Raw genomic sequence first — 288358 nt, forward strand, 5'->3', positions numbered from 1 at the left:
GCAACTCAACTATGCCGTGATGTGTTCTTTTAAAGTGTAAAAGTACTGCTAGGATTTTAAAAAAACAGGATGGTATCACATTTCACGTATAATTAGCAAATGAATGTGTATGTAAAAAATGCATTGCTTAATTTTTTAATTATTTTTCCATCTGTCAGATTATCGAAGAAACAAAATGAACATTTTGTTAGTGTTGCCAGGGTAATATTTTTTTTTACCCTACTTTGCTCATCTAATAAGTGAACTAATGAAAATTGTGGACATTTGACCGATATTATCTTCAAAACATCAAATATTATTTAACATGATATGAAAATATCCGTTTTATGTAAAATAAAATTTGTTTTATATTTTAAGTTTAAAGTTCATTAATTCAATTACTCTTATTAAATGACCCTTTACTTATCTATTCTGTTGTGTCAATCAAAATTTTCAGATGCGAAATAAAATTTTAGAGAAATAACAAGTTGCCTTTACCTTACATTTGTATTATGATTATATTTTTCCCATCGTGCAACATTACGCAGCGACACCACGAATGCGCACGGCAAAAGTGAGGCATAGTGGGGAAATTATTGGACACAGTTCGATGTATTTAATGATGTTCTACGCTTCTTCTGGACTATTCATTCTAGGCAAATAAGTATATTTTTTAATAATAAATATAAAAAAATATTTATCCAAAAAAACATTTTTTTTCATTTTCTAGGTAAATGCAGTTTTTTATTCTTGTCCTGACTAGCTACAAATTTTCATAATTTCGAAAAAAAATAAGCGTTTTTAAAAAGGCGTGTATTTTTTTAATATAAAAAAACCACCAAGCAGTTTAAATAAAAAGTCGTTGTGAACAACAACCACAAAGATGCTTAGAAAATCTTTACAAGATTGACAAATGTCGAGTTATACGCTTTATTCACATTGAGTTTGGGTTAAAATCAAAGTCGAAAAGATATTTGTTGAAATTTTGTAGTAATGCTCAACCAAACATAGGAGCAAGTATCTACCGCTACCGCGCCGTTCTCTCAGAGAGTATTTATTTTGGCTCGATACGCTTCCCAACTCTTCTTGGAAATCCGATCAAAACGTCAGAGCTCTGAAAAGTCTTATTTGGCATTTCAATTTATATTTAAATAGTAGTTTCCTGAAATACCGATGTACTAAAATGCGTTGCTATACTGTTATAAAGATCAAACAAAAAATACACTTCGTGTATTTACATTGTTGTTCGCGTTAAATTGACATGTATGTAATGTTAATTAAATTTTTAAAACAATGACTTTTCGAGAAATTCACTGTTAGAAATATAACTTGCGCTAATACAATAGTAAATTGAATAAAACAAAAACTTTAACCTTTAAAAAACCTTTCAAAAATAAGAATCTTACTGATTTGTTAACTTGTATTTTTACTCAAATTAAATATTTGCTCACTTTAATCTAAGCGTTTGGAATATTTCTTTCTTCACAATTTTGAAACTAAAGGATTAAATTATTGTGTCTACCATCTGGCTTGTTTTAGGATATAATAGAATAGAAACTTTTCTTAATGTGCTTCTTGGCGTACTTTAGAAACAACCCTTTTTATTAAAATATCTTGATAAAACTTTTATTTTTGCTTTCATTAAATAGTTTCCTTAAATACAAGGTAAAAGTGTATCCCATTCAATTTATTTAAAACAATAAAACCGTTTTTCGAAACTATTGGAGTTAGAACCTTGTATCAGATACAAACGGAGTTTATACACAAATAAAATTAATATTTCCCATAAAAATTAAAAGGGTTTTCACCACGGACATTGTAACGAATATAAAGGTGGAAAGTTTTAGTTATTAGTTGATTGTAACTTGTAGATTAAGGTGAGCAAGCCTTAAAGGCATTTTCCTGGTTTTCTGTTGAACTAATCTTGAATAAACGGTTTCGGTACTCAATGGTTTTCCGCTTCGCTTAATAGTAATTTCGTACTCAATGTGAATACAACAATAACGGTAACTATTAGTTAAGCTAGCGTTAATTATTCAGGTTAACGGCTAACACTAATTAACTGTAAAAGGCAGCTGTGTTCTGCGTTAAAATGCACATCATCTTTTCATTGAATAAAAAAATGACAAGCTAAAGGCATGCCTATACATCACCGATAGAAATATCAATCATGCAGGTTTTTTTTAGAAATTTGAACGCAGTGTTCTGCTAGTTAGCTCCAAAGATTGTTTTGTTTTTATTTTTTTATGGAAAATACAATTTGGCTATTTCAACATAAGTCTATGTTAATTAGCAAATTTATTTTCTGTTTTTATTGTGCACGTGCGGGCGTTTTTTATAATTATTTTTATATATGACCCCCGTATCTGGGTTAAAAAAAACAACTTTTTATGTAAAATAACAAAAAATACTAGATGAGCATTTTCGACTCGTTGACTTTTCTCAAATGAATGAGCTCTCAAAATAAGAAAATCGGGTTAAACAGTTATTATCTTATGTTGGCGAAATTTTTTAAAACGGTTTTTTCCGCTAATTTCGACCCCACTGAAAACGTTATGTAAAAATTACTTTATCCTTAAAAAATCGAATAAAACTTATTTTACTATTTATCATATTATTTTTCTTCAGTAACTTAGTCGATACCTCATGATGTTAAAAAAAATGTCAAAAAAAAATTGCAAGTGACACTTTTTCAAATACAGACTTTATTTTAATTTCCTACTTGTGATAAGTAACAGAAATGTAGGTTAAGAGATTAAAATGAAATAACTTTAAATTTTATTTTCATGTAGCACTTTATTAAAAAAAATAAAAACATCTAATTACGACGAAATACTATGATTTATTTACAGTAATTTTTTTAGAAACTAGTTAATTTTTTAATATAGTGGTACATAAAAGAAACTGTTATTTCATTTTAATTTATTGAATTATAATGTTCCACAAAGTAAGTGCAATTTTTTTTTTAAATGAAATAAATAAATAATAAAATAATAACAATCGTTAATATATTTGTCATTTTGCATTGATGTATTGTACGAGTATGTTTGCATTTCGATAAATGTGTTGAAATAATAACATTATAAAAATTGCTATGATATAATACATCAATGCAACATAAACGTTTTAATTAAAATTTAAAACAAATAAACAGAAATTCAATTTATTTGTTAAAAAATGCTTCTCGATTTGGGTCCCGAAAACTGCCTTGAGATGGTCACCCCACCAAAACAGTAGTTTATTTGAGCTCGAAATTACTGTTGCATGTCTGCTATTTATGTTTCATGTTTATATCAATACAGTTTTATCTATTATATAACATTTACTTATTATGTACTAGAACATAATATAAAAACAATGATAATGAATGTTTCGACACGGGTTATGCCCAATGAGGTGTTCATATAGAAAAGAAAAAATATAATGTTTTATGTGAAAAAAAAAAACTGTTATACTTTGTTTATATGTATGTTTACATTTTTAATATTGTTATTGTTCCTACACAACTATTGGAAATGCTAAAATATATCAAGGCAACCAAAACTAATTAATCGGTATAAACAAACGAATAACCTACAACGCTTTCATTATAATTGTATTATATTGCATAAATATATCTTAGAATTTTCAAAAAAAGCTTACAATAAAAAAACAAGCATACTGGTCTAATCATTTTTGCTTCTGCCAGAAAAAGTTATGTCTTTTCCGCAGGATTACAGTTTTTTTTATTCAATGGACATAATATAGTAAACCTATTGTTATTTACCCGTCCAGTGTACTAAGCAGGTTGGCATTGAAAATTAGTTAGACATTACGGAGATTACACCTTGTACAATATGTACTAGCTTTACGCCACGTCTACCATTATGCATATAAAAAGTGAACAACAGAAGCGTTTTCATAAAAGTAGATTAAAACAGTAAGATTAGAGATATAATAAAAATTCAGGTAGTAAAATCAATAAAATAAGTCGATAAAAATAATAAAAAATGTGTTAATCGTCAAATCTACATTTAATTACTTACTATACCTACTATAAATTCAAATTATAAAAAAATATACCCTTCTTTAGTTTTTAGTTAATATATTTTCTATTTCATATTTTTAAGAATATTGGCTGTTTATTAAATGACTATATCATAAAATAAATATTTAGATTTTTTTGTTTCTATAGGGGAGAGTGTTCATAAATCGGACGGTTTTAAACAAATAACGTATAATTGATTTATTTTTATCAAATATCAGAAATAAATGATTTTTTTTATCTTAACAGTATGATCTCTAGATGAAATTAAAATAAACCAAAAAATAGCAATTATAGGCACGGTAAAAAAAAATATTGGAAAATGTCCGTTTCGTGAAGACGGTCTCATGAAACGGACACAGGGTACCGTGAAGAGGACAGAATACTTACTAGTATGAAAAATTTATTCATCTAATATATTTTTTGTCCAACATCCAAATGTTATTTTTACAAAGTGGAAATGGAGTTTATTATAGTATAAACATATTTTATAAACTAAAGACATGTTTAAAAAAACAGATAAACAATGATTGTCTATCAAAAGAGAACTTGGATGTTTCTCTCTAGGTTTTAGGGGTTAAAAAAATGCTTCAGCACGTCGATAAATAAATTTCCCACTTTAACAAAAAAAACATCGAACAAAACTTAATTTATATCGTTCGCTAAAATATTTTCTTAACTTTAAAAAAACTATTGTAAATAATCCCTTTGCGCAGTGATGTAACATCGTGTAACCACTTGTAAAAGTCGGAATATTTTCAAGTTCAGACATTTGAAAAAATGAAAACCTACTGTCTTATATTTTTTTTTCCATAATTTAAGCAAATACAGATATGGTTTAGCCCTGTTATAGCAAAATAAATTAAAAATCTTAATTCACCACTAATATTACTCGCGTGCATCCCCATCACTGGCATCATTTGGCTCACGACTAAATCTGTTTTACACAACATTCGCCACAGAACAGTGTCTCTGTTTTCCTTGTTATGAGTTCTATCTTCGTGTTCTCTCTTTTACAAATATGTTGCTAAATTAGCAAACATTTAATCTCCGCGTAAATAGAAAGAAAAATTTTTTTTGTATTAACATCCAGCATAGTTATACATATTAAATATGCCAATTTGAAGATCACAAAAAATACGAGTTCATCATTTTAAAAATGAGAGAGATATACTAAGTCTTGTGTCCTATGTCGACTAGAGTGAAATCACAGCCACACGAGAGTTAACTTCGCAAAAACATTTTTCCATTTCCAACATAAGAAATGTATACATAATTTGTGTGACGTTTTATGCTTTTTTATTTTATCTGTCAGACCTGTTTTCAATATTTTAGAGCCTCTAAAATAGATTGACGTTTTATTGTAAAATAGTTATCTCACCGCTCTCTCTTTCAATCACTGTGTTTGTCGTTATTATTCTCTCATTTCTTTCAGAACTCTTTATCTATAAAAAGCACCTCGTGGGTTAAATCCAATTCGTGTCTCAAAATATCACACCTAATGTATTTTTTCAATTCTCAATGTATTATCGATTCCCGACATGGTTGATGTGAAATATCTATTTAAAAGGGTTTTTTTCACTAGAATATTTCATAGCCCCTGAACTGGTACCTGAAGCGTAAGACTGATCATCTTACCTTTATGTTACAAGAACGATCAAGATACGCTGCGATTGTTGTACCAATGCAGTTCCCTATGCACTATAAGGTGTGGAAAGAGAATGATTTTATACCACGCCACTGATGATCAAGTTTTGTGTTTTGAAAAAGAATTAACAAATTTAAATTCAAATAATGATTAGTTCTTCCCTTTTGCTTTAACTCTTTACTTCTGTGTGAATAATTATTTTTAAATTTATTATTGTTAAATATTTATATTTATATAAACCATGAAGTAAACTTTTTAATTTTCCTTTTAAAGCACTTTCTTTTTTTTTCTTCTTCTCTTCCTCTTTTTTAAGAACTGCTTTATATTTGTTACAGATGTAATATTTCTTTTTTATATTTAAATACTGTTTAAAGTTTTACACTTTTATGGATGTTTTTGTCCTTTTTTAAATATTATGTAATTTTTTGTTGTATTGTTTTTTCACTGGTTTTATTGTAATTATATAAAAGGTTCATGGAACCGCAAACAAATAAACAAATAAAATAAATGATGATGCATTATTTGGATAAAGTATTAAATCGAAATACTAAATTTCAACAAATGTGTACTTTTTATTTATAATGAAAAGTAAACGATATAAATATAAATGTCTGTAAGTAATTCATTCACGCAGCAGAAGTAATGATTTGTCTTTATTGACACTATTTATTTTCGGTGGATACAACGCATCAAAAAAAAAATCAGGTGTCATTAAAAAAATAACTAAGCCAAGGCTATTTTAAACAAAATGACAAACACACGAAAAACATATGTATAATATAAACATTGAGTTATTTAGCGAAGCGCAAAAGGTCATTAAATCCACGCAGAATCTAAACAAATGGAAGTAATTTTAGACTCTGGACCTCCCACACTGTTAAATTTGTGGCTTCGGAAGTTGACTGCGCGTTCATAAAATTATTTATCAGTTAAATATGGCGATTATAATCCTATTAGTTATGCAAACGTCGGCTATTTGACTACCGGGAAATGAAAATTGGCATTTTAATGTAATACATTTTGATTTGTTTAAACGATTAAATATATCCATCAATTTGGTGATTGAGATTTGTTTGCATTTTAATAAATTTTCGAATGAAAATGATTAATTCCTGAATGCGAATAAATATACTATTTATGACAATACTATTTTACTGTAATTTACTTTGATGAGAACCATTTATAATGCATGAGGTAATATATTATTAGATAAAAATAAATTATTTTCTTTGCACAATCGTTAAAAGTGTGTGCTCTTGATAATCGACTGTTTTTTCCTCATTTATATTTCACACTTCAAAAGTGACATTTGTCTTCTCTATGCAATAAATGGTTTAAATGTTTAGGAATCCATTTCCCTGTTTTAAAAATGTTTTTATAAAAAGGTGAATAACTATTTTCAAGAAATTTATAAAGCTCTCGAGCATTTTAACCTCAGAATAATAATTCGCTTTCGTTTAAAGGAAAATTCTATAACATATTTTTGGTTAAATTTTAAGTTTAACAAGAAACGTGTAATATATGGTTTCAGTTTGCGTTTGCAATTTTCGACCTAAGTACCTACGACCTTTTGTATTGAGGTAAACCGTAGGTAACTTTGTGGTTGATAAAAAAAAGAAAAGTGTTTATCTGTATGGGCGACTCTATTAGCCAGTGGCGTGTTATTACTCTAAGATTTCAAAAAAAAACATGGAGTCTCTTTTCGTTCGGTTAGTCTTTATCTAATGTGGATAAGCTTTTTGTAAGAGGGAAATTTTCTCGGCTTTGTGGTATAATTAATGGTCAGCGCGTTTGCCTACCATATAAGAGGACTCGGGTACGATTCCTGACATGGTTGATATGAAATATTTATTTTTAAAGGGTGATTTCACACCAGAATCTTTCATAGTCCCTGGACTGGTACCTGAAGTGTAAGACTTATTACTATACCGTCATGTAACAAATTTGATCAAGATACGGTGCGATTGGTGTAATAATCTAGTGCCCTATTCACCATTAATGATGATGAAGATTGAGATTTTTCGTAAATCAATTAAAGGTTTTAATTTATTGCTACAGAGGAAAAACGTTTATTAAAAGGTAATATGGCATTCACAGGGCTTACGACCTGTTATTGTCTGGTTGACGCTATCTCATTTTTTAACTTAAAAACATTAACCATTTTGTCTTTACTTGAGCATCGACATTTCCTCAACTTTTCCATCCCTTGACTTATGTGAAGTTTAAGAGCTTAAGCTTTTAGTGAACTGGGTGAGATTTATCTGACTGCATTCACCTTCTGGTCAACGCCTGAAAACATTTTAAAAAAATTAACCTCCTTCTAAAAATACTATTTTGACTATTGGAATCTTATATGACTATCTGTTTCTTTCCTCCTAATAAGGTGCTCCCTTCCCTCCACCAGTGTGGGAGGAATGAGGCGTTCTGCCATAATGAGCATAATGCCAATTTAAAGTCAAACGTGGTTTTTGCAGGTATCTATTTTATAGTTTTGGCATAGCCAAAGGCTTATGGTTTTCACAAAAAAATATTGCCGTATTTTAAATCCTACGGAAAAAAAAATAAAATGTCCAAAATGCCGCATTTCTCCACAGTCTCCCCTACACTGAATTACGATAAACTACAAGAATAAAAATGTAGGCTAATTTTGCTGCTGACGTGGAGCGTAATATATGAACATAGAACCAGAAATGTAACGGAAAAAAGCTGTAAAATCCCTCCGTAGTGGAGTGAATTTACACAAAACATAAATGGAGTTCGGTATTGGATATTGATTGGCCATTGATTTACGGTCGGCTCAGCCACATTTTTCACTTAGTGCCGGTAAATCCCCGTTGTACGGCAAAATGGGCCCGAGATTTAGTGCCGAAACGACCTTCCCCGACCCCGGACCGCAAGAACCTGAAAACTAAATGCTCGCCAGTTACTACTCGGATTCTTATGGACCTTAGAACTTAATACAGCCCCCAATTTACGATATAGCCCAGGAATAACCCAATATGCTCCGGACGGCGGGTCGCCATTTGCTAACAAACTCGAATATTTATAATCATGGAGGCGATAGCCAAAATACATTTTTCCAAAATAAAATGAATGTCATCTGAAGGACATTCGCAAATGCTTCTTAAAAATAAAATTGTCCCTGTAAAAATGGAGTATATTGTAGATAATATCTTGGTTGGTTTTTCGTTATTCGCTTAAGAATTTATTGTTTATTTATTTTATTAATGTACAAAAAAAACAAATAAACATATCTTAATACAGATAATGTGTTAACTTATTTATATATATTACATTTTTCAATTTTTCGATTGTATGATTTTAAGTTCAACTAGGGTTAGTACATATGGGTGGTAAAAAATAAATTATTCTATCATAACAGCTGAAATAGTTTCGCAAAAAAATACTCCAATATGAATAATTTACCAATATTGTTTTTTGTACAAAAAGCAGGTTCGATATCATTTGGTAAAATTTAGTTACATTTGTGGATAATATATTTACGTAATGAATAATTCTCTATTTATTATCATTATAAGTAATATTTTAAGTATTTTAAATGGATATAAAAATTATTTGACTAATTTTTTATTTGGTTTTTTATTTAAAAGTATTTTTTAAATCTATTGTTTATCTATAACTAAAAGCATTTTTAAAAAATTAAATTTGATTTGTATTTAAAGTTTAATTTAGAGAAAGGAACATTTATATAACGATGCAACATTGAATGGAATACGAAATGCTTTTAGAAAGTAAGGTGGTTGGATGAGTTATTAATGACGATATCCGTGTAATGTTGTTCATAAATATCTTTTATTATATTTATTAAAATGATTGACCACAAGGTTTATGCTGTATATATTAATATTTATATCAGATTTATTTCATCCATCATACTTTCAGGTACATCAATTATTTGCACAGCATACAGAATCTTCACCACAATATTAAAACAAATAATTAAATCATACGCAAAACATGAACGGGGAGAGTATCAAGCAGGTTTTCGAGCTGGTAGATCCACAAAATATCAACTATTTACCATAAGACTAATTTTGGCAAAATGCTGGGAGTTCGATATAGACATGCACCAACTATTTATTGACTTCAAACAAGCATATGATAGCGTAGATCGGGAGTGTCTATACGATATAATGCTACAGTCTCAAATCCCTCCAAAACTGATTAGACTAGTCAAATCAACCATGTCAGACTCACGATGTCAGGTCAAAATAGACGGGGAATTAACGGAAGAATTAACAGTATCCCAAGGATTAAAACTGGGAGACGGCCTAGCTCCATCTCTTTTTAGTATTGTGCTTAAACATGTAATAAGAAGAACTTTGATAGACACTAGCTCCAATATTTGTTATAAAAGTGGTCAACTTGTCAGATATGCGGATGATATCAACATTGTTGAGAGATCAATAACAGCCATTAAAGAGGCTTTTGATCCCTTGGAAACAGCTGCACAAGATGTAAGACTGCATATCAATGTTGATAAAACAAAAATGATGACACAGAGCAGAAACCCATCGCACAGGGCAAGAGGCTGTGTCTAATCAAAGATAACTACTCTTTCAAAGTAGTCGAGCAATTCACCTACCTGGGATCCAGTACAACTGGGAACAAAAAGAATCCAGCAGAAATCAGAAAAAGAATCACGGCAGCTAACAAAACATAATTTTTTTGCTGCCAGTATTCAAATCACGTAGAGTCCACAGAAAAACCAAAATTACCATACACAAAACAATAATACGTACTGTATAGGCATATGTATGTGAGACGCTAACACTGACAGCAGTAACAAAGATGGCTGAAATGTTGGACACTTTTTAACAAAAAGTACTCAGAAAAATTTGTGGACCAGTAAGAGAAAATAATCAGTGGCGCATTTGGTATGACGAAGAACTGTACAATATATACCAGGCCTCGAGCATCTCGGCACATATTAAGTTGCTTAGATTAAGGTGAGCCGGACATGTACAGCAAATGCCTGACTCACGTATCCCTAAAGTATTGATGAGTGGACACCCGGGAGGAAAGAGATTAATGGGAAGACCCAGGCTGAGATGGGAGGATGAAGTAAGAAAGAATGCAGCGCAGCTTCTCCAGATGGCAAATAAGACAGCGGCTGAGAGTTGGAGGCAAAAGTTGCAGGAAGCCAAAGCTCGATATGGGGTGTAGCGCCACCGGAGAGAGAAACATGAATTGAATTGAACATTAAGTAATTTCGTGATTTTTTAAGTAGAAGCCTTATTTGAAAGTTCATATCCTTATCTTATTTTTAGTTTTATATTTAAGTCCAAACCAATCAAAGGATTAAAAATATAATTATCTCCCCAATGAACTTAAAAACTATTTTAACTAATATATCTTTATATAAATTCACAGTAAATTTAAATATTATTTTTGATTCCTAGAAAAAACAGTATTCTATTTCAATAAGTACAATTTTATTTTTATTATTTATTATTCTCCTTATTTCGTTTTTTTAATAGTTTATTATTATGTTTTTTCAAAATTGTAAAACTTCGAATTACTAAATAACCGTTTTTTAAAAAAAGTTACAGTTATAAAATTAACCAATTATGTAAATGAAGATTGTTTTAGTAAAAACATGCATCATTTTATGTAATTGCATATTTTTTTTTTAATATACGATAATCAATCGTAGTGAGTCACATCTTGCTGGAGAATGTGATTCTTGTTGCATTCTTCTGGAAACACTACTAATTAGTCCAACTCGTTAGCGTCTACGTCGCAAACCCTGGACAATGGGATCAAACTTTAATGGTGTGATCACAGCAGTAACAAGAGGAAAGAGGGCAAGTTTATGGCGCCTTCAAACCAGAACAAACCTGCTAAGAGAAGGTAACTCCGACTGAAAAATCCACCAAAGAAGGCAAAGAGAAACCACTCTGGTAGTATTTTTCCAGGAATCACTATAGCGAGTACATCAATGAGCAGTCGTCTGGCTGCGAAATACAAAAGTAGCTCGAGACAAAATAGTATTGCTGCAGTGATCGCGAACGTCGAAATACTTGATTTCTTTTTGTTTACTCAAATACTTAAATTTTCGGAACAGTTTTTTTAAAAGCCATAAATAACTTGTGCTGGAAAAATGGAAAATTAACTTAAAAAAGAAACAGGTCAGGCAAAAATCACTTTGAAACTGATTTTTTTAATTATTTATAATATGTTGGAGTTTTTATTAATTCTGCATATGAAATATTATAAGATAAGTGAAATCCTAGCAACGCAACGCAACTGTGACCAAATGACATAATATGAATGTAAGTATATGTATTGGTGTCGGAAGTGAAACGCACAAATCAAATTAAGAAACATAAATAGTATGCGTTCATGTTATGCACATTTATAAAAATCTAAATTATTCGTTTTTGTTTTACGTCATTGGCCTTATATTTTTACCCTGAATTATAATTTACGATCAAGTTTTATTTCCCGTGTATAAATGGAATATTCCAGAGAACCCTTATTTCTATCGACTGTGAAAAATATGCGGAAAATGTTTTACCATTCCCTTAAATATGCAAGCTCGAATATTATGCAAGATATAGGAAGTATTATACAGAAAATTGTGAATAAAGTTCGTGATATGATTATAAGTTATATATTTTTGATAAAGAACCTACGATTACACACTGCGCAAAACTTGACAAATTGTAATAATCGATTTTCTTAGAATTAACAGGTGGAATGATTTAGAGCCAGCTGCAATAAGCGGCTGGGTTTAAAAGAGTTTGATGTTAAATATGCGTAATTTTTGCATTTATGTAAAAAATGATGAAATGGGTTGCATGAAAGAAGCAAAAATAAAATAAACCATTTTGTCAATTTTAATGAAATTCAAAAAATGATTTAAGCGCAAACGTTTTTAACTGATGGTGATACATTATTATGAAATTTGTATTTTGTGTGTAAATTCTCTATGGAAATTCATTGTATTCTATTAAAGAATATAAACACGGCAGATACTGAAATCAAGATTTTTGGAATTACCAGTATCCGGTTTCACGACATCGAAAACTGCTAACTTTATTGCAAAATAAAAAAATATAATAAATTTTATTATGAATAACTTAAAAAGCCCCATTTTCAAAATAAAATACCTCAAGCGTACTTACTTTACAAATTAATTATTAGAATATGAATTAAATTTTCAATCAAAACTTTCAATTTAAGTAAAACAGTCTTTATTTGCTACGAATTTAGATAAAAAGGTGGATTTTAAGTTTCTTTCGAAACATCTCTTCACTCTCACAGTTTCGCACCTCTGCTGAAAGAGCATTCCATGACACAGGGTCTACTACCGCGAACGCGCGTTCACCGAATTTAGTGCGCTGGTTACATACAGTTATAATTACTTGTCCTATGACCGCGCCGTATAAGTTTTTGATTTAAGCGTAATGCATCTACCAAGTAGTTTATCTGGAATGTACAGTTCTTTTAGATATTCCGAATCAGTGGAGTGATATTATTAAACTTATAGATGGTAAAAATAAATCGCGCTGCGGTATGTAATACAGATTAAAGGCGAATCATTTTATTCATTGGTAGACTTACGTAGATACCATTACAATTAACGACCATTACAATTAAGACACTACAAAAATATTTATTAATTGACGGGTGCCATCAACCTGCATTTTTTTGCATATGCCTTTGATTTGTATTAAGCATGAAATTATGATTCTATAATCAACAGAGAGGAGAATAAAGGAAGATTTCCAGTAGTTTAACGGTGGGTTAAGCAGTACTTTTTGTATCAGGTAGTGCTGTATCTTGAATCCAATTCTGTCTTCTGGCTGAAGCCTTCCATAGTTGTTCCGTTTATGGCAGATTTCATGTAAGTCTATTTTCAGCTATCTAGTTAACAAAAAAAAATGTCTGTCATTCGCATATCAGCAAGACTACAATCCACATTTAAAAAACATTATAATCGATATCTTCAGTGCGCCTATAGAACATAGAAAAGTAGTCCGTAGTAGTACTGAGTCTTGAGGCACTCCAGTGGACACTTGAAAGTTGAACGAGCTTTTACCCTGAAACACAACTGCACATTCTGTTTCATGAAGATATGAACTGAACCAAATAAGTAAGTTAAGTTTATTTAAGTTCATAAGTTTTTTCCAGGTGTTTAAGCAAAATATTACGGTATGAATTATCAAATGCAGCACTTGTGTTCAAAAGAGCCAACAACACCACACGTCTAGAGTCAACCATCGTTAATGTCAAACCGAATTCTTATCACCCCCGTCTCTGTGGAATGAAAATGTCGGTATGCCGATTGCCTTACTGAAAATGGAGAATAACGCTCAATATAAATAACAAGCCAACAATAAACGAGATAGTTAGAAATATAAAGAAAATTGGAAAAATCTTATATTTCATATGTTAACCGATTTATTTAATTTAAACTAATTTTTAATAAATATTCTTATTTTGGTAAAAAAGATCTCTGTCTTGTAAATGAATCATGCAATGTGTTCAAAAAAGGTTAGCAATGTAAATTTAGCAGAATTGACTCGCGTTTTATCCACAAATCATACGGCTTCCCTCTTGTGTAATATACAAGACGTCTGTCATACTCACGAAGAGTTCCGTGTTCATTCCCGGCAAGATCATAAAAATTAAATTTGTTTTTTTATAAGCCTGGGTGTTTTGTGGTGTAGTTTACTACTGTGATTGGGCTTCTTGACCTGTTGTAGTGTTAACATGTCAATAAGTGTGTTTATTTTACAAATACGACATTATCTTTATAGTCAGAAATTTCAATCCGCTCTCCCTCTTTCTTTCATCAACATTGTATATTGAAACGGCATGTGCCATTTGTAAAATAACACCCCCATTATTAACACAAGAGTATTTTACATTTACATATGTTTTAGAACATATTATATATAATTAAGAAAAACAGCTTTCGTTGACAAGTGCATGGTAGTTATTTTGGCCCTTCGAGTTTTTATGAATCCGTTCTGATGGCAATATTAAATAAGCCCTACGGGCCTCAATTTGATCGATTCATAGAACCTTGGTAAATAAAGGTATTAGATTCATTAAATTACTGTTATGCAGTACAAATTAATATGAAAATTCAAGAATCTTGTTTCCTTTTAAGTAATAATAAAAGACATTTAATCTTATTAAGAATACAACTTAATTATTTTAGCAATTTAATTTTTTTATCCGCCTCATACTATAATGGTCAGCGCGTTTGCCATCACGGGTTCAATTCTCTACATGGTGCTGTAAAACAATATTTAAAATGGCGTTTTTAAACTGAAATATTTCATTCAAGCGTAATAGGTACTGGTAATCGTTTTGTTTTAAAGGTACATCTATATTTTAGTATCAGAGAAAAATACAGAGTAGGTCAAAATCACAAAAAAACTTATGTTATGGAAAAACTGATTTAAGAAGTTTTTATGAGTTATTCTTGAAATATGAATTCTTGCTTTAATGAACGTGGCAATCTATAATATAAAGACAGGGCAATATAATATTTGATCGACACAATGCTGTAGTTTTGTCGATCGAAACATAGCTAAATGATTTTTTTTCTAATTATTCTTTCCACATCCACTCCTAAGTGGAGCATGTGAACATCACTAGATGCCTCCAAAAACCTTGTTGCCATCCTGAACTCTCTCTCCATTCTCTCATCAATTCTACATCCCTTAGCTCCGCTGAATAAAGCCCAAAGATCAACATCGACTGCCTTCCTGGACATAGGGAGCCTGCAGGTGTAACAAAAAGGTTAATTGGGTTAAGGCTCTCCTAAACCATTTTCAGCACGTATTCAAGCCAGGTCCATCACGGTTTCCATAAGACAATCGTTATAAGAAGCTTCTGGCTTTGTTCTCAGATTTCATAGTTGGTAATAAAATCGAATTACCTGATACCTAATATTCTCCTGATTCCTCTCTCAAAATTCGGAAGTTTAGTATCTTATTTTTTGGCAAGATAGCTCTAAAATTCACACCCATATAAAAGTATTGGGATAAACAAGAGGTAAATAATAAGCATTCTGTTTTAACCGAGTATAGACTAAGAGTTTCAGACAGCACGCATTGTGTAAAGAGTTGCTCCAGCAATTTCTTGGCTGGTTGCGAGCTCTTCGTGCATGCCACCATCCACAGTTATGTGAATACCCAAGTATTTAAAGCTGCTAATTTATCCGATTCTCTGCCCATTATAATAGATAGGCTGATCAGGGTCAGGACAAGATTCGTTGCATATAAGTAATCTGGGTATTTTTTGTATTAAAACTAAGACCCAGACGAGCGGAGTCTTCCCGAAGTTTGCCAACAATTTTGTTTTTGCGCCATATCAATTTGTTTAAAATAATTTACAATTTAATAATATTATGAAGGTTTGATTTAGCTTCATCATATATGAGATAAAAAATTAAAAACCACTCTCAATGAATACTATGGTGTTTTTAATTATATTGCATGAAAATGTTTGTTCAATCCTCGAAAATACTGTTTTTTCTCCATTAAAACTGCACAGCCAAAAAATATTATTTTACGTTTAATTGTAGATAAAAAAAGCAAAATATATCGTGAAATAAATTGGAAAAATGAAAAAATTTTGTTTTCCATTCATAAATATCGAAATTCATACAATTTTCGATACAATTCGTTGAAATAAAATCGGGCCACACTTAAAATTGGACATGTTCCAGAAGTTCGATCATGGACGTATCTATCCTTAAATGTAGCAAGTTACCATAATAGATAACTCTCATTTTCGTATGAAGCATTTAAGCGAATTTAATCGATTTATTTTATTAACTGATGACCAAGCCTAAGTTGTTTTCAGGTTTATACAATAAGATACCTATTCACATGAAGGTGTTAATAAAAACATCGAACAAAAAACACTATCAAAGTAATATCGTTAAAACCTAACGGCTTTATATTTTAGTGCCCTTTATACTGCATTAAATTTATAGCTCACGGTTTATTTGACCTCCCAAACTATTCGACCGAGCTCTTTTAATTTGGTCCTGATCGTTATTTCACGTTTTCAGATTTACCGATACATTTGAAAGTTGTAGTTTATTGTGAATATACATTTTTTGTATACATATAATAATTACATTCAACATACAAATAAGTTTGTATTATTCAAGACCCCTTTTCCTTTTTTTTGGTACATAAACTCAAATTCGTTGTTTTTTTTATATCTTTTTCATTTTGTTCTTTTTACCGTCAAAACAATGTGAAGTAGATTTACTTTGAATAAAATGAATAGTTTACCTTCTAAACAACGTAATTGTCAGATTTGTTAACCTCACTTAGACCTCAACTTCTTTTGAAATATGAAATAATAATAAATGTAAACATTAATATCCATTGTTATTAGAAAATAAGAAACTGATGTTTTTATGCCGAAATGTTCTGAATGTGTAGATAAGTCAATTTGTCGTAAAACTTGGAATTTTTGGGATAGATCTTCCGGCTTTTCGTAGATCTCTTCACCATTAATTAACACAGTGTTAGATATCTCGAAATCTTGTACATTTTTTTGTTGTTATATACTCCTAATCAAGACCTATGTATGGAGTATCTTGATGTATGGCTGCGAGACATGGTGCCTATCCGAAAGAGATAAACGGAGACTAGAGGCTTTTGAGATGTGGTCCTATAGAAGACTACTAGGAATTTCCTGGAGAGACCACATTACAAATGAGGAGGTTCTCCAAAGAATCGAAGGTGGAAGGCACCTGCTCAGGACCTTGTCCGAAAGACGAGCGAGATGGATCGGCCATGTAATACGTCAAGAAGGCCTCCTGCATGTCATATTGGAGGGGATGACCGAGGGGACAAATTCTAGGGGACGCCCACGCCGAGAGTACCTGGAGGACCTATTAGAGGACGAGCGCTGCTCATCATATGTTGACTTTAAAAGAGCCGCACAAGAAAGGGAGGAATGGAGGAGAAAAAAAAATGTAATTGCTGCCAGCCAATCCCAGGATTGAGACCAGAGAAGAAGATAACATTTTTTTATTGGCCTTGTTTGTCATCGCCATATAGTATTATGTTCTTTTTGTTCACTTTCTTGTATGTTTCCTCACCTTACTGTTGTAATTGGATTCCGCCATATATAATATAATAAATAAATCAAATAAACACTCAAATATTAAGTACCTCACTTGAAAACATTTCATTTGCTGGCTTTGTCTATTTAGGTAATACTATTGAGATACTACAGCTTTAATGCGACATATTTTTCAATCATTTTTTAAAACAGTTTGCAATAAGCTAAGAGTTTGCCTTCTTAACATGTACCATTTAAAACCATACATACCATACCCAGTGCTGAGACTAGTTGACCTCGGGCTAGCTGACCCAATTATTCAATATGGATTAAGAATATGGGGACTAAGTTTCAAATCTTATACCGACAGAGTCTTGAACTTACAGGTAAAAATCTTAAAAACCATCGTACCTGTAAAAATAAAGATTGAGGCACAAGACAACAATTAAATATTAATTTATTATTATGTTAACGTTTTGCCAATTAACAAACAGTGTCAGTATAAGATAGTGACAGATCATTTCCTCGATTGCAGTTTTAAATCCAAAGTAACCCACCAGATCGTGACCCGACAAATATTGGCACAGCAGCTGACGGTACCACGGCGGAAGAACTACTATGGAGTTTGAACAATGGGGAGTGTAGTACCAAAACTGTACAATTTGTGAGGAAAAAAACATAAATTTATTTAAAAAATAGTCCACATAATATTAAAAACAGAAAGTAAAACTTAAGTGTGCATATAAATATATATTTTCTTCATTTATTATTAAACTATGCACTTAATTAATTTATTTTTTTAAATAAAATTTAACCCGCAGACAAGCTTCGGCTTTGCGGGAACAAAAATACAATATGTATGTTACTTATTTGTGAAAATAAATAAAACTTAAAAAAATAAAAAAAAACGATTTTTAAAGATAAATGCCATTTTTTAACACGGGAATGAACGTTTTTTTATATTTAAACTCATGCTGCAATATTGTATTTACAAGTTCGTAAATTCAGAATTCCTTTACACACAAATGCGCCCGATTATTCGATTCAAAGTAAAAGATCTAACTTTTCTTCCCACTCAATCCTATTATAATTATCTTTTATCTCTAGTTTTCATACTTTGAGTCAGCTGATGACACGTGATAGTTAACGATCAGGCCCTTTTGATTTTTTCTGTACGTGTGTATAATTTTATCGATTGCGATTTACCGCAAAATTTACTTGATTATCGCAACAAAAGATGTTGGGAACTGTGATACACGCGTTAGCATTGCTTAACCAAGTGAATCCGATTGGGAGAAAAGATATACCGCCTGTAATCTACCCTATTCTCGCCACCCTTATGTGCCTTGTATTTTCTTATAGCATGTGTTCACAACTTCACATTGTTCACCCACTTTTGCCGCACACAATTACACGAAAATGGAGCACCCCACTTCTACAAAGTAGAAAGTAATTCTAGCATAACTCTTTGATATTAAGTTTTATTATATTTTATTCCGATTCGCCGCTAAAAGCGTAGGTTTCATTTCGAATGAAATAAAATTTGTAAATTAGGCATCGGTATAAGAATGGTAATTCAACAAAAAACCTTTAATATATTTATTTTGGAAAAGCTTTTTAAAAATAATATTTTCTTAATTTTTATGTTCATGAATCATAAAATATCATTTTTTTTACAAAATACAATACAAATCAACGACATTACCAGGAGTTACTTTAACTCAATTTGGAACTAAAATAATCTTTAATAATTTTTTTATAAATAATTTATTTTGAATAAGAAAGCAAGTTTAACATATGTGTAATTAAATATACTACAACTGTATATTAACCAAAAAAACTTTTCTTACACAAACAAAATAGATAAGTAAAAGTGCTTTCAAGAATGAGGGGAAGTATTAAATCTAGTACTAAGGGAGATAAGGATGTTAACATCCCATGTTATACAGACGATGCAACCATAGTGGCAGAATAAGAAACTGATTAACAACGCATGTAACATAAGATTTATCTAGCATCTCATACAGATGGTGACACGAGACATTCTAAGTACATAAGTATAATTCTTTATGATTTGAACATATTTCTTTTACTTAATTTCTATCAAAATTATCTTGGGTGGCTATTTTTTTTAATACATCCAATAAGCTGATAGTAAAAATAGCCAAGATACTGTTGGTATTAGATATCGATAAACGGTTAAGATAGTTATGATTGTAAAATATATCAATTTTATTTTAAATCTTCACAAACGACTTTGTATGTAACTAGTATTTTAATTAATAATAAACGTTGCACTTTAAAAATCCTAGTAACCATTTAAAATAAAAAAATACATACGTACTTTTCAGCCCAAATGATTTATTCTATTTATTCAGTTGGCGGCCAGCTCCTGTTCAAGTCAGGTTCGCGTCTCGTAGTTCTAAGATGAACTGTTTGAAACAGTCAGCAATAGACGTACAGGAGGTCGAAAACCTGATGACACATACAGTTGGCAGGTGAGTGTGGTTATAACTCTCAGGAGGTATCAGCAGTATAAAGCCCAGATACCCGTATCGTCTTTGCTAATGATCGGAAGTCACTCAGTCCGTTTTCTCATTTATTTTGCTAGGAGAATAGGTGTACAAATTACGTACTAGCATATTGTGAAGTTACGAGGCATTTAGGTTTAAGTTAGAAAATATTTGTGTAACTACCTATTTTACATTCAATGGATGCTTTTTATTTATTTTGTAATGATTCATTCTCTAAATTGAATGTTTTTTTTGTATAAATTTACTAAACGACATGTAAAACAACCAAGAGTACTATTTTAATTGGCTCTAGTATTTTTCATATATTTCAACCTATTTTTCATGTAAAAGCTGTAAAAATCAAAAATAAATTTAAATACAAAAAAATAATGCAACTTTGTTTTTGACCACTATTTTTAATTTATTTTATACCGACCGGTTTCAAAGCTTTACAAGCTTCTTTCTCAAGGTTTACTTAACTAATGAATTCTTTCCTATTTTAACTTATTTTATCACTATGCTGCAATAAAACAAATAAATCAAGTACTTTTTCTTGAAAGGATGGTAATGTGAGATGAATACGCTCGAAACTAGACAGGAGTGGACAAAAAGAAATATTGATTATTTGGGTATTTATTATTTTTTTCTTATGATGAATCACTTTTTTAATTTCTTAGATTTCCAAGTTGTCTTATTATAATATTTTATTTTCAACATTAAGTACTTTGAATTCAGTGTTTTAATTGATAATTCTTCTTAATAATATTTTTCAAAGCATCAAAACAAAAGTATAAGTGATAATTATTTTATACGTATACATTATTATGTCCGTACTTTTTTTATTTGATTATTTATAAAAACTAATGTCTGAGCACCCGATGACAAACTACTCGTATTATTGAATAGTTTTTAGGTTCAAAATATAGTTCAATACTTTGTTTTCTTTAAAATGTATTACAATTGTAATAATATGTTTATTTTATTGAATAAAGACTCTCTTTATGAAGTAATTATTATTTTCTATCAGATGGTTTGCGAATTCAGAAACATTATTATTATTTAGGCACTTTTAGTGTTCTTTTACTATAATATTAAAGTTTGATAAATAAATAAATAATCGTCTTTTAAATCTTCATCATCAACTTCTATATTTACTTTTCAGTCACTTAGTTTTTATTCTGAAGCTTTCAATACTTCGGTAATGTTCAGAAAAAGCTTTGTGTTTTTATTATGTTTTAACCTTTTATGGTTTTATTTTACGTGGTATCTTTTCGTATACCTTCTACACTACATGGTCTAGTGATACTACCTCTATAGTCTACTATTTGCTCAAAGGCATCGTTACAGAAGATGCTTAAGAGAAAAAATAAAACTTTATTGCTAGTCAAATAATTGGGTGTATACGAAATGTTTATTAAAGTAATACACGGCTTCATTATTGTTATTCAAAAACGTATGAAATTGCTAATTTCGTATTTACAAAATGGTATTTTTTATTTATCATTTACTGATTTTATATTTCTGTTTTACTGTTGAGTTTCATTTTGTATATTGTTTTTTTTTTACTTTCATTTAATTTAGTTTTGATTATACTTTAATATTACATCACATTATACGGTTCAAATTATGTGATTCGTTGTAATTTATTTTTTACTGCTGTGATTATTTTTGTATGACAATTTATATTAAATGTTGATTGAACCATAAATGAATACATACATATAATCATCATCGTTCCCTTTTCCGCACCTAATGGTGCATAGAGCACTAAATTGGTACACCAATTGCAGCGTATCTTGATCATTTTTGTTACATGAAGGTAAGGTGAACAGTCTTACTCGTCAGGTACCAGTCCAGGAACAATAAAGTATTCTGGTGTGAAAATTCTCTTTTAATGAATATTTTAAATCAAACATGTTAGGAATTGAACCCGAGACCTCTTGCATGGTAGGTAAACGTGCTGACCATTACACCACGAGGCCGACAAAATTTAATAAAAAATATAAAAATGAATATTATTAGGTCATAAGCCATGTAAATGCTTAGACTACCATATTTCCTTCTCAAAATGTTAAAAAAAATAAATTTTCCTCTCCGTTGCAACAAATTAGAATATTATTTTATCCAACACTTTTAATTATTTCATTTACCGTTTACAAATAAACACTTTTACATGTACGTAATATAAATATGTATGCGAGCATACTAGAATGTCTCTTTTAGGGAGTCTATTTACAGAACACAATTACTTAAATTGTAAAAAAATTACGTATAATTTGAACATACAGACATTGACAAAATCTCAGTAAAAAATATTTGAATAAGTTGAAGTAGCTGATTTTTTAAATATAAGCATCTTTTATTGTTGCTTTTTTTTCTTTTTTCTATTTTTCCCCTAAATAATATAACAGTACATTTATAATGACAAAATTTTCGAAGAAATGTATCAAATGTAACTTTATTGAAGTAATTTGTCGAAATAAGTTTAGGTGAAAAATAATACTGAGATGAATTTTTATGCAGTGGTTTTTGATTTCAAAAATATTTTGAGAATAAAATAAAAAAAGTGTACTTACAAATATTGAACGTGAGTTACAATTAGAAAGTTTTATGGAGAAAAAAAAAAAATGAAATGTCTTTTTGTCTACGCTTAAATCTTACGCTCTGCAGCTTCAAATTGTTGTAGACAATATATGAATTATTGATTGTTTTATTCCACTTTTATGTACATTTTTTACCAGTGACCAGGTTTTGTCGTGACCGACGCTGTTATCGTCAGGCTGTTGGGAGACTCAACGTTTTTTTTTATTAAATACAAGTGAAAACAGGCTGTAAATCATGATTTCATACAATTATAAGAAAAAAAGAGTTTGAATTAAAATAATGTATGTATGAAGTGATAACAATATTTTATGAAATCAAGTTTTTTTTAAATATATAAATATAATAAAAACAGATTAAAAATATAAAGATTCGTGAAGTAAAATATCTTTGAATTATTTGTATTTAAATTTTATGAAAACAATAACAGAGGCCGCTAGTTGGTTTGAAAGCCATGTCTGGGAATAATTCCCGGCAGGTAATTCCGAATATCCGAATAGTGTCAGTATTCATATACGTATTAGGCACAATATACGTATTTTTATTATTAAAATTAAAATGCAGTTCCACCAAAAAATGTCAGTAGAAAAACAGGTATATTGGAGTTTTAGAACTACAAAGTACAGTAAATAGAAGTAAAAGGATATCAGAAGGATGTTAAATAATGCAGTTAATATCCAATGCTGAAAAAAGGTTTTGATATCAATGTTTTTTTTAATAGACTAGTTGTTTTAATGATCAAGTTTCAGCTATTTTTTTTTAATTTTTTTTTTTAAAGAAATATTTGCGTTTTTATGATTTACCCAAATATTTAATTTTGAGGGCCATTTTCAACGAGTTGTAAATAACTCACTATTAGAAAATGGGAATCAAGTTGGGGTAAAGTGGGATTCGAACCACAGACCTTTGGTCCGTGAGTCCGAGACACTAGCCACAGGACCACAACCCGATTCAGTTTATGAAAAAAGATTAACCTAGGCAGACCGAAGGAAGGGATTTGAAACCCCCATAGACCGATTTTAATTCGATATCTCAAGTATTTTAAAAGCTATTTCCCGCATATTTTTTGCAATCGTGAAATTAATAGAAAGAAGCATTTTCCTGTTTTTTCTTAAATGCTGAAATTATTTTTTTTTTCTAAAAATATTAAATAAAAAAAGACGTAAATAATACAAGGATCAATTTTACTTTATCAACAAAAGCATTCGGCAAACTAACAAAAATAAATAAAATACACGAATGAATAAAACATGTTTACGCGAAAACATGAATAAATTATTGCACGGTCATAAACACTTCTAACGTTATATTCTTCTGACGCCATATACAAGGAGATGATGGGGTCTTTTGTTCCTCCCGTTCGGATCATGTGCAATTTTTGGATGTTTAGTGGGGGAAAGATTAAAAAACAGATATAGGGAACTGAATAGATTTTGATAATCAACCACGAGCAGAGTATAAAAGTTACAAAATATATAAAACGATCACTCAAATCAATTGATAACAAGTCACAAGCTTTGTCCGAGCCTAGATTTCTCACATATTATTTTTTTGAAGTGGTTCTAATGTGTTTAAATATTTGAGAAGTTTTTATTTGAACGTTGAAGAATCAGACGTTGAAATAAAACGTGATTATGTTTCCAATATTAGTTGTGTAGTTTCATTCAAGAAATTTATTTGTTGGTACTTTCCATTGTGCTTTATCATTAAAGTTCGTATTTCTGTTCGTTTGGTAAAAACTTTAGGTTTAATGATCCATTCTTGTTTCGAGTTTCAAAGGATATTACGTCCGTTTGTATTTAGATGCATTCTCTTGTACGCTGATGTTTATCACTAGTCCTTAGTAATGTGCAGCAAACACAATAGTACTCAGTCGCCTAAAGACAATACGTAATTGTTGTGTACCTACGTTACATCTAAGTCTATTCACAGTTGATAGATAGTCGGTTGAGGTTTATATATGCGCATAGATTACAGGTTACAGGTTACAGGTAATTAATGATCATCTTTGTCAAACATTGTTAACGGTATGAAGCTCAAAGTTAAAACTTCTCGGAGATTGGTCTAAGGTGAAAAAAGATGTTGGATGCATAAAACTCAGTTGTTGCTCTAGGGACGACATTCTAATCATTTGTCTTAGACATAAAAAATCAAAGTTCGGTGGAATAAGTTGCATCTTTTTTAGGTAAAATAATATACATTTAACCCATCAGTAGAAAACTCTGTTTCTATTTCATGTTGTAGGTATTCAACTAATAAAAATTGTCGAATTTAGTTAAGTTGTAATTTAATAATATATTGTTTTAAAATTTACTTCGTAGGAAACTTTTTTAGTTTTTTAATTTATTTTTATTAGTATTTTTTCATTAATCATTAAATTTAATTATAGGTACTTTAATACATCTAGTAAATTTTATTACTGTAACTCTTTAAAAAAAGAGACTTACTCTTGTGCTTGGAGAGTGACTAACACTTGTAATTGTTTATTTAAAAGAGTTTATATAATTTAAAATATACGAATATATGAGAAAAAAAATAAAACATAGGATAGATTAAGAAAAAAACGTAAAACAATAATACATTCATAATTATTTAAATTTAATGTAGTATATATTTGTGTCCAAAAAAATACTTTGGATTAACTTTAAATTTATTTATGATTTATTTATATGGTTTATTTATATAGTGTTACATATTTTACTTGAAAAACTAGAAAGTATTTTGTTAAATATAATAACACTATATAAATTAATTGTAATTTATTCAAAATTAGATAACCTTATGTACTCTTGACATTGCATCGTCAGAACATTTTTCCAAAACAAATGGCAGATTTTTATACCATTTTACTTTTTTTGTGGAAAAATTATGTAATTTTAAAAGTATATATATATATAATTTGATTACGCATTATATAATTAATTTATTGTCATAATCGTCGGCGACGCGGTATTTGCCTACCATGCAAGAGGTCTCGGGTTCGATCATAAGAACAAAACAAAAATTAACAATTTATAAGAACAAAACAAGGGTCAAAAGGGTAAATAAAATAAAATGAAAAACCGAATAAAAAAACTAAAAAAAATGAAATGTGAAGGAAACAGTTAAATCAACAATTTCACAACACATTACAAAAGTGTAAATGTATTTTAAAAAGGGTAAAATAATGCCTATGTGACATTATATCACGATGTTATAATAAAGGAATTAAAACAGTGAAACAATATAGTTGTGATGTCCTTATATGTAAGGGCGTTGAGTACATACCGTCTTAGGATAAGTTAAAACCCTTTTAGTTGTTGAATTATTTATCCTTATTAGTTGTAGAATCGAACTCGCGTGGAAAGATCGACGTAGATGGGAGACTTAGCTTAGAAACATTAGCCAGAGCATAGATTGGTTCGCGCCCAGCATCTGGATGAAAAGCGGGTACGGGGTAAATCTGTGAAGCGCCAGTCTTACTCTGGCGGCGGGAACGCAAACAACTAACGGTGGCTTCCCATCGCGTTACGTCACACTAATCCTACCGACACCAAACTCCGACACCTGTTATCCTGACAACTATCGACCCGATAAACAATCAACTAATTAACCTAATTACGAATTAATTACAAGTGTTTACAAATTATTCCAAAGTGTGCAACAAAATAATATTCGACAGTTTAAATTAATTAACTCGCTGTAATTCGTGATTTTATATTATAAGCGTGCCTTGGAGATTCGTGATCGGCATAAGGTAATATAAAGCAAATCTGTTAGCGTTTTTGCTTCACCGCAACGATTATATATATTATCGTATGCGGTGAAATAGTTTTATATATAATGTTCTCGAACGCAACTTTCTATGCTTGCGTGAATGCCGAGTTGAGAAGACTTATTGAAAGTTTTGCTATTCAGTTTAATGATTGCTTTGAAACGTTTACTGATGTGAATGTAGCAGAATAATCACTTAGCTAGTTTATATAATTATTATTACGTCACAAATGTTTTATATCAATAGTATACTTTCACATATAAACTTACATAGCAAATCTAAATTGTTTTAGTACTGCATATTTGAATCAGACGTGGAACTTTTTTCTAGGCATATTGATAAAAAACATTTTAAAACGGACGCGAAACATTTTTCTAAGCATGTCGATAAAAAACATTTAAAACAAGATAATTCTTTTGAGTTTTTATAAAACTGTCAAACAAAAAAAAGAGTATTACAATAAAGTTAGTAAATTTAATTGAATTAAATTTTAACAAAGAAAAAACATTATTTTGACAAACAAGCCCGTTTGCATTTTTAATTATTTTTAGTCTGCATTGCAGTACATATTGTTACTTGAGTTGTATATTTAAAGAAAAAAAAAAAAAAAAAAAACATTGTGTTTAATCATTTTACGGAAAGGGGTTTTTGGAAAATAAATGTCAAAGTATTTGTATTAGCGTATGGTAGTTCTTGTTATAATTTATACGCGTTAATAAATAGATGAAAACCCTGTTAACTCTTACGGAAACGTCACAACGGTAATAACAGAATATAAATCATCTTTAAATGTTGCAATAACAATAAAATATTCACAAATGAATAAAGCATTTATCACAAAACTAGTGCTAGCGTTTCACTTTTGTATTTTTAATGGTAATCTCATTCATAAATTTGTGTTAATCCCTCATTCTTGGGCTGCGTAAATTTACATTAATCTATGTGATAAATTATATTCTAAGGGGAACTTTTATAAGGAATTTGCGGAATAATGAAAACATTAACACCGTGAAGTGAGGCGCAATAAATTCAGCACTGCGGCGCATGGCTTTAGTTCAGCAATAAAACTCACCGTTTGCCGCCAAAAAAGGAACTCTGCGGCCCGGTTTTTCGAAGTCCGTTTAGCCCCAGCGATCTCTGAAAGGTCCGCGAACAGTTTGGGACACTCCGAGAAACGATTTCATAGCGGCTAAGTTACAGAAATCCTTCAACGGAACCCGTTTCAGTCAAGTAAACTTTCAGAAACTTGACATTAAATCATGACGTAGCGTATTGGTTATGCGCATTTATTTGTGATGTAAAACTTCCGGCGTTCAATATTTAAATTTATAGTCTACTATAATTCCCAAGCAATAAAAAAGTTATCGACGGTATTTTGAGTTTATCCAATTTTTGGTAGACATAAACTGGATTCTATTCTGTTCTGTATATTATTGATTCTAAATAAATTTGCATAGTCTCAAAAAATCATGTGTGAAAAAAGCTGGCCCAAGGAAGAAGTACTCGTATAAAAATTAAAAAATATTTTAAAGCGTTGCCTTGTATGTAGGTGAAATAATTTGGTCAGAATGTCACCGCATCAATAAATCTTTCAGCTCTTTAACTTCACGAACATCAACAGATGAAAGAATTGAAGGAATTTATATGTTCAAACATAGGCGGAATGATGAATTTTACACAATGTGTAAAATTGGCCACCCAAACCAGTCAATGTTAGGTCATAACCCTTGTAAATGCCTAAACTTTTATATTCTCTCCAACAAAATGTAATTTTTTTTTTTTTTGTCTGTTTTACTCGTTTTTGTTCGGGCGGATAAATAATATAGTTCTTTTGAAATAAAACCAGAACTTCAGGGAGTCGTTACAGACTTGATGCCTGCTTTAAGGTAAAACCCCTGATGTAAGAAATCATGTACAAAAAGTCCGCCTTGCAGTGTAATGGTTGGCTAGTTTGCCTATCATGATTGAGGGCCTGGGTTTGATTACTAATAGGTAGTACCGAAATACGCTGCAATTGAAGTGTCACTACAGTGCCCTTTGCATCTCTGAGTGCAGATAGGAAAATTATGATATTTTTTAAGGGACAAACTTTTATTTATATAACAAAAGAAAAAAAATTTGGTGCGTAACTTGATTTCGTTTTTTTTAAATCAAAACAATACACATAAATTACTGCATCCTCACAAAAAAAATGTTAAAAAATATTTGAAAATTTTGTGTTTGAAGCACTAACATTGTGGTTTTTCATTAAAATAAAATTAATTATAAAAATTTTGTTTTAAACCATTTTTTTTTCGTACCGACCGGTTTAAAAGCTGAACAAGATTTTTTATCAAGGCATACTAAACTTAGATTTACATTAGTTACAAGACTTACATAAAATTAGATACAAGATAGCACAATACTAAACTTAGTAGGTAAAATAATTTTTATTTATTTTATTCAAACTATTTGTGTTTATAAAATTACTAAAATTACTTTAAAAATTGATTATTGTCATGAAAAAAAATGCTTTTAAGCATGAAATTAGGCTTTTTGATTTGAAGAAACGTGACGTTTGTCTTTTGACAAGTAATATTTCATCAACGTAGGTATTAAAAAAATATTTTTAAAAAAGGCATTGTGAGGATAGAGAATATAAAATGAGGGACGATAGTGTAATTTTGTCTACGCGCGCAGTGCCCAACGGATGGGTCATTCGCTTTTTTTCTGTCTCTACCAGCATTCAAATTTATTTCAGAGTACTCTTCGTCCAATTTTGACTGTCCAAATAACCATCGCTAATATTTCATTTTTAAAAAACTTGGTATACCCTCAATTGACGACATCTTAAAAAAAACATCTACTCGCATAATACAAGCTTTCAAAGAAAAAAAAACCGTTTGATTTTCAAAATTCTTGAAACCCTAGATTTCCGAATAATTATTACATTACATCTTTATTCGTATTTAAGGAAAAAAAAAATATTCTTTCAGAAATTAAAAAATTAAAAGCAAATATGAAAATATCTTGATATAAATTTTAAAAACACCCAAGACTCACCGTATCCTGAGCTCCATACAGTAGAAAATTGTGTATTTTTTAGAATATATTATCTAATTATAAGGAATCTGTTTTAGGTTGTAATAATTGATGTAATATAAATATAACACAACATATATATACACGGTTTTTAAGGGCCAGACCGCGAAACTTCTGAAGAACATTTCGCATGGTAAGCTTTAAAAAAAATCCTAACTAATCCAAAAAGTCATTTAAAAAAAATGTAATCTCGAAATGTAGTAAATCTTTAATTTCTCGGACAAGCAGTCCACCCACAAACTCCTACCCCACTTCTACCTAGACGCTTCCTATGTCCGCGTCTGGGGCGTATCGCTTTGTTGGTCAAATACGTTTTTATAGCATTTTTTTTTGTCACGGAGGGGTAGGGGTTTGCGGAAGGGATGCTTGTTTTAAGAAATGAAAGATTGACTCCATTTTGAAAAAAGATTTTTTTAAAAGCTTACCATGAGGAATGTTATTTTGAGGTTTCGCGATCTGGAATTAAAAAACCGTGTAAATTATATATATACAAAAAATAAATGTAAAACAAATTCCGTCTCTAAACACGATTTTTTACTCTATTTGAGAGTCAGAAACGTTATTATTCATTATGTATGTACAAACCATTTGTAATTTCATACTTATTTTGTGGAATTTTTTTTCCAATAAAAAAAATGAAAATGTGGAACCACTGCATTTTTATGTAGACAATAAACTTTAATTATTGTTAGTAACTTCCAATATTTTGTTGACTTCTTGGGGCTACATTCATAAAATTCTGTTTTACCATAAATTAAATTCAACACGCTAAAATTAGGAAGATTATCAATACAAACCTCTACAGTAGCATAAAATAAGGATCTTTAATACTTTGTTTTACTTAACATTTATTAAGCGTTTAGTCCAAATGTAAAAACTAGCCATTTAATGTTTATAAGTAGAGCATTTATTTGGAATACGATTTTAGGATACAGGAGGGGACGAACCACAGGGAATGGAGTTAATCCTGCACATGTGTTATAATTTAACCACAAGATATTCGGTTCGCAGCTGGACCAAATACCACCACTTAACCCTTTAATGACCGAGCGTGATATTTCAAGCCGCAACTGGAATAGGACTAGCTCTTGCCTTTATGATACTCCATTTCCAAATAAATTAGGGTAATGAATAATTATATGTGATATATTTGTAAAATTGTGCCAAAAAATTCAAATGATGATCAAAAGTATGAAAAAATGATCTAAAATGTACTATTTATATCTTTATATTGGTAAGAACATCATTTGATCGCGTTTGCTTTGGAGTTTCCAGTTGGTATATAAATCGTTTTTAAACTGATAATATTTTTAATATGTATGATAAAATCATTGGAGGTCATAATTTTTTTTTCTTCTTTGAATCAATATATGAAATACAAAGGTAAATTTGAGAATTGATTGGATAGATAATATATTTTAATTGTAATAAAAATGTTGACATATCGAAGTTGGAACGAAAATTTTACCAAGTGACATGTAATTACAAGCGAAACTTTAAATAAGAACCAGGTAAAGTTTTTTTTTTTAATAAATAAAAAATCTTAAACCTACGTTTTATTTTGGCGTTATTCCTGCTTAATTTACACAATAAACGTTCTTTCGTGAATTAATTGTGTATTCAATTTAAAAATATTAAAATAAACTTTAAAAATTCTGAAAAGCAATATATATCACATAAATACGAGTAGGATCATCACAGAAGGTAAAATTGTTTATCTAAATTTGGACTGGATATAGCTATTAGAGATGAAAATAATGTAATGAATTTGCTAATTTAATGAATTATTCGTTTGCGGTATTCCATAGATAATACAGATGGGTGTTTCGTTTGGATAAAAATCAGTATCCTCAAAATTCATGAGAGGAGAGTTGCCCGTAAGCTGAAAAATCTGTGACGGGTACCCCCTTCCACAGGATGCCAAGTTTTCAAATAATAAATTTAATCAATTCATTCATTTACTTATTTATTCATGCATTCATTCATTCATTTATTCAATTGCTAATTCATTCGAATTACTTTAGTAATCGAATGCATTCGAATAAATTATTTCTTGTTTATATCGTACAACTTTCGGAACTTGCAAATACTTACGTGAAACGTTCAAAAATAATGCAAAATGCTGAATGTAGTAACTATGTAATGTGATCACTCAAACCAGCATGCGATATATCATAAACTATACATGAACCGTAACCCGGGTGGTGGTTCCGTAGTATCTGCTTGTTAACTTCGCTTTAACATAACTGTTATTCTAAATTCCCAAGACAAATACTGTTTGAAATAACACAAATATTTAAATGCATGGAAGACTCAAAAGAAAGCAATCCCCTAGACACGATTTTGTCTAATAATTCCATGACCTTGATTAACATACCTGAAGAAAAAACGAAAACAATATTTTTCTTTACACTCTATCACTAAGGAATGCACAATAACACTTGTACAAATTGCACCCTTCCGTCAAGGGTGCTAAATTTTTAAAATACTATGTTTTGAGTTAAAAAATAAGGACAATATTTTGCAGAATTATACAATATGGAATGAAGTACACTGTGTCAAACTGATATAACTCTAAATTTAATTAAAATTGCATAATGGAACTCTTACTAAACAGTTGTTTATTTACTGTTATAACATAATTGTTATGTGACAATATTAAAAATGAAAGAAATTTTTCAATAAATAATAATTGTTATTAAATATATCACAGTTCAATCATATTGAGCACAGTGTTTTATACATGCACTGATCTGTCATCAAAACTTGCGACTGTCAAAACCTTCAAAGCCGTTTTACTCAGATTGACGCATTTATAGTTGTGAAACTCTGGACCGGAGGGGTGCGAAATAACCTCTCACAGTATTACTTACATAATCATTTAAAAAGACATATATAACATAAACACTTGGTTTATCAAAAAACAGGAACCGTTTTAAATATAATGATAATTAATTATTATAACCTGAATGTTTGTTAAAACAAATATAAACATACATAGTTTCATGGTTTATCTTATTTAAATTTTCTCATAAAAACAAAACACATTATAGAATTTATACAATGCTTTCTTTCAAAATGTTGGTAGAATTTTAAACATAAAACATGTCTCAATTGCATTATAAAAATAGTTTCTACTATAACCCACTAATATTTATGCTAAGTACTTGTTTTAGTGTATCAGTTTTATTATTGTACATGTTGGTGAGGGTGGGTTTAAATATTTATACTGTGTGAGGGTGTGTGTATTTGTGTATAAGTGTGTGAGATTGTATGTATGTGATAATGTGTAGTGAATAAAAGAGGACTTATAGAACAATGATTATCAAGAATTATCTGTTTTATAAAATCTTAATGAGGAAATCTATCAACCCCCTTATTGATCGATGTAAAATTGTTGAGAACGCTCCGGCCTAAAGTCCAAATTTAAAACATGTAAAAAAAAGTAATAAGAAACAATATAGTTGTGTAAATATATATGTAAGTAAGTACTCACAATAAATCTTCACAGGTTGCAGTGACGTCAGGAGCTTGAATAGCACTGACCTCTATCAATAAGAACATTAAATAAATTATCATATTTTATGTGTATGTCTTTGAAGAGCCGGGCTACTACTGAGTGGGAGTGGAGTGCTCTCATATATACACTAAATCTTTTTTTCCAAGCTCAAGCCTTCAAGAAGCATGCTCACATTACATTTTATGTAACCTTTTAAACTTGTCATCCCTTTCTAAGCAAACAATTCTTAATGATATAATCGATTTTAATAAAATGGCAAATAGCACACTGGACGTCCCTAGTTTAACGAGACTGATAAACCAAGTACCAAATAAATGTTCAAGATTGTAGTCTACCTACGTTGAAGCATCTGGTAGACAATTTTATTTTGTTAATTCTCTGATCGTCAGACTACACCGGCTCGGAAACGAGTATGAAGAAATTGATGGATTTTGTTTTTCATTGTAAGCTTTAATTTCATGTCAACCATGTCGGGAATAGAGCCCGAGACCTCTTGCTTGGTAGGCAAACTACTGCACAGTAAAGCCAACAGAGCTGTGTTTTTACATTAGAATATTTCAAAGTCCCTGGACTGGTATTTGCAGCGCACGACTGATCATTTTACATTCCATGTAACAATAATGATCTAAATACACTGCGATTGGTGTACCAATACAGTGCCCTACGCATCATTAGATGCGAAAAGGGAATGATGATGATAAAATCAAAATAATTTACGTTATTTGAATGCTCTAAAAATCACTTTAAATTTTCATATTTTACTTACCTACACTTAAATAATACCTACAAACTGTATACCTTAATATTTGGCCTAAAACTGTTTTAATTTTTGGCCTAAAACTATTTTTATTTTTCAAAAATATTTAATAATGTATCTACCTACTATGATGATGTACTTTTTCTTTATTTATATGTATCCAAAAAGCACAATGTAATTTAATACTTTGAAGAAACAAAAAAGTAAAATTTTGATAAATATTTATTAAACCTACATATTGAGTTGTTATTCCATGAAGCGCTTGAATTGTATTTTTTTACCTGTCATGTGAATGCCCTCTGGGTATGTAAAATAAATAATAATAATATTAAAACATTAGAATGCTTCGTTGTTTGTTTGTTATGTTTCATTAAAAAATATTATTTTATTATTTCTTGTTGACTGCTCGCCGCCGCCGGTTACCGGTTAAAGCGCCGCGCATGCGTAATGCGTGAGATTGTTTGGCGCGGTGTTAAGTCGTAACGCCCTGTTAAATAGCGTTGCGGAGATGGTCATAGGTTAATTGCTGCTTTTATTGTTGTAGCTCTTAACTTGTGTCAACATTATGTGCTGGGTAGCTGCTAGTTAGAAGTCAATCCACAAGAAAGGACAACAAATTCCATGGAACCGAAATACTAAATAGAACCAGCACTTAAAACGACGTGTTTTAAATCCATCAGAAATTATCTCCGATTCGATTGTAAAAAAAGTGATAACAAATTTATATCACGTGATGTTATTTTTTCATTTAATAAAAAAAAGTCAAGTGTTTTAAAATACTTGATTTTAAACTTTTGAATGTTAACACCGATGGGGAAGTTTCGGGAAATTAGATATAAAAAAAATTCTTGCGCGCGGTAAAAATTAGATCATTTAATTGTACGAAAATATTTTTACAAAACAAAACAACGTCATAAGTTTTTGCGAATTAGCTAATGATAGGTTTCCAGTTTCCGGGAAGTCAACCCACTAATCAGGAGAACTCACTGACAAGAACAGATAATATTATTTTTATTTTCCCATTTTGTCTAATGAAGGGTTTGCATAAAAAAAAGGTTAGTTAAAAATGTTTCATGTCGACACCAATGCGCTAGTAAAAAAATTAAGAAATTAATGATTTTTTTTAATAGGCCGGTCAGTTTAACCAAAAAATGATAAATATATTTTAATTATTTTCGTAAAAAACAGGTTGTTCCTGATTATTTTTTTCATGCAACCAGTATTGTCCGTTATGACTGAAGATAAGTAAAATAATAATTTTTATAATTTACGAAAAAACGTGAGAATTATTAAAATTGAGATAATTTTGAATCATTCTCTTAGGGTGCCTTTAAAAATTTATTTTTCATCATTTTTTTCATTTTATTAGACTTTTTTGTGATGTACTGATATATATATACAAATATATATTTTTAGGAAGAAGAAGTCTAGGCATCGACAGAGCTTATGCTCAGTCAAATAATGTTTTAAGGGATTACTTAACACAATGCTTCAAAGGGCATTATATGGAAGGAAAACATGTTTTTTATTTTTATTTGTGAAAACCTTTCACTGGATGAATGTACATTTCTTACATTTCATTTTTTTTATAAATCATCTATGTTTTTTTTATTTAAAAAAAACTGTGTACAAGGCAGAATGGTAAATGTTACGTAGGGTATAAAATTATAAATCGAAACCAGCAAATGATAGAGGATAAATCCATTTCAAAATATTTTTGCATCTTTGTTTAGTGTGTAAATAATAATCCTTAATACTGGACAAGTATTTTGACTCCATGACTGCTCTCAGATAAAAATCCTGTTTAGAAGTCTGTTCTGTCGTGCAGTGTTAAGCGCGTTCGTCTACCATGTTTGAGGTCCCGGGTTTGATTCCTGGTAAGGTCAATATGAAATATGTATTAAAAAGGTGATTTTACACGTCATAATTCCATTGTCATTGGACTGGCACCTGAAGCGTAAAAGTGATCACATAACCTTCATTTGACATATTTTGGAGATGCGCTGCGTTTAACGTATCAATGCAGAACTCTATGCATCATCAGATGTAAATAAAACATGATAATGATGATGGTGTAATTTCTTTAAACGTTAATGTTTGTTTTATCTTGGAACGAATTAAGCACGACAGAGGGTATTGTTAAAAAAAAAAACTTGCTTTCACCCTAGTCTTGAATATTTAAAGGTACATTATTTGTTCCATTAATGGAAACATGATTTTTCGTCACAGTATGCAAATTCATCTCCATTTTATCAAAATATTCTAAATATTCCTTAGGAAGGAATAATAACCGAAATTCGTCTTCTGATTTGATTTATTTTCTTAGTTACACAAAACCCGAAAGATATCCAAAAACGCATAAAAAACAAAACATTGACTGGTTATCCATTGTGATTTTTTTACCGCACAGGTTGTTAAAAAAATGGAATAAATTAGACGAGACTGAATATCAGATATGGAAGGGTAAAAATATTTTTAAAAAAATCAAATTCATAAAATATTACACATAAAAAAAAGCATCGGATACTATAAATAAAAAAATAAAAAATAAAAATCCCTCGGGCACTGCTCCAACTGAAGCATATCAAGATTATTTTTTTTTACACAGTAGAGTGAACAAGCGTTCGCTCCAGTTGCCATTTAAGGAACAATGAAATATGTATATTTTTTATTTTTTTATTTTATATATTTTTGCACCACAACAGGCCAGAAGGCCCAATTACAGTGGTGAATTACATTACAGAACACAAATGCTTGAGAAAAATCTAATTTAAATGTTTGTGTTCTCACCCGGAATCGAACACAAAACCTTCCGTGCGTGAGTTAAGCGTCTTGACCACTACACCACGGAGGCCGCCAATATAACGGTGTAAAACCATCCAAACCAAATGCCACCAATATAACGCCAGCATAATACCTATTCTCCCCTACGGATGCGAATCGTGGCACCCCACTAGGGCCTGAAATAGCAAAATTCTGAGTTTTAAGAATAGGTGTCTCAGAAGAATCTTGGGTGTGCGGTGATTTGACTTTGTGAGGAATTAGGTAATAAAAAAATGGACGCAGCAAACTTCGGTGACAACTGTTGTCAAGTGGAGGCGGTACGGTTGGCTAGGCCATATACTGCGGATGCCTCCTGAGAGCCTTAACCACGCTTGCCTACTTTACAAGGCATCAGGTTCTCGACGTCTTGGACGTCAGTGACAGATATGCATGGAGGCTCTGTGTGGGTACTATTTGCTCCAGCTGGGGAGCGAGCATGGAATGATGATGAAAACCATCCTTCAAACCGATATTTTACATCCACTCCGCCAGGAATTGAATTCAGGACCTCATAACACAGACAATATAAACATCAATTATGGGATAGGGTATGCGGCATTTGGCAGTAAATAAATACCAGAAATCGTCTACTTTAATATGACAAATTTGTAAAATTTACAAAATGCAAATGGCGAAGACTGCAATCCGGTACAAAAAATAAGTCCCTTATTTACATATTACAACAGAGATGAAGAACATTAAAGATAAGATAATATGAAAGTCTAGGCATCGACAAGGTTTATGACCTGTCAATGGCTGGTTTAAGTGGCCACCTTACACACTGGGTAACATTCACCATTCTGCCCATATTCGAACATCTATATTCCTTCAATTCTTTATTACGTTGATGTTGTGAAGTGAAAGAGCGTAAAGAGTGTAAAGTGGCCACTTAAACCAGCCATTGACAGGTCATGAGCCCTGTAGATGCCTAGACTTTTATATTATCTTATTGTAAATTTTCTTCATCTCTGTTGTTTTATGTTAATATAAACAGCCTGCCAGGGAGTTGAATCCTGTCCTTGTCTATAAAAATTTGGACAAACTCAAAATATTGTTAATAAGTACCTTAGGTTACAAAAATACATCAACCTTGAAGGTGGAATTTATTTTACCAAAATAACATTACAAATTACAAAACATTTAAGAAGTTATGTTTGGACAACACATCAAACCAGGAATTCTTGAGCAATGGTTCGACTTTATTAAGGTATAACACTCTCCAATAGCAAGAGTATTTGCTTCTTAAACATAAGTTTCACTGCCGTGAAAGATGAAGCTCTCTTAAGTGATAATGTTCAGTTGCCTGACTGTTCTTTCGATCGGCAAAGCCAGAAGCAGGTTGGTTCTGGAACCAGGGAGCTATGTGATTCGAATTGTCAGTAAATAGAGCTAACAGTGTCATATTAAAAAAAAATATATATAGAGCCGTTTTAGGCAGAACGGCTAGAACGCCACATCACTTTATATTTGCATACAGACCTCGGTTCATTTGCATTTATACAACTTCTCATGCATGAATGGCGATTATCCCAACTGTTGACACGTCTCTAAAGTATTTGTTGAATTTGGTCATGTCATATTTATCTCGGACACTCGTTTTCTGCATTTATTTTCTTTCGCAACATTTAAATCGTTCTTTTGCTGTCCATTCGATCTACATGTCCAAACTAACGCTTTACTCTTTTCTCGTTTTTGTCGATAATGCTTATCACGGCTTTATAAAATGCACGGATTTCGACATTAACACAATATACAATGTGCAAAAATTGATCATTTATATGATAAAAGACAAATATTTTTATGATCATCATATTGCGAAATTCTTAATTTTAACACTTTGTATCCCGGAGCCGTGTAAACACGTGATTATATAACCAGGCGTTGTGTTTCGGTCATGTGTTTTTACTTGGTTTACCAGCTGTCTAAAAAAGTGCATTTTATTGACATCTAGTGACTTTTATTAGTACTTTTTTGCTGCTGGTAAACTACGTGAAAACACGGGACTGGGACACAATGCATGGTTATTATAATCACGTGTTTACACTGCTCCGGGATACAAAGCACAAAAAAAGGAGAGAGGCCCTGTAAATGTGCGAACATTGCAATGCGCAATGTGGCTTTCCATAGAGGCCAATGTTGGCAAAACTATCAAACGAAAATGACCGATTTAAAATGCCAATGTTGGCAAAACTATCAAACAAAAATGACTGATTTAATTTTTTCAAATAAATCTGAGAAGTTTCAATTGATTTAACCTAGTATTTTTATAATTATGACACTTTTAAGTAACCCTTTACAAATCAAGAAATTTCACAAAAATGGACTGGGCACAGGGTAAATTCTACGTGTATTCGGCCGGTGCTCAAAGTGTTAATTGTTTAGTGAAATAGTGTTCAATCTCTCATCCATTTTTGTACGTTGATGATTGTTAACGGGTTTGATGATTTCAGCTAAAGACATTATGTTCGTGAAACCGGTTTAGGAACGATCACAGTTCAAGAACTTGAAGTTCCAAAAAAGATTTTGTCCGCTTGATTAATGCTCGTGATATGTCGAGTCGGAACTTCCAGAAATATCTTTGTCACAGTTCCAACAAACACGTCGCCATTTGCTTTATACCGTTGTTGTTGTGGGACAATTCGGAAGGCGAAACTAAAGTGAGATTAAATTTTCTACTGAAGAGAAAACCCAGAACTCTGGGACCCAGAAAAAAGAGTTAAGAGAGACGAAATAAAGTGAGCAAATGAATACGAATGACTGAAAGTTATCTCAAATTATTTTGTATTAGGAATTACTATGTAGTTTTTGCATTAAACTCAAATGATTTCAGTCTATTCAAACAATTCATTTTATTTTTAACATAAATATACAAAATTAGACAATTGTTCTGCCTTTTTTACGGCATTTTCAAACGAATGTAAAGATTCTGGAAGAAATCACTATTTACGTTATACTCAGAATTAAGTAAAACTTATTTTTTTACATAATTTTTCTTTTCATACCAAGTGCTGCATATGACATTTTATTGTCACTTTACATTTAGGAAATCACGATATTTTTTATTACACGGAAGGTTAGGTGATTAGTCATATGTTTCAGGTATCAGTCCTGGACTGATTAATTTTACTGTAATACCTCACTATTAAAATAATTCACCCTGTAAGGAATCGAACCTAAAACCTAAAAAATATTAAACGAATGCGTTAACCACTACATTACGAGGCCGACTAATTTATCAGACTCGTTTTTTTTCCTGGTTTTGTTTCACACAGGACTGTTTTGTTTTTAAAATCAAAATGTTATAAAATCAATATTATCACCATTTTCAAGTTTGTATAGACAAAAGGAGCTATCAAAATTGACATATATTGTAACAGAGAGGAAGAAAAATTTTGTGAAAGGAAAATAGAACTCAAACAAAAAGTGTAAAGTGATTATTTAAATCAGTTATAGGTTATGAAAATAAATATCAATGATATTTTGAGTTTGTCCAAATTTTTGTAAAAAATAACTAGATTCAATGCTTTTGGGAGTAAAAAACATTAAAATATTACAACAGAGATGAAGAAATTTTTTTTAGAATGGAATTATAAGCCTCTGCATTAACAGGGCTTATCTGTCTTTGAGTGGTTAAAAATGCCATTTTACACGCTGTGTTACATTCACCGTTATGTTTCAACATATATATTTAATTGCAGAAAAATCCACTTTTTGAAATATAAACCTTTTATATTATAAGCAAGGTAAATAATAAAGCAACTCCCAAATATAAAAAAAAATAAAAAAACATATATATTTCTCAAATTCTTTCATATTTGTAAAGCTTAAAACTAAATATTTTTTTCTGATTAACCTTACTAGGCAATGACTGCAAATACTTTTCAATGTTTGTACTACTTCTTAGACGAGCTGATTTTATCAAAAAAAAATTGAGTCCGAAATTCCAAATTATTGTAGATATGAGCTAGATTCAACCCCCCTGGGAGTCATTCCCTGAAAATGACTAGACTTCTTCCTCTCTGTTTCAATTTTCCTGAAAAAATACATTATCATTTTCGTATTATTTACTCAAATATTGAAATTTTTAGATCTATTCATTAAATAAGTGAATTTCTTGAGCTGGAAAAATGGGAATCGATTTGTGCGAGAGTGGCATTTAAATCTAGGATCTATGGTTTGAATGTGCACAAATGTGAATTTTTCATTCTCCATTATCATTACCGTATTAACCTTACTTAATGGTGTAAAGGTCATTTTATTTATATGTTTATGATAAACTGCCAAAATAACTTAACGACGCTTTCAGTCATATCCACTTTTAGAATAATCCGTTGATTCAAATAAAAAAAATATTTTTGTAGTCATTTGTCTATTTGGGTAGTCACATGTCTTTTTAAGTAGAATATCGATTTTTTGTTTAAGCCGCTTATGGCAAATTTCTCGAAAAGCAGTTTATCTATATAATTCTTCTTTTTCAGTAAAAACTCTTCAAATAAATATTAATGTATGAAATAAGACTTAAATAAAAAAAAAGTAACAATCGTTTTATTTCGACTTACTTTAGTAAAAAGTCTGATTATCGAATATTAGTTAAAAAAAACGGATAAAAATGCTTTTGGTATCAGAAAAGCCGTAATTATTTGAAACATTACACTAATAATTAATTGGTTTATGAATAACCATTATTGCAAGTTTTTTTTTTGTACCGTAGAAAAATATTTTTAATCAATACATAATATCAAGTTTTCACAATGTAATTTAAGAAAGTAACGATAATTAAAAAAATATATACATTAACTGTGGACAAAATTATGAGCTCAATCAATTGTTAATCCCTTTGTTACAAGTAATGCTTTGTGAACATTACCAGTACTTTATTCAATTAAACAAATAAAAGATGTAGTTTAATAATTTAACTAGAGCTTCAACAAAGCTTTTACTTCAAATTTAGTGAAATAGCGGCCACCAAAAGGACACCTATGGATTTTTGAAAAAAATAGGTTATTTAATTGTTTAAAGAAAAAAAGATTTGGGTACGTGATACGTCATAAACTATTTAGCTGTTTTCATTTGTTTTATTCATTTTAGATAAACCACTAAAAAGTTCAGATGGTCACTGTGAGGTACTATTTGTATAAATGAGTGACAATCCAATAACTTTGCCACTTCCTTTTTAGTAAAAAATACTGAAAATGCAGTATAAAAATTGATAATAGATACGTAATTAATTAAAAAAAACATTATATAACAGGCAATCTCTATTTTGTCATGCCTCCGACTAAAACAAACCCCCTATGAGCTAATGAACCGAGTTTATTGTATTTTTTTAAGTTTTCAAGGATTATAGGGTGTGTGTGGGAGTTGAATAAATCACGTGGTTGAAGAAAATTAGTAAACTTAGTCATTTTAGTTATTAATGGTGACAGCACCACAGGGATGAATTAATTTAGTTACCGAACTAAGACAATATATTTTTTCCCGTGTAAAACTGCGGCCATTCCTGGCGTCGGTGAAACCATGATAAATGTAAATTGCGATCCTTATTATTATTGTTCTTGTTGTAAACGGGATCCTGTTTGTAAACTTTTTAGAAAAATGACTTTAGTCAAACAAACCAGAAGTGTTCGTTATCTGTTTACCCCTCTACAAGTCCAAATAAATAACAAAACAACATCTTAAAGCTGATAAAACACGATTTTTCAGAAAAAATATCTCACCCCGTTTTATTTACACATTGCGATAATGGGTTGGTGTGATTTAAAAAAAATAACTTTATTTGATTTTTACTTCTCCATTTACCTCGTTACCCCTCCTAATTGCGTGAAAAGGTTTTTTTTTTCTATTCTTGAAAAAGTTTTTTTGACACTAATGGATAATAAATATGATATCAAATCATTACGTATTTATACTCTCTGTTGCAAATTACACTCTTGTTAACTTGCTGTTGCTTAATCACAGATGTTTATCACGTCGATTAAAAGTCTTTTACCGGCTTTTATCCATATTTTTTTATCGAGTCGATTATTACCGAGGATTAGTGCGGCTATTGCAATTGAGCTGCTAGATAGTAAAATTCAGACTTTTCCTCAAACATTTACACAAAATTAAAATAGTTTCAAACAAAAATCATAAGAAAATCATATATTTATAAAAAAGGATACTTTTATCAGTTTATGGTTCAAAACAATAAAACCAAGACAAGTGTTCGTATGAGTTATACATATTATACGTGAGATATACGATCAGTTCGGTAACAATTTTGAAAAAATATCTTTGTGAATGAGTTTCCGTTTTTCACACAAGTCGTTTTGGTATGTCACAGACTAAAGTGAAGACGTGACAGTGTGACAAGGTCGGGCATTAATCATTAAAACGCCATCTTTTTTCACAGAAAAAGATAATATGAAAACAAATTATCAAAAGTCACGACGCATCTTCAAATAGCCGATCTGAAAATATTTAATATCTCTTGTATATTTTTAAACCTTTCGTTGAAAATGTGTCATGTTGCTTAAACGAAAAATAAAATTAAGTTTATGTTTTTCAAAGAACACCCTTTTCCATTCCAAAATAACTTTAATAAGCTATTGAAATACTAAATTAAGGCCCGAAGGCATACATTGTACAGAATATATTTAATTTTATAAAAGGCTATTTTCAGATGATGCACTTGTTTACATATCAAGAAATAATTATGATGCATTCATAAATAACTTCAATCATGTTTAACGGAATATTTTAAAATGGTTTAAAGTAAATAAACTAAAATAATTTATCGCAATATATGAAAAATATCTTCCAAATACATTATATCAATAATTATGATTAAATTTAAAAAATTCTTTGATGGAATAATAATTCTCCAAGTATTTTCAGGTATAAAAGCTAATTATAAAATACATTTTTGACAAAAAAGTAATTACTTTTAAATTAAATTTACAGAAAGATAAAGAAATATGATAGATATGAATATAATTATTTTGACCTATAAAGCCATAATTTACCTACGCACAAATTAATGCTCATCGGTAAATTTTTAATGTAATGAAAGGGGAACAAAAAACTTTATAATTCTACAGTATAAGGCAACGAAGGTTATTTCAATTTTTCAATATCAATTTCATATTTATTTTATTGAATACATGAGCACTACAAAAAAAGTATCTTAATTGAATTATGCAGAAATAATTTAAATAAAAAGTCAATAACATTAGGTTTTTTATTAAAATAACACGTAGGTATCCATAATATAAAGAGAATAATATTTTTAAAATGTTAGAAAATTTCGTAACGAAAAACCCCCTCAAAGACGTAAAAAATGTCAACGTCCAAAATAATATTGTTCAATATAGAGATAGTCCTTTCAACTGACATAACCATTGGCAGTTTGGTTCTGCATATTGGAATGTGAAACAGTCAATGTTGATGCTGCATAATGTTTATCAATCGGATGATGCTACGCATAATTTCAGGGTTGTCAATAATACCGCGAAACAATCGAAAGAAATGCGTGGTTAAATAAAAATTCAATTTGGTCTTCAAACTGTTGTAACCAAGCATACCTTGGAAAAACTCAGTGGGTAAAAATCATGAATAATATCCGAAATTCCTCATATAGAGAAAGCTTAAAACATAATGGAATAAAAAATCCGGCCTTTTCACATTAAATCAAAAAATAAAAGATAATGTTCTATTTTTTTATCATTAGCGAATTAACTACAAATCATAGACTAACTGGGAAACCGGTGTTTTGGATTCGATTCCCGCCGGTTGCAAAAAAGAGACCCAAAAAACATTTTTCTCGTCTGGTCTGGGTGTGTTGTTGTGTGCATTTAATAATTGTCTTTCATATCCTCTCCTTGATACCCGCTGACAAGTCTCAAAAATAAAGGCTTATTGGGTTATTCTTCTTTAAAAACAATATATTCGGGGGTGTATTAAATAAAAAATACAATAATATTTGACCAACTATGCCATACGAAAACTAGAAATAAAATTACCAATAAATATAAAAACCCTAAATCAAAACTTGTTGTATTTATAAGGGTTTAAAACTCTACAAACAGTTACTCGAAGAAACAAAGAAAACAGAAAGTCTTGAAATGTGAAGCCAATTAGATAAAATAATGTCCTTGATAAGTTTTGATATAAAATTTAATGTTATTAAAAGTTTATATTAGTTATAAACTAACTTTATAACGTGAAAATAAATTATAAAATGTTTTTATTTCAAAAACTTAGTTCAAAAAATTACCTAGATGTTTCATTAAATTGTATTTAAGCTAGGTATACAACTCTCAAGACAAATACAAAAACTGCTCCTGGAAATTTTAATCATAACAATTACTTGAATTTGCAAATTACGTTTCTCAAGAAAAGTATCTGGTCGTTAGATTTTTATCGCTTAAATACATAATAGGTACAAGTACTGATTTAATTTAAAAAAACATTTCATACATCAAAAATACTCTAGGTATTGTCTACGGAATAGAAAAATTGACTGATTTATTGTATTTGAGTTTAATAATCGTATATTTTCGTCAATTTTAATCAGTGAAAGAACTCCCTCTACGTACCCAAAAACCATTTAAAAACCAAGGGTTTTCCTATAGGTTTTGCTTTTACCAAAAAACTTTTTTGTCATACACCGTATAACTTTTTTTAAAATTTCAAATTTGTAAACTGTAATTGTAATTTAATTACCTCTTTTGTCCCTTTTATATTTACGAGCAGTTTGCCAAGTTATGTCATTAATCTGTCTATTTAAATGAAATGAATTTATAAAGTTGGCTTTAAGAACATTTATTTTGGTTTGAAATAATACTTCAAAAATTTATCGCGTAATCACAGAAATCAGCCATGTAAAAGTGTATGGTACATTAAAGAAAGTTTAAAGTTCAAAAATTAAAAAAAATATTAATGAACTAAACAAGTTAGAAAACAAATAAAGAGATGAGTATACTTTGCAGTAGAATTAAGTTGGTATACACGTACAGCTTAGTTGGATAAAAACCCGAATAAGAGTAAAAATACAATACATTTTGCTAACAAAGTGATAAGGTCCAGTTTTTTATATTAATTTTTATGTTTTAAAATGATGTAAAATAAAACATAGTAAATTTAGAAGAAAATTTTCATGGCGTTTTAACTCCAGAAAGATAATCATATGTTATGTTATTACTTTTGTTTGTTCGAGTTCACATATTTAACATTTTATTTTTAATAATACGTTTATGTTAGCGGTAATGAATCAACTATGAATATCATAAAGTTATGGATAAATGAAAAATGTAAAGGTTTTATTTGTATTTTTATAAGGAAAAATCTTGAATCTCGAAATCTTGAAAATTAAAAACTTCTCTTCAAGATTTTAATATATACATTTTTTTTAACTAACTTTTAGGATTTTTTTAAATACAAGGAACGTCAGTAAAAAATATGTTTGAAATATTTGATTTTTAACACTATAAAGAAAGTCATATTTTATTGTACATTTAAAATATTCACTCGTCACTTTGACGTATGGCTTATCATATATTTACGACAGTATTGCCCTTACTTGAGCGACATGGGTATTTCCTGCAAGCTTTGTGAGTCGACTGAGTTGGTAGGAATGGCGATCGCAGTGGCGGTGCTATAAACGAACAAATTTTACTGATTTTAAAAAATAGATTACGTCGATTTAACGTAGTTGTCTATTTATGTTATTTATCTACTTATCTAAACATTAAGGTTAAAGGCTTATTTTTAAATGTCTTGTGCATTGACGATAGTTTTATTTGTAAATATTTCATTCCGTTATAAATTTCGTTTGTCAGGTAAAATAAATCTTCGATAATGTTATGAGTATGTTCAAATGATTGCACAGGCTGAATTTACTCCCTAGGGAGTTATTAGATCAAAATCTGTTGCAACAGAGGGAAAACCTTTTTAAAAAAGGGGAATATGGAAGTTTAGGCATTTAAAAGTCTTTTGAACTGTCATTGGCTGGTTTAAATGACCACTTTACACACTGTATAATATTCACCATTCTGCCTATGTTTAAGCATCCACATTTCGTCAACTCTTCCATCTGTTGACTTTTGTGAAGTAAAAGAGCTGGAACTTTTTTTATGTGGGTAAGTGTGTAAAGTGGCCCATTGAACCAGCAAACGACAGGTTATAAGTCTTGTAAATGCCTAGACTTACTTAATCCCTTCTCGTAAATATTTTGCCTCTATAACAAAAAATTTAGACCTCAAATAGTGTTAGTTAATTAATCTTTATTGGAACCCTCAAAATGTTTTACCTTTTTTATGAGCACGAACAAATTAGGCAGTTTAAATATTTAAGGGTTATCTCGTCTTCAATTTGAGAGAAATTGTTACTTTGGTTTTACTGCACGTTGCTAATGAGCTTTAGGATTAGAAAATAATGCAGATTCGGGAGAAACATAAAGATTAAGATAAAATATTGCGGAGTCCACCGAAAAGGCTCATACTCTGGACTCGGAAGGCTGTTAGACCAATTTTACTTAAATTAAATATTAAAATTTTAAGAAGGGTTTTCCATAGATAAACAGTCAAGTACACAATTAAATTAGCACATTTATTAACTTGATCACTTGAAAGACAATTCTTTGATTAAAGAAATACCCAACATCACAATGGAAATAAAAACTAACGTGTAATGTAATGTATTTTTTTTAGGTATTTGTACAAATAAAATTTGAACACATTATCAATATTTATTCGAATATAATTTCATAAACAAAACATTTTACAATTCATACGCTTTCAGATGACACAATTTACCATGAAGATGATCGTTTTTAACAAAAATCATCGCCATCCCACGAAGCGGTGCGATGGACCCAGCATCCTTAATCTCTTTTGGCAATTCATTTAACATCCTCCAAAGTCCTTTATACAACATATTGTTTTGAGATGCATGGATTCTTGTTTTGGGGAGTCTGAAATCCTCAACTCCCCTCGTACAAGAGCGATGAATTTCGTTATTGCGCTGAACATCACTAAACATGTAATCGGTCGATAATTTATTTATTTAAATATAAACAACTGAGTATTTAAAATTACTCTTTACTTTACCAAAAGCATGTTCAGTACCGTCAACATTAATTGAATTTTTGTATACTCGTATTGGTCACATCTCAATATTGACTTCATCTTCCTATTCTGAGCTTTCTGCATGACATTACATTGATTTTTCAGTGCTCAAAAAGAAAATACTAGAAAAGTAATTGAAATGCGGCAAAACAAATGTCATAAAAACCACCGCGATTGTTTCTTAATCTATTTCAAAATCCCATATTTTTAGAATTTACTTGTATTTTGAAAATCTTTGATCAAGATTTGTGTACAAAATATTAAGCAACATTAGGTAATGTTATTTTTTAATATTAACGTTAGTTATTTACATCACAAAACACCAAAGCCAAATACTGCATTTTTATTATGATCTCACTGGGATTTTAACCTGGAAAGCTAAGCTATTTTTACCCGAGACGGGCTTCTGTGCCATTTATTAGTATAAAATTGTTTTATAAAATAAATTACCTCAACAAATAAGTTTTATTGAGGAAAAATTATCGTTCTTAATATTTATTTGTAAGTCAACACATCTTTTTAATGGATTCATTAATATTTAAATAAATATATACTATGCATAAATTTCACCGTGGTACACCCACAAACTTTACAAGTTGATCATGATCTTTTAGTAATTCTTTTTTTTTCCGGAATTGCTTTGTTTAAACATAAGACATATACATATATAGCGAGTATAATATTTCAATTAAAAAACTCATAACAATATACTTTCCTGAACAATAAAATATTAAAACATATTTTTTTACAAATTCGCTGCTAGATATAAATGATAAAAAATACGTATTTATTTTTTGAGATTATTTAACAAACATAAACGTATTTTGAAAAATAGAATAGTATATTGTTAATAAAATAAACACTTAATTTCAAACTCATTTTTCTCTGAATTGTATTTTATCGGGAAGTACGTTTTTATTATGAAATTAGAACCGACTTTAATTCTATAAATTAATAACGTACATTACAGTAATGTTAAAAAAAAAATATTTTATTATTTATTTTAGTTTATTTTATTGGATCTTCCACTCAGTAATCCATTTTATTACATTGTTTAAAAATTCACATGTTCCGGTGCTGTGTAGTCAACACACATACAAAAATGATGGATTTTAAATCTGAACTGAACGTTGATAGGCAATTGCTTCTATCAACTATTTTCTATGTCAAAGGCGAATATTGTTATTTTCATTGCTGGAAATCATCGCTCTGAAAGCAATTGAAAGCAACTGGCATTTTGTGGCAGTGGTACAGGCCTGCCACGCGCGTAATTTTGTCACTTTTTTGCAAATATATCTAAAGCGCCGAAAAGAAGACGTAAAGAATATTAAAGACAGTATTATTTTACTTCATCGCCGTGATAATGCATCACATTTGCAAGCTTTTGGTTGTATGGATAATTTATCTAAAAAAAATTATAAAATCCTTTTTCTGAGGATAATAAGTATTTGTTAATTATTAATAAATATCTGAAATCCAAACAATTTTTTTTAACAAAAGAATACTGATAATCTTAACACAATATTTTTTTTATTTACAAACATATTATATACTGGCTACATATCATTAGAAAAGGAGAGTTAAATAAATTGGACATTCATTTGCTTATTTGGAGCATTATTGTTATTCTAATAAAAAATAAAGACTCTTGTTTAAAAAATGCCGCTTGTAATACAAGCAGAATAAATCTTCGCATATTTAAAGCAAAATAAAAACAAACTCATTTTTTTCTCAACTACTCTATATGTAACAGATGGCCATACTTAACTCGCGGTAAGATAAACACATAAGTCTAATTTCAAACAAGGTACCGTTAAGTTGGTGTTTTCTTAACGGATTTCCGAACCAAATTAGTTCCTCCCCAAAAGCAATGACACAAGTGTGAAATAATAAAACTGTGCTTAGGTGTGAACAAGCTCACGATGAAAGGAGCATTAGTAGCGCTGACGAATAACCGATTCCCTGCTGACGGCTCTTGTAAATAACTACACCTACGATTTATATGCAGCGCAGAGCTGGATTAGGCTTAAAGACATAACATTTTTTTATTGAAATATTACAACCGAGGTGAAGAATATTTTAGAGAAGGGATTGTGGAAATCTAGGCATTTACAAGGTTGATAACCTATTATTGACTGGTTTAATGTTTATCCTAGGCATTTTAAAATGGAGAAATCGTATGATTTCTTTACATTTTATCAGACTGCAACCACAGAGAAAAAGAACCAAAATCAGATTTAGATATTTTAAAGATTATTTTACCTACAATGAAACTTTTTAAAATTGCGATTCCTTAAACAAGCCTAACAGTGACTAAATCAGAAAACGCTTTTTTTTTTCAAAATACGCTGGGTTCACACAAGGACAATGCTACGACAATAGATATGACAATATTGTCTTGTCCCAGCTTCGTAAACAGCTTTGACTGCGCAGGACAGAACAATGGAACAATACAATCGTCGAAAATGAATATGCGACGATGAGCGTTACGCGTTACGAGCGAGTTCGAGAAAAACATTATTTATTTTAAACCAAGATGAATTTGAATTATTGAAAGACAAATTTAATAATAACAGACACTTTTCTGCCCACATTTTTAGCCAAAAAAATGCGCGGGAGCGACACGCACGCGCCAAGCGAGTGACGATTGCCATACTGTCCTGTTCGTTGCACGTTTACACGAAGTCAATGCAGCCTGCATGGTAGTGTGGGTGATCTATTGTCCTGTGGTGATAACTGGCCTGGTAATTATCCTGTCCTACAAATTTTTCTTCTTGCAAGGACAATAGGTTCGATACTGAGACTGGACAATATTGTATTGTACTCGTGTGAACGCTACCAAATACTTTTTCGCTTTTACAATTAAAAAGTGCAGATTAATTATTCATATTGAAACTTGTTAACAACGTCATAAACTGCCCTTAACTTAAGTTCTTTAGAATATCTTGTACCCAACAAAACAAGACTCCAAACCTCATTCAATTTGCCGGTACCTAAAACAAAATCAAGGTTTTTTTTTAGTACCCATATATATTTAATTTATAAGATATTAAACACATCTTTTTTAACATTCTATTATAATACCATTCTTTCCGGTCACGCAGACATTTTTCATCTCTCTTATACGAAATATAGAACATTGTTCGTGGACAGTGCGTCTGTTATACTATTCGATGTCAGTAATTATGTATGTTTATTATTATGTTCTGTACTTTGTGCGATACGTTTATATAAGTAGTTTTTTCCCCTTATTCATTTATATATATATTTTTTTTTACTTCACTGTTATAAATATAAATGTATACACATGCATGTATGTATTTAAAAATATATATATTTGCAACTGCTGAATTCCAACCACTTCTCAATTTTAAAATGACTTTTATTTCAATACCTTTAATGTACTCAATCAATAGCTTACGTCACTGTAGAAAATGTATATTGGCTGTTTTAACATTTTCAGTTTCCATGTATTCTTATTTCCTGTATGGAGTTTATGTAAACACTGTTGTTTTTTTCCCAAAATAAATGTAGTAAATATTTAAGTTCATATTTTTTATTCAGTTTAGTTTGAAGTTAACAGTGCGTTTTAGTTGTTTTCTTGTTTATGTTATTAGGAGTTAACTTCTCAAATCATCATGTTATTTTTATAAGTATCATAAAAAGTATTTAAATGTGCGACTATACTCTATACTCTCTTAAATTGAATAAAACAAATACCAAAGCGCCCAATGACACTGTTTTTTTAGCCAATTATAGGAACATATTTTTACTGCATTTTACATATTTGCAAAGTTATTTTGAATATTTTAATTTCCTATTTTGCATAAAAGCTATGATAAAAATAATATTATCAATATCGTATTTAAATAAACAAACTATTTTTCTTTCTGAACCACTACGTGTTGTTCTAAATCGCAAGACTGATCACCTTATATTCAGTCAACAAAAAATAATGACCAAGATACGCTCCGTAAACAAGTGCAGTGTTATCCACCATTTCGTACGGAAAGGAAGTAATCAACGTATTAAGAAGTTTCATCTATGCAGTGATTTAAAGCAATTTAACTCAACACAGGGCACTTGGTCTCGTAGAGTTAGGGATATGTTTTTTTTTTAAATATGTATCTTTCTATGAATAAATTTATAAATTGAACATTCTATTGCCATATCATATGTTTTAAAAACTAAAGTTATATTTTCAGTGACAAAATATTGATGAATATATTATAACTCACGCTGGTCCTGAGTATGAGCCATATGGAAATGGACAACAAATCATTCTAACACCATGAAAGCTCCTCTTTAACCAATTAGCTTTTTAGTTATAATATGTAAAACAGCTCACGTGTAAAGCTTATTACAAATGTTACTAATTATAAACGATGGACTTAGTCATTTGTATTTGTAATATTTGTGCAAACCTTGATGTAGTAGCCCTAAGGGATTTAATCAATAAATAAAGACATGCTTTTAAACATCTTGAAACACATTTTTAAAAAAATCTCATTATATATTTTTAAATCTCAAGATCTCCAAACCACCAGTCAAGACTTGTCAATTAAATAAAAACTAGTGCTAAGATAAACATTTCAGATCAATGACTGATGCCTAATAAAACACATGGGTTTGCATTTATTATCGAATGAATTAAATCATGAACATTTGCTTTTAATTACAGATATAATGATTTTAAAAACTTATTTTTATGTTGAATAATGTAACACAAAATTGTTTACCCTTACGAGCCTATTGAATCCCCAAGAGAGCATATTGTTTTAATAACTTTTGTTAATCATCATATTGATTAAAGATTTTCCATAATCTTACTCCACAATGTAAATAATGTATCAAAATTATTGCAATATCTTTTTACCGAATATATTCAATAATAATTTGCGTCTTTGCTTTAAAGCAGGGTGGTTTTTACACTTATCTGAAGTGTTATAACTATCCATATAAATGGACAGTTATCTTAAGTTCAAATACGGAAACATGATCAATGAGGGAAAGAATTTTAAGTGAAATTTAGTTCATAAAATCTAGCACATAAGTAAAAGTTACAATTTAATTATATAAGTTAAAGCATATATCGCTAAGATTATTAACACTTAAATTTATTCAATTGAATCTTCCAAATATTAAATAACACTAAATAAACATTTATTTATTAGAAACATTTTAAACACCCTTGCAGATTTAAAAAAAATATATATTTTCTTTATTTGTTTGGGAAGCTTTCGTCAATAGAAAACCTCTTCTCACGTGGCCACATCAATTATTCTGACTCTTGACATGTCCATCTTCAAGAATTTGTTGGATTTGGTCCTGCCACGTCTTTTTCGGTCTTTCTCGTTTTCTGCATAAATCAACATTCGCATCATAGATCCATTTAGCCGTTCTTTTGCTGTCCATTCGCTGCGCATGTCCACACCAACGTTAAACCCCTTTCTTCATTTTATCGATAATGCTAGTCTCAGCCTAACATACTGCGCGGATCTCGACATATGTGGTACCTATCACACATCGTTTTACCACACATTCACATTAGAGATTTCAAAATTCACATAAAAAAAGTTAAAAGATTTCTATTTTCTAGAACACAAATAAAAAAGTAAATCGTATGAATAATGTAAAAAAAACACAAATGTTTAAATGTAAGCTTGTCCTTTCATTACAAAACACCTCAATATAGAAAAGTCTAAAAAAAGAATTGTAAAAACCGTTATTTTTAAATGCTGTTTCATCTCTTCTCCTCAAAGCCGAAGTTTTATTTAAAAATCTGAATTGAATCACTTTGGTCAAATTAACCGTTAAAATCATATTTATAAATAAACACAATGTAATTTTGAATAAAAAAGGTGCCGAGAAAGCTTTTCTAAGGAAAATTTTCCTTTATTATTTTTTTTTTTTTAATCTTTAGGCGAGATTTCGGATGAATAGAATTGTGTGTTGAATTTAAAATACATTTCTAATTTTTCATTTTTTTTTTATTTAATAACCTTAACAGATTATTACATTCATTTTACAAAAATAAAATAAACATTTTTCATTCATACTCTGTTGTTCAAAATAATATTTTTTACATCTTTTGAAAAGTTTGTCTGATTCTTTTGTTTAGTTTTGTCTGGTAGTTTGTTGTATAATTTAAGTCTCTGGTTCATTAGTCTTGATTGTGTTTGTCTTATTTTAGAAAGTTGTTTATGATATTTTTCTGATATTCTCGTATTATGTTGACTACAATTTTTTACAAGTTTTAGTTCTGCGTCTGCAATTACATTAGTGGCTAATTTTTGGATAAATTTTAATGAGTCTAGTTGAAAGAGTTCAGTTATATTTAATTGCTTAGTTTGTTTAAAAAGTTCTCTAGTTGAATTTAGATAGGGAAGGTCATGTACTTACTTTAATATTTTATTTTGTTTTCTTTGTAGTCTGTTTATGTCATTTTGATATCCTGTTCCTCATAGTGGTTACGTATAACATATTTTAGTTTTTACATAGGCTTCATATATTAGAATTTTTTCCGTTTTTGGAACAAACTTTTTGTTTTTTTAAAAAATGACTCGATAATATCACCACTTTGCTAATTAAATTGTTTATACTAATTGTCCATGTCAATTGTCTGTCTATTGTTAGTCCTAAGTATTTAACATGTTCAATTTCAGTAAATTGTTCATTATTTATGTAAGCATCTACTTTATGACATTTTTTTCTAGATTAAAAATGTCATCAGCATTTACAATAGCATTAACTAAAGATTGTGTTTTTATGTTTCAGATGGGTGAAAAGGCTACAGAAAGGGGTGTGAATTTTATAAAATTACAAAGTTAATATTGAACACATACACTAGATTCTAAAATGTGAATCGCAAAATTTTGTTTTCCAAAACGGAACAGTCTAAAAATTCAAGTGTTGAAATTTAAATTAGGCTAATTTTACACGATCAAAAAAAAGTCATAATTTGAAAAGTAAATAAGAAAAACACATGAGTCACTAAGTGTTTAAAAATATCACCAGTAAGCCAATTTTTATCATTTGAAAGTTTACTAGTAATAATAATGAAAATACATTTTTTGTAATTCCAATTATTTAGTAAATACATTAATGAATAATATTTTGCATTAGAAAAAAAAAAAATCTTTGTGTTAAACAACGTTATATATAATGTAAATTTGGAAATTAAAAAAAAAAAGAAACCTAAAAATGCGAATAAAAAACAACGGTTGATGCATCACCAAGTGTTTAACTATTTCATCAGTAAAAAAAAATGGAATAAAATTAAACATTTTTTGGTGTTAAAAAGACTAAAAGATAAAAAAAGTGGATTAAAAATCGAAATGTGAGTAAGAATAAAAAACATGTTAAGAGTCTCCAAGTGATAAATATATTTTTTAAGTGCAGCTAGAAAATGTATTTATTTTGCGCGTTCTTATCGTTGTGTGTATCCGTATTGTGATTAAGATTTAAGGAGTGAAAACACAAGAAAATATAAAGGAAATAATGTGTAAAGTTTAAAACATCGCCATGTGTTGAGTTATTCAAATATGAAAAGCTTACAGTTCACCTGTGAATACAAAGGCGAGATATCGTAAAACGCTAAATTCGGATAAAAATAGAACAAACAGTCCTGGGGTGGAATACTTTAAATTCGGGGTGCAACAAAGTGCAGTGATGTGCATCCCTGGGCGGCGCGGTGGGGGGGTGGACCGGTGGTGGAGGGTGACCTGGATGTTGCTTCATCTGACAGGTGAGATTGACGATCCCCCGAAGTCTGTATAACACTGATGATACGGACCATTTAGCCTGGTGACGTCACAGAACGTTGTGTTTGATGGAGAGGCATGATAGTTTATTTATTGAATTTTGTGGTCGTTAGTATTTCGTTTGGATATTCTTTAACAAATTGGATTCTCAAGCCAAGAAAACATAGAAACAAATTTCATTTGACTGAACTATAATGATAGTTTAAAAATACTATTATTATCCATTTCTTCATGTATCGCTCCTTTAATAATAAACTGAAATAACTCAAAAATCATGATTGTTGGGAAATTGCAGTTAAAGTTTTGCAAGTTTGGCGTCAACTATGTTTTGAAGAATATTTTTAAATATGGACATTCTACAGAGATGTAAAGGTGTTTCACGCATTGTGAATAAAATATTCTTTCAATTTATATTTATAAATATCTAGTGTTAAGCATATTTTATAAGATATTTAAGTTTAAAAATACTATTAGTGACTTAGTTCTGTTTTTGATTAAAAAGAAAAATTATTTTTAAATTTCGACTTAACACAAAACTTATTATTACAGTTTTGTTTTAAAAAAACTGATATTATGTATTAAACTTTAGGATATAATGTACTTTATTAGTAAAATATAAAATGACAATATTTGACTTTAGGAGTTATTACTGTTTAACACTAACAAAAAAGTCAATTATTATAATAACTTAGGTTTAATTCTATTTAATGTTAAATCAATGATAAAATTATGAATTGATCTGTAATTTAAGGTACCTATATAAAAAGTTAGGGGCTTAGAATATAATAACCTGACTACTAACTTGTAAATATCTTTACAAATAAATTTAATAATTAAATATAATAAGAAACACATTTTATTTTTATAATAATTTAATTGAAATCTTAATACAAAATCAACAAAAAATAATTAAAAATGAACTTTGCTTAGCATTATAAAAGACCTTTATTATTTTTTTATAATAGCAGTCTTGTTCTCTTATATTATTATCTTAATAATATTGATATCACTTAGGAATGCAGCAGTTATAATCACAATCAGTAAATAATATTTCTCTTAGAACTCTGTAATATTGACAGTAATGAAACAATAATTTTATTTAAAAGGAAAACATGACTGACTGACTGATCTATCGGGCTCAAATTTGGCATACAGATAGCAGTTATGATGACGTAGGTATCCGTTAAGTAGGGATATTTGAAAATTGCCGCGGGGTCGGGTATTACGTATTAGTAATATTATAATATTCATTGGCAGAAACGAGATCGAAAATAATTCTTAAGAATAGATTTAAAAAATAATCAATAAACATTTAGTAAAAAAATCCGAATTTTAATAAGATGTCGTTATTTTTTATATGATTGTGATTACATTTTATTTAGGATGTCAATCACAAACCAGTATGTAACGATATCTTATTAAAAAATGGAATTATAAAAATTTGCGTAATATGAGGGGATTAATCCTTTAGTTATTAACTCTTTTAAGTCCTTCTTTTTATTTGCGCTTAGTTCCTGTTTTTTAGAATATACTTTTTTAATCGTTATTTCTTCGAGAGGTATCATTTTCTTTCGTTTATTTCTAACGTTCACTTCTTTATACTCACTGTCATAATAAGACGTTTTGTAACAAAATGTAAATGGATCGCTTTTAGTAATTTTTAAATGTTTGATTTCATTCCACATAACATTTTGACCATTTGTGTTGGTACTGAAATTATACCCCCACTCCTCTTGTAACTCTTTTAAATTTGAGAATGAGTTGAAACTCATTTCATGAACACTTATAGCTGGACTACTCTTTTTTGCGTTTTTGATTAAGGCAATATACTGGTCTGGAGTGTAAATAGGGCCAGACTTGAGATTTTTCTTGAGCTCTTTTTCTATAAGACTGTGTACACTATCGGCCTCATTTTGGGTGTGGCCCCTAATTAAAAATTTATGAGTTATACTGTTTATGTTTAAATAATACACAGCATACATATATAAGGTTGCAATGAACTCATTCTTGTTCTGTCCACAGCAATTGTCGGAGTAGAATATTATGTTTTTCGCAGCTTCTCCATCAGAACTAATGCCTTTCAAATATTCCCAGACACACGACCCAATCTCAATCGCTCCTCTTTTTGCATCTGACTCAGTCCAGAAATAACAGTAAACATTGTCATATGCATGTTTGCCTTCTTTATTATTGAGTTCGGTCAATGTCAGGTTGTAACTGTTCAACTTGCTTTTATAATAAAAAGCCGAAGTGTCACCTCTGGGACATTGCAATACCGCTTCTAAATCGTAAATTACGACTTTATTTTCATTGTTTACATTTCTCCTGTCATTCAATTTCTCCTTCCTACTTAGTTCTTTCTCTTTAAGATGTATTTGATACTTTTCTTCTTCTTTTTCTTTTTCATTACCATTTAAGTTTGCATAGGCAACACATTGGTCGCATTGGTCTTTTTTTGGTTTGTGAAAACTTAAATTAAACTCTTTTGTAAAAATTTTATAGTAAGCAATGTAGTTACCAACCTCTTTATTATTTTTAGTTTGCAATCCTGTAAAGTCTCTGTACAAATCTTTAATTGTCTTACCTCCTTCAATATACTCTCTTGTACTGTGAGCTCTAACATAGTGTCCTTCTATTCGAGGAATAGATTCAATGTGTTTTCTGATTTCAGCTAATAATTCAGGATCCAATTTTTTGTTATTGCCATGTTTGCCACGTTTCTCCTCTATGAAGCCCATCTCATTTGTGTTCGTTATGATGGTGTAAATCATTTTATCACTGATATCTAAAGTACTTCTAAAAAAAGTTTTGCACACTCTAATTCTATTATTGTCCAGTGTCAAGTAGAACGCCTTATTGGGGCGACGGGGAGTTTGGGCGTTAGTATATTTATATTTAGGTTCTATATCAACCATACAAGTTTTTATGAATGCTCTTTGCTTATTTAAATCACCAAGTTGCCAAAATTTATCAAAAATTTCATATCTTCCCTGAGTGTCTATTTTGTCTATGCATTTTAATTTACACTTCTCATTACAGGGAGTCTTGAGACAACGTGAGGGCTTATTTTTGCGAGTTTTAGACATTGACACATAAGCTCTTCCTTCGTTACGCATCTTTTTTACTCTGTTTTGTCTCCATTTAGCAGGATTTTTTACCCTCTTAAGACCTCTTTTTTTTAAGCTCTGTGTTGCAGTGTCAATATCAGAGCTTGAAGAATCCGAGCATGATGGAATTAGGAAATTCTTTTTTCTGTGCTGAGAAATCTTTCCGAATCTGTCCTCAAAATCGAAATTAGGATCATCCACGTCGTCATCTAAGTCGCTTTCATCAGTGTACATAGGAGAATAAATGGTTATTGAAGAGTTCATCGCACAAGATCTTCGTATTCGTGAACCAGTGGCATTCGAAGTCTAAAAGAGGAATATTTTTATTAATTAATTAAATAAGAAATAAATTAAAAGAGAACATTAATTAATTATTTCATATTATATCACATACATCAGATCTGTAATCGCTTCGCTCTGTATTCTCCATACTATTATCTTCTTCTAATTCAGTAGCCGTGAGTATAATGGCTGAAGCTAAGTGACCCTGTGACTTGCCGCTCTCTCCAGTTGGCTCGGTTGATATTTCTTGAGATGAATTCGAAGACGAAGACGACGACGATGATGAGGACGACGACGAGGACGAGCATGGTGAACTTGAAGAAGAAGAAATCCGTCTCGACGGTAGCTTCATTTCTTCAACTACCTTGGTATTTTCTTTCTCGTCTTCATACGAAAAGCTGTCACTGTCGTACTCCGGTACAAGATTTATTTTGATTTCAATGTTAGGCCGCGATTTATTTATCAACACTTCAGTTTCAACCGAGGTACATAGTTGAGGATCCTGTAATTTTGTTTAAGTAAGTTATCGATGGTAATTTATGGAATTAATTATCATAATACGAGCAGAAAAAGTGGCAACATTTAACTTACATCGTTCTGGGGGGAATCCCGCATAGGGTGTAGCTCGTCTTTTTCTGTTGGTTTCTGGAAAATAGTTAGGTATTTAGTATTGGTAATAATATAATACAATAAGTGAACACAAAAATATCAGATTTTGCAATAAGTAAAACCTTACTTCTGTATCGTTTGAATGACTTTCATTTATTGTTAAATTATTTATAATCAACGAAGATCCACTGTCGCACAGGTTCACATTTTTACTTTTAGGCAGCTGAAAAAATAATAAATTTTTATACATTGTGCCCATGTTAAGCGAGCTACTCACACACCTGCCGCAGGGACTGTTGTCCCTACCGGTAGGACTAAACTTACATTAAATACATTAAATTTTACTTAGTCCTACCGGTGGGGACAATAACTTACTGGTAGGGCTACGTGTAACGGGCCAGATTGTCCCTGCGGCAGGTGTGTGAGTAGCACGCTTTAAATGAAAAAAAAACGTAGGTATTTAATTACTTACTGCGTCGTTATCAATATTCGATAAGGTTTCTCCAGGCGTTGAATTAGAGACTTTTTCCCTTTCAGAAATTTCGGATGATTGGACTAAGCCCATAATTTTTCGGATTCGCAATGACATTTTTATCTAAAACAGAAACAAATTAAATTATGCTAAAGAACATTCACATCACTTTTTAAAATAAACTGCATGAAATGATAATCAAACTATTTTTTATTATTATTTTTAACAATAAACCGATGTAAACTATAATGACTCAAACTAATTGTCCTTCTTTTAGAAATAAAATGCAACAAGTCTGATTAGTGTTTCAAATCTATCGTAGTTTTTAATAAAAAAATGAGTTAAGTCTAAGTAGTTCAATATTATTTATACGATTTAAAAAAATAAAGAGGAACAAGTCTCAAAAACACGATTTATAATTAAAATAATTATGAATTATTTCCTTACCTTTTAATCATAAAATGAAATAATAGATATTCGTCCACGGGAACAAGGATTCACTTTGAACACTGTCGGCGTAACACTGATTCGTCGCGTGATGTGAATCCCGAAGGAAGCGGCCGAGTAAATCAAAAAGAGATGGACGATCTTCTATCTCGCTTGTATAGCTTTAAATAAGGAGCCTGTTGAACTGTACTTATTCTTTTCACGCGTTTAATTCGTTTTATTGTAAAATCTCGTTTTACCTATTTTTTGAGTTAATTCGGTTTATTTTTAAAGGAGCGGTATCATCATTTCCAGCTCTTGTTAGAATCTTTTTAATTTTACTCATTTTTGATCTCAGAATGCTCTAAAACGCTTTTTTATCATTCCGACATCAGAATAATAAAGATTTTAATCAAATAGAAACAGTAAAAAAGAAAATGAAAAACCGTTTATGTATACTTTTGAATATATACTCCTCAACTGCGGATCTAATCTGAAAATTCCTTATTAAGACTGGCAAAGAAAATTATATAACAGTCACTAATTATTTGAATTTCTCAGAAAAACTACCATTTGTCTTTTAAATAAAAGTTATAAATACACCCCTGTTAATCCACTGCACTGCTTTGACTAAAAATATCAAATAAAATATTCATCTTTTTTTTTTTTTAAAAAGAAATATTTGCGTTCTTATGATTACCCCAAATATTAAATTTTAAGAGCCATTCTCAACGAGTTGTAAATAACTCACTATTAGAAAATGGAATCAAGTTGGGGTAGAGTGGGATTCGAACGACGGACCTTTAGTCCGTGAGTCCGAGACACTAGCCACGGGACCACAACCCGATTTAAATCATGCATGTTTAAAAACGAAAAGTCAGTTTGTCTAAGACGTCCGACCTGTGGTTATTTTCAAAAGCATTCTATAGTTAACTTGTGCAAAATATTTAAAATGAATAACCTATTTACGCGACAAGCAAGAGATTTCGAGTTCAATTTCAAACTCATTAAATACGGATTTCTAAACATTAATATAAAAAGGTTGAAAAAATACAACTTTGGCAAAGTAAGAAAAATAATAGCATTATTTGTTCACTTGTGAGCTTAGGTCATTTAATTTTTTTAATGTTTTTTTTGTGTATTTTTATTTATTCTGATAAGTTTATAATTCATGTAAATATTTCAGATGTTCTGCAAATAGCATTCTGCCTCGGTTTATGAAGTAACAGTATATTATGTGGCTCGTTTTACTGGAATTCGCTGTATTGTTATGTGAGGTTAGCATACTTGTTATATTTGAAGAAACTATAATATGAAACGGAGTATTCCTGGAAATGTATAAATAAATACAATATGAGCGAAAATTTTCACACGTAATGTAGAAAAAACATTTTATGTATTTTTTACATTATCCCAAGAAAATTATAAATTTTCCACATAATATGACGTGTCATAAAGTGATGAAAAATTGTTAGCAGAAAACTTGATGAAATTGAGAATTATGAACACAAATTGGTGATGAAGTCTTCACATAATCGTTCAAAATGAATAAATTCTAATTTAGCAAAAATACCAAAAATTGTCGATAACGTATATTTATGAACAAATGACAAAGTAACAAGTCATGTGTTATCAATAACAGTAATCTGTGCGTTCGATTGAATTAAAAAAAAATATACCAAAGGGCTGTTTTTAATACATTGTTTTATGAAAATGAACTTAAAAATGATATACAAAAACTAACAAACAATAATTGTTTATTTTTTTTATTTTTTTTATTGGAAATCAAAGATGATCTATTGATTCTTTTCTTGGAAATGTCCTATTGGATACATACGATCTAACTTTTTTTATGAATTATAACACGAGTTATCCCGCATTTAGTTAAAACTGCTTTGTCAAATTTTCCATTCTTAACTGGATTACTACATTTCATAATAAACACTGATTAAATTATTTTTTTTAAATGTATCCTGAAGCCCTTTCAACCATTAAATGGGTTTTTTTTCTGACAAAATAATATTTTAATGTAGCAGTTATACCTCCTGCCTCCTACAAAGTAAAGGTTACAAAGTTAACTGCTAAAATACTAGAAACATTCCAACAGATTATAGATTTTTTTAAATATTATTTATTGTTGTCCACACAGAAACAATAAACACTTAAAAAATAAGACAAACAAAATCACGTATTAAACACATTTCCATTACATCTGGTTGTCCTGTTCAGAAAACTGTATTATTTATTGTGTTGAATACGTAATTGCTGCAAGGTTGAAAAATGGTTTATGTTTTTTTGTAATAATTTCATTGTGTTATACCAACAAAGCACTGTGTGCACAACTATAAATATAAATAAATAACAATAAAAAAATATGCCTTCTCGGCTAAATCAAGAAAGAGTTCTGCGTTGGTCTACATGAAGAGCGAAATGACAGCGAAAGAATGACAAAAATTATTTACGAAGCAAATGTTGATGGATGCGAAAATCGAGGAAGAACGAGAAAGACATGACATGACCTTATTCAACAAATACTTAAATATTCAAAAGTTAGAATTATTGGCGTGCGTGCATGAGAAGATGTATGAGAAGCGAGGTTTATATGTAAAGACGTGATATGGGGTTTCTTCTCCTCTGCATACTCTGTGATGATTACCCTAAAATACTAGTAGTAGTTAGATTTTTTTTATTTTTTTATGCTTTGTTCGATTTTGGATACAATTGAAGAGGAGTAAACATTGGAAAATTGATTTGTCCAAAATTGAAAAAAAAAACAAACTTTATAATTTGTGTAAGGTTCATAGTCCATAATAGATGACATTTCAGTGCTAAAACGTTTCACCTGAAATAGTGTGATGACCGAAGAAAGCAATGTAATCATTTTGTATAGAATCCAATACAGCAACTTTAACGGTATTGGACATGAAATCGGGGGCATTGTTTTGCAGTACATTCACATCGTCCCTACCATGAAGAAATGAACGACAAAGGAATGTGGTCTATAAAGAGACCACAGGATGCAGTCAAAGTCAGTCAGCCTAACAAGTTCAGCTCACTTCAATCCAGTTCGACGAAGTCACTTAGCTCCAACATGTAGTTCAAGTGCAGTGCCTTTAAACCATCATCGCCGCTACGTTTGAACTGCACAACCAAGTTTTGATTCACCATGTAAAAAATACGCAACTTCGTGTTTTCTCTGGTAATCACTAAGGGCCGGTTGCATCAAAGTTGGTATAAATTTAGTTTAAAGTTAAATATTTAAACTTGATTAAGGCTCGAAATCTGGTAACTGAAAAATTCCGTTGCATTAACATTATTTTAGTTAAGTCAAAGTTAAAAATGTTGCCACTGTAAAGGTTCAAGTTTCACCCTAAAAATTATTGGGATTTTTACGCACGTACTTGTTTATTTACATGTAGCAATACACATGCCCTGCGACGCGTCTTTGGGCACAAACGTTTAAATTTTGTTCCAATTTTCAGTGTGTGCGAAAGGGCGAAGCAACACTGAGCATTCGGAGAAGAAAAGAACAAAAGGAACATCGTTCTTTTTGAACTAGATAAAAAATTAAAAGAGCAAAAGCCAAAACAAAATGAAGAACTTTTTACTCTAGAAATAGAGCAAAAAAATGACATTTTTCGGGCAACTATGGCAGTCTTAAATGCCCAGAAAGAGTTAGCTGAGCTCAATCTAGCTCTATTTAAAAATAAATAAACAGCAATTCAATACAGTGATGATTTAAATTTATTTTACACCACGCCGCTGATGATCAAGTCCCGTGTTTTGAAAAATAATTAACAATTAAAAATTGAAATAATTATTAGTTCTTCACTTTTTTGACATTCGAAATCTTGCGATAAAGTCGGACTCTTTCCACAAAAAATGGTCCGTTCGTGGTTTGAACAGTTTTCTTTTTCGGTTTAGAATATACTCGATAATAAATTCGCCATCGGAAGATGAAAAATCAGATAAAATTGTCATTTTGTGCAACTTTTCACAGATCGATCAATGGATTTCAACACTCACGACGCTTTTTTGACAGAAGGCAGATCGCATTTAACTTTAGACTTAACTTTAAACGCCCCCCTAGCGGCTGGTTAAATAAAAGTAAATTTTTTGTTCATATTTAATTAACTTTTTTTGATGCAACGCATTTTGACATAAAAGTAACTTTTATTTGACTTTAGCCCTGACTTTAACTTAACTTTTGTCGATGCAACCGGCCCTAACTGGGGTATGAACTTCAACTCTCAACTACCAAAATCCTTCAGTGGTGACCCCGACTCCTACATTTCCTACATTTGTATCTAAATCTAATAAGGAAAGAAACATGCAATTCATTCGAAACTTGTTTTTTTCTGTTATTAAAAAAAAAAAAACAATTTATTTACTTTACGTAAACGGCATAAATTTCCATTAACATAAATATATTGAACATAAAAAAGATTAAAAAAATACGCATAGTAAAAATAAAAATTGCATAACTACAGCAATAGTAGCAAGTAAATACACATAAGCAAAAATATTTATTTAAATACATACATAAATATGTAAAAGCAAAAAACATTTTCAAAGATAGATATATAAATAAAACATGTTATGTCAAAAAAACAAAAAAAAATTGTTTCAATAGTTCTATTCCGATATGTAGTATAGGTATACCATATTACAACAAAATTCAAATTTTATATAAATTTAATACATTAACGTTTCCTATTACGAAAAAAGAAAAAATAAGGGTAAAGATCATACATTTAAATAAATTATTAATGCGCTTAAAAACAGGTTTTTCGACATTTTTCAAAGACTTTATGTCCGTGAAAGTCAATTTTTAGAATACTTTCTTTTCAAATGTATAAAATTTCTTGAAGAATTCCGATCGATAAGCATTTATTTTATTTTTCTGGGCATTTTTGACTATCTGAAAATAAATACACCCCATTTTCCAAATAATCGGCAGCCGGACGTGTCAAGCATAGTCGAGGCTGGATTAGAATGGAAAGCCCTTTGTTGTGTCGGCCATTTTTTCGGTAATCCGATAGATAGACCAAAAGCAATGTTGTTCTCTTGTATGTAATAGCGGAAGCCTTTTAGCGATCCAATCTGCTGATGACTCGACTCCATTACTGAGGCAGAAGATATCAGGTTGTGCGGCAAAAACAATCAGAATAATCTTGTGTGATTGTATGAGAAACGGGGAAAAATATTGTAAATAAGTATTTTACCCTTAAGTAAGAAAGAAATTGAAGTATGATGATCACAGTTTATTGATACGAATGTAAAAAGCTTCGTTTATATCAAGAGGCTCATTGTAAAGGGGCACCTAATATGCCAGATGTAAGAGAAAGTATTCACAAAGGCTAGGTTGCCAACTATTCTTTAGGGTTTGTCAACTTACGATGGTATGCAGATGTAGTGGTTTGATAAATAAGTATTTGAATATAGTTTTTCTGTCACTATTTTGCAAATATCCACCCAGAGTACTGAGGAAAAAATACAACTGCACGTTGCACTGACTATGCCTGCTTAAAATAATGAAATTGTAGTAAAAACTTAACCAATTTTGTTTTTCATTTAGTTTTTTTTAACCCAGAAAATAAAATAAAAAAACTTTACTTATTAACTGTTTTTTTTTTAATGTATAGGATGGATGCGCGTAAATTGATTAAAAGTTTAATGAGAAAGATTGATTACATTTGAAGTAGTTTATTAAATAAGTACACACGAGCTACATCATATTATTTCGTACAGAAGTAATTTACACTAGCGAGCACCGGCGGAGAGCTGGTAGCCGGGCATTACAAACTGTTAAGATGAAATGTTTCGAATACTTTCGATGTACGGTGTTAAGTAGCCTCATCCAGGCTGACATTGCAGTGGACTAGGCGTTGCGGGCCAATGTTACATTAATGTTACATTAAACACATTTTTTTAACTACGCAAAGATTGACTTCTGATTTTGCATTGCAGCATGCTTTTTCGGCTTCTACATGTGTATACAAAATTGGTATTGTTTATTTTTAAAATAATTCTTACCTATATAATTTTTGTGTAAAATTTTTGTGTCTTGTAAAATTGGAAGAATTAAAAAAAAAGAAAGTGCATCATTTTTTTTTCTTTTGGTACGCTTATCTATTTTCATTTTTTTTAAATGGTTGTATAACTTACGTCCAAAGATGTGAGTATAAACGAATAAATAAACGATAAGGATACGCCAATGATTGATATCTCTAGTGTCATAGAAAAATCGAGTATCAATCTCGAGTGCTTTGGGGCACCTGAGATAAATTCGACTGGTTTTTGATCAATTTCGATCGCATGGGTGGTTTAGAAAAACCGTCACACGTTAATTTACATAAGCCGCATAAAATTATTAAAACGAATGAGTCAAACATAAGTACTCTGGATATTTTTGGTGAAATTTTTTGGTTTTGTGATTTCTTTTTGTTCTTCAGACTCAAACAGGACATGAGAGAAAAGCGTTTTACCACTGTGGAGGAAGTAAAACGAAAATTGCTGGAAAACCTAAAAAACATCCCAGTTAGTGAATTAAAAAATGTTTTGAAGAAAAAAACGATCGTTTGCAGAGGTGCGTTGTGGTCAAAGGAGAATACTTTAAAGGTTACAAAATTTGGTGTAAAAATATTAAAAAATAAAGAAGTTATGAAGAAATTCCCGTTTTTTTGAGTCCCCCCTCGTATGTGTAAAAAAAGTATATTCGTCGGTAACCTGTAATTGAATATGTTCGAAAATAAAAAAAAGTTAAAATAATGTATTATTTGTAACTTATTGGACTAAATAAGTCCGTAAAATAAATAAAAAAAACAAATATTTAGTAACGTTCATTAATTTTAACTAGATTTGATAAAACATTTCACAACGGGGTTAATGATTTATAGGGTTAATGTAATATTATTCGTTGGTTTACCGTTCTGGAAATATTTAACGGCCAACGGTCATGCCTACTCTTTGAACCATTTTTACTTTCCCGATTCCTGGCATTGTGGAAAACCTATTACCCTCGTGACCCGAGCAGATTCAGATAGCGACATACATATTTATGGTACCTCAATGTCAAAGGAAACAAAAACCTTGTATCAAAATAAGACGCAATCATGAATGACAAAGTAGAGCGGTTGTTTCTTTTGCTTTTATTACATTTCAATCTAAACGATTGCTTCAGTATTTTTTAAGTTCTCATTTGGTTGATCTTCTGTTTATTTTGGATACCTTTGATGTCATTCGGAAAGCAAACCTTTTAAAAAAGCCTTTTCCACGAAAACTATTTCCGAAGGATGCGTGTTCCAGGGATTCAATCAGAATCGTATAATGATGTCAAAAAACGTGCGACCCTTTTTTCTTATTAAATATTAATAGTTCATTTTTACAGAAAAGTAAAGAAAACCTCGGCCGTTTCGTCGGCCCCGTGGTATTGTCGTCAGCGCGTTTGCCTACCATGCGGGAGATCTTGGGTTCGATTCCTGACATTTGATAAAAAAAATATTTAAACAAGAAAATTTAAAGCCCCTGGACTGTGCCTGAAGCGTAAAACTAATATTACTTTCTTGTAATTTTTTTTATCAAGATACGCTGCGGTTGGTAAACCAATGCAGTGCCCTATACACCATTAGGTGTGGTAAAGGAATGACGTGCTTCATGAACTGTTTTTTTTTTAATTACTGAATATCATAAATATTAAGAAAGCATGGAATCGTCATTTCCAAAAATATTATTTTACGGTATGAAATGGCAACGTTGCCCAACCAACCGATTTTTGGTAAATCTATCGATTTTTTATCAATCTACAGAATTCTATAAAATCCAGTTCAAACATAGTTAAATACATTAAATTTTGAACAATTGTATTTTTTTGACATAATAGCAGCTACTTCCCCCCCCCTGTTCATGGTTTTTGGGAGGACAACAAGAGCAACCCTTCCTCCCAATCCTATTGCCTTTGAGGGAATAAAATATTTTGAGGTTGGTTGGTAACTTTGGTCACCCCCCCCCCTTCATTCTTACTAGTTCTAGGGGAACAATAAATGAATAAGTAGTAATGTGGCATCCTCCCCCCTCCCGCCTACGGCACAAAATATACCGATATTTTTTTTAATCTACCGATTTCCGCTTGATAAAGGTTGGGATTATTGCGTGATGCTTAATACTTTCAGAATAAAAAAACTACTTCTTAAAATTTTAAGTGTTTTTAAAACGTACTGTGCAATGTAAACTATCTCATTATTATAATTTATAGCTAGTTTATTTATTTCCCCATCAAAAGATTTATCCCTATAAATTTTATGTCTTAAACTAATGAAGCTTAAAACAGTTAGGCATCATGTAGCGTAAAATATATTCAAAATAATGTTTTAATAGTGTAATGATTCATGATTTATGATCAAATCAATTCAAATTAGACGACGGTAGTTGTGTTGACTTTTGCAGATTAATAATTAATTTCTCCTGAAACAACATCCTCGTACATTAGTGGATATTTACATTGACAACACCGCCCTTCTATTCCCATTTAGTTCGCTTTTAATTTGACCCTTTTAGTACATTTTGAATATAAACCTGCGCATTCGGTAGGACGCCCATAGCCGAGGGGTATAATTTAGCCAAATTTATGTTCGCACGTATGCAAAACGACTGAAAACTTAGCGCGTTTCGGTAAAGTCGAGAATAAATCAAAAGCATCCGTGACTTAATCCTTTCTAGTTGAGCTGCGAGGACGTTTGGAGGTGCTCTCTTATTAATACGTGAGATAGAATCGCGTTTTTGAGATAGAATCGCGTTTTGTAGGGTCAATAAGAAGTCGACTCGACATTTAAATAATCAATTTAAAAAAAACAAGACAGTCGGCTCATTTGAGGTCCCGTGATCTTTCTCATTCTACCAGAGTTTATTTCCCATACCATCCTCGAAATGGCTAATTTACGGTACTATCGAACCTGAATATAAGAGACCTGAACATAAGAGAACCCCTTTGAAGGAGAGTGAGAGAGAAAAATACTCGGTATAAAAGAGTCGTTCTATCTAAAATGACCTCTACATAAGAGAGAGCCGAAACCGTGCCCTCTATAAAAGAGCGTTAGTTTTGGCAGATGTAGCCGCAGCATCACTGCTTGTGCACGTGCTAAAAAATATGACAAATTGTTTTATTAAATTAACAGAACCTCAGTACATTTGTATGGTGTGTGCATGTATATCTCTTTATGTACCTCTTTACCTAATACTTACTTATAAAATATTTATTTATTTTTTTGTTCCTCCTGGACATTTGTACTAGTAGTATATACATTACAGGCTTAGAAAGCCTGGTTGTGTTTGTCGACCTCTGTCTGTAAAAGAAAGCATAGATTAATAAAAGACATCTGTACTTTGCTGGTCTGTCTTTAAACCGTATTTTTTTAATTGTTATGATATCATTGTCGACTCTTTGTTTCTGTAAAATAAATAAATAATTGATATATAAAAAAAAAAATATCCGCTCCCTTGGGCTCTCTTACATCTAAATTCATCTGTAATTATTGCTATGAATCATATTCCGGTGCCGTCCAACATATTCATTAGAACAATTGTTTCTGTGCATGAAGTGCTGGGTGTGAGACAATTTTTATCTAAAAAAGACCTCGACACATTTCTGGTCGAACAAGAGGTCTCAGCAAAATTTTGGTACGAGGCTTTTCCAAAGTAAGAATTATGTTGTACACAAACCTGCACGAGTTTTAGTCAGAGACACCTCTTTTTATCGCACCGATTGTTTAATATTTTTGAAAAGCGTACAAGGCTCTTAATGACAAATCTAGTTCAGGGTTTGATTTTCTTCCGGGTGGGAATTGATCTGAAATGATTTTAACTTTTGGAGTTAGTTTATTTCATGCGAATCAAACGATTGTCACTGTTCATACTTTTTTAGATGGACGTGCTATGTGTAACTTTATGGCGGAATTATATTATTATAGTTCCACCTACATAAATGAAGTATATTATTCGTCATAACTAAACATAGACCTTTATTGCCATGAAGTTGGAATCTCAATAAATGTGAATTACCATAAATAAAGTTACGAATGAATAAATACAAATCGAATTGCAAAGCACTGTTATTTTTATTTAAAGTTGAATATGATTTCATATTAAAATCATACATTTCAGAAATGTTGTTTTATATTTATGTTACCAAAAATATGATAAATAATTACTACAGAGCGTGATGAAAAAAATATTTAGTAAAAAAATGTAAAAGTAAAATTTTAAATCTGTGAATTTACCAAAAATATGGCCGTGATAACCATCTAGAAATGAAAACAAATACTTTATTTTCCCTTGTTTGATTCTGTTTGTTGTTAGAACAACAATGATAACGCGTATATATACATATATATATAGATACGCACCCTAGACATCATATTTACTTCACTGATAATAAATAAATAAATGTTTGAAATCTTGTTAGGAAAAATGAGCGTTGTCGCTGTGCAAACGCGTAGTAGAATACAAAAAACCACTGTATGCTAGTTAACCGTGAATTCAAAGCGCCTTTTTACGTGGCTTTTCATTTACTGACTACAAGTTAGGTCCGGAACTTAGGTTTAATGGAACACAAAACAAAAAATGATTAATTTATAATGTTTGTAGATTTTTTCAAAATTTCCTTGATTTATTTTATATAAATAGGTACGGTACCAATTGTAGACGAAATTAATTTACAAAATAATTTTATCTGGGTTATTGTGCCATGTGTTGTTCGCACACATTCGAATCGGGTCGTGATCCCTAGGTAGTATTGTGGACTACGGACCGAAGGTGCCAGGTTCAAATCCACTCTACCACAACTCGATTTCCATTTTTCCAGCACAAGTTATTTACGACATTTAGGAAATGGTCTGAAAATTTAAATATTTGAGTAAATAATAAGAACTAAATAATAAGAAACGGAAAATTCATATTGTAAGACATGGCATGGATGGCATTTGACACAATTACCTAGAAAACTTGATTTGTATCTGATCTGCCGTAAAAATATCTTTTAAAATGGACTATATTTCCTTTAAACCCAGTGAGAAGAAAGGTGATCTAGAACTTTACTTCTTCTTCTCTGGTCTCAATCCTGGGATTGGCTGGCAGCAATTACATTCATTCTTCTCCTCCATTCCTCCCTATCCTGTGCGGCTCTTTTAAAATCAGCATATGATGAGCAGCGCACGTCCTCTAATTGGTCCTCCAGGTACTCTCGGCGTGGGCGTCCCCTAGAATTTGTCCCCTCGGTCATCTCTTCTAATATGACATGCAGGAGGCCTTCTTGACGTGTTACATGGCCAATCCATCTCGCTCGCCTTTCGGACAAGGTCCTGAGCAGGTGCCTTCCACCTTCGATTTTTTGGAGAACCTCCTCATTTGTAATGTGGTCTCTCCAGGAAATTCCTAGTAGTCTTCTATAGGACCACATCTCAAAAGCCTCTAGTCTCCGTTTATCTCTTTCGGATAGGCACCATGTCTCGCAGCCATACATCAAGATACTCCATATATAGGTCTTGATTAGGAGTATTCTTAGTTTCAGGTCTATATTATTTGATTCAATTATTTTTGACCTTTTATTAAATTATACGGCTGTCGACCTCGCTCTTAGACCGACCGTCCTACGTTATTTTGCTTCCGAGGTAGACAAACTCCTTGGTGTTCTTTAGTGGTATTCCTGACATCACTACTCTCATCTGGTGTTGCATTCGGCCTACAGTCAGAATTCTACTATGCGCATCCAAAACGTTGTTTTTGAAATAAACTATTAATTATTTATTTATCATCTTATTTATATACACGCACATTTTATATTCATGTTTTAAGGGTGGGCATATTGAGTTAAGATAATTTCTTCCTGCCTACCTTAGTCGTCCAGTTTGAGAAAATTATTAGTTAATGGACATATTCTAGGTACATTAATACAGATTCTTAGAATTTCATAATAAAATTAAACATAATTTTACCAACATCGAAGAAACAAAAATAAACAAAAATCTGCATTATGCTATGAGAGAAGACGGGGAATAGGTAGAAAAGAAGGAGGAAAAACTCAAATATTTACTTGGTGACATTTCAATGTTGATTTAAATGTAAACAAAAAAATAGGCGTCTCTGACATTAGTTATTGCGCAATCAAGCGGCTACTGCCGTGAAAGAGGAGGCAAACAAATGAGAGATTTTGATGAGTATTAAAATGACTCTCTCGTTAATATAACGAATAGATAGCCCATGCTGTAATAAAGGTTGGAAGGGCTCTCAGGTAAAAAAACTCTCTGGGATTATTTGAAATGTTGTGAAAAACTGATAGAATTTGAATGTTTATTCTTTGCCTGATAAGCCAGTGTAGTTGCGTGCGGTATTCGCTTATGCTGTCGAATGTGAGGAGATTAAACATCAAATGTACTCAGACATTATTTCGTACTCTGCAATTATTTTAAAATATCAAGCAGTTCAGAATTAGCATGTGGATAACATACATCTGCATAATTAAGGCGTGGAAGAAGTAAGCTCAGGACTAATGTTAAGGCAACATTGATTGGCTAGAAATTTTCCAATCTTTTAAGTTAGTGCAAACCGTTATTAAGTTAACTAGTAACTTTGATAGCTTGATGTACCTGTGCTACCTTATATGCTTTTATATTAAAATATCTAAGTTTTTGACTGATGTCATTAATAAAATTTCTAAGTAAATTTTAAATAAGGCCTTGTCGGGAAGAGTTGTAAGATACTGCAGTCACCGAGGTTATTTATTAAGAGAACACAAGTTTCCTTGGTTCGTCCTTGCTATTTGTGAGTTGGTAGTTTATCACGTGATATAACCAAATATTCTGAGAATATGATGTAAATTAAATACGTGTAATTTCGCAATGCGTGAATAGCTGACACAATTTATTGGCAAAAAATAGTACATAATTACTTGCAGTTGATAGTTTGAAAAGTGCTAATAAATTAAGAAGGTAATTAGAAAATAATTTTAAAAGTTAATTCGCAAGATCATATTAATAGCAGGTTCACTGGGTACAAAAATACACATTCTTGAACTACATATCGTCGATGTTCAGGCAAAAGTTACTAACCCTAAAAAAAATACAATTTTACGTTGAATATGCCATTCGAAGCGTTATATTTTATTATCTTAGAAGCAAAAGTTAGTAAACTTACATAATTAAAAAAAGTAGTGCAAATTGAAATTTTTTGTTGTAAGTAAAAAAACAGTTGCAAAACTTTCAATAAAACCTCAAAAAGCATCAATTACTGAAGGCAGATATAATTAATTGGCAGATCTTTATAAATGTTTAAGTATGACAGTTTTCTTCCTAAAAATGGTATATTGTGTGTATTTGTATGATAAAATATAAAACAATAAGTAAATAACAAATTTTTTTTTTTTAAATAAACATATTTTTATTTAAAAAAAATAATATTTCTTTAAATATATCCTTCGTGTCACTAACTTATTTGGAATTCATTGTAAAAATTATGAAAAAGTCACTGCATCAAATTTTAGCTACCTGGCAACTTTAAAAACCTTCTAGATACAAAAAATGTATATGAAAGATGAGTTACTTGTAGATTTTTTAAAAAAGACAAAGAAATTTAATTGGATGTATAAAACTTCCAAAATATAACATCCTTATTTTTTCTAGTTCTCAGAACTTTCCAAATGAGATTTCTCAAAAAGGTGTGGTTTGGGCTAGTAACTTTTGACAAGAAATCTGTTTGAAAAGTGTAAAATAATGAGGTGCATATTTTCGTTTTAAAATCACAGTTATTTTGCGACATCACTGTAGAGGCGTAAAACATGCGAATCGTATTCTCTAAAATGGGAACATAAATTTGTTGTTTTGTTAGAGTGAAGTGTTTGTTTTCATGTTAAGCGCGGATCTAATGTCTAAAATAAGCAAACTTCGCGAGATTCCACGATACAATATTAAAACACCTTTTATGTACGAGCTCTCGTGTTTCACTCTCTCTCACATATTGGGATTATTATTTTTCTTTCCAAAACTGTATCTTTATGGTTTTTATTTTTTAATATATTCAGAATTTATTGCCTACTTTAGAAGAGTTCTTTAAGCATTACCATAATCAAACATTAACATTTAAAAGAAAATATCACGCGAATTTTCCATTATTGTCTTTTACATTACAATTACAGATAAAGAATACGATATTCGTTCTTGAATTAAGTATTTTAAATGTACTTTATTATTAAATACGGATTTAGATTTGTATTGTTCTTTATAAAATTTCTTATTTTAATTCAGGACTTTATTTTCCTTTGGGGGAGGGATTGGAGTAAGAAACTCCTTCATGGTTGTTCAAATATTTGAGATGGTTTTATTTCAATTTAGTTTTTTCATATGTTTTAAATGACTTTTATTTGTATGTTTTTTTTTATATCTGATATGCCGGGTATTTTTCAATGATGTTTTTGTTATACATATGTTTTTTATTTGGTGGTACTGATTGTTGAAGTTTCATCCATATATTCGTTTAAACTCAACATAGGATTGGTTCAAAGGAGTTGGGACTTGTGTCTTAATAAATGTTTAATAAATATATTTTGAATAAAAATATAAATAATGGACCCAATTTAAACAAAGCTTAATATTTGATATTTAAAATGAAGATTCAAACATTTTCTATTCACAAAACACGTTCATCGTTATAATTTATTTTTATGTAAGTTTAGAAGTGCTGTGTTACATTTTTTAGTGTTTAAGAAACAATAAAAAATATTGCTTTAAACTTTAAATATGAGCTTTAGTTAAATTTAGTTTAGTAAGTTGAACCAACTGAACTGTTGGACAACAATTAGATTCTTTGATGTGGTGAAAGGTGAATTCATTCATTGAATTATTCTCTCTCCGCACCTAATGGTGCATAAGGCACTGCATTGTTACACTGCCCACAGTGTATCTTAATTATGTTTGTTACACGAAGGAAAGAAAATCAGTCTTTCGCTTCAGGCGCTAGTCTAGGGACGATGGAATAACTGTTCTTAAAAGTGAAAACGCTGATTTCGGACATTTTAAAATATCCCACATCAGATTTGTCAATTTATAGTTAAGATATAAACGTATAAATCCATATTTACATTTATTTCAACAAAGTAGGAAATTTTTTTGTGAAGGGAACATGGAAGTCTTGGCATTTACAGGGCTTATGACCTGTCATCGGCTGGTTCAAGTGGCCAGTTTTTCCTCTCTGTTGAAATAAATTTTAATATGAATAACTCCCTAGGGAGGAAATCCAGCCAGTTTGCAAGCATTTGGACATACTCAAACATTGTTGAATTACTACCTAAATGTGGATGTTCAAACATGAGCGAATGGTGAATGTTACACAGTGTGTAAAGTGACCACTTAAACCAGCCAATGACAAGTCGTAAGCCCTGTAAATGCCTTGACTTCCATATTCCCTTCTCAAAAATGTTTTCCCTCTCTGTTGAAATAAATTTAAATATGAATGACTATCTAGGGAGGAAATCCAGCCAGTATGCAAACATTTAAACATACTCAAACATTGTATAAATCCATTATTAACACTAACATATCTGTGGTGAAAAAATAAAGAGAGACGAGTCACCAAAAATACGAAATGAAGTTCAGTATGACATTCGACTTGTAATTTTTTTCTCTACAAGATGAGTGGAAATGAGTTATGTAGGAAAATGAGATATTGGATGAAAACATACAGGGTTAAATTACAAAATGCATAAAGTAACTTGCGCTTGGAGATAAGTTAACTTGTCCCCATTTGCGTTTTTCTCTTTTGATAATTTTTCCAAGGAAAAGGGAGACAAGTTGAACTGTCTGTGTTTGCTTCAGCATTAAATGAGTTAATTCTGTTGTTTGTAATAACATGACGCTAATTGACCACAATTAACATAAACTTATATGCGATTAGCTGTGTCAATTATTGTTTCAAAAGCTTCATTTTATTAAATTATGAGGAAGCGAGGTCTGTTTGCAAAAATATAGTGATATGGCGTTTGATTTTCTCTGCCTCTTCTCACGGAAAAATGGCATGATGGCTTGTTATTGTTGTATTATTGTTGTATTGTTGCAAAAATATTTTAACATTTTTTTTCACAATAATAGTTTTTTTTTATTTAAGCTTTATTATTATTTTAATGAAGACTCTTTATACTGTGGAGAAGTTTATTGTTGGGGTGAACAGTTGCGTTGGACACCCAGTTCGTCGTCTCTTTTTTGTGTTTGCAGTTAGGTCGGTCAGCTTGCCTACGCGGGGATGTTCTTATACCTGCACTAGAGGCTAAAGTATGGTGAAAGAAGTCGGCAAAAGTTCTACACCCGACATCCCACGCGTGGCCTTTACTCTACTCTTTATAAGGTCGTTTCAAAGATTATAAATAAAAATCAGTAATACTTACTTGACATTTGAACACTATTTATTTTGGCGAAATTCGAATACTATAATTTTTTAAATAAAATAATGGAACTCTGAACCAACGTTTTATACCTCAGAGTAATAATGCGTCAACCTAAAAAGAAGCCTTACCACCATTTTTCATAGAATATGAGAGATGTTGGTTAGCAACATATTGGTGGCCATTTTGTTTTGTTTGACAACATACGCATAACGGTTCGATCATATGTTTTTGTCGCTGTGCTTGGCTTTGCTTGTAAATAACTTGAATATTTATGTTTTAATGAATAAAAATCGACCATGGTAAATTGCAGTATGTTTGGTTGCAGCAATAGGAGCGTCAAAGGTGTTAAAAGAGTCAGTTTTCACAGGTTATTGATTTCGAATATTTTCCTATGATTTATATAAATTTTTGGCATTTATTGTCCCAAAACGTGTATTATGCTGCTTAGAAATTTTCCTTTTATCAACATATTTACTTTAGATACTATTTTTTAATAAGTACTCATAAGTTGGCGGTACCTACTTATGAAGCGCCACAAAATCAAAAAAAAAAAAGATGAATATAAACTTTCCATACTGTGTTACATTCACAATTCTGCTCGTGTTTAAACATCTATATTCCTTTAACTCTTTTATCTGGTGATGTTTGTGAAGTTAAAAAGCTGAAATATTCGCAATCTAAGTTGTAATATCTTAATATTAACAACTCCCTCGGGGGTTGAATCCTTTTTTTTTCTACGAAAATTTGGACAAACTCAAAACATTGTCAAATACTTATATTTCATCTTTAATTATACATACATTTGTTATATGCAGGTGGCCGTGTTTGCTTTAAAAATACGTTCGTAATAATTATTGTATTTCTGCCAACATGCAAGAGAAGTAAATTTATAATTTACGATTGCCATCAAAAAAGATGTTTGTTATCTTTACTTTGCCGTAAGCTAACAAACATTTGTGTTAAAAAAATATTAAAAACGTTTTTACAGTTCCGTTTTTAGGAAGTATTCTCCGGAATACAGTTTGAATGATCACAAAATTAAATTAATCTAAGCGAAAAAAAGTAGTTATTTATTAATTTAATAAATTGATCAATTAATTTTTATTGAAGTATAATATTTGTGGTAAAACTTGGTTTTTCCAAACTCCTCAGAATTGTTTTCAGGAAATAAAAAATGAAGAAGATTTGAGAATCACTAATAAAACAAGGTAAACGAGTTTCTTCATCAAAGTTAAAGAAAGTTTTTAATGTGGTTCCATTTTACTGTATTATAAAAAATAAATAAGAGCATTCATTTAAGAACTGTAAATAACTGCTATCAGAAAATGCGAATCAAGTTGGAGTAGAGTGGGATTTGAATTTGGGACCTCTTATCCGTAAGTCCACAACACTAGCTTAGAAAAGATATACACAGATAGACCTGGAGATCACCAAATGGCAGGCACTATAATCAAATTAATCATGTCTTGAAAAAAAGAAGAGGGGCAACGAGTATCACAAATGTAAGGACTTACAGGGAAGCTAATTGTGATTCTGATCATTATATGGTAGTGGCTACATCAAATAGCAAGCATCAAGATACAAAAACAACCAACTGTTCCAAAAATCAATATAGCGGCCCTGAAAACACCAAAAGGCTTAGAGCAATATCACAAATCTCTCACAGATAGCTTGCCAATTTAGATCACCGAAGATGACTCCACCAAATCAATTAAAAAATACTGAAATGACATAAAAGAAGCAATTTTGACAGCTGCAGATTCAAGCCCTTGGTTTCATGATGAGTGTGAGAGAAAAATAGATAGCAAAAATACACTCAGAATACAGTACGTTGAACGACCAACAAGAAGAAAAAAAAACAGGCTTATGAACAAGTGAAAGGACATATTAATAGACTGATAAAAAAAAAGAAAAAAAAAATCTTGAATCATGTGCTGCTAAAAATGGAACAAAACTTTGCTGATAATAACACCAGAGAAGCATAAAACGGAGTAAATATCTTTCAAAAGGGTTTCAAACCGAACACAACACGATGAAAAGACTCTGAATCGTACGCAGAAAATATACTGGGAGAGTATCAAGCAGGTTTTCGAGCTGGTAGATCCACAACAGATCATCATCGTTTAACAAATTTCGGCAAAATGCTGGGAATTTTATATGACACACAAAAACTATTCATTGACTTCAAACAAGCATGTTATAGCATAGATTGAGAGTGTCTATACAATTTAATCCTACAGTTTTAAATCCCACCGAAACTGATGAGACTTATCAAATCAACCATGTCAGACTTAAGATGTCAGGTCAAAACAGACGAAGAACTAACGGAAAAATTTGCAGTATCCCGGGATTAAAAAAAGGAGACGGCCTGGTCTCATCTCTTTTTAATATTGTGCTTGAACATGTCATAAAAATAACTCCTATAGGCACTAGCCCCAATATTTGTTATAAAAATTGTCAACTTGTTGGATAAGCTAATGATAATGATTACATTGTCAAGAAATCAATATCAGCCATTAAAGAGATCTTTTATCTCTTGGAAACAGCTGCACAATACGATGGCAAACCAATGTTAAAAAAAAAAATGATGACACAGAGCAAAAACCCATCGCACAGAGCAAAAGGCTGTGTCCAATAAAAAGATAACAACTTCTTCGAAGTAATCGAGCAATTCACCTATCTGGGCTCCGGTATAACTGAGAACGATGAGGATCCAGCAGAAATCAGAAAAAAATCACAATAGCCAACAAAACATACTTTTCTTTGCTGCCAGTGTTCAAATCACGCAACGTCCATAGAAAAACCAAAATTACCATAAACAAAACAAGTATACGTACTGTATTGGCATATGGGTGTGAGGCGCCAAAACTGACAGTTAAGATGGCTGAAATGCTGGACACTTTTGAACGAAAAGTAATTAGAATAATCTGCGGACCAGTGAGAAAGAATATCAGTGGCGCATTTGGTATAACGAAGAACTGTACAGTATATACCAGGCCCCGAACATCTCGGCGCATATGAAGTTGCTTAGATTAAGATGGGTTGGACAGGCGCCGTGGCGCAGTTGTTTAGACGGCTAACTGTGGAACTGGCGTTGCGGGTTCGGTTCCCGCCAGTTGCAAGAAAATTATTGAAGAAATATTTTTTTCTCAATTAGTCTGGGTGTTGTGGTGTATTTTTCATAACCTCTTTCCAAATTTCCTCTATCCCACCTGCTAACAAGTCTCAAAATAGAAGTTTAGTGGGTTATTCCTTTAAAAAAGTATATTGTTACTCCCTAGAGAGGAAAACCGGCCAGTCTGCAAGCATTTAGACATACTCAAAACAGTGTCAAAGTATTTTTATTTGCATATTTCTAAAAAATCAAATCAAAATAAACATTGAAAGGCGTGATCTAGATGCGCGGTGTCCAACTTGTAATTGAATCCTTTTAAAAACCAAGCTAACGAAAATAATTTTAAATTCAAAATCAAAACCTAGTTTATATTCGAAGTGTTCAAGAATAGCTTCCTCGCGTTTCTACCACCACTCAGAAATCGAATAAAGTAGCGCGAAATACCAAATACCTCGAGCGTACGAACAAACATTGGCATTTTTACGACAAACTCACGGCCGCAAAAGTTAACGATTTATTTACAGGACGGGGTGTAATGGGCTATGTAATTTAATGTGAGGCCACTGTCAGCTGGACACGTGGTCTCTGGGTAATGGGAGATAGGGAAGGACTCGAATCAAAGCCTCTTAGCACACTACGTGACCGAGTGGACCACGTCAGAGAAATTGTATTCGGTGTTAATATTTTGGTGGTTTTCGGAATATGGGAGAGTTTGGTTAATTGTTTTGAATGCTCCGAAGATAAAGATTTAAGTATGTTTATATTGTACTCGGGCAATAATAGTGGCACAAATCCAAATTGGTCAGTTTTGACTTAAGTACGAGTATGTAACTACTTAAAAATGTTCCTGGTGCTCAATTACAGATGTTTATAAGTTCTGAACCAACACTTATTAATAAGATTTTTTTATCGCGTCGGTAATTACCGAGAAGTGCGGCCATTATGATTGGGCTACTGAACAAATTTTACATCTATACAGTGGAGTAAAAAAAACGACTTGTATATATATTATATTTCATAATTAATGGAATATTTCAAAATTTGAAATGATAAAATGCATAAAAATAACCATCACAATTAACAATATTTATAGATATTGTTAAAAACATAAATCAATAAGAAATTTATTTAATTATTTACTAACGCAAGAAGTGCTTTTAAATATATTTATTTCTTTCACTTTTTTTTCTTTTTTTTATTTAAATCTTAAAATAGGGCACACATGTCATACATATTGTTATGTGTGTTCTAATAATAACATTGCAAATATATTTAATTTATAAATTGTTTATCACATATGTCTTGACCATTATTTTAAATTTTGATATGTTTTTTTCTTCATAAATATTTTTTTCCATTTCGTAATACTTTTTAATTGCTTTAAATAATATTGAATTTTGTGACTTTGCCGTTTTCCTAAATGGAAGTCTAATTTTGTTCTTTTCTCTAGTATTGTGATTGTGTTCATGCTGGTTCCGATCAATTTTTTTCCAAAATTCTGTTTTTTTATTAGAGTTTATAATTTTATGAACAAATATCATTGTATTGTAAAATATTCTTTGTTTATATGTTAATAATTTCATTTCATTTACCATCGACTTTACCCTCGTATATCTGTTTTTTTTTTAAATGATTCTAAAGGCTTTATTTTGTAATACAGTTAGTTTACTTTTTGTACATAATATTAATTTAACATTGGCGGGCTAGTTGCTAAACGGCAATTTTTTTATATTTTCATACAAAAACATATTCAATAGAACGTAAAAATCAAAAAATCTAAAGAAACGTATTTAAAAACAAAAATAAATGTATTTGTGTATAAATTATCTTAAATCAATACCATTATTATATGGCAAAAAGGAAAAAGGAAAAAGAGATAATAAGAAAGGAGGAGAGATTAAGAAGGGGAAAGGAGATGTTTCTTCAGACATGATTTAAATAGAGATACTGTAGTAGCATCTTTGATAGTAGATAGGAGATGATTCCACAGTCTAGCCGCATGGACACCATATGAATTAAAGAAGGAAGAGGAATTGTGGATGGGTATTACGAGAGTGTGAGAATTAGAACGAAGAGGTTAACCGTGAACTGATGAGTGTTGAAATTATTCAAGGAGGTATATAGGAGCGTTTGGACTATGAAGTACATTGAACAGAAGTGAGAGGGAGTGATAGTCTCTCCGCTGTCTAATTTTGCGCCATTTCAGTTGCCTACGATAATCAGAAATGTGGTCATACTTCCTAAGACCAAAAATATACCTTGTGCATGTATTCTGAAGTCGTTTAAGTTTATCAAGTTGCTGATATACAGAGGTGATCAACAATTTTCACATATAAAAGTACAATTTTGAATGAAAAAATAATATACATGTATTTTAAAATATATTTGTTGCAAAAGAGAGAAGAGACATTTTTGAGAAAGGAAAATGAAAGTAATAATTCCTTTGGGAAGAAATCTAGCCTATCTTCAATCATTTGGACATATTCGAAATATTCTTGATTAAATTAACTGGTATAGCAAGTATAAAAATTTAAAAATTGTTTTAGGCGTTGCCTAGTATGGTTTAGTGGGATGATTCTCACCCACGTGATAAAAGTTTCAGCTCTTTTACTTCACAATAGTCAACAGATAAAAGATATGAGGAAATGTGGATGTTAAGCAAAGACGGAATTACTATTGTTGTACAGTGTATAAAATGGTCACTTAAATCAACCAGTGATAGGCCATAAGCCTTGTAAAAACGCCTAGACTACTGAATTGTTTTCCCTCTCTGTTGCAACAAATTAAGATCTTAATAACTCCCCTATGAGGTAATCCAGTATGTCAACAATCATCAATATGGACATACTCGAATCATTGTTGTAAAATCAATATCTTTTTTGAGATGACAAAATGACGTGTCGTTACACACTATGCATCAATCACTATTCTGCTGATCATTAAATATAAAAATCGTCCCTTTTTTTATTGTTGCTTTCTGCATTCCATTCTCAAAAACATTATTCGCCTGCGTTGAAATGTTTATTTAACGGTTTATTTTGTAAAGGTTTATTTTTTAAATCCGTTTGACAAACAGCAAATCTAACAACGACATCCAATAAAAAAGAGATTCCAATTTATCGAAGTTTTAAAAAAAGTAACGAACTTCCGGAGTATTTTTCCTATTCCGTTTAAGAATTCTAAAAGTAAATAGCCAAACTACCTGTACCAGTAACTAAAAGTATGAACAGCGTTTTGCCTAAATAAAAAATAAAGTTTTTATTTACTAGTCCTTTCTCTTAATAAATTGCCCCTTAATGAAAGCCAACAGATAACGTTGATTTAATAAAATGGAAAACAGTTTTAAGATTTTATTTTATAAAAAAACAAAAAAAAATCGTTAGGTAATTAATACTCATTTTATTTTATTTTATTTAATTTTTTTTTTTTTTTATATAAAAAAAAGAAATATTTGCGTTCTTATGATTTACCAAAATATTTAATTTTGAGGGCCATTTTCAACGAGTTGTAAATAACTCACTATTAGAAAATGGGAATCAAGTTTTGAAATTGATATAATAATTACGAACTGTTATTTCAGATGTTGTTCATTAATTATGTGTGAACACAGTATGCACAAATAAAGAGAAAAAAAAGTTTATGATAGATTCTTTTTTAATTGACTATCTAGCCAAAAGAGGTGTTCAATAGTAGACACATAATTTGGATTTGGAAAGTTGATCGCTTGTCAACCACATCATCGCTTTAGCTCGTTTTTATCCATCAGACCAAAAATTCGCACATTTATTTTATAAGATCTAAAAAACTCCCTACGGAGAAAGTCTACAAACATTTCGACACACTCAAAACATTGTTAAAAGAAAAAAAAATCACCACAATCATGATTTTATTAGCGTATTTTAAAAATAATCAACATTTAAGGAATGAAAAAAAGCGCACTATTAGAAAAAAACTCACAATCCACATTTATTCGTATATTTTTTATGAGATTATTTTAAGGTTACTCGTGTATTTTTTATTGCCTTATAAGTAATTGGTCTGGAATACAAGATAACGAAAGAAACATTAAAAACAACTCTCCTAGACTCTTTTTCTCCTTTTTCTATTCTGTTCCTCTTAGACGCCGGGCACAGGGGCCATTATTTGTATTTCTCAACGCATCTCTCATGTCTCGCCCACGGGTTTGATTTATAACGCGGTGTTTACAGCGTCTTAGCGTTCCCTAATTATTCGGGAGGATGTAAGAATGGAACGGTCCATAAGGTTTGCCGCTAATAATGCCCGATGCTCATTCTTGTAGCAAAGTAAAGCGATACGCCTCATTACGTGAATATATTTTTATAGTTTCTTCGAAACGGTTGAAAGGCGTAAAGCTTTCGTGAGATACAAATAAAATACTATATTTCCATTAATGTAAATTATTGCAATGTCATAATCATTATGTTAAATACATTTTTTTTTACTAATGTACATATAGACAGATAAAGAATAAAGTTAAGTATGTGAAATAAAACTAAAATCACGGAGAAAAACAGACGACAAACGTTAGCCCTTTCTGGCCAAGGGCCCCCAGGTATCACATGTTTTCGCTAACTTTTTTAAAAATCATCACACTGATTTCATTTTTGTATAATCTTATCCTAAAATGATAAGAATGCGTCAAAAATCGCTTCATAGTCGAAGAATAATGTTAGATCACCTATTTTGTACAAATTAATAAACAATAAAATTGATACCCCTAATATGCTTCAAAAATAAAGTCATACTCTTTATTTATTATTATAACTAACGGCCATAGCCAATTTGTAGAAAATTAAATTTAAACACAAAATGTTATAATATGAAGAAAATTTAGTCAATTATTATGGTTAAACTCAATAAAGTAACATATAGTTAAAAATGATGGAAAAAATATAATAAAACAGTGAAGTATAGAAGAAAAGTGATCAAAAAGGAATGCATGGTTTTTAAATCTTACATACGCACACAAATTCAGCAAAAATAAAAATAAATCGACCTTTAAATGAGTATATTATACAAACAGACTGAATCTCTGGTTCATGAGTTATTGTTGCAAAGTCAGTAGTTCCCACTTACTATGTTCAACTGAATGAGCATGCACCTATCTAAGTTGCAATATTTCATTTTCAAAACCATTAACATTCCGTTTATGGTACAGCGGAACTCCGTTTATCCGAACTCTAGTCACCCGGATTGCCGAAAATCCAGATGGTTACCAGGAAACAAAAAATAATGTAGATATTATAATAACAAATAAAAAAGGAGTATGCGGCTGGCGCGCTTATTTTTCAAATCAATTTACTTTGGTGGACATGTTTGAGTAAGTTTTTCATGTGATTCTAATTCACTGCATCTTTTCATAAGCAATGAAAAGTGATTTTGGAATAAATTTTGCGTTTTCTTTCAAAATATTACCTTAATTTAATAATCAATCCAACTACCCGGATTATGAAATATTCTAATAATGATGGGCACTCATTGATTCGGATAATTTTATTTTGAACAAACAAAAAATTTGCAATCCTTTTTTTAAGTGCGAATATCTTGTTAATAATTTTGATTGTCTGTGATCTTTTTTTTATTTTGCCAAACATCAAACGCAAAGTTTGTTTTTTGATTTTTCAAATTGTATTCATATTTATATTTACATATAAAATGTAACTGAGCCACCAGTGACAGGTTTAGAAATTAAGTGGATTGTAAATTAAAATGTCTGCGTAAGAAATCTCTCCCACGAACTTTACAAAATAAAAACATTCTGATCCATTACATAAATTTAGGATTGCTTTGATACTGCATCGCCCATGCGACATAACTTACTTGTAGAATTGTCATGCAAAACGAGGCATTGGACATTGTATGTAATTGGAAATAATTGTTGATGACGTTAAACATTAAAATGTTTTGAGAAGACCAATCATAATTTCAAGAGAAATTTTATTTCAATAATTGTTTCCCTCAAATCAAAATTCTTGGTTCAATTTTTTACCTAAAATAAGCAATCGAGTAAAATGCAATCATCCGGGGTTTTGATAAAATTCGGCAAGGTTTATGTTTAATACTTATTTAATAGGTGATTTTACCCGGCAATATTTCATTGTTTCCTAGACTTACACCTTAAAAGTCAGCTGATAAATGATTAAGATACGCTGCAATTGTAGTTTCAATAAAGATGATTATAATTCAAAAATAAAAACAACAAAAAAAAATGGTACTAGGATTCACAATCCGATTTTGTAAAGTTTATTTTTATTTTTATAATGGTCAAACAATTCGCCAAGCGTCTATTTAAAAGGGTTGTTAGCAGGTGTAAAAGCTTTAATATAAAAGGAAGTTGTCGAAAATTATAAAACAGTTTTTTTATTTTTTCTTGTAAATGGCGAAAATCGAACCCACGACGCAAGTTTCACCGTCTAACTAAATGCGCTACGATGGTGGCACATGTTATATATAAATACGTTTAGGTAAAGTATCTGATTCACGAGCAAATGAAGCATACTTTGCCTGTGCGCAAGAATTTAACATATTAATTATCAAGCAGTTAACTTTATGTAAAATACAGTGTAATTATACAAGATAATTTGGAATTTCTTCAAATTAAGGCGTCTATGGCGTTTAATTAATGGGACTACAAAGATAAAACGGAGTGTTTGGATATTTCTTACAGTTTTTTAGACCTAAGGATTCTTCTCAGACCGAAACATTGCGGTTAACGAGCTTTATGGAACTGTGCCAAGAAGTGAAGAGATGGAGTCGAATAAAGAGCCATTTTCTTCGTGACAAAACAAAAAGGCGGGAATTTGGGGAATTTTAAAATGTTCCATTCGTAGAAAATTCCATCTTCGCTTTCAATGATCACGCACAATAAGCGTACGATAACACAAGTTTGAAACTTAAAATGCATCATCAAATTTTATCCGCACTTTATGTTGCATAGGGCATGTAAATTTTTGTAAGAAATATGTTACCATAAAAACATATTTTTTAAATAAAAATACGAACGTCATTATGTTTTAATAAAATATTTAATTTTTTTGCGCCATTTTTTCTCTTTTAAAAAATGGAAATTAAGTTATGGTAGTACGTAGTTTAAGATAAAGCCAAATTACGAAGATATATTATTTTCATTCAAAATCGTTTTTTCACTAGACTGATTGATACACAAGTCAAAACTAAAAATGTAATAGCCATAAATTTAAAGTTGTAAAAATTATTTATAAGGAACGATCTCATTTATAGAATTAATACGTTAATTAATCATTTATGGAAGCATATTGTTTATATTATTAATTTCTCCTCCAGACTGTTAAAAAAACTCTTAAGTTCTTACATACTGCATAAATAAATCGATTAATGTAGGCTAAAAAATATAATTTTATCATTAATATTACGTTTTTTGCTCAAATTTAGCTTATAAATAGGATATTACTTACATTTTATGATATGTTCCACTTAATAGAAATGTCAAGACTAAATTAAGTTGCAATAAAAAAGCCACACATGAAAAAGCAGAATTAAATCGTTCAGCTGTGTGGGCATATAAATTTATACACGACAATTCCAAGACATTTACAATGCAATTAACACGGCTTGACTAATGAACCCTTTTGGCAAGTTGTCAAATATTGTATGTCTTCTAGAATGTTCTGTCTAAAAATGTGACAAAATTGTAAAAGTAGGTTTTAAATAATATTTTTTTATCTTGGAAATTGAGAATTTGTGACGTATGTACCTGTATTCTTAAGCATTATGAAAAATGAACTATCAAAAAGTACAAATGGAAATACCAGTAAATTTATCTTTGAAAATACAAAAATTGTTCAGATTAGAATTTCGATTGAGATTTGTATGCAATCTTTTTACTAAAGTTTGTCTAAATGTTTAAAAGCATTCAGAAAAAATGTGTTTGTTACGGAGTTAAGCATGTAAAGTAAACTATTTAACCAGTTTTTGATGAATCATATGCTCTGCAAGTTCCTAGATTTCTGTAAAACTTATTTGAAGTGGTTCTTTGTTAAAGTTGAGTTTTACGTAATTTAGTTAATACACACTCCACGCTATTAAGTAATAAATGGGACACAATTTGATGAGGGGGGGTACTGAAATGACTTTTCATAAACCTTGTTAACATCTAGATTCATAGCTTCCCGAATAATTTCAAAGTTTCTATTGAGATATTTGTTCATTGATGTACGTGTCATAAATAATATTGTAATGTTTACAGGTGTAATCAACCATTAACAAATTCATAAGTGCGGCTAATTTGTCATTTTAAATGTCAAAATATTCTGCTAGAATCAGAGTATTAAGTTAAATATAAGAGGCGCAACTTTTAAATTGTAATTAATTAATTTGTGATGTATTTTGAAAATAAAAAAATATACCGGTTAACGCAACTATAGTAATATGTTGCATAAAACAAATGTTTATTTATAGATTCTTGAGACATTTTTGTTTTTTTTTCATATATTTTTTTAAAGAAATATTTGCGTTTTTACGATTTACATAAATATTAAATTTTATGGGCCATTTCCAACGATTTGGAAATAACTCACTATTAGAAACAGGGAATCAAGTAAGTTGAAGTGAGATTTGAACCACGGACCATTGAGCCATGAATCAAAGACAACAGCCACGGGATCACAACCCGATTTGAATTAATATATAATTAAAAGGCTAATGTAAAAAAGAGAATACAATATATTTACTGTCTTTGGGATATTGGAAAAAATAATTCTATAAGAGTATTTCAATAGTAACACGTTAATTATAATGTGGTTTGAAAGGAATATTAAAACAATTGGCCAAAATAAATACAAAATATTTATAATGAAATAATAAATGGAATATTTTATTCTGTGAATTTCAGGAAAATGCTAAAGTTAAAAATGTTGATTTTTTTTTTTTTTTTTATACGCCTTCACTCGTTTGCGAGTGATTTTGGCTCTTAGAAACAAGAATAAAAAAATTAAAGAATATACGCTTCAGTGAACGACAAAAAAAACCCATACCCACGAAAAAATACAATATAATGTGAGGTAGTTAAAATCAGTATGAAAGAGTTATGTGACAATAAAATATTATTACCGTCTAAATTAAACGTAAACATAACATGACATTTTTGGGCCAAAAGTAAAGTGGGACATTCAATTAGACTTATTATTTAAATTTGGCAAATAATATTTAACAAATACAAATATTTTTATTATTTGTCCTTAAGAATTTAGTCAGAAGTAAATAAGTATTCAAATCATTCTGGGCGAGTAAAAATTTTACGTTAAGAGGGAACATATTATATCTTCACAAATATTTTGAAAGAATTCGCTTCTTTCGTAGAGGGGACAGTAAAAAAAAAGATGATCTAATGTCTCATCGTCATTTTCACAACGACACATTGCCGACATAAAGACACATATTCTCGATAAATGCGAGGCAACGAGACAATGTCCTATTCTCATTCTTGATATTAAAGAGATGTTCAATTTTGATTGCTTTTCGATTTCAAACCATGGTGTAATGGGGATGGAGCATTGAATACTCTTATAAAACAACCCAGTCGAGGAATTCTGCCAGAAAATTGTCCACTCAGATCTGATTTTATTAATTTCAGTTGGTACACAATCATCAGTAGGACGACTAAAGCGTACAATTGGTTTTACTAAAAATAATATATGTAGTAACTCTTTGTAAGAAGTTAAAAGCGCTATGATTAATAATAGAGTAATGAATTTATTTTAGATTACAAACAGGAATTAATTTAACTTTGTGAATATTTAAAAAAATATTATTTTATGCAATATAAGATAGCTAGTATCTAAAAAGGTATTTTCTAAAGCTTTTAGTCATTTTAGTGGCTATTTCTAATAGCCGCATTTTGTTTATACGAATTTGAGACATTCTTAGAGCTTTTCCGCTGTCAGCTAAACAATGTTCATAATGGACTGTAGAGCATTATTTATATTGTTGCTGAAAGCTTTGCGGTAAGCTTTTACAGTACTTACTGAAGTTAAGCTTTGAGGAACATTATGAGTAGACCATGAAACTGTGCTTTCAAAATTAAAATATGAAAATGCTTGACTCGATGGTTTCTAAAACGTGCATCTAAAGTTGAAATAAGACATGTACGTAACTTAAGTGCATGTCTGTAGCTTAACATGCAGAATAAGGATTTAATGTTTTATTATTATGTTTTAAAGATATGTATCATCAATCTTAAACCAGAAAGAGATAAATCTTATAAGCAACACAGCTTTCTGGAGCAGAGTATAATTTAGAATATTTTTTTTCAAAACATAACCCGACATTTTTTTCAGTAAAGGATGTTTTTCAATTATATTTCATTGGCACTTAAATAAATGATTAAAATTTGGAATTTGTGTTTAGATCATAGAAATCATTCTTAAAAAATTGTTGAGGTATCCAACGGAAGATTTATTTGCTGAATTTAAGATATTAGATGTAAGACAACTGTTGGTGAGGTGCCTACTACTTAAATTTTATAATAAACCAACTGAAAATGTATTGTATGGTCCCATTTGTATCAACCTCTTTTGGTAAAAAACAATATGATGTAATTGCTTCAAAAATATATTAATGATTTAATGCCGGAAATGAAAAAACTCAAAATGTAACTGCATATGTAAATAGTGTAGCGAGATTTTTTTTTAAATACAATAATATGTAGATTTGTAAACGTATTAATTTATGTAATTAGAACACTTATTATTGATATTATTTCAGATTTGTTTTGTTAAAAATTTTACCATATTATTGAGGTTTAAGTAATTTTATGTATTCTTAGCAAATATAATAATTGGATGGGGAGAACTTACAACAATCATATTAAACCATTTGAAACTGTTCAAAAATGTATATAAAAAATAATGCTTCTCAAAAATCGCACTTTATCCTCTTTCAAATTGTTTCAAGAAGCTTAACTTTTAGACCTAAGACAAATATTGTTTTCAAAGTTTAAAATATTTAACAACCAAAATTTATTTACAAGTAATTCAAATAGATCAAGTCAAAGAAGGAATCGTGTGTTAGAGATACCACATTGTAAAACGAGGCTCGCACACAGACATATATATTTTATTGGCCCGAAAATTTTCAATTATTTTTTTAATAATAATATTTCATTGATTCCAAACTTTCAAAATTTTCCTTCTTTTAAAAAACATGCATTATCCTGGATTCAAACTAAAGATATGAACTCCTTTTTTCTGATATATTTTATTGCCCTTTAATAAAGAAATATTTTTGTGTTTTTTAAAAATATTTTTTATTTCCTTTTTTAATTACTTTAAAAAATACCATAAAATCTTTTACAGAATATTTATTTTTTCTTTCTTATATTACACAAAAAAATTATAACTGTCCATTATTTATTATAGGAGCAAAAATTCATTTACATTTTCTTGTATACCTACGAAAAGGCCATGCCTTTGTAGGATTTTTTGTATACTATTTTTACTATTAATATGTATTTCATATAAACAAAATAATTTAAATAAAAAAAAATATATTAAAAAAATATAAAATATACTTTTTATGAATATAATTAAGATTATTCATTTCTTACATTTGATAAGATATGTATTTATAACTAAGTAGTTTTAGGTTTTTTGTAATTGTTAAAATAGTATATAAATACTTATACTTAAAAAGATATAAAATCTTATCTTAGAACAGCCTGAGGCCTGTTAGATGGAGACTATCCTAATTAGAGAACGTTCCATATTCATTTTCTATTCCCTAGTTATAAGTAAAATAGTAAAAATAAAATTGATAAATAAAATGTACACTCGTTCTTTCAGAACACGATATTTTGTCGTGTAGGACTTTGATCATTTTTAAGCCGGTTTTTTGAAGCGTGTTTTGGAGAGTTTTTTTCAAGTAATCAATTTGTCTCAATACTGGTTATCATGTTTTGAAAAAACTAGCTTCAATTACTAAGGTGTATTAAACGATCTTTGAAAAAAAAAAGTTCGCCTCTATTTACCAAGTACAAAAGCAATAGTAGTTTAAAAAATATTCATCTATATAGGTTTACGATTATATAAAAGGCTATGTTCGTTTGTGTGTCCTCGATGCACTGAATAACTACTGGACCGATTTACGTGCGGTTTTCAGCGAAATGTCGATCTTTGCCACGAGCGGGTTTATAGCTATTTAAATCTTGAATTTATTATGGGAGCGTATATTTTTTTTTATCCATCACCACGGTTGCATTTGCCAAGAATGCATTTTACAAATGCATGTATGAATGTAATTTAAAAGATGAAAAAGTTTGTTTTAAATTTTTACAAAAAACATCAGTTTTTTTATGAATCCCGATCAGATTATTTCATTGAATTTCTTATAATTTCTACCCATTTATTTCTTTTTACTGGATTTTTGGTGATATTAAAAAAATAACAACTGACATTTGACACATTTTTGAAAATCACGTTCCTAACTGAAATGCGCCCCTGAGCAGAGTTTGACATTTGCTTAAATATTTTTTTATTTAAAAATAAATTGTTTTATAATTTGGAATTCAAACATTAACAAGTACCTAGGTACCTTCTTACCAATGAAAAGTTACAACATCTCTTTTAGGTTTATTCGAAAGAATTTTACTAAACATTTTTTGAGTAAAATTTTGACAGTATATTTAATTATGTTAAATCTTAAGACGAAACGCGGTCCGACTTTTCTTCATACAAAGTGTAGAGCTCTTTTTTGCATATTATATAAAGTAACCATCGGCGTGTCCCTATATTGTCCCGTTTTTTTTTTTTTTTTTTAATTTTATTTTTAAACCACAACAGGCTAGGAGGCCCATTTCCAGTGGTGAATTACATCACAGAACACCCAGGCTTGAGAAAAATAACATTTTTAATTTTTGTGTTCTCACCGGGAATCGAACCAGGAACCGTGCGTGAGTCAAGCGTCTTGACCACTACACCACGGAGGCCAACACTATAAAAATATTGTTTATTATGGGAACTAGAACCATCCAAATCCGTAAAAAGCAAAGTTTTATGTGCTGTCTTTGGGCGCACGGCGCACGGTATACAAATATAACTATTTTTGAAAAACGCTAAACATACCGATACAAATTTTTTTATTCTGATACTCTCTCTAAAAAAAATAACAAAATCGTTTCAGTTTTGAGGAGCGGAAAACGGTACAGCGAAACGTCGATTTTGTCTCTTCTAACAAAAGGTCTGACATGAAGTTGTCTTTTTCTTTATTGATCAAAATTCTCTGTCCTCACAATTTATGTAAACCGAAACACAAAAATAATAATGAAAACATACATATCTAATTAGTAATAAATACATAAATATTCGATGGTGCTCATTTAACCAATTTACAGATATGTACTCAAATCTAGCAATAAAAAAGCATTGCCGGGTTTAGCTTGTACATAATAAAAATTACATGTTTAATGTTTCAATGCAGTACAGATAATTCAAAATAAACATATGCATTACTTTGTAATAAAATATATAAAACTTTCAACAATCATTTTGTACTGTTGTTTAGTTTATCAAATAAAGAATTAAAATTACTTTTTGGATTTAGTAAACAAAGAATAAACACAGAAATATTTTTTTTTGTAAGGAAACGTAGGTGCACAAGACATAGATAAAAAAATATTTAAAGTAGTTGAATTGATAAAACAAACAAACCATCACGCTGTTTCCACGTAAAGGTAGGCAAAAATAATAGAATATAATAGATCTCTTTATCTTTGCATACATATCTCGCTTCCTCTACATTCATACATCTTATTATGGACACGCGCCAATTATTCAGATTTTTAACGCGTCCATCTTCAAGTATTTGTTGGATTTGGTCATGCCATGTCTTTCTCGGTCTTCCTCTATTTTTGCATCATCAACATTCACATTGTGAATATTTTTAGCCGTTCTATTGCTGTACATTCGCTCTACATATCAAAACCATCGCGCAGCTCCTATCTTGAATTTGTCGACAATGCTTATCTCAGTCTTACATAATGTACGGATTTTAACATTTGTGCATCTATCGAACAAAGTTTTACCACATATTTGCCTGAGAGATCGCATTTTGACAGCATTCAGGCTACTTTCATCTCTGGTTTTTCAAGTCCATTATTGCCTTCAAAACATCAGGGTGGGGACCAAAAATATATATAAAAGCAACAATGTAGATAAAAATCAAAAGCTCTTGATATCATTACTGTTTGTATTTCACTCTCGATTTTTTCAAAATCAAGTCTGTTTTTTTTTTTTTAATTAAGAATAAATGTTCAAATTTTTTGGTATTTTCATTTTAGATTATTTTTATTTGTTTGCTGTTAGTCGTGAAAAATCTTGTTTAAAAGCAAAAACAAAGTTGTAGTAGGGCATGATTTGAACCTCTGGCATCTTGATCTGGAGTCTGCAACACTACCACGGCACTACAACATGCACTGAGCTCATTTTAAACTTTATTTATCCTTCAAATTCAAGATTAAAGTTTGCAGTGGGAAATTAATTGCTATTTATTATTGAAATAAAATGCAATACTGAGAACTGTAAAAGAGCAATACCATTAATTATTATTTACTTTTAAGCACCGAGTGGTGCAAAGGGTACCACATTGCCATACTAAATGCATCGTATTTTGATCATCCGTTATATAAAGGTAAGGTGATCAGTCCTACGATACAGGTGCCAGTACAGATACAATTACATATGACAGTTTTAAAAATCTTTCAGAGAAATATTTCATATGAGCCCAGCCAGCAGTCAAATCCAGGACCTCAAGAACAGTTGATGAAAGTGTCACAACAAACTAATTTTCACTCGATTTCCTTATTCAATAATTTTATCTGAGAGCAGCCATTGAGTCGAGAACACTTATATGGGGTTCCTATTCTATTTCACACACATAACTGTATTCATCCATCATCCGCCTGGATACCGAAAACACAAATGGTGTAGCCGGTCACATATTATTTCAAAATCACACATCTTTGATTTTTTATTACGTTTAATTTTAAATTCCAAAAAAATACCTTATTTTAACTATGGAATTTGTGATTTTCCGTAGTAATTAATTTCATGTATAAATTTATATTATTCATTGACTTTTGATACACAATAAAAATTGTACATTGGTTTAATGACAAATGATAATTTCTACTATCAACCAATATTTTTTAATTTTTTTTATTTTATTTATGTGACAAAACGTATTTAATTGAAAATAATAAAAAAAAAACTACAGATATAGAATACACAAAACTGTATTTGAATGTTAATTACCTTACACCAATACTATAACTCAACGGGAAAAAGAAACAAAGAGGAAAGAGAAAAATAAGAATGATTAAAGAAGAGAAAAGAAATGTTTCTTCAGACGTGATTTAAACAGAGATACTATAGAAACATCTTTGATGGTGGATGGAAGATGATGACTATACTTAAACATTAAAATAAAGTTAATCTGTACGCTTTTACAACGGGATAGCTATGCTGCGTGTTGTAAATTTATCAGAGCTTCAACTTTTATGTATTATTTTTTGTCATAGAATTTTTTGTGAAATGTTTGAAATTTCTCAATCATTTCTTTTTATATAAAAATCCTATCTTGGCCGGTTATGCCAAGTATAAACCCCGCATACGGCAAAATTCTCTACCGAAATTAATTTTCTCATAGCCTACCGCGCTATATTATGAGTGACGCTTTTAGTGTAATTTGGAACGAAGTAGTCACTCGGAGGAGCCAGAAGCGGTGCATGTAATTACAAACTGCAAATTTAATTGACTCGTGTAAGTTAGTGTAACGACTTTATAAAGTTCAGCGTCACGTGATTGTATGGAAGTGAATGGGGTGTTAATCCAACCCATTTCGTGTAAGTATTTTCGGGATTAAATGGTTAAAGTGAAATTAATGGCGTATTATCAATTTTATTTTAATGGATTTTTATTTATTTATTCACAAAAAGATACATATTACAAAAAAACGCATCCCTTACTCTATAAGGCCAAGAGCCGCGCGTTGAGTTGGGATACATCAAAATAAAAAGTGGAAGCATGCATATTACTCGTATTAAAGAATACGAATTAACGGAAAAATATTATTTTGAACATATATTTTTACAACAGTATTTTGAGTTTGTCCAAATTTTTGTAGACAAGGACTGGATTCAACTCCCTGGGGAGCTGTTTATATTAACACATTACAACAGAGATGAAGAACATTTAAGATAAAGTAATATAGAACTCTAGGTATCTACAAGGCTTATGACCTGTCAATAGCTGGTTTAAGTGGCCACTTTACACGCATTGTTGATAAATCTATCTGGTCCATAAAAAAGTGTAGAAATTGAAAAAATAAGATTTTCAGGCGTTGCCTTGTATGTAGGTGAAATAATTCAATAAGATGAATCTCACATGCATAAATAAAGGTTTTAGCTCTTTAACTTCACATACATAAACAGATGAAATGATTTAAGGAATATAGATGTTCAAATATGGGCAGAATGGTGAATGTTACACAATTTGTAACAAGGCCAGCCATTGACAGGTCATTATCCCTGTAGATTCCTATGCTTCTATATTACCTTCTCTTAAATGTTATTCATCTCTGTTTATATATTTTTACGATTACAATCATACACAGTTATACAAATCTAGAAATTTAACAGTAAATTTTAAAAAATCGAATAAGTATACTGGACAAACAGCAACAAATAGGTAAAATCTACGTGAAAGAACATTAAGAGGTATTTGTTGGAGAATAGTTGTGTAAATAGTGCAAAGGATACCGGATCAGAAAAGTTACTTAGAAAGGGACAGTGTGAAGATCCCGGGAATAAAAAAGAGAATAACTGAAAAATGATGTGATATGTCAAGTAATGGAAAGTATTCTCGAAGCGAAAATCGATAAGTATTGTTTTATTTTTAATGCACTTTTCTGATTTGGTATTTTTAATAAATATAGTACGTAAAATGACCAGGGTTGATTATTGACAGCGTGTAATACTAAATATGTGTAATTCATTATGTTATTGACCGAATGAACTCATGTTATCTATTTTAATTTTCGTAAAATTACACATGTTTTTTTAAAACTAATTTTCAAAATCTACGACACATTTTTTACGGCCTTTCGGGTGCGAATTAAGTTTTACCGGCTATTGTGCCGTGTGTCATTACCACTCGTTCCCGACGTTTTGAACTGCATCGCCGCGTCTCTGAAAAATGTAAAGGCTATTGACTTTTTTTATGTCCATGACTATTTACGCATACATCCTAACACTCACCCTGACACCCCTCATTCTCACACAAGCAAAACTACAAAGTACTTTAGTTAACATTACTCGTTCATTCATTAACAGTTTTCACTTAACAATATTATAGATTTGCCTTTAGAAATAAATTAGTTTTTATTGACAAATTACAATAGGAATGGAGAATACCTTAAATATGGGAATATGGAAGTCAAGACGTTTACAGGGCTTATGACCTGTCATTAGCTGTTTAAGTGGCCACTTTACACACTGTGTAACATTAATCATTTTGCCTATGTTTGAACATCCATATTTCTTCAATTCTTCCATTTGTTGATTTTAGTGAAGTTAAAGAGCTGAAACCTTTATTGTTGTGAAGAGATTCATCTGACTGAATTATTTCACATACTAGGCAACGCCTGAAAACAATTTTCCATTTTTAAAACTTTTTCTTGGACCAATTAGTTTCATTACGAGTTGTTTTGGACTATAAACTGACATACAACGAGCATATAGATAATACAGTAAATAAATCACTGAAATTACTTGGCTTCATTAACAGAATATCCTCTGATTTTACTAATGTCCGTACAATCAAAACTCTTTATTGCTCAACTGTTCGCCCTCTTCTAGAATATGCCTCAGTGGTCTGGTCTCCATTCTATGTCAATCGCATAAATCCCATTGAATCAGTCCAACATCGCTTGCTTCGAAAAATAGCGTGGATGCTTGGACTAGAGAGAGATAATTATTCTTATGCTGAAATAGAGTCAATGTTAAATATTTCTAGTCTACAAAAACGTAGAACTAATATTGACTCCATATATATGTTCGGCATACTAAATGGTATAATCGATGTTCCATCATTACTGGGACAAGTAAAATTCAATATTCCGACTCGTAGATTGAGAAACAATGAAGTACTGTTCATCGATCAGCATAGAACAAACTATGGCCTAAATTCTCCAATGATCCGCCTTTGTCGTATTGTTAACTCAAGACAGGATCTGGACTTTTTTGGTTTAAGTTTACAACGATTTAAACGAGCACTAAATAAATAGTCCAGATCTTGTCTCGATGTCCCTTATGTTTGTCAACGCTTCTTTCTTTTTTCTTTAAATGTTTTAAACTACTCTTTTATTGTAATATTTAAACCTTATAAATTGTATACATGGACAATGTCCGTTAATAAATAAATAAATAAATAAATAAATAAATAAATAAATAAATAAATAAATAAATTACAATATTTGAGTTTGTCCAAATGTTTGTAGACAAAAGACTGGATTTTACCCCCTTGGGAGTCGTTAAGATAAACAAATTACAACAGGAATAGAGAATACCTAGACAGTGTATCAAAATAAAATTTTCTGTATCGGTAAGTTTTGCGTTTTAAAAAAAAATATATATATATGTATACCGTGCGCCTAAAGACAACACATAAGACCGTGTTTTTTTACGGCTTTAGATGGTTATTGTTCCGATATTAAAATATTTTTTAGAAAACGAAATAATAGAGACACGCCAATGGTAAATATCTACAATGTAAAAAAGAGCTCTGTGCTGGTTAAAGCATGTAGAGCAAATGGACAGCAAAAGAACGGCTTAAAATGTTTACAATGCGAATGTTCGTGGATGCAGAAATGGAGGACTGAGAAAGACATGGCATGACCAAATCTAACAAATACTTGAAGGTGAACATGATTAAAGTCGGAATTATCGACGCGCGTGCATGAGAAAATCTATGAATGTAGATGAAGCGAGATCTGAATGCAAATATAGAGTGATGTGGCGTTCTATCCTCTCTGCCTACTCTTACGGGGAAACGGCGTGATAGTTTGTTTTTGTTGTTATAATTGTAAAAAAACATTCCTTTAGTGCCATAATTCAGAGAGAAAATACGTGAATGTTTGTATGAAGAAAAGACCACGTTTCCTCACATAATTAAGTTTACTTACAAAACTTTACTTAATAATCTTTAGAAAAGATCGTATAAGCGTGAACAAGATGTTATAACTTGTCATAGGTACGTAGGTACCTAGGTTTATGTTTATGATTGAATTCCAGAGCAAAAAATTTTTCAATTTTCAAATATAGAATTCTTTTAGCAAAAGTCAAACTCTGCTCAGGGGTGCACTTTAGTTAGGAATGTGATTTTTTAAAATATATCGAATGTCAGTTGATATTATTTTAGTATTACCAAAAATACAATGAAAAGAAACAAATGGGTTGAAATTAAAAGGATTTCAATGAAATAATCCGATTGGGATCCATAAAAATGCGAATGTAGTTTGTAAACATACAAAAACAAACTATTTTTCTACTTAAAAAATAACATCCATCCATTTTTTATACGCATTCTTGGCGAATGCAACCCTGGTGATGGATAAAAATAATATTTACGCTCCTAACTTTTTTCTTCTTCATAAATTGAAGATTTAAATAGATATAAACCCGCTTGTGGCAAAGATCTACATTAATCGATCCAGTAGTTAATCAGTCCATCGAGGACAACCATTCAAACATTGCCTTTTATACAAGTGTCTATTGATTAAAACTATGTTAAGAAAACAGCACTCAAGTAAATAAATAAATATAATTTTATAATCGTTTCCCAAACCATCGCTTATTTGGACCCACTTCTGCTAACTGTTTTTTTTTAATAATCTCACCGAAAACTTTTTTTTCGAAGGCTAGGGAAAAGATTGAGAACATATTTTAAAAATAAATCATCTTTTATACCTTAACAATCTAAAGAAAGCAATTTTTCAAAAAAATCTTATTTTATATCTCAATTTGTGAACTTGAACGATTGCGTGGGTAGGTACCCTTTATAACCGTAATTTATATCAAATTAGGTTAATTATGCCCCAATTCAAGGTTTGCTTCATACACTATTTCACCGGGGCACATTTGTCCCTAAAAAGTACCTATTAGAATAATTTATATATTGTTTATATCGATAAGTAAACTGAAAAGGTTAATGTGATAAACCACTTACATACTCGCATATGGTCATTTGCAAAAATACGCCAAGCTACAAATTTAAAAAAAAATGAGTTAGTGTCAGAATCATGATCCAAAGGTAATATTCTAATTTTGAATAAAAGTTTAATGAGTTAAAACGTTTAAATTCTCAATACCAAAAATAATGCAACTTGACTAAAAACAATGTAACGTGCTTTAAGATTTTGTGTCAATCAATACGTGGCGAACATGATAAAAATATTCCAAAAATGTGTAAAGGCGATTCTAAATTAAAATATGAAACTAATTATTCATAGATGGCGCTATTTTAATTTTTCATTGAAAATGCCATTTTTATGTTAAATTTCAATGCAAATTTTACAAAACTTGGTTTGCGGAACCGCTTCAATAAATTGATTCTAACAAATACCATAACAATACAATTTTATTTTTTTTTCCAAAATGTTGTACATAACCAAAAATAAGTTTAATAATAGTAGTAGTCAAGCCAAAAAAGTCAATTATCTCAGTTTGAGGCTGGTGTGGCTTAACACGTTGTTTCATAACGCGACCCATTAAAAAATGTAAACAAAAGTTTTTTGAGCTGATTTTCTAATTTAACAAACAAATATCGTAAGGTCGTTAGAAACTGTGTCTGGGCAAGTGAAGAATAACGTTTGGTGTGAGAAAGAGAATCAGAAAATGCAAATGGTATATTTTAAAAAGCTTATTTTATTTACTATGATTTTCAAACAATAAACAGTACATACGACATTGGTATATTAATCACAATTTGTTATGTTTAGATATTGTTCATCAATTATGTGTAAACACATCATGCACGAATACAGAAAAAGATAGTTTATAATTGACTTTAGTTTGAATCTCGGGTTAATGTAATAAGTCCATCTCGTAATGTAGCGATTGACGCCTTTGTTAACCACGCTCGAGGTCCTAGGTTCGATTTCTGGCAGGGTGGGATTGAAATTTGGATTAATAAGTCTGATCACTTTACTTATATATAATAGATGATTGATACGTTGCATTTGATTTTCCTATACAGTACCTTATGCACCGATAGGTCTGGAAAGATAAATAATGGTTAAATTTTCCATATTCAAATAAATATGTCTTCAATTTTAATTAATAAAGTTTCCAATATTTTGTACAAAGTGTTTTTATTGCTGGGTCGAAAAAGCGGGGTATTTGATAAGAAGCTGATCATTATATACAAATATCGCAACAGAGTCAATAAAATAATTATTGATTGAAACACCAATTTCAGATATCGAAATTTATATTCAAAATTTGAATCGCGCCACTAATCGTTTAGTTAGTGAAATAATAGTTTTCTTCAAAACGGGCAATTTTTTTAGTGACACAACCATTATGTCCATTTTGATGAGAAGGCATCATTTTTTTTTTCTTTTTTAAACAAAACCTATGGTAGTCTAAGAATGTTAAAATAAGCATAAATCTTTTGACTGGGGTATCCAAAATTGAGATAGATAATTTTGAAGATACAATTTATTACGTAGTTATTTGAGATTTGTTTTTGTTTCATAAAAATGCTATTACACTACTCAAGCTTGGAATCACAATATGAAATTTCACGTTTTTTAAAAATAAGAATATAATTGCGACGGTAACGATTTTTTTTTTCCGTGCAAGTTAAAAACATTTCCTACAATTTTTGAAAATACGCATATTTTGAATTATCTTAAACTAGACGTTTCGCGCCCTATGGAGCAAACGGCACGTATGACGTTACCTTACCATAATTGTAAGCAACGTTCGTTAAATGCGCACTCAGCGGGCATGACGTGTGACGTCAAAGTGACGTGACACCAACTGCGAGCCGTTTTGTATGAGCTTGTTATCAAACTCGAATATTATTTATGAAATCACGTATTTATACATCGATAGTTATTTCACTAGAATCTTCAACACCCGCTTTTAATATAACATATTACATATCGACGGTGGAAATGTAAAAACAACAAAAACTATTTTTTTTAAATTATTTAAAAAATCTGATATTTTTTTATTCCGTTGGCGTGATTGCTACTTAATTCAAATAAAATGTAAAATATTGGATTTTTCATTCAATAAACAAAATAAACTTCAAATGGCTTTTTTACAGTCGATATGTTTTTAATGTTATTCTCGATTTGTAAAAATACCTCATTTATTTATTTATTTGACAGACTTATGCAATCAATAAATAAAATAAAGCAAGGACAAGAAAAATAAAAATTACTATCTTAAGACAAGATCCGGTCTATCTTAGTGAACTTTTAAACCTAAAAAGACTTACACCAAAAAAGTCCAGATCTTATCTCGAGTTTACAATACGACACAATCGGGACATTGGTGCATGCAAGCCATAGTTTGTGCTGTGTTGATCGAGGAACAGCACATTATTATTTCGCAACCGGCTGATCGGAACATTGAATGCCACTTGTTCCAGTAACGATGGTACATCAATTAAGCCATTCAGCAAAATAAACATAAATATGGAGTCAATGTTATTTCTACGTTTTTGTAGACTTTAGATTTTAAACATTGACTTCATTTCTCTGTAAGTGTAGTCCCCCTCTTGAGGCCAATCACCCATGCTACTTTTCTTAGCAAACGATGTTTCACCGATTGGATATGATTTATCCGGCCCACATAGAAGGGAGACCAGATCACGGATGCATATTCTAAAAGAAGACAAACAAGTATACCTTATCGTATACATATAGTTCTCATATTAAGATTGACCATAGAGCGTCTAGAGATAAATTAATGACATCAAATTAAATAATACGAAATGTTTAAATCATTCAATTACAATATTATGTCCGTAAACCTTACCTCAATTAAAATTCCAATCACCATATGGGCTTAAAGTTATTGTGTATATTTAGCCCTTGTATTAATATATTACAATAACATGTTTTGTACGTAGGTACATTAAGCGATTTCTCCAGATTACGAACCGACCCAAATAGTTCGTGTACTAAAAAGAAAATAAGTTTATTTAATACTTTTCTACCCGTATGATTCTCAGTTAGCAGTTTGGAAATTAATCATAAATATTAACTGCTTTTGCTCACGCACTTTGGTTCCATGCGGTGTCACCTCTCACAGTTATTATTTCCAAAGATTTGCGTTTTAACTTTCGGTGAGCATTTCAAATAACAGTTTAGGGTATTCTAGAACAAAGTTAAGCGTTTTGATGGAAGAATTTAGCACTGGGCGTGTAAACACGTTTGTTGTAGACGCAACGTGCAAAAAGTTATAATTACCACTCGCGCTACAAAAGTGCGTGTCCTACAACTAATGACTTTAAATGAAACAGAAATAAAATGACTGAAGGACATTTCAACAGAGATGGAAAACAAACATTCACTTACCTATAAGGCTGGTTAAGCGATAATTTACACACTTTTAACATTTACTATTTTGTATTTATTGAACAACTTTATTTCTTTAATTTCTCCTTGTGTTATTGTTTAATATCACTTAGTGTTTTTATTATTGTCAGAAAGAGCACGTACAGCCTTTTCAACGTCACTGAAAGTATCTAGTTTAGAAACCCTCGTAATAAGCAGCTTAAAGATGAAGAACTAAAACTTGTACAAAATTGTAGTCAACATGGACATAATAAGAGAATATAAGACAAATACCATATACAACTTTCTAAAACAAGACAAGGACAATCAAGACTAATGAACCAGGGACTGAAATTATACAATAAACTACCAGACAAAACTAAACAAAAGACTCAGACAAACTTTTCAAAAGACGTAAAATATATTACTTTAAACAACAGGGTATGAATGAAAAATTTATATTTTATTCTATGTAAAATGAATGTTATAATCCATAAGGGTTTATAAATAAATTTTCAAATAAAAAAAAAATTGCATGATTTTGGGATGAATTTTCGAAGAGACTTCCACAAAGAGTATAGATAGAACAGAAGTGACTTTTCAAAATAGGATATAATGCTAATCATATAATGTTACATTTATATTTTTAACAATTGAGTAGAACAAGATTATAGTAATAAGTGAATAATCGCAGCTTTTGTTACTTATAGTGTAATTGAAATATGATCAAAAGAAAGAATAGTAATGAGCAAAATAAGACTATATACAAAACCCAGGGTAAAAAAAAACTATAAACGCAGTCAATTTAACAGTATTTGTCGTTTTTGTAATGAAAAATGTTTTTTAACACGCGGTAAAAATAAAAACATTCAATTGTACGGCTTAGTATTTCAAAAATGAATAAAAAATGAGTAAAAATAAACTAAAATGAATTACGACGCAATTTTTTTTGAAGAAGCCAATTCACTGACTAGAATTTGTAACGTTACTGGCGGAGTAATTACACCATTATAACACTTTTCGGCCTGATGGTTACTTTTCGGTTAAAATTCTTAACAATAAAAATATGTGGGGAAGATTTTGCCTTATAGTTCAGTGTTTGGTATGTTCGCTTACCATGTATGAAGTCCTGGGTTCGAAATCCTAACGGGGTAGCTTTAAAATTTAAATGGTTTATTTTACTTAATTATGTGTTAACTTCAATTATCAAACAAAGCGGCCAAAACACCATTTAACAAAATGGAAAATCGTCTTTGTGACAATAATGTAAACATAAAACTGAGACAACGAATCGTCAAATATTATTAATGGTTCCTTTTTCCTTCTTCTTTCCTTCCCATCCCCTCTCCTCTCTTCATAGTAAAGTGTTATTTTTTTTTTTTTTAAACATATATTTATTTTTGTTAATCTTTGCTTTTAATTTTTGTATAAAATTGTAAGATTCAATATGTCCATGTATTTATAATTTTCTCAAACTGAACGGTTTGGGTAGGTAGGAAGAAATTGCCTTAAGGCAATATGCCCGCCCTTATATGTATATTTATTGTATACGTATATAAAGTGTCAAATAAATAAATAAATAAATGGTATGTTTTACTGTACGGTGTAGAGGCGCGGGCTCTCATATCAATAAAATAAACCACCTTGAAGCATTAGAAATGTAGTTAAGAATATTTTGGACAAATATAATAACTAACAATGAAGATTTACGTAGAGCCAACGCAAGAAGATAAGTATTCATCACTAATAAGCTCCGTTAGAATCATATTTCGGCCATGTGTTGAGAGGTGATAAACATGCCATATTTCAGATTCTCATGAAGATTAGGATCGAAGGGCGTAGAAGAGTCGGAAGAAAACAGCTTCCCTGGCTTCAAAATATTCGAACATGGACCAGGATTAGAACTGTAGAAGAGCTGTTTTGCACTGCTCAAGACAGGGAAGCTTTCTTCTAAGTGGTCGTCCACGTCGTGTCGGGGACCCGACGTGAAGAAGAAGAAGAAGATCAAACATATAGCACCAACCTGAGAATAGCATAGTTGACTTTATAGTTGTGGCGATTCAAATTTAAATAATTACTACTTAAAGTATCTTAAATATATTGTGTGGGACATTGTTAGATTCCTAAACATTTCTTCTTCGTGTGAGTTTATAAATTGTTGTGAAATTGTGTGTTTCTTAATGACAGTTCTCAATCTTCGGATTTGATATTTTACACTGTGAGTATTGTCACATTGATTTGTTTACTTCATCCTTGGAGTATATAGATGTACATACTCTAAGACTTCATCCAATATTCACGGATAAATATTATTAAAAGAGACCATAGACTACTGAACTAATTTAAATAAAAAAACCATAAACAAACAATGTCTACAAGATCGAATTCCACAGAGCAGAAGTTCATGGAATATATAGACAAAAAGTTTACTGAACTAAAAACAGATTTATTCCGTAAAATGGAAGCAGAGTTCTTGGATATTAAAAAATTCCAAGATTTTATTAATGTTAAATATGAAGAGATAAATTCGAATCTAAAAGTACTGATGGATTTACCAAAGAAACATGAAAAATTATTATTAGAATGTAAAATATATGAAGACAGAATTACTGCTATTGAAATAAAACTTGCAGAGGCTGAGCAAACAACCCTAAAAAATTCGGTGGAAATAAGTGGCATAAAAATTTTACCATCGGAAACTACTCTAGAAGCTTCCAATAGAATAGCAAAATCTTTTGGCATACAACTAGACCCCTTGGACAAGGCTATTATTCCTCAGGCGATAGCAAACAAACCCCGTCTACTCATATTTAAGTTTAACGAACACGACAAACTTAAGACAATCGTAAATTCTAAAAAAAATCCCCAAATCTTAAAAGACATCTGTGCTGAAAATTCAAAAATTTACATAAACGAAGCAAAATCCAAATACTACAAGGACCTATTTTGGAATACAAAAATTATATCTAAGGAAAAGGACTACAAATTTGTGTGGTTTAAAAATGGAAAGATTTTGGCCAGAAAATCGGATGACTCTGAAATCTTCCAGATTAAACATTTTAAAGATATAATGAGAAAATTCATCTAGCTACTTATGGCTTGTGCCAAATGAATTTTATGTATACTTTTTTACATTATGCTTCCTGATAATATAGATTATTTTGATCAAAATTGTTCACCAAAAACAATAGTGACAACCTCTATATCTGATTTAAATACAGTTCTTACTACCAAATATACACCACAATTAAAAATCATGCACCAAAATATTAGAAGTATAAACAAAAATTTTGAAGAATTTATAGTAATGCTTCATGAAATAAAACATGAATTTGACATTATAATCCTTTCAGAATGCAGAATAAATCTTAATAAATATACTCCGAAAAACATAAAAAACTATAAAGTTTTCAATACTACCAAACATCACCAACAAAATGACGGAGTGATTGTGTATATAAAAAATAACATTTACGCCACAGTGGTAGAAGTCTCTATTGAACATGCAAATTGTCTGAAACTGACTATAAATAATGACACATGTATACTGGGAATATATAGATCTCCATCAGTTAAAGATATATCTCCATTTCTTCATACCTTGGACTCCACACTCACTGAAATACGAGATATCAGGAATTTATATCTTATTGGAGACATCAACATCAACACTCTGGATTCAGAACATCGACACGCTAGAGCAAATGACTATGAATTTCTTCTCCTTGCTCATGGCCTACTGAGTGCCATAAATCAACCTACTCGTGTAGATATTAACCCAGCCAGTGTAAATACAACTGGAACTTGCATAGATCATATAATGATTAAGTCGAATAAAGACTTTAACACGGTAATTCACCAATCCACTATAACCGACCATTATACTCTTATTTTTACTACTCAAACAGAGCTCACCCAGAATTCTCATAATTATTCTTCAATTAAAAATAAAATTGATTATGATAAACTAACCAACTCATTAACATCGAAAAATTGGGATGAACTATATTCAATCAGCAACCTAGAAGATAGCTGGAATTATTTCATTGAATTCCTACAGACAACAATACGTCAATCTGAATCTCCCACCATTAAAATTGCACATAAAAATAAAACAAAAAAACCATGGATAACACAAGGTCTGCTTAAAAGCATTAGGAAAAGAGATAAACTACATCAACAAACAAAGAATAACATTTATGACATTAACCTACTTAAATTGTACAAACAATATCGTAATCTTTGTTCTAAACTTGTAAAAACATCTAGAGAAAATTACTACAAAACCCTCATCCAGGAAAATAATGACCCAAAAAGATTTTGGCAAATTATAAGAGAGATGTCCTATACTACTAATAAAGGCACATTACAACCAACTGAAATTAGAAAGGAAGATAAAAATATCAATTTTGAGGAAAATTCTGAAGAACTACTCAATTTTATAAATAATTACTTCGCCAAAGTTGGATCCAATTTGGCAGAAAAAATTGATAGACCTGGTACCCATTTAGCCTTTGCTAGTACCACCAAATCTAAATCAGTATTTAAAATCTCTCCAACGACTGAAGACGAAATCAAAATCATCATTAATTCTATGAAGGCTAGTAGCTCTTCAGGTACTGACGAAATTACAATGAAAACTGTTAAAACCATATGCAATAATATATTGAAGCCACTTTGCTTCCTTATTAATAAAACCAAAGAAGAAAGCACCTTTCCAAATAGTTTAAAATTAGGATCCGTAATACCCGTATATAAGAACGGAAATAAATTAGACATAATTAACTATAGACCCATAACTATATTAAATACATTTTCAAAAATTATTGAAAAAGTTATCAAACTTCAATTGTCTACATATCTAGAAAATAATAACATTTTGTCAGAAAATCAATTCGGCTTTCGAGAAAAAAAAGGAACAACAGATGCAATAGCAAAAATGATCCAGTTTATAACTACCCATTTGGATAGAGGTGATAAATGTATTGGTATCTTTCTCGATCTATCTAAAGCATTTGATACTATAAATCATGTTACACTTTTCCAAAAACTTAGAGGAATAGGCATCGACAATAAAGAACTAAAATTATTTCAAAGTTATATGCACGACAGAAAACAAGTTGTCAAAATAAATAATAAAATAAGTGACCAAACCAATATTACCTACGGAGTACCTCAAGGTAGTATTCTAGGACCAATCTTATTCTTAATATACATAAATGATCTGTGCCATTTAAACATTGATGGTTCTGTTATAAGTTTTGCTGATGACACCGTTCTATTATTCAAAGATAAGACATGGAAGGAAACATACGAAAAATCCGAAAGATATCTGAATATAGTAAAGGCATGGCTAGATACTAATTACTTAACTCTTAATAAATCTAAAACTAACTTCATTCCATTTCAAATCAGTTCTAGAACCTATTCACAAAATGCTGATTTTAACATCAAACTACATAATAATAATTGTCTTCAAAGTGCTCATTGTAATTGCCCAATACTGGATAGGACAGACAATGTCAAATACTTAGGAGTTATTATTGATATAAATTTAAAGTGGAAACAGCAGATTGAAAATGTTACTAATAAACTTAAGAAATTAACGTATTTATTCAAAACAATTCGAAATATAATTAATGTACAGGAACTTTTAAAGATTTATTTTGCATTGTGCCAATCAATTTTGGAGTACGGTATAATCGGTTGGGGTGGTGCGAGTGACACAGTTCTAAATAGTGTATTGGTTGCACAAAAATCCATCATTAAAATAATACTCAGAGTCCCGATACAGACATCCACTGAAGAAATATTCCATAAATCACAACTTATGACACCAAAACAATTATACGCTAAAACAATACTCACTTATAGATTCAAACACTACTCTTACTCAAATGAAAGACATAACCCCCACAATACATCACATACAAATAATATAATCACTAGATCCTCAACACATAAACAACTTAAACAAATACAAACTAATACCACTTTCAGACAAAGGGATTTTGAGTATTATTCAATTAAAATCTATAACCTACTTCCACTATCTATTAAAGCAATTAGTAATGAGAAAATGTTTAAAAAAATGGATAGTGGAGCTAGGTAGAAGTAAAATGGATTGTCTCATTCGCCCATACCAATGCTGAATCAACTGCTCCACAACTGTATGGCTATTGCGAGGTTTTTGTTGTTTTCATTGTGTGTTTTGTAGTGTTTTGTAATATAAATAATATAGATGTATATAAATACCTTGTTTTTAAAACTGTCTGAATATTTGTTTAATTATGTTTGTTTTTTAAGTGAGTCTTCTTTGTTTATTCTCAAATGTAATAAAAAAAAACTAAATTGTTAAGTGTCCTCGGCACGGGAAACCCCAGTGAGGTCACATTATTTTAATTATTAATTTATAGTTTGTAAGCGAAAAATATGAATAAATAAATAAATACATGGAAATCAATAATCTTTACTACTTCTATATAATGTTCTACTTTAAAGAGAAATATTGTAATAAATTGATGTTTTTTGTAAATATTTCTTGATTAACTTCTATAGTTATGATTTTGATAAAATTATAAATTGAATCATCAATAAAACTATTTGGTTTAGTTTCACTTCATTTAATTTGACCATCGAACGCTTCCTCCCATGAGGGCATTTTTAGGACTGGTACAGATCATACAATCAAGAAACTTTAGTGGTAATTTTATAAAAATCAAATCATATAATTGTAAAATATTATTTTTAAATGAACAAGTTGTTTATGAAAATCAAAACTGTTACAAAAATAGACTTTTTAGATGTTTTGCTTATTTTCGTGAAAATGTTCTGTAATTACGATGTCAAGGTGATCTTAACAGGATTAATAATAATAATATTATAAACGGAAATTAGAAATTTCTCGAAGGACAAATAATTCAAAAGGGAAAAAATGTTAAAAGGATGTTTCAAAATAAATCCAGTTATTAATTTCTTTGAAGTCCAATTTGTCGATAAACCACAATATTTTTTCAATATCTAAAACATTTTGTACTTTGTCGTATGATGTTAACAAATATTTGTTTATGCATTTATTTAAACCACGTTCATTTTCAGTGATTACTTCACATTATTTTTTTTCACTCTTTTACTTTCATTCACATGTTATTTTCTTTCAAAGTTTTAAAATATAAATAGTGAGTTTATAATTCTAAGTAACGTATTTTTTGGCCTGGGGATGAAGTTGTATTATTTAAAAAATTCCAATTATTAAAATATTTAGGTCTACTTTTAGCGAATTGAAAACAACTCTATTAGAAAATGGAATTCAAATTGTGCTAGAGTGAGGTTTGAACCTTGAACTTTCATTTTGAGTCTACGACACTCGCCATGGGACTACAATTTTACTAAGCAAGAAGCTTTTTTTATATATTGTGATTCAAAATGTATGTAGGTACGTTGAAAATCTACCAAACCAAAAAAAAAACTGAACTGAACAATGCTGGAAATTTAATCTACGTGGCCCGACGAACTAATAATTAAACAAAAAAATAGAAAACTTTCGCATGTCTTCAAGTCGATACGTAACATCTTATTCTTAATTAAACTCAAACAACTATATTTTATTTTATGCAACTCAATTATAACATATGGCATAATAGGATAGGGAGGCACTAATAAATCGATATTAAAAGCTCTCAAATCTGCTTAAAAGTTAAAATAATTTTAAAAAAGCCCTTCAGGTACCCCGGCGTCAAGTTATTTGAGAAGTTTGAGATCTTAGATATAGGATTAGACATATGTTTTTAGAATGATAATGTTTGTGAAAGCAAATTATTCTATTACATCCCAAAAGGAACACTCCCACACTACCAGAAGTCAAACAAGAGGATGGGTCACGAAGTCTACCACAAACTCTGAATTCGAGCAAAGAAATTTTAGGTTTTTGGGCAGAAAAATATTTAACATGTTCCCCAAACATTGCAAAACCATGAGCCGGATACAATTAAATAAATCTGTAAAAAATTAGTAACTGGGTTAAGGTCGGGAAAAATCTGAAATAATTTCTCCAAAACATTCTTATAAAAAAAGGGAATAAATTAATATTGCATAGCTGTATTGTTAATTAATAAGAAGGTATAAAAATGTCTGCCTTAAAACAGGTTGTACCTAGTTATGCAGACTAGACATGATCCAGAGAAATCTTTTACCTAACTGTGTCTGTAGTAGATAAAGTAATTGTTATTTTTGTCAATAAACCATTATTATTATTATTAAACCTAAACTAAGATTTGAACCAGGTTGCGGTCCCGTGGACAGTGTTGTGGACTCATGGATTAGAGATCCGAGGTTTGAACTTTGGTCTACTAGAACTTGATTTCGAATATTCTAATAGTGAGTTTTTTTTATAAATTGTTGATGATGGCGCTAAAAATTTGAATATTTACACAAATCATGAGAACGTTAATATTTCTTTAAAATAAAAAAAAACACGAACAGCGAGGTTTTTGTTTTTTGTTACTCAAGCTTGTATTTTTGAACCAGTAAAAAAAAAATATAAACCAGTTTATTATTTTTTCTTACCTGTAAATAAGGGTAAATTTTTAGCACGCTCTGAAAACCAAACACTGAAATATCGGCAAAATTTAAATTGACTGTCGAAATCAATTTGCAAATCAAATAAACCCCCAGGCATTTAACAGAAGGAGGGATCTGCCAACATCCGTTGCCCCGAAGTTCGTTATAGCCGCCCTTTAATTTCCTGAAAAAATAAAATATTGTAAGCCTTGACACAAAAAGGTTAAAAAAATACCAAATTTTAATGATTAAATTTGAACTCGTATGTGTACGCATTAAATAATGATTACATAAAACTTCTTGTACCCGAATTTTATTGTCATTCTTGTCGGCCATTTTCTTCTTATCTTACATATTCGATTACCGAAAGCGGATTTTATAAATATGTTTTGAGTGTGAGTTTGCATTTGTTTCATGATTGTGATACGTTGCAACTTTTTTTTACCGACGCATTCTTTGCGATTGAAAGTGGCAAAACAGAATTAAAATGTAAGTACAAATTACAAAAAAATACAAAACACTGTTATGTATAGATTAAATTTTTCTTTTGATTTTTCTCGATGGAAGTGAATTTTATTTATAATGTAAAAAAAAAAACTTATTCAGTTTTTCCCCTTTTATTTATTATGTTTTCTAAAGAACGAGTTTTATTATAACCGACATCCACAGACGTTTATTTTATTTTTCATTTATTTACATTTTTTATAACATATATCACTATATTTACTAAATCCCACAAATATTATTCATGTTTTTTGTTAATATTTCTTGATAAAACTCCATAGTTGATGATGTTGATACAATTATAAATAAATCCCGCAAAAGCAAAGTCTATGCGTGGGTATACTATATATAGAATATAAAATAAAATCTTTAGTGTGAAAGTGAAACAGATTCATATAAAATAAGAATGGAAAACTATGTTGAAACTTTTTTTTAAATACTTAAATAGAAAAAAGAGAAAATTAAATAGAATATAAATAAGACGAGGGGACAAAAAATAAATCAATGTAGAAAATTTAATTTTAACAGACGAAAATAACTATAATTTAGTGTTAATACCACGGTTATAAGGCTCAAATTCCTGTGAACGAGTATAAGAGACGGACGTAATCAATCGATTCTACAGTATTAATTATATTGATCCAGAGAAATTATCATTGTTCCGTTCAAGTATTGAATTTTGACACACAAAAATGACCCTGATTTTAATTTGACCCTGACCCATGATAAAGCTCAAATTCCCAAGCGCGCGAGTATAAGGGACAGACGCAATCGATTAATAAAAGAGTATTAACATTATTAATAAACATGTAAACACAGGATTTGTCAATTATCAAAAGTAGCCATCGAATCGTAAACACTTTTGTGATTCTATTTTACTTAAAACTGTTTTATTTATTTGCCCGGACATTGGCCATGTACGAGTATATTTAGACATCAGTGCCTATAATAAAATGTATTTTAAATGCATAATAAGTTGAAGTTAAGGAGAAAGAGAAAAAAAAAATGACCGCAAATAAGACTATCATAAACTGACTTGTACAATGTACATAATAAGTAATGAAAAAAAAAAGCTGCTTCCATTTAAAAAATATTAAAACCTAAATTCAAAATGGGTGAATGAGACCCCCTGAAGGGTGCTAGGATTTTTTTTTATTCTTAATAATACCCCACCCCGTATTTGTGTTTTTCATTATATTATTTCTTAAATTTTTCTCTGTTTGCCCTGACTATGCTGTAAAATAGTTTTTCTTTTCAAGTGGTTAACATTAGGAAACATCATTTTTCATTCATATAATGTGTGAAAAGCCGTGTATGTATTTATCATTAAGATGAAAGCTATAGAGCATCAACAGATAATTTAAGCTCATAAAATAGGCTTTTCTGACAAACATCAACCACGTTAGAAGACTCTACCGGTTAAATTAATGAATCCGTGTTCAAAACATATTTTGAATATTTTTTCCTAAAAACTCACGATAAACTTACATTCATACATAAAACTTATGTTCTGTAAGAAAATGGTACACTATGAATATGAGAGATTACTATTTTATCAACAATGTTTTGAGTTTGTACATTTTTTTGTACATAAAACTAGATTCAACTTCCTTGGGAGTTCAATATATTACAACAGAGATAATTAACATTTAATAAAAGAAAAAATTAATGTCTTGGGATTTACAGGAATTGTGAAGGTTTTAGTCCGCATCAATTAAAATTTCAGCTTTTTAACTTCACAAACATCAACAGATTAAACATTTTACGGAATATGTATGTTCAAACATAGGTGAATGTTACATAGTGTGTAAAGTGGTACTTAAACCAGCCAATAGCAGATCAAAACCCCTGTTAATGCCTATATTCCCATCAAAGAAATATTTTTTATCCCTGTTGTAATACATATATATATATATTTTTTTTTAAAAGGCACATAATATTATTCACAAGTAATTTAAAAACAAACCCAAAAATAAAATACTTTTAACAATAGTAAAATGAGAATTCTTCTACATTTTAATTCCATTATTAACCTGTCCGGGAGTATGGCCGTACATGGTCGTCCAAACAAAATTTTCATCAATGGAGTATGGGCGTACATGTACGTCCGATTATTTTCAGAAATATTATTTGGGCTTGTAAAACCGATGGTTGACAACCCATGAAATAAAACATCGATAATTTTGATAAAAATCATATTTACTGGTATAATTTACTATTTTTATTCAAGAAAATATGTTGCTTATAGCATTGACAATGATATAAAATTATAAAAAGTAAAAAAAAAACATGAAAAAAAAACTCACTCCCCAGATACAGTTTTGTCGGCAGAAACTCACTCCCGGACAGGTTAAATATTTATGAAGAAATGGGGATGAAATGTCATACCACGAAATGAAAGATGTTTTTGATGTTAATAATATAAATATTATTATGTTAAGAAAACCATTAAGTTTGTTAGTACAAATATGTTATTGTTAGAAGTTAATTGCATTTCATCTAAATTTCTGGATATCAGTACGATTTTTTGAAAATTTATTATCATTTCAAATTTGCCGATGAAAGTTTCATTTTTTTATTTATTTTGTAAATTACAATGAATAAGTTCCAAAAAGAATTATCGCTCATGAACTAGGAAAAAATGAATATATTATTTTATAATTTAAAATTTGAGAACTAGATCAAACTCTAGATTATTTATTTGCAAGCCGGTAATCGTGAAGTTTATACAACAATTTGTATTTATTCTAAATAGCCAGTCTAATAATTTGTCTAGTGGTGTACAGAGTCTGTCTTGTATGCGAGTTATATTATATTATCGCGCAAGACTAAAAGCATGTGATCCTAGCTTAGCAGAAAATGTTTCCTCACTTCTCTGGTCCATGAAGACATATGATGATACTGCTTTTAAGGGACAATGAGCTGCGAGATGGAAGATTTATGGTTGTTTACTGGCAGACATAAAGTGACAGTGCATTATTGCCATCAATGCTAATGGCTGACTTTCTATGGAGTAAATGGCTTGCCTAACCTTTAGGATCCAATTATGGTGCCAATATTTGCAGGGGGAAAACCCCGCATTTATAACGCAAAATAAATTATAAGCCGCCATAAGTGACGCCATCATTCTATTTTTAAATGTTATTACGGTCAATTTTCACATATTATTTTTAAGCTTTAAAATTACGTTGAAACATTTTTTTGCAGAAAGTCTTGGTGGAATTTAAAAATATTGAAAGACATTAACATTGTTAACAAGGGCTAGATTCAACTCCCTAGGATGCTGTTAATATTAACATATTACAATAGAGATGAAGAATATTTAAGAAAAGTAATTTAAAAGTCTATGAATCGACAGGGCTTTTAAAAAAGCCTGTTGATAAATCCACCTGGTCCATGAAGAAGTATATTAATTTTTAAAAATTCAGGTTTTGCCTCGTTTGTAAGTAAAATAATTTAACTAAATGAATCTCACCAGCATTAATAAGGGTTTCAGCTCTTCAACTTCACACACATCAATAAATGAAAGTATAGGAGGAATAAAGATTTTCAAATATGGGCAGAATGATAAATTTTACACAGTGTGTAAAGTGGCGACTTAAACCAGCCAATGACAGGTCGGAAGCCCTGTAGATGCCTAGACTTCTATATAACGCCTTCTTGGCGGCCTCCGCGGTGTAGTGGTCAAGACGCTTGACCACACGAAAGGTTCCGGATCCTGTTATGGTGCCAAAAATAAATAAATAAATAACCTTCTCTAAACTTTTCTTTATCTCTGTAGTTATATCTCAATAAAAGTTTCTAATTAAATTTCAAATTAATGGAACACGCCAATATGTTACTAATGTGATCATACACGGCAACAAAATAACCAAGGTTGTGATTTTTTACTTTTTCTAATATTTGACGAGAATAAAACCGAAAATAAACGCGAGAGAGTAAAGTTTTTGTACGTTCAAAATATTTTTTTTTCATGTTTTCGAACTCAAAACAATATTCTGCACTAGTCTGAAAATGCTTGATAAAGAGTAAAAACACTTATTTGTAGCAAAAAATATTCGAAATAAAACGGTACAAGTATTTAGCTGGATTTTTTTTTTTTTTAAATAAAAATAAATATTTGCGTTCTTATGATTTACCCAAATATTTAATTTTGAGGGCCATTTTCAACGAGTTGTAAATAACTCACTATTAGAAAATGGAATCAAGTTGGGGTAAAGTGAGATTCGAACCACGGAACTTTGGTCCGTGAGTCCGAGACACTAGCCGCAGGACCACAACTCGATCACCGACCCGATTGTGGTCCCGTGGTTGTTATGATTACGATCGAAGGTCCGAAGTTCACGTCCCATTCAATCACAGCTCGATTTCCATTTTTCCAACTCAAGTCATTTACGTCTTTTAGGAAATGTCCTGAAAATAAAAATATTTGAGTAAATAATAATAGCACGATGGTTAATTTCAGGTAAAAAATAAAAGAAAAGACAATCGAAAGGAGATTAGGTAATCTCATGATCTAGCTGAGATCACAACTTAGGTCTTGGGCTGGATTCCCAGCATGTAAGTCACATAAAATATTTATTTTAAAGGTAGTTTTACTGAGATATTTCATAGTCTTTGGACGGTTCAAAGTCTTATTAGTATACGCTGAGATTTAAGTTCACTTTCATTGCTCTATGCGTTGTGGCAACACCAAAACCGTGAGGTAGACACGTCCAAACGCGTAATCCGCTGCAACGTCAGCTCGGACAAGATATTAAACGCCGTGCATCGGAAGAAAACTTTACATTTCATCTTGGCATTTCGTGTCGCCCGGCCACCAGCTCTCCGCCAGTGTTTGCTATTGTAAATTCCTGCCTTAAAAAATAATAGGATGTAACCCGTGTGTAACTGCTTTATAAATAATTTCAAATGTAAGCCATCTTTCTCATTTAACCTCAAATCAACTAACGCGCACACGTCATAAAGCATAATTAAGTGAGAATCACGTCATTACAATTATAAAATAATTTTCAATATCTTCTATAACGAAATCGCAGTAGTCCGAAGAGTAAAAGAGAAAGCTTATTAAGGCATAATAACCATAATACCTAAATTTTTATTATTTTTAATTAATACGATTACATAAATGGCTACACGTTTTTTCTTTAATTATAATCTACTTTCATATATTTAGTTAAAAACTGTAACTTTCCGAAAAAGATACAAGCTCTTGTGCTCGGAGAGCTTACACTGTTATTGTTGTTAGGTAATTTGAAGTACGTATTTAAAATATAAAAACATATAGCTGCGTTTTCTTCACAGTAGTCTTCTTTTCAAAACTTTAATTCCGTAGTTAGAAAAGAAATTAGAAAATCATACGATTTAGCCATTTTCAAATAATTTTTTTTAAATCACGACTTTGAAAAATGAAGTAAATAACCGTTTCATAAATTCAGTTACTTTTTAATACACGTTTGATAAAATATATACTTTATGTAATCGGAATAAAATATAACTTTTAGAGGGGCAGATTATTACAGAAATTTAGACTTAATGTAGGTACATTGGTATTTACAAAAAAACGAAATATTAAAGAAAAATATTTTGACTATAAATTGAAGAGGAAAGTTTTGGGAAAGGAATACAAACATTTAAATCCACACAACTTTTGTTCGATATTTCTTAAATTTTGGATTGAATTATGTCTTTAATAACTGTTTAAAAAAAAAATATATATTTAATTATTAACTAAAAGTTATTAAATAATTCTTTGTCTACTGGTTTTGAGGCGTTCTAGCCTCTTTGCCAGGATACCAATTCAACTAACATGCTAAACCCACTATACGCCTTCACCATAGTTGTTGCACAAAAATATAAAGGCAACATGCCGATTTGAAAACATTTTTTTTGTTGGCGGCAACACCCTTACATGCACTTATTATAATTCATGAAAATGTTTTGTGTTCAGAAAGAAATAGTTAAAAAAAGAGGAAGATGATGAAGGGAGGGGTGTGAGTTTTATATCTTTACCATAAGGTGACCATTATAATGTTTAATGACATTTTGTAAAATGTTTGACCACTAAGTTAATGCTCTAACAACATAAAATATTTAGATTTAACATTTTTCAATGGTTATTACTAATACGTATTAGGTATGTATCCGTCAACAAAACATTCAGAACATACAGTCGGCAAGAAGGGTTTACTTTAAAATCTCATAACGCTCATTTCCTTATACGTGTAAACAGAATACGAAACGAGATTTGAAAAATGTAGGCACTTCGTATTATTTATGATGTGTGGGCTTAGGTAAATATGTGGAAGGAATGAGACAAGTATGACATTTCCGTTACACATACTAAAAGGAATATGTAATAAAACAATGTACCTACAATTTTTGTGAAATTTGTATGTGTTAGTTAAATTGAGAATATATTGCTCTGCAAATACATTACAGGTGTGAATATGTTGGTTTTGTGGTTCAAAAGTATTGGAACGGAAAATGATTGGTTTAAAAATGAACGCATTTTTACATTTGCAAAATTTGCAGTCTTTTTATTTAAAATTTTATAAATTGTTAAAAAATCAGCTCTTGGAATTAGGTTTGTTTAAGTGTATTTATAAGCAATAAATAATATTCGATGATTTTTTTTAATGTTGCAATAATTTCACTTAACTAGTTAAAATACACTAAAATAAACGGAGCCATAGCTAAAGGAAGTCTTGCAGTTCCTCAAATAAAAATATTTGGCCAAAGGCACTCAAGCTTTATAAAACCTCGATATATATATAAATATGTTTGGATAATTTATAAAGTGCCATTTTTGTAAAAATCACCTCATGGGCGCTGTACAATAAATAAATATCCCAGCACGTCTTCCAGCTACAGAGCGCATGGAAGGTTGGGATTCTAGTTCCTCGTCTCTAATTATGATATATAACAATTATGATATATAGGAGCTAGATAACAGCACGTTTTGCAGCTACAGAGCGCATGGACAGTACGAAATCTAGCCCCTATTTCCATTTTTTAAATATTTTTTTTATTAACATTGAAGTTTAAAGTTTGAGTGATATTTGAAAAACGAAATAAAAAACAAATTTATAATAATAGAAGTAAGATAACAACAAGTCTTGCACCTACTGAACGCATGGACGGTTGAAATTTTAGACCCCATTTACTTAATTAAAATATTTGTGTCGGTGGATATCAAAATTGGTTAAATCCAAAATTGGTAAAAAAACATTTTTTGTGGAAACACGATTAAAAGTTTAGTTTTACATAGAATACTTATTTCGAAAATGGGAAAATCTAATATAAAATCCATAATAATTGCTGTCGGAAGTTTGATTTTATATCAACATCGGCAACATCCACTCAATAACACTCAATAACACTCAAATAACACAATAACGCTCAAATAACACAATAACACTCAAAACGATTAGTTTTATTTATTTTTTCCTTCGTAAAAGTGACAACCCTGACACAGACATTCAATGACAGATTAGATCAAAACTGGTTAAATCCACGAACTTATTTCATCAAAACTAGTTAAATCCATTCTGATAAATCAAAATGACTTACATCTATATTATATATAAGTTTTACACGGAAACTAAGTCTAATCGGTCAAATCAAATAACGTAGAATACTTTTATTACCTACGTCAGACCTACATATAGTCTAAATAACAATTTAGTCGAATAGCAATAATCAGTTTCAGAAAAATGTTCTTCGTAAAAAATGCTTAGTCTATATATATTAATTTTTGATGTTAACCGACACATTTGATAGTTGATAACACTTCAGTAGTCAGATGGCAGAAGGGACTATCTGTAATTTTTTTTAAATGTTCAGGAGAGCTAAAGTACGTCTCAATTTCAAGACTTTTATCCACAAACTAAAATATTTTAGTGTTTTTTTTCAATAATAAATCACCATTCTAAATTATGCTGATTTTTTATATTTTTTTGCTGCGAGTATTGACTGAAATATTAATTAAAACTTTTAAAAACTAAAACATAGACAAAAATACAAATGGTCCCTTCTGCCATCTGACTACCAATTTACAAAATATGATAAATATAATATGATAGTTAACATCACAAAAAGTCTTGTAGCTTCAAAACGCATTGACAAGTGGAATTTCAACAACATAAGAATGACTTTAAAAAGTTTACAATAAAAATTATTAAGAAAAACACAATAATAATACATAGAGCAAAGAACTAGTAAATATGGCAATTAAATAAATATGTAACAGCACAAAAAGTAAACGATAAAAAAATAAATAAAGATAGCGTTCCTTAACTTATAATTAAGGTTAACAAGATGATAGTCGCTACTCAAACCCGAAGAGTCCCTGTTTTATTTAGGTATGCAGTTTACAGGATCTACTGTTGTTTTCCTAGTAAATAACTGTAAAAACATTGCTATAATAAGCTACCGCAAGAGATTGCAAACTCTTCAAAAAAAAATTCCTAGTTGAATTAAAAGAGTTGCTCCACATAACAGAAAGAAGTCAGCTGGAATAAGTCCAAAGAACAAGAATTTGATGATGCCTTTAAGAATCAATTTTAATAATTCATTGATTTGAAAAAAAAAATCTTTTTAGAATCTGTAATTCCTTTTTAAACTCACTTTTAGTTTTTGGAATTGACTTGCCAATTTTTTGTATTTTTCATTCATTTTATTTTACTTCATTTTATTTATTACTACTACTACTTTCATCAAGCCATTTCCCCGTAGGAGTAGGCAGAGAAAACGCACCGCCACACACGTCTATTTTGGCTTACATTTCTAGCCTCTTCCACATTCATGCATATTGTCACACATGCCCTTCAGTTTTGCCTGCTTTTGACATGACCAGACTTAAGGTTTTAGTTTATCTGATCATGCCACATCTTCTTTGGTCCTCATCTCACGTTACTGTTAATTTTCGCCATATAAACTGGTTTTAGCATTTCTTGTCATCCATTCTTTCTACATGACCAAACCATCTGAGAGATCCTTTCCTAATCTTATCAATTATACCTCACTCAGATTTACACTCTCGCCTGATTTCCTCATTAGTAACCCTGTCATAAATTGATTTCCCACCTATTCGTCCAAGAGATCGCATTTCGACCGTATTCACTCGGCTTTCATCCTTCTACTGCCAGTTCCATGTTTTTCTTCCAAACATAAGTGTTAGGACTAAAACTCCGTTGTGCACTGCCCGTTTAGCTTCGATTAATTTTTATCATTAAGTTTTATATTTTTGATTTCTTGTCTTAGTTCCTAATTTATCTTACCCGTATTATGTGTTTATAAAATACTTTTTTTGTTTATTTAAAAAAAAAAATATTATAGTATTGACTTTAATAATCGTATTTTTATTATATGCATAATATATGTATGAAGTTTAATAAAAAGTATTTTTGTATTTAGTTAAGCCACTAAGAATATTTTCTTGCAATGTAACATGTCTTTAACATTCTGGCTCTAAACTGAACTGAAATAATTTTTTTAACAAAAATATTATCCAAATGAGCCAAATATGCCAAAAAAAGTGTGATATTTTTAAGTCAGAAGTATTTTCAGGCGTTGCGTTGTTTAGTACTTAAAATAATTCAGCAAGATGAATCGCAACCACATCAATAAACGTTTCTGCTCTTTTACTTACAAGGATAGAATAGTTTTGCAAAAGTGGGAATAGGTGACCAGCGGCGACGGTCGATAGCAAACACATACAGCAAAGGGGTGCAAAATAATACTTACCTGATGCTCTCCGCAGTGCGACGAAACCATTTTGTGTTATGGGTTTAATCCTAGCCTTGGACAAATAAGGTTCCTTCGTATTTGTGTTTAATTAGTAATTTAAAAAAAAAACAACAAAAAAACACTAAACTGACTGAGATATCTCTGAAGAACATATTTCGAGATAATCGGTCATTGAGGTGTGCACAGGGTCTGACTGAATTTAATTGTTTGAAGTAGATTAACAATACTATATTTTGAAATAGGTAAACTATCTAAAAAATATATATGGTTATTTAAAAACATTATTTTATTTTATTTACTAACATATTTAAAAATTCTTTATTTTAAATATTTCTAGTCTACAAAAACGTAGAACTAATATTGATTCCATATATTTGTTTGGCATACGAAGTGGTATAATTGATGTTCCATCATTACTGGGACAAGAAAAATTCAATGTTCCGACTCGTAGGTTGAGAAAAAATGAAGTACTGTTCATCGATCAGCATATAACAAACTATGGCCTTAATTCTCCAATGACCCGTCTTCGTCGTATTGTTAACTCAAGACAAGATCTGGACTTTTTCGGTTAAAGTTTACAATGATTTAAACAAGCACTAAATAAATAGTCCAGATCTTGTCAATGCTTCTTTTCTTTTCTTTAAATGTTTTAAACTTTTTTTTAATTATTTAATTTAAAACCAATAAATTGTTTACAAGAAAAACGTCCGTTAATAAATAATTTCTGCATGAGTATCTCAAAATCGGAAATATCGGGTTAATGTCACTGTAGCTTTAGGGTAGCGATATGGATGTATTTATATAGACATTTTAAAACTACGAAAAAATCGTTTGTTTTAAGTCCATTCTGTGATCTTTTGATCTAAAATAAACAATAAAGGTCACTTTCCATTGAAGTCATTATAGTTGCACAAATAATTAAAAATAATTAAGAAGCTTCACTTAACGCTCCTAATAAATTATTATTTCTTTAATCTAAGAAGTTAACTGCTCTACCAATGGCTCAAAACTAGTAACACTGAGAACTAATAACGTAACGTCATAGCTGATCCAAATTCAGAACTAAGCTATCAAAAAATAATGCAAACTGAGTTATTCCCAATTTTGTAATTTTATTTATTAACTTACGTTTTTTTGCAATATGATACATGATGATTGTTGGGACAAGCCAAGGGTGAGAAAAATCACCTTCGATTTTTGTGATATTACCGGGAATCGAATGCGGAACTTTTTTTCTGCTTTTTACAATGACCAAAACAAAATACACTATCACCCAAAAATCAAAAAAAAAGTATGGTAAACTAGGATTAAAACATTTCGATTTTCACTGTGTAAGGAAATTCAATGAAAAATTTAAAGTGCCAAATTCTCTGCCATTGATTCGAGCAATTAAGAAAGTACGCGTCTAGAAACTCATAATCAGAGTATCGCATTATTATTAATTTATAAGATCATGAATAATTAATAGGCAGGAATTATTAAGGCGATAAATTTAATGGAAGTTGTGCTAAAATGACCCGCTTTAATTATTTCAGTTCTTAATGAGGTCAAGTAATTAGGCATTTAACTCAAGGGCTCGTGAAAAAGGGACATGGTTATTGGTTTTTTAAAAGCCTGTTTAAGAGAAGATAAGACACGTACCATCGAAGGGGAAGCAGTGGCAAAATGGGCCACGTGTAACACGAGCACCTCTGATTTGATCGCTATTGAAATTGTTTAATAAAGAATAATAAATCTAGTTCATATAAGTCAGCCTTGTTGTGCAATGGTTGACGTAAGGTTGTTTCTAGGCACCTAAAGCGTAAAATAAATCATTTAAAAACAATAACCTTTATATGATAGATTGTCAAATTACTAGGGCATTTGCTTTACTGATGCAGGGCTATATGCATCACAGGTTTGATGATGATAAAATATTTTTTCATTACCACTTACTGATTTTACTTTTTCTCCCGGTTCCAAAACGTACCCATCTTTTCTTCAATACACTTATTAGGAAGTCGAGTGTTTTTATTATTTTTTGTTTAATAGGCAATTATACCTAGCAAAAAAATATTTTTTTTCCCATTTCAATAAATAATATTTTCAGTGCTATATTTTTTTGGTTGTATTTCTGAAATAACTCCACGTGTAATGTCAGTGGTTCTCTTCAGCTTATTTTCGATAAGTTTTGCCCATTGTTCCATTGGCGGGAAGCAAACTGGAAATCTTCCATATCTCTCATATCATTGGTTATTTTTTTGGTGACGTCATTCAAAGTAGTTTGTTTTTATTAAAATATTTTTAAATGATTTTTTTCGTTCATTTTTAGGAAACTTTGTGGTACAATTTATTGCTCCAATTTTTAAGATAGAATTCTAAGATAATAATTAGAAGGCATTGAAAAGAAAAAAAGGAATCTCCAAAAAATATTTTTTTTGGTTATGATATTGTTCTGTAGTTTATCAACTTTATTTATTTAAAAATGATGAGTTGTTTTTATATATACTTCTGATGGTTTGAAAATAGTGTTGAGCAAACAAAGCAATATCCAGCAGTCATTTTGTTCGGCCAATGACAGGCTTGAGATTTAAATTTTCAAAATGGCCGTGCCATACAAAAATATAATGAAAGTCTTTTGGATTCGTGTTACTATTATACCTAATTTATTAGTATCTTAATATTGAAGTTCAGTAAAAATAACATTTCTAACATAAAGACTCTCTTTGGCAGTGTCTCTTAGTGCAGACTTTCTTAGTGTGGCAGTTTTTGTTATTTTTCTCGAAAACACCAAAACGGGAGTTCGTTATCTTTGCTTCCAATGTTCTCATTTTTTGTATCAAATTTCCCCATGGGCTGATGTTTCTCACTATCCCAATATCCAATCGTAGTTGCACAAAAATATAAACAATACATAGCACGCTTCGTGTTTGAAATATTGTTAAAATCCTGGACTGTGTTTTTCAAAACAGGAAATTGAGTGCAGATCAGTTTGCTGCGTAATGTAGTGGTCAGCACGTTTGCCTATCATATTTGAGGTTTCTGATTAGAATTCTAGATAGGTCAACACTGAATTTGGTTTTAAAGCTTTTCGGCTACGATACACCATTGTCTCTCTATTGGTACCTCTGGCGAAAGACTGATTACCTAGCATTTGTGTAAAATGTGATCAAACATACTAATGCGGCTTCCTAGGACCATCAGGTGGAGATAATAAGTTTTTGAATTTATTAAATACTAAAAAAAGAATAAAACACAGGTACATATAATAACAAAAAAAATAACATATTACAAAAGAGATAAAGAACATTTAAGATAAGGTTATATAGAAGTCTTGGCAATTAAAGGTCTTACGACCTGTCATTGGCTGGTTCATGTGACCATTTTACACACTGTGTAACATTTACCATTCTGCTCAAAATTGAACATCTATATACCTTCAATTCTTTCATCTGTTGACGTTTGTGAAGTAAAAGAGCTGAAACCTTTATTGTTGCTTGTGAGATTAATATGATTGAATTATTTCACCTACATACTAGGCAATGCCTGAAAATAATTTTCAACTCACATGCTTCTTCTTAAACTAGGTGGATTAATCAAAAATGTTTTGAGTTTGTCCAAATTTTTGAAGACCAGGATTGGATTCAACTCCTTGGGGAGCCGTTAATATTAACATATTACAACAGAAATTAAGAACATTTAAGAGAGTTTAATTTAGAAATCTAGGCATCTACAGGGTTTATGACCTGAAAGTAAGAATTGAAGGTATATAGATGTTCAAATTTGCGCAGAATGGTCAATGTTACACTGTGTGTAAAATGGCCACTTAAACCAGCCAATGATAGGTCAAAAGCCTTGTAGATGCCAAGACTTCTATATTACCATATCTAAAATGTTCTTCATGTCTGTTTAAATATGTTAATATTAACGGCTCCCCAGTGAGTTTAATCCAGTCCTTGTCTACAACAATTTGAGCAAACTAAAAACATTGTTAAAAAAAATAATTTGACCTTATAAACAGTGCGTTAAAGTTAAAAAATGTACATACTGAAATATGATTAGTTTAAATCGAACAAGTAAATCATGTTTTAATGAATCTGCAAAAACAATATTCCTGAACTTTTACTTTTTATCTTTTAACGCATTATTTATGCTTACACATTCAATGCAGCTGATTATTTTTCTTAATTTTACACGTTTTTAATGATAAACCTTTATTACTTGTTTATCCCATACTCCCCCTACTTGCTTAATCTACAGGTAGAAATTGATTGTATTGGTCACAAAGAGGAGTGTGAGGAGTGTTAGTGATTTAGGTCACGTCTTTCAGACACCGCAAAACACTCTGCGACCTCCTTGCTATAATTACCGAGCAAATGAAGCCGGCTTTTACCCCGCGGTTCTCGTCTACATTCTGGATACTAATGCGGGTGGGCCTAAAAGGACCGGATTGGGATCAAAAGGTTCTATTCAAATAGAATAAATTAAATATCTAGTGTCTTTAAAAAAGTAGCTTGCGTCTCAGATAAGCGATGTTTTTTCAGAATGAAAGTGCTGTGTCAATTTGAGTTTCTGGATCAAATGGACAAAGAGATCAACGATAAGATGATGATACACCACAAAAAAGACCGATACACAAAAATATTAGGAAAGACATGGGACAATCAAGTCTTGTTCGGCACGGTACCTCCTGTTAACGAAAAGGTGGACTGTAAATAAAAAAACGTATTTCATTCAGTTTTGTGATTGGAAAATATTTGAGAAAGGATAGGAACATGGAATGGATACCTACCTTTAATATGATCTGAATGTTTATCGATTTCTGGCACTGGATCACAAAATAAACTATAAAAATAAACAATGTTTTCCACGAAGCGCGACGATTCCAACCATTTTTTATCCGATTTTATGTGAAGTCAAAAATGTTGTTTGGTTTTTGTTCAAAATCCGAATCTTCTAATTTTGAATATCTTCTATCTTGATGTTAGGAAGGTACCATAAAAATGGGTCAAAGGAAGGATGGGAACGAAAGGTAATCGGCCAGGAATGGTATCGATAAATGCTGTTATTTACTCAACACCTCCAGACCCACAAAATGTTGTTTCATGTTTCTTTTTTATAAAATTTATTAGTCTGTGTTGACGATCACGCAACAATTATTTAACTTAAGAAAGTTTTTTTGATGCGAACGGCCCATAAATATTTCATACCTGCGTTTCAAAACGTTGTTTGTATGAATCATATATCGTATAACTACGTATTTATTTATTACGTTACGTTAAAAATGTCAATTCTGGAATTAAATGAAAAGTTTGTTGATCCGCGCGCTGAAAGTGATCATCGATATATTTTTAAAAGGTTTTTTGCTTTGTGAGTTATGGTGTATTACAAACAACTGCCTTGATTCTTGAATTTCACTAGGAGAAAAAAGTGATATGAGGACGGTGGAAGTCAAAAACATGGGCCATCGGATTCAAAGAAAATAGCAGTTTGACATTTGAGTTAAATACACATGAATCCGAAACACCAATACTACATGACTCTTATGCTAATCACTTAGCTGAGTAACAAACTGAGATCTCTTTAATCCCAAAATATGAGAAAAGATAAAAATACCAAAAAAAATAATTAAATTAAATTAAAGGCATGATTGATGCGAGTTCATAATCAGATGCATAAATGATTTTATACCGAATAATTTTCCATTTTGATAAATAACCTTTTATTTTTGTTAACTGAAATAATAATATGAATGTTAAAAATATCTTAATTTATTTCAAAGGAGAGGGAAAACATTTTTGAATATTTTCCTTTTCTATTGAAATAAATTTAAATATTAATAATAATTCCCTAGGGAGGAAAACCAGCCAGTCTGCAAGAATTTGGACATACTCAAACATTGTTAAAAATATAATTTGTTATTACGATTGTTTGAATTCACGTACATCTAGGTCACCGTGTTTAAAATAAATACTTCTCAAAAATATTGGCGTTTTTATTTAAGATTTTTATCAAATAGGGCATAAATATTACTGTTGTGTCCATGCATTATATGCAAGTATATGGACACTAACATAGTCATGATGTGGACACCAAGAAATGCTGAAAATTTTAAATTATGCTACACAGTGACAGCAGGTTAAACTTACAAGGCTTAAATGATCCAAAGTCTACAGATCCAATTATTGACGGAGTAAAAGAGCTTTCTAAAAAAAATACCGAATTATTAAAAAACGATATTGCAATGAGCGAGCCGATAAATTAGCGAAAAAAGCTTTCAAAATGAAAACTCTCCCTACTTATGACCATATTTCTATATCCTACAATAAAAAAATATAGCGAAAAAATCATATAATACTTTGAACAAAAAATATTTATCAAGTGATAAAGGCAAAATAACGAAATTGTTTTTTAAAACTTTAAAGGTTACCGAGATATTGGATACTTTTGGGCAAACTTACGAGATAAAACAAATGCTTTCAGGCCATAGTGCTTTCCGAAAATATCTTCATAGATTTAAAAAAAAGAGATAATGATTGCTACCCTTGCAATGGACTCATCTTTCAGGACGTCCTCCATATATTACATGATTGTCCCATGGTTGACAATACGGCCAAATTGTTGAAAACCCAGAGAAAGTAATAAAAAATGAAGCCACTGCGGAAAGATACATTAACTTTCTGAAGACCTTAGTTATAAAAATAAAATAAATTCATGAAGGAACGCACCCAGACCCGTGAAAAATAAGTATTGTACATACATACTATTGTACATACGTACAGACATACATACTAGGAAAAAAAGTTTTGTATGTATAAGCAAAGCAATAAATAACTGGAACGAGTCATGTGTAGGTAAATATTATATATTCTTAAGTTGCTATATATGTTTATGTTGACCTGCTCTATTCATTTGGGTTTTGCTTTCCTAGCCGGTCACACATCTTTGCTATTTTAACTATATTAAAAATAAATATGGATTTCACAATTACAGAATTGGTGTTAATTTGATTCAGAGTTCTAAAAATTATTGAAAAATTATATAAACTACTACTACTACCATCACGCCATTTCCCCGTAGGGGTAGGCAGAGAGAATGGACCGTCACACACGTCTATCCTGGCATACAATCCTAGCCTCTTCCACATTCATACATCTTGACATACATGCCCTTCGGTTTTGTCTGCTTTTGACATGACCAGACTTAAGATTTTGGTTTATCTGATCATGCCACGTTTTCCTTGGTCGTCCTCGTCTAACGTTGCCGTTCATTTTTGCCATATATACTTGTTTTACCATTCTCTTGTCGTCTATTCGTTCTACGTGACCAAACCATCTCAGAGACCCTTTTTTAATCTTATCAATTATACTTGTCTCAGATTTACACTCTCGCCTGATTTCATCATTCGTAACCCAGTCATACATTGATTTCCCACACATTCGTCTAAGAGATTGCATTTCAACCGCGTTCACTCGGCTTTCATCCTTCCTCTGCCAGTTCCATGTTTCACTTCCATACATAAGTGTTGGCTCCGTTGTGCACTGCCAGTTTCGCTTCGATGGACATATTTTTATTAGAAATTACTGTGCTTAGTGCTCCGTTCATTTTGTTGCCCGCATTCACTCTTCCTTCAACATCTTTTTCTACTCTTCCATCTCTTGAAAACTTGCTTCCCAGATACAGAAATTCTTTTACTTGCTCGAGACATTCATTGTTTACATTTATTATGCAGTCAGTAACCTCGCTATCCCTTTCAAATACTATCACTTTTGACTTACTTTCGTTCATCGCCAATTCGCTCTCCAGGCATACATCATACATTCTAGAGACTATTGGCTGCAAATCAGCCTTGCTGCTTGCTAACAGAACTGTATTCTCAGCATACAACAAGCAACTTACTGAAAAATGATCAATTTTTGCTCCAATACCCATACATTCTATCTCTTTCATACGGTTTTCCATGAATAGATTAAACAACCATGGTGACATTACACATCCCTGTTTCACGCCTTTTGAGATCGCAAAACAAGATGTAAATCCCCCATTAACTCTTGTACACGCTGAACTCTCCTCACAGAGAGACGATACTGCACGTATAAGTTTATTGTTTACTCCATACTTTTCCAACACGCCCCACAATTTTATTCTATCTACATATAAATATTAAGTAAAATAGAAGAAGTCTAACAGACTTTAAAATAAATAAAAAATACCACGGCGAAAAATATTCACAAAACAATATTGACGATATGAAAAGTATAAATGGACAATGGTACACTAAAAATAACAATGCCTTAAAACAAAATTATTTTGATAAATTTCGGCATCATTTCAATAAAAGAAAAAATAATTCAGTTATATGTAATACATCAAGGATCCTCTGAACAGTGAAAAAAATCTCACTAAACGGTACTGTCGATGTGTTCCTACAGCAAGGGCAGGCATTTAAGAAGCAAACGGTGTTGTCTCTCCTGACTCGCGATGTCACACTTACCATTTCCGCATAGATTATGCTATATACATACCTTTTGTTAATTATACACTTTGTTAATTTAAGAAGGATGTTAAGATGAAGTATTACTCATTAATGCCAATTTATTAGGGCTTACTTAAACCTGTTGATTGCCTTGTTAAAAAATAAAAATAATTCATCTACGTTATTTAGTTTAAAAAATAAACCATTAAAAACAATAATTATAGGAAGAAGAAAATTATTAAAATATTTTCAAATCCTGTTCATGAAAATGGTAAAGTAGTTTTAATTTATTATTTGCATGCATATTTTTTTCTTTAATTTATGAATTCATATGAACAGAAAAAAATATAAGTACAAATTCTGTAAATAAAGTCACATTTTTCGTTTGCGAGTCGTAGTCGACTTTATAAAAGTTGATTAAAAATTCTATCGAATGGACTAAAAACTACTCCAGCTAATGAGAAAACTTCCGATGTGTTTGGCTAAAAGTAATTTACTTTTAAACACTTTTTTCAATCTTATTTGGTTTTGACATGTAAAATATTAAGTAGGTAACTGAATAAAAAGTAACAGATTTTAACGTGTAGGCAAACATAGTGACTAAAAAACTCTAGAGTATTTTTTTCAGAAAGTAAGTTTTGTAGCTTTCTGGCAAAATACCGTTTATTTACATTTAAGCAGATAAGGCAGATGAAACGAATAATCATATAGTTTTATTATATAAATATATTATTTACACAGTTAAAATTTTTACAATATTAACAGAAAATAACTGTTCTTATTTCAATCTACTTACACTATTTAATAAGAAATATTTTTTTATTAAAACTACTTTATTCTGATTAACAACAGTAATGTAGTTCAGTAAGACTTGAATTTGTTTTTTTTTTGCAAATTATGAATAAAAAATTATTTTAAAAACGATATGTTCAGGCGTATGAAGAAAATAGTTTTGTTAGTGAAATAAAATCAGAACCCAGAAGGGTGTTTTTTACTCGATGACTGCTCTCAAGTAAAATAAGTAGAAAAAAATAAAAGTAGTGAAACTTAAATAAATGTAATTTAAAACGTGTATTTATATTGAAAAGAGTATGAGAGAAAACTTGATAAGAAGTTTTACTTAAAAAATAAAAAAAATACTTTATATCTACTTTCGACACATTCTTTGATTTTCTATTTAAATTATGGTAATTTTTAAAACTTTATTTTAAATAAAAATAAAAATTCTAAATGTTAGTTTTTTTCCAAATTTGCGTTTTCTATCCTAATTTAAATTAATTTTTTTTTATAGAAAATACGTATTTGAGTTCTAATGATTTACCAAAATATTTAATTTTAAGGGGCCATTTTCAATGAGTTTTCAATAACTTACTATTAGAATATAAAAATCATGTTGGGGTGGAGAGGTTTTCAAACCATGAACCTCTAAATTGAATGAATAATGTGCAACGAGTTCCATATAATAAGGTGGGTAACAACAAAATGCAACGCATACGATGTATTGTCAACAATTAACAAGATAGGTATGACAATACGTGAACGTTGGTTCAAAATGAGCATACACAATATATATATGATATGCACCTACATAATATATGTATATATATAAGAATAACACATTAGTTTGATTTAAATTATTCTAACGATAAAAATCAGGTATCACAGTTGGCCTGTAGTGAAAACATTTATAATAATAACAAATTCATTATGTTTACAGATAACATTATAAACATTTCATTAAACATTTATGATTCATATCATTAAGTGTAGAGCTTTCACATTTATATATTACGCAGACAGGGTATAGTCTAAGCTTAAAACTGAGTTGCACAGTTTAAATCCGCGCTGTAACAGTGGGTGCCCAGCAAAACATTGGACCCTTGTTTTCAATGGATCCCAATAAGATTATTTACCAAAATTTATTATATTTTCTACCCATTTATTGCTTTTTACTGAATTTTTGGTAATACTTTAAAAATATTAAATAACATTCAATAATTTACAAAAAAATGTATTTTTACATAAAGTGCATGTTTAATTTTAAGTTATGGAATTCAATCATAAATAAGTACCTAGGTACTTATGTACTTACATATGAAAAGTTACATCATCTCTTTTAGGTTTATCCGGATATAAACGGTTTCCACACACTTTCAAGACAGAATCAGGTATTTTGGTATTGAATTAAATGTCAAGTCCACGTAGAAACTCGGTTGGTGGTTAAAAAATAACTTATTACGCGTTAGGCATGAATGAGCGTTGAGGCATGAGTTAATTGTATTTTGATAAAGAGTGTGAATAAATAAATAAATAAATAAATAAATTGTCGTAATTTAAAAAAAAGTCAAAGTTAGTTATGTGTATCATTAGGTAAATTGTTTTATTTAAGAAAACCGAACCTGTTTTTATAGTTACGTAAAAGATTTATCAAGCAAAGTTTTCCTAGTAAACTTAATGTTTTATCTTTAGAGGAAACGCAGTTTGACTATTATTTATATAACTGAACAAATTTCCATATTTTCTCCCTGGAATATGGTACTAGAAAAGTAATTTTATGGCACTAGAAAAGTTAAACACACTGTTGATATTTATCATTTGAGTGCCCCTAATGTTTTGTTTTTTTCAACTATTCTTGAAAAACGTAAAGAAAAACAGAAAAAAAAAATTGTTTTGACAGTCGGTCTAAAAAAAAAAGAACAAAGTCGGTTCAGTTTTGAGGTGCGGAAAACTAGACCACTAATCTTTAATTTTGTTTATTTTATTAAGGCATTAAATATCTGATATGCAGTTGTCTTTTTTGCACAGTATCGGAGAGGCATCTGCAAGATAGTGACAGAAAAACAATGCCTACACATTTACCGAAATTCGCCGTTACCGCATATCCACACAATTTATTTAATCCAAAACAAAAAAGTAATATGGTAAATGTTTATATCTAATTTAAAATAAATACAACAATTTATATCAGACTTAAGATTGTATTTATTGAATCTGTATAAGCACATACGCAAATCAAGTAATTGCAAAACATTACCGAGTTATTTATTTATTTATTAACGGACATTGTCCATGTATACAATTTATAAGGTTTAAATATTACAATAAAAGAGTAGTTTAAAACATTTAAAGAAAAAAGAAAGAAGCATTGACAAACATAAGGGACATCGAGACAAGATCTGGACTATTTATTTAGTGCTCGTTTAAATCGTTGTAAACTTAAACCAAAAAAGTCCAGATCCTGTCTTGAGTTAACAATACGACAAAGGCGGGTCATTGGAGAATTTAGGCCATAGTTTGTTCTATGCTGATCGATGAACAGTTCTTCATTGTTTCTCAATCTACGAGTCGGAATATTGAATTTTACTTGTCCCAGTAATGATGGAACATCGATTATACCATTTAGTATGCCGAACATATATATGGAGTCAATATTAGTTCAGCTCATAAAATGTTAAATGCAGTTTATTCATGCAAAAAAAACATCATCACCATTCTCATTTTCACACCCAGTGAAGAATGCAATGTGTTGGTAAACGAATTCGAGTTGTGATTCTGTGGCTAGTGTCTCGGACTTACAGACCAAAGGTCTGTAGTTTGAATCCCACTTTACCCCAACTTGATCCCATTTTCTAATAGTGAATTTTTTACAACTCGTTGAAAATGGCCCTCAAAATAAAGTATTTAGGTAAAGAACGGAAATATTTCTAACAAAAATGAAAAATACCGCGTATTTCGATTATGTCTTTTATAAAAGTAAGGTATAATAAAGCCTGGGTTCTGGTTCTATTTTAGAAATAAAAATGTATTTTGAATCTATCTGGACGTAGAGAAAAACTGAGAAATATAAAACAATAAAATATTTATTTTTAACCATCGACATCCATCACCCGGTCCATTCACCACCTAGTTTAAAATAGATTTACTCAGGTCTTTTTAATATTATTTAACGATGTTTATTAGAAATTTAAAAGCATTCATAAAAACACGTTGATAATGTTTATAGAACTTTTTTTTAAAATTATTTTATGGCTAACTAAAATTTTCAATGCAAAATGATAATTTTTTTGGAATAAAAAGTAGCTTGTATTGATTGCCGATCCTTTAACTATTGCCATGTTAGCAAAACGACGATTCGTAATAATAATGAATTTTTCCACTTAAAAAATTGATATTATTTTCGAGATGAAAAGTAGCCCATGACACTTCTCAGCTTTCCAGCTATTCCCTTGGAAAAAAAAACGTTGATCAATTTCTCCATTGCGAGGAAACACAAACCAACAGACAAAGACACTTTCGCATTTAAAACATTAGTATGAAAGTAAGTAAATTAAGTAGCGTGCCTCCCAATTTGAAAATGAATACGAAACATATCATGCCTTTTTATTTGCAGTATTTTCTATTGTTATGCTTTAAACGGAAATAACAAAATGGCATTCAAATAAAATTTCAAATAACTGTAAAATTTAACTATCTGGAATATTGCTTTCCACAGATACCTTCCCGCGGTTACAAAATAAGCAGTGTGGAAAATTAGCGAAACTCCAATTCATTCCTGTGTTTGTATGAATACGTACTTTGAATGTTTTTATGTATATCCGATTCGTTTTGCTCAGTCGTTTGTCTTTGGTATGATTTATACATCCCTCGAGAAATCAAATCAGTTAATAACTAATTCTTCTAGCAGATACTCTATGCTTTGCTGACATTTATAATTAGCAACACAGAACGGAGGAAGGATAAATTAACGAGAATTATTATATAAGGCGAAGGTATTTTCGTTAGAAATGAGTAATCGAATTAAGTTATTAGGTAGTCGAGAATAAGTCTCTATGGATTTCGTCATGTGTCTACGTTATTATTAATTGCTTACTCGTATTTATACGATTACCTTTTTCGCCTTCAATACAACAATATTTTATTCATCAACATTTCAGAGTTAAGTTTGTTGAAATACTTATTTTATTTTCTGATTAATAATTAACAGACAAATTACGGGATTTTCAAAGGACTAATATGAAGCAAATATATAATTATGTTTATAAATATATAATAAAGAGTTCTACAAAATAAATACCAAATCAAGTGTCACAGAAAAAACATAACGTTAATATTTGGCATCCTCCCACGAGGGCATTTTATGAACAAAAAAAGCACTACCATAGCAACAGTTTTTTTTTCTGTCATGTTTATAGTGTAGAGGTGTTATTATAAAACTCTGCTAGATAGTAGATATTTGTTAGTTCATGTAAAACATATGATTGAATGGATTTAATGGATTTAATGGATTTAACGGATTTAACCTCAAGGAATAAATAAATAAGTTACTTACAATTTTTGGTTTATTGCACACGAAAATACAGAGATTACACAAATAATATTTTAGAGTGAATTTGAATACCGGTAAAGACAGAGAAGGACGAGGGACGTGTTACGTGCCCTTATATAGGTCCATTGGGCACTGCGGCCGTAGACAACAACACATCCTCGTCTCTCACTCTCTAGTCCCCACAATAGCATTTTGGCTGCGGCATTTCCCCAGAAACATCCGAATTCATTTCGCGTTCAAGCGAAAAGTTAACAAACAATTTGGGGTGCAATCTTAAAATAAACTATAAATGCGTAAACTTAAGATTGAAAAATGTGGAGCGGTACAAATTATATTCCATTTCTTCACAAAAATTTTTTTCTACATTTCTTTTAAAAGCAATTTCTAAACAAGTTATATGTTCAAATTTACCAAATTGTATCACCGAATCATGTGACGCAAACCAATTTTATTATTGAAGTATATTTCTGAAGAACATTTTCTTTCCGATTTTTGTCTCTTTATCTAACTTTCCGTAGAAATTTAAGAGTTGGACTGCATACTTAACACATTTTCTCAATTTTAGTGACACGTATTTAAATATGTTATTTTAAATTTCGAAATATTTTTTTATTGCACTTGTTCACACATAAAAGCTTAAAAAAAGTGTTGCCGTATGGAAATAGAATGGTTTTTATTCACAAAATTTATTAACTTATTGTATAATTAACCAAAGTTAAGATAATTAACAGCGTTGGATAGCTATTATCTGGGGTGTTTTATTTATTTTGACTTGCTTCTATTAAGAAAAATATAAACTGAGTTTTTGATCTTACACATATCTTTTGTTTTATCTTTATTACGATAGCCAAAAACAGTATCTTGGTTTCAAATAAATAAAAAAATTACAAATGTTATGACAAAAGTAAGATATTACAAAAAAATGCACGATTGTGGTTTTACGAAGCTAAAATACCACAAAAAAGTTTGCAATAACTTAAGTACTTAAAATAGCGGTATAACACACGTTTTTATTGAAATGTTTGACACAAAACAAATGCGAGAACAAAACGCCATATTGAAAGATAGGGTGGTTAAAAATATGATCCAATTTACAGTATTTTCATGAAAAATAACAAGTTTTTAAGGCCCTCCTTAACATATTATATTTTTAAAAAAATTGAATAAACCGTTTTATAGGCTGAGAACTTACAATGTATTTTGATATATTAAAATTTATTACAATTATAATTTTACATTTGCTTTCTGGTTAAGCATATTAATAATAGTTTTCAAGAACAGTGTCCTGGGCTCCATTTACAACGAGAAATTAACATGTATTGTGAAAAAAATATTTTCTTAAGAAAAATATAAATATTTTTTTTGCATTAAAAAAAACGTGTTCAGTTACAGTACAAATCTTCAATCAAATATAAATATTTAAGTTCAGAAAATTAGATTATTTTTAATGTCGGTTTTTTTTTAATTTAAAAATGAAATGAAAAAAAAAACTACACTACCAGATGTTGTATTTAGTTATACGTTACATCTATTATTATTTTTTGCTCACAAGCCTTCAAAATAGAATGTCAAGTAGACGAATGTGAGCATTTTCAACACTTCCTTCAGTTTGTGTTCAATGAAGCGAATAAAAGAGAATACAGTATTGAATATTTTTTTTACAAAAATAATGAATAAGAATTCATTATTGACTTATTTGTTCTCTCGAATAAAATGGGAAAAAACTTATTAAAACACGCATAGGTACTAAATTTAAAAGTTTCATACTAAAAACTTTAATGGTGGTTTTGGAGAAAGACGTTTTTATTTAATACTGACCCCGATAACAATCAAACATGATAATATTACAACAAATTAGTCAATAATGTATTCTTTTACTTTTTTTTCTCATTTTTTCCCTCGATTGAACGTGAACAGAACGATGTGTCAGAAATGCCAACTTTTGTCTACTGGACATTCCATATTGAAGAATTATAATCAAATTAAAAAATATTTGTAACGTAAAGGTAAATACAATGAAAATATTGATTGCATTGTATGAATGGGAGCGCGTGGATTGATTTGAGGTTCAATGAGAAAGATGGATTACAAATGAAGGTATTTATTGAGTAGATACACTCGAGTTACATCCTTACAATTTTGTACAGAAGGAATTTACAATAGTGAACACTGACAAGGAGCTGGTGGACGGGCGACACGAAATGCCAAGATGAAATGTGCACATTCATTCGCTGGACGACGTTAATTATTTGTCCAAGCTGACGTTGCATCGGGTTACGCGTTGCGAGCCAAAACGGTATTCGGCCCTGTCAACTTTACGGCTGATGGTGATGTCCTCTACAGCATAAAAACATTTTGTTTATAAATCTTCACTGATCTAACAAAAAATCCTGAATGAAAAATCTGCTCTCCTGTAAAATTGAAATTCGTTTTTAAAAAATAATACATAACATTTACCATTTTGTTTTCTATTTGGTTTGCATTTTTAAATAAAAGAAATACGGAAAAAAACTTATGTTAACAACATAGAGTTTATAAACAATTTAAGGCATTTGTTAAATTCCCATTCAAATACGGTCTCAGGGCTCTATTTAAATGTTTGCGCTTCTTTCGGAGTCAGGACGACGTCCTTAAAATTCAGACATGAATTGCCGGTAAACTGTCACCAGTTGAAAGTACTCAAAAACCAGATGCCTTGTTATGCAAACAATCAGCCTCGCTTGTTAAAATTCTTGTTCCCAACTTTGCTGAAAACCCGGTAGGTGTGTTATGTATAATATGAGAATCCCATATTTTGCGGTACTTTTATTATTTGTTTACAGATAAATCACCAAAGTTTTCGCTTTGCTAAGTTACGGTTATGGCTCGCGGTATACCACGCATCGAGCAATACTCGGATGTTCTCCATAGAAACTTCCAGAAGAATACTTTGTCAGTTGTGAAAGAAAGCAATAAAATATTATTGCACGCAAGCGAAAAAGCTGTCTATAAATTTTAGTGGAAGACGCTTTGGCGCGGACATTACACCGCTGGGAGAGAACCTGTTGTTTACGGGCAAGGCATATTTTATGCCACTTTGGAAAATAACTTTGATTTCGTTAGAAGATATGTAAAATGGGAACAAAAATGACCAAATAGTAATTCAGTGATACAATTCCCGATTTAGTGTGATATGAACAAAATTTAAGTGCGTTAAGAGAAAACGCTCTTTTCTCAGAAATAGTTTTGCCAAACAATGACAACAGGCAGAAATAAAACTCAACGTGGTTCTCAGCACTACACGGAATGTGTGCGGAACTCCTAACTGCGACACGGTACAAATTCATCATTCTATGTTTGCTTTCTAGTTAGGGCATATGGTATCCACAAAGAGCCTCCATGCATATCTATTGACTGTCAAGTCCTATTCGTCCTCCCAAGTCAGGTTTTCGTCCCGAAGTTCTGACATAAACTGCCGACAAACAGTCAGCAGTAGACGTCGAGGACTACAATAACGACGGTGTTTAAGGCGTAAATAAAGACCCTCTCACTAATATTGGCTATACTTTCAATCGTGACGTCCACCAGTATAATACGCGACCGAGTCAAAATATTCACGTACCTGGATCACGCACGACAAGCGTTGGTCTAAGGTCTCTGCTGTACCTTGCTTGTAGTGAGTACAACAGACTACCGGAGTCCTATAGAACGTCAAAAAATGACTATTCATTAAAAAAAATACTACTTAATAAGGTATGTAGAAGGTGAAATTTAGTTTTAAGTTCTTCTTTTTCCACGATTATTTCTTTCTTACTATATGTGAATGTGTAATATTAATTTTTAAAATGATTTGTTTTAATTTATTTGTATTATATACTTTACTTGTTATCTTATTTCAGTTTTATGTACATATTATAACTTGTTACTATATTATTACCATACCTTTATGTAAATATTTTTTCCGTCCCAAAATAAGTTTGTTGTAACTCCAAGGAGTACTGTATGATTTAAAAAAAAAAATAAACGTAACAAAAACGTGATGCCTTGTAAAATAGGCAAGTGTGGTTAAGGCTGTCAGGAGGCATCCGCGGTATATGGCCCAGCCAACTGTATCGCCTCCGCTTAGTGAGAGTTGTCACCGGAGTTGACAACTGCGTCCGTTTTCTTATTACTTTATTTCTCGCAAAGTCAAACCACCACACACCCAAGATTTTTTTTGTGACAGTTTTTCTCAAAACTCAATATTTTGCTGTTTTGGGCCCTGGTTAGGTGCCACGAATAGGTGTAATGCATTTGATTTTCACTGAGTAAATATTCAATCTCCTGACAGCTTTCATACTGCTGAATGTGGCGCTGGCTATTTTCTTCAATTATTTTTAAAAGCTGCTATTTTCTGTAACAAATATTTTACTCCCAGGTATTTAAAACTCTTAAGCCTTTCGATGATATGGGTTGAAAGAGTAAGGGAATTTCAAGCATCAAGACATGAAGTGTAACACAGGCATCTTATTTGCTTCTACAACGACTAATAAATTACTTTTAAATAAACACATATATTTCTACCAAACACACAGCTTACAACAGAGATGAAAAACATTTAAGAAAAGGTAAAAAAGAAGTCTAGGCATCTGCAAGACTTATGACCTGTCATTGGCTGGTTTAAGTAGCCATTTTACACACTGTGTAACATTCACTATTCTGCCCAAAATTTAACTCAACACATGAAAGAATTGAAGAAATATAATGCTCAAATATGAACATAATGGTGAATGTTACACAGTGTGTAAAATGGCAACCTAAACCAGCCAATGACAGGTCATAAGCCATGTTGATGCCTAGACTTCTATATAACATCTAAAATGAGTTTCATTTATGTAGTTATATTTTGATGTTAAAAGCTCCCCAGGGAGTTGAATCCAGTCCTTGTTCTCAAAAATTTGGACAAACTTAAAATATTGTTGACACAGTTTACCGTGAATATGGCTCCTGCAATGGTAGCTGAAACGTCGAAATGATTCCAAGTTTACCGCCCACAAAATATACATATTGTATTCCCGTCTTACGGCAATAGAGTGGTGATTTTTATACACCTATAGATATTTTGCAGTGGCGTATCTCTTATGTTTTTTTTTAATGACGAATTATTTGGTATGGGAACAAGGAACATTAAAAAAAACCTTCAAAACCGCTAAGTTTTATCTGCTGTCTTCGGACTTTTGCTAGACAAAAATGATTCTTGATATTCTTTTTTTTTAAAAATATTTTTGATATTCTTTTTTAAAAAAAAAACTATCAATCGGTTCAGTTTTGGGGTTAGGAAAACGGAACAACAAAACGTCGATTTTAGTCAATAAGTCAGACATGCAGTTGTCTTTTTCACAGTATCGGGGAGGGATTTGTGAGAGAGACAGGAAAACAATGTTTAAATACCTCGTTACCTAAATTGTCATCCACTGCATATCCTCTTAAAACGGAGGGAATGAGTTTATAAATAAAAGACCTTTCAAACTATACATCCATTTCTGCCAGGAATTAAACCAGGAAGACCTCGAGCATCATAGGCAAATGCGCCCTACGAGACTGACCTATCCCCACTCGATTTCTTTTTGCAGATTTTTACCTAAAAGTAGTCATCGAGTCAAAAACGATCGTCCAAGTTCCTGGTTTAATTTCACCATAGAACATTATTCTTTGTCAAAAACAAACGTACATAAAAAAATAAACCTAATTATAAACGACGTTCTTACAAGGTTACATCATTTTGCAAAAACGTTAGAGATGTGACAAATTGATGTAAAATTGATCGAATAAAAAATTGATACATTTTATGTTGTTCTTGAAAAAAGTATCAATGTCTCATTTTTTGGTAAATAATTGTGTTAAACACACTATATTAGGCTTGTTTTTGCGTTTTTAATATCAATTTTTGGAAACAGATTTTCACGATTACTCGAAATAACTGATAAAATCGATTTGATCAGTGATCAGTAATTTCCCATCACTAATGAAATTAGTTTGACAGCTGTCATTCTAATCAAGCTATATTTTAAGGACTATAAGAATCAAGGTCTCGAAAAACGTACCCCTTTTCAACAATATATATCTACTCTTTTTTTTACCCTATTTTCCCCCTTTCCATTAAAGCGTAGTATAAATAAGATTGTATAAGATTGCTTCGGGGATAAATATATAATATCGATGCTGTCTACATAATTATTCATATACGTATATATGTATATCATCTTTGAATAAACTTAATAATGATGCTTAATATTTTGTAAATATATACTGTAACTATTGCTAATCGAAGCAACAATTATTTATAATTATGTTTATTAAATTACATATTCTACCATATGTGTTACAATTATAACTTTATTGTGATGATTTTGTATTTAATTATACTATAAATTATTTACCGAATGGAATTATAAAATAACTACAAACCATTAATTACATATTGCCATGTCTTATTTAATAACTTTTCTGCATTCCATTTCTTGACATGTATAAATTTTTATAATTGATATTTATTTTTTTTACGATTTTGTATATTGTTTTTATTATTTTTATTATTATTATTATTAAAAATGTTTTTGATTTATATATAGAAGAGTTCCGACTTAACACGGAATTTTGCAACAAGTTAAAAAATAAATATATATAATTGTGCTATGATAAAATTGTGTATTTTGTGCATTAAATAAAATAAATAAATAAAAAATGTTTATTTATTTAGTTAAACATACTGTTAGGTTTATTTAAATATAATTTTCTGTTTTGTATACGTTTTGAAGCTAAAAAAATATTAATAACACATTTAATTTTATTGGTTGGTTGGGAGAACTTGCCATTTGGCAATTATCCAGCCAGTGTAGATACAGCTGTGTTTGTTCAAAAAGTTGAATAAATTAAGGAAAAAAATAAATGAACGTGTCTAATTTTTTTTATACTTATATTTTCTACAGTTAACTAACATGCATAGGTATGTTATATTTAAGGGTTTATAATATAAAGTTATAAATGAAGCACCGATAGTAAATGCTTAAAATTTTAAAATTAAGCAACAAAAACACACTGACCGAAAAAAAAAAAATCTGAACGTTCTAAGAGTATTGAAAAATAATCTTACAAATATGTTTAAAATAACTGTTTTTTTTATTGACTGATTTGGTGTTTATTTTGTAGAATTATATATTTCAACTCAAAATATTAGAAATCAAACATTGATTTGAGTCTACTGAAAACTTTATTTTATTTTTACATTTATAAAAAATATAATTTGTTTGAAAATGCCCTAACAAGGCGAAACAATTGTCACGAAATTTTTGTTTTTACATTTTTTATACTTATCAAAATAAAACAAAGTTTTTAGTTGACTCAAATCAGTGTTTGATTTCTAATATTTTAAGTTTGAATTGTTTATATTAAGTCAAAGAAAAAAAGTCTCTCAAATATTACTGATTAATTTTCATGTATTAAAAAATCGTAGTCCACGTAGATTTGAAATATCCATTTATTACAAATTATAAGAAATTACAAACGCGTTCCTGTGATTTTATTATAGTCTTAGGATAATAAAAATACAAATATTATTGTAGATATTCCCCGGATTAAAATTCAAAGGATAAAAACAAAATTGGACGATGCACGATTATTTAAAAAATAAACATTCACTTCGTTTACTATTTTATATTAAAACATTTTATGTCTTCTCTAAATTATCAGAATAAGAAAATCTCATAGCCCATTTTTTCTTAAGCTTTTAAACCTGTAATGGTTATTTGGAAATAAAACAAATTTAACAAAAACTAATCAAATTTAACATTTTTATGTTTGTATTTATGTTAATTTATCTATACCTACACAATCCATATACATTTAAATATAAAGTGCTGGTCAGTATTATAAAAATAATCAAATGTTCATCTCACCCACTGTCAATATCAAAAAAAAAAAATCTTTCATCATAAAGTTCAACGTAGTTTTATATGAGATACATGGGCTTCTGATCATGGTTCTCTCACAACAACTTCCTAACAATTTGACGGATATTTATGAGTAATAATTGAAAATAGTCACAAAACAAATATAACTAAAAAAATATTGAATAGTGCTTTTTCTTGTATAAAAAAAAGCGGTCAACCTTATATTTATTGTAGAATATATAATATAAATGGATGCGTCAAAACAGTTTGTAACGAAATTTTAAATAAATGAAATGATTTCCAATTAGAACTCTGTAATTTTTAATCGATATAATTTCCATTTTACTTTTTATACACGTTATGCGAAAATATGGATATTTTTCTGAATTTTTTGTAGAAAAAGTCTGCGTTACGCAAGGTACGGTGCTTTTGTTTCCCGGTCGGGCGGGCACCGGAAGATGTATGGCTGGAATAATGGCGGCCCGGGGAAATGGCGCGCGCGGGAAACTGGATTTGGCGGGGACGAGATTTGGCGGGAGTGCTCGCTGACGGGGAAAACCCCTTCTAAACTTTGCCGCCTTTTTGCTCCCTGAAAAATTTAATATGAAGTTTGAATACCTCTCCAACTCGGTTATTGACTCTGATATTATTATTTCTTTGCGATGATTCACGTTTTTTTAACTTTAGATTCGAATGTTTCTAGTTAGAAGTCTAATACGGGAGAGGAAAATACTGAAGTAATTTACATTCCTTTATCCTTATTTATTGCTGTTCGATTTTCAAACTAAACGTATTTGGGTAAAATACGGAATATTCAATAGTTTCTCTCGTTACATTTTCACGGCGATAACTTTTGTAGGGTAAACAGAAAAATACAATTTATGTTTCGAGCAATATTTTGAATGGAAAAAAACTGTCAGCTTTGTTTATATCTCCTATATTATATTATTGTTAACATACTTATATGTAAATATTTTTCTGTCCCAAAATGAGTTTGTTGTAACTCCTGGGAGTACAAAAAAAAATTGTATGATTTAATAAAAAAAAATAATGAAAAATATTAACAAAATAATTAGCACATTAAAAAAATAATAAAAAATTTACACAGATCCATTTTTAAAAAATAAAATTAAAACTTATCGGAAAGCGAATATAATATTATTCATCTTTTGATTTGTTTTCAACTTAGATGCATTTATTTTTTATTATTGTAACTAAGAAAGTTCATTCATCTTTAACATTTTAAAAACAACTTTGAGTTTAATCAAGTAGATGCAAGAATTTTGAAAATTTCACTAACTAATGTTCGTAAAAATTTCAGATTTTTCGTTTAAAAAAAAACTGGATATTAATAACAAAAGAAAAAGGCACTTTCTCGTGTTGGCAGAATAGTGGTTGTTACATTATGAAGTATAGACATAAGGTTATAAACCAGCCAATCAAAAGTCATTTGCCATGTCAATGCCAACATATCTACTAGGTAGATTACAGAATTTGAAATTATCCTCAAAGATGATGTTTGTGTGCACTAATGTGAACCAATTATAAAAAAACTTCATCTTTTAGTAGACGTCTGTCAAAAATTCTGCCATTTCTGTTTACGCATTTACAAGTAACAGCAAAGAGAAGCAACCAACCGTTGTGTTTTTAAAAAATCTGAGTTTGGTGTTCTGATTAAATATAATTATTTTCTCAAGAAAACCAAAGCCAGGTTTGATCAGTATTATTCGGACTCTGCACCGTCGATGAAGATGATTCAAAAGTGGTTTTCTGACTTTCGTTGTGGCCGTGCAAGAACCGATGACGCTGAACAAACTGGACGCCCAAAAGACGTCAGTACACCAGGATACGAGGAATCCATGATAATATGTTACGACCCTTAAATACTCTATTTTCAAAAATTATATTCAAAATTTGCAATGACGCCAAGAGCTTGTATAGCACTTACCCCCACCACTAAGAATAAGAACAATCGATTTCTGTTTATTTATTTATTTATTTTTATTTATTTTATTTTATTTGGGATTTTTACAGCTATTACATAAACAAAATAATTAGAAAAATCTTAACAATACTAAAGCCAATTAAAAAAATCCACTGTAAATATAATGACACATAATATATAAGAAAAAAAATTTAGTAATTGTATTTGTGTGACGTTTGTATTCATGTGTATGTGAATGTGTGTATGCGTGAATGAATGAGAGAGGGGATACATGTGCGTGTGGGAATGAATGAGGGAGAGGGTTCGTGTGTATGGGTACGTAAGTATGAAAATAATATATTTGCTTAAAACTTGTAAATTGTATTAAAAAATTGTTTTAAAAATCGTATTTATAGATACATATTTGTAAATTTTATAAAGGAATTAACATGTTTTAATAATGGTGATGATTTTTTTAATAAAATTAAAAAACCAATCAATTGACATAAAAAAATGGTTGAATAATGAAAGAGTGGATTCTTAGAATTCCAAATTAAAAAAAATAAATATTGTTTTTTGTTTGTTTCAGGGTCGGGAATAGTCCATGCTGGTTTATATAGCAATGGTGGTGGAAACCTTATCTCAGAAGACTGGCAGGAGACAACGAAAAGCAGCCTCCAAGACAACGAACCTTTTTTTGATGCTTCAGCTCCAAGAAATGTTACTGCGCTGGTAGGAAAAACTGCCTACTTAAGCTGCAGAGTAAATAATCTAGGAAATAAAACAGTAAGTTAAGAAATATATATATTTTCAATCTGTTGGGTTACTTTGCTTTTTTATTTAAAATGTTTTTTTGTAATGTTTTCCACATTTATAAATTAGAAATTACGTATGGGAAACGCATTAAAACATATAGTGATTCTAAAAAAATGGTGTCTGTGGTAAAACAAATAAGATGCTTAAGTCACACACTAAGAGTTCTGGGTTCGATTCCCGGTGAGATCACTCAATTAAAAAATATGAATTTTCAATATCTGGGTTTCTGGCGCTGTAATTCATCACTGTAATCCGGTGTCTCGGCCTAAAGTGCAACAATTTCATTAATTAAAAGAAATGGTTTCTTAAGGCGTTTTATAATACGTTGAGCAAATTAGTAGATTGTTACTTCCTTTAAGGTTACAGATCTATTATTTCTCAAAAATCAACAAAATAAAGAATTTTATAAATTATGATGTTCAAACAAAAGTAGAATTGTAAGCCGTATACGCTGTGTAAAATCATCACTAAAACTAAAACTAAAACATAATACTTTAGTTATTAGTGCTATATTTATTATTTACTTTTGAATTAGGAAGTTGGGCAGATGTGGACATATTCCTAAATGCCTTAATTTCCATAATTTCTATATTTCCTTATCTCAAAAGTTCTGTATCTCCGTTGAAATATTTTCAGTAGAATAATTATTTATGGAAAAAATAATTTTGATTAGTGGACAGTTTTAAAACCTTTTGTTTACAGATATTATTTTGCTGATCTTATCATATTTTAATCTGAAATACCTTTTTTTAAAATTACACGCTGAATATGTCATACCTACTTAAGTATGAAGAAAAATAATGTTGAATGTCAAAACGGTGAAAGGTTGAGACGAGCATTATCAATAAAATGAAGCAAAGCGTGATAAGATACTTTTCGAATATAAAACAAATGACTGAAGAATGAAGAACAAAGCAATTTACATACTATGCAAAAATTATTGTGCTACGTAAGGACGCGTAACTGATGAACACCTACTAAGTTAGGCGTTAGTTTGTTACCTTACTTTGAAAATGAACCACGATTTCTGGCTTAAATCTAGAGTATCTATCTATGTTTACATGTATGGAGACTAGGTTTCTGCCAAGGGTTTGCAATATTTAAAACCAAGTATGTTTAGTATTTTGTCTTAAAGGGAGTTTTTCCAAATGAATATTATATTACAAGAGATAAGAAAATATTTGAACCAAGAGAATACGCGTGTAAATTAGTTTTTTTTTTTATTGGTTTTACTAAACAGTTATCTGGGACGTGTTCTAAACACTTTTTCTTCTAAAATTGACATAATATACTACAACAACAATGTAAAACATTGTAAAAGAGAAAATATGAAAGTCTAGGCTATAATGGAGCTTATGACATTTTACCAAACTTAGTAAAAAAATTATGGAATAAGTGCCAATAAATTCCAAACACAAGAGCTTATCTCTTTTCTGCCATTAACTATCATGTCCAAACCATCGCACCACCGCTTCCTTAATTTCAAGAACATTTATTTGTGATTTTCTAGGTATCATGGATAAGACATCGAGACCTCCACATCCTGACTGTGGGGAGCTACTCCTATACGTCAGACGAGAGATTTCAGGCATCCCACCATCGCGACCGAAACGATTGGATGCTTCATATAAAATGGGCCCAGCAGAGGGATGCGGGGATGTACGAGTGTCAAATTCCTACACAACTAGTCAAAAGCTACTTTGTGTACCTCAATGTTGTTGGTAGGTATTTTTATTATGTTGCTTCGTGTATTTTATTTTTTACAAAGTACAAAGTAATCAATATTATGTATCTTTTTTGGGTAATACCGTGTATGTTGGATTTGATCCGACGTTTCGGCTACCATGCATTGGAGCATAATGGATATAAGAAGAAACAAATTGACAACATTATTAAATCGCAAGGGACAAAGAAGAACAAGGAAGAAGAAATTACCAGAGGGACTGCATACCTGCCATGTGTACATAATGTAACTGACAGGATAGCCAAAGTGCTGAAGAAACAAAAAATTGCAACAACGTTTGGGACTGTGGGAAAAATAAAAGACCATTTAGTAAACCCAAAAGATAAAAATCCTCTGGAAACTGAAGCCGTGTACAAACTAAGTTGCCAAGGATGTGATAAAGTGTATATTGGACAAACAGGGCGCACAGCAAAGAAAAGAATTGACGAACACAAAAGAACGTGTAAACTTGGGCATCCAGACAAATCCGATATACATAGACACAGGACATTTTTTCGCCTTTGAACCAAAAATTCTACATAAACCTAGTAATTATAGTGCACGAATAATAAAAGAGGCAATTGAAATACACAGACATCCAGATAATATAAACAATGACGACGGGCTTAAATTAAATTCAACATGGTTCCCAGCACTACATATGACAAAAACGAATAGATATGTGCCTACTGCCGGCTGCGACACAGTACAAATTACTAGTACATAAACATAATTATTCTTTCCTTCAAAACTAGAAATGTGCCTACTGCTGACTGTGACACGGTACAAATTACTAGTACATAAACACATACATTTCTTTATAAAACACACAGTTTTCCCTGAAGATGGCTTCTGCAATCAAATCAAATAAAATCCAACATACACGGTATTACCCTAAAAGATACAGAATATTGATAACAGTGACCGTGAAAACCTTCGCACCTATTTTACAAAGTAATCGTTTAGTATAAAACAGCATTTATCAATATTATTACTGGCCAATTACCTTTCTTTTGCATCCTTCCCTTGGCCAGTCTTGACGGTACTTACCTTAAATAGAAGACTCAAATTCAGAATTTTTAGATTTGAAGCAAAAAAAGAAAATATTGATATTACGTCACATTGATAAGAAATTTCGAAAAAGTTTTTATCATCCATAGTTAGATAATTATTTGTGAATTTTCATTATCCAGTGCACCAATATAAAATATCACTATGATCGCATTAAAGGTAGGTTCATTCCCGTGCTCCTTTCTTTTATTCAAATACTCCAGTTGTGTTCAAAATTGAATGATATTTGTTATTGCATTATTATGTCTGCTTTTCGTTGACAGTAGTAATAAATGAAAAATATTTTCTTAAAAAGGTAGTAAAAAATCAACGATTTTAGCATGATACGATTTTTTATTTTGTATATTTGTAAACTGTGAAGTCATATACCATACATACAGCAAAAATTTACGGCAAATATCTTTATTAATAAGACAGTAATTGTCGTATTCGTTTTAAAAATAGTTTTTCTTTTGTAACTTTGTAGATGTGAATTTATATCATAGACTACAGGGAAATTTGATATTTTGTGTCACATAAAATGTAATGTTATCAACGATTCATAACAGTACTTACTTACGTTTCAGGAATACATCATTTTTAATTATTATTAAAATAAAATGTTATTAGTGTTACACAATTTTATTATTTTACAAGACTCTACTACAGTTTCGAGAGAGCGTTCCTCCCATCGACGGGGGATATAGTTTTTATATCCCCTTTTTCATAATTATTTAAAAAATATTTTCAACATTGATGGTTATTTGTGGAAAATAACGCCAATAAATTAAAATTTCATTGTTTTAAAGTGTGCAACAAAGTTCGGACTTTTTAAAGTCCAAGATACAATTATTATGGTACCAAAACCAGACTAAAAACTTCAAGACAAATGTAATGTGTTTTCACTCAGTTAACGTTGTTGTTATAATAGAATGTAATAAATAAATAATTTTACCAGTCTTTTGTTAACAAACATTTGGACAAATTCAAAACATCGTAGATTGTTTTACATTTATGTTTTACGTTTTACATTTATGTACAATGAGTTACTTAAAGAAATAAAGGAAAAATAAACAGTTGAAATATTAAAAATTATTTTGAAAAAATATATTATTGAGAAATTTGATAAAAAAATTGTAATATTATTAAAAGTTTATATTAGTTCTTAAGATGTTATGAACTTACTTAATAAATCATAAATAATAATAAATTAAATAATTTAATTAATTAAATAAATCAATTAAATTAAATAAATAAATTAACTGACAGTAAAAATAAAAATCAAAATGTTGGCAAATGTAACCAACGTATTCTTCATAAAATGATGTTTATTTAAAATAAAATTAACAGTCATATTAAGTATCGATATTACAAGATTGACAAAATATTTAAGGTACCACTTGAATTTGATTTGTAGATCGTTTTATTATACACGTTTAAATAAATACACTTTTCAATACTTTGATGTAAACAAACTATTTTTCGTCGCAGTTTGAAAGCTTTTATTTGAACAAGACTTGAACGCAAAGTTTTCGATATATTTTTCCATACAAAATATACATATTGAATTATTTGAGGCCAAAATTTCTTTTACTCAACATTGAAAAAGTTTTGATGTGTGCAGATTCAATACAAAAACTTTCAGTTCTAAATTCATCCAATATTTATACGATACGGCTCGGTAAATCATTGTTATAATATGTATACAACACGTAATCGAATTTTGTTCTAGCTAATTTTTTTCGCAACTTTGAGGGGAAGAGCTCCATAAATTATGTACCAAAAACTTTTATTACATAAGGGTGATAAATACGCTTTTCTGATTCAAATGGAGATTCGTCGAGTTTTATTATTTGAAGGAAATACGCTTCTTCTTGTTTACATAAAATATATCAAATTATTTTTCATCCAGTTGACCTTTGAGTCGACCTTATCTTTGTATATATTTAATAAAATAGCCAGGAACTTCGTCTTATTGTGAATTATAATATCTTCAGTAAGCTGTGAGCATGGTATAATTAATCATTTTTCCAACTCAAAATAATCACATAAAAGGTTTTTTAAAATCTACATAAAGGTCTTTTTACTGTGGTATTTTAATCTACGTTTTTGTACATTTTTTTAAAATTCACTTTCCGCGCTTAACATTGCTACACCAATTGCACTGTATTTTTTCTTTTTTTTTTCACAAAAAGGTAAGATGATTAGTTTTACGCTTCAGAAGCTCAATCACAAATATCTATCGATGTGCTAATAAGCGACGTGATAACAATTTCTCTCCATGGTTGTTTATTGTATTCGCGATAAAAATGGAACATCCATGAACACTTAAGATTAAATGTCAAAATATTTACGTTTCGTGACGTATAATCCTGCTGCGCAATCACATATTTGAATTTCACCTGTGTTAATATGGAAAATATTCCAAAACTGCTCATCTATTTGTTTATTTATTATTTATCATGCTATTTATTGCATTTAGCCGGCGGTTACCAAGCCAAATGTTAAGAAAAGCGGTCGCCATAGTAATTGTCAATTAATTTTCACTTTTTTGTATTAGATACTTACCCCTTACTATTTTGCAAATGCAATATATTGTTTTATTTTTTATAACGAACGCCGATTTTTCGGCAATGAACTGTATTTATTTGTGAGGAAAACAAAAAACAAACCGACACGAGCGTTGACTTAGGATAACACACGCGTTGACTAATGACTGCGATAACTTAAGCATGTTCATTATTGTTCATTGTAATAGCTCAAATGCTTAGCACGTTTTTAAGCAGATCAATAGTTATTTGTGATTGAGCCACCGGTACCAGTTCAGGGACAATGAAATTTTTTTTTTTGTAAAAACACTATTTTAAACGCCATAATCACCATGTCAACCATGCCCGAAATCTAACTCAAGACCTCTCGCGTGGTACGCAAACGCACTGATTACTACACCACCAGGCCGATTTATTTTAATAAATGCAAGTAAATATTTTAAAATAACCCCTTATCCACTTTTATATGTCCATTGGTTTCGAAACCGACCCGTCTCTTTGTCGAAACACTAATTACACTAGCATGCAATTTGACTGAATTTTTTCACCATTGTTATTGCATAAAAATATAAAACCATCGTGCTGAAAAGAAAAATATTATAAAACCTAACACCAACGTGCACTAGTAAACGCACACCATAAATCCGAAATTTCACAAAGTTTTTTTACTGCAAGTTAACGTGTATAACTTTAAAAATTATGGTCCAAAATATTATACATTTCCTAACTTCATTATACTTAATTATTTAAGCGTTACTATGTAATATAATAAGGTTATAACATAATAATTTAATTCACCCACACAATCTTGTTACGCTTCTCTTTCGTAAATAGGCAGCAAAATTAAATAAGCAGATAATTGTTTTAACATTATGTAAATATTAGCTTTTAAGCTGAATCTCGATTAAGCGCGACTTGTTTACTCGTGAATTAGATTGCCTGTTGATTTAGAATAGTTTTGGGAATTCAATCAATTTTTTTCAAATATTTTTTGAATTAAAGAAAGTACTCTTCATCTTAAACCCGTGTACAGTTGGGCTTTTTAAATAGAACCAGAACTCTGGATGAATATTTTCGTTTTAATGGCTACTATCAGATGAAAATCCTGATATTGATTTGAATTATGTAGGTATTATAGTTTGATATTTATTTTGGGTTTACTATTACGCTTGGAGAATTTTTAATGCTTTTTTTTCAACTGCAAGTTTTTTAGAGTACGAAAATATTCAAGACATGTTTTTTATCAACCGAAATCAAAATATGAATTTTTAATGTTTATCTTCCAAGTCTCCAAGCCAACACGCACATCTAGCTAAATGAATTTCAAAGGTTCAACAAGGGACACATTAAGGACCCCTGAAATAGCCCAAAAGGTCCAAGTACGCACTTATTTTCTTGTAAAACAGTGGATCACTTAGTGTTCCGAGAAACTTTGTCTTTCGTTCTGTGCCTTTTACATTTGAATTAAAAACGTAAATACGTCTACAAAAAAATACAGCATATTACCCGCATTTAATGGTGCATTGGGTATTGCATCGGTTCGCTTATCACAGAGAATCTAGAGAACTTGTAACGTTAGCTAAGATGATTAATGAAATCGGACTTATCACCACTCAATTTTGATTTTATTTACTTAACCTTAATACTATCTGGTTATATTTAAAACATAACTGTTTATATTTTTGTCCAGGTGTGGATAACATTTTTTTTTCCAGCTGATAGTGAAATATTTTTTGAAAAATCCATAAAGATTAGTCCAGAGCTTACTTATTCCACTCCTTGATTATGCAGATGTATGTTATCCAGATGCTAACTCATAATTGCTTGATAAGTTATAACGATTGCAGAATATTTGTATTCATTATATATTTAATATTCGCAAGTTAGACCACATAACCTAGTATTGCACGCAACTACACTGGCTCAGTATCAGACATAGAAGAAACATTCACATTCTATCATTTCTTTGCAATATTTTAAATAATCTTACTTCGCCTGTTTATCTGTGAGAGCTCATCCAACCTCTTTCACAACACGGACTATCTCTTCATTCTAGTAACGAGAAAACCCTTTTAATACCTTGTCATCGCTCTAATTTTCCTTCCCTCCTCTTTCACAGTAGTAGTCGCTCGATTGTGGAATAATCTATCCACTAATGTTAGAGACGCCACTTCTTTATTAACATTTAAGTCAAGATTGAAATGTCACTATCTAAATATTTTAATTGTTCTTTTATCCTTCTTCTTTCCTTCCCATCCCCTCTCCTCTCTTCAAAGTTTAGTGTTAATTTTTATTTTATTTTATTTTTATTTATTTTTTTTATCTTTGCTTTTAACTTTTGTATAAAACTGTAAGATTCAATATGTAGATGTATTTATAATTTTCTCAAACTGAACGGTTTGGGTATGTAGATAGAAATTGCCTTAAGGCAAATTGCCCACCCCAATATGTTTATATTTTGTATATGTATATAAAGTGTCAAATAAATAAAATGAATAAGCAAAAAAATATAAAATTTTACAATACAAGATAGTCTTATGCTTCAGATCCAGTACAAGTACCTCGAAATTTTGGGCGGATAAGAAAATATTTTTTATTTTGGTTGAGTTGTATTTTTGGTTCAAAATTTGTTGCAACAGAAAGGGAAAACATTTTTGAGAAAGGAATATAGAATTCTAGGCACTTACAGGGCTTATGACATGTCAAAGGCTGGTTTAAGTAGTCACTTAACACACTATGCGACATTCACAATTCTGCCTTTGTTTTAACATCCACATTTTCTCAACTCTTTCATCTACTGACCGTTGTTAATTAAAAGTCCTGAGACATTTATTATGTGGGTGAGATTCATCCGGCTGAACCAATTCATCTACTAGGCAACGCCTGAAAACAATTTCCCAATTTTTATACTTCTTCTTTTACTGGTTATTTATTTCAACAATGTTTAGAATAGGTCCACATGTTCGCAGACTGGCTGCATTTTATTGCTAGTGAGTTATCAAGGCGTTTACATAGCTTATGACATGTCATTGGCTGGTTTAAGTGGCCACTTTATACTATGTGTTAACAAAGATCTAATTTACTACCTAGGAAGGAAATACAGCCAGTCTGCAAACATTGGGACATATTCAAAATATTGTTGAGTCATACTTTATCTTAATATTAATGAAAGACATTATTAATTTATTAATTCATTTGTTGAATATGATTTTTAAACAAATTTCCAAATGAACATTGATTTATTTAGTCTACGGTAGTGAATTACATTATGGACTAAGCATAATAGTTAAACACATAATTTACTATCGTCTTCATGATAATTTTGTTTGGTATTTCTGTTACTTTATATTTCATCAACACTTTTGTTTTTTATTTTATTGTTTTGCTCAAATCGTAATAATGTAGGTCACTGGTTTTCAGTATAAATTAGCATTTATTTGTAAAGGCAGGGATGGACATTATATTATACTTATTTGTTTAAGTTATTGGGTGCATTGAATACAATACATTATTTTTGAATTATTTTTATCAATATGTTTTTTATTTATTTAAGTTGTTTATTGACAATAATTATTGATAAAATTTTATTATTATGATGTAATAACTTATGTCTCCATGTAAGTAGCCAATTAAAAATACTTGGTACACTTCATTTATTTATTCGACCAATTAGCGCTTTCTCTAACGAATTGTAAAACTTGCGCTGTGTAACCTGCGTTCTAGTGGTTAGCTAACTTCTGAGTTAAACGGACAAACTTATTTGTGAAATATAACATTAGTACCCAATTACAGACGTGTAAAAAACGTTAAAAAAAAACGGGTACTACAAGGGCTGAACGTTTTAATTATTCCAGGTAAAAAACACGTAAGTTAGTATTTGATTTAAATTTATTTTATTTTTTAAATTATGTTTACTTGTTACTAGGGAGAGATTCGGTTCGGAGACCGCCCCTCGCAGCACCCACCCCACGAACTCAGGGATCTCTTTTGCAAGAAATATATCACACTATGTATTCAGATCAAGGTGAAATTATAATTACACTTGTGATGTATGAGAAAACATAAGTTTTCTATGCCTAACAATGCACGAAATTTGATACTAAAAAAATAACGTTTTTTTACTACTAACATAAATGAACTTTCACATCAGCTTAAAAACACAAATTAACTTTCACATCATCTTAAAAATATTTATTTATTCAATAGGTTCTAAAACAGTAATGTTAAATTTTTAAGTTAAATTAACAAATATTCTTAACTCTTTAAAACAATAGTCTAAACAAACGTAATATTTTTTTTAAATCTACTCGTATGATATAATAAATTATAACAAAGCAAATATTTACTTGAGAAAAAGTATTTCGTTTCATAAAATAAAATATCAACCGGGTTTTGTTTGAATCGTTCATATAATGCTTATGTATCACGAAAAAACATATTAAATGAAGATGTATAAACTTCGAGTCAATAGCACGAAAAAAGTAAGGTAAGTTTATAAAAAATATGGCTTTTGTATTATTATTTTAAAAACGGTGGATAGCGTATGTCATGTGCGGGCCCGTTTTTACTCGATCCTTTAAGATTAGGGTGGCCGAATACTTATTTATTATTTTCTCTTTTGGTTTATTTATTTAGTTTCTACCCGCAGGTGAAAATTTTGCTTAAAAAATCAAGTGGAGAATATTTACCTGCCGATTGATAATTTGAATAATTAATAATTTAAAAAAAATATGTTAATAAATCCGCCCTTTATTCTTTGTGGTGCCGTGCCATGTTGAACGATCGACCTAATTATCGTAAAAGTTTTCAAGCTCTGTATCAAGTATGTTTGATTCATTTTTGTAGGTTAAAATTCGTCGTCTAATGCTTGGGCCAAATTTACTGCTTAAATCATTCTGTACAGGACCGTCTCTCTCAATTTTACGGAAACAATGTGTATGAGGGAGAAAAAGTTTTAATTATTTTTTTTTAACTTCAATGAAAATCAAAATCGTGAAAAATCATGAAAATCGTCGAAACATGATAAAAAAATATTTATTTATGATTTTAGTCAAAAATTTAACTGAACACCGTTTAAGTGTCACGTTGTAAACTTTCAACCTTTTTTTGATTAAAATTATTTATTGACAATTCTTGGTGGAATTCCATTGCAATGATGTTAGTGGAAGTGTGCCAAGTATTTTAAATTAGTGACGTAAATATAAGTTATTCTATCATTTAAAACTTTAAATTTTATAATAATAAATAATGTTTTTCGATAAAATTAATTACGCTTTATACGAAAAGAAACGAGTGCACATTTAAATTTATCTTTTCGGACAACTTTAAGGTTGTCATTTATGCGCACTCAAATATTTAGCCATATAAATATTTTGAGGGGAAAGTCCTTTTTTATGTCTGTAAATTTTATATTTATCAATTTTTTTGCATGTTTTATTTACATATCACATTTTAAATCGGTTATTTTTTTTAATCAAACCAACCAATTTGAATTTTAACATTGTTTTTTATAATTCGAAAAAAAATGAAATAACCTCAATAATGGAAACATAAATGTACTTTTTATTATCTTTATTTTTATGGACAACTTGGAAAGAGCCATTTTTGTAATATACTTTAATATAAACATTTTCAATTTGTTATTTATTTTTAAGCTTATTTCTTTATTTTTCCGAATCACCTACTAGGCAACACCTGAAAACAATTTTGATTGTGATTTGGTTCAGCCGGATGAATCTCACCCACGTGATAAATGTTTCAGCTCTTTTAATTGACAAAAGTCAACAGATGGAATAATTGAGGAAATGTGGATGTTGAAACATGGGCAGAATGGTGAATGTTACACAGTATGTAAAGTGGCCACTTAAACCAGCCAATGACAGGTCATAAGCCCTGTAAATGCCTAGACTTCCATATCCTCTTCTCAAAAATGTTTTCCCTCTCTGTTGAAATAAATTAAAAATATTTTTCATTCAATAGGATGTATTATGTATTTTTTTGTATTTATAACAGCCTGAACACATTTTGGCATTGAATCACTTAAATTTTGGCAATTTTCTTTTATTCTGTCATCTCGAAACCACATATGAATAACCGCTTCCATCATCATTATCTTGGTGGTGCAGTCCGATTTTTGTATTCTAGATTTTCTTTAAATATATATTTATAATTTTGAGCCATAACTCTGCAAGAGAAAGTAGGTCTCATCTGAAAACAATATGTTCCTCCAGTCTTCTACAATCTGTTTGGTATATTTTCTAGCCCAAATGAGCCTTTGCTTCATCATACGTGCCATCAATAGTTATTTTTTCTGTGGTCGAATTGATTTTCTTCGAGATTCAATGAGTCTTTTTCGTATTGTTGAGTCATGTATCATCACATTGTTTTTTGGGGTAAAACTTACTATTTCTGATTCAAGATATTTCATCTCAGACACTGATTTTACGGTTTCTGCCACATTTCCCAATTCTCTTTGCTTCAACTGACCCTGTATATCTTTTCTGCTTAATAATCTTGCTGACTGCTCCCTGACTCATAAAATATTCATTTGCAATATCCTTCAGAGTCATTGATGTATGTTCATTTAGGGTTATAATCCTTTCCTTTTTTCTTGAAGTGATATTCATGATTTAAACCAACTTAAAAACACTCTTTCATATGCAAGCAGTTAATCAAATTAGTATTATATTAAAAAACTGTAAAAAAAAAACATCAGATGAAAACCAACAAACACCAATATGAGCTTCCAAAGGATAAATGAACTGCTTGTCATAACTTTTAGCGCTTAACAACTGTCAAATTGACATATTATGAGCGTTGCTATACGTGAAAAATGACTAATAATAATCTTATTCTATTAATTTGGACAATACTGTGAGTTAAAAACAGTCAAACTTTTATAAAAATTGACTAACATGCAATAGTCAGGAACATCTGAATGTTATTATTTTAAATTATAGATTCTTGGCTGTTTAATGTTAATCGTTTATTAACCAAACTTTTGAGTAAATATTGAATAAATAATATCTGATATTTTTTTTTTAATTCAGTAGCATTATTCTAAGTGTCATTTTTTTCTTTATCACATACAGATTGCACAGAACAAAAAAATGTGAGGCTTAAAGGGGCGATATTTCAAAGTGCTCGAGATCCTGGCCGACCGAGACCTGAGGCCAATCATTTGAGCCCCGTAGAATTCCCTAATAAAAAACACGATAAACAACACATTTCAATGAAAATGGAACTGGATTTGAGACAAGTATTAACAACATCTAATAAAAAGCTTAAAAAAAACATAAATTAAAAAAGTTACACATTTTTTCGAAACAACTGTAGGTTAAATAATAAAAGTATTTTTCCTTGATAAAGAAGTTTTGTATCATAACAGTTCAGAAGTAAACTGATTTTTTGGATTTATTTCCATTAAATTTCGTAATTTACATCAGTTCGGGTTCAGGAGAAAATAGAAAAAAAGCATCAAAGAAATTACTTAAGTTCAAACATAATATCAAAGGCCTATATAATTATTTTGACTCCAATAATACTCCTCATACATCCGGGAAGATTTCATTATACGTACAGTTAGTTACATAATCAACAGTAATTATGAAGTAATCGATTTTCATTTCGTGAAAGTGGTTTATCTGCGTAATTCGTGTGATGCCATATATTATTACGTCCATATCTAAAATGTAGCAAAATTTATATGCGAAATACAATGTTTCCAGTTATTTTCAATGTAAAATAATACATTATTTAAACATCATTGACATCACAAAAAATAAGATCTGTTAAAGTTCCAAACTTTACATCAATGAAAAAAGCGTATTTTTTAAAAGTAAATACCTTGGAAGGAAAAACAACAATGTTCAAACCAATTTTAGCCCTCGAATCTACATGCCTGCGTATTATGTTAGTGTTTTGTCTTAATAATTCAAGAAGGTTTAAAGAAGGCTATGGAAGGCTTCTTTTTAAACTAAATAAAAAAACGGCCGTTAAATAAAGAAGTTATAATAATTTTACTTTGTGCTCGTATTAAAATTTATTTTCACACTATGATAAAAAAAATTATTACAACGTGAAATTTAATATTAATATGAGAAATAACTTCTGAATAAAAAAAAATCATTCGTGGTTATTTTAACACATTATTGTTTTGTTTTATATTTTATTTAGTAATCAATAAAGATATCACATATTTTTAATATTTTAACTGTCATAAAAATAATAAATCATCATGTAACGCCAATACTTTTATTTAGCTATTCAATATGGGCATTATTTTTTTGGGGAATTGTCAGTTTTGCAATAAAGATGCAAACGCTAACAATTTTATCATAATTATGATTATCTGTTCTGCGTTTACCCTGATAGTGAAATATCAAGGAAATTTTCGGCTTTGTATTGTTTCTACTGCTCCAACAACATTCTCTAAGGGCTGTACAAATATGGAAAATTAACAAGAGGAATGGGTTGTGTTTGTTCTTTTCTGGATGTTATCATTAACTGCTTGGAGTTCTGAGGAACTTCGCAGACGTTTGGTTTAATTAGTGAGAAAGCTTAGTTTTCAAAATAACAAGTGTTTTCAGGTGCTATTTAATCACAAAATACACATTCCCTATAATGTTTCCTAAGTTGTTATCTTTGACTTTAATTATTTCAATCTCCAGATACTCGTATTTTCGTTAGATGCAAAGTATATTATGAACGTCTAAATCGGTAATTATAAGGAAAATAACTATTCGAGCCCGAATTTATTGCAAAAAATACATTAAGGTTTGAATATTATTAAGGAATTTTTTTATTACTTTGTTCAAATATTTGTTTTCTTTGGTGTGATTCCAGTTTCTTTCCGCTCAAAATAGTTATGAAAGTTTGAAACGTTCCACAGTAAAAAACATCATGTTTTACTTTATTTGTTTATTTAGTGTATGAAATATTTAATTACATTCGCGTATAAAGTGGTTATAATTATACTACAATTATTGATTATGGGCTTAGAAATGGACATAAGATTGAAGGCAAAGGGTTGAGAACAGAGAATACCCGCATCTGCAGCCTCCCCTAACCTCCGTTCTTGACCAACCTGAAACTGAGCAATGGCATTCCTATTCTCCTGATATGTTAGAAAGAGAACCGAGGAATGAGAATAATAAAAATTAAAATGTGTGTTCTTTGAAAAGTAAATGTTTTGAAAAAACTGTACAGATAAAGTTATATAAAAAAAAATAATCATGAATTCATAGCTAACTTAACGCGTTTGGATGAATCTCTTGAAGCATAACTCTCGCGTTTTGATATAAATGAAAATCACCGAGAGCAGAGGCTACAAGTCAATAATATTGAAATCTCCGATTATCTTTAAACTGCAAACGACGATTCCGCGAAGATTACTACCAAAATCGGTGATATAACCCTTCTTATCGTGTGCGGCGACTCCAACCTTCCAACGAACCTGCTATTTTTTTTTATAAATTGAAAGAAATCAAGAAAATTGATGAACATGCCTCATTTAGTAGAAAAAAAGAGGAATTATTACTTACTCCAAATTGGGAGTATCTGATTCGAAAGAAGTCTTTATTTACAACCAGTTTTTGACCCTAACTAATAAACTTATAAATCTTGATTAAAACTAGAGCTGAGAAATCAAACTTTTTTTTTATTTTTTTTTATTTAACGTTTTGTACATAATGTTATTTGTACATTGGCGGGCTTTTTGCCAAATGGTAATTTCTTCCAACCAACCAATAAAATGAAAGATTTATTTTTATAATTCAAGTCACAGAACATATTCAATAATAAAAAAAAAATAATCTCAAGATATACAAAAATAGAAATAAACGTATTTGTTTATAAATTACCTTAAATCGGTACTATTAATCAATGAGAAAAAGGAAAAAAGAGAAAAGAGGAAAAAGAAAAGGAGGAGAGATTAAGGAAGAGAAAGAAGATGTTTCTTCAGACGTGATTTAAACAGTGATAATGTAGTAACATCTTTTATGGTGGATGGGAGATGATTCCACAGTCGAGCCGCATGGATACTATATGAGTTAAAGAAGAAAGAGGAATTGTGGATGGGTATTAACAGAGTACCTTGAGAATTAGAACAAAGAAGTAAACCATAAACTGATAAGTGTTGAAATTTTTCACGCAGGTATATAGGAGCGTTAGGACTATGAAGTACATTGAACAGAAGTGTGAGGGAGTGATAGTCTCTCCGCTGTCTAATTTTGAGCCATTTCAGTTGCCTACGATAATCAGAAATGTGGTCATATTTCCTAAGACCAAAAATGTACCTTATGCATGTATTCTGAAGTCGTTCAAGTTTATTGAGTTGCTCACAGCTTAAATCAGTCATGGAAATATCAGCGTAATCTAGAATGGGTAGTAGTAATGCAAGGGTGAATTTAGTATTAATGAGTAAGAATTTTTGCAACCTTTTAAATGAGTGTAGACTGAAAAAAATTTTGGGGCTTAATTCATTCGTATGAGCTCGCCAGCAGAGATGTTCATCCATTTGTACTTCTAGATTTTTTATTGATTTCCTTTATTGAATATTGGTACCATTGACAATAAAAGGATTAAGTGAAGGTACGTCTAGCTTACTAAGCAATCTTTGACTACCTGCAAACATAATTTGTGTTTTAGATGGGTTTATAAGTACAAACTTCAAGTCCGTATGATAAAAAAATGGCCTAATCTTTGCGAGGACGGATAATATTACTCCATTCCTTAAAGTTACCTTCAAAGACGACTTATCTGTATAATTTTTTTCGAATTTCCTTCAGTACAATTTTGGTTTTTTATATGTTTCTTTTTTTACTTTCTTTATTCTTAATGTTGATATTGAAGTGAATATAAAATATATTTATGTTGTTTTTCTTAGTAAGAAAATACGGATTTTAATAAAAACGTAGTAAAATGTGTTGCCCAACATAAAGATAACTAGACGTATTGTCTATAAGTTTTGAATAAATGGATATAACGGAGTCACGAACCAGAGTATTTCTATAACGCCATATTGGTGTAAGCCGTTGGTAAAAAATGAGTAGCCACCCTACATGGCAGATTGGGGTGCGCCGGCGAGGCGCCCTAGGCTACTACTGTGCGGACAAAAGTGCGCATTACTTCAAATAATCCGTTCTTTTCCGAAGATTTTTCGGAAAGGTTCGGTGAACTTCGGTCAAGTGTTATGTTGATTCCAAGTTAATTAACCACAAAGATACGAGAAACAGTGACATATGACAAGTTCTTGAAAGGTCAGTTGTCCTGATACGTGACAAACTTCATACTTGTTTCTTTCATTTTTATTTTTTAGGAAATCTTGAATTAATAAATTTTTTATTCAGGCCGCACTCGCAACAAGACAAATGCTTTTATTTTCAACAGTTGTTTAATTAAAATGCAATGCCCAAATTTGATTGAATTATGTTGCTTATTATTATTTACTTTTTTTTACTATTAAAGTTATTCAGTATAAAAATAAATATTTATTTTGGCGTCAAATATCTTTCAGTCAACCGAATTTACTATTCTTTAGAAAATGTATACGCGGAAATACCAAGTAGAGGGACTGGTATAACTTAATGAATGTTTTTTTTTCCAACTTTTTTATAAAAATACAAATCAAATATTGATAAAAAAAAAATACACGTCAAATTAACCTAGACTAACACTATTAACATAACGCATTTAAATGATTTTAACAGTTTACACATGAAAAATAACGTTTATTAATAAATAAAAAAAATTACGTGTTTTGTAATAACTTACGATTGTTGTTCTTTTTATGAAATAACAGAAAGTCACTAACACATACATATTTTGTAAAAATAAAATATCTACAAGAAATAACCACATTTCAATTTTTTTTTAAATACATCAAAACTTTATACGCAAATTGTTTTCAAATATATCACAATTTAATTTGACATTTATATGTTTTAATATTTAGTTAAATAAGGATGCCAGTATATTTAAGCACTACTTTTATTTATTTGGAAGGTCTATTATCACTTTGAGGGAAAAAAATAAAATTGATTTAAAAAAGTAGCACTGTATGCAAATTTTATTATACCTATATTTATATTTTTCCGTATCCGAGCGGATAAAGAAAACGGTTCTGTGTTTGAAATATAACCAGAACCCTTGAAAAATGTTTTTAATTCGATATAAAAATTACTCGGGTAAAAATTCTGAAAAAAAATTGAGTAGAGATGGTAAAATAGTAGTTGGAATGTTCGCCTACCGCGCCTGAGATTCTGGGTTCTAGGTAGAGTTGACGCAAAGCGTTTGTTTGTATTCTGCTTTTACGTAAAGCGCTCGACTGATAATATTACGTTCATGCGACAGATGGTCGAGATACGCTGCATTTATATTTCAATGCAGTGTCCAATGCACCACTTGATGATGAGTTTTGATATCGCATTAATGATATTGCTTCAAATATACTAAAATATACTTCAAATAAGACAATAGGGAAATATCAAATACTACGAATACCGATAAAAATATATGAAAGGGATTAAGAATAATTAATTGTAATTTCATAATCAATATTGATAATGTGGAAAAATGTTTTCACACATAACTTTAGAGAAGAAATTATTTTTAAAAAATGGCACTAGAAAAACGCGACATGTTTGGCATTGATTGGCGGATCAAAATTCGTGGCAATGTTCTATAAAATTTGTAGGGTAAGGAAAGAAGTTTCAATAAACATAAATCGTGACGTATTAGGGACGTGGCCAATGCAATGACCGTTTTTGCGGGAATTCAAAATAACAAATTTTAAAATACTTTTTGTGTTAACGTAACAAAAAATAGATGAGGAATATTTTAGAGATGGAAAAATAGAAGTCTAGGCATCCACAGGGATTATAAACTGTCACTGGCTGGTTTAAGTAGCCACTTTATTCTGCCTTTATTTGAACATCTATATTCCTTCGATTCTTCTATCCGATTCCGTTTGTGAAGTTAAAGAGAATTAAAAAGCCAAGAAGAAGTATTTTTCATGCCACTAACAAGTAGTGAAATATTTATATTTACTTGACCGTATTTTATAGACTCTAATTACTATTAGTAATAATAATTATGTATTTAATTGTATTTTAATATCCCCATTATTGTATCAAATTGTTTATAAATCCAAAAACTATTAAAGATGTTCTATTGCTGATTTTTCATTAAAACTAGTTCCTACTGCTCTTATCCTCGGAGGACCAGATCTTCACGTGGACAAAGGAAGCACCATCAACATTACCTGTACCATAAGGTTTAGTCCAGAACCACCTTCGTACATCTTTTGGTATCACAAAGACCAGGTAAGTGAATTTGATGATCCCTAAGAAAAGTGTCAATTTGTATCCATTTAATGTTGGTAATATTTGTATAAACCATTTACCGACTTTTATATGTCTACTGGTTTCGATTACCCTTTTTTTCGTCAGGACAAATGTTACTCTGACATGCAAATCCCACTATAAACCTTCACTATTTCTTTTCTTATTATTCTTTGAAGTGAGAGTCAGTGCTACATAAGCTCCTAATGTCACTGCAACCTGTAGAGATCTGTTGTGATGATTCCTCGCGAATAAACTCTCGCTCTCCAAGCCCAGGTCTTAAAAGAGCCTGACTACTGTGTGGAAGGCGAAAGTTCTCATTTTGCTAAATCTCCTTCTTCAAGCCTAGATCCTGCCAGGTTCGAGCTATTAGGTACGGGGCAAGCTCATTAACATCCTCAAGTTTCACCATCCTCTGGTGCGAAAAAATATATTTGGAACGTTCTGATAGAACACATGCTAAAAGAAGCTTACGCCAGTGTAATTACTGTTCTGAAAAAGTGGCGGATTTGTAGACATAGAAAGGCGGTAAGTGGTTATATACAAATTTGAGTTATATGTTAGTATTAAAATGCTAAACCCCAAAACAAATGCATTAAATATTTTTATAATTTTGCGTATTCAAATTTTTTTCAGTTAGTGTTTTAACAATATTATCTCTAAAAAAACCTTTTGTCTCGTGAGGAAATCGTGTCATTATTTTTGATAAATCCCTTACAGCAAAAAGTTCAAAGCTAAACATTGTATATCGTCTGACTAACTTGGAAAACTACAATCTCCAAAAATAAAAAAAATACAGGAGAGTGAAAAAACAGTATAGTCTATTGAATATACTGTTTTTTCACCTCTCCTGTAATTTTTTTTTTTTGATACGATGTGCGATATGTACATTCGAGTAGGCCGATGATGTAAGAAGTTTTTTAATTTTTTAGTCATAAAAGTGAAAGGGGTATAAAAAGTTGCATTTTGGATCAGGTTGAACGTAAAAATCATTTAAAAAAAAATCCAATCTATTTTTTGCCCTTAACCGAGGTTTGAAGTTTAAAACTGTCTGAATATTTTTTTAATTATCTATATTGATAAAATTATTTTTCGGTTAATACCTACCAAAATGCAAAAAAGTTATCATTTTGCGGAACTTCTTCCGTTGAGCGCCTGGCTAATATTGACGAAAACAATGGCTCATTAAAACAATGCTACCCATTTATTACAAAACGAATGCAAATCACGCCATAAGATGCTTATTTAATAAGGTTTATTGCACATTTTAACATTTAATTGGACTCCTTTTTTTACTAAAATACGAAATGACAGCCGGTTTCAGGCAAAAATTTGACTTTTTTGAAAACTTCAAGCTCTGAGTTGTGGGCCAAAAGTAGTCTTACATATTTTTTTAAATATTTATTGCATTCTGAGTAATCTAAAGGCAACTATTTAGACCCATTTTATTTCGAAATTCGGATGAAAAAATGTCTGCTTACACTAATGTACATTCAGAAAAACCTTTTTATTTTATGATTTGGCGTTTATTTAGTTAAACTCTAATTAAGTTTACAACATAAAATTAAATTAATCGCTGATTTGATTCTACGTATATTTTTTGCATAATTTATGCGCCCGTCTAGCATTATGCGTTCAATTATTTAAGAACCTAGCTGTTCTTATCAGTATTTGATTTTAAATAATGTTCTAAATTTAGACTTTGTCAAAATACCCCAACCCTTTAACTACATATATAAATTTACACCCTAAAACTTCTTAAAAACTCAACTATTTGAAACTTGAAACATGTTACGATAGCGATCAAACCGATTATTGGTCTATTTATTTAAGTGTCATCCTGATGTACAATGTTTTTTATTTTTATTTATTACAGTGAAATTTTTCCAAAAAATTGTTATGTGTTACTAAAAATAGGTAAAACTGTTTTTTTTTATTTATTTAACAGGTGATCAGTTACGATTCTATGAGAGGAGGAGTATCCGTGGTGACGGAGAAGGGTGACGTCACAACGTCTCGTCTCTTGGTACAGAATGCTGCCTTATCAGACTCTGGGAAGTACTCCTGCAGTCCGTCAAATGCAGAGCTTGCCAGCGTCAGAGTTCATGTACTTAATGGTAAAGTAGTTTATTTGTTTAACCAAATTTCAGTTACAAAGTAAACAATAAAATATGAGAAAAGGAGGAAATAACGCGTTAAATAATAGGAATAACTGATACAGAAGGCATTCTATGAGTTTTCTGAGGTTTCCACTTCTTAAAACAGAAAAAGTTCCTCAAAAAGGCCACAGCCGATTATCCCACCAGATCCTCACACTATAGTCAGAGTAATTAGATACAGTTAATGTTAGTCTTGTACATAATAAACAAGGCCAAAAAAAGCAACTCATATATATTTGATATATTTTATTCAAAACTTTCCCATTTTTTATTTTTAATTAGAACTAGTTTAAACTAATATAAACATATTACAACAGAGATAAAGAACATTTAAGAGAGGGTAGTATAGAAGTCTAGGTATCTACCGGGCTTATGACCTGTCAATGGCTGGTTTAAGTGGCCACTTTACACACAGCGTAACATTCACCATTCTGCCCATATTTCAACATCTATATTCCTTCAATTCTTTCGTCTGTTGATGTTTGTTCTCTCCTTTTCTTGAATGTTCTTAATTCCTGTTGTAATATGTTAATATAAACAGCTCCCCAGAGATTTGAATCCAGTCCTTGTCTACAAAAATTTGGACAAACTTAAAATATGGTTGTTAAATTTATATGTAGTTCTATTACGTTATTCTCCTGTCTCTCTTCTTTATATGCGTTTAAAGGGTAATCTTCTCAATAGAAACCCTCCTTTTTCCTATTTATCCAAATCTTTTCTTATCCTTTTCATCCCTCTCAACGCTTTGGGTGCAAAATCATTATTATTTTATTTAACTCTTTCGTATTATATCCTTTAAATATTAATAAATGCTCGAATATATTTTTGTTTTTCAATCTGTTCATCAGTATGTCTACAAAAAATATAATATAGCTTTGAAAAACTTCAATTCGACTCATACACCATATAATGATATGAGTTGAAAAAAAGACATTCCAAAAATATGTGAGATGTTACCAAGCAAAAAGGAAACTGTCTTTAATACTGGAGTGACACACTTGCTCAAATAATTGTGGTTAATGGGATGAGAAAAAAATACTGGTTTCGATTCATAAGGACATCAATTACACTGAAATGTGAATCCAACTATACATTTTACTATTATAGTAGTCGCATACAAATATTGAACCAACGTGCTGTTATATCGTAATATACACTGTTAAATAATTTATTGATATTTATTGCAACAGAAAGAAAAAAACATGTTTGAGAAGGGAGAATACTAGGGATTTTAAATTTTTTAAATTTTTATATAGCAGTTGCTTATTTTTTTTTGCTTTGCCTATTATGTACGCTTATATTAACTGCAAAAGGTATGCTCCTTCTTATTACTCTGACTTAAGTGTGAGGATCTGGTGAGATAATTGGCTGTAGTCTTGTTAAGGAACTACTCCGCATTTGTTTTAAGAAGAGGAAACCACAGAAAACTCATTCAATCTAGGCATTTACAATGGTTTTATTATATGTCATTAATTTGCTGGTTCATGGACGATTTTTCATACTTTACAACAGGGAAGCATTCAACACTAAGAATATCAATAGAAATAATTGAAATAGACCTAGAAAAATTAATTGCATCTTAAAAATCAATATGGATACTGTGAATAAATGTTTTAATACATAACTTCTAAAATCAAGTTGTTAAATATATGTCTTTACCAAAACGCGACATGATTATTGAGCTTGACAAATGTGAGGTTAAGATTCGTGAAGATGTTCTATTTTAATTTAAACGGTCACAAACAAAGTTCAAAATTAAACCAAATCGTGACGCATTAGGGGCGTGGCCAATGCAATGGATCGTTTTCGCAGAAATACACTTTTTTTTTTTATGCTGCTAGTAAAAATATTGTTTTTTCCTCCACAGTATTTTATCGACACTAATTTTGAATAAACATTTGTTAAATTTCCTATTTTACACTAGTTAGTTGAATCAACAAGTTTTGAGCATGTCCAAATGTTTGTAGTCAAGGCTGGATTTCACTCCCTTGTGAGTGAGATTTATTTAAATTTATTGTAGGGGAAGGGTGTACAAAATGACATAGGCGGGTAAAATGACATAGTAATTATAGTTCAGAAACCAAACTCTTGGTCGTGTTTGAACCTGCACAAGAATGAGCACTGGTACGACACATATATACTCACCAATATTTAGGACGCTTATGGCGACCGCCCGAGGAGGACGTGCTGTGGGTTACTTTGTGAAACAAAACAATATTTTTGTTGCGCGGTCACCGACGGTATTATTATTATTTTATTCGTATTATTCTACAACACAAACTGAAAGGATATGTTGTGTCATTGTTAATCTTCATCTAAAACTATAATTTTGTTTAAATTTACAAAGTGCAATGTGATATTTTTAATGTTTTTTAAAAAGTCACGTAGTAGGGCATAACGACATATGTACCGGTAGGGTAAAATGACATACTATTTCATTTTTCCCCACTTAATACTTTTATTTCTTTAGAAGAATAATAATATTTCACAATTATGTGCGTTAAACATGACATTTGAATACAACTCCAAATATATCAGAGGCTTAAGCTAAATGTTCCAAAAAACATATCCTGGAAAAGTGTAAGCAAGGTATCTGTAAAAAAATGATTATTGATTCAGACATTGAAGACCTTCTACTTACAGACGATGAAGATGATTGCTCATGCATTTGTTGTAATGAGTTATATACGAGATCAAAGCCAGGTAAAACATGGTTAAAATACAGAAAGTGTGAAAACTGGGTTCATGCAGAATGTGCTGGTTTAAATAAAAAAACAAGATTTTTGTTTGTGAAGTGTGCATTTAATATTTGAATTCTTTAATATTCATAAAAAAACTTATCAATTCTGTTTTTAAAAAGTGTTGAATAATCATCCCATCTAGGTATATATCGTATGTCATTTTGTACACACGGTGGGGCAAAACGGTTTTTTGCAGTATATTTTAATTTTATTATTTTTATTTGATAGATTTGTATTTTTTCCTACAACAAAAGTGCTTAGATGTTAAAAAATAGTGTACATTTTGAGCCAAAGAGGTTTTTTACAAAATATGTTACCAATTATTATTTTTTTCATTTTACAAAAAAATCAATGTCATTTTGTACACCCTTTCTATAATAGAAAGAGAAAGCATTTCTGAGAAAGGAAAATTTAAGTCTAGGTTAATACACGGCTTACGAACTGATAAAGTGTGCAAAGTAGAGACTAAAAGTAGACGTTGGACGTTTTCAAAATACTGTTCAAAATTTTCAAATACGATCCATGTATCAATTTGATTTTGCCTTCATCACTAAATTTTGATTAATTTAAACACTTTCCTACTCCGATTTTGCTGCTGGCTTTTTCAAAGTTTGGCTCATTAAGAAAAATTATACGAATGTAATCCGACAATAAAGAAGTTTGCAAAAGTTGTAAAACAAAAGTGTTAATCTTGTGGAAACATTTTTACCGTTTACAGGAATCGATGTTATTTTTATATTACCCGGAAACTAAAAAATAACAGAATGGAAATTAAAATTCAACTTTCAGTATTTCAGAAATATTTTCGGAAACAATAATTCAATGGAAGCAGCTTTAATAGTTTGAACTTTACGTTTTATTTTAATAAAAAACTAGCATACTTTTAAGAAACTTTGAATACCTAGATGATAATTTAGTTTTTCAATCAGTGAAAAAAAGAATACAAATTAGGACTAAGTTCATTTTTTTATCAGATGAAACAATTCAATTGCTTACGCAGAAAAATGACAATTGATAACGATTGTCAGTGATTAAATGATTTGGTAGTTAGTGTTGGTAAAGATAAGTATTTAACCACTTACCGACTGTTTATGTCTAGCGGTTTCAAAACCTACCAGTCTCTTCGTCAGGACACTCACTACACCAACATGCAAATACTAAAACACCTTTGCCGTCACCTTAGTATAAACATTTTTAACAAACTACAACAGGGATGGAGAATATTTTAGAGATGAAAATATGAAAATCAAGGCATTTACAGGGCTTATAATTTGTCATTGGCAAACCATATAACATTCACCATTTTGCATTCACCATTGACTCTATGACTCTTTAAGGGATGAAATTTAGTCTTTTGTGGACAAAAAATTGGATGAACACAAAATATTGGATAATATTTTTTTTTTATGTATATACCAAGGCATGTGATTTTACATTTTATAATTAGTTTATGATGATTTGCTTTTAAGGCTGTATTTGCCGAAATTTTTTTATTTCTAGTGTTTAAAGTCGATTATTAAAATGATATTGTAGCGGTGAGTGAAGTACTTAATAAACTTCTAATTTTATTATGTATAATATTTTCTATCATTATTTTACTTTTTTATTGTTTTAATATGTGAATAAATATTTTTGATTTATAAATCGAAAAGTCCCGACTTAAAACGGAATTTTCTGAAAAGTCGGTACATAAAAAACAAATAATTGTGTCTATGATAAAATTCTGTATTTTGTGCATTAAATAAATAAATAAATAAAATAAAAAATAAACAGTATCAGATTGTCAACATTGGAACCCCTTTTCAGTTGGCAAACCTGATACAAACCTAATTTTACTCTATACAAGGCCTTTTTATATGTTTCATTTCTATATGACTCTTGAAAGGACGTTGCTCGCGGCATTTCTTCTCGATCTTTCGTCTCAGTTTTAACTATATCGTGAATTCCTTTTGATACATTGTATTGTGATATAGTGTGTAACTTCTAGTAATAAATACTTCAAATCAAATCCGTGTAAATCATTATGATCCGCACTTGCAAAAACATATCATATAAATGGTGACCCCGACGTGATCTGAACTCGCAACCTTCCGCTACAGTATCAAACCAGGTCTGCTACTGAATAAGACAAATTGCATAGATTCTGTATTCAACAGAAACATGGTCTCACTTTACTTCATACAAAAGTATTCCCATATTTTTCCCTGGATTATGGGACTAGAGAAATATTTTTTTGCGAAATATAGATATTTATCATTGGCGTGTCTCTACGGTTTTACTTGTTTGATAAATTGTTTCTTATGTGAGCTAGGATGATTCGAAAACCCGAAAATGCGCCCAGGTTTATCTGCCGTCTTCGGACAAACAAAATACAAATATAATGAAAAATTTTGAAAACAGAGAGTGTACCAACACAGAAGATTTTATTTTGATACTCTTTTTTATAAAATAATAACTAAATCTATTCAGTTTTGGAGTGCGGAAAATGGGTCAGCCAAATGTTGGTTTAAGTTGGGCAAAATTAGTTCGAAGTAGAGTAGTTTTTTTCGTACAGTCTCAATGGGGCGTTTGCGAAAGAATGACAAAAAAACAGTTTACAAAAACCTATTCAGCAGAACTGTCTGGCATCGCATAAATATTCTCTTAATGCACCAGCGAAACTTATTTTCGGGATCTCTAAGTTCAGTCATATCACTTCACCTATTTGGGATTTACACTGGCTGCTTATTCCACAGCGGCAGAGGTTGGGAAACAAACTCTGTTGGCTTATGCATAAGTCAGTGTTATAAAGTTTTCAACGAAACAAGCTTAAAAAATAGCATAAATATTTAATGCTTTATATTATGTACGCATATGTGTGGTTAAGTTGATGCTGTAGGAGTTTTATACAAAACCTTATAGCGTTTGTAACTCGCTCATCTATAATATGAATAATATTAAATGATTAATTGAGTCTATCATGTACGGGCCCATTCACACGTATTGCGCAAATTCACTCGGTCCGGTAAAATTAGGGAAGATGACGCATATTTATAATTTTTCTTTTTGATTTTATTTAATTAGTTTATAACGCGGGTGAAAATTTTGTTAAAAGAAGTGTCAAGTGGAAAGTAGTTGACGTCATGGTGAACTGATTTTTTTTTTTACCTGCCTTTTGATAAATGAAATAATTTTCAAAAAAATCTTCAATGAATGCACCCAATGGACAGTATTTTTTAAATAATATTCAGCATATCAGCGGTAGCAAGACATACGTCGTTTGAAAAGGAATACACATGTGTCCTTAATTGTTTTGTAAGGCGCTGTCTCTCTCTTGCGTCCGATTGCTGTCTCTCTCGCTGTCACATTAAACGTTTTCAAACGTTTTTAGGTTAGTTACCGATGAAGATACTTTAATTTTACTTTATATTATATCGATATAATATATTGAAGTATATATTATTATAAATAGTTTCAAATATATTTCTCAAAGTAAAAACACAATTAATTGCTATTTTTTTGGATTTGTAAGCTTTTGATAAGGATATTTAAGAAAAAAACATTTGAAATATGAACTGTTAAAATAACTATCAGACTTCAATGTTTGAAGAAAAATATACGCCTTCCTTCCTGTGCATTACATATTTCGAGGATGATGTGTTTCAACTGATATTTCTTTAACAACGAATGCAAAGAACTGAATTCTCAATTTCCAGGGGGGTAATTGCTGAAAATTTTTATAATTTTTAAGTACTAGCATCTTCTGTTTTTTTATTTTATTTTTTTATTTGCTTTGGCATAATTTTAAAGGCCAACATCCCTCGAATTTTGAACTTTTAAAACTGAATTGACAGCAAAAAAACATAACGAATTCACAGTCTAGAAAACATGTAAATGGACGTCAGGGTATTTAGCTCTAAAGTATTACTGGACTACCGGTATTTAGAATGAGCTTTTTCAGTAGTGGTATACCGGAGGACTTTAATGCTTTAAGCACATTCATAACTCAATTTCACAAGAAATGTCTTCTGGCATTTCAGCCCAAAAAGTTAAAACTTACATTCTTCTTATAATATTTAAAAATAACTTCAGTTACTTTACTACCAGTTATTAAATTCAGACGCATTATGTATCGTTTTTTTTCCCGTATTTTCAATTCTTTATTTGATTAAATTCTCATCTCCCAGTTTCAGAAGTTCACGCAGAGTTGTTTTTTGTGTTGGTTGGTTATCTTAAATAATTTGTTTTGTTAGGCATGATATTGTCGATTGTTTCATTATATTTTTTTTTTATGATCCATACTTATTTTTTCTTTGCTATAATTTTGTCTTTGCCTCTTTTATTACAAGTTTTTTGACGCCAATCTTTAAAGAGATCAAGTAAAAAATTTACGGTCTTGATTCATAAAATGACTCACCACTGCAAATGTTCTTGTTATTTTTTCTTAACTTGTAAAACGAGCATTAAGAGTGATGTTTCTTGCAGTACCTCATTTAAAATTATCTATATATAAATTTTATTTTGGATTACGATCATTATGCCTTCTGTATGCCGACTTAGCAAATCACACCTGACAGTCGTGTGTACTGGAAACATTACTTTATAATTTGTTTTTGTAATTAAATAACATCTGATTGGATTAATATTATCATTTTTTTTCAAATTTATTTACTCCACCGCCTTTCATATAAGCCACTAAATAATAAATCCCACTTTCATGTATGTAGCACTTACATGAAAGTGGGTTTATTTAAAGATTATTAAATACTTCAATTTAATTAAGTCACCGTGAAAGGATTGTTAGTATTTTTGTTAATTTTAACATCGAGGGTTAGCAACATTGCTTCCCTTTGATGGGAAAGGACTTCCTTGTAATACAACCTTAGAATATCAGAATATTTATACTACTTTCAAGAATCATAGAGATGTTGCTACTTAAACTACCCAAAGAGAAGTTCTAAACCCAATAAATGCCTGGACTTCCATAGTCTCTTCCCAAAGATATTATCTGTCCCTCTTATATTATAAAGCAGCATCAATACAAGGACAATACAAAAAACAAGACAATACTGCCCTTTTCCATCTCCCAAACGGCCAAGACCGCGCATAACAAGACAGTGAGACAATTCGAACGTAGTTTTTTTTCTTTTTTTTTTTTTAATCACCCACTAAGCTTTAATTTTAGAGGCTCGTTAGCACGTAGAAAAGAAAGGATGTGGAAAGAATTTATGAATAAAACACCACAACACCCAGACCAATTGAGAAAAAAATCTGGGATATGACAGTATTGTCCTCTCTTTACGTTGATCATAACTTGATTTGAATAACCTTCTTTTAAATTATAATTTTAAAGCATGTATTTTTTTTATATTCCAGGTGAAATGCCGGCTGCGATGCAAACTGGATCAGCAGGACAATCCAGTAGTGCAAGACACATAGCGAAGCTCCTTTTACTTTTAGCGCTATACACCAAACTCACTCAGCACTTTCATCTGTCGAGGTGACTATGACTACAGTGAAAATGTGCTTAAAAGTGTTTTATTTTTTTTAGTTTCAAAAAAATGTGTAAGTATTCCAAAACAACATTCGTATTCAAACGCGTAAAATTTTTTTTCGTACAAAATTATCGGGTGTTATTTTTTTGTCTTTACATTTATATAAAAATGCTGGTTAAGTAATGATGACACCAAATAATGGAAATAAAAACATTTTTGTAATTTTAACTATCGCAGATGCTAAAAAGCGTAACGAGTCAATAAATTAAATACATGTATTTATTTAAATTACATAATAATTTCATACTAAATTTTAACGAATAACTAGTGTTATTCTTATATAAAAAATACGTTTTTTCTATAAGATTGTTTACTAATTTGTTGTGTAAATATTAGATAAAAATTATGAATAAATAAATTATTTCATGTATTTTTATTGCTGTCAATATTTCTTTCCTGTTCCTACTTTAACTCATGCGACTTATTGAATAAATAAATAGCAAAAAATCTTAAAAAAATAAAATATCAATTAAACAAACTTTTATCTGATAAAATGTTTATTTTTGAAAAAAAAAACTCATTTTTAGACAAACATAATATATTAAAAATGTTTATTTTTAAACGTATTTACAAATGAAACCTTAGTTGTTATTAACAAAAAATAAATGTATTAATTGATAAATATATTCGACAACATCTTAAATGAACAACTTTTAGCTCATTGCTAAAAAAACAGTAAATAAAACAATATTAAACAAAAAATATTGGTTTTTCCAAATTTTTGAAGACAAGTACTGGATTCAACCCCCTTGGGAGTTATAATTATTTATATTACAACATATGTGAATAACATTTTAAAGAAGGGAATATAAAAGTATAGGCATTTACAGGACTTGTGACCTATCTATCATTGGCTGGTGTACGTTTACAAACTAGGTTTACACACTGTGTAACATTCACATTCCTTAAATTTTTCCGTCTGTTGATCTTTGTGAGGTAAAATGTTTAGACTTCTATTTTACCTTATATAATATGTTCTTCATCTCTGTTGTAATACATTATTATTTAATTAATTTACATGTCCTGTATTTATAAGATATATTGTCAACATATATAAAGCTGTAAAGAAGCTGGAAGTAAAGGCATTTGAACAGCTAATGATCGGCCATTGGCTGGGTATATCATTTATTATATTTACATATATCATTTTACCTATAGGTAATTAGCTTCTATATTCACCTAAAGCATTTTTTTCTTCATATAATACGCATATGTTAAATATTTTATTTTATTGCGTCTTTGTTCCTTTTTATTGAGGTTGTAAATATGGGAGAAGCTTGAGACATGAGGAGGAGTCTGAGAATTTTGAGTTGATGAATAGTTATTTGAACATTGTCTTTCTGTCACTTTCTCGCAAATGCCTCCTAAATTCTCTGTAAAAAAGACAATTACACCTCGAACTGATTTTGCCGAGCTAAAATAAACGTTTTGTTGTCCGCACCTCAAAACTGAACCGATTGGGTTTTCTTTTAAGAAAAAGTATCAAAATGTAATATTTTGTCAGCGCCTTTTCCGTTTTTCAAAATGATTTATATTTGTTAACCGTATGTCCGTAGACGGCAAACAAAACTGGGCACTTTTTTCTTGTTTTTGGATGGTAAAAAAAGCTAAACAATAAGGACGTCAATGGTAAATAAAACGTCAATTTTAAATATTTATTATGCGCAAAAAACTAATTGCTCTAGTTCTATGATACAAAGAGAAAATACGAAAATACGTTTGTATGAAGAAGAATTAGACAGAGTTTTTTTCTAAATTATTTCATTGTTGAAAGAGGTAAGGTTTTATAAATCTCAAATTTATATTCTGGACGTAAAATTTTAACTCTAATTTTATTTAAAAATATTTTGAGTTTGTCAAAATGTTTGAAACAAGGACTGGATTTCACATCCTAGGAAGTTATCTATACTTAAAAATCACTACAGACATGGAAAACATTTAATAGATCTAGAATTTCAGCTCAGTCAGCTTCAGTTTCAGCTCTTAATTTTTAAAAAAAATTGCAAAATATTTCTCAGTGTGTACCTACTTAAACCTGCTAATCACAGGCCATAGGCCCTGCAAATGCTTAAAACTCAATTCTGTCTTCTTCAAAGTATTATCTATTGTTTTGGTAATATGTAAATCTTATTTGTAATGTCCTTACTTATTTTAACCGGATATATTTTGGTAACAATATTTTGAGTGTGTTTAAAAATTCCAGATTTTGCTTACAAAAATTTGTACAAAACTAAATAAATGCTTATAAATAATATTCCTAGATTAAGAAATTTGTTTTCTGATTTCCCAAGTAGCAAGTTTTGGGATATTTATTTTTTATATTTCCAAGAAAGTATGAGAAAAGGATTCATGTTCAAAGCGTTTTATCAAGTGAAGATCGAGGATTATGATGACTAAAGAACGCTGACAATGGAGATGGCTGGATGATATTTGGAGGTTGGCCAGGAGAAAGTGGATCAGGACGGTGCAGAATCAGCAAGAGTGCGGAGACAGTGGAGGTTAATGCCTTGCAGCGGAGAAAAAAGGGCAGACTATGGTGGTAAAGAGTCAAGAATAAAGAAATTTGAAACTGGCGTCGTGGGTTCGATTCCCGCTAGCTGCAAGAAAAACATTTTCTTTATTGATATGGGTACTGTGTTGTATTTTTTATGATTTCCGGAAGGAAATAAATATTATTTCTTTCCTACCTGCTGACAAGTCTATATAAAGAGGTTAAGCGGTTTATTCTTTCAATAAAATAAAGTAGAATAAGTCAAATGAAAGTTTCTAAAATCAAGTATATAAATAAAAATAGCTATTGTAGCAGCTATTTTTTTTACTAAACCAATAAAATTTAAAAGCATCGTATAAGAAAACTATCTTTTAGAACTATTTTGAAAAAAAACAGACATCTGAATAAGGATAAGGTTGATGTCAAATGAATTAAAAGGCACTTACATGTAGGCATGGAAAATTTCACAATACAATGATATTTGTGGACATAATTATTAATTTTTAAAAAAACACAGAATTTTTTAAATGATCAAGTCAACATAAACATGATCATTACATCATCATGAAGGAAGTTAAATCGTTTTCACAGATTGGAAAAAACTGTATTTTAAAAATAATGCGACTCTCACTGTGGTCGATTTTCGTTATTTTTTATTATTCTCGGTTATATCACCCATTTTTTATGTTATCATTGACATACAGGACTTTTTGTATATTTTTTAGGAAATTCGAATAAAAATTGACCGAGAAAATTGAAAAACATTATGTACAGCGTCAATACTATAAGGGGAAAATGATAAATAACGGTTAAGAATAGGGTGTTATTTCAGGTAGAATAAGGTTTAAAATGTGTCATGAAGCGTGGCAGTACATAAACTTCTCGTCATTTCTTTATGACGCGTGATAAACGATTTCTCATCACAAACCTGATGGGCAAGCATCTGTGTTTAGGAGATAACAAAAAACTGGGATGTAAATTCAGTTCATCAGATACTTAGCATGGCTTCTGCTCAGAAGCCAACCAAGGGTACCGACGCTAATATGCAAAACGTGTTAGTAGGACCAGGGTCCTTACTATGGATGTAAAATTACGTAATTTTACCAAAAGGCGCGGTAATTTTCGCTAGGAAACGAATATGCCGTGTTTATTTTTATTTTTCGAAGGTATAACAAATACGAGTAGTTTTTTTAAGACACGTAAACTGACAGTGAAAACCAGGTTAAGATCCATCGGTTGGTTGTCGAGATTTATTATAAGTATGGGACGTTCAAGGTCATTCGGTATGTACTTTTTTTTATTTTTTATTAAATAAGGTTTTTATGTTTTTGTGTTTATGTATTTTTATGCGATATTTAAGACTCTTTACTGAACATATCTTTTCATTTCATACTAAAGAATAAAGCGTGCTTAATACGGAAATGCATACATGTTCCGAGCCATTTTTACGGAGAGAGACGGACCATGTCTGGGGCACCCCCCACCACCGCGCGCGGACGCATTGTCCTTGTATGAACGCGCAAGGAGAGTACCGTATGATTTAATTCTACTTAATTTTTTTAAAATATATGTGACGCGTTTCTTCTTGTTAGGAAATTATAAAACTCGAAAATATTAATTGATAATATAAAGTTTGATAATGTCCAAACGAGACGAAACGCGTCACATATATTAAAAAAATAATAATTAATTAAATCCAATAAAAGTATTTTATTTTGGATACCTGACCAAATTTCACTATGGAATTCTACCAATTATCTACATACACAAAAAATAAAATGAATGGTATTTTTCCTGAACTTTCTCGAAATAAATTCCGTCGTGTATTCATTTTCGCAGTGCACACGTGTAAACTGCAGACACGTTTTCGTATCGTCCCAGCGTTCTGTCCTGCGCAGTTGAATCAGTTTTCAGATCTGGGACAAGACAAAATTGTCCTATATATTGTATTGTTCATGTGTAAATACTTTGATTTTACTCAAACGAGCAACTTCTTTCATTTAAAAACATTTTTTTTGTTCAAATGCTCTGTGCCTAGACCCATGAAAAATACAGTTTTGTTTGTGAAATAGAACCAGAACGCTGGACTTTGAATCGATAGCTACTTCCAGGTAAATATCCAAAAAAGGAATTTAAGTGGAGAAAAGTACGCCTTGTAGCAAAGTAATTGGGGTCTTCGCCTAGCATTCTTCAGGTCCTTGGTCTGATTCTTTGCAGTAAATATTAATGATTGTTCAATCTGGAATATTTCATTGTTCTTCGATTGGTAGCTGAAGCGTTGGAATGATTACCTTACCTTACCTTCATTGGTTTGAAACCGAATACCCGCCGTATGTGGTCGAGTGTACATAAACGATGGCATTTATTATGATACAAACAACCAAAAACATCTAACGGTTTATTGGTGTAGACGGCAATTAGGTAGTTCATTGTTTTTTGTTTATTTTTTTTATTTGTTAATAGACTGTAAAAGTTAGCCAAAACTTCATTTTTTTCAAATTTTATATTTTGTATTATCAGCGCTACGATTTTCTTAAGTTTTGTATTTCTGAAATAACTCCGCGTTCGAGAGGTTTATTCTCGAACAGTTCTTTCCATTGGTCCATCCACGGAGAGCAAACTAAAAGTCTTCCATAACTTTCATATGGCGGGTTAATTCGTACGATCGAGTGACGTCATTCAAAGTTGTTCGTTTTCATTAAAATATTTTTCATTATTTTTTCTTACATTTTCAGGAATTTTTGTGGTACAGTTTAATGCTCCAATTTTTACCGCGCGCCAGAAAACATTTATTGTATCTAATTTCCCGTAGGGCTGAAGTTCCTCATTACGTTATTTGTTGATGTGAACAAAAATCCCTTAATTGGCACCTGATCTGTTAGACTGATACTCTTATCTTTTTTTTACAAAAATTAAGATAAGCTGAGGTTGGTGTATTTATTCAGTGCCCATTAGGTGCAGATATGCGAATAGAGAAATTAATAAATAAAAACCAAATACCATAAACAACGTCCCGTATAAATCCAGCGTTAGTGTAACACGATATTAAAGAGAGTAGTTCTAATGGGTTCTTATAATTTCCAATATTGTCAGGTTTCCGCGCAAGTTTTGGTTTCTTGAAATTTTCTATATCGGGTTCCATGCTCGAGCTGAATCTCGCATAAGGAGTAGGGTATAAGTTGGCTCCGTGACAGTTATCCCTCATATACTAGCATGAAATGTGCACGCGTTGCAACGTCTAAAGTGGACTATGCAAATTTACGATTCAATATTCCTTCAGGCTCTCCTTTATATGGCACCAACTAATGCCTTTATACCTTCATAAATTTAAATAGGATTATATCGTTAAGGATATGATTATATTGGTTTTGTTATTGATATTACACCTTCGTAGTTTTTTGACCTCCAAATTACAAAAGCATACAATTACTTATCATCATTCCCCTTTTACACCCAGTAGTGCATTGGGCACTGCATTGGTAAACCAAATGCAGCATTTTTTTTTTTTTTTACATTATACATAAGAGGTTAAACACAGTTTTTTAAAAATTAAAGGATAATGATATAGCAATGAAATACAACTTAAAAGTAAAAATAGTAAACAAAAAATCCCACAAAGGCATGGCCTGTTCGTGGGTATACAACAAAATTTTAATAAATTTTTGCTCCTATGATAAAAAGACAGTTATAATATTTTTTTGTAACATAGGAAAGAGAAAATAAAATATTTTTTTAAAAGATTAGATGGTATTTTTTTTATTTTAATTAAAAAGGGTTTTTTTTTTTTTTTAACACAAAAATATTCCTTAAGGGGCAACTAAATATATCATAGAAAAAAGGAGTTCATATCTTTAGTTTGAATCCAGGATAGTGCGTGTTTTTTAAAAGAAAGAAAATTTTAAATGATTGGAATCAATGAAATATTATCAGTAAAAAAATAGTTCAAAATTTTTGGGCCTATAAAATATGCATGTCTCTGTGTGAACCTCGTTTTACAATGTGGTATTTCTAACACACGATTCCTTCTTTGACTTGATCTATTTGAATTACGTATAAATAAATTTTGGTTCTTAAATATATACCAATTAATAGTGAAGATGATCAGTTGAACGCTTCAAGCACCAGTCTAGAAACAATGAAACATCGTAGATTATGCAAACTGCACAACTTGCCCACAGCATAATGCACACACTTAGTGGATCCCACATACTCGGAAAAATATATTGTTGCTGAATTAGAAAAGCTGCCCGAAGGAACTCCGGTAAAGTAAATCCGGTAGCCATGGCATCTTTGTGCTGAAAAAAGGTCATTTAAAAGGACATGATATTCACTTCATTGGATTGAGAAAGAGATTCAGAAAAACCATAAAAAAATATTTTACGTCCACCCTACCAAGAATTGAAACCAGGACATCAAGAATCGTAGGCAAACGCGCCAACCATTTACACCGAAAAAGACTCCACTTGATTTTCTTATTAAGGATTTTCACCTCGAACTAGCCATCAATTTGAAAACACTCGTCCTGGGTTTTGATTATATTTTACATACAAAACAGTGTTCTTCATCTTTCTGGACACAGAGCATCGCTTCAATTGCAGTGAACCTGTATATTTGTTTTGTTTATACTAAGGTGAAGTTAATATTTGGACAAAATAACATTGAAATAAATTAGTTATAAAAAAAGACCCAAAAATTACATAGATCTAGTAAAGAGTAAAATGGTTAAAAAAATTCGAAGTTTTGATTTCATTACAATCTTCTTTGTCAGACTGGTAACGACAAAATTTGATCACTAGGTACTAGTAAAAAATCCTTAAATAAAAGTGGTTCAATCGTAAAACGTACTTTACTTTTTATAGTTTAAGTCTTAGAGTATATACATATACTCTAAGGTTTAAATGCATTTACATCAAAAACACAGTAGGTAAATAAATCTAAAGAAAAATTTTACTATTTTTTTTTTTAAATAATTTCTACAGTAAAAACAAATGGAAATAAAATGCAAATGAAAAAAAATATTTGGTGGAATAAAAAAATGTATATTGAGAAATCTTAACCACAATTAATTTATTTTATTGTTCCAAGTTTTAATAAAATCTAAGTATTTATTTACGTAGAGTATTTGAGGGGTTCATTCACTTTGGTTTCAAAACCCAACCAAAACCTTTCTGAGATGATAAGCAGATTGTATATTGAAGAATAACTTATCTGAAGGTTGTCGATAATATCTTCGAGAAACTTTTACTTTGAAGAACCCGGAAATTTAAATGTTTACCTCAAGGGGGTTATCAAATAATGGTTTTATGATGAACATGTAGGTAAAATATCAAATAGGACGAGATAAATCTTCACATGAAACATAATATAGAAAATTCAAATATTTGTGTAAAGTTCTACCTTATACGGTGAATAAATATCTCAAATGCTGGAAACAATTCCGTTTTGTCAAATTTGTTTCTATGCAATACCTTTATTACAACCTTATTTTTTTTATTTATCTAATTGGAAATCAATTGCATTACCACAAAGCAAAGTTATTGCATCAAAAACTCAAACTATAAATGTAGAAAAAAAATAAATTATTAGCGTATGTTCTGTTTTACTCTGACTCTTTAGCCATTATTTTTCAATTGTTATCTTTTTTTAAACAGCATTGCATTGACTAAATAACACAGTGCGTATTTCGTATAAAATGTAAATAGTAAATAGTTAAACGCTAAGGATCTGGATTATGTTTGCATAATATAAAAAAATTTTGTCACAACTCGTTCATTTTCTAATTATTTATTTTCGATTACATTTCAAACACATTAAGTTTTTTTTTTCTAAAAGAAAAATTGGCGTTCTTTTATTTTACCCAAATATTAAAATTATGGTGGCCATTTCCAATGAATTGAAAATAACTCACTATTAGAAAATGAATACCAAGTTGGAGTAGAGTGGGATTTGAACTTCGGACCTCTGATTCGTGAGTCCGCAACACCAGCTACGGGACCACAACCTGATTGAGTTTTTCTCCTGACATTTCTTGGTGGATCTGCATTTTAATTATTATAATAAAAATACGAATAGTTGTATTCCTCTTATTTATAATTTTTTACCAGTGACCGGGTTTCGTCGTGACTGACATCGTCAGACTGGTGTGGACTAAACAAATTTTTATTTTATATACAAGTGCAAGCAAGGGTTGTAAATAATGATTTCATATATTTTTTTAAATAAAAATAATAATAAATAGGTAATAAAATTACAAATGACTTATTATTGAGTTGGCGTTTTTTTTTCAACTCGACACTGTTAGAATATTTTAATCAAAACATTGATTCTGGTCAAGTGATTATATTTACTTCATTTTTTAAAACAAAAAATCAGACATTTTTTTCGCACTACTAAATCATCTTAAAACGAATGTAAAAAAATTATATCACAATATAGGTAAATACGAACACCTTTTTTTTATTGCGTTTTAAAACAAAAATTTATTTCTATTTTTTTGATGATATGATATATTTTTGAAAATAATAAGAAAAAAGAAGAAAACAAAGTGGTTGGGGAGAAAATTTATAGTTGCACGTAGGTGACTGGTGACATTACATAAAATACTTGAAAAAACATGTTAAAAGTATTTCTTTAAACATCAAATAATAAAAATAAAACTTCAAATAAAAATGTGATGGATTTTACGACAAAAAACAAAATTGCTCGGCCCGTTATACAAAAATGAATAAAGACATTCCGTACGCAAAAAATGCATACCAATGTATTGTGAATTTTAAATGTTATTTGAATTATTCAGTTGCGTTAAAACTCCTTCAAGTGTAATATAATTATATTTTATATACAAGACTAAATATTTGTGGAGTGGAAGAAATTCAACCTACCCTTACAAAAGTCATCTTGGCTTAACCTAAAATAATTGTACATATTATGGTGGGTTGTGGCATATGCAGAAAAAAAGTTTTTGTAAAATACTCAGAGGCGGGTGAACGGATATTTTTGAAACTATCTTAACCTTTCACTAACACACTAAACGTATGTTTTAAGGTCGAACCGCACTAGAACGTCACTTGCTGGCGCTCTAAGCGGGCGGACGTATCTGACGTCTAAAAATGAATGGATCAATTTTTGTTTTAGTGACATAAAGCCCGATAGTTAAAAAAATAGCACGATTGGCGAAGTGTCAAAGTAGACCTTGTTTAAAGAAGTCACTTTTAGGGCCTGTTTTGTCTTTTTTTAAAATAAAAAAACATTGAAATGTACTTCAAAGCAATAGAATGACACGTGAAAAGTTTTTGTGAGATTCCTTACGTTTTTTCTAACTATAATTAAAAATATATAAGCTAAGCAAATAGTCTACAAATACGTGACATTTTTAAGAAAAAAATGTAAAGGTCTAGGCATTTACAGGGCTTATGACTTGTCATTGGCTGGTGTAAGTGGCCACTTTACACACTGTGTAACATTCACCAATCTGTCCATGTTAAAACATCCACCTTTCTTCAACTCTTCCATTTGTTGACTTTTGTGAAGTAAAAGAGCTGAAACCTTTATTATGCGGGTGAGATTTATCCGGCTGAACCAATTTATCTGCTAGGCAAAGCCTGAAAACAATTTTCTAAATTTTGTTTGTTTAAATGAAAGTTATTACTGCATTGTTACATAAAAATAAAACACATTTTTTTATAAATGGTAGAATTGACTTTGCACTATTTGATTTTACTTGAATAAAATTAATTATTTTGTCATTTATATTTTCCGATTAAGTTTATTTTGAGTAAACAAAAAAGTTTAAAAATAGCACGTGCCAAAGGTAGACAATATATTCCAATTTTGATGTTTATTTAGTTTATATTCACGGTAATTGCAAAAGGCGACGACCGATGGGCGTTATGAAATACACAGCGACTTTAAGCACCCCTCAAACAAACAATCTTTGTTGCATTTTATTTGTGCCCTTTTTAAAGAAAACTCTGTTAAATCTAGTCTAATAATTTTCGTTTATGTTTCGAGTTGAAGTATTTTTTTTAAAGATAGGACTAAATACAAATTACGCATATAATGTATACATCGCTTGATCCATAACTTTCGTATTCATAGGGTCTGAAAATCTTATCTCAGGCGGGCATGAGTTGAAAAATTCCAGATTTCTATCAAATTATTATATTTAAATATGAGTTATTCCTTTAAAAAATGGTTATAAGTTAATCAAAATACAAATATGTTGTTTGTAGTATTAAATTTTTTAAATGAATTAATATTCAACGAGTCTAATTTTTTTTAGTTATATGACAAATAATTATTGAAAAAACAGTAACGGAATTTTCATGCCGTTTTATTTAAAACTGGCATTTAGTCATGAATTTCTTGAATCCCACCTCCCTATTGCAGTAAAGTATTTTTATCTCGCCACTGGTGGGTTAATAAATCGTAAATGAGAGGTATAGATACAATTTAGTAAATATAAAAAGGGTATTTTTAGTTTGCTTATATCGAAGCTATGTGGAAAATAAAGAAAATAATATTGCTAAGCTAAGTCGATGGTCAATCGAAGAGAAATATTTTTTTTTTCGATACCAATTTAAAATGTACCAATTTTAATATAATAATAATTGAGAAAGTCACAATTTTTAAATTCATGCACGCCATATAACTATAAAAAAAAACATTAAGTATTAAAAGTAATAAAGTATTAAATTAGAAGCAGAAAAATTTAAATCAGATAATTTCACAACAATTTTTTGCAAATTTAGATACCATTATTAAAACAGAGAAATGTGTATGTATTTAAGTAATTATGAATAACACTTTAGATGAAAGCAGATGCAAATGTATAAAAGGATCATAAATATGCTTAGGTAATGACAAAACATTTTTTTATTTTAATAAATTAAAACATATTGTAGTCCATTTAAAACGTAGTAAGAAAAAAAAACTAATTTTCCCTACATTGTATGTTTATATTTCCATATAGGCACATACTTATGACCCTACAACGTGGTTCTGATACGTGATAAAAATTGAACTTGTAAATGGATTTTAACCCCTTTCAACATTAACCTTGTTTCCGATGAAAACATAAAATTCAAAGTATCTTCGGAATACGTAATCTTTTCAGCGGTACCTAAGTGGATAGAATGTTTAAGAATGGAAGAAAACTTATAGATCTTCACATTAATCGATAACTTTACTTTGAAAGCTTTACATGAAAATGGCAGCTTTACGGAAGGCCATTAAATTGAATTATTGCAAACGTTATTATAATTTATAGTCGAGACGTTTACATAATTTAGATCACTAAAAAGAAGGACATTTTGTTATTTATCGTTCCTCTGCACATTGGTTACAAATTAAATACTTACAATATTGCACTACGGGGACATATTACCTGTTACTTTATATATGCAAAAGTATTCAAATAACTCCACTCTTCACTTAGACAAACCGTTTGCAGTGTCGAACTCAAATTCGCTACGTGAAAAATAAAAATTCGTGAATTTTTTATTTGAAACACCACTTTTATGATGTAATAATTCATATTTACATATACATAAGTTATAAATTTAAAAAATACTTGATACACTTCCATTTATTTATTTTGACCAATTACCGCTTTCACTCTTTAATGGGCATCTTCAGACTGGTGAATTTCACTCACAGTCATTATAATAAAAATAATAAAACCATTTTTTTTATCGATTGGTTTCAAAGCCACACAAGCTTCTATTTTAAGGTTTACTTAACGAAAAAATAATACGTTGTTAAAAACGAAGTTGATTCATGTTTATTATATTTTTTTCAATGTGTCAAAAGACAATCTTAGTTAGTTTATTGTTCACAAACTTAGTTAATCATTTTTTTCATCATCAAGCCCATGCAGTGCATCTCGATCATGCGTTACAGGAAGGTAAGGTTTTACTCTTAAGGTGCCAATCTAGGGAGAGTAAAATAATGCAGTGTAAAACTACGTTATAAGCAAATATTATTTCAACTGAACTCTTCCATGAATCGAACCCATGACTTTAAGCATGACAAGTGAACACCCCAACGAGTAAACTACTAGGTGGAATTTTCTCCGTTTGTTTTCCTTTTCAAGAAATTTTACCTGAGAGAACCCATTGGGTAAAAAAAAGTATTGTTCAGGGTTCTGCTCTTATTTAACGTTACGAAATATATTATTTATCCGCTTAGACCTCAGAGTAATAATGCGTAACCTAGAGAAAATCCCTAACACTATGTTTCGTAGAAAACAAACGATGTTGGTTTATTGGTTAGCAACCAATTGGTGGCCATTTTGTTTTATTTGACAACATAAACATAACGGTTCGATCGGGTGCTATTGAAGCTGTGCTTGGCTTTGTTTGTAAGTAACTTGGATATTTACGTTATAATAAATAAAAATCGACTATGGTGAATTGCAGTATGTTTGGTTGCAGCAGTAGGAGCGTCAAAGGTGTTAAAGGAGTCAGTTTTCACAGGTAATTGATTCCGAATATTTTCCCATCATTTACATTGATTTTTGACATTTATTGTCCCGACACGTGTATTGTGTTGCTTAAAAACTTTCCTTATACTAACATATTTACTTCAAATACTATTTTTTCTCAATTTAAGGGATACATTTGTGATTCAAAGTATGTTTACTGTTGATAATGACAGTTGATTACAGGCAATATGTCAAGGCCGCACTAGGCATTCATATAAAGTTTGAGTTTTTATCGAGTAGAGGTTGATTTAAATTTTACTAAAAAATAGCAACATTAACCTTAAATTGGATCTTAAATGACGTGCCTAAATTTCAGGCCGCTGCAACTCGCCATTTCGGAGATGTGACGGGTAAACAAATAAACTCAACCCAGGACTTTGGTTCAATGGGGTTGGTATTTATGTATAATATAACATAAATTTATTGTGAATAAAATTAATAAAAAAATAAACACAAACATGAATTTTCATTTTTATAAAATAAATATAGGCGAATTAAAAAAAAATTGATTGGAATAACCCTGCAATGATAAATACACAGGTACGTATTTAAAAGTAATTACAATGCAAATTAATATCCATTAAGAAATAATCAACCTAAGTACGGCCTATTGTTTTGCTGCTAACTGTAGCTAACTTAATACCCAATAGTCATAGAATGGTATTCCTACGTTTGGGCTCTTCTCTAGGTTACGCATTATTACTCTAATACCCGTATGCAGAGACAAAACTTAAGGGGAGGAAAGTACATTCTAATCTCAAATGCGGAGAATAACCCGAAGGTGAAGACAATATAATGTACTTTCCTCACCTTAAGTTTTGTCTCTGCATACGAGTATAAGGCTTGGACAGACACAGAAAAAAAAATTACCTTGTTACTCACCATATTTTCTTTAAGGCTGAAGATGTTTGTAGTTGCTCGATGTCCTGACTATGGAACGAGCATGGAATGACGATTTTCAATGAAATGTTTTTGTTAGTTTGTCTTCATTTACATTTTCAAAATCGAAACCGGAACCTCCGCAAGTATAGCAGGTGTCTTAGCCACTATACTAGTGTAAAAATAAATATTTTAAATCAAATGCGTCTGTTTTTAGAGCATTATAAAAAATGATCCTTTTTGGATCGCAAGCAAATGAGCTGTTTTCTTTTATAATGCGAAAATCCACAGATAATATATTGTGCGCCGCTTTATAAGCCGCATGTTTATATATATTTATGAATTAACACGTAAAGCCGGATGCTCCAAAATAGAACACGAGTGGCGATGTGGGTACTTTCAGACCCAGTTTAAAAAGTCGCTTTTGGGCATGTTCTGTGTTTTTTTTTATCAAAAAAAAATATTGAAATGTACATTAAGGCATTGAGATGACATGTCATAAGTTTTTTTGTGAGATTTCTCACGTTTTTTCTAATTATAATAAAAAATATCGAAGCGACGAAAATATCCTTTAAATACGTGCTATGCGCAGAGTTTTTCATGTCGGACTACACGTAACTAATGGTGGGAAGAATCGAATTAAAATAATCGAAATATTCGATTATTAAAAAGATCGAGACATTTCGAAATGCTTACAACTAATCGAGTTCACTCGTACTAATCGGAAAAATAATCGAGATATCTCGAGTGAATTCATTGGAAATGGTTTTCCGAGACAATCAAGATATGAATTCGGACTTGAGATTTCGAGACAATCGAAATATGATTTCGATCTTGACATTTCGAGACAATCGAAATATGGTTTCGGACTTGAGATTTCGAGACAATCGTAATGTGATTTCGATCTTGACATTTCGAGACAATCGAAATAAGATTTCGGACTTGAGATTTCGAGACAATCGAAATGTGATTTCGGACTTGAGATTTCGAGACAATCGAAATGTGATTTAGGACTTGACATTTCGAGACAATTAAGATATGAATTCTGACATGTGAGTTAACATTCACAACTTTTAACATTTTTGTGTGTCGTATCATCAGCACTATGATTTTAATGTTGATTTTATTTTGAAATTACTCTGCGTGTGACGTATTAAGTTCACGCCTGTTAGTTTGTTTCCCGGAAATATGATAACTATCATCGTCATCATCATTCCCTTTTCACATCTAATGGTGCATAGGGCACTGTATTGGTAAACCAATCGCAGCGTATTTTGATCATTTTGTGTTATTTGAAGGTCAGATGATTAGTCTTACGCTGCAGATACCAGTCCAGGGACTATGAAATATTTTAGTGTGAAAACACCCTCATAAATAAATATTTCAAATCAACCATGTCAAAGACCTCTTGCATGGTAGGCAAACGCGCAGACCGTTACACCACGAGGCCGACATACTATGACAACGCTGTATTATTGGTTGATTTTGACGAACTTTCTTTCACACATTTTCAAGAAATTTACAATTTATTGTTCTAATTTTTACCGTGCGTATTAAAACATGTTTTATATCAAATTTTCCGTAGGGCTGAACTTTCTCATAATTATTTTTAAGTACTTTGTTATTACAGATGTATTTTTATCCCCCCACCTAACAGTTACCAATGTTGTTTTTTTTTTTTGTTTTCTTGTTTTTTTTGGCCGTTTTCTTATTTTTCACGGTAAAAAAATCGATTGATTCGATTTTCGAATTCGATTATTTTCATGTCTCGAATGCTTGTATTTCGATTATCTAAATATCTCGATTATTCACATCATTACTAGTAACGCGTACGGCGTGTACTGCTCGCCCCGCCCCCGTCCCACACCACCCCGCTCGTTGGACAGTAAGTGTGTATTAGATATCGCGTTATCTCTTGTCCAGTCATGATACTTAAGTAATTATAAAAAAAAAATATTGAATGCTGTGAATAATTTGTATTCTTAATGTTTTAACGTTATCTAAATAGATCGTGGATCGGTATTAGCATTTAATCTTCGGATGAGTTACATGAAACCGATACATTGGAAAAGAATGGTCTATATTTAGAGTTCATGTTTTCGTTGATAATAGTATTTCTATTAACGGATTATTACTTAATTCTTTAGCATACTGCGTTTTCTTAAGTATCGCCTGTGAATATTTTCTTCTTAAATTTTATTATTTAATGATTTTATAAACTAATATAAATATCACAAAAACTTCGCGTCAAAATTTGCACTTAATAATTGCAACACTATTTTTTTCTTATTGATAATTAATGCGTTTTAAGCGAGATTTAAAACCAGAATCTTTATGTATACATGACGCAAAAGTCTTTGCCATTTTGTCACGAAAGCCATCAAAGGGATGTTTTATTACGTGTTTTGCTTGTGTGGAAGTTTTAAATACACACAAAAATATGACTTGTAAGCAGTGGCTTAAGGTTTTTATTTATGCAATTTTGTTCGTATAAATGTAAATTATTTCTTTACTGTAAAAAATGTGTTTTTTTCATAGGTATGGTAGAATTTACTCTACACCACTATTAAGCCATTTTACTGGAATCATTTTACTTTAGTGTCCATTATTATTATTGTTATATTGTCGTTTATTATTCGTATAGTGATATATTGTGAATAATTATTGTTATATTGTCCTTTAAACTCAGCAGTTAAAAATAGCACGTGCCAAAGGTTGACAATATCTACTAATCATTATCGTGTTTGATCTTTGTCCGCGGTGGCGACGGTGGTTGCGATAGAGATAAGAAATAAGACCGACGTGCGTTATAAAATTTGCCGGGAATTCCTCCGAAATTTTTTATTTATGTCTCGAATTAAAGCTTTTTTTTTTTGAAATATAAGGCCAAACGAAAATTACGTTTTAAATTTATTTATTGCGTAATTGATAATTTTCGTATTCATGGGTCTGAGAATCCCATCTCCGGTGGGTATGAGTTAATGTATGTACATAGGTAGGGTTGTTGCGGCATTCTCCATAGAAAAGCAATATTTTGGTTCGTGTTTCCTTTAGAGAATTTACCACAGAATTTACCTGTTCCAAATACTAGTAGAGATTTTGTAACTAGAAATTCACGTGCAGTGTGAATTGTTTAGGGACGATATAATATATTATCCAATAGTATAATCGATTACCTTCTAGAAATAAGAAGAAGAAAACTTGATACTGATGTGAATAAAGTTTGAATGAATTAATACGATGAATTAAATCAACATATTCATTATTAGTATAATAACTTGAGAATCCTTATTTAAACCGTATGGTGCAAAAGGCACTGCATTGGTGAAAGATATAGAGCGTTATTCCATCACCTGTTACCGGAAGGTACGGTGATCTACCTGCTAGAAAACTAAAATTTAAAAACTTAAATTTCATTTTGGCCTTGCCGAAAATCGAACTTAGTACCTTACGCATGGTAGGCGAATCCGCCAATTTCTATACTTTTAAGCAAACATCCTTTCTTTATGATTTTTTATCTGAGCCTTTTACAGTAGCTATTAATTCGAAAGCACTCGTCCAGGATTCGAGTTATATTTCACATAAAATTGTATTTTTCATCCACCTGGACACATAAAATATAAAAACAGACATCACAAATTTAAATGTCAATTTACGGTACACATTTTAATGAAAATTTTCGTCTTGTACTTGAGATTTTTTTCACCTAAGAATGTTAATTCTTAAGTCAATCAATACTGTACGTACAAAATATATTTTTTTAAATTTGATAAATGAATAAAATCAAAAGTCAGTAATACAATAAAGACAATGAGACAAATGAATTAACATTTAGATAACTTGATTTTGACAGCCTACCAGATGGTGATCCTAGGTTATAATGCCGTGTTTTATGCGTACTTTTGGCAAACTTTTCAACATTAAGCTAACAAAATCAACACGCTTTAGGCTACTGAACTGGCTGCAACTGAAATATTACAAAAGTGACCTTGCTAGGATCTGAGCTAGAACTTTATGATTGGTAGGCAAAGACGTAAACTATTTAACCACGAGGGCAACTAATCTCCACTTGATTTAATTTGCAGTACTTTTACCTGAATCATGGTGCCACCTGTTCTAGACTCAAATTTATCACACGAGGAGAAAAACTTAAATCATTTGAAGGACCCTTTTGCTGATGGACTAAAGTCCTTTGGACAAGTAGGCTTTCTTTTTGCTGACGATAACCAATATTCAGGGTTTGAGTATCTGAGGCCTTTTTGGCGCTCAATGCTTCCAAAATATTTTTATGAATTTCATGGAAAAATTTAAAAATTAATTTGATAAAATAAATCCATGACGTAACCGCTCGAATTTTTTTTGTTGGGGTTTTACCTTGACCAACTATCCCAATCATACGATATTGAGATCACTTTAATCCTTAGCACCACACACTATTTCTGGCCACGCATCTACACACGCGGGGGAGCATGGTCTTCCAAAAAAAAAACATATATCATTACTATTTTTTATCACTTGACCGTTTTTTTTTACAAAATAGCGAAGCGTGGCCGGGTTTAGCTAGTTTATGATAAAAATAGACGAGTTATACTAACATTCACATGTTTGGAATAACCAGTCATCGGATCATCATTTTCGAGACTTGTTTTTATTTTTAAATAATGATTATACAATAACTTAGTGAATAGCTGACACTTATTTATTCCCTATTACTGTATTTTTCATACTGTTGAGTGTGGCGCCTGCTATTCCTAACCGCACGCGCAGTTTTTTTGAAAGCGGCCATTTTCCGTAACATATATTTCCAGGTATTTAAAACTATCGACACTTTTAAAGATTTAGTTTGACATATTAGAGGGATTTTGAGCATCAAGGCGCGAAGTGTTGAACAGTACATAGGTTTTTCAATACTGATTTTTAACAGTATGAAGTCTGGCTGGATATTTGTTATTTACTCATTGAAAATCAAATGTCCGTCTAAGACGGACGCTAAGGCGTAACAACTATGCTCCTCTACGGATTCGAATCATGGCACCTCACTCAGGCCCAAAACAACAAAATACTGAATTTTGATAATGAGCATCTTAAAGAATCTTGGGTGTGCGGTGGTTTGACTTTGTAAGAATCAAAGTAAGAACCCGCGACGCCAGTTTCACAGTTGGTCGTTTAACCAACTGAACCACGACGTATGTCTGAATTATACATATACAAGCATACTTAAATCAAAACATACATACTCACATAAATTATATTAAAGAAGAAAAATATATCATTAGTACAGCACATACATCAGTATTGTCGTGAGTACTTGGCACCTACACATCAGCAAGCTCCTGGTAGCCCAACATCTGCACATATACGAAATACATTTATGACAATATCACAGTTAATAAAGATACCAGTCTCAAAGATGTTGCAAAAGCGATGAAACAAATCACAGGCTATTTAAAATGCGCATTTTACTTTATTATTCATTTTTTGTGTTATTATATAAATAAAAGACGACTGATACTTTGATCCACAAATTTGGAATATCCAGTGACCGGTTTCATCGCTTGCTTTCGCGACATCTTTGAGACTGGTATCTTTATTAAGGAGTTTAATTTATTTATACAAAACAAAGGTAAGTATAGATAATTAAAAGTTACATGAAAGTAAATTCAATAAAGTTATTTTTATCTTAAGGTTCATTATCAAAAAAAAAAAATCGGGTTATCTAATGTGTTGATATAATGCTATTTTAATTAGTTAAAGTATTTTATTTTATTTTGGATTAAAGTATCACTCGTCTTTTATTTATATATAAATTTTTATGAATTTTCATCAAGAATTTTCAATTACAAACTTAAATGTTATTATTCATGTCTGGGAGGATGAAGAATACGGTTACGTCTGTAAAATAGAACCGAAATCCCAGACGAGTGATTTCGACTCTAGAAAGGAATTCTAATGGAGATATGTCCACCTCAAACTGTAGTGGTTGGCGCGTTCGCATTAATATATCAAATTATCAAAATTCACTGCCTCACCGGGTGCCGATAGCGAAACGATGATTTAACATTGTGTACAAAAACAGTTGATTAAAATAAATTCTTAAAAATGTACTTACTTCTTCTCAAAAATGTTTTCCCTCTCTGTGATAATAAATTTCGACCTTATAAACTCATCAGGAAGTGATATTCAGCCTTGTCTACAAACATTAAAAATATTGTTAATTAAATAAACCGGTATGTATATATATATATATATTTTTACTTCCCAATCGTCAATATATTGAAAAGTGAGAACATGTGGTTGTTACATAAGTAGAACGATGCATTTGCGTAAAGTAGCCACTTGAATCAGCCAATGACAAGTTAAAGGACCTGATAATACCTAGACTTTCATTTTTCCGTCTCAAATATATTTTTCCTCCATGTTGAAATAAAAAATATTAAAAAATGCTTAGTTTCATAATGATTGGAAATATCGCGATCGAGGGTGGCGTTTATTTTTCAGGGGCTTTGCTTTTATTCCCCTATGGACGAGAAGCTGGGGTGCGGGGGTCTGTATTGGAGATCAAACTGATTAATGTATCAGTTGGATTTAACTGGGCTTTATCGGCCGCAAGCAGTTGTTGTATGGGCGTATTGAGTTATTACCGAATGTTTTCCTTTGTGATTTGTTTGCGAGAGCGGTATATTGATGGCTCAGTGCATTTTTCTGTTGGTGAAAAATGAAGATAGAATCGAGTTACCCACTCACTTTATCGGTGCAGAACTTCTGAGGCTGTTTATGTACTTTGGCGGACGATGCTACATTTATTACGGTTAGTTATTTCTACAACGATTTTCCTTACGTTGTAAGTATTCGTTATTTATTTAGTTTATTTTGAAGAAAATTTATTTCATAACTGAAATTTTGAAGCGGGATCCCTATAAGACTAAATAATGATAGGTCTAAAGGTTTGAAATAAAAAAAACCCAAAGAAAAATTGATGGCAATTTGTGCAATATTGTTTTTTGTTTACAAAAACCGAGTTTTTTTTCAAATTACAGATGTATTTAAGAAAGCCAATGTGTCTTGCAAATATAAATTAATTTATAAAAATACTAATTTAATACATATATCTGCATGACAAGGAATGTGAGATTAGGTAATGAGTTGAGAAGGAAACAGGAAAGGGATCCAGGAAAGAAAAAAATATATATTTGCATATTTTTTTAATAAAAGGAGGTTGGAGTTTTAAAGATATATATTCATGATCAAAGCGTCTCTCAAAAGTGACCAAGGAAGATGTAATTTTTATATTACGTGGTAGCTCATTACAAAGTATATAAACACAATAAGAATTTGCTGAAGAATTATGTGGTACATCGAGGAATAGAATATGTTCTCTCCTGATTTTATTTTAATATTATCTTCATGTGTAATACAATCTCGGAAGATAATAATATTATCTTTAGAAAAATATTCGTCATCTTGAACCCTAATTAATATACCTTTTTTCGCGACGAAAAAAAATGTGGATTGACATAAATGTTTTTATTAAGATCTTTATTTTATATAAATATTTTATTAAGATTTTATCATGACACCTTATTGTTTGATTTGGAAAATAAGACCAGAAAGAGACATTTTTCAAATGCAAAGCAATTAATCGAGAAAAGCGCCAACGTCGCGGCATTGACAGCCTGTTATCCACGACAGTGCGTTCATACTCTCAAAACCCTTGTGACCCTTCTACGGAATCCCAGGGTTCAGCGGAACACCTTTTAAGAACAGCTGGTTTAGGGGATAAAATGAAATGCCTTCATGTCTTCAAATATAAGGACTGTTTTAGAATGCTGTTAATTTGTATAATTTGCGAAGGATTTCGGCGAACGGTTATGCGGTAAAATATAAAATGAATGACGCATTGTTCAGGAACTTGTTTTTAAATCCAACGTAAATTATTTAAACATGTTAAATATAAATTTTAGTTTCAGTTAAGACGTGCACGGTAAGAGTAAGCTTCTTTAGCTTAATGTAGACGCTGATAAATTAATCATGACACATATAATCCTTTCACCGAGAGACTACTTATGATTATGATAATTTTGTTTAGTAGAGAAGCAAGATTGAAGACATGTTTTGAATAAATTTAAAGTATAATTATAACCAAGTTTAAAATAAAATAAATTTTAAGTTTATTTTATAATTTGAATAGTTTTTTATTTACCACTTAAAAAAACAACTATTAGTCAATTCCTATTTTTTGTATTTATTTGACAATAAATTATGAAAAAACATATGTACCAAAAACTGATCAAAAATAACATACCACTCTTTGGCAAAGACAAACAAGAGCAATTAAGTATTTTAAAAAATATCCCTCGTGTTAATACCAAGAAAATTTTAAAATCCTTTTTCAAATTATGTTTCTTATTTTTTAAAAAAACGTTTCCTTCTTTAAAAGATTGAAAGATATTTTTGAAAAAAAACGTATAAAGTAATTATTTAATCTTCAACATTAGCATTTATTTTTTATTAGTCAATTTATTTTATTTTGAAAAATAAATATTAGTGTTTAATTTTAAAAATCTCATGATGTTTACGGAAATACAATTATTTTAGGCGATTTTATTTTAATAGTTTGGAGTCCACAATGCATATTTTTTTATTCAATAAAAATCCATAACCTACTTCCACTATTTATTGAAATAATTAGTAACGACAAAATGTTCAAAAGGCTATAAAAAAATGGACAGTGGAGCTAGGTAGAAGTAAAATGGATTGTCTCATTCGCCCAAAACAATATTGAATTAACTGCTCCACAAATGTATGGCTTATGTTATGTTTTCGTTCTTTCATTGTGCATTTTGTAACATAAATAATAAATATGTACAAAACTGAATTATAAAGATAAAAAAAGTAGTGTTTAAAACTGTCTAAACATTTCGTTAATTATCTCTGTTTATTTTTTTTTTTTTGTTTATTCTCAAATGTAAAAATATTTTAGAAAAAAAAGTTTAATGTTAAGTGTCCTCGGCGCGGGTAACCCCAGTGAAGTCACATTATTTTTATTATTTATTATATTGTATTATGGAAAAAAATATAAATATTTTTTTTATTTTTTTTTTAATATCAGGAAAATCCAACAACTGAATTTTGAACCTCACCTCTTAATGGTCATACTACGAGCATTACTGTCTTCACGCGATTATTGCGTCTCCACCACATTATACAATAAAAGAATCTAAACCTTTCCGAAAACTGTTTATAAAGACTTGTGTCTTTCTTCAGTTTCATATTTTCACTGTCAGTTTTTTTAATGTAACCATGCGTCAATATTTCTTTAAAATTAAATCGCAAAAAAAATAAAACAGAAACTTTAAAAACTTTCATTGTACCCATTACTGAAGTATGGTCAATTCAAGATCAGTCAAATACACACCGTGAGTACAATCACCATGTTCAAGCTTTCGTTATGACAATTCAGGAATACAGTGTTCACTTCAAATTTAGACCGCGGCCATACGTCCCAGAATATGCTTCCCCAACACCACCATAGGAACACCTTTTTCTTCTTCTGGTTCCCTGCCGGGTCCCCTCGACGTAGGCGATCACTACAGCGAAAGTATATGTATCTGTCCTGCGCTAATTTTACATTTCACAGCCAGGACGATTGCTTATTGATGTACTCGCCGCAGTGATTCCTGGGAAAAGATGACCAGAGTGGTTTCCCGTTGCCTTCTCTGGTAGATTTTCTGTCGGGGTTTCCCTCCCTTAGCTGGTTGGTTTTGGTTTTGAGGCGCCAAAAACTCGTATTTTGTCGTTTCGTTATTTGCTGTGATCACACCGTTATGAGTGTGATCCCATTGCCCAAGGTTCGCGACGTGGACGCTGACGAGTTGGACTAGTCAGTAGTGTTGCTGGTGGAATGCAACTGGGCGTTCGCAGCATTTTATAGAATCACATCCTTTAGCAAGATGTGACTCACTGCTGACAGTTCAAACCTGCATATGAACACCGCATCCCGTTAATAGATTAATTTAAAATAAAAAGTTAGTAAAATTTCCGAAAATAACATGAAATAATAAATTATTCTAACAATACACACAAGAAGAATAAGCTTAGTTAAAATTGAACGTTATTATGCAAAAAGCAGCCAGCCATAGAAAAGCGAAACTGAGATAGTAGCATCTTTACATAACGAGAGAACAATCAAATCTACACAACAGTTGGAATATTTTTGACTTACAAAAATGATAAACAATGAATATATTAGTTTATTTATATTAAAAACAAGAATTTTATAATGCATTTGACCAGTTTTAATGATTAAGTACGGTCAGATTTTCGAGTGATGTGGGTGTTTTTTGAAAATTGAGAAATGCTGTTTTTGTAATCGATAAAAGATGATTATTACAGTTTTTGTATAAAAACGGTCTGGTTGTTTTAAAAAAAACATAGAATTGACCTTACTGCACTCGATAACACTAATATTCATGTTTTTTAAAATTTTAGTCTGCTTTCTGCATAACTACTCGTACGTTCAATTTATGTTCAATTTAAGTATTGTGTGTCGCTCTTGAGGGGATTATTTACAGAAATGACTATGTTAATCAGCCAAAAATGAATAAGAAAGAGATAGTAAGTGTATAAATCTATGATTAAAAAAACGAAGTTTTTTCATTAACATAATAATGAAAACAAAATACAATACAAACATTTGAAAATGCAGTAAAGTTTATATTTTGATAAATGCGTTAATGTTTTAATAACTATTAACTTGTAAAATTAGATATAAGACAATAATAAGTAAAAGTAGTTTCCGAAAAGCATTTTTAGAGGAAATCTAACATGCAAACTTTTGATCTAATGAGCAAACTTCCCGGTTCCTAATATGCCGCAAACTTGTATATTCAATTTAAGCAATTTCGGAGCTCGAGTGGAGGACTCGAAAAAATTCTCACAAACGAACGTAACTCCTCCGGTTAAAAGTGTATATTTAATGGTTAACATATACGGGAGTCGTCGAAACTTTCCAGCGTCGGCCATCTTAAGGAGATTTTAAAAGTTGAAAGTAAAGAGCTGTTCAAACAAAACCCTACCGAATGTAAGAAACTTATTTATGTTCCTTCTGAGCAAAATAACTTTCATCCCGGAGAGTACTTGAGCTGGAGTAAATATTTTCGCTGTTTCCAACCCTACTGCGGCGGTGCAGATAAACTTTCTCCGTTCGCTTTTTCTTCTACCTAAAAAAAAATGGTGCGTATAAACATACATAGTGAATTCGTACCCAAATCGTGTCATATGTAAATTCAAGCGAAAACACGATATGATATCAACTCTTCGTAAATCTGTTACGAAATGTCATCTGCGAATATATCCGTTTACATATTTGACGAGCTGTATTTCAAAGGGAACCGTAAATCACATTTGCGGGCTGAAGGATTTAGACGTTGTTACGCGACATTACCATATAATTATTATTCCATTTCTTGTTCAGGGTGAAATTATTTACATTTCCTAAACATTATTGCTTTCTATGAAATATTTATCAGTGTCCGGGCGTGTTAAGATTACACTTCTCTGTATGAAATAAAACCAGAACCCTGGACAAGTGCTTTCGACTCGGTGGCTGCTCTCGGGTAAAATTTTTGAATAAGAAAATCAATCAGACAGATCCGCCACGTAGCGCAATGGTTGGCGCGTTTGTCTACCGCGCACAAGGTATTAGGTTCAATTTCTGGGAAGGTAGACATAAAATACAGCTTAGAAATGTGGTTATATACTGCAATATCTCATGTTCATGGAGTAACATAATAGAGTAATTAAAACAAAACAATTTATTGAACAAAAAATATAAAAAAAGAAAACATTTCCAAGTAAAAGATAACCATTAACATGAGATGATCTTATGTTCTAAATATAACAAAGTAAAGTTGAGAATAATTTAAGATACAAATAAAGTGGTTAGTATTAAACAAGATATATACGAGTATACAACTTTAGAAATAAAATAAATGCAACATTACTACTTTATACATAATAAGTTTGTTAGAGCATTAAGAAAACTTTAATTATCTAAATAACACTTATATTTTTAGTTGGTTGAAAGAAGTTGCCATTTGGGAATAAATCCACATAAAGATGAAAAAAACACGTATTCAAGGAAACAAAGTTTAAAATTTAATTGAATACATCCATTACTTTTTTTAAAAAAAACGAGTGAGATTACATTTTATTTCATTACCAGAATTTGTATTGAAAATATAAAATATTTGTTTAAGTTGATTTCCATACCTATGTATCCTGGGTATAAGTGAGTACATTTTAAAGTTGGTTCGTGAATTGTTACAAAAGTAATTATTTACTTCTAGTGCACCTTCCAGGTATATATTAGTATATCTATTCCATGCTCATAAATATATTAAATCTGTAGACATTTTCGTAGTCTATTTTGAATTTCGGTAATGCCGCTGGACATTTTCAACAAGCTGTCAAAATGTCGAGATTGGGATATTTTTTTTGCTTTTCAATCTGTTTGCATTGTGATGTCCTAGAATTTTTATGCACGTTGAGTATCTGGTATTTTATTTTTATATTTACATAACCGTTTTTTTTCCCGCCTCTAGTGTAAATGTAGAGGAAGCGAAATTTGTTTACAAAGTGCTTCGTGCTGTTTGAAAGGTGCTATGGAATTAGTAAATGTTATGATTTGTAAAAAAGGTTCTTTTTTTATTATATTTCTAAATCATAAGTATGCTAACATTTTTATTTGATTTTGTTCCATAGAGTCTAAGATACGTTCTTATAAGTGGGGGTCAGTGCTATGATCTAAGCTTCTGACGTTACTGCGACCTGTAAATATATATTTGGACATATAAAAAAACTGGCGACTGAATGGAATGCAAGAGTTCTCAAGTTGCTCAATCTCCCCCTCCAAGCTCAGGTTCGTAAAGTATTGGGCTATCTATCAGGTAGGGGGCGAGCTCTTTGACATCCTCAGGTTTAACCAGTGGTCCCCCGAGGATGAGGTTTTTTTATGATATAAAGCATCAAATTCAAACAGAATGTGTATATGTCTCATTTACACTGAAAAACCTACATCTTGAAGTTTCGGAAAGGTTCATTCTAAGGATCAACAACAATTTTAGTTTGTCCGAACCTCTCTATACAAGAACTGGATTCGACCCCATTGTGAGTTTTTAATACTCATACATTACAACAGACATGAACATTTAAAGAAATACAATTAGAATTCAAGGCATTTACAGAGCTTATGACCTGTAATCAGCTGATTTAAGTCATAATTTTATGCACTGTGTAGTATTCACCAATTTGCTTATGTTTAAAAATTGTATTCCTTCAATTCATCCATCTGTTGATTTTTAAGGTTCAAGGAGTATTAAATTAAAAAGTTTTTTCTAGTGTTGCCTAGAATGTGGGCGAAATAATTCGGTCAGAATCTCACAATCATCAATAAAGATTTCAGCTCTTCACTAAAATCAACACTTACATTCTTCCACATATCTTAGACCGTTTTAAAGAGTGTAGGTATTCCCATCGGTTTCACTAATGTGAAAAAAGCAATGTTTTATTGTTCGTAAAAATTTTCAATTTTATTTACCGAGATTTTAATTGAATTTCGCCCTACTATTTTATTGCGAGTTTAGAATTTGTCGTATGTTATCAATTACCTTCATGCCTATATTGCGAACACAAATGGTAGCAAAAACAGTATTAACATGTATCGAAATAGCTTTTGTCCATTATTGTAATTTTATAAATTTAGTAACATCAGATTGAATAATTATTGTCCTTCTCTTTTTTCTATTTTCAATTTCCACCTACGCTTCTCTCAAGCACTTACCCTCAAAACTCAAAAACGTTGCGTTCTGAGCTTTGGTAAGGTGATGCTATTATTATCGTTATTTTTTAATTGGAGGGGCCCATTGTCGTGTATCAATTGTATTGATCACCAGCGTGCGTAAGCTACGTGAAGATGTTTTTTATATCTGCCCTGCAGGCAAAAATTTGGTGTAGGAAATCGTTTCAGCCGTGACCCTCACATAACTCTTCAAAAAGCTCCTGATCCTTCATAAATAAAATATGACGGTACCAACTAACTAAACTAACTAACTAACCATCACGCCATTTCCCCGGAGGGGTAGGCAGAGAGGATAGAACGCCACACCACTCTGTCCTGGCACACTTCCTTTGATTCCTTCACATTCATACATCTTCTCATGCACGCACGTCGATTATTCCGACTTTTCACATGACCACTTTCAAGAATTTGTTGTACTTGATCATGCCATGTCTTTCTCGGCCTTCTTCGACTTCTACAACCAGACACATTCGCATCATAAATCTTTTTAGCCGTTCTTTCATCATTCATTCGCTCCACATGACCGAACCATCGCAAAAGACCTTTCTTAATTTTGTCGATAATGCTTAACTCAGCCTTGCATTCTGCTCTAATTTCGACATTAGGGCACCTATCATACATTGTTTTTCCGCACATTCGCCTGAGGGATCGCATTTCAACAGCATTCAGTCTACTTTCGTCCCTTTTTTTCCAACTCCATGCTTCGCTTCCATACATTAGGGTTGGTACCAGAACTCCATTATGAACTGCTAATTTAGCCTCTTGCGATAGACACTTATTTGCTACGACAGACTTTAAGGCACCATTAACTCTGTTACCGGCACTAACCCTCCTTTCAATATCCTTGTCCATATTTCCATCTCTAGTAAACATACTACCCAGATATACAAATTCTTCGACCTGTTTCAAACTATCTCCATTTACTACAATCTTACATTCAGTCATAGTTACATTTCTTTCAAAGACCATGACGTTCGACTTTTGCACATTCATTAGCAACATGAGTAAATGAACATTTTTTATAACGAGCAAATTTAAAGTATAATAGAATAAGCGATATATGATTAAAATATTACAACGGAGATCAAGGACATTTTAGAGAAGGTAATATAGAAGTCAAGGCATCTACAGAGCTTACGACCTGTCATTGGCTGGTTTACGTGGCCACATTACACACTGTGCAACATTCACCATTCTGCCCGTATTTGAACATCTATATTCATTAAATTCTGTCATCTGTTGATGTTGGTGAAGTTAAAAAACTGAAACCTTTATTTTTGCGAGTGAGATTCATCAAATATATTTTTTTCCCTAGACACTAGGCAACTTTTTCATGAACCAGGTGGATTTATCAACAATATTTTTTAAATATTAACATCCCTCCAGGGAGTTGAATCCGGTCCTTGTCTACAAAATTTGGACAAACTTAAAATATTGTTGATATATGATGATCAAATCTTAAATTAATAAAAACTGAACACTGAATTTTAAGTAATGAATATTTTTTTCATGTGGGTAAAAATATGAAAATGGAAAGTTGGTAGCGGGTTGCAGTCGAGAAGAATGAGAGAACAGTGCGTCGGTACTTTTATAGGCTAACCTACGTCACTGCTTGTGAGTCACCACAACTCCGATGTCTTTTATAAAAGTCAGCAAAAGACAAATCCCATAATCATGTACGTAGCATGTCTTTTTAAAATGATGTTTTTTTTTTTTTTTTTAATATTTATTTTAAGTATTTAATTTTCTTATTTATTCAATTTTTTTATATTTTTTTTGCATCATAACAGGCTAGGAGGTCCTATTACAGTGTTGAATTACATTACATAACACTCAGGCTTGAGAAAATTCTCATATATTTTTTTGTGTTCTCACCGGGAATCGAACCCAGAACCTTCCATGCGTGAGTCAAGTGTCTTGACCACTACTTCAATTTAATCAAATCACAGTGAAAAAATTGGAAGAAGGTAGGTACTACGTTCGACAGTTGCAATACCAATACTTCATTCACTAAGATCAACAGACGGAAGAATTGAAGGAATAAAGATGTTCAAACAAAGGCAGAGTGGTTTATTTCACACAATGTGCATAGTCACACAATGTGCATACTTAAACTAGCCAATGACAGATCATAGGCCTTGTAAATTCCTAGACTTCCATGTTCCATTCTATAAAATGTTTTTCATCTTGGTTGTAATGTATCGAAAAAAGGATGTACTGGTTTTAAACACAATTATAACCTTCATATAGACTGTTCTTACTTTGGAATTGCAAACGAAATTCTGCCTGACTCTCGTTATTAAGGCGCAGAACATCGCAAAATTGTAAAATACTACCAAACTTGGATGTAATTTGTCTGCCAGAAAGCCAAGTCCCGCAGTCAGGCGAAATTACAGAACGGGGCATGCAATTAAGTGGTTTCATTAGCATTTACAATAAGTAAACGTTAACTTGTCAGTAACATTCACACTTACTACATACGGCGTGGGCGGGAGTCAACCCTTAGCCTCGAGTGGGAGACGGATCATAACACACTTCTTGTAATGTAATTCGAGCTCCATATTACCTTAGTAGGTCCTAGGGCCTGGAGCTTAGGGCCCAGGCTAACCGTAATTCTCTGTGGTAAAAACCTGGAAATGTTGGCAGGGACGAAAAGAATTGACCCGTCATTGGTTGTTTGAACTTAGCTAGATGAAACTTATCCACATCAATAAAAAAAACAGGTATTTTGCTTCACAATGGAAGAGTTAAAAAAATGGAAGTTTGAATGTTAATGCCTGGACTTTCACATTTCCTTCTCAAAAATGTTTTAATTATTTTCTTTTATTCAGGAAACATACAGTACAATTACATAGTTTTTCAGTTTACACAGTAAGACTTAACTATAATGGACCAGTGAAGTTTCCATATAATAATATAATAATATCTCAGATTATTAATTTATTAAGTATTTTCATTTTAGTTTTTCAAGTAGAAAAAAGAGATGAAAAAAAACATAAATGGAAGTCGTTTAAAAGATAAAATCAAAGTGAAAAAGTTCTTTAAATGTTTGTAGTTAGTAATTTACAAATGCAAATAATATTAAAAATGAAGAAAAAAATTAAGTAAGAGTAATTAAAAGGTAAGAACTAAAATAAATAATAAAAAACACGCTTAGATGCAAAAAAAAAACATTTTCAAAAAGAAAAAACCTACATATTTTAAGAGGTTCAAAAAAAGAACGAGAAGAATCTTTGAATGAAATAAAATATAAGACAATAAAGTAAGTTTTGTTGAATAAGTTTCCTTTCTCTGTTGCAATAAATTTCAATCCTAATAACTTTCTAGTGAGTGAAATTTAGCCTTGTCTTAAAACATTTGGAATTACTCAAAACATTGTTGAGGTTTAATTAGCATTCTAATAATAAAAACTTTAAATATAATTTTGCATTCAATTTTACTTTGGAAGCGAAAATATTTTATCTTTGCTTGTGTTATGTTGCAAACATTTTAAATATTTGCGATAAATATGATTGTTTTAGTATTTCTCGGAAAAAAATGCCATTTACTCACTTTGCGTTGTTTAAGTTTGTATGTTTTTTTAAATATTTTTTTTTATGCATAAAGAAAATAAATAGTCAAGTGTTTAAAATATCTTTATTATTTTTAGTTCAAAAAGTACCTATATATTATATAGACGTATTTAAAAATATAAGATAAAGAAAATATGAAGTTTTCAGAACAACGTCTACTTTAAAGCTTAACTTTGGCATTAAACTTAAAAGTATTTTATTTGCTCCGTGTGATAACTTTTGTTCTAAAACATACAATGTTAATATGCTCTCTTACTGCAAAAAGTAGCACCTTTCAACAGTTTTGAAATAATAACAAACGTTGTTTTGAGTAAATGTAGTTTTTAGTTATTTTATGTATTCACAGAATATGTTTGTAAACATACATACTGGGAAAATGTTTCGTGTTTTATCTTTATGTTAACATTTCTTACTTGTTTATACGAAAAGTCAATGAGTTTAAATAAGTTGGTTGAATGCTGTTTGTGGATGCCATATACCCCAACTAGGGGGTAAATGTAAAATGATGATGATTTTGTCTTCGGATCAGAAGCATAAAATTCAATTTTTATGTTATAATATGTTTCCTTGATTTTAATAACTTTCAAATTTTCTAGTACTTTTTGGGTTACAGCAGGTTGTAGTACCATGGCTTGTGTCACGGACTCGCGTATCGGAGAACTGACGTTTGAACCCTACTCTACCGCAACATGATTCCCATTTTCTCATAGCGAGTTTGTTGAAAATGGGCCCTTAAATTAAAATATTTGGGTAAACCATAAGAACGCACATACTTATTTAAAAAAAAAAAAAAAAATCATACAAACAAACAAACAAACCATCACACCGTTTTTGATAGGCAGAGATAAGTGATTAATCTTTGCACACAGATCTCGCTTCCTCTACAATTATACATCTTCTCGTGCACGCGAGCCGACTATTCCGATTTTCAACAAGCCCATCTTCAAGTGTTTGTTGAATTTGGTCATGCTGTATCTTTTTTTTTTCTTCCTCTATTTCTGCATCCACCAGCATTTGCATTGTAAATATTTTTTAATCGTTCTTTCGCTGTCCATTTGCTCAACATGTGCAAACCAACGCAGATCCCCTTTCCTGATTTTGTCGATAATGCTTATCTCAGCCTTACATAATGTACGGATCTCAATCTTTGTGCATCTATCGTACATAGTTTTACCACACACAGCCTGAGATATTCAGCCTATTTTCATCCCTATTTTTTCCAAGTCCATACTTCACTCCCACATACATCAGGGTCGGGACCAGGAATCCATTGTGAGCTGCTTATTTTGCCTCTTGCGACAAACATTAATTTGCCAAGATTGATTGAGTGCACCGTTCACTCTGTTCCCGGCATATACCCTTTTTAAACTTATTTCGAAGACATTCCATCCCTAGAAAACATACTTCCCAGATACACAAATTCCTCTATTTGTTTTAGTTTAACCCCATTTATAGTTTTTTTACATTTAGTTATACTTTAATTTCTTTAAAAAACCATCACATTCGATTAATCGACACCTATCAACAAATCACTTCCTTTGCATACATCGTAGAGCTTTGTTACTAAGAATTGCAGTTCCTCTTTGTTGTTTGCGAGGAGCACATGATATTTTTTATTTTTTTATATTTTTTGTGAATCATAACTCCACCATGTTTTTATTTGCACCAAATATTGCATACATAACTATATTGGTCATTCAATTTTAGTGTATCAGTGACAATATAAAAATCATTTGAATAAATCCGTAACATGTAAAAAAAATAAATTGTTTTAATTAAATTACAAAATTAAACGCTTAAATTAAATTTATTTATCCATAGAATCATTTTGTAATGCGCCTTTAAGGTATTAAATTACTAAAAAGGTGCTTTATAAGTTAACTATAATAATCCAAATATTTATATCATCACAAAAAAAGGATTAATTAATCAATGTATTTTCTTTGATTACCTACAATATGAGAATTTAGGGACGAATCTCCGAAAACAAACCATAAAGATTAATATTAAATACATCTACAGAAAATATTTGAGCTTCGGTTTAGTTGGACAACTATACGAATGGTAGAATTTACATATTTTAATTATAATTTTAGATTAAGGAATTTCAATATATTTTTTCTTAACCAAAAAAGTTAAATATTTACTCATAAATATGCAAACATTTTTAAATATCAATCGGTCGATAAAATACGTACATAAACATAATGTAATTATAAACAAAAACGTGTATTTTTTAGCTATTGTGATAGCATAATAGATACACCTGGCGTAAGAAAAATAGTTTTATAATTTTTGTTTATCTGGTTTTAGCTTCGATAATTTTTTTCAAGATGGGCCAAAATTTCAATTAAATAGAGATTTAATAAATTGTGAAGATGGTAATAATGATAGGAACATTTACGGGGTTTTTGATAGATTCAAGACATAATTTTACAAACCGTGCAATACTCAGAATTCTACCTTCATTTGAAAATATAAAGTAATTTGTTTTTTTGTCTCTATTTACTACAGTAAATGTAGATTGAAATTATAAAAATTCATTTTTCCTCTTTCTTAATCAGATTCGCAACATTAAATTTTGTTTTTATTGAAACATGTTTTTAAATCATACGGCAGCAAGTTTAATTAATATTTTAGTTCAATGACCAAATATATTTAATTTTCATTACAACAGAGATGAAGAACATTTAAGAGAAGGTTATTTAGAAGTCGAGGCATCTACAGGGCTTATGACCGGTCAATGGCTGGCCACTTTACACACTGTGTAACATTTACCATTCTGCCTATATTTGAACATCTATATTCCTTCAATTCTTTCATCTGTTGATGTTTGTGAAGTTAAAGAGCTGAAACCTTTATTTATGCGGGTGAGATTCATCTAATTGAATTATTTTACCTACATACTAGACAACGCCTGAAAATGTTATTTTTTTCAATTTCTACACTCATAAATGCTAAGTAGTTAAAAAGAAGTGTAAAAACTTATTCACAACAAGCACTGCAATTATAATTTCGCAAGTCTGTTGTGAAGCTAGCTCGACCAAGATATGTAGTTGGTATAATTTCATAAAAAGTTCCATAAAGCACTCTGTCGAACTTTTCGCAGATTAATATCTAGTGAGAGCTCAGCACCAACTATTGGTCCATTTTCTGAAATCCGTAGCTTATAAGTTAAGCAGTTGCTTTTCAGTTTCCATGAGAATATTCTGCCTTTTGTGTGAAATATTCCAGCAATTTGTCACACCTTTTGGGTCACCGTATTTTATGCATTTTACAAGTTGCACCCTGCAAGTTAAAGCTTAATTATATCTCCAATGGTTTTGAAATACTAGTTTAGATATTGCAACAGTACTTAATAAACTTAACCATATCAATTGAGATGAAAAGAATTTTACGGTGAAAGTTATTATTTCGGTGAAATCACTCATCAAAAAATAATATACTGAGCGGTTTCGGAAAACAACAGTGTTAGAGATCATTTTTTCTTTATGAGTGATGCATTGGGAACTTTATTGGTACTCTAATTGCAGCTTATTGTAAATTTTTTGTAACACGGTAAATAAGATGACCAATGACCAGTCTAACGCTCTAGGTGCCAGTTTAAGGTAAGCCACGTCTTCGTTGGTCGTCTTCATCTCACATAACCGTTTTTTGTGACCATATATACTTGTTCTACCATTATTTTGTCATTTATTTGTTCTACATGATAAAATCATCTCAAAAACGTTTTATTAATCTAATCAATTATACCTGACTCAGATTTACACTTTTGCCTGATTTCATTATTCTTAACCCTGTCATACATTGATTTCCCACACATTCGTCTAAGAGATCGAATTCTTTCACTCGGTTTTCATTCGTTCTCTGCTAGTTCTATGTTCCACTTTCAAATTGAAGTATTATTACTAAAACTCCGTTGTGCACTCCCAGTTTAGCTTCAATTGACATATTTTTACTAGCAATTACTTCGATTAGTGCGCCATTCATTTTGTTGCCCGCATTCACCCCCCTTTCAACATATTTTTCTATTCTTCCATCTCTTGAAAACATGTTTCCTAGATTCACGAACTCTCTTGTTCGAGACATTTGTTGTTTATTTCTATTATGCAGTCAGTAACCTCACTTCCCCTTTCAAATACCATCACTTTTGACTTACTTTCGTTCATCACCAAATCGCTTTTCAGGCATACATCATACATTCTAGACACTATTTGTTTGAAACCCTCCTTGCTGCTTGCCAAAAAAACTGCATCATCAGCGTACAAAAAGCAACTTCCCGAAAAATTTTCCAGTTTTGCTCCACCAATACCCATACATGAAATCTCTTTCATACAGTTTTCTATGTATAGATTAAAAAGAAAGTAAAGAAACATATTTTATTTCTCCGTTGTTAGGCCTTTTTCTGTTACACGTCCTTTTGCATTGAATAAAAACTCTAGCCAGTGACGCGTTATTACTCCAAGAGAAAGACAGTGTCTAGTAGCATACAAATAAATTCACTTAATTGTGAAGATACCTTTTTACCCTGTGTTGTTAAAAGAACGTTTTGTATAGTTGTATTATTTACTTAAGTGAATGCCGATTTTCAGCACTGAACTAAATTAAAATGAAAACTCAAAATTAATTGATTTTAGTTATGGACACTAATTATATTTGACGAAAACATTCGTAATTCTATCACACATACCAGAGAAATTATACCAATTACTTCACTTTTCTATATTTATTTTTTCATTACATATTTTTATACATTCAATATTTCATCAAAAATAATTACTTCTTCTTCTTCTTTTTTTCGTGTTCTTTCCAAACGTAGAAAAAACATTGACTCCATAATCATGTTTAGCTTATAAAATGGCTTGGTTGATGTACCATCCATACTTGAACAGGTGCCTTTCTATGTTCCGATCCGCTGGTTGCGAAATAATCACGCGTTGTTCCTCAATCAGCACAGTACATACTACAGCTTTCATGCACCAATGTCCCGATTGTGCGATTGTAAACTCGAGACTGGATCTGGACTTTTATACTAAAAGTCTTTTTAGATTTAAAAAAATCCTACAATAGACCAGTCTCGACGAAAGTATTATTATTTTTCAATATATTTTGAAAGAAAATTAAAGATTAGCGTTTTTATAATAATAACAAATATTTTAATTTTTGCGGCCAATTTCAACGAGTTGTACAAACGTCACTTTTATATAGTAGAAATCGATTTAGGGTGGAGTGGGGTTTGAACCTGGGACCTCTGATTCTTGAGTCAATAATACTGGCCACAGGACGACAAACCGATTTTATTTTTCAATTTTTGTATGCACGTATTGATTTAATATTTTGTATAATATGTGTTCATCGAATGAAACCGCAGTGTTGTAATACGTGTATGCAAATATTTTTTCTTTTTTTTTTCTTGACTGTGTAGAAGACTAAATAGACTAAACAAGTCTGTAAATAAAATCAATAAATATCGTAAATAAATGTATGAAATACTTTAGCATAAGCTTGAAACCGAAGTTTATTTGATATGTTCAAAACATTGAGAAAACATGATAAAGCATGAAAATATTTTGAAAAACAAAACACAAGAGGTAAATCACAAAAGTAAGTTAAGTAAAATCATACTTCAGTACATATTTACTACATAAAAGCTCATTTTCTCTGAAACTCAGAGCCTTTGTAAACGAAGCTTTATTGGATATGACGTCACGTTCTATATTATTTTCCCTTACGACAGAGTGTTCAACACGTGTATATGTGAATAAGCTTCTTATTAAAGATGTGAGAATTGGCTCTCAAGATATCATAAATTATTTACAATGGGGATATTAACATTTATCTGTTTATGCTGGATGGCTAATAAAACATTTAATATTAAATTATTTATTCTGTTAAATACAAAATAAGCTTTTTATTATACAAGTTGAAATACAGGCTCATAAGACAGGGACATGTAAGTCAGTAATTTTTTGTAGGTAGAAAACAAATATATTAAATGGGGAATGAAATCTCAAGCATCTATATTTTTATTTTATTCTTCAATTCTTTTTATTCAAGGCTTTTAAAGGCATAACCAGACATAGTTTCACTAAACTAATATTTCTTTTTTTTAAATTATGGTTTTGAAATATTTTGTGGAGTATTCGATAGTCAAATTTTTACATTTTTTCGAAATTCATTTTCATAAGTTTACAATGAGTTCAGTTTATTTTTTAAATTTTTTTTTAATAACCAACAGCTACGTTTATCATATATCTAAAACAAAACATGTGAGTTACAGGTTTTTATAAATAGCACCATGGTAAGTCAAAATATATTTTGAAAAATAAAATAAACAGTAAATTAAATTAAAAAAAAAAAAAAAATTACATTTTATGTTGAAAGCAAACGTCGCACGTTATGTTGATTTTTCGCAAAAAAATCTATGTTTAACGATTTCAACAATATTTTGAGTTTGTCCAAATTTTTGTGGACAAGAACTGGATTCAACTCCGTGGAGCACTGTTAATATTAACATATTATAACAGATATGAAGAATATTTAAGAAAAGGTAATGTAGAAGTCTAGGCACCTGTTACACAGTGTGATTGTTACACAGTGTTAGAGGTGGCCGCTTGAACCAGCCAATGTAGATGCCTAGTCTTTTATATTACCTCCTCTAAAACGTTCTTGATCTTTATTTCAATGATTTCGTTATTACATTTAAATTATTAAAACAAGAAGAGTATGAAAAAGAAGGTTATTTTTAAGCAATATGGAGCAACATTAAAAAAGGTTGGAAAGTAATTCAAGACAGCCAATTGAATTGCTACTTGACCTTCATAATTTTAGTATTTTATGTAAAAAGCATGTTGATTAAATTATTATTTTTTCATTCATTACTAAATTGATAAGAAACCATTGTTTTAAAAATAAGTTTCTAAAACAGTTATAATAAAACCACAGCGTTTTTACCCACCAAGCATTTCGCATCACCAAAATGCTTGGTGGGTACCAAGCATTTTTGTTTATACAGTGACGTAATAGACTAACCCACCTAAGAACATTCAGATCGAGTTTTACCAAAAATAAAAAAGAAAGCAGCTCACGTACGTTAAATTTATAAATTATAATGGAATGAACAGCCAAAAGCACACACTCCGCATATCCAATTTATTTTTCAGTCTAGAGTATGTGAAATTTTATCCCCTTCAGTGAATTTGCAATCGACGAAAATCGTGCCGAATCCGCGTATGGACTCACACATGCTTAAAATATATAAAGAAATGGGTGATTTTTTTTTCGATCTCTTTCCTTCAACATTCATCATTTGAGGAGAAAGAAAAATATAAGCTGTAAAAATATAAATGAAAAAAAATTGTCTTCCTTGTGATGTAGTGGTCAGCGCGTTTTCCTACCGTGCAAGAGGTCTCGGGTTAGATTCACGATATGGTTGACATAAAATATTGTTAACAAATATGTTTTCACAATAAAATATTTCAAATGCCCTGGACTGGTACCCGAAGCGTACGACTGAACATCTTACCTTCATGTAACAAAAAATATCAAGATGCACTGCTATTGGTATACCAAAGAAGTGCCCTGTGCACCTTTAGGTGCGGAAAGAGAATAATGATGATGCTGATATAAATATGATGAAGGATTTGGGAGTTAACATTGATATTATTTCTGTTTATAAGGTTGAAAAAATAATCAAAATAGTATAAATATTTAACGTATCGAATGTTATAATAATGATAAAGCCAGCTCATGACAGGACTAATGAAATTATGTTTTTATTTACTTTTGAAATATTCATTTGCTGTTCGTGGGAAAATTGAAAAAAAAAATATTTTACCATTTTATAAAAATATTTGAAGCACTAAATTTGTTGTTATTCATTTTAATAAAATGAGTAAAACAACTTTTCTTTTAACCACTAACTTTTTAGTTTTTTTTCACTCACTGGTTTCAAAATAAGTGGTTAAAATAAATTTGTTCTATTTATTTTATTAAAATGAGTAACCACAAATTTAGTTCTCCAAATATAAAAAAATATAAATCAATGTTACCTGTATTTTCAAAACTATCAACGAAAAGTATTTATAGTCATTATAATGGTGCATAGGGCACTGCATTAAAAAAATACCTACTTTGTAACTTGATTGTGTGTTATAAAAAAGTCTACAGATCAGTCTTACGCCTCAGGTGCTAGTCCAGGAAAAGTGAAATACTGTATTAAACCACCTTTGAAATAAGTATTTTGTCTTGACTTTGCCAGAAATTGACCCTGGGACCCTGGCGCGTTTGACAACCATGCTTGAGGTTCCAGAACCAGAACCCTGGACGAGTGTTTTTGATTAACTGCTCTCAGGTAAAAATCCTGAAAAAAAAATCGAGCAATGATGAATCCCCCTCTTTGTGTAGTGGTTGATGCGTTCGCCTACTATTTGAGGTTCTGGGTTCGATCCCTGCCAGGGTTAAGGTAAAATATTGATTTAAATGATTTTTAGAACTTTAATATTTCATTGTTTCTGGACTGGCATCTGAGCCATAAAACTGATCACCTTATATGCACGTAACATATGGTTGAACTGAGCTGCATTTATTTTCACAATTCTGTGTCCAACTGATCATTCATTGCGAAGAGGGAGATGATGGTCAACCCCGTCATTAATGCACAATGCACGCACAAAAAAAATAAAGTTTAATTACGGCTGCCATTTCGTAAAAAGCCAAAATCACAGAATTCTCAAGCATAGAGCTGTGTATAAATATAATAAAAATATCAATTCCAGTAGGAATAACGAAAACATGTGTGAAACAAATGAAGTTAGTTTTTAACTTTTGTGTGGCTATGATGTAACACGAGTCCACATAAAATACAATGCTTAATATATTACCCTTATTAAAAAAATTATAAAGTCGTGTTTTTCGCAATCTTTAAATGAACATTTTCACACATGATTTGGAAAGTAAAATTTGGATAAATGTTCAGGATTTTAAGATAAAACATATTCATCTTTGGTGTGCGAAATATAATTAAATAAATGATAGTGTTTCTAATATAACAATAACTTTATCAGCTCCATACGCAGTATAATATAATTTAAACATTGATAAAATAAAATATGATATAATTAATTAGTCAAATATACCTCGATGAAGATCCTTGTATAGCTTTAATACTGGTCGCGGTCGGTAGAATAAATAAAAAATAATCGGTTAAAAACAAAGTTTTTCATTTTAATTTATTATTATTTATTTATTAACGGACTTAGTCCATTAAAATAAATAACCACAAAGTTATTTGAAATATAAAATTTTACAATGAATTTGTTTAACTTTACACAATTGCGCTTTAACAGGTTTAAATACTCGTAGTATAATTATTTATCCAAATTATGGAAAAAGAATTATCAAACAGTGTGTCTCCACGTTTTTTTTTCAAATTACTCAACTCCAGAACATTTGTTCATTTGCATGTAATAGAGCGTTACGGCACCGTTTTTAAATGATTTTTTTAGCACAGCCTTTCAAGAGTTAAACACTTTATAAAAGTATATACACCACAATACAGATATCAATTGAACGTAATAATGCAAAAAGCAGCCAGCCACAAAGTTAAACTGAGATCAAAATACTTATATGAAAAGAGTGAATTATCTTCGGTCTAATTCTCAAAGCAGTCTCTTAATATCCATCTACAATTCCTTTTTCTTCTCTAACTCATAAAGTGTCCATGCGACTCGACCGTGCAATCATCTCCCATCCTCCATCAAAGATGCTACTACAGTACCTGTGTTTAGAAGATACATCTCCTTTCTCTACCTTAATCTCTCTTCCTTTCCTCTACCCTCTAATTTTCTTTTTCTAATTGAGTTGTAGTATTGATTGAAGGTAATTTGTATACTAATACAGTTATTTCCATTTTTATACATCTTCAGCTTTTTTATTTGAATTTTCTTTTATATGTTTTGTTCATTAAATTATTAAAATTGGTTCATGGGAAGAAATTGCCATTTCGCAATAAGCCCGCCAATGCACAACTAACATTTTGTTCCAAAAGATAAAACATTTTTTTTTAAATAATCAAATCTACACAGCAGATAAATTTTAGGAATATTTTTTACTTCAACAAATTATAACTAATGACAATATAGTTTATGATACAAAAAATAATTAAAATATATGTTTGACCAGTTTTTATGTCTAGCTGATCACACAACCTAAGATGTACAATTCGCAGAAAACAGCCAGCTCTAGCAAACCTGTTATGTATGTTGTGTCATTGTGCATTGTTTTTTTTTTTTAATACTTATATTAGGGCACTAAATGAGGAACATCAGCCCCACGGGAAATAAGATACAAAAAATGTTAGAAACAATATTGGTTGGGAATTATGTGGGTGTGCATTTGTCGATTATTGTCACTATTCAACATTCTTTTTACCCACAACAACTGTTCACTTCCCACCCTTTTGATAACCCGCCAAAGCAAGACCTCGTGTCGTATTTATTATGTTGAACGTATGCCGCATCATAGACTTTGTTTCCACCAACCACCAGTTTTCAGCTCAGATCGGGCGCCTGTCCTTGTGTTGGAGCCGCTCACAGTTGACCAGTCGGACTACCGCAATTCCATCAAGAACGAACCTGGTTTGTGGTTTCCATTCCTGATCTATTTCATTTGTTGGGGTTGTGACTGATTGACATTGCATACCGCATATTGAGGATATTTATTCACTTATATATATTAAATTTGAAATACAGTCCACTATATAGTAGACGCGCTAGGGCTTTGCTCCTACTTTTTTTTGCCCCGCATCTGCGTGGGTATTCGTTTCCTGCCGATGATATACTTTTGAATACAAGTAGAGAGAGAGGAGTGAGGTGGGACGTTGAACTTGCAGGTACTGCGGAGTTTTTATTTTACACAGATTGTTGGTAGGAAGAGATGCGTGCATTCATTCTCGAAGCGTACGTACAAGCAATTTTTTGCTTACTGCGGCTAGGCGTTAGTTCTGTAATAGTTACAATATTCACCAAACAAGTGAACCGCTTTCAGCCAATTTAATTCGTAATTGGGTAACCAGATTTAGCGTTTTGGAGACAGCAATCGATAAAAGCATCCAGAGTGTGAGTGATTAAGAGTGGGAAAGTCTTCAGAAGTCTCTAACAAGGCGCTCGTTGGTTTTAGGATTCGCTTAATCAACATTTAATGAAATTATTCAGAATAGAAAAATTGAACCAAAATAACTATTAAACAAGAAAAACTTATTGATTGATTTAGTGTTTATTTTGTTGAACTCCATATTTCAATTTATAAATGGCTATATAGTACAGAGCTAGTTCTTCCACATAAAACAAAATTTTATACTTAAAGCACGTGGTGGTCTCAACACATTACCTATTAAACACTTAACTATTGGTTTTTCCCACAATTATGATTAATGTACATCCCATAGTTAAAAATATTATTTTTATTTTTTACTTCAGTACCTTGAATTATATAACTATGTAAGGACATTTTTTTATTTTATTATTTATTTATTTAGTTCTATGTATTTACATAGTCTAATATATATTTATAACACAATATTTACATCTATACTTATTCTAACATTATTTATCACTATTATACACTTTGTATCCTAATTAATTAATTCTCACATGGCTACATAAACTTTTTAACTTGTGTCTCAAGGAGGAAAGGACTCCACCTGATTGGAGGAGGGCAGTTGTTATGCCGTTATACAAGGGAAAGGGTTCTAAGGTGGAGTGTGGGAATTACAGAGCTATCAGTCTTCTGAGCGCTGTCGGCAAAATGTATGGAAGAATACTGATAGAAAGAGTAAGAAACGTGACCAAGGAGAAAGTATGGGATGTACAGAGTGGATTTATGAATGGTAGAGGATGTATGGATCAAATATTTGCATTACGCAATATGACAGAAAAGTTTTTGGCGAAAAACCAGAAGCTTTTTTGCGCTTTTGTTGATTTGCAAAAAGCATTTGATCGAGTTGATAGGAAAAAATTATGGATGGTTCTATCGGAGTATGGAGTGAGTGACAACCTTGTCCGCGCTATTGCTTCCTTGTACAAAGATAGTGTAGCGTGTGTAAGGGTAAATGGGTCATTAACTTCCTGGTTTGACATCCCTAAAGGAGTCAAACAGGGATGTGTAATGTCACCGTGGTTATTCAACATATACATGGATAAATGTATGAGAGAATTGAAAAGTATGGATGTGGGAGCGAAAATGAGTAATCTTACTGTCAGTTGCCTTCTGTACGCCGATGACGCAGTCCTCCTAGCTGACAGCGAAGAGGAACTGCAATCCTTGGTTACAAAGGTTTACGAAGTGTGCAAGAAGAGTGATTTGCTAATGAATGTGCAAAAGTCGAACGTCATGGTCTTTGAAAGAAATGTAACTATGACTGAATGTAAGATTGTAGTAAATGGAGATAGTTTGAAACAGGTCGAAGAATTTGTATATCTGGGTAGTATGTTTACTAGAGATGGAAATATGGACAAGGATATTGAAAGGAGGGTTAGTGCCGGTAACAGAGTTAATGGTGCCTTAAAGTTTGTCGTAGCAAATAAGTGTCTATCGCAAGAGGCTAAATTAGCAGTTCATAATGGAGTTCTGGTACCAACCCTAATGTATGGAAGCGAAGCATGGAGTTGGAAAAAAAGGGACGAAAGTAGACTGAATGCTGTTGAAATGCGATCCCTCAGGCGAATGTGCGGAAAAACAATGTATGATAGGTGCCCTAATGTCGAAATTAGAGCAGAATGCAAGGCTGAGTTAAGCATTATCGACAAAATTAAGAAAGGTCTTTTGCGATGGTTCGGTCATGTGGAGCGAATGAATGATGAAAGAACGGCTAAAAAGATTTATGATGCGAATGTGTCTGGTTGTAGAAGTCGAGGAAGGCCGAGAAAGACATGGCATGATCAAGTACAACAAATTCTTGAAAGTGGTCATGTGAAAAGTCGGAATAATCGACGTGCGTGCATGAGAAGATGTATGAATGTGAAGGAAGCAAAGGAAGTGTGCCAGGACAGAGTGGTGTGGCGTTCTATCCTCTCTGCCTACCCCTCTGGGGAAATGGCGTGATGGTTAGTTAGTTAGTTAGTTAGTATCCTAATTTATAATATTAACTGTTTCATATGTACATTTTCATTAATTATATTCACTATTTACACTATTTACTGCCTAATATTTTTCACATATATACTTTTTACATTTAATTTTAAATATATTTACATGAATTTCATTTTTTATGCTTTCTGGCATTTCTTCAAATAGTTTTATTCCCTTGTACGTAAGGCAGTTCTGGGACATTGCTTTTGATTTTTTTTCCAGTCTTATATTTTTTGATCCTCTTGTTGCATAGTTATGAAAGAACTCATTATTTTTTAGTTTATTTTGAAAATATCTCGGAATTATTCCTTTAATAATTTTGTTTATTTTATTGGCAACATTGAATTTGATTCTTTGATCAATTGTCATGATATCTAGAAGTTGAATCATTTTCTTAACATTTGTTCGTCTCCCACATCTTAATATTATCCTAATCGCTTTGTTTTGTATTATTTGGAGTCTTTTTAGATCTCCTTCATTCCTTTTAATCAAACTTATCTTCACGTTCGTTTAAATAGCCCTAACAAGGTATAAACATTGTCTAGAAATTTTTGTTTAAATATTTGTAAAAGTAAAACAAAGTATTCGGTAGACTCAAATCAGTGTTTGATTTATTATATTATAAGAAAAACTTTTGCTGAAAGAAAGTTGAAGAATTTTTCTACGAAAACACGACTGAGCAACATCTTTTAAAGTGATGATGCACGTTTTCATCTTTTGTTTTTGTAATATATACCCATATTTTTAAAAAAAATCATACATGATCGTAGTCAAGAGATGACGGTAAATTTTGAGAGAGATTGTGAAGTGATTAACAGTTTTTTTTCAAAAACTTTTTTTCTATGAGATTTATTTATAAGAAAAGTGATCTCTCGGTTTGGTGATATCTCCTGGACAGCACGAATGCCTGATCTTAATCTATTTTACTACTTTTGTGGAGCTATTTCAAGAGCATTGTTTACCAAAACCAACCTGACTTCGCCGTGGAACTGAAAGAAAATATACGGACCGAGGTCAGGAGGATTTCGAACAATCTATGCCAAAGCGTTTTTAAAAATATGCCCCAGAGATTGGAAAAGTGTTTATATCTTAAAGGTCGGCATTTGAAAAACTTTGTCATGCAAAAAAAAACACATTTGTTTAGATAAAATAAAATGAAAAGTCATTTGAATGAACTGTCCATTAATATATATATATATTTTAAGTTCGAAATCTGCCGCTGGATACCCGGTAGTTTAAAATCAATAAATTAAAAGACCTAAGCTTACCATTTCAGATTTTTTTATTTTAATGCTGAAGAGGAAATACGGTCTGATTTTTCTTCATACATAAGTATTTCCGTATTTTCTCCCTAAATAATAACACTAGAGTAATTATTTTTTTTACACAATATAGATTTTTACTATTAGCATGTTTCTATCTCTATTTTTTTCGAAAAATTGTTTCTTTTTGCTTGGACCACACAAATACCCAAAAAAAGCCTAGTTTTCGGATGTACTATGCAAATATGCAATTATAATAAATAATTTTGAAAAACAGAAAAACACCGACACAAAAATTTCATTCTTATGATCTTTCTAAAAAAACAAAATGAATTCATTTTTGAGGTGCTAAAAACTTTTTTGTTGATTTTAGTGAGGCGTAATCAGTCCGACGAGCAGGCGTCTTTTTCGCATAATTTTGGGGAAGCGTTTGCCAGGGAGTGACAGAAAAACTGTATTTAACAAATTTCTCTGACACCGCATATCCTCATAAGCGAACATAAGTAGATATAATATTAGTGGTGGGATTCGCCATTTTATTTTGAGATGACAAAATGACACCGAGCCGCAACATTTCCCTCGACTTACCTTTTCTCTCTGATATGGTTATTTAAACAGGTACTGAAACAGCTAAATCACTAGAGCAAACTTTGAATCCGATAAAACCATCGTCCATAGAGAAAGGTTAATCTCGAGTAAACCTAGTTTATCCGTTATGCCTACCCATCCTTCGCCTTTCCTCCCCTGCACCGCCCACTTCCTGTTCGATATTACTATTGGACTAGGGAATTAAACTTTACTTATTTTAGCCCCTTAAAATCCTTATATTATCTACCAATATAAATATTAACAGAGTTTTGCATGGTTCATTTGATTTTTTTATAAAAATTACAGACGAGCCATACTTAAATTAACAAATTTAGAATTACCAGTTACCAGTATCATCGCTTTCGTTAGATCATGGAATTAGATTTTTCAAAAAAGAATGGCCCGCACAGTCTTTATTTAAGAAGCTTTTCAGCAGATGGGAAATATGAGATTTGGAAGGAGGTTATGAAAATACACTACGACATCCAGACTAATTAAGAAAATATCGGAATCGATCCCGTGATGCCAGTTTCACAGTTGGTCGTTTAACCATCTACACCACGGTGCTTGTCTTATATTTGTCTGTTATTATTAAAATTTTGAATCTGTTGGTTTTTTCGCACATTATCATCGCCGTGCGTTTTTGTTTTTTCTTATCTTCAACCATCACTGATGGATAAAATGTAGGCCTGTTTTATTTTTTTCTAATTCTCTCTTTGTTGGGCTTTTTCTATCCACCAATAGCCTACAATGGAGACAATATTATCGGCTCACCTTTTCAGTGGGCATGGCAATAAAGGCGCACTTCATTTAAACACCAATCTGCAGAACTATTATCACTAATAAAATTTAGAATACCCAGAGATGCTATCCTGAATCACTCTCGTAGCACGAGAAAACAGTATTTTATTGCCGAAATTGCTTTTAGAAATAAATGTAGACAATGTGTAGTTTCAATAAGACGGTGCCATGTGTCATTTAGTCGGAGGAAATTGATCGCTGTATCAATGAAATTCAGCCACATTTATGCAAAACAGTCATCGAAAATGCCGAGAAAAGAGTGCGCATGTGCTAAGAAACGGAAGGCATTTATCTTATATGCTTTTTTACACATAACCCTATACAGTGATCATTATGAATTGCTTGAATTTTGGGACAACCATTAAAATTTAGTAAAACATTGTTGTGAAGAACCACCATTACACACAATATTTCACGTCCACCCTGCTTGAAATCGAACCAAAACCTCAAGTTTTATAAGCGAACGCGCCAATCACCTTATTGCGGGATGAATAATAATATAAAGATGATATGATTTACATAAAAATTTAAATAATTCAATATACCCAGTAAGAAAAAAATAAAAATATAAGTATTGCTATACTAGTTAACACACCTGTAAGCGAGTAGATAAGAAAATTATAAACAAATTATTTACATGCTTAAAAATTTGGAACTTGAAATTTTGCTACCACTTCGTTTTTTTGTGTTTTTTTATTTATTTTAATTATGTTATTTAAAAATTTCTTGTCATATTAGATTATAAAAGGGTTTTTCTACAAAATAAGGTTAGTTTTTTTAGTAGTACCCGAATTTTCTTTATAGCACCTCAACGAAATACTATAAAAAACATAAATCGTCACATGTGAATATTAAAATAATTGAATAAAAAAGTTATTTAGTCCACTTCTGTCTAGTTTGAATGATCATATCCATTTCACTTTACATTTCCCATCTTTAAAAGAACAACTTGAAAAAAAAAACTTGACTCATTAGTTCCAAATGAATCAATTGAAATAATCTAGTAATCAATATTGAAATAATATAGAATTCCGATAGAAACTTGTGTTACTTACAAACAAAGTTGTACATACATTTTTTTTTTAAATTTAACTTTGTTTAAAATCACAAATATGTAGTTAATATTTATCTATTATTTTAAAAGGAAAATCACAAAATTAGTAGGTCAAATATAAATTTTATTAAAATATTTATTCACATTTCTTAAAACCATACTTGTATGACGATGTTGTGAGAGTATTGAAACTGGTTATAAGTCAATCAAAATATGCGAAATTAAGTATCAAAGTGTCATTTATTAAAATATTAAAATTATTAGATACAATAAACTTCCAACAAGAAATTTCTGTTTCAGTTTTTTGCAAGTTCGCATGTTTTGACAATGGCAAAACATTATTTTATATGGATAAAACCTTTAATAGAGAGCTCGGCCATTTTAATGTATGTCAACCCACGTCTGAGGAGCTTATTCACCGCACGAAGGGTCACATTTAAGTATCCCTTTGTTAGCTGCGACCTTCCTCAGGTAAGTCTTCATAGAAAGATGGAGGATTTGTGAAGACGCCTCAGAATTGGCCCATCAGTTCATTATGAAAGGTGGACGAAAACGACGTCTCAAAAGATCGAAGGACTCCAAGGATAATAACACATTGTATTCGGATTTTATTACCATCAAAACGCCATTTGATAAAAAATGATGTGACGATACTCGAAGGATAGCCAATAAATTATAGAAATGATGATGTTGAAATAGAATTTTAAAAGGCTTTCACAATGTAGTTGTCAATAAAAATTTAGTACATTAGATATTTTTATAGTTGGTTTTAATATTAAGAACTTTATCTGGAAATATTTTAATTGCGTTTTAGTTAATATTTGAATTTAGTTTTTAATAACATTTAGAAAAAAATGCCAATTATGTAAAATGGTATTTTTTGGTGTTCGGAGGGACGAAAAATAGTCATGTGTGTTAAATAGAACCAGTACCCTAAACAAGTATTTTCGACTCGATAGCTGCTCTCAGGTTAAAATCCTGGAAAGATAATTGAGCGGAAAAAAATACACCTCTTAGCGTAGTGGTTGACTTCTTCGCCTACCATTCTTGAGAAATTGTGAAATATTGATTTAAAAGGTTGGTTATATTGCAATATTTCATTGTCCCTGGAATGACACCTGAAGCGTAAGATCAACCGCATTACCATCACCTAACGGATGATAGAAACACGCTACATTTGGTTATCAAAAACAGTGTCTTATGCATTACTGAGTATGTAAGTGAAATAATTTAGTCAGGTAAATCTCACCTGTATCAATAACGGTTTCAGCTCATTAGCATCATGAGAATAATAACAGATGAAATAATGGAATAAATATAGATATTTAAAAAAAAGATCGTGAATGGTGAGTGTTTTCAGAGTGTCAAGTGCACTTTGAATTTCAAAACATTATGTAACAATTAACAAAAATAACAAAAAACAAAAATAAATATATCCAACAACAAAAAATTCTTATTGAAATCTGCATGTTAATGTTATCGTGATCAAAAATATATATTTATTCAGATTAAAAATCGACATATTAAAGTTAGAACTTTTTTGAAATGGGTTTTTCATCATTGTTGCTCTTCATTATTCCTCATCATTATTCCTCTTAGGCACCTAATGGTGTATAGGACACTGCATTGATATGCCGACCACATCTCATCTTGAAATGTTTTGTGACATGATAGAAAGATGATTAGTTTCTTACGCTCCATGTAGCGGTCCATAACATTATAAAAATACGGTTTAAAGACAAACCAGCGAAGTTTCCAAATAGAAATTATACGTACTAAATTGTGTTACAACAAAAGGAAGTAAGTGTTCTGGTGTGAGCATCATTAAATAGTAAATTAAATAGTAATAGTGGGATCGTATCGCAGACAGAAAGAATCAGTCTCAATTTATTTTTAAATAAATTAAGGGGCTTGTTAAATATATTAACAGATGAAAAAAGCATTATAGTCAGAGCAAGAACGATTGAGGAAAGAGTGTTGTGCTATTGACTGGCAGATGGAATAAATACCTCTTTCTTGTCACGCGAAAGGGGACTAAGATTAATTTTGGAGAGAGGGTTAAAAGAGTCTACTTTATTATTTAATAATTTGTATAACTATTTACCAACTTTTGTGTTCGTAAATCAATTTTAATCATGATTTAAATAAATATACAGGAGTTGAAATTTAAAATACAAATAATAAATTCTTAAAAGTAATGAATATGGAAATATTTTACATTAGGAAAGCTTTAAAAAATAATATTTATTTTATCAATAATCAAACAACCTTTCAATATAGTCCTTTATACGATGTTCCACTGTAATAGTCACCCTATTAAACCTATTAAGCTAACCCCCTTCCTCCATCTTCTCTACCTTTTTTTAACTATTTCTCAAACAAAATATATTCTTTTCATAATTAAAACAGTGCATGTTTGTCCTAATCAGTGCATAAGCTTATTGGTTGGCTTGCATGTTGGTTTAATTGGTGGGCTGACAAAGAGACGGGTACGTCTCGAAACCGGTAGACATAGAAAAGTCTGTAAGTGATTATATACAAATATTTAATAACATTTAATAATTATAATGTTCATAGGATGATAATTGTTCAATTGTTATGTTTGTCTATGGTTATGTCAAATGTAATCTGCCACACCCAGTAATGCTCATGCGTTAAGCGCTCTTTGTTTTTACAAATTAATATTTGAAAGATGTCATTTTTTACTCTTTTCTGTAGTGATGTTCAGTTTACTTTGGTACTCTAGCGTAATCGTCAGTCTGGGTAGGTCGAGCATTTTCTTTGAATTTTTTCTTGAAAGCTGTTTATAATTCATTTGTATCTTTATGTGGTACGTACTTAGAGTATATACTCTAAGGGTACGTAGGAGTATTACGAAACTAAATAAAAACATACGTGAAGCCTAGTCGTTCCCTAATAGGATTTACTTTGTACCATTTTATAAATAATTTTAGCTTGTGTCAAAAAACTACGAAATACACTTAAAACCACAAAAAAAATATGTATTTGGCACTTTAAAAACGAAAACGACTTAACTAAAAAAAAAACGAAAATTAATTAAGATCATGAAACGACTTCAGTGAACATTATCCATCTTTTCGAATTTAAAAAAAATGTAACATTCAGGTGGGAATAGGACAAAACCGTTACCTCGGTCTCTTTCTTACTATGAACATTTAGGTTCCGTGTCGGTACGAAAGCGACGCTTTGAGTGTTGTGTTTGTATTGTTGTGTGAAGGACGCAACGCAGACAAACAAATAGTAACCGAAAGTCGGTTGAGTCGATTTTATTCCGATACAAATGGTAACTTTACTTTTTTTTTAATACTAAAACGACCAATTTAGCTTTGTGATTGTTTCGTTTTGACTTACCGATAATCTAAGTGACTTATTTAAGTTTATGTCATTTCGTGAATAAATAAAAATATGTGTTTGGTGAACTGATCAGACATAATAAAAATAATGTCATTTTCGTATTAATCAAAGTGCATTTGTTTGTTGGTTCCTTTTCAATCTAAAAATGACTCATAAAATAAATGTCTCGTTAAAACTTATAATAATTTATTTTTATTACATTTTTTTCATAAATTTAAAGCTAAATGCTGTCAATATAATTTTTAACACAAAATTTGGTGCTTATTTAAAAAAATATGAAACAATCAACGAAAGAATACGAAAGTGTCACATTTTATATTCTTCTTTTGAAGTTTCCCAAAAAATGTTTTTTTTAATTGAGTCGTTTTTGTCCTAAAGGAGCGATATAGCAACAAGGCACAATTGAAAATCTTTAAATTTTGTGAAATAAACATTGTTTTATAAAAAAAATGCTTAATAGAGCTTTGCCGAAAAGATTTTGTTGAATTACTATAAAAATTTAAAAAATCTCGTGAACCCTTTTACGTGGGTATAATTCAATTGTCAAAAATACAGTTCATTATCTTAAAAAAAAAGATAATTAACTAAGTTTATTGAAAGGTTACTGAAAAAAATGCAATTTTAAACCAGTTAACGGCGATTAGTCACAAACATTTCTCAGTTATTACGTTAGTATAAAATTATAAAGATATCTTTTTGCAGATTGTAACTTGCGTTATACATTGAACATCATTAAATTTTTTGAAACTTTGAGTTCTCTTTTAGACTTGCAAACGAACAAAACAATTCCAAAGTGTGTTCACAAGAAATCAACATGTCATTGTTATGTGACGTTAATTTGAGCTCCAGTCGGGCGGTGCAATCCAAATGCTAGGCCAATTATTTGGAAACACAGACAACATTACTCCGCCTCGTCACGGGGCAATTAGGCAGACTGTATTCAAGCGAAACTTACAGAACATTCGCCGGCGACAAATAGATTACTTTTTATGTTATACTTTCAAAACGAAACATCAAGAATACTATGTATCATGTTTTATGGACATTTATGTAAAGAAACCAATAGATTTTATAACCACGTTTTAAATTTTTTGAAATTCGTAAGGTAAGGAAGTAGACTCGAGAGTGGCTCGATGATTTGGGAGCCACATGAACTGAAGTACTCTCTAATGAAAGAGAAAATCCAAAAAAAGTTTCTGAGATATCTCTAAATAAGAGAGTGCGGGTATTATCATTGGCTCTACCCGACCGAGTTTCTCCAGGGAATGCTTAGCTACAACAGTTTAGAGATTAGAAGGAATGTGTATTTGGCTACACATTTTTATCGATTGTTGCGCGGTATGGTCGATAATTCTGAGATTATGATAAGCATTGGTTTGAATGTTCCTGATAATTACCTAAGACAGCGACAGCATAGATTGTTTCATATTCCAATATAAAGGACCATCCTACCTATGGTTATGCCTGATGGAAGGGCTACCGCTATGCTGAACAACATCGCTCTGGATATTGATCTGTTCCATATATCCGAAGGGGTTTTCCGGAGCAGGATTCTCCTACTACTTAGATATAAGTCTCTTTCATGTATTTTTTTTATTTTTAAAATATGTACGTATTATGTATATGAATTGAATTAATTTAATATTAATGATGTATTTACTTATATTTATATACAAGTTATTTAAATATAACCTAAAAACCAATTAGCGCTTTCACCCTCTTATGGGCATCTTCAGATTGGTCAATCAGACTATCAGTATTAACATAATTAAAATGATGTTATGTTTTACATACCCAAAAGCAGTACAAATACAAGTTAGAATTAACCCAATAATATGGCAATTTCATTGCTGATGATGGCTGCTGCGGATAAAATGGATCTGTTTTTACATACATATCGGCAGTTAAGCAGCTATTTGCTTTGTATTTATTAACTTCTCATTTATATTTACAGTCTGCACAGTTTGAAAGTAATGCAAACTGCAATTTGTCAAATAAATAAATAATAACATTACAAAAAAAAAATATTAACCAGATGCGGTTATAATTCACGATTCAGTTAGGGGTTATCTGGCCACTGAAGAAAACCTAAGTAGGCACTTCACATACAAGGGTTTAAAAATCAATATTGCTTAAATCCGTGTATTTTGTAACAATTCATGCCTTGATGGTCAAAATCCCCTGACCCTTTCAAATCAAGTCATCAAAGGGGTCGAGAGTTTCAAATACCTGGGAGTATAATATATTACGGAAAATGACAGCTTTCAAAAAGAACTGCGAGTGCGGCTAGGAATAGCAGGCGACACATTCAACAGTATGAAGGCTGAATTTGATGTTTACTCTGTGAAAACCAAATGCCGCCTTTATAACGCCTGCACAACTCCTATTCATCATATGGATGCGAATCGTCGCACCTCACTTGGGCTCAAAACACCAAAATACTGAGTATTGAGAATAGGTGTCTCAGAAGAACCTTGGGTATGCGGTGATTTGACTTTGTGCGGAATGAATTAAAAAGAGAACGTACCCAGCAAATTCAAGTGACAACTAGCATCAAATGAAGGAGGTACAGTTGGCTTGGCCATGTACTGCGGATGGCATCATGTTCTCGACGCTCTGGAAGTCCAATGCTGACTGTTTGTCGGCCGTTCATGTCAGAACTGCAGGACGCGAACCGGACTTAGGAGGATGCAAAGGAGCTGGCAGCCAACAGAGATGCCTGGAGGATCTTTGTGGACACCAAATGCTCCAACTAGGGAGCGGAGATTGATCGATTTTAAGAAAAAATCTTAGGTAGACTGTCTTTTAAATAAGAATGCGGACGCTAATAGGGTAACAATGGTGTAAAAATAGTACATATATTTTATCACATTTATCATGACATTCTTTGAAATAAAAATTTGCTTATACCAAGATGAAAAAAACAAGAAAAAAAATAGTTTCGAAGTTTGTGAAATGCGCTTAATATAAAATTGCACACGACCTTAGTAAGAATCAGTCAATTATTCTTGAGGCTGCATGTATTAAAAATAAAACAATTTCTTTACTACATGACGAAAGTTATGTAAACTGAACGTTATTTTGCAAAAAGTATCCAACTAGAAAACGACGTGTTTTGTTTTAGTAAAAAAAAACTTTTTAACACAACCTCGTATTTAATTTGTGTGAATTTAATTAAATATTTTGAATATTAACACAAATACAATAATTGTATCGTCAAACCTTGCACAATATCTTGTACCATTTTCTGACTCATGTAATACGAGGTTAAGAACCAGTTCTGTTGTTGAATGGTAAATTGGAACGGATTTATAGGTGGGACCTATTTTGCAAACTCGACCCACGCTAAAGATTTGTTTTAAAAAGCGAATGCTGCTATTAACATTTATTTATTTATTAAGTCTTAAAATAGGACAAACCTCATGCATGAATGTCCTTATATTAATTTATATCTTATTATTATAAAATTATATATATTTATAATTTACGTATATGTACACTTGAACGCTTGATAAAAAATATTGCAGAGAACAAAACATTTTAAACAAATTCACGAACAAAGTTCCAAGAAAAATTCTGAGAAAAAAAAAAGATTCACAAGGGTAAAGTTTATGTTTAATTACTTATTTAAGTACTTACTTGTTGTAAACAAAGAAAAACCCTTCAATGCAATGATTTTTTTAAATTAAAAAAAAGCTTCTTCGAAGAGAATACGATTACTTTTTAAGAGCTAACTTATCTGCTACATACATGTTTTTTGTCTACACACATAATTTTGGAAAACCCACTAAAAAAAGCTTCTTCAAAGCAAATACAATTACTTTTTAAGAGTTTACTTATCTACTACACACATGTTTTTTTTAACTTACAGCAAAGATGGAGAACATTTTAGAAAAGGGTATATTGATGTCCTGACGTTTGTAGTGCTTAGGACTTGTCGCTAGTTGATTTGAGCGGCCATTTGTGGCTAATGTGGGAAGAGGTAACGCAATTTGTAACTATCACTTAATAAATATAATTGTCTATGTTAGAACATCCATTTTCATTCAATTCTTTCATGGGTGTAAAATGGTCACTCAAATCAGCCAATCACAGGTCCCTAGCACTTAAAATATAAATTTATTTATTTTTTTACAACTATGCAAGATAAGGTTAGTCTAAATTAAAAATAGCGTAATCTGCCGGTCTTTAAGTAATTCTATTTTAGTTACATAAAACTTCAAGGGATAATTTTTAATAAAAATACCTTTTAAAATTATTGTTTTTATCTAATTTATGTTTTTTTTGTTTTTTATTATTGCACAATTAAAAAGAAAATGTTTTAAAAATGATTTACTCATTTTGCTTGCGTTTTACCCGACTACAGCTTTTAGCCATTTAACTAGTGTTTTTAATTCTGCATTTATTTTCCTTAGTGCTGAATTATATTCGTGATCAGATACATAAACTAACGTATTGTGTACAAATATTTAAATTTGGCGGTCAGACAATGTCAATGTCATATCATTAATTTAAAAAATGTGTGTTCAGAAAATGATTAAGAGTAAATTCTCATTAAATAGTGGTATTTTGAAGGTTAGATGTGTTTCGCATAACGGAATTAAATTTAAGACCCGTTTCCACAGCGCGGATGCTGTCAGTTAAGTAGCGCTCTATAACCATATTGGTACATATTCCATTTCACTTGTCCACTGCGGTCTACCACACGTGGGTTAGGCGTTCATGTTGACATTTCGGGGTAGGATCTGTTAGATATTGTAGCTCGCTAAGAAGATTATCGTATTCGAATAAGGGTTGACGGTTGACCTTGCCTGGGGTTCTGTAAACGACCGATGAAACGAAAACAAAAAAGCGTAGGACCAAAAAGGCTAAGGATAATGTACTTATAATTTGATTGATGAGCTTATTGGATCACTTGTGTACTTTTTTTATTGTTTGTCACAAAGCTTAAAAGGATTGTGACTAAGAATTTTAATCGGGTCACGGTCCTGTAGCTAGTGTCTTGGACTCACAGATTAAAGGTCTGTGGTTCAAATCCTACTCTACCCTAACTTAAAACCCATTTTATAATGGTTAATTATTTACAACTCGCTGAAAATGGCCCTCAAAATGATATATTTGGGTTAATCGAAAAAAGCGTAAAAGCGTTATTAAAAAAAATAAAGGATCATACTATTAGCAGGGTTGTGGTTTTGTGGTAGTGTTGTTGACTCACAGATAAAAGGTCAGTAGTTAGAATGCAACTATATTGCAACTTGATTTTATTATAAAAATAGTATTTAGGAGATCAATGCACTTTAGCACTTACAAAACATTTTGAAGAATCACTCAAATTTAGCACCTTACAAAAGTATTACATAAGGTAGAATATCAAATATGATGTAATAAAACACCTAATAAGTGTAATAAAATAACTCTACAAAAAATATAATATAAATGAAACGTTTATCTTACCAAATTAAAAAATATTAATTATAAATTAGGGGTAACTTATTAGGCGCCATTTTTGTTGAAAAATCAATCAAAAAATGACTTAGAAGAGTTTTTCATTTTAAAAGAATGGTATACAATCTAGATTACCAAAAAAACTTATGAATGTATGTCGTATTAAACAAAAACAAATTCCATGCAGATTTATAAAATATGATTATTAATAATATTAATGTTAAATGAGTAAGTATACTGCCGTCATAAGAAAGAAGGATGTTTCTACATAAAACAAAAAACGGAGAAAATAAATATTTTGTAACTCGGAGATTGAAAAATTCGCGGGTTGAAAAATACTACAAAAATTAAGTATATTAATATGCTACAGTATGTATTATAGTTTGCCCTAACGGAATAAATATATTAATTCTAAAAAATTAAACGTTATATATTTAAAAATTAACATTTTCATCTTCTTTTTAGTAAAAAAAATACAAGAAAATATGTTATACTTCAATGAAAAGACGTTTCTAGCTAGACACGCCATTTTTATTTAGAAAATCCAGTCAGTCTGCAAACATTTGGATAAACTCAAAACATTGCTGAAAGAATAATAAATTGAATATTGACAATATCTATCGATAATTATATAAAACTCATATATATAGTGAAATTGAAACAAATTACCCATAAAAGTAATAAAAATGTCTATAAGTGAATAAAAATTAAAGAAAAAAAATCGGAAATCATTATTAGTTATTTTGTTTTTTTTATTTATTCATATATTGATTCATATTATGCATTAGTAAAGAAACGTTTAATTAACTCTATGAGGCCAAAAGCCCCGTGTAATTAATGTATGTATAATGTATAAATTACAGGTAAATAAATACATTTTAAAATTGTAATTGGTCGGTAAACGGAGTATGTATTATCGGAAGCAGAGCAAAGATTCAAAAGAAAATTGTAGTTAATATCATACATAAATAAATTAATAAATCTTATCATCGGATGAAAATTGATATTTTTTTGCAAGGTTAACATTTTACAATTAGGAAAATTTCTTTGATAAATATCTTTAGGCTGTAAAAACACTTTTAATAGTAAAATGAGATTATAATCTTATCTGGCATAATAAGAAACTAAAAGTCAACTGTTTATTTCACTTGAAATTTTTATGCTTTAGTAGTAAAAAATGTAATATTATTCGTGCAGACAAAATGCGATCTATATCGGGTTCACTCGAATGAATTAGAAAAAACGTCAAATATTAGTGTCATAAATTAGAAATAAATAGGGGAGATTTATGACAAGATAATATCAGTTAATTAAGTGCATTGTTGATAGACTTTTTAAGTATGATATTATTTTTTTATTAGATGCCAGTAAATATATTTTTTTTATTAGGTTGTAGACTATACTAGATTATAAGGTGACTTTGAGATGGTAAAATTATTATAAACTAGCAGGCAACAGACCATTGCACCTGCATGGGCACTTGAGTAAAAAAGGTCAATAAGTATCGCAAGTAATTTTTAGGACTTAAGAAATTTTAGATAAATGGTTTTGTATTAACATTAATTCTTAACGGCGCGGCGTCAAAATACAATGTAAATTAATGCCCTGGATCAGCAGATAAGAATTAAAACGGGAAGATAGTTACTGGAAGAAATCAAACAAAAAAGGAACGTTTGCATTATTTATGTGCGACAATGGGCCCGACTGGCCTCTGATAAAAATGATAATTATATTTATGACTTTACAAAAAAGAATTTCTTTATTCATACATATGGAAATAATTAAAATAATAGGGTTAAATAAGGTATATATAAATTTAACACTTAAGTATTCATAATATCCAGAGAATAATATGTTAAAAAAGAAAAAGAATCTTGTAAAGAAAAACTCCCTCAGAGACGTGAAAAGTGTCAGTGTCCAAAGTAATATTGTTCAACATAGAGATAGCCCTTCCAACAGGCATAACCATTGGCAGGGTGATCCTGTATATTGGAATGTGAAACAGTCTATGCTGACGCTGTCTAAGGAACATAAAAGCTAATGCTCCGCATCATTTCAGGGTTGTCAATAATACCGCGCAACAATCGAAACAAGTGCGAAGTTAAATACAGATTTCTTTTGGTCTTCAAACTGCTGAAACCAAGCATACCCTGGAGGAACTCAGCGGAATAAAGCCATAGATAATATCCGCACTTCCTCATCTAGAGAAACTGAAGAAATTTCTTCTGAACCCTCTCCACCATAAGAGAGTACTTCAACTCACACAGAATGAAGACTACTGTTCTGTTCTGTTCGTATAATACAACTAAAATCCTTAACATGCGTTTTTTACAAATATCTTTTTTTGGAAAAAAATATTCTAAGGAAAATCAAGCAGACACAAGTTCGCCTTATAGTAAGTGAATGATGCCTTTGCCAATTGAGATCCCGGGTTCAATTCCTTTCATTTTCAAAGTTTAAATATCTATTTTTAACGTTTTTCACAGCAATGTCCCTGGACTGGCACCTTGTGTGTAACACCGACGACCTTTATGTAATTTACGATTGAAATACGTCACATTATAAGTTTACTTATTCGGTGTCCTATGCAGCACTTTGTGCGGAAAGAAAAATAAACATGATAATGATAACATTACACATTAGACATAGGACGAAAACTTATGTCAAAAGAACATTTTATATTAGTTTACAGTTGGCTTGTGAAATTTAGTTTGTAAAACCTCGTTGATATGAGTTGTATTTGAATTAATTAATTACCAACCACCCTTGTCATTCTAGACGCTAGCCAAGCACTACCGCCAAAGCTGTCAAGTTCTCACCCCTACAGGAAGGGGTGGTTATCTGAATGATGGAGGTTACATAAAGGGTATTTAGTGTCATGATTGAAAGTTGGGTCACAAAAAAGAGCATTATTTCTAACGCTAGCTTTACACTCTCCAACATGTAAATAGTTATATTTGTCATTACCATAACAATTTTTTGCTCTGGTATCCCAGAAACCACAATTTTGAGAGTGAAATATTTAAACTTGAGATAAATGCTTCGATTCAATTGCTACTTTTGGATTAGCTCCATTGTGGTACACAAACAGTATTCTGCTTTTGCGTCTTGTTTGCCATCAAAGATGTAAAAGTTTGGGTTGACATGAAATTTTACGTGAGGGTCATAGTTATTGATCGATAACACACACACGTGTGATTTCATGATTTCACCTGAAATATAGAGCAATAAAAAGCAAGTCATAATTTTACATTGAATTCAATTTTTAAAAAAATGCAAGATCAACAGTATTGCACACAAGACATCCGTTCACATGAGAGCTAAGTTCCGGAGAACATTAATCTCTTCTTCTATGGAGACATAAAAAACAAAGGAACGTGGCCTATAAAGAGACCACAGGGCGTGGTAATGCTAGACAGCCCAATCAGTCAGCCCAACGTGTCAGCCCAGAGTCAGCTACGTCAGCTCAACGAAGTCACTCCGTCCCAGCATTTAGTCTTAGTAAAATCAGTTCAGCTTGACATTGTCATTACTCTTGTGTTTCGTAAAAGTTATTTAACAGCTGAATCCTAAAATTATTTTTAAAAGTATTTATAAATACGAAATTTTAGTATATCTTATGTATGAGTCTGACTTTACATCTAAAAAAATGAAAACCGATTTAAAAAAGGTATCTCAAAAACAGAAATTCAATCATTATTCTCATAATTAGTTATCAGTAGTTATTCAATTCGATTGTTCGGGCCGCTGCTTTATGTCGATACAAAAAATATATAAAAGTCTGACCGAGATGAAAGACATGACGTCATGAAAGGGTATCTAGCAACTAGATCTACAACAGGGGTTCACAACCCTCAAAAAAAATATGAGCTCAAACCAAATCGAGCAAAAATGAAACGTTATAAATTAAATTATTTAAAGAGACCGATAGCTTAACAGAGGCGAAGGAAATAACATTGATAGATATCTCAATCGAAATGAAGAAATAATTGTGAAATGTGGAAAACAAGGTTTTTTGCTTTCCACATTGCGCATTGTTTACCAATTAGCCAAATATCTGTGATTTTTACATCTTCACAATTTTGAGAAGTTGTTTTATCTAGTCAAAGTAGGTCTGCTTTCACATTATTTTATACTTTGTCATAGGCTACATATTTTTACTCTTTGGTGAAGTTCAGTATTCAGATAGTGATGTTTCAATGGGGCGGGGCGGGGCGTCTGCCATAAGTGGGTAGAATTTTTCACAATCGAGCAACTACTACCGTGAAAGTGGATAAAAAATTAAACCAGTAAATGGGTATTAAAATGGTTCATTCTTTACTAGAACGAAGATATAGCCCATGTAGTGATAGAAGTTGGAATAGCTTCTCAAATAAAGAGGCAAAGTGGAATTATTTAAATGTTGTAAAGATGTTATAGAATGTAAACGTTTTTTATATGCCCGATACTAAACCAAGTATGTATGATACTAGTATGTCAAATTAATTTACAAAGAAACAAAAGAATACAAATAAATAAAAGTTTATCGGGGGAAAAACTATTTTATTTTACGTAATCGTAAAATTAGTTATGTAGGACAATTGATTTTTACACTTTAAGATGAGCAGACGCAAATATCAGGGTTGTAAAACCCTGACTAACTCTGATCTAAAACTACCATGAAAACTATTCACACCTTTCTTAAGAAACTTGAGAATGAGAAAAACAACGTAATGTAATATTCTCAGTAGGCACTAAGTCAATAAGAAAACACGTTAGCAATACAAAGTATCTGGCTGATAGGCTCTATATTTATTTTTTCTATCAACAAAAGAAATTCTGTTAGAACATTATATTGTGCTATAACTAATCAATTATGTCCGCCTTCATAGAAATGAACAAGAAAATAAAATCTTCAAACACAAAGACCGTTGTACAAAAAAGTTAGTAATGTAATGTAATCTTTCTTTCATCGAATGATTACAAGCGCCGTATCAAAATATTATCCGAATTTAAAGTGTTTGAAAATAAGATATATTAGTCGAATCATTTTTTTTTTTATTTTGAGATTTGAAGAAATCCTGATATTCTAAATTTTCTATTGCTGTTTAAATAAAAACAATATAACAGAAATCAAATTATTGTCTTGTTCCAGCTCCGTTAACAGCCTCGACCGAACGGGATATCGGTGGGACGATACGAATATTTGGCGGCAGTTCACACGTGAGCGCTGCGAAAATCAATACACGACGGCATTTTTTACAAGCGAGTTCACAAATCATACTATTTATTTTATACCAAGGTGCATTGGAGTTGTTGATAAACGAATTTAATAACAAAAAAAAATCTGCCTCTGTTCTTGGCAGATAAAAACATGCGGGAGCGACACGTTCACGTCAAGTAAATAGCCAATGTCGCAAGGTCCTGTCGGTGCGCGTTTACATGCGGATGATGGGGGGGGGTAACAATTGTTCCGCGGAGATAGCCTGCTCGTCTATCTTGGTGGCGATTAGAGTGGGGCCGATGATGTATGAAGTTTTTTTTTTTTTAGAAATAAAAGGGGTCTAAAAAGTTGTCTTTTGGATCGCATTGAACGTAAAAGTTATTTTAAAAATATTCCATACTACTTTTGGCCCTCAACAGAAGTTTGAAGTTTATAACTGTCTGAACATTTTTTAATTATCTATATTAATAAAATAATTTTATTGTTCGTAAGGATATAACTTAATCACATTACAAATTCGAACACGTTTTAAAACTACCGAAATGCAAAAAATTTACACTCCGCTGAACTGATTCCGTTGAGCGCCTGACTAAAATTGACGAAAACAATGGCACATTAAAACAATGCTACCCATTTATTACAAAACAAAGTGCAACTCACGCCCTTGGATGCTTATATAATTAGACTTATTTTCTTACTTAAATACAAAATGACAGCTGGTTTAGGGAAAAAAAATGACTTTTTCGAAAACTTCAAGCTCTGGTTGAGGGCCAAAAGTAGTATTAAATATTTTTTTAAATATTTTTTTAAATAATTTTTTAAATATTTTTTGCATCCCGAGTAATCCAAAAGGCAGCTTTTTACACCCCTTTCATTTCAAAATTCGGAAAAAAAAAATATCGGCCCACCCTAGTGGTGATGTCTCAGGACAACTTTTGGTCCTACAGATTGCTGTTCACACATGGACAATAATCGAGTCCTGGGACAAAACAATAATCTATTGTGCACGTGTAAACTGCTTTTTAGGGAATCGATAAAATAATAATGCTTCTAATAAATCCGTTATATACATATTTCATATCAACTCCCCTAAGAATTTACTCCTGTAGCTTAGGCATGGTAGGCAAACACGCCAACCACTAAACTACGTGGCGGACCTATCTCCGCGGACCTATCTCCGCGGACCAATCTACCTAAGTGTATCAATCAAATCGAAAGCACTTGTCGAGAATTATGGTTTTATTTTTTGTAAATTATTTTTTTTTAATGAAACATCAAGGTTCTTACGATTTACACAGATTTATTTTTGGTGGTCATTTTCAACGAATTGCAAATAACTCACAATTAAACAATGGGAATCAAGTTGCGGTAAAGCGGAGTGCGAACCTTGGACCTTTGATCCGTGAGTCCACGATACTAGCCACCGGACCACAAGTCGATTAAAATTCAAAGATTCGTTTCACACAAAAAACTGTATTTCTTATCCACCCGGACAGAAAAAATGCAAAATATAAGTGTGATATTGACACTTTCTGTTCAACAATGTACGAGTTCATTCTAATAAAAAAACGTTTAAACGGCTGTCTGTGGTAGGGTATTAACCATTTAAAGCTTAAAATTTCTAGGCTAGAGTGGAATAGAATAATTGATGTACAGACTTTTATTAAACTTAGACTAGAATATTCAGAACTTTACGAGTATTTACACAATCCTTATTTTCTTTTCAATCACCAACGAAAAATTAAATGTTTAATGATAAGTGAAGATGAAATCTTATGTTTACTGGCTCAAAAGGATAAAATCAGGTTTTTTTTTTGCAAAAAAATAAAGAAAAAAATTACGTCACGCGTTACGAATCTGACCGACCGTTCAAACAAATTCATACGAATTTGTATAGCCTACGCGTTGTTTTTGTTGTAATCGGTTGTTTTACACTGTTTTTACTAATTAACGCGCATAAAATGTTTTTAATTATAAGATACATGTACTGTTTAGTTCCGATGTGCACAAACACTACGATGAAGACGCCAAATAACGCTTTTTTGGCCATTCCAAGTACCTATTGAAAAAATGCGGAAAAAATGGTTGAACGCATTTGAACGTTATGAAACGAGATTTTAAAAGAAAACAAGCCACGTTACTTCTTTCCGCAGGTCTTGTTCAGTACAAAACACTAGATTTTATGATGTAGACTGTAGACTATAAAAAAATACTATCCCTAGGTACTGAAATTAGCACTTATTTAGCTTGACAGGTACTACAATACTAAAATAGTTTATTCTTTGAACGTTATTGTTTATATTTGTTTTATATTTCTGCACTTATGTTACTAAGTTTAATTTGTAGAACTGTTGGTTTTCCAAATAAATAATAAATAAAATTGCTGTATGAAAACCTACCTTATTTATTAGAAACATTTATTGCATTTACAAAATGGCAACTGACCTTGAAATGCTGGACACTTTTCACACTTGCAGGAATTTATTATTTCCTAGACTTCATCGCAAATCAACGTTACCTAATACGCTTTGGTTCTAACTTTACGTTCTGGGGTGACTCGACCTTTTACCTTTCAAATATCACCCGTCCGTTTAACTTGAATGTAGCCTATGGCATTGTCTCCGTAATTTTCCCTAGCTGATATATTAATAAGTAAATCATATTTAATAAAAAAAAGGCATGCCCACGCTTTTGAGCAACAGAGATGTTTAGAAGCAATGGTATTTTATGGGTTATGTTGTGTCAAAGTCACGTTACTTTCCTTTTGCATTAAATGTACGCGAAACAAAATATTTATAGTACATGCAAATAACACAACTATTTAAATGATTACATTCTGAAAGCAAACATTAAATATTTCCTTACCTTACGGCCTTTACATTTCTTTACTCTGAACATAAAAAGTTTGTATTGGATGAGAAAAAAATACCCATCATAATTGTTTCTATTTTGGGCAAGTTATCGGATTTTCCTTGTAAAAAACCAATGTCAATCATAATGCTGTGGATGTTTATAAATGAAAACACAAAAAAAAAGGCAAAGGAAAAGACAAAATTTGACTATGAAAAACAAATAAAAAGCCACAAGCCGCCCGCGTCGGACGATTTCAGTATAGGATTTGAGTAAACGTACGATTCATAAGTCACGCGTGACGTCATCAACCTTTTGGCCAGTTACGGGCCGTTTTATTTTGTTCAAACTTTAAATAGGAAATTATAAATGAAAACATTCGTTTTAGATCTTTAAGGTTAAATGCTCGCAATCGTAAAAATATTCTTTAAATACTGAATACATTTAAAATCATATCCCCAGTTTATAAAAATACCCTATTGATGAACATTATCAACTTACTAGAAACAGTATTAATATCATCACGAAAACTCCGGTTTAAGTTTTAAAAGTATGATTTTAAGCGCTGAAAAGTTTACTCCGTTACTCTGTTTTTCGGCATTTTAAGTAAGAATAATGAATATTAAAATAACACAATTATTTCTATCCCCTAAACCAAATTCCAATTCCTGTCTGTCAAATAACAGCCAAAATGTTTCTAAAATAACATTTCCTTTCAAACTTACCTAAGGATTGAGTATTATTATTTCTATTAAAACTTTACAAAATATCTTTGAGTTGTTCATCGGTGCCGAGGTCTATTACATCTTTTGCAGGGCTCGTTTGGAAAATTTCTGGGTAAATTATTACTTTGCGTTTATTTACCGAATGAAATAATTACTTAAACGTTTAACAAATACCTTAACTTATTTTTTGGTCGTTTCCCAATATTAATTAGGAAGTCTAATTTTAGTCAGCAGCCAACGTGCGCTTAAAATCCCATTGCCTAAAAAAATAGGTTTAAAAAAGTTTAACTTGGTAATTATAAGCATTATAAATAATATCAATAAAATTATTAACGACAGTAATCTAATAGAACTCAACATCATTCCCTTCCCGCACCTAATGGTGAAAAGGAGACTGTATTAGTACGCCGATTGAACCGTTTCTTGGTCATTTTTGTTATATAAAGGTAAGATGATCAGTCTTACGCTTTAGGTGACAGTCCATGAACTATTAAATATTCTGGGGTAAAAACACCTCTAAAACCTTTTTTGAATTCCAAATACAATAAACTGCCCGATGAGCTAAAACACGAAAAATTTAATAAAAAATCCAGAAGCGTCGCAATGAAAAAATATTTTTTAAATCTTTTTTAAAGTGATAATTATTAATGTAATTTATATTGATGGTGTAAAGTACGTTTATGTGTGTTTTTCTTTATTTGCGGTCTCAAATGTGTTTCTTTAATAACTCCTGTTAGTATAATATGTACTTTTTGTATTATGTGTTTTATTAATAATACTAATAAAATAAACAAAAACTAAATATTTCACTTTGTCGGGTATTGAACCCGAGGCCTTTTCATTGCTGGCAAACCCCCGCGCCAACCACTACACCACAAGGTGGAATATGAATATAAACTACAAGATGGAAAGTGGTTAAAAGATTATTTTGAGATATGTTGGGCTTTTTCACAATTAGTCATTTTATGTATTACCTACCACGCAGGAATTCGACATCCAATCCCTAATAATAAAAGTATAATCTTCTACACTGAGAGCGTGTCTACTATTCTTGCATGAAAAATACGCAATTACTTTTTTTGTTTGCAATTTTAATGGATTTTCCCATTATTTAAAATAAATTAAGAAATCGGCCGGAATTTTCACTCAAGAATTTATACGTTTTATCAAGTTGAAATGTTTTTAGCCAGTAAAAACGAAAAACGGTCTAGATTCCTTTTTTAAAACACATTTTAATTGGAAAACGTTCACTAACGATTGCATGTTCCAACATGTCCATTCCTTTAAAAGCTTTGTTATTCTGCAAACTTCAACGTTTAACATGAGATTTTTGCATTGTTTTAATTGGTAGAGAGTTTTATGATGGTGCTGGCGATTTTTTAGCAAAACAATAAAAATAAATTTTAAAAGTAGCTTATCACATTTACTTGATTAACAACATCTTGAAATTTGTTAAAAAAATAGTAGATAAAAATTGTTCGTAAAAGACTATGAATTTACTATTTAAAAGCCTTATCTAGTAGATGAAATAGAACGAATTAATCACGTCATATATTGTATTATTTCCATTATTAAAATTAACATATGCCCGATCAATATAGTTTTAAGCCCGTTTACTTTCTAAAAATAAACAGATAAACGAATTTTAGGAATACAGAAATTAAATTTTTTAAAATAACCAGAATAATTTTTCAACGTTACGTGGTGTGTGAAATAGTTTGCTTAAACTAGCCAATGATAGAATATAAGTTCCGTACATACCAAAACTTATACATTTTTTAAAAATAAGTTATCTTTTTATTTTATTGTTATCTTTAAAAAGCATAATACACCGTACTATTTATTTGAAAATTTTGAAACCAAAAACAAGTTCTCAAATTGGTGTTTAAGATAAATAAATAACATTTATGACACAAAATAAATCAAATACTTTTCTAATATTTTTTTATTCTACTTAAATAGGGATAGATGGAACGTCATTCGTCTCTATTCCAACAAACAAACATTCTAAACTTATGCCACACTCAAACTTGAATATTTTTTAATATTTTTTTTAAGCTAATCAACAGGCTTAAGTAAGCCCTCATAGATTGGCATTAAAGAGAAATACTTAATCTGAATTCTTAAAATCTACTTAAATTAACAAAGTGTATAATTAACAAAAGGTATGCCTATAGCATAATCTAGGCGTAAATGGCAAATGTGAGATCGCGAGTCAGGAGAGACAACACCGCTTGCTTCTTAAATGCCTTCTCTTGCTGTAGGAACACATCGACAGTACCGTATAGTGAGATTTCGTTCACTGTTCTGAGATCCTTGGCAGAGGGGAAAAGAATCCGATGTTAGCTTTATAATTTTCCACAGCAATGACAGGATTGGTACGCAAGTTACGGCGAGGTACATTAAGGTGTATCTAAGCAAGGATATCATGAGCATCTTTACAATAAGATATTAATTGGTGCAAGAATATCGAACTAGCCAAAATCCTTCTGAATTCTAAATTTAAGATATGAAAGTAGGTACTTTGGAGGATCATAATAGTTAATTATGAAAGTATTTGATCCGATTCTAAAAATTAACAAGTTTTAAAATGTACGTTGCACCGATTCAATCCGCGTTATATGAATATTATAATTAGAAGACCATATTATAGAATTAAATTAAAGCAAACTATTACTTTTTTTTCATATTTACATGGTTTTCTATTGTTACTTGATTTAACCAGACTGGAGATTTTTGTTACCATTTCTGCGTCATGTTTTTGTTCCACATTAATATTATTACACATCTATCCGATAGGTAATCTCGTTTTATTTTATAAACACGATTAAACTCATAAAGTTATTGTTTTTTTTTAATATTTGAAAAAAATACATTTTTTACTCATTTAGTGTACGCATAATATCCTGTTTTTATTTAGTAACATATTTTGATGTAAGTAATTATAAGGAGAATTGGTTTGTAAACTTATGCCCATATTCAAAAATAAAACTCAAGAAGAAGATAGTACATTCTACTGTCCCCACCGTCAAGTTATTCATTTTTTTCTCGCCGTGAGTTTTGTCTCTAAAATAAGGTATTATAAATTTAATATTGATTAAAAATACACGCAATAATTTTATAAAAGTCATTGTTTACAGCGCATGTAAATTTTTGTATTTATTTTGGCATTATTTTGATACACGTTTTATTTTTTAATTCTGTTTTTCACTTTTTGAAATATTTGATTTCCATATATTCCAAACTTTAGATAGCAAACAATTTTATAAGAAGTATTTTATTTTCACTTTGTAGTGTATTCAAGTCAACTTTTTAAATGAAGTTTGCAATGCTATTCATTATTTTTTCCTTATCGAATTTCTCATTGAATGCGAAAGGTTCGTGCCCAAGTGACTGTTTCGAGATTTTGATATTCGGGTTATTGGATAAACGTACTGAGAGGAAAGAGGGTGTGTGATGGCGAGAATGACAGAAGAGATATCGAAATAACAAAAGAAATAGGTAGATACGAAGTTGTTGAAATGTAGCCATATTTCATAAAGGAGTGATACATTACGTGGTGCGGGAGACTTTGTCAGTGTCGATTTGGAGAAAACTGTTTTGTTGATATTTTCCATCTAAAAAAGACACGTATAAAAAATGAAATTCAAAATCAATAAACAGTACTAAAAATCATTGTATATATACAATAATTTTCCAACGAAAAAGTTTTTGTTTTTTCTTTTTTAAAAAAGTTCTTAAAAACTGCTCCCATAAGATAAAACATGTTATTATTATAACCAATGCACTGTGATGTTAGCTTCAAGTAGCATGTGTCCCATCAGCTTGGTGGTTTTACGTTACACCATAAGATAAAGGTATATAGTAGGGTTTGCAAATTATGGCACTAAGCGCCTTGATGAAGAGATGATTAAGTATCAAAAAACCAGTTGACATATAAAAAACGGTTAGTGATTAGAGACACATATTTACTACCATTTATGAATCTATTGGGTTAATATCGGTATAAATTATCGGTATGAGTTGGAAGAAATTGCCATTTGGCAATAAGACCGCCAATGTACAAATAACATTATGTACAAAAAGTTAAATAATTAAATAAATATCTATGGTCTTTCTACTTTGGTCTTATTTTAGGTGTGCATATTTTGCTCATTTTGTGGTCTTTATCTTTGTTTTACAAATGTTTGCAATACCTTCTTGTTTATATAAAATCGTTCAATCAAATCTGTACATACTAAAATATGCTAAATTTGTAAAAAAACAAAAAAATCAAACCTGGTTTGGTTATAGGTCAATGTTTTATTGCCCATATTCTCGACTTGAAAAATATCAAAATAAAAAAAACCAGAGGTATGTTAATGAAAAAACATTGTTCATTCTTCAGAAAGCAATTGTTCAGATTTTTTGGAGTTTGAAAGATTTCGGCGTCTTGAAACTCGAGAAAGCATAACGAAAATAAACTAAAGTAACTCCTAGAAACGGATAACATTACCTCTGAACTTTAAGGATTCCCGAATGATGCTTTATTGTTGGCTAAAAGCAAGAAAGTTTTAAGGAAGCCGTGACATATTAATAACAATTTACCAGAGTACAAAATCCACGTACAGTGTCGTACTTACAACTCTGTGATAGAACGCATAACTTTGGTAACTTTGGCCATAGTCGGGTCCGCCTTTTTGAGCAAAACGTTCATTGTTCCCGCATATAACAAATGATTTATACTTTTTTCCCTTCTTTTTCATACACTTTTGAGAAATATATTTCGATTTTCGATACCAAAGAGGCCTGGACATTTAAGTTGGCATATTAAAAAAAAAACTCTTCTAAAACCTTTTTCGTTTTACGACTGTTTGTGAAACCTTATAAATTAGCCTTAAAGGCTTTGATTTGTTACAAATTACTTTTTTGGAGAGAACTGTCATTTAAACACTATTTGTTTAAAACATTAACTCGTTTATTAAGTAAGTTAGTACGAATTGAGAAAGACATGGCATGACCAAATCATGACAACATGTCAACAGTCGAAATAATCGGCGCGCGTGCATGTAAAAATGTATAAATGTTAAGAAAGCGAGATCTGGTTACAAAAACCGAGTAAAATGGCGTTCTATCCTCTCTGCCTACCCTTGCGGTGAAACGACGAGATGATTTTTTGTTGTTGTAGTATAGATAGCATATTTTGAGTATTTTATTAGTGTGATGTTAACAAGTTCTTAATAACTTATTGTCTTTTAATCGTAGATATCTTAATAATGATATTAATTATAGTTCTTTTTTATATGACAGGAAATAAAATATTATAAAAAACCTAATTAGTGCGCGGACTAGTGTTCGAACTCTGCTTCAGTCTAGTTTTATATTCATTTATTTATAACAATTTGTAAAACGGGTTGAGGCCGCGTTAAAACTGTCACAATCAGAGGTCAGAGGTTTGCACCTCAGTTTTCTCTGACTTGATTCTCATTTTTTAATCGTAAATTGTTTACAACTCGCCGAGAATGGCCCCAAAAATTGAATCATTGGAGTAAATAAAATAAATAAATATATTGTTATTTCAACCTCATCTTAATCAAACCCATTTCATAAAATCTTACAATCATTAATACAAATAATTACTTAATCAACATGAATATAGAATACGCATCTAAATCCAGTTTTTTTTAAATATTCAAATATGGATTAAAAACTTGTTGTTTTTTTTCTGTTAAAACGTATCTTACATTCAATTTTGTGGGTAAATTTTAACATTTCATAAGAATGTAAGGCACTTTTAAGATATTACGAAAATGTCGCTTTATAAGTTATTCATAGAACATGTTAGCGTATAGATATTCAAATTTTCTTGACAATCTTTGTCATTTGTTTAAAAAAAATAAGGTTTTTTTTATTGAAATAAGGGGAGTAGTGGTTAAAATGTTTAAATCACACATGGAAGGTTTTGGGTTGGATTCCTGGTGAGAACACGAAAAAATGATGTTATTTTTCGCTTTGTTAAGTTCAGTTTGCTATTTGTGTTTGTGTATAGAGTACATTTACTGGAAGGCTTTGAATTTATTTGCTACCTACTGGACCCTGGTTTAGGTGTTGCAATTATATAACTTTCGGTACAGTATTTTTATCTCCGGCCCGAATAACAATTAAACTAACACAGAGTGTACACGTGATTTTCGATATTCCCAGCGCAATCGCCAATGATTTGTTTAAGCGATCAAGAATTCAAGCGACGAAGAAAGTCATTGTGTCAGATATCGCATATCAATAATCAAAAAACTGACAAGGGCCTGCCCTGACCGTAAAATCAGAGAGAACCTGGCGCGAGAGAAGTTTGAACAATTTAAAAAATAAGTTATTGCATTATTTTGTATTAGGGTTCAGTGGCAAAGAATATTAAGATCCGCGATCCAACAATATTTGACCGTCCATCAACTTCTGGCGAGTGGAGCAATCAACTGTGATTGGGCCTCCTAGCCTGTTGTGGAGCAAAAAAAACTTATTTTTTTTAAAAACATTAATATAGAATTGAAAAATTATAAATTTATAATATTCATTAGGGTGGTCCCAGTTTTGAGCACGGAACGAGCAGGATCGAAGCAAACACCATGTTCGTCTGTCAAGCTCCCCACAGTGGGAGGCAATAAATGTAACGTATGCCCCAACTTGACGCCCGCGTACTGAATTAATAATTTCAATTTGCACGGTCTTTCCCTTTAGTGCCGATTTGTTTCGGCCTACTACCGGGAAGCCCACCCTTTGAAATGAGTATTCAATATTTTAGTACGTCACCGTCTCAAATCACATTGTGTTTTGTTTGTTTTATATTTATGTATGCAATGTAGTGGCTTTTTGGCCCATCTGTTGGCCACTAATGAAAAAGGCAATTCTCTTTATTTTATGACATATGCCCGCGTGTGAAAGAATGTTGGAAAGGCAATAAGTAAAAGTTTGGGGTTTTTTGTGATTTATTGCTATCAGAAAATTAATTAAGGGATGAATGTCAGCACTTTGTCATACGTCATTTTGAAGTATGACTGTTTTGAGTGGTTTCTCCACAATTGGCCATGGAGAACTTCAGTGCTACGGGAAATTGTTTTTAAAAATGTTTTCTAAAACGACGTAAAAATTACAAGAGTGTAGTGCAAAGTTCCTCGAAAATGTACGAAAAAAAAACGTTATCATAAAAACTGTTCAAAATAACTAATCAATTACGTGTTTTGATATGTTCTGGTGACCAGGAAGCCACATTCAGCGTGTTTTCACGTATGAGTTTTATTTTTTTATGTTAAGACAACTCTCCGATGACAACTAGTGACGTAACGGGCGGAGTAATTTCAAACTTACAAAAAAAAATACATTGTCGATAATACAATACATGAAAATTATTTTTTTATTGCCTTAGTTTGATAACATTAAAAAAAAATTAAAAAATCAAATACCACAGACCTTCTTCATTCCGAAAGGCATTTAATTATGAATATATATGTATTTTTATAATTTACATTCATTGATTTTATTTAAAACTAGTATAAAAAGAGAACTTATATTAGAGTAACTGCAGGATGTAATGGTCACCGATCTGGACAATGAAATATCAACCGACCAAATTAAATATGAGTATGAACTATGAACAAGAAAATAGTTCTGGGTAGGGTACATATTATGGCGGTTTGTATGCAGCTCGAGATCTGAACACCCAAGTAATAATAGCCGTGAAGGAAATGAAACGAAAGAACCTCGGCGATGTCCAACCTTTACACGAAGAGATCGAGTTACACTCTCATCTGAGGCACAAAAATATTATACAGTATCTTGGATCAGTGTCTGAAGGATTTTTTTTCAAAACATTCATGTAGCAAGTTCCTGGGGGTTCTTTAAAATGGGGACCTCTGAAGGAAAATGAGTGTACTATTTACTATTATACTAAAATAGTAATTGTATTTTTATTCCAGGGCCTCAATTAGGAACGCTATCTTCATTTGTAAATATCGAGACGGTATACTTAACTTCTTAACTATCTTTATCTACATCGGTATGTTATGTACCAATAGGGTGGGCCGATAATCTTTTTGTACGAGTTTTGAAATAAAAACAGTCTGAGAAGTTGTTTTTTGGATTACTCAGAATAAAAAATATATTTTATACTATTTTTGGCCCTCAACCAGAGCTTGAAGTTTTCAAAAAAGTCAATTTTTTGCGCTAAACCAGCTGTCATTTTGTATTTAAAAAATAAAATTACTCAAATTAAATATTATAATTAGCATTACACTTTATTCAATATGAATTCATTCTTTATTTATTTTGTTTTTTTGTTTTATAAAATTTCCCATTTTATTATTTGTGTAGGATGCTGGTCTTACGTCACTGGGCAAATATTTTAAAATGTGGTTGCTTACATTGTAAACATCCAAAAATACCCCACCATAAACATATTTACCCCCTACTCTATCCTTATCGACACCCACTGTTATCTGTTTCTTTTACGTATGTTTATTTCATCATCATTCCCTTTCCGCACCTAATGGTGCATAGGGCACTGCATTGGTACACCAATTGCAGCGTATCTTGATCATTTTTGTAATATGAATGTAAGATGAACAGTCTTACGCTTTAGGTAACAGTCCAGGGACTATGAAATATTCCAGTGTAAAAACACCCTTTTAAATATTTTTTTTTTACAATATTAATACAAAGATATAAACAATATTAAAAAAAGAAAACAAAGGATTAATATTTTGTCCTGATAAACTTTAAAATAACAGTTTGTCATCGGGTGCTCAGATATTAGTTTTAATTAATATTCAAATAAAATAGTACAGACATAATACTGTATACGTATGAAATAATGAGCATATATTATTTTATTTTTGATGCTTTGAAAAATATTATTGAGAAGACAGAATATGAAAAAAGAGATAAAAATGGTTTGAAAAAATATTTATTTTAAAGTTAGAAAATAGAGTAAAATAATACAATTAAAATTAGAGAAAAGCCATTTCCTGGAATATATTTTAAATACTGAAAAAAAAATATGCACATATAAAAATAGTGTGTGCTCATGAATGTAATCAAAACGAGATAAAAAATAAAACAAAGTAAATCCAAAATCTCAACTCATAGATACAAAAAAATAAAAATAATAAGAAAATTAAAAGTATCCATTAAAATTGAGATCTACAAAATGTAAATAAAATAAGAAAGAAATAAAAGAAAAGGTTAACCTAAGAAAATAACAAAAATGTATTTAATGAGAGATAAAAAATGTTTTACATAAATAATAAATCAATAAAGGAACGTTCTGTCTACTAACCGAATCACCCACCAATGGCATGTACCTTGACTACAAATAACTTCACTGTGTCTGTCTGTCTTTGAGGTTCCATCATGTGACTGGCGCTCCTAATTTTTTGCAAATTTACACAACAAACAAACAACAAACAAACCATCACGCCGTTTCCCCGTAGGAGTAGGCAGAGATGATAGAACGCCATAACACTATATCTTGGCATACAGAACTCGCTTCCTCTACATTCATACATCTTCTCATGCACGCACGCCGATTATTCCTACTTTTGACATGTCCATCTTCAAGCATTTGATGGACTTGATCGTGCCATGTCTTTCTCCGTCTTCCTCGTTTTCTGCATTCATCAACATTTGCATCGTAGATCCTTTTAGCCGTTCTTTCGCTGTCCATTCACTCTACATGTCGAAACGAACGCAGCACCCCTTTCTTGATTCTGTCAATAATGCATGTTTCAGCCTTACACACTTCACGGATCTCGACATTTGTGCACCTATCATACATCGTTTTACCAAAACATTTAAGTTAGTAAGTGAAAATTCTTGATGGAAGTTCATTGTAATTTATTATATAAATAAAACACGAGTGATACTTTAATCCACAAATTTGGAATATCTAGTGACCGGTTTCATCGCTTTCGCGACATCGACGACCTGTCTCGAAGATGTCGCGAAAGCGATGAAACCGGTCACTGGATATTCCAAATTTGTGGATTAAAGTATCACTCGTGTTTTATTTATATAATAAATCGTTTTACCACACATTCGCCTGAGGGATCGCATTTCGACAGCATTCAACCTACTTTCATCATTATTTTTTCACTTCCATACTTCCATACATTAGAGTTGGAACTAGAACTCCGTTGTGAACTGCTAGTTTAGCCTCCTGCGATAAACATTTGTTTGCCAAAGTAGATTTTAGTGCACCGTTCACCCTGTTCCCGGCACTCACCCTCCTTTCAATATCTTTCTCGGCCTTTCCGTCCCTAGTAAACATACTTCCCAGGTACACAAATTCTTCTACCTGATTCAGAATATCTCCGTTCACGCTGATCTCACATTTGGTTATATTTTTATCCCTTTCAAAAACCATCACTTTCGATTTATCAACATTAATAAGCAAATTGCAAATTTACCAAGACTTTTTTTAATAATTACAAGGTAAATGTTTGATATTTTAAATAGAATTGCCGAACCTCATTTTATTACAAAATCTTGTTGATTTTTGTTTAATGTGCGTTTGCTTGTCATAAATGATAAATAATGCTAGATTTATTTATGAACGACCATGCATATAGATTTGTGCATTTTTGATTTGGTAGTCGAATATGCTAGAATAGATTCAAGTTCTTTTTTTTTGTTAAATGTGTTCCTTCTTTAATATTTAATTTGTTGTTTTTTTATTAAAACGGAATTTAATAAGTTGATTTGAAAATATTGGAAAGTTATGCCTTGTTATAGTTAAGCAAGAAATCCGACATTGGCCTCCACGGGACTAAAAGTCCTGTGTTGAGTAGGAACGAGAAATTAGTTGACAAAGACGCATGAATTTATCATCACAAATATTTTACAGAAACAGAAACACAATAAAAACAATAAAAAAACAAATTTATGGCACATCAATATGGTAAACAGAAAACCCCAATATTAGTTTAACAAAAATTACTTTTTCTTTTACATTATAAAAATTTCTTCATTTTTAATATTATTTCCATTTCTTAATACTAACTACAAACTTTTCACAACTTTTAACTTTGATTTTAATTTTTAAACAACTTCCATTTTATTTTTTTTTTCTTTCACTTTTTTGTGCTTAAAAAAAAATTTCATTGATAACCCTAGATATAATTATGATTATTATTATTTTTATTATTATGGATTACTTATATCGCGCCATTTTTGTAATATAATACTTCAAGGGCGCCTTACATAGTGATTTGATAGTTTTTTATTTTTATTTTGTTGACACATGCTACGGATTAATTCAAATGATTTAGAGAACAAGTGGGTTTTAAGTTTTTTCCGAAACATCACTTCACTTTTACAGCCTCGCACTTCTGCTGGGAGAGCATTCCATGCCATAGGGCCTGCGACCGCAAATGCGCGTTCACTAAATTGAGTGCGCTGTTTACGTAGTTGTATAAAAACTTTTCCTCTCGCAGTAGACGTAGCTGATCTAAGCGTGAGACGCCTGTCAGCTAGTTTATCTGGAATGCATATTTCCTTTAGAAATTACGGAGCAGAGTTGTGCAGTGACTTATACATAAGCCAACAGAGTTTGTATTCGACCCTCCGTGGAAAACGTAGCCAGTGTAGTTCCCGAAGTAGCGGAGTGATATGACTGAACTTAGAGATTCCGAAAATAAGTCTCGCTGCAGCATGTAATACAGATTGTAGGCGAGTCATTTTGTTCATTGGCAGACCTGCATAGATACCATTACAATAATCGACCTTAGACACTACAAACGCATTTATTAATTGACGGGCGGCATCAACCGGCAAACTTTTGCGTATGCATTTAATTTGTGTCAGCTGGTAAAAGCACAAAACTTCACTGGTCCATTAGAATTAAGCTTAACTGTGTAAAATATAAAACTATGTAACCGTACTGTATGTTTCCTGAATAAAAGAAATAAAAAAATAGGAAACTCGTCAAGGAATTTCCGGCTATGGAAAATCCAGTCCTTAACTCCTCTCTTGAAAATAGTTTTGGTTCTTAAGAGCTTAATACGCTCTTTCAAAATATTGAATATATTTCGATAAAGAAAAAATGTCTTTGAGCAAAAGTCATACGGGTTATAGGCATGACATAATTCGCGCTTTGGTGCCTCGTACAAACATTTTGATGGGATATCTCCTTATTATTCGACCAGAAAAGTGTGAGTGCTTCTTATAGGTACAGTTGTCTCAAATTCAGCACCTTCGTGAATGGGAACGATTTTTCTGACGGGTATGTTGGAGGGCACTAGAGTATTATTTAAAAAAAGTTCATATATCTTACAAAATGGGTTTACTCAATCAAACTAGATTAAATTTACCAGAACATATGAAACTTGCTTTAAATATCATGTATAACAACAAGAAAATATCGCAATAAAGCTTAAAAACTAGAGAGAAGCCAGCTATCAAACTAAAAAACGTTTATGATAAGAATGTAGCATAATTGGTAAAATATTTTTCTGTCGAATATTAAAAATAATAATTTTAATTTGTTTTGGCTTTTGCCCCGTGCACACAGCAAACATTAGAATTTGTCGCTCTACTGTTTATAAGTTGGCCAGTTTGCGAATCTGACTCTTACTATTTTTTTATTTATTTATTCACACTCTTTATCAAAATACAATTCCATGCTCACTTTGCCCAGCTAACAAGGGTACATACCCCGTTCCAAGCTAGGCAATTACATTTAAATATATTATAATAGTTAAAAAAATAATATAGAGCACAGACAAACAAAATATAAACTTATTCGAATACACATTTTGATTCATATTCATACAGACATACACATATATATAAATATACACATATATACACATGTACATACACACATACGTACATACACCCATAAGCATACACATACATACATTCATAAAAACATAGACAATTTATTTATGCGAAACTTCATGGTTGTCATCTATAAATATATATTTTTTTAAAATTATTCCTTATTTTATCGCTTACTTCCAGCTATTGCTTGTTGCCACGAAAATTCGTATTCCATTCGTTATATTTTACACGCGTTCCCCGTCTTGACTTTAGATCAGTATTATTCTACCTGTAACAATGAGAAGAGAGCAATGTTTTATAGCATCTTTTTGTAACATTATTTATAAAAAAAGGAAGAATTGCGCAGAAAACTTGGAATAAATTTATGAACACTACCAAAACTAATATTATGATAATGTTTTTTTGAAAGTTCTATTAAAAGCATTTTTCCTGGGGTATTCTTGGTACCCTCCTCAGAAACTCGAGAATTTTTTTCGTGCTTAGGCACAGAAAGGTTAAAAATAACAATCCATAATTTTTAATAATTTAAATAAATACGTTTGATGAATTAACTTTATACAGACGCGCTAAACAGTATTTTAGAACATGTGTAGTTTAATGAAATATTATTTTCACGGAATAATGCTATAAATTTCATAAACCACCTGAAAAGTTCATAATTTAATTTATATTATAGTTAGGAACAGTATTTTAAATTAAAATATAACGCAGCTTATCAAACCAACGGTATTTATATCAGCATCCAAAGGAAGTTTAATTTGTTGCGCACGTACATATTTCCCTCTGATGCCCAACAGAAAAATAAACAAAACTGAAATGCGATATCATTTGCAAACATTTTCAAACATTTTCAAACTAGTGTCTTGTTTTGCACTAAGGTGGAGTTAGTTTTTTTTTATTTATTAAAAAGAACAACATTATTCAGTTTTGATTTCAAATACGTATAATTTTAATATTTTTAATTTAAATTAAACAATTATAATACTTTATCGATAGATATTATATATTATGCAACTTAATTACATCGGAAAAGATAATTTTAAAAAGAGAATATGGATGTTTTGGCTTTTACTTGGTTGAAAGTCGGTTTTTGATTGATATAAGTGGTCATTTAATATAATATAACTAAGCATAGCTTTGTTGTTAAACGTTTTATGAAGTATTTGTAAATAATTACTCAAAACCTCTTACTAAATAAGTTTATTTAATGATCATTTTACAAATTTCATTATTTCAATTGGCATTAATTGTTCTATTTTCATTTGAACATCCGTAATCTTAAATTTATCGAACTATCGATTGTGTAAGGTAATGAACCTCAAACATTAAATCAGCATTAAGGCAGTCTCCGTGGTGAAATATTTAAAATGTTTGACTGACAACCTGAAGGTTACGGGTTGGCAAAAACAAAAAAGTAAATGAGATTTTCCTCAAGCCCGGGTGTTTTGTGATGTGATTCACCAATGTAACTGGGCCTCCTGGCCTGTTGTAGTGCAAAATAATGATAATTAATTTGAAAAATTGTTAGTCACATTTTATTAAAATCATTTATGCTACAAGAAAATGCTTAAATATGTAAAGGAATTTAGAGCCGCTATTGTTAGGTTTAAGACCACAAAATAAAAATTCACCTAAATAAATTATTTCACCTACTTGAAAACGCCTGAAAATACTTATTAATGTTTAATATCTACAAGCATATTCTTCTATTTGTTCTGTTTTTCTTTATCCTTTTTTTAAAATGTACTGTTTGAGGAAATAAAATGTAACGAAAATTTTCGGCACACATTTTTTCCCAATATTTATACTAATATGGGATTCTGAAAAAAATAATGACCAAAAGCCAATAACGTGATATGAGCGAACCTTTTACTTATAATATTGTAACATTGAAGGCTGTAAGCGGATTATTTACATTACATGCCTAATCAAGAATACACAATTTAATATCTACCTTCGAATATTGAGCATCAAATAATATCAACGATAGATTACTCAGTAAATATGTGTTTTCCTCAATAAATGAATATTGTATTTCATGGTTTATTTTTTTTTTGTTTTTATTCATTTTCTTTTTAGTAATTATTTCTTATTCCTAACTTATTTATGTAAAATAATTTAATATGATATACAAATATGACAGTTCTAAGAAAATGATCAAAAAGGAAAGTGTGTACTTAATATTTCTATCCCAAAACTTGTAAAATAAAATAAAATTAAGTTGAAACTTTGTAGAAAAAAAAAAATTTAGTCACATGTACTTAGGACTTTACTGTGATGCTTATACATCCATGATAACAAATGTGAGAAAAAATATAATTTTACGTTTATAGCAAGAAATTTTTTTTAATGCACTAAGAAATTTCAATGTTAATTTATAATTCAAATGCATGTTGCAGATTTAAATAAGAATCGGAGTTATAAAACATGCATATGCGTATATTGGAACAAAGAACAGTCTCCCAGACTTGTTATTTTCAAAATAGTCTAGTATTTAATTAATTTAACTCACTCAAAAAAACCTTTTATTTAATGGGAAAAAAAATCATATCTCTTCGATAATATTTAACATAATAATCTACGGGCAAGGTAAACAAGTGGCCAAAGATTGCCTCAAAAGTTCTGTTAATAAATTGGAGATTAAAATTTTACTTACAATACGAAGAGAAAGTTGATAAAAGGTGACTAAGCTATTTGAAACGAAATACTGATTAATTTACCTTTATTTATTTTATTTATTTACGCCTAACGGTTTTTAAGTATAATTCAAAAAGTATTAATGTAAAGAACAAACATATTTAAATTCAAGCAGCAGAGTAATAAAACGGAGAAAACAACAATTAAATGAGGAAACTAAAATTATAATTTAACTAAAAATATGCATTTAAACAGAAGTTAATTCAATTCCTTTGGTACTGTCATATTTGATGATGAGACTATCTCGTAAATTAAAGGGAGTGGTTGGAAGGTCACATGGAATAGGTAAACTTAGTGTATCTCACCCCCTCAGAAGAAATAATGTTTTTTTTTTTTTTTAAATGGGTAAAAATAACACTCTTACTCCATAGCAGTTGATGTTGAGGACTCCATCGATAATCTAAGTATGCTGCATTTAGTATTTAAATGTAATGGCCTATGCATGAGGAAGCATGGGTATTAATTTCAAACGCACTCAAGACTTTTGTCGTTCATTAAATTAAAAAGAGAAAACAGTACATAAACCTTAACCATTTTAGACAAAACAACAAGTCTGACTCATATTGTGTAACCAGAATCATTTGTAAAAAAATAATGATTGGATAAATTTTATATATTTATCCTCAATATACTGACATATTTCATTTAGATTTTTTTTTCTTTATTAATTTTAATAGGTATTAATCAAATGTCCTAATACTTGTGTCTAGACTAAACTTTAGGTGAGGAAAGTACATTTTAATCTTGAAGACGAAGACAGTTTAATGTTCTGACTTTGTGTTATCTCTCAAAACACGATTATAAGTCTTAAATTTTAAACGAACAAAATCGTCTTAATGGGATAAAATAAAGCTTACTGAAATGCAGTATTCCGCTTTATCTGCAAACTATTAGGTCTGGGCTAACTATTAGGCGCATAAAGTTGCATTTAGTTTTACTTCTTTTTAAAAGTTCACCAAATTACCGCTCATGTAGACACAAAAAAGCCATTAGCTAAAACAGGTGTGGAGGTTATAAAAAGAGCTACGAGAATTAAGCGCGGGTTGCAATTTAAATAATAATAAATGTTGCGTTGAATCGAGGTTAGAGGTGTCCTAAAAGGCCAAAAAGCTTTAGAATGTAGAAAAGACTTATATTAGTTTTACATTCGTAGACCGCATTACGACGCGCCACTGAACACTGCTTAAAACAATAATTTAAGTTTTAATTTTTATTTGAAAATTATTTACAAACCATTACGGATTACATTCATTTCACACAGTACGTTTTTTTTTAAATATTCATATTCTATTGTCAAATAATATTTTGTAAAGGTTGTCCGAGTTTTTTGTTTCGTTTTATCTGGTAGCTTATTGTATAATTTCAGTTCCTGATTTATTAGTCTTGAGTGTCTTTGTATCGTTTTAGAATCAGATCACTTGTTCTGATATTCTCGTGTATCCGTCAATAACATTAGTGGGCCCATTCATTAATAAACTTTAAGCATTCAAATTGAAATTTCAGGTTACATTTAATTGTTTAGTTTGTATAAAGAGTTTGATAATGTCCAAACGTATATTTAAAAAAAACATATAATTAAATTCAATAAAAGTGTTTTATTTTGGATACCTTACCAAATTTTAATACGGAATTCTACCAATTTTCTGCATACATAATAAATAAGTTCTTTAGTTGCCATTAGATAAGGAAAGATAGATAAACTTTTCTTTTCAATATTATACTTTTCTGTCTTTGTAGTCTGTTAATGTTATCTTGGTTTCCTGTTCCCCTTGGTTGTTATATCTATTACATTACATCGATTTATATGTATATATATATATATATAAAAGGCAATGTTTGATTGGTTCTCCTCGATGGACTCGATAACTACCGGACCGATTTACGTGCGCTTTTCATATAAATGTACATCTTTGCCGCGAGAAGGTTTATAGCTCATAAAACATTTTATTTACGAAGCACAAAAAAAGTTAGGAGCGAAAATGTTTTTTTTATCCATCACCAAGGTTGCATTCGCCGAAAACGTGCAAACAAAAAAAATGGATGGATGTTATTTTTTTGTTTATTAAAAAAAGATTGTTTTTGAATATTTGCTAACATACTTTTTTTATGGTTCCCAGTAAGTTTATTTTATTAAATTTCTTATAATTTCCACTTATTTATGTCTTTTTACTGGATTTTTGGTTAAACTAAAATAATATTAACTGACATTCTATACATTTTTGAAAATTGCATTCCTGACTAGAATGCATCCCCGAGCAGAGTTCGACATTTGCTAAAAGAATTCTTTATTTGAAAATAATTTATTATTTTATGTTTTGAAATTAAAACATAAACGAGTACTTAAATTCAATATTTGAATATCAATCATTTTTAGATTTGGAATTCAATAATTAGTATCAAGGTACTTACTTACCAATAAAAAGTTACATTTAATATATTTAGCAAGAACTCAAATCAAGCAATAGCAAAGCATTGTCGGGTTCAGCTAGTAAAACATAAATAAAGCATATTTTTCATAGGCTGCAAAATTTAAAAAAAAACAAATATTAAAAAAAAAAATACATCAAAATTCAATAAAAAGAAATGAAATAAAATAGAATAAAATAAAATAAAATGAAATGAAATGAAATGAAATAAAATAAAAAAATTAAAAAATAAAATAAAATGAATAAAATAAAATAAATAATCAACTAAAATTCATGTTTAAAATGAAAAAAAACATAAAATTAAGCAAAAGAAAATAACAAGTTATTTCTTTTAAAAAAGTTAAAGCATCTCATGTTTTATTTTGATTGGAAGTATTGAAATGTCACTTTTTGTAGAAAGTCAAAATGTTCGGCCAACATGTTGGCAAAATTCTCCTTGAACTTTATTTGTTCAAAAAAAAAACTGCATTTTCTCATGCAAACGTCATTCGAGAAATTTATGTGTTTTTCGTGCGAAAACTTTAGCTTCACCTAATATCACGAGAGTTTATTTCAGGAGGGATGTGTAAGTGTAAAATACATTTTACGGAAAATTTCTTGGTAACAAATATTTTCTAAGTAATTTAAAATGTTTGCCGACGAATATAGATTTCAGCTTTTACCGCAGGTGACTCTCGAATAAAAATCTTGGCAGTGCATTTTTTGACGTTTTATCAATTTTTTTTGGCGCGACAACAGGCCAAGAGGCCCAACAACAGTGGTGAATTACAGCACAGAAAATCCAGGCTCGAATAAAATCAAATGAAATTTTTCGTGTTCGGGAAATCAAATTCAGAACCTTTCGTGCGTGATTCGTGCCTTAAGCTAAGGTTTCCTAGAACAGCGGGGCCAGTATCTTAACGGCCGTAGTGAACGGAAAAGGCCAATTTTTATCATCTGTCACATTATTATAAAGTAAACAGTCTGCCAGTAACGATTCAGGTGCCAAGGGCAGTGAAATATTGCAGTTAAAGTACTTTTAGAATAATAATATAAATTTCACCCCGATACCTCATGGTTGAATAACGCGCCAACCACTACACTTTGCGAAAGATTGGATCATCTCATAATAAAATTTCAACTTTTTATACATTAAACTCTGTAATTTTTTTTTTAATATGTAATCGAGAGTTTCCTTTTCCATTTCTAGTTCAAAAGTTATGTACATTTCCGTTTTATCTAATTCCACTAATAAAATACTTCGGCATCAAATTATTTAACACAAACTATGAATATATTAATCATTAGAAGATGTACATCCAGTTGTTTCCATGTGTCCATGTAAGTGTATCCTAGGAGAAAAAAGTGTCCGCCAACATGTTTTTTACACCCTGTTGATGTGTAAATAATACGTCTGAACTCTTGGCTAGAGGTCAGAAAGAAGTCAAACAAAATATAATCATAAATTTGTTTACAAGAATAACGAAAGATTGACCTTTAAAGGCCTTTCATGAGACTGACAAAAGCATTTTCCCCTTTCTAAACCAGACGACGGTAATCTGAAAATACGCATTTTGGTAGTATCGTTTTTTTTTAACACTTGTGTGGCTGTGATGTCAAACTAGTCTTCATAGAATACAAGAATTGATATATCTCTCGTATTTTTTTTGATTATGAAGTCGTATTTTTTGCAATCTTCAAATGGACATTTTCCCACGGATTTGGAAAGTAAAATTTATAAAACTATGCCGGATTTTAATACAAATATAGTTATCCTTGCTACGTGAAGAATGAATGTGACGACAATAAAACAATAAATATGTATAAGAGAGAATACGATGATAGAACTCATAACAAGGAAAACAGAGACGCTGCTCTGTGGCTGGTGTATGTGTAAAAAAGATTCAGTTTTTGACAGTGACGGGAGATGCACGCATATAAAATGAACGGCGTCTTTATGATTTTTTTTTTTTTTTGCTATAAAAGGGCTGAATTATATTTTTTTGTTTATAATTTATTTATTTATTTACATACTTAAGTTAATTGTACATTATTTGAGACATGAGTCCCAACTCCATGGGACTAAAGTCCTGTGTTGAGATGGGACTAACAATATTCTGACACAAACACATGAGTTTATCACCACAAATAAAGGACCAGAAACATGAAAAAATATTATTTTTTTAATATATAAATATGGCACATCTAAATAGTAAATAGTGAACTCAAACATTCGGAAAATCGACAAGGAGTTTCCTACTTAAATCCCCTAAGGAAAATCCAATATTCAACTCCTTTCTTGAAAACAGTTTTTGTCCTTGAGAGCTTAATACACTCTTCCAAAATATTGAACACTCTCAGTGCAATAAATGAGAGATGTTTTTGAGCAAAAGTCGTATGGGTTTTGGGTATGACATAATTCATGCTCTGGGAAAACCTCGTACAGACATTTTGCTGAGACCTCTCCTAATTGTTCTACCAGAAGTGTGTTAATGCTTCTTTTCGGTACAGTTGTCTCATATCCAGCATCTTCATGTTTTAAAACAACTGTTTTGACGGGTATAGTATTATTCTCAAGAATAATAAAAAAAATTTTTTTTCAAATGTCTGAACTTTATAATATTCCGTCTTTTGCTTGTGGTAACACAATGTCACATCCCCGTGGAAAAAAGAATTATAGAAATAATAAAGTGAAGTTTTTTTTTTGTGAAATTGACTCCGTCTGTGTTTATAGGGTAAATAATTTTTAATTATGTATTCGTTTCATGCATACGAGATAAAAATCAATTAATATTATATTACCCTGTTTATGTGTTCCGGAGGATAAAAAATATTATTATGTATGTGAATTCAAATTGCGGTAGTGCCGTAAATTACTAAGATAAAAGTGTGTAAATATCAACAAAACACGACACTGGCTAGAACACCCCAGTAGCGCGATAAAAAAAACACAAGAAAAAAATAATAAATCTGAAATTCGCTTTGTTAAAATGCAAAAAAACATCAGTTGTGCCATATAAACCATAATATATATATATATCGAATTCGCTTCATTAGTATGGTCCCCTCAATAAAATGTATATATTAATCAAATTGAAAACATTCAAAAGAAATTTATAAGGAGCCTGGAATATCGTTTTGGCAACACTGAAAATGATTACGGCGCATCTTTGATCAATTTTAATATAGAATCACTACAAAAAGACGCATTAGATATGATTTAATTTTTCGTTTCAAAATTCTCAATAATATAGTTGATTCGCCGTATCTTTTACAAAATATTGGTTTCCGTTGTCCTCTTCACTATACTAGATTAAATTCCCTTTTTTATGTACCAACTTGTAAAAACAATTATACCTCGAATTCATTCATTAGACGTACCTGTAGAAATTATAACGGACTCAGTATTGATGTAGACATTTTTAACTGCACGTTGCATTTGTACAGAAAATTTCTTCATGGGGTCGATTATTTGGGATAGTTGCTGAATGTGCATCTTGGTGGTTTATGCTATGTATATGTGCTGCATGTAATGTATATGTTTGTGTATGTTTTATATGTGCGTTCATGTGTGAGCGCGTATGGCTCGGAGTGAACATTCGGTATTTTTATTCTTTTCTCACTTAAAATTCTTATTTATTTTTTTGTCACATTTAATTTTTAAATCTTTTTAATTTATGAAAACTTAATTGGTCTTTTAATGTTAAAAAGTTGTTGTTTTTCAAACTTATTTTGTATGACTGTATGTTTTCTGAATAAAATAAAATAAAATATTTTTAATGTGAATATCTAAAAATAAACTATTAAAAACATATTTTTAACTTTATTCCATCAATTACAAGACGATAAGGCCTAAAGGGCCGAATTCCCTAGTACAGTTGATAAACGAATTATAAAAGATCATTCAGATAATTTCTAAGATGGCTGAAACAATTATTTTTTAAATAACAAAGAAACTTTGTCACAGAAAACTCTTGAGTTATCTGTAGCCTTAAATTATTATTTCTTAAGATAGCATAGAAAAATACATTTTAATAAGCAGGTTTATTTGTTTGAATTTGTAAGGATCATTCTTTCGTCGCTGGTGTTAAGAGAACGGACGCAGCAAACTCCGGTGACAATCATCACCAAGCGGCAGCGGCAAATGGTGATTTTATTTACAGGTAAGCTATAAAAAAACATATATTTGTACCTACATAGGAGCTACATAATATAATGTAAGTAATATATACTATAAATTGATATTTTTCTGTGGTTCTGTGTGATACAACAACTCTCATCTATGAAATAAACTCAAACAATGTAACTTCCTGATTTATTATAAAGATATATTTTCCATTATTTAAATATTTAACTCATTAAAAAATACCACTAAGATACGAAAAACTCAATAAAAAATCCAGAAGTGTCGCAATTAAAAAATATTTCTTAAATTTTTTTGATATTGATAATTATTAATGTAGTTTACATAAGATGGTGTTTTATGTTTTTTATCCAATAAAGTTTTCTTTTTATTTCGGATGTATTAATTTGTATGATGTTATGTATTGTCAAAAAAATGTTTTTTTCTTATTTACGGTCCCAAATGAGTTTCTACTAACTCCTGGGAGTATAATATGTAATTTTTGTATTGTATGTTTTATTAATAATAAAAAATAAAAAAAAAATAAAAAAATCAGTTGATATTAGGTGTTCAATTGAAATGTTAACTGGCTGAATTGTTATAGTAATTAATAATGCTAAAAACGGCCGCGTGGAGCGCTACATGTCCTGCAATATAACGCATGAAAGTAATTATGGTCTAATGTCAAAAGTACGATCTCAAAGAAAAATAGTCCTTAAGAAACAATGTTTGAAATACTGTTTTCCAAATCAAGAATCTTCAAATAATTTGTGTAATCTGCAAGTTTAATCTAGGAGAAAACACCCGCACTGGGGTTTTGACATTCAAAATATAGTATACTTATTTTTATGAAAAAATAGGCTGAAATAATCCGCTAGTTTCTTAGCTCACCTCAAGCGCTGGGTGCGCTTTATAAAAATTTATATTTATATTAGGATAAAAAACAAACGGTGGAAATGACTTAAAATAAGAAGTAAATATTTATTTGTTTTTCTGTTAATAAAATTACAATAAAACATTATTATGGATAGTCAAATATAATGGTAAGCTGCGCATAATTGCTTCTATACACGGTTCGCCCCTGCCAAGCGGAGGCAAAAAAGTTGGCTTGGCAGTTTACTGCAGATGCAGTATGGGAGCTTTAACTAAGCTTGTGTACTTCACAAGGCACCTGGGCTTCATTACAAGGGAACTTGCAAAATTTATATTTGAAAATGTGTATTTTTGTATAAAAAATTAAAGTATCTTCGTTGTTAATTAAAAACCAGTAATTGAAGATGCATAGAAAAAAGTACGCTTATTATATTTAAAATAAAAAAAACTTAATTATACTTTAAACATAAATGTGAAGATAGCTGTTAACTTTCCATTTCCACAATACGGGCACAGGTTCTCGACGCCCGGGACGTCCGCTGCTGTCGGTAGTTCATGTCAGAACACGAACCTAATTTGGGAGGATGCACAGGTGCTGGCAGCCAACATAGATAATTGGTGTCCACAAAGATCTTCCAGGATAATTATGCTCCAACCATAGAGCAGAAGTACATAAAATGATGATGATTTTTATTTCCCTACAACATTTTCAGTTTCTTAAGAGTTATCAAGATTAAAATTTATTGCAACAGAGAAAGTAAGCATTTTTGAGGTGTAAAAATGGAAGTCCATGATCTGGTAAAATAAATTATAATATACCTTATGCATTTATCTTGATTGTTTGATAAATTGTCATTTTTTAGTGTGGCTTGCAAGCATTTTGTCGTATTTAAAACTCTTTTAACAATCAAGGTTTCGATCGCAGTTGGAAGTTAACAGAGTTATCTTACAATGTATGTACAGTAAAATCTAAATTAATGTATGAAAAAGTATATATTTGAAAGAAAGTTTTAATTATTCATCATATCATTGTTTACTTCTCTGACTTTCATCTGTTACTTGAAAAGCGGACTACTTCCTGGATACATGTTGAAAATTGAAAGGTATTAAAATAATATTTAGGACTTTCATAATTATAAATCTAGAAGCGGAAGAGATTTCAAACTTTTTAAGGTAAGACTTACGAGTCTTCTTTTTATTTTTATTTTTTTTATTGTTTACTTGTTAGCGTGAACACTTGACAAAGATCTACTCAGCTGAATGTTTATTTTTTTATTATTATAATTTTAAGCAGCTTGCATTCCACTCGTCCATGCGCCTTGTAGCTGCAAGGCGATTGGTAATCTTGTTTCAATATGTAAATATTACAAACCGTAAAATATATACATTTTCTAAACGTGGTGTAGAAATTCCACAGTCCATGCGCTCAGCATCTGCAAGACTAGTTATTATCTAACGACTATTTAAAAAAAATGAGTTTTTTAAATATTATATATTAATTTAATATCATTTAAACACTAAACTTCATTGTAAAATTACAACCTAATGTAAATGGGGGCCAGATGACTTACCGTCCATGCGTTCTGTAGCTGAAAAAAATGCTGGGATATTTATTTACTGTACATCGCCCTTGAGGTGATTTTCACACAAATGGCGCTATATAAATTATCCAACTGTAATACATCATATGTTAATATAGATATATTTCCCACAATGAAACTGACTTATCTCTATCCATTTTGTTATCAGAATTTTGACCTGAGAGTAACTACCAAGTCTAAAACACTCATTTGGATTACGGTTCAATTGAACGTAGTTATGCAGAAAGTAGCCAGTTCACAATATAAAAAAATACAATATTAGTATTATTGGGTGCAGTAAAGTCGATTATATATAAATAATAAAAATATATATAAAGTTATCTTTATATAAGTCAATTGTCTTTTGTATGCTGACGATGCTGTACTCCTTGCTAATAACAAAGAGGAACTGCAATTCTTGGTAACAAAGGTCTACGATGTATGCAAGAGAAGCGGTTTGCTGATGAATGTCGATAAATCGAATGTGATGGTTTTCGAAAGAAACGAAAGTATGACTAAATGTGAAATCACTGTGAATGGAGTTATACTAAAACAAGTAGAGGAATTTGTGTATTTGGGAAGTATGTTCACTAGGGATGGAATGACTGAGAAAGATATTGAAAGGAGGGTGAGTGCCGGGAACAGAGTGAACGGTGCACTTAAATCGACCTTGGCAAATAAATGCTTGTCACAGGAGGCAAAATTGGCAGTTCACAACGGAGTCCTGGTCCCGTCCCTGATGTATGGGAGCGAAGTATGGACTTGGAAAAACAGGGATGAAAGTAGGCTGAATGCTGTCGAAATGCGATCTCTCAGGCGAATGTGTGGTAAAACTATGTACGATAGATGCACAAATATTGAGATCCGTACATTATGTAAGGCTGAGACAAGCATTATCGACAAAATCAAGAAAGGAGCTCTGCGCTGGTTTGGACATGTAGAACGAATGGACAGCGAGAGAACGGCTAAGAATATTTACAATGCGAATGTTGATGATGCAGAAATAGATAATCGGCGCGCTTGCATGAGAAGATGTATGAGTGTAGAGGAAGCGAGATCTGTATGCAAAGATAGAGTTTTGTGGCGTTCTATCTTCTCTGCCTACCCTTACGGGAAACGGCGTGATGGTGTGTTTGTTTGTTGTAAAGTAAAATATACTAGGTCATAGGCAGCCTTAAACGCATTAAGAACCCAAATTAAAACTCGGACATTTTTGGCACTTCATGCACTTTTAACATACATATGCGATAGTTTTTTTGAGAATTGATAAAAAATACAGATTCACTTTCATACATTGAGCCAAAACTGGCACTGTTTGCGGTAAAGGGTTGAATAATATTTTTACTCGGGTTCTATTACAGATTTTCGACGACGATAGTTAAATTTTTATGCAAATATACACATTTATGCACAGGAAATTCAATTTCAATTTATCAACAATCCGAAATAACTTCCCTATTTTCCAAATATAATTGTAATCGGGACCCTAGTGTGAAGTTTTGTGTAATTTATAAGAAAATAATTTTAGTTTAAAAAGAACCACCCGTGTTCCAAAACCGATCTACAGATTAAATAAAATTCCATAATTTTAAACAAAATAAATAATAAGTAAATTATTTCAAGTTACAGCTTCCAATATTATTTTCAAATTTCAATATACCAGGAACTTGTAATTAATTGAACGAAACGTACACATTTTAGGAAATGTTCAAAGTTAGAAGATATTAAGGATAAATTAATTTAACATTTCTCGTTTTGACACAAACAGCAAATAATTTGATGTAAATAAAGAGCTTTTAATCATTGGAAGATAAATAAAAGTCGTTTAATAAATCCAAGCTTAAAAAAATGTTTCCACCAGCTAACGAGGCTTTTCTAGTGATGGTAGTCCTCAACTAATTCATTTTAGAGTTTTATTTGAGCAAAAAAGTTTCAACTTGCAATATTTTGTTAGGGAATTTATCGTGCTTGAAACATTAAGCTATGTGGATACACATTGTTAAATGGGGCATTGTTGGATTGATAAAAGTGATGACACCTTTAAATTACGTTTCTTTGAAAAATTCAGCTCATTGTCAAGGTATGTATTTACGGATTCAAAATACAGCAAGACTGTTGAAACTCAAAACAATGAACTTCTTATGTAGAAATTTTGGAAAAATCTATATTCTGACATTTTTTTTATTTTTTTTTATTTATTTTTGCACCACAACAGGCCAGGAGGCTCAATTACAGTGGTGAATTACATCACAGAACACCCAGGCTTGAAAAAATACACACTTTAATTTTTGTGTTCTCACCGGGAATCGAACCCGGAACCTTTCGTGTGTGAGTCAAGCGTCTTGACCACTACACCACGGAGGCCGCCTAATAAATCAATCTGTTTTACAGTCCATGTCTATTGAATTATTATTTAAGTTGCATTTATAGAAACAGAGAGTGATTTTTTTTTGTTAGGGAAATATGGAATTTGATATTTTACAGGACTCACACTTGCTGGTTTAATATATCACATTTCCTTTTGTTATATTTACTATTCTGTCTTTAATCGATATTTACTATTCTGTCTTGACCACTACACCACGGAGGCCGCCATATAAATCAATCTGTTTTACAGTCCATGTCTATTGAATTATTATTTAAGTTGCATTTATAGAAACAGAGAGTGATTTTTTTTTTGTTATGGAAATATGGAATTTGATAATTTACAGGACTCACACTTGCTGGTTTAATATATCACATTTCCTTTTGTTATATTGGCTATTCTGTCTTTAATCGATATTTACTATTCTGTCTTGACCACTACACCACGGAGGCCGCCATATAAATCAATCTGTTTTACAGTCCATGTCTATTGAATTATTATTTAAGTTGCATTTATAGAAACAGAGAGTGATTTTTTTTTTGTTAGGGAAATGTGGAATTTGATAATTTACAGGACTCACACTTGCTGGTTTAATATATCACATTTCCTTTTGTTATATTTACTATTCTGTCTTTAATCGATATTTACTATTCTGTCTTGACCACGACACCACGGAGGCCGCCACATTAATCAATCTATTTTACAGTCCACGTCTATTGAATTATTATTTAAGTTGCATTTATAGAAACAGAGAGTGATTTTTTTTGTTAGGGAAATATGGAATTTGATAATTTACAGGACTCATACTTGCTGGTTTAATATATCACATTTCCTTTTGTTATATTTACTATTCTGTCTATAATCAAATTTCCATAAATGACCAGCAGGTGTTTGATTTGTGATTAACTGTGTATGAGCGTGTGGGATCTTTATTACATTCACAGCGCCATTTTGTACCTAATACTCCAAGAGCGCTTCTTAAGAGTGATTTTATTAAAAATAAAATTTAATTTCCTAAAAACAAGTAAATCAGCGTTTACATACCAAATCTCAGCACAAAAAACTGCCAAACATTTAGTCCATATTTTTTTTTTGAATCCAAAGAAATTAAAACTAAAATGCAATGATATTGGTTTATTTTTTAGATATAAATGTTTTTGCCAAGTCTTATCTTTTATTGCATTTTTTCCCTTTTAAATTTTAAATCCACACTTATGGACGTGCAAATCGATGGATAGGTATTTGATTACAGTTTTGCCATTTTTTTCTCGCAGGTGCCTCCCCGAAAACAACACGAAAAAGACTGATTAATGATTATGACTAGTTAAAATCGACAAATTCGAGGTCTCGTACTTAAATTTTCCACATCCCAAAACTGACCGCATTTTGATTTTTTCTAAAGAAAAAGTATCAGAATTTTTTTTTGAGTCAGTTTGTTTTATTTAAAAAAATACAAAATATTTTTTTTTATTCTATTTTATTTTTATTTTATTGTAATAAACGGCACTTAGTGCCTTTTACATATTAGTTACAAATACAATTAAATATACATACATGTAAGCATAAGTAATACAGAGCATTTAAAACTATATTATAAATTAACAAATTAAGAGAGTCAAAGAAATATAAACTATATAAAATAATAAAATATTACCAGTTATATAATTATCGAAAAAAAAAGATAATTCAGTATTAGAAATACTTTGAACCAGTTAAAAAAAAAACAAAGAAAACAATTTTGAATAACATTAAATATATATATATATATATATATATATATATATGTGTATTTTTATTTAATACTAATATTTAGGTCAATAGTATATGTTTATGTATGAAAATATATAATGATGTAAAAAAAATGATAAAGAGAAATATTTTTTACTTATAAATTAATTCAAGAAAAGAAACGAAAAAAGAAAGAAAAAAACACGTTTAAAACAAATTTTTCACAATAGTAACAAATAGTTACCTAGAACTAGTACCAATGAAATAAAGAAGAAAAGCCGTTCTATATGTACTAAATTTCATGTGAAATGAGTCACCAACGTCCCGGTACTTATTGCCTAGAGAGTGAAGTCTATTGATGACTGCATTTTTACCATATGATGTCGAAGTATTGTTGCCACAGTATTGGTAGGTTTGCCGAGTTGTCCTTTTCGGTACATTAAAATTAATTAGTGGTAAAAGTGCAGGGGTGTCAAACATAGAATGGATTATTTTATATAAATTTAATAAATCAGTTATACTTCTCCTATCGCTTAGTCTTAATAATTTCAAAATAAACAGTAACAAATTATAATTTAAAAATTCAATACCAACACCTATGTTAAAATTATAACCCCGCACTTCCGAAAATATATCAATTATAACCCCGTACTTCCGAAGATGGAAGGACAAAACAAGGTGATTTTTAAGGTTTTTGTATAATTTTATTGCACTAGTTAAAATTTTGACGCTCGCATTAATTTATTGAATAAATCAATTTATTGCATCCCTTTTTGCTTTCCTTCCTTCCTTATACTTTTCCTTAAAATAACTTTATATTTTTTGATGTCTCGTTCTATTTTTTAGATCAAACCCGTTAATTTTGTTGCTGTTTTGATTATTTCATATACGAAACGTAAATTATTTAATTAGTAATTATATTTTTTTACTACATTATATTCCATTGATATTAATGATATAAATACTCTGTATACTGGTTTATGTTTGTAACTCAATAGACTTAAATTATATAACGTTATAATGTTATTTATTTTATTTGGATTGCTATTTTTCAAATTTCAATTGTCATTTGTAATATGGTATCATACGAATTTTTTATTTTCAAAGTATTTCATGTTATTTCTTGTATTTTGATATTTTTAAAAGTATTTATACTGTATCTTATGAAATTATGAAATATTTTGTTGTTGATGACTAATATGGCTTAACACGGGTACAGTCTAAAAAGTCATCATATCATATGTTGGTGAATATATGCACAAATGTAATTTGAAATGAATAAATCTTATTTGGTTCCCTTTTTATAAATGCAATTATAATAGAATTAAGGGTGTGTTTTGTTGGCGTTTTATTCCTCGTCATTTAACCAAATGCAATTTTACACTCCTACTTGCCTTTATTCATCCTATACCACTCCTTATAACTTTATTTTTTTCCCCGTCCTACTATCTCCTTGTTTTGTCCCTGTTTTTTTTTTAATTTACAACAAGAAGATTGTTTCATTTACTTTTCATAATATTAACATATTGTTTAAACCGTCGCGTCACGTCGCTTTTTTTTATTTAAAATAAGTTAAAAACATTTAATTGGTTTGCGGGCCATATTATTTATTAGATTTATTTAAATAGTATTTAAATATTAACATCTGTTGTGTACGTCTGTTTGTATTAAAAATATTTTTTTTTATAGTAAATTATAGAAAAACTTCAATAAAAATTATGACTATTGTGCCACAATCCAGGGAGAGAATACGGGAATATAAAAGAGAAAACGGTTATAAAACTGAGAAAATTTGATATTTTTTTTCCAAACTCAATTGGATGAAAAAATTAAGATCATCTTTTTTAAATATTCTGATTACGAGAAATACTCCGTTCATGAAAATTATTTTTAAATGTTCTGGACCTGAAATCTAGTGCAAATATTTTACTGGTGCGAAATTATTCGGAATATCAGACTAAAGAGATGTTTGACAGTAATGATGGCGGTGCACAGCAATTCCTATTTCGATTTGACAAATGATTGATTATGGAATTTAGAGATCGATGACGTCCTAAATTAAGTGCGCTCATTTCGAATGTTAGATTACATAAATGTATCTTCATTCATAACCATAGTATTATTGTCAACATTATAATAAATCCTCTACAGTTATGTGTGTAAAAGAAGAGCATTGAAATTCTAAAAAGTAAAATCAGGTAACATAATAACATAACGTGACTTTACCTGTATTCAAGTGGATTACGAGCAGAAATTTATGTATGAAATAGAACCAAAACAATGGTCGACTCGATGGCATCTCTCAAGTAAAATTCCTGAAAAAATATAACCTACTAGAAAAACGTCTGCTTCATAGTGTAGTAGTAGTGGACGCGTTTGAAAATGCTCGAGGTTCCGGGTTCGATTTCTAAGAAAGATGACCTGAAATATTTGAAAGTGCTTGTTTTTTTTGGTAAACTGAAGTATTTTTTACCTTCCTGTGATGGACGATTGAGATACCCTGCATTTGACTTAACTGGTTAGGCCATTTTTGGTATCCCACGGCAAAAAATAATTTCCAAACCTGTTTTTTTTTCTCTCGCCAAATTCAATCAAGCCTAAATCAAGTCGGGAAGTACGTGTTTAATCTCAAATCGATTTTTGCTCTAAAAACGTATAGGAAAATATTAAAACAATAATTTGCTCTAACAAACCGTGGTGATAACTATATTTAATAATAAACAATAACAAAGATAAAACAGTATGAAGACTGACGCGAAACCGTCTTTATTGGACGGTGGTCTGTCCGTTATCTGTTGTGAATGTGAAAGTTTTTGGCTTTCTGTCGTTTAATCAGGTTACCGAGAGAAATAAGAAAAACTACAAAAAAGTCAGTCTATTCACTCCATTTCCTTATTCATTCGCGCTGTGAAAATTACAATATTTAATAAATCTACTAACGCAAACCAGCTTACGCTTCGTCAGTGTAGTGCTCTATGCACCATCAGGTGCGGATAAGGGCTAAGTGATGATGATGATGAATCACTTATAACAAATATCAAGTTTAACTACTGCCATAGCATTTCTCCGTAGTTGGGAAGCAGATAGTGATTAACGCCACAAGTGTTTCTATCAGCAGCAATCGTTTTCCTTAAATTTGAATCTCCTTTCAATGAACGAATGAACTGATTGAATTCATTATATCAAATATTGTTTCACAGTCTAGAAGGATGGGAAGGGGGGGGAGTTGTAAAAACCACGTTGGAAAAACCACGTTGGAAAAACTCGTTTAACTCCCTGTTCTCTCCATAACCATCCCTCCCCCCCCCCCATATATGTATATATATATATATATATATATATATATATATATATATATATAAATGAACCCGGAATATCGGAAATTAATAATTTGTTTGATTATTTAATTTATTCAATTGGTAAATTCATTCAATTGTTTTCATCTCTAATAGTTTTGGTGTTTTTGATTTGGAATGAAACGAAATTTCTGCAAAATATACACCACTGGTTTAAATCGCAACAGAATTCTTAGGGTGGTACTAAATAAGAAGAGCGCATTGATTGGTCAAATTAAAGGCGATGATATCGGTGAAAGCACAACTTTCAAAAGGAAGGAACTTAAGAGTTGAAAAGAAGATTTTAGAAGTCACGTAGGATGAAATAAATGCGATCGTACTTTCCAAAAACCTACAGAAATAAGCGTTAATTGAGGTCAATCATATTCACATGAAAATATATATTTTTTTAAATAAAAAAGAAATAAAAATATAATTGAATTGATGATGATTCTAATTTCCACCATTTTCTCAAATTTTCCTAACATATTTATGTTTTTTTTAAAAACATTCCCTGGGTTAAATGAACACCAACTTTACCTTCCTTATAGTGGAAACCTAAAATGAGTTAGAACATTTTTTATAGAAACATTTGCTTATTTATCATTTACTTAAATAATAAAAGTTTTGTCACAATTTTATACGAGTTATGCATAACTAACTTTTAGAAAATGTCACTCAATGTGTTAAAGCGGGGTATGTGAGTCCACGACATTAGCCACAGAACAATAGCCCGTTTCAAATATATCGATTTATATCAGTAGTTCCTTAAAAAGTACAATTTGTGATAATGTTCATAAAAAGCACATTGTTAAAAAAAAAATATATGGCACTGTTATTGTTAATATGATGGAGATAAGTTTTCGATTTTTCTGACTCTTTATTTTATTGATATTATGATTAAGTTAAATCAGTTTAAAAAAGGTACAATTAAACGTAGTTATGCAGAAAGTAGCCAGCCATAAAAAAGGGAAACTGAAATAAAAGCACCTTTGCAAAAAGAGTGTGAGGAATGTTTTTGAATTGAGCGCATGATTAACAAGGAATATATTAGTTTAAAAAAAAATAGAAAAAAAACTTGATTATGTATTTGACCAGTTTTAACGATTTTCAAATTCGTTAAATTTTTCTAGTGCTGTGGGTGTTTTTTTGCAAATAAAGAAATACTATTTTTGTGATGGACACCATTTTCAGAAAGTGATTAAAACAATTTTTTTGTATGAAAGCAGTCTAATTGTTTTAAGCAGGACATATAATTGGTCTTACTGCACCCAAATAACATCAATATCTCATTTTCTCAAAATTGTGGACTGGCTGTTTTCTGCATCACTACGTTCAATTAGCCGATTGCCGTTTGGTAGTTTTTGTAAATATAATGGTGAAACATTGTGAAAAATTTACGATTTAGTAATACAACGATATAAATGCAATTAACACATAGCCGAGAGCTAGATGAAATATTATTTTAGGAATTAAAAATAAATTAAAATTGAATGTATACGTTATCATTAACTTACTAAAATATCAGTTATTATGGACCATTTTCACTGTATAATATTTGTCTTGAATAGTCTTGGGATATTTTAAATATTCATATTCACTAGAGAATTAATAACACCATACCGCATATTAAATCCGGGTTAATACAAGCCTAGGCTTAGATCGGATGTAGGTAATCATTTCAAAATTACCAATAGTAACCAACGTTTACAAATATAATATCTTAACCGCAAGTTTGAGATTTTCCAGTTTAAACCGTAAATACCCACTAACTATAATATTTATATTAGATATACCAAAATTGAACGTAAATAACAATGTTTGCCATATAATATTTTACCAATGCAAAATTAGTTCTTTTCTGGGTGTGTTTTTGATAGTATAATTTCAGCAACGCCCTTAAAAAATCATAAGAGAATAACACTTGGAAAAAACGAATTAAATCTAGATTTTCTAAAAACGAATCCGCCCGTTTTTCTGTGCATTGTAAATCACACTTAATTAATTATTATCTCGGCAACCACTATATACATAAATATTTTTTTTTACTTCAAACACATAAGAAAAAAACCACCTATTTAGATGTAATATATAATTTTTAATTCAATGTTTTGTCATCGGGATCTCCAAAAATGAAAATATCTAGTATCCTGAGACAAATATATAAAAGTTTTTTTTTGAGAGGAAATGTTGTAATTCAATTCGATCATCAAGCAAGATACAGAAGTAATTTTAATAAGATAAAAAGAATCAGTGATTATCATGCCATCATTTCCTTACCTAAGATCATGAACTGTATAAAAAACTTCGATTAGTCTTCTCACTCATTAATTCTAAAAATTGGTTTGCTTCTACCGGGTATGGCGTAAGGAATATATTTTTTTAATTACCTTTGAAACAAGCCAATGACAAGTCAACAGCAAAAAAAATTGAAGGATTTTGAATGTTCAGATATAGGCAGAATGGTGAATGTTACGTAGTGCGTAAAGTGATATGGCATAAACCCCTTTGATGTGTTGATGCATAGACTAATATAATATACCCTTCTTTAAAATATCTTTTATCTTTGTTGTAAAATGTTAATATTTAAAGCTTTCTAGGGGATGAAATCTAGTCCTTGTCTATAAAAAAAAAGGATAAACTCAAAAAACTGCTGTAAAAAAAGTGATAATATATTACTTACTACCCTCATTTACGCAATACCCTAATTTATTTTTGTTTTGCCTTAATTACAAAAAACAGTTACGCCCTAATAAAAATATCATTGAAATGGTTACGTAGGCCGCGTTTGCTTCGTTTCCTTTGAAATGTGAAAAACGAACTTTGTGACAGTAATAATAAGACAGCTAATGGCCTGCAGTATACCTTTCTTGTGCCAAGATGCCGTGTTATTACATAGAGATTGAGATTTATGACCAGGAGACCAGAATGAGACAGAGATCATAACGCTACTGGTACTACTGGCTTCTGTCTGATTTATGACTTGCATTTAATTGAAAATAGTCTATACTGCTCTTATACCCGCGGCTTAGTGACTAAATACAATATAATTTACTATTCGTGTATAGATTACGATTTGACGACAATACGGCAATGGACTACGTCACAAAAAGCTAATTTGCATTATAAAAATTCGCTCATTATTGAAATATTTAGTTATATTATTAATCTCGTATAAAAATACGAGTAAATGTTTTACTTAATTAGTTTACATATTCATTTCCTTGATTTTATATTTTTTCACTAATTACACTATTAATGTTTTTATTGTTTACCAAATATTTAAATTTTTGAGGGCATTTTCAATGAGTTATATATAATACACTATAAACAAATGAGGATCGAATTATGATAGAATGGGGTTTAAACGTCGAACCTATGGTAATATAGGAAAATATATTAACATTTTGCTTAGCTAATGAGTTGATTTTTAAAAACACTTAATTTGCAGATTCCCTACCGGAACTCACCTTAATCTGGAACCAATAAAAAATATTGCCTTAGCAATTGAAGGAAAAGAATTTTAATAAAGGAAAAGTAATATTGAAAGTTGAACTCAAATAATGCAATAAGCGCATTTTTACTTATCTTAAAGTTCTTTGCAATCGAGAAAGCTTATTTAAAATTAAAACGTTAATTGCTAAATTTAATCTACAATAGATAGATTATAAGTTTGCTACGGTTTTTATATCGAATTTGAACGTAATATACTCCTCCAACTTCCTTTTTTATTACAGATGTTCATAAGAGGTAAAAAAACAAAAAAAAACATAAAAAATGTACAATATTCAATATTTGATTTTATCCGCCTTGTCGTCAAGTAAATCCTCGCGTTTGCTTTTAAGTTTTGGGTTCGATTCTCGGCATGGTTGACATTTTTATATACATATTTAAAACGTTATTTTACACTGCGATATTTCATAGTTCCTTGGTTTGACAACAACTATTATCACGCCATTTCCTAGTAGGCGTAGACAGAGAGAATAGACCGCCGCACACCTCTATCATACATCTTGGCGACATACATCCTGGTCTAACCCACAAAATAATAAGCCTCATTTTGCCTTTTTGCATATAAAATATTAATAAAGGTATGATTCAAATTCAAATTCAAATTATTTATTCACAAAGGAACATAACAAATAACAAAGGATTTCAGATGTTAAATTGTAACTTTATATAAATCTACGAACCTTTGAGCAATGGTTCGACATTATTGAGGTATAATACTCTCTAATAGCAAGAGTATTTGCCTCTTAAACATAGTTTCACTAATGTGAAAGATATCGATCTCCAAAGTAATAATGTTCAGCTGCTTGACTGCTCTTCCAATCGGCATGACCAGAGGCAGGTTGGTTCTGGAAACCGGGAGTCTGTGCTGACGCTGTTGGAGATAGCCATCAGGAACATAAAAATTGATACTCTCTAAAATGGCCGAGTTATCGATGAAACCCCTTAACAGTCTGAAAAAATGGGTCAGTGTAGACCCATCTCTTCTAAGTTGTAAACTATTGGTCCCAAGTATACTTAAGAGGAACCCAGTGGGATAGAGCCACGGATAACTACCATACTTTTTCATGTAGAGATACCTCAGAATTTTTTTCTGAACACTTTCTAACATGAGGGAGTATCTCGCTTCGTGAGGACTCCATATCACCGATGCACTCTCAAGTAAAAAAAAAACAGTGATTATCAGGCGATCATTTCCTAACTTCAGACTACCGCACAGTTACTCGAGGGAGTTTTTTCTCAGTATTTTAAAAGTTTATAAAAGCTATCTTATGATGTTTAATATAACTATCTAGTACCATTATGTTTCTTTCTGCTGGCATTTTATATTTTTATTGCTTAGACCCTTTGAATGAATGTTGTTGTCTTTGTGAAAAAATAAGGCACTATTTTCCAATGAATAATAGAAACAACAATCTCTAGAAATGTATTTTTTTTATTGTAAGGCTTATTTACAACAAAAATGTATAGAAAACACACAAATGATTTTCTTAAGCAGTTGATTGAATGTTATCCCTTGCAAAGCGTCTACTGTCACGCCCAGCTTGCTTTACCTATTTTCGCATTACTTTTTCATCATAATATTTCGGCCAGTTATTAGAAGCTCAGTCGTATTTTAGTATTTTACGAGTTATTTTATTCCACTACCAACGCCGAACGGATGAGAACGTAAAACTTTACTGTTTATTAGATTGCCACGCCATACGTTTTATGAATTTCATACATAATTTAAGCATAAACGAAACGCAATTTAAAGCAGAGAGCAATGGCTTCCGGATTCACGCTGTGCATTTTTTTAATCATTTTATCTTGATTCTATTAAAAATATCTGCACAATATTGGGATAATAATTGAAGTTAAAAAAAATAAACCTAATTCCTGCGCAGCCCAAACACTAAGTTTAATAAGTCGTGAGGTCCCGTTAGGTCATATCAAACATGGTGAGAAAAGTAAACGCAATTGTTGAAATAAACAAAAGGAAGACACGAAATGCAAAACCCCATTTCAGCGGAATGGAAAGTCTGTTGATATCTGTCAAAAGTTTGGATCCCCCTGAATTAGTTTTTTGTAGTTTCCTTCTGCAATAAGCAAGTGCGGAGAAGTTAGTTCCTTAACAGGACCACAGCTGATTATCTTGCCAGATCCTCACACAAAATTAGAGCAGCTATAAGAAATATACCATTTGCAGTCAATATAAACCTTGGACTCAATAAGCAAGACAAAAGAAAACATTTCTCAAAAATAAAATAAAATAAAGTAAGGTTGGGAAATCGTACTTTGGCCACAGCCAGCGGGTCCCTCGGTCTTAGTCAGTTCAGATATCAACTCAAATCATATTTCTTTTTGTCGTTTATCATTCATTAGGCCAGCTTATAATAAAACGAACGCCCGGTAAACAAATGCCTAGACGACAGTCCTTAATAATTGCAGCATCTCAATTGAGATACCACGGACTGCATTAAAAAAAAAAAAAAACAGCTTTTTAGGCCTCATCTAACAACATAATGATTATTTCCCATTTACATATGGGATATTTTTTTGTTTTTTTTTTTGTGTAAATTTTGCAATAACTGGGCAATAAACCGTCTATTCATTTTTATGGTATGTTTAAATTTGACACTAAATTATATTATGGTATCATCAATTCCTTTGTTGAGAATTCTGCGTTTAAACGGTTAATGACCCTCGTACCAAATATTTAAGCTTATGTTTCAATAGATAATAACATAACTCATATTTAACTCTGCGTTACCACTTTTACAAATCAGTGTGTCTTTTTTATGAAAATTAAAATATTTTTTGTATTAAAATTGGTTTCCTGGCTGCTTGCCTGTTAAATCTTTCAATTACGTCAGTAATTTTTAAATTGCTAATGATACAGACACAACATCCGACGAACGCCTGGAGAGTAATTATATTATGGATGAGGGTTTCTGAGCGCGTTTCTAAAACAAATAAAAAATATAAAACGATAGTGACTCCGATGAAATGGCAACTCTAATATACCTGACCATTAAATTGGCAGCACTGAAACGTCTGCCAGCCGACTTCTTCGATAATATGAAAACCATAAAAAATACAAAAAAATGAGTCAAACTGAATATTTATAGATTCTAAGCTCTAATTTTTTTAATAAAAAAATAAAAACAAAAAGGTACGTTTGTTATTTAAAATGTATTCATATCAAAACCTTCAAACAAAATAACACATGAAAAGTTAACATTTGCTGAAATAATTACACTATAATACAGTTAGTGGCGGATGAAGGGGTTAAAAATGGGGGGGTCATTTTTTACTTAATAGGTACATGTTTGTTTCACAATAAAAACACCAATTAAATACATTCATCTGGAGGCAGTCACGATATGATACACAAATGCAAAAAATATTACTTTTTATTATAATTTTGATAAACCCGTTAGGGTTAAATAAAAAATATTATTAAATAAGAAACCTTTTGAAATATAAAATTAAATCAACATTGGACGAAATTAATTGTATATTTTGTAAAAAATAAACTAAATAATTTAACGTATTTGAAATATAAATACTTTTTTACCAGCAGATTACGCCGATTAGCATGTATGTATTTTATAATCAAATATACCTTTAAAAATAATTGTATTTGTCTAATATTTATTTACTTTATTTTTTAAGGGATTAATTTTGAAAGGAAAATGGCGTTTTAAATGGCTTAATCGTATAATTTCCTCAATTCTTATCAGACCACAGCCGCCCGCCCACGTAGTAACTATTTATTTGTATAAGATAATTTTTTATGCAACTTTTTGTAAATTAAAACTAATTTTCTTTGTTTTATGATAGTAAAATAATTTATAACATAAGAATAAACAAAAGAAAAACAATAATTTAAAAATATCATTTCAATCTTGTAAAATATTACAAACTCTTGATAAGCTGGCACATACTCCAAAGGGAAGACAAAATGCTGGCACATATTAATCATTTCCATTAAGAATTCGTTCTTTTTAGTGTAAGCATGTAAAATGCATGGGAATATAATCATCATTCTTATCTCGTTCACGCTGATAACAATATTATTTCTCGTTCTAACCTTCTTTCATTCGTATTGTTTATCTCACATGGGACACTGTCCCGCGTTCATATGATTTTAGCAAGGATCTTCTAGAACGAGGGTACGTTTCATCTCTTTCTTTCCCATGCAAAACTATAGAGACAAGACATTTGTTTTGGTACATTTTAGGAATTGACCCGCGCAGAGAAATATGTAGCGCAGATTAACGTAGGGTTATTTTTCAGTATACCATTCGAAATAATATGCGTATTATTAGGTCCTTGTATATTAAAAAACTTATTGTTTTTTACATTATAAAACCTGATTATATTATGTTATATACTTTCTTTACAATAGGTACTTAACGATTTTTTTTATTGGTAGCAAATTTTGGGGGGTCATTGACCCAATGGACATAAGGCAAAGCCGCCACTGAGTACAGTCCACTCACACATTAAAAAACATTGTCTGATACACGAACTAATAAACTTTAAAATTCTTTAAATTTTATAACAAAATAATAATATTCAAAGCTATCTACTGAGAATGAAATGGGATACTACGACGGGCTCAACTAATATAAAATGTAATTTTGACCATGGCAAACTTGTATGAGAAGTTAATGTTTCAGTCTCGTCTTCGTCGATATAATCACTATCGTCATCCGACTTGTAATCACTATAGTCAAAATATTCCTCAGAAATAGCTGATACATCAATGAACTCATGTCTCCTTAACTATAAGTTCAGTCTCAAAATATGTTCAGGTCATATTTGTTACTTTTTGATAAAGGAATCGAATGGTGTATTTAGTTTTGTGAAATAATGACTTTCAACTTTTCAGTATCTAATGTTCAACCTCTTGCATGCGCCGTTACGACACAATTATATCCAACCGCTTTTTTGGCAGCACTGAAGCCCCTGTTAGCCGCCACTTCACTCGGTAGACGTCACCACATTGGATGTTACAGTTATGATACTCATATACCCGATCGCTAGTGTTGGCCGCCATTTTCTACCAGAAGACGCAGCTACATTTGATATCGACGTTATGATTCACCACTGATATGATGTATTTATTTATATATATATCAACGGTTCAAAGAACCTTTTACAATGAAAACTTTTACAGAAATAATCACAGCAGTGAACAATTCGTTATGTAATATATAATATCACTATAATTATTGTATAAAATATGAAATATAACTATTTAATTCAACTAAATAATTAGAACTAAACAAATAAGTTGTTTTTTTTTTCTAACTGCAAAAAAGTATAAAAGAAACATACAAATCTAAGATGACAAATAAAAGAGAAAACCTTATGTTCTAATTATAAATATAGATAAATAAAATTGAGAATAATTTAACATTAACATAAAGTGACTAGTATTTAGCTAAGTAATAATGAAAAAGAAAAATAATGCCACAAAAAGATTTTATAAATATTACGGTTTTTGGATCAATATGAAAGCTTAAATAATCTTACTAACACCTTTATTTTATCACTTGGTTTCGTCGCTTTAAGGCTGTAGTCTAGTAAAACACACGCAAAATGAGGAAATCTTACAACTTTGCTATTTTTAAACGAACGTTTTTTTTTATCGCGCAATAATAAAAAACATAAATTGGATAAAAACATTCCTTTTTAAAGGTGATTTAAATTTTTCTAAAATGTAATTATTTTTAGTCCGGCAGATTACACGATTTCAAATTAAGACTGAACTTAGGTTTCAGGGTTCTCATATAAAGTATTGAACTTAAATTGGTTGCAATAATTTGAAGATAATAAATTGAACATGGAAGTGGGCGAAGAAAAATCTATTTTTTTTGTTTTCGAAAAGAACTACAAGCATTTTAAATTACATACATTTTTATAACATTTTTATTCATTTCTTCGTAAAATTATGCCTTCGGTAATACTTTTAAAAAAAAAACATTTTTTAAAAAATTTTAGTTAAAACCTTTTTTTTAAATTACGTATTCTGTTTTTTAAATAAGATAATTCTGTTTCTAATATTCAATTTTTTACATAATCTTATTAACGTTTTTATTATCTTCATACCTGCCCTTATCGTTACCGGCATTACCGAAGGCATAACACAAAAAAAAAAAAAAAACTAAATGAAGAGATCTCTGTTGCTTTCGTGTCTAGCTTCGTTCTTGCTTATATATAAATAATAAATTAAACAAATTGAAGTATAACTATGAAAAAATTCTGATAACATTCTTTGAATTTCATAAAATTTATTCTCAAAGAAGTTTGTCAAATTGATTTCAAATTTCTCCTTAGGGATGTTTTAACTTATGGTCTCGTATGCAAAGTAAATGCAATAAAAAAACCTGATTTAGCGTAATTTGGAATCTATAAAAATCCAAACCATAAACAGTATTTCATGTCCCCATCAAATGGAAAACGAGAGCACAACAGACAGCACATAACTTTTGATGGGTGTGAAAAATCTGCGTGTAACTTTTGTGTACCTATATTTAAGTGTCGACTGGGGAAAAATCGTCTATCAACGTCACGTAGAGCCGAGTAATGGCGCTTTGTAAGTTTTTGCATTTCTCTTCACTTGCCTTCATGTTTAGTAAAACGTGTTCGAAAAAAATACAAAGTGTGAATTTTCCTTATTTTATTTCCGCACTTAATGGTGCATAGGGCACTGCATTGCTACACCAATCGCAGCCAATCTTGATATTCTCTTGCCACATGAATGTAAGATGATCAGTCTTACTCTTCAGGTACCAGTCCAGGGACTTAAAAATACTCTAGTGTAAAAACACAATTTTAAATAAATATTTCATATCAACCATGTCGGGAATCGAACCTGAAACCACGCCATGAGTATGAATTACATAAAAAAATTTAAAACAACTGTGTTTTTAATCATTTATTTTTATTTTTTCTACTGACCGGTTTCAAGGCTATACAAGCTTCTTCATGAAAGTAAACTTAACTTATGAATTGCATCCTATTTTATTTTAAACAGTGATTACTAAATGTTATTGAATAAATATACATTGAAACATATTATTAAGTAAGTGAGTAAAAAAAATTATATTGCTCTTGTAAATATGTAAAGTAAGTATAAATAAATTAATACTCTTATAAAATTCATAAAAAGTACTAAGCTTATTTTGTAAAAAAAACCGGTCTAGTGATAAAAAATAGTACTGATATATAAGATTTTTCTTTTTGGGGGACCATGCTCCCATGTGTAGATGCGTGGCCTGAAATAGCGCGTGGTGCTAAGGGTTAAAGGTCTATGAAATTCTAATTAAACAAATTAATTCATTTTCAGCCTAATAATGTTTTTAATTTTTAATTTTGAATTCCCGCGAAATATCTTCATTGCATCGGCCACTTATATGCCATGATTCACATTTACGTTTGACATTTTGTCAGTCAGTACGTACTTTGTAGGAAACGACCGTCATAAATATATAACTTCATCGGAGTTTAAAAATATTACTGATTAAACTATTATTTTTTATGCATTAAATTTGAAAGAAAAAGTTATAAATACAGTGAAGTATCCAATTACTCAACGAATATATAATTCATAAAATCCTTTGTAAAAACTACGCAAAAATAACGGCCCACACAAAAAGTAGACAAAAATGCCAAACATTGTAGACCGAAATAAATCATGAACTTAATTAAGCATGTCGCGTTTTTGTAAAGTCGTATTGTTTTACATTTTTATTGATTATGAATGACAGTATTTTTCCGCTACTTTCATAGTGATTTTAAGAAAGCAATTGATTTTTTAAGATCAATTTTCCACATTTTTATCGGTATTCGAAGTTTGTGATATTTCTCTAATAATACAAATGTTTCATTGTTCATCACAAGATAATGTCTTATTTTATTGTAATCTCCTAAGTGCGATTTTTAATTCGTGATTAATGCGAATGTAAAACAACGCGTTTTCATCAAACAAGTCTCCTGAAGCATACAACCACAGTACACATGCAAGTCCGTCAAATATTTAAGAGCATCACGAAAATACGACGGTTACCAAATTATACCAACTCGTTGACACAAATTAAGTTTAAATTAATACTCGTAACTTGTTAATGACTTCATTAATCTGGCACCGTGCTAAAGTATAAACTCGTGTCTACGAATAAACACATTATGCATGAGTGTTGAGGTTAAGTAGCCTCCAAATTTATGGTTATAACGTCTACATTTTGTATTATTATATTTTGTTTAAAAATAATATAAATTGGATGAATACAATGTCAGAGCTTTTGTAAACTTTCTCCAACTCACTAAGAAATTCATGTCATGTCAAGGCATTTTTCCTGCATTCATAAATACACATTGAGTTAATGCACATTTATATAAAGATACACAACTTTTTTTTATAACACATAAACAAAATTATAACATTTTTATGAAGATACTTAGACTATTTTTCTAGGGTTAGTAACCTGTTCTAAGACAGAAAAATAAATTGGTTTTACTATCTAAAAACACAATCCAATGTAATATGTAAGTAAAAAAAAAGTTGTGTTCTAAAATAAAAGTAATGGAAATATGGAAATTAAAAATAAAATACCAAAAAATAACAATTCAAACAAGAACATTATAAGTGTATCTATCATTTACCTCTCAGACATGGGCGAACAATTATTTCACCGAGGAATTAACTCGGTACCTCTTTGGTTAAAAGCTCTTACAACATTTTTACGGCTCTTGCAATATAATACATTATTTTGATTATTTTATCATATGTAAGTTTATTATCTATGTTTTAAAAAAAGTCTAACCGTTTGTTGAGAAATGATGCAAATTTAATCATCAACATTTTCGTGTTAAGTGATGGGTGTGCTTTTCTGTAGTAAAATAGGATCACCACTATTTTATTTATTTTTCAACAACGCATGTATTAATTTTTTTGCATTAAAAAGATAATGTTTTCTCACTCGGTTGTCTCTGGTGGAGGAATTTTTTTTATAAAATTTTTCTACATTTAATAATAAAATCATAATCTCAACTACACACTAAGCACAATAAACAATGCTCTCAATAACTACTGCTGTCTGATATCAAATGCTGCATCCTTGAATAGATAATTACATATGTAAGGTGTTAATGATAGTTCTTATTAACCATTAATGTCCTTTTACTGCTGGGTCCAACTTTGTCTTACAACTATCTCAAGCAATTACTCCGTGCGCCATGTCAGACTTTTCGAGAGCCGAGTACTTTACAAATTATATTTTTAAATGTAGGAATCACAATGTTACTTTAATCTAAGTAAGTCTACATTCAATTGCATGAATCTATTATTCGGACTTCTTTGTCGCCTGATCCAGTGAGCTAAAAACTCTTGAACGCAATGCTGAAATTTTTCTAAAGGAAGCAAAGGTACTAGTTATTTGATTAATAAAAACGCTTAGAAACTTGGTTTTATGTAAAAAGTATAAAATTCAAAATATTCAAGAAACATTATCATTTTAATATTGATACCGGTTTTAGTTGAATTATTTTTTATCGATTAGAAAAACAAGGGTCCATAATATCGTTTTTACGTTGATATTGTTTGATGAACTAAAAAACAATCAAGGCATTAGAATTAAGAAATAATGGATGTTTCAAATCGTAACTGAAAGGTGGCCAGGGATTTGGAAAATAAAAACGTTAAAAATAAAACTTAACGAGGCGTTGGCATTGGCCAGCCTCCAAGCAGAGAACAATGCAAGGAAGGATAAAGTTTCATCCCCAAAGTGACACGGGGGAGGGTGCTGCCAAACATTCTGAAAATTCTCAAATCTCTGTAAACTTCGCTTTCTCAAAGGCTTTTGTCGCGATTACTCAACTTTAACTAAAGATTGTAACTCGACTAAATTCCCCAATTAATTTTGAACGATAAACGGCTTACGACAGTTTTATCTTATGTTAATAGATTATGATTATCAAAGTCAGTCTTAAATATGAAATAAAAAAAATGAACCACTAGAATTACAAATAATCTTTATTTTCAATTAGTTTTAAATATTTTTTGCATTTCGTATATTAGTAATACCTTTGTTTTATTTGGATGTCGGCTATGTAAAACCATAAATGGTCTGTATTTTTATTATTTATCAATAAGTCAAAAATATTGTGAGTTTGTCCAAATGATTTCAAACAAATACCTGATTTTACCTCCTAAGAAGTTTTAAATAGAAACATATTACAACAAAAACAAAGAAAATTTATGGAAAGGAACATAGAAGCCTAGGCATTTACATTTGGTTGATTAAACAAACTGGTGGTAAAAATTGGAAAATTTTTCCAGACAATGCCTAGTATGTGAAATACTTTCACCCACATCAATAAAAGTCTCAAGTCTTTAACGTTTCGGAAATCAGCAAATGGAAGAACTGAAGAATTAAGGATCTTCAAACATAGGCAAAATGATGAATGTCACAGTTTGTAGAGCGACTTCTTTTACCAGCTATTGACACGTCATAAACACAGGTTAATGCTTAGACTTCTATACTTCCTTCTTTTAAATGTTTTCCATGACTTGTTTTATAATTATTTCATTGTTATTGTAATATTTTGTTTTTTTTTACAAATGAAATGATTCGGAGTGACTTGACAGTGGTACGTTTTACATAAAAGTAACTTGAATTGTCCTTTAATTTTGGTTTATTTGTAAATATTGTATTTTTTGTTGGTTTTTTTTTTTAAATAAATAATTATGTTTTTAAAAAAAGTAATTTAATTAATTAATCAATTTGTTTATTTTAATTATTTTTTTAATTTAAATATGTGAGTATGTTAATTAATAATCTAGTCATTAAGTAGATTATATTTTTGAATTATACGTTTACTTACAAAAACAGCGCGGGCGTTGTAAATAATTGTTCAAATTTATTGTTACTATGAATGTTACGATAACTTCAATTCATCATCATCATAAACTCGACAGTCCTGGGTGGGCCTTGGCTAAATCCTGGAATCTCTTCCACTCTTGCCGGTCTGCTGCCCTTCCTCTGCAGTTTCTCACTTCTTACATTCCAAAAACACTTGAATTAACGCTTTGGTATTTGTTATATCACATATTCTCGTTTCTGTACCTCATCAGGTCCCCCCGACATTGGCGATCACTTGAGAGCAGGCATTCCAATATTTCAACAACCTGAAC

The 288358-nt window shown here is 30.6% G+C and overlaps 2 protein-coding genes across 3 annotated transcripts; one reads left to right on the forward strand and one right to left on the reverse strand.

Annotated features, from left to right (window-relative positions):
- The first annotated feature begins 26304 nt into the window (after positions 1-26304).
- On the forward strand, positions 26305-176282 carry LOC148281029 (zwei Ig domain protein zig-8-like). 2 transcript variants are annotated; one of them, XM_088227434.1, is made up of 8 exons: positions 26305-26573; positions 54655-55624; positions 146708-146904; positions 148445-148655; positions 156182-156280; positions 165451-165578; positions 167545-167713; positions 175852-176282. In XM_088227434.1, exons 2-8 carry the CDS (start codon positions 55549-55551, stop codon positions 175977-175979), a joined length of 1008 nt encoding a protein of 335 aa, XP_088083560.1. In that variant the 5' UTR covers positions 26305-26573; positions 54655-55548; the 3' UTR covers positions 175980-176282. The 2 variants fall into 2 exon arrangements, with proteins under 2 accessions (XP_088083560.1, XP_088083561.1); XM_088227435.1 differs by lacking the exon at positions 156182-156280.
- LOC148281030 (uncharacterized) lies at positions 56647-60635 on the reverse strand. The gene is made up of 8 exons (XM_088227432.1): positions 60558-60635; positions 60111-60233; positions 59766-59861; positions 59621-59674; positions 59142-59531; positions 57621-59053; positions 57363-57566; positions 56647-56704 (listed from the first exon to the last, which is right to left on the reverse strand). Exons 2-8 carry the CDS (start codon positions 60225-60227, stop codon positions 56647-56649), a joined length of 2352 nt encoding a protein of 783 aa, XP_088083558.1. The 5' UTR covers positions 60228-60233; positions 60558-60635.
- Positions 176283-288358: the final 112076 nt, after the last annotated feature.

Source organism: Micrasema longulum, unplaced genomic scaffold (assembly GCF_059751315.1).
Source record: "Micrasema longulum isolate JH-2025_06_02 unplaced genomic scaffold, ASM5975131v1 h1tg000503l, whole genome shotgun sequence".
Lineage (NCBI taxonomy): Eukaryota > Metazoa > Arthropoda > Insecta > Trichoptera > Brachycentridae > Micrasema > Micrasema longulum.

Coding starts and splice junctions, on each gene's coding strand:
- LOC148281029 (XM_088227434.1), top strand. CDS start 55,549: ATGTGCATCCCTGGGCGGCGCGGTGGGGGGGTGGACCGGTGGTGGAGG. Junction 55,625..146,707: donor GATGTTGCTTCATCTGACAG/GTGAGATTGACG, acceptor TGTTTGTTTCAG/GGTCGGGAATAGTCCATGCT. Junction 167,714..175,851: donor CAGAGTTCATGTACTTAATG/GTAAAGTAGTTT, acceptor TTTATATTCCAG/GTGAAATGCCGGCTGCGATG.
- LOC148281030 (XM_088227432.1), bottom strand. CDS start 60,227: ATGTCATTGCGAATCCGAAAAATTATGGGCTTAGTCCAATCATCCGAA. Junction 59,054..59,141: donor GAAGCGATTACAGATCTGAT/GTATGTGATATA, acceptor TTCCTCTTTTAG/ACTTCGAATGCCACTGGTTC. Junction 56,705..57,362: donor GAGTTACAAGAGGAGTGGGG/GTATAATTTCAG, acceptor TCAATATTACAG/AGTTCTAAGAGAAATATTAT.